This window comes from Pongo abelii, chromosome 2 (genome assembly GCF_028885655.2).
Source record: "Pongo abelii isolate AG06213 chromosome 2, NHGRI_mPonAbe1-v2.0_pri, whole genome shotgun sequence".
NCBI lineage: Eukaryota > Metazoa > Chordata > Mammalia > Primates > Hominidae > Pongo > Pongo abelii.
This window is the reverse complement of record NC_085928.1, coordinates 159039977-159328334: the sequence shown is the minus strand read 5'-3', so window position 1 is coordinate 159328334 and position 288358 is coordinate 159039977. Positions and strand designations below refer to the sequence as shown.

The 288358-nt window shown below is 41.2% G+C and overlaps 2 protein-coding genes, 2 long non-coding RNA genes and 2 pseudogenes across 5 annotated transcripts; 4 read left to right on the top strand and 2 right to left on the bottom strand.

The window, feature by feature from the left end:
* The first annotated feature begins 2630 nt into the window (after window positions 1-2630).
* LOC103890271 (uncharacterized) lies at window positions 2631-40908 on the top strand. Of its 2 annotated transcripts, XR_008523343.2 has the most exons (6): window positions 2631-3151; window positions 7917-7989; window positions 8672-8758; window positions 9256-9391; window positions 23056-23103; window positions 39699-40908. It is a non-coding gene; the product is annotated as an uncharacterized LOC103890271 (long non-coding RNA). The 2 variants fall into 2 exon arrangements; XR_010139357.1 differs by lacking the exons at window positions 23056-23103; window positions 39699-40908 and adding an exon at window positions 15926-16748.
* Window positions 40909-76746: 35838 nt separating this feature from the next.
* On the top strand, window positions 76747-218599 carry WWTR1 (WW domain containing transcription regulator 1). Its single transcript, XM_003776334.5, has 7 exons — window positions 76747-77087; window positions 77543-77976; window positions 162434-162570; window positions 193247-193449; window positions 207888-208021; window positions 209713-209825; window positions 214849-218599. The coding sequence occupies exons 2-7, from the start codon at window positions 77546-77548 to the stop codon at window positions 215031-215033; spliced, it is 1203 nt and encodes a 400-aa protein (XP_003776382.2). The 5' UTR covers window positions 76747-77087; window positions 77543-77545; the 3' UTR covers window positions 215034-218599.
* Window positions 218600-230063: 11464 nt separating this feature from the next.
* LOC134761114 (uncharacterized) lies at window positions 230064-242491 on the top strand. The gene is made up of 2 exons (XR_010139356.1): window positions 230064-230771; window positions 241267-242491. It is a non-coding gene; the product is annotated as an uncharacterized LOC134761114 (long non-coding RNA).
* TM4SF4 (transmembrane 4 L six family member 4) lies at window positions 232280-261225 on the bottom strand. Its single transcript, XM_024244353.3, has 5 exons — window positions 260671-261225; window positions 259812-259901; window positions 247987-248123; window positions 236836-237025; window positions 232280-233130 (listed from the first exon to the last, which is right to left on the bottom strand). Exons 1-5 carry the CDS (start codon window positions 260842-260844, stop codon window positions 233113-233115), a joined length of 609 nt encoding a protein of 202 aa, XP_024100121.1. The 5' UTR covers window positions 260845-261225; the 3' UTR covers window positions 232280-233112.
* On the bottom strand, window positions 239703-241076 carry LOC103890270 (elongation factor 1-alpha 1-like; annotated as a pseudogene).
* Window positions 261226-271457: 10232 nt separating the features above from the next.
* On the top strand, window positions 271458-271958 carry LOC112132603 (peptidyl-prolyl cis-trans isomerase FKBP1A-like; annotated as a pseudogene).
* Window positions 271959-288358: the final 16400 nt, after the last annotated feature.

The window sequence follows — 288358 nt, the reverse complement described above, 5'->3', positions numbered from 1 at the left end:
TTACATGTGTGGAATATGCTCTTCCTAACTGGCTATAGTTAGATGGGACTGTCAGACATGGGACCATGCTCTCTGCTATCCACACTGAGGCTGTAAATCTCTCCTGGAACTCTGAAACCCTCAGACTTAAAGAGAATGGTTGACACAAATTCATTTTAGTGGCCTGGCCAGATGTTTGATGGCCTGATACATAGCCTCATGAATCTGCTCCTGTTCCTGTCCTTTATGGACCAGGTCTTAGGTCTGTCCCTTGATTCTGCAGAGTACCTAACACATTTCCAAAAAAATCATTCTCTGCTTAGGTTACAGTCTTAGGGTCTAACCCTAAATGCTATAGAGTGTAACAATACAATTACATTAATTTTGCAAAATTGCATACTTTATTATACAAAATGGAATTTTTGTAAAACAGCTCCACAAATTGTCATGTATCTACAAGTTAGGCATTTTTTTTTAGGATAAACATGTACATTGGCTGCAACAAACTCATAGTTAAGATCTCACAGTGTGATTAGGGAGACAAGATTCAAAATATACAACTTTAAAGAGCATTTTTCTTTTAATGTCCTATTATTTGCTTTCTGTACTTTATCATACCTATAAATTCTTATCTCTGTAAAACTCAATAATCTGGTGGTTTCACTATAATTCTTTCAGTATTAATGTATTATGGTCTGCTTGTAGAAATACGATTTTTAAGAAAAGTTGGGCATGAGGGCTCATGCCCGTAATCCCAGGGCTTTGGGAGGCTGAGGCAGGAGCATCGTTTGAGGCCAGGAGTTGGAGACCAGCCTGGGCAACAGTGAGACCCCATCTCTACAAAAAATCAAAAATTAGCCAGGTGTGGTGGCATGTGCCTGTAGTACCAGCTACTTGGCAGGCTGAGGTGGAGGATCTCTTGAGCCCAGGAGGTTGAGACTGCAGTGAGCAGTGACTGTGCCACTGCATTCCAGCCTGGGTGACAGAGTGAGACCCTGTATCAAAGAAAAAGAAGATAAAATATTAATCATCAAATGAAACAGTGCCTAGAATAGTACCTGGCACAGAATAGTTAAATTAATGAACAAGTGAATGAGTAAATAAGAGTGATGAGTGGATAGTACATACAATATACTCTGTGCATGGGCTACTGAGCTCCACAGGAGAACATGAGCAAAACCACACAGATTATCAAGTTTATACATTCATTGTCATCAGTCTCAATTAAACCCTTAACACTGGCTGTCTTACTGTTTCCCTAGTCAGCTGTCTCCCGTTTTCAACAGCTATTCCAAAATTTCTCCACTCCCCTTAAACCTCCAATCCACCCGGCACCCCCTCTCATTCTTGGTAGATGACCCCTCCCTTCTTTACAGAACAAAGAGAGGTGACCAGACAGGAATTGTCTCCCTTCTTCTGACCACCAAATATACAATTCTCCCTGTTCCCTGCACTAATATAGTCCTCTTCCTCTTCCCATTCCAGTAGAAGAAGCATTCCTCACATTTCTGGATCCCATTCTTTTCTGACACTTTTGTGACTTTTACTTATTCATCTTCCTGATATCTTATGTTAAAAAGTAAGCATTTTCAAGTCTATTTCATCTCAATATCTCTTGACCCACATCCCTGTTCAGTTACCATACACCCTCTCTCGTCTCCATTTCAGTAACTCCTTGAAAAAATTTACCTGCCTTCCCAAACCCATCTTGATAACATTTCCAGGACCTTCCATGTTGCTAAATCTAATGCATATTTTTCAATCCTCATTTTAATATACCTATCTCCATCCTTTGTTTTCTTATTTTCTTTTTTGTCACTCTTCTGTTTTGCATCCTACGTCTCTAGCACTGCATTATTACTCTTTTTGCAGGACTCTTTTCTATGCTCCTCTTAGTTGTAAGTGTTCCCCAGAGTTTTATCCTAAGCCATTTTTCTCCACACATTTTACTAGGTAATTTGGTTTATTCCCTAGGCTTTAATTAACATCAGTTTGCTGATAACTATCAACTATAGGTGTTTAGCCCATATTGCTCTCCTGAGTTTGAGACACATGTACCTACCACATGTCTACACTTAATGCCTAACAGGTACTTCATACTCAAAATAAACAAAATTCATCCTCTCTTACAAACTTACTCTTCTTCCAGTGATTTTTATTCATGAAATGGCATCACCATCCAAACACTCGCTCAAACCAGAGACGTGTGTCACTCTTGGCTTCTCTCTGGCTTCTTAACCACAGCTGGTCAATTACCAAGTCCTATCAAATCTACCTTCCTAAATACGTCTTGAATTAGTTCACTTCTATCCATTGCCCCCATGCTCATTGGTCCACCATTATCTCTTGCCAGAGCTAGTGTATCTGCCTGCAGTTAACTGGTCTCCCTGATTTTCTCTTGTCAAACCCCCCATACCCCACAATGCATTCCCATTCCTTGCCCTGAGTCAGAATTGTCTTCCAAACATAGAAATTACATTCTTTGAATGCTGAAAACTCTTCAGTTGATTTACATTGCCTTTTTGATAAGATCCAAACTTCTAATATGACCTATAAAGTCTTTCATAATCTGGCTCCTGCCTTTATCTCCAGCCTCATTTCTTCTTCTTTTTTTTTTTTTTTTTTTTTTTTTTTTTGAGATGGAATCTTGCTTTGTCCCCCAGGCTGGAATGCAATGGCACGATCAAGATCTCGGCTCACTGCAACCTCTGCCTCTTGAGTTCAAGCAATTCTCCTGTCTCAGTCTCCTGAGTAGCTGGGATTACAGGCACCCACCACCACGCCCAGCTAATTTTTATATTTTTAGTAGAGATGGGGTTTTACCATGTTGGTGAGGTCCAGCCTCATTTCTCTAGTATTCTCCCCTCCCCTACTATGTTCTTTTAGTTCCCTCACTTCTGTGACATTGAACTCAAAGCTTCTGCCATCTGGACCTTCCTCCATCATCTACCAAGTTAACTCATGCATTCTTCTGGTTTCAGCTTAAACTTCCTTTGCTCCAGGAGGTTAGGAGTCCGTGCTCTGTGCACATAGTGTTCCACGTTGCCTTATCATAGGTGCATTAGATTTTGCTGTAATTACTAGGTTAATTTTCTATTTTTTGTGGACTATAACAACCGTGTTTTTCTTGTTTTCCTCTGTATTCCAGATCTGTCACTGTGTCTGGTACATGGTAAGTTTCTATTAAATGTTGAAGGGTGAAAGGGGGCGAGAGAGAAAGGATTATAATATGGAATAGAGTACAAAATTTGCACACATTTTGCTTTTCTGTCACATTAGTATGGTTTGCATTAACCTCACAAGTTACATGTCAGCTTTTTTTTTTCTTTAATGGAAAGACATATTTAGGACATGTCTGCAGATCCCACTGAATGGACAGAACAAGATACTTAGACCAGTGGTTCTCAGCCGAGGCTGCTCACTGGAATTATTTGAGAATTTTTTAAAATTCTGATTCCTGAGTCCCAACTTTATAGATTCTGGTTTAATTGGCCTGGCATCTGTTAAAGCTCTCCACGTGATTCTGATGTACAGCAAAAATTAAGAACATGACAGTTTTACTATAACCATTTCTCTGTGACTTGCTTCAGTGACTGATACTCAAGCTGGTCGAAGAACAAGAAAATCAAACAGGCCAGATTCAGCAGAACCCTGAGCCACCCACGTGCTTTCAATTACAACTAAAAATGGCTGGAACAGTTAAAAAAGAGTTTGTTGGTACAAATAACTATCAAGTCCAGAGGTAGTATTGGTTCAGGCAAACATGATCCAGTGGCCTAGAGATGGCCCCAATGCCCCAGTATCTCTCTGCTTCTCTTTCCTGTCTTCGTTTTCTTTCTTCTAATTTAGACTCTTCTTATGACCATAAATGGCTACTAAAGGCACCAGGAAAATGAGCCCATCTTTGTCATTAACATCATAAGAAAAGTCTTTCAGATTCACTTTGATTGGACTGGTTTAGGTTACCAACCAATTGCTGCATTTAAGGGGTTGGAATATAGTAGAATAGGAGTAGAGTCCTCTTCCCAGGAAACACAGCAATCCGCAAATGAAAATGGGATCTTTTAGAAAGGAAGAAGGGAGATAAATCAATGCTGAGACCATCAATGTCTGCTTTACCCATACAGTGGTTTTGGCTGGCTGCAGAATTTGGTTACAAAACTGTAGCACTACTTTATAGTACATAGTATAGTACTATAAAGTACATACTTTATAAGTAACCCAGATTTCTACATCAATTCCCACAGTTAATGACTACTAAAAAACTAAACGTGATTAGAGTAATCATAACACTGTTTAGTGAGAAGAACTTGAGAACGGAAAATTGATTTGGATCCTGCAAACTAAAGTTGCCCCATGTATGGCTTTTGTTTAGTGCCTCAGTAAACAATGTTTTCTTGCTTCATTTTGAAAAAGGAAAAATCTTAGATTCTCCAGAGAGAGTTTGATTTGTAGATTCCCACCCTGCCCCCTGCCCCCAGCTGAGTCACCAGCCAGGAATATTTTGTTGAGGTTTATTTTTTTACAATTTTTGTTATGAACGCAAGAGTTTTAAATTTACCCCCCAAATATTGTTGAATTATAACATTGGATATGCCTTTTCTAATTATATATGCTAAAAGAAAAATACCACACACACACACACTCCCCTAAAATCCCCTTCCAGGCTGGGCACGGTGGCTCACACCTGTAATTCCAGCATTTTGGGAGGCCGAGGTGGGCAGATCACGAGGTCACGGGTTCATCAGCCTGACCAACATGGTGAAACCCCATCTCTACTAAAAATACAAAAATTAGCCAGGCGTGCTGGTGTGGCATGTGCCTGTAGTCCCAGCTACTCAGGAGGCTGAGGCAGGAGAATCTCTTAAACCCGGAAGGCAGAGGTTGCAGTGAGCCGAGATCGCGCCACTGCACTCCAGCCTGGGCGATAGAGCAAGACTGTTTCAAAAAAAAAAAGGCCCCTTCCTTCTGCCTATCCCCCAGAGAATGGCAACCCTCCCTAGTTGAAAACTCACTGTTCTGGAACTGGCTGTCACCAACTACCCTTCTGGTTATAATTTGGCTTCTTAAGTTTCCCGTAGACAGAAAATGTGCTAACCAGCAAACTTGGATTTGAGGCTTGCTTACGTTATGTTTCCCATTGCAAGTTAATTAATTGGCATTCATCAGCCCTTAGAGTCCCGTTGTGTCTGTGTGTGCTAACATTTAGGTTTCTGAGTTAATAAAGCTGAGTACCACATTCCAGAACAAAGCCCGTTCCATAAATCTCACTAGAACCAGAGGTGCTATCCCGTCCTGGTGACCAGCCAGTTATTCTCCAAGCCACCCTCACCAGACTCCTTTTCCTCCAATTGTACTAGTAAAATCATTTTTAAAAAAGAAAAAGAGACATAAAATAGCATAGGCAGAATTTAATTTACCATCTAGAAACGCAAGATGGCACACTTCTGTAGAAACATTGAAAGGAGAACAAGACCTTTAGGTTGCCGTAATCCCAGGGCTGATTATGAGAAGTTCCCTTGAAGCGAGTGCTTGTGAGGAAGAACTCAGTAGCTAGAATGTGAACTTTGAGTAAATATTGGCCCTAAAAATCTCTGTTATCACATGTGGAGGAAGGAAAGAAGCTTGTTACAAGAGTAGAGACTAAATTCACCCACAGGGCTGCAAGTTCCTTTATTCCAGAAAACCACAAAGAGGAATCTTTTAGTGATGCAAACATCAAGGTTAAAGCCTTTTTATTTTTTTAGACAGGGTCATGCTGTGTTGCCCAGGCTAGAGTACAGTGGTGTGATCATGTCTCACTGTAGCCTCAAACTCATGGCTCAAGTGATCCTCCCACCATAGCCTCCCAAGAAGCTAGGACTACAGGCATGTGCCACCATGCCTGGCTAATTTTTTAACTTTTTGTAGAGATGAGGGCTTGCTATGCTGCCCAGGCTGGTCTCAAACTCCTGGTCTCAAGTGATCCCCCCGCCTGGGCCTTCCAAAGCACTGGGATTACAGGCATGAGCTACTGTGCCCGGCCAAAGAGTAAAGCCTTTGCAGAGATGTTGTTTTGTTTTTAACTATAGAATATCTCAACTTATACAAAAATACATAGAATAATATAATGAACTCTCAGGTACACGTCACTTAGTTTCAATGATAATCGACTAGTGTCAAATATTGTTGCCTCAAAATCCCCACCCACTTTGCTCTGCGCCCCACTTCTATGTAATTATGAGTCAAATCTCAGGCATAATTTCTGAGATGGAGCTGGTTTAGTTGAAGAGCAATCTTATTCTGACTGGTAATATGAAAATGGTCACTGTGGTAGAAGACTTGCATTTCTTCAGATTACAGTTCCCTTGTGGTTAGGCTGCACTATCCCCTTACAATTTCACTTGTTCTTAGGTGAACAAGTTAATTAGGTGCTGTTAATTAAGGGATTGTTCATAGGAGAATAAGAGCAAGTCTGAAGACCCCAGGAAAGGTGTGCAGGCCAGATTATCACCTTAAACTTTAGAGAGCTGGCCTGGATTTGGCTGGATATGACCCATACTGGGCCATGGAAGGCCCTTACTACCACAGAATAAGGAGATCCTTATTCTAAAACTGAAGAACCGAGAGGTGCATGCCATGGCATGCAAATACCGTTACATCAAAGTAATCCTTTTGCTGCTCAGGAGGCTGAAGCAGAAGCAATACTTGAACCCAAGAGTTCAAGATTGTTGTGATCTACGATCAGGCCTGAGAAAAGCCACTGCACTCTAGCCTGGGCAACATAGCGAGACCCCTGTCTCAAAAAAATTTATTTTAATACAAAAAACCTGAAGAACCCTGGCCGGGTGCAGTTGCTTATGCCTCTAATCCCAGCACTTTGGGAGGCTGAGGCAGGAGGATCACCTGAGGTCAGGAGTTCGAGACCAGCCTGACCAACATGGAAAAACCATCTCTACTAAAAATACAAAGTTAGCTGGGCATGGTGGTACATGCCTATAATTCCAGCTACTCAGGAGGCTGAGACAGCAGAATCACTTGAACCCGAGAGGCGGAGGTTGCAGTGAGCTGAGATCGCGCCATTGCACTCCAGCCTGGGCAACCAGAGCAAAACTCCATCTCAAAAAAAAAAGAAAAACAGGCTCAAGTGCCACCTGTAAGAGGAAAGAGAACTGGAGCCTGCCATGGGAGTTAGGCAGAGAGGGTTCAGGATCGGGCCTGAACCTTCTGATATGCGGAGAAGCCAGTCCTGAGGTTGCAGGAGGTTATTTGCTTGGAGGCTCGCCCCTGGGAGCTAACCATCATGATCCTGTGGGAAAGTTAAATGTTCCCAAGGAGTCCTAGAGTTATTTGTGAGGGAAACCTAGTAAAAATCTAGACTTCCTGTTTCACCATAGGTAGGATGAAAGTAAAAGAAATGTACTGTCATGATAATTTCCAAGCCCCTTTGAGCCCTGAGCTAATAAATAAATGTAATAAATAAATGTAATAAATAAATATTAACATTATATATATAATTTTGATGTGGGTAGCCAGTTTCTAGAAGGATACATAAGAAATTCTTAATAGGGTTTCCTCCGAGATGGGGCCAGGAAGGGTGGCCAAGATTTTTACTTTTTACTTTGTACTCTTCTATACATTAAAAAAGTTTATTTATTATTTATAGAATACAAATAAATAAAATACAAATGTGTTTACATATAACGTGTCAGCATATCCCAACTGAGCCGAAAAGTTTATGCCACATTAGGAATTAAATGGTAGAGAAAAATAGCATTTTAAAAATATTACCCCACAGTGGTTTACATGTAAAGTTCCTTCAGAATTTTCCTTCTGAAATTTTCCTGTTTTTTTTAAAGACTAAATATATCTTTCTTGCTGAGCTATAAGCTATAAAACAATTTTAGTATTCTCCCAGGCCTCCACCATTACTAACAATATTAATTCCTTGCATATAGCATTAGACCAGGGTTCTCATCCCTGGCTTGCACACCCAGAGCCTGGCCTGCACACCTAGAGCCTGGACCCAAAGTAAGTAAACATGAATTGGGCTCACCTGAGCCTGTCTCTTTTCTCAATTTTAAAAGCTTCACAGGTGATTGTGATGTACAGCCACAGCTGAGGTTCAGCATTAGAAGAACTGGGGAGAATGTTCCAGGGAACAATGCTAGAGTACTCAACCAACCTTCTATGCTAGTTGATGGGTCCATCCCAGAGATTTTCCATGAATGAGCAAGTAGCAGAGCAAAACCTAAATTGAACCCTGTCAAGGAATCATGAACACCTTTGTAGTTTAAAATATACTTGTTAAAGGGTGTTTTAAATTAATTGTCCACTTCATTCCAATTTGTCTTTTGATTCCCTTAGTACTTTTCCTCCTTGCATTTGATGTAAATCCAATGCTGTGTGAGTAAAGAGAAGAGAGGAGAAAGAAGAAAATGTGCTGAAGCAGTTATTTTTAGAGTGGGTTTTCAGAATATTTTGGAGTTAGCATTAATTCATTTCAAAGGAGCAGAAAAATATTCGAGGTAGCATGAGATTAGTATGAAAAATGTTGGCAGGACCTCTGATTCTGTTGCTGACTCTCCGGGATTTGGAACAGGCATGTTCCCTTCATGTGGAATTGGAATTAATTGGAAAATTAATTCAAAATGCCTTCATGAAACGAACAAAAACAAATAAAATTTCCCTTCATGTCTGGTTGCCTCAACAGAACAACAAAAAAGTGATGGAACTGGATGCTCTCCCAGTCTTACATTTCTATGTAAATGTGAAGGAGAAACATGGCTACAAGGACCAGGTATGGCCTAGGAAAAGGGAGAATCTACCTTTTAGAAGGGTTTCTTAACATAGGGTCTTTAGAAGGTTTCAAGGTGTCCATGAACCTCTTGAAATCACATATCAAATGGTGTGTGCACCTTTTTTTCTAGGGTTATGGTCCATGGCTTTCATCAGATTCTCAAACCATTGGAAAGGATTAAAAACTGCCTTTTTTTTTTTTTTTAAGGAGTCTGGGGGGTAGGGTGGAGGGTATAAAAATTATTCAAGTTAGGAATATTAAAAAGAGAGCCTGTTAATTTAGTCAAATATTAGGGGGGATCACATTGGTTCTTGGAGCTGGAGAGAAGGCAGAAAATCACATCATTTGAAGCCAGGCATTGGGAGGAAAGCCAGGAAAGAGATGGGCAAGAAATTACAGGCTGAAATTCAGATGAAGGAGCAGGTAGTTGGTAATTGTTGAAGCTGTGTGATGAGGGCATAGGGATTCATTATATCATTCTCTTTACTTTTGTTTAGGTTCGAAATTTTTCACATTAAAAAATTTTTGAAAATAAGGAGCCCCAGAGAGAATTCCTAGAAGATGGCAGAGGAGGAAAAAGAGGAACCTATCTTCCCACCTAGATAATAATTTTACCAGTAGAATCTGTCTAATGTAAGTATTTTGGAGCTGTGAAGTCTGTTGAAGGCTTATAACTTCCAGGGCTTGGGCAATAATTGTGGTTAATTTTCATCAATTTCAGCTGTAATCAGAGTAGCAGCTAATCACCCTTCAGCCACATGGCAGGCAGCTGTGCACATGCTCCTGGAGTAACCTGTACACAGCCTGTGGGAGCTAGGGTAGCTGAAAAGGACCCTGTCCTCCAAATATTTAGGATCTGTGCTCTCATTGCTGATTGCTGCTTCTCATCACAGAGGTGCAAAGAAGCAGCAGGTTTTGTTGTTGCACCTTACCCCATTGTTGCAAGTCCCTCCATCTCTGGATGAAATGATTCTCAGGGAATATAAAGGGCAAACACTTTTTTCCCTTCCTACATTTTTTTCCCCTTTTGGGAACTAGATATTGAAGACTAGAACATTAAAAATGAACCACATGTATGTGATTGGAGTTAGAAAATCATCATGTATACCCAGGGAAAGGCAAAGGCTCAAAAAATATATGAGAGGATCTTAACTTTATACTTCTGGCTGATCCACACAACAGAGACAGCCTACAACAACAACAACAACAAAAATAGAAAACCAGCAAACCGGCTGGGTGAGGTGGCTCACACCTGTAATCCCAGCACTTTGGGAGGCTGAGGCAGGCAGATCACCTGAGGTCGGGAGTTTAAGACCAGCCTGACCAACACGGAGAAACCCCATCTCTACTAAAAATACAAAATTAGTCAGGTGTGGTGGCACATGCCTGTAATCCCAGCTACTTGGGAGGCTGAGGCAGGAGAATCACTTGAACCTGGGAGGTGGAGGTTGTGGTGAGCCGAGATCGTGCCATTGAACTCCAGCCTGGGCAAGAAGAGCGAAACTCTGTCTCAAAAATAAAAAGAAAAGAAAAGAAAACCAGCAAACCAAAAGAAAGGACACTGATTTTCACAGTTACCACATTATTAGATTCAAATATCCGATTTCCAACAAAAAATTCACAAGGCATGCAAAGAAACAGAAATGTATGGCTTGGTTAAAGGGGGGGAAAAAAACTAACAAGAAATTGTCCCTGAAAGAGACCTAAAAATGGATGTAATAGACAAGGACTTTCAAACAACTGTCTTAAAGATGCTAAAAGAACTAAAGGAGGATGTGGTGAAAGTCAATAAAACAATATGTGAAGAAAATGGAAATATCAATAAAGAAATAGAAAACCTAAAAAGAAAGCAAAAATAAATTCTGGAGCTGAAGATTACAGTAGTCAAAGTGAAAATTTTAAGAAATTCAAAGGCAAATTTGAGCAAGCAGAAGAATCAGCAAACTTGATAGGACAATGAAAATTATCAAGTCTGAGGAACAGAAAAAAGATTGGAGGAAAGTGAACAGAGCCTAAGGGACCTGTAGGGTACCATCAAGCAGATCAACATATGCATTGTGGGAATTCCAGAAGGTGAACAGAGAGAGAAAGGGAAGAGAGAATATTTAAAGAAATGATGATCAAAAACTCCCTAAGTATTTGGAAAATTCACAAATTTCTGGAAATTAACCAACACACTCTTAAATAACCAATTAATAAAAGAAGAAATCATAATGGAAATTGCAATGTACCTAGAGACAAATGAAAATGAACACACATGATACCCAAACTTATGGAATACAGAGAAAGTAATGCTAAGGGGAATACTTATAATAAATTCAAAATTTACATTAAATAGCTTACATTAAAAAACAATAATGTATTAAATCAACAACCTAACCTTAAAACTTAAGAAACTAGAAAAGGAAAAAGAAACTAAACCCAAAGCTGGTAGGAGGAAGAAACTAATGAAGATTAGAGCAGAGATAAATGAAATAGAGAATAGAAGAATAATAGAGGAAAATAATAGAAGAATAATAGAGAAATCCAAAGATGGTTCTTCCAAAAGATCAACAAAATTGACAAGCCTTTAGCTAAATGGACTAAAGAAAAAGAAGACTCAAATTATTAAAATCAGAAATTAAAGTGGGGACATTATTACCAAATCTACAGAAATAAAAAGGATTTAAAGAGAGCAATTGTACTTCAACAAATTGGGTAACCAAGATGAAATGGACAAATTTCTAAAAACACACAACCTATCAAGACTAAGCCACAAAGAAATAGAAAATCTGAATAAACCTGTAGCTAACAAGAAAGTTGAATCTCTTATAAAACACAGTGATTTAAAATATCCCATGAAATAAAAGCCCTACACAGTGGCATGCAACTGTAGTCTCACCTACTCAGGAAGCTGCAATGACAGGATCATTTGAGCCCAGGAGTTCAAGACCAGCCTGGGCAACATAAGAAACCCCCCATCTCTTAAAATAAAATAAAAGCCCTGGATCTGATGGTTTTACCAGTGAATTATACCAAACATTTAAAGAACTAACACCAATCCTTCTCAAACTTTTCCAAAAAAATTGAAGAGAAGAGATTACACCCTAACCCAGTCTATTAGGCCAGCATTACCCTGATACCAAAGCCAGACAAAGACTCTACAAGAAAAGAAAACTAATAGACCAATATCCCTTATGAACATTGATGCAAAAATATTCTGAACAAAATATGAGTAAACTGAGTGCAACAGCATATTAAAAAGATTATATGCTATGGCTAAGTGAGGTTTATTTCTGGAATGCAAGGATGATTCAATCTATGAAAACTGATCAATGTAATACACCACATTAACAGAATGAAGGGAGAAAGCCACATGATCATCTCAAGTGGTGCAGAAAAAGCATTTGACAAAATTCAACATCCTTTCATGGTAAAAATGCTCAGTAAACTCTGAATAGAAGGAAACTAACTCAACAAAACAAGAGCTGTCTTTGAATAACCCACAGCAAACATCATACTTAATGGTGAAAAACTGAAAGCTTTTTCTCTAAGATCAGAAACAAGAAAAAAATTTCCACTTTCACCCTATAGCATTGGAAATGCTAGACACAGCAATGAGACAAGAAAAAGAAATGAAAGGCATCTAAAATGGAAAAAAAGAAGTAAAATATCCCTGTTTGCAGATGACATGATCTCATATGTAGAAAAACCTGAAGATTTCACACACAAAAAAGTTAGAATTAATAAATAAATTCAGCAGAATAGCAGGATACAAAGTCAACACACAAAAATCAGTTGCATTTATATACACAAACAATAAACAATCTGAAAAAAATTAAGAAAACAATTCCATTTATAATAGCATAAAAATAATAAAGTACCTAGGAATTAACTTTACCAAGGATGTAAAAAATCTGTGTACTCTAAAGTACAAAATATATCTGAGAGAAATTAAAGAAGACATAAATAAATGGAGAGCTATTTCATATTCATGGATTGGAAGACTTAATATTGTTAAGATTTCAACACTACCCGAAGTGATCTACAGATTTAGTGTAATTCTTATCAAACAAGGAGGTTTTTTTTGCAAAAATAGGAAAACAAATCTTAATATTCATATGAAATTTCAAGGAACTCTAAATAGTCAAAATAATCCTAAAAGAGAAGAACAAAGCTGAAGGACTCACACTTACTGATTTAAAAATTTATTATAGGTAATAGTAATTAAGACAGTGTGGTAGTGGCATAAAGACCACACATAAAGACCAATGAATACAATAGAGAATCCAGAAATAAATCTTCAAATATATGGTCAAATGATTTTTGGCAAGGGGATCATGATTATTCAATAAGAAAAGGACAGTCTTTTCAACAAATGGTGCTGAGAAAACTAGATATTTACATGCAAAATAATGAACTTGTACCCTTACCTAATACCATATGCACAATTTAGCTCAAAGTAGATCCATGGCCTAAATGTAAGCCCTAAAACTATAAAACTCTTAGAAGAAAACATAAGGCAAAAACTTCACGACATGGGATTAGGCAGTGATTTTGTGTAATGACACCAAAGGCACAGGCAACAAAAGAAAAAAATAGACAAATTGGACTTCATGAAAATTTAAAAATTTTATATCGAAAGACACTATCAACAGAATAGAAAGACAGCCTACAGAATTTGAGAATATATTTGAGAATATATTTACACATCATATATCTGATAAGGGATTAGTATCCAGAATATGGAGAACTCCTAACACTCAACAACAAAAATACAAACAGCTCAATTCAAAAATGGGTGAAGGACTTGAATAGATATTTGATACTTCTCCAAGAAGTATCAAATGGCCAATCAGCACATGCAAAGATGCACAACCTTACTAATCATTATGGAAATGCAAGTCAAAACTATAGTGAGAGCCACCTGGACACCCTTAGGATGGCTACTATCAAAGCAATAGAAAATAAAATGTGTTTGCAGGGGTGTGGAGAAAATAGAATCTTTGTGCCTGTTTGGGGGATATAGAATGGTGTAACCACTGTGGAAATCAGTATGGTGGTTTCTCAAAAAATTAAAAATAGATTTACCATATGATCCAGCAATGCCATACCCAGAAGAATTAAAAGCAAAGTATCAAAGATATTTGTATGCTCGTGTTCATACAGCACTATTTACAATAGCTAAAACATTGAAGCAACCCAAGAGGCCATTGACAGAAGAATGAAAAAGCAAAATGTGATATATACTTACAATAGAATATTATTCAGCCTTAAGGCTGGGCACAGTGGCCACGCCTGTAATCCCAGCACTTTGGGAAGCCGAGGCAGGTGGATCACCTGAGGTCAGGAGTTCAAGATCAGCCTGACCAACATGGTGAAACCCTGTCTCTAATAAAAATAAAAAAATTAGCTGGGCTTGGTGGCTGACGCCTGCAGTCTCAGCTACTCGGGAGGCTGAGACCCAAGAATCACTTGAACTCGGGAGGCAGAGGTTGCAGTGAGCCCTGAGATCATGCCACTGCACCCCAGCCTGGGCAACAGAGTGAGACTTGGTCTCAAAAAAGAAAAAAAAAGAAAAAGAATATTATTCAGCCTTAAAAAGGAAGAAAATTCAGGCCAGGCATGGTGCCTCACATCTGTAATCCCAGCCCTATGGGAGGCCAAGGCAGGCAGATCACTTGAGGTCAGGAGTTCAAGACCAGCCTGGCCAACATAGTGAAACCCCATCTCTACCAAAAATACAAAAATTAGCCAGGCGTGGTGACAAGCACCTGTAATCCCAGCTCCTCAGAAGGCTGAGGCAGGAGAACCGCTTGAACCCGGGAGGCAGATGTTGCACTGAATTGAGATCATACCACTGCACTCCAGCCTGGGCAACAGAATGAGACCCTGCCACAAGAAAAAAAAAAAAAAAAAAATGAAGAAGAAGAAGAAAGAAAATTCTGACGCATGCTACAACATGGATGAACCTTGAGACATTAGGCTAAGTGAAATAAGCCAGTCACAAAACAACAAATACTATATGATCCCACTTTTATGAAGTACTTAAAGTAGTCAAAATCATAGAGACAGAAAGTAGAATGACGGTTGCCAGGGGTAGCAGGAAGGGAGCAATGAGTAGTTGTTTAACGGGCATACAGTTTCAGTTTTGCAAGATGAAAAGAGATCTGGAGATGGATACTGGTGATGTTTGCACAACCATATGAATATACTGAATGCCACTCAGCTGTGCACTTAAAAATGATTAAGATAGTAAATTTTGTTACATATATTTTACCATAATAAACTTGGGGGAAAAAATTAAAATGAAAAGAACCAAAGTGAGATAGCAGAGGACCCTGTGAGCTGTTGAGCCTGTGTGAACAGAGACTAGTGGCCCTCATGGCATCATGTGGCTGAATGAGTGGTTGGTAACGATCTCCTGCTTTCTACTATCTGTTTCCTTTTCTTCCTCAGTTTTTTTTCTTAATCTGCTTCCTTGAGAGAACAATCTTGCTTCTTTGAGATACAAAATTCCAAGTTTGATATGGTGATTATGGGGAAAAAAAGAACGTGAGGTCACAATGAGAAGATGGGACACTATGGAAGGCCCTTTAATTTTCTAATAGTTACATAGACTTTAAAAAATAGTCTCTGGGGTCTGGTAACTTAGTAATGTCATTGAGTTATTATAAAAGAGTAAGCAATTTTATAATATATTTGTTTAGGCATATAATTTTGTATAATTTCCCTTGTTCACTTATTTTTCAGTATAAATCAGCCTTGATGATATGATCATTTCTATTTTTGTCTAAAATTAGGATAATAATAATACCTGTTTTATTAATGGTGATATAAAATCTAGGAGAAAAACATGAATGAATACTCACAAGTATTTACTGCTTGTGGGTAGTAGAAAACATGTGAATACTAACAAGCTACCATAGTCTTGTTCCTAAATTTCCACAAGAGAGACCTTCCAAATGTATGAATTTTTATGTCTATATCTTAAGCCAAGAATATCCTTCTTCACTATACCCACCCTACACCTAATCAGGAAATTTTCAAAGTCTTTCAACATATTTCATATTCACAAATTGCTTATGTTGGATCATCACCCTTGTCCTTCACTTCTTGGGCACCAGAGGGCATACATCTTAAATCTCACTTTCTCAGAGACACAAATCATTTTTCCCTCCACTGCAGGATTTTCTCCTCTGGATTTGCTCTGGCACCTTGAAGAAGCTTAGGGGAACAGTTCAGCTTTGCTCTTCCTGATAATTAGTGGCTTTCCTGATGGTGTGGTTCAACACACCCACCAGAGACAGAGGGTAATGATTACTCAGGAGGCCTGCTCCCTTTATCAATCTGCACAATCAAAAGAATTGTCCTTGAAAATAGTCTTTGTAAACCATTAGTTCATAATCTTTTTTTTTTTTTTTTTGGTTTTTGCTAACTTTTCATTGTTTTTAGGCTGAAGATAGCCTAAAATTGTATTCATTACTTTAGCCTTCAAAGCTTATAAAGTGAGATAATAGAAGTGAAACTGCTTTCGAAGGGGAAAGAAGCACCATATAATTGCAAAGTAGAATTACCTCTAGGAGAAATGTTAACCAGACAAGGCCAGTCTGTCACCCACTGGGGAGTCGCACAATCTCAGCTCGCTGCAGCCTCAACCTCCCCAGCTCAAGCAATCCTCCTACGTCAGCCCCCCAGGTAGCTGGGACTACAGGCGTGTGCCACCTAAGTTTTTTATTTTTTATAGAAACAGGGTTCACCCTATGTTGCCCAGTCTGGTCTCGAACTCTGGGCTCAAGTAACCCGCCCATCTCAGCCTCCCAAAGTGCAAGGATTAGAGGTATAAGCCTCTATGCTTGGCCTATAATTTTTGATTCTTGTGACTGTATGCCCACATTTTTTTCTTATGATTTCTCTGTTGATGTTTCTTTATAAAAATTTTTTATTTTCTAAACCTATTAATTCTTCTGGACATATCCTAAACCACACATTTAGAGCCACCCAAGTAGCCATCCGTCCACTTATGAAATAATATGACTATTAAGAAATCTAGAAATTAAATTTAAAAAATAAAATATGACTTTTTGTTTACTATTAAAAAACAGGTCTCAACAATCAATAAGTAAATGATTCTAAGAGAAAATGTCAAAATATAAGTATATAGTTTTTCTTTCCCTAGTACCAAATAAGAATATTTTTATTTTCCTTTGGGCCATCCCTTAATCACAGTATATACATAGTAGTTTTCAAATTTTTTAGGATTGTTTTTATCTTTCTGTGGCTTTGACAAGTATCAAGTATGAGTAGATTTAGTTGAAGAGGTAAGTATGCCACAGAGAATCAGAACAATTTATTTTATTTTATTTTATTTTTGGGGGATGGAGTCTCCCTTTGTCACCCAGGCTGGAGTGCAGTGGTGTGATCTCGGCTCACTGCAACCTCTGCCTCCCAGGTTCCAGCGATTCTCCTGCCTCAGCCTTCCGAGTAGCTGGGACTACAGCTGTGTGCCACCATGCCTGGCTAATTTTTATATTTTTAGTAGAGACAGGGTTTTACCATGTTGGCCAGGCTGGTCACAAACTCCTGCCCTCAAGTGATCCACCCGTCTCGGCCTCCCAAAGTGCTGGGATTACAGGCATGAGCCACCACGCCAGGTGCAGAACAATTTCTGAATTCAAAACAAATAGCCCTGAATAGTAAATTCTTTATTCACTGAATAGAGAATTCACGTTCAATGTTTTGTCAATGTTTTCATTGTAGGCAAACCTGAGACCAATTTTCTTAGGAAGACAATGCCATAAATGTTGATGAGGCTCCCTAGTTAACCCCCACCCCAAACCAAACCAAACAAGACTTTTTATCCAGTTAAATATGTTGTAGTCCCCTCTGAGATCCCCACCACTCTTTGCTATTCATATTTTTACTATTTTTGTGATTAGCATAAGTAATAGAAAGAGAAATTAATATCTGCAGAGCACTTTATCCACATGTACTAAGTTGTACTTGTCTCCCAACTCTATGTGAGGTATATGTATGAAGTACTGTTGTTCTGGGATCTTTGGGATTGGGATGTCGCTTTTCTGGCCGGAAATCTCTTTGGCTGGTGGTGCCTTTGCCCAAGTTTTCTCAGGCCCTCTGGGCTTGTTCCGCCCACTTGGCCTGGCAGACTGCTCAGCTCACGCTACTGGCCCTTGATCACACACCTCTAAGGGAGACTGAGTTAGGTGTGGAGCGGCAAGGGATGTGTAAGCGAGCGTGGGATCCGGCCACTGCACACAGTCAAACATGCCGGCTGCTGCCAGGGGGCAGGCAGTTCCGAGTGCTGGCACGGGTGCCAGCGCTCTGTGAGGCTATGCTGGACCAGGCACACTGCTAGCAACTTCCCCAGCTGGCACCGGAAAATGCAGTGATGCCCAGAAGCTTGACGCCCAGAAGCTTGGAGATGCCTGCAACTGCAGGCCCCCAAAGAGGGAGTCACAGCCCTCCTGGCTTGGGGAGCTCCAAGGTCTGGGCTCCCTGAAGGGCCGCAGGTGTTCTCTCCTCTTCACCCACAACATGGTGAGCAAGGGGCATGTTTCAGCCCTGTTTGTGTTACAGCTCTTTTAGCCTTGCTATTTGGTGGGTCCCGAGTTCTTGTTCTGCCTTCAAGAACAAGGGTACACAGACAAGTGGAGGGTGAGCAAGGCGAAGAGGAGTTGTATTGAGAAATAGAATAGCTCAGAAGAGACCTGCAGTGGGCAACTCCTTTCCATAGCCAGGGTGTCCCGACGAGTTCTCAGCTGTCAGCAGAGAGGGTAGCTCCTCTCTGCAGCTAGTCCTCCCATCATCTCTTCAGCTAGTCCTCCCATCATCTCTTCAGCTCCTCTCTGCATCTGGTCATCACCTTGTCTCCCTGTCCTCTCTCCATTCTCTCTTCCGAGTCTGACTGACTCTGGGGGTTTTGAATGGGCCTCAGAGGGTAGGAAGTGTGTGCTGATTGGTCCATGGGTGGCCGTGGATGGGCCCAGGGAAAAGCAGCACACGTTCCCACTCTGGTCCGTGGGACTGGCAGGCCGGCCCCCAGGCTTCAGGCCCCCCTTGGCTTGAAGGTAGGAGTTTCCTGGGGACCCACCCCATTCTGCCCAGGAGTCTATCTGCTTCCTGCTGCTGTTCATGGTGCCCAGGCTGTTCTTGCCAAGGGGCACCTGCAGGCCAGCGCCAGGCTGTCCTCAGCACCCCCTGGTCTCCCTCCCATGTTCATTAGTTCCCAAAGTCCAGAGAGGGCAGAGATGACAGGGGCCGGGTGTGTCAGCGCTGCCCTGAGCCTGCGCACACCCAGCCAAGGCTGCAACAGCGCCCGGGCTTGGCCGCATCCTTGCTCTGAGATCCGAGGGGGCGCTGGGAGCGGGGAGAGGCTAGACACTGGGAGCAGACACCTCTGAGCCTACCGGGGCAAGGGTGGCCTTCCTTGGCCCCTGAGAGTTCAGAGATGCCTGGTTCTGCAGTCGCCCCTCGGCGTCTGCAGCTGTGTCCAGGAGGGCGGAGCTCCTGCCTGCTCCCAGCCCCTAAGAGCACAGGGAGGCAGGGGTCCATATCCACAGCGGTGTCTTGGGTGGCTGCAGCCGCACCCGAAAGGTCCAGGCTGCTGCCTGCTCCCGGCTCCCGCTGGCTTCATGAAGGTGACACCGCCCCAGGCCCAGCTCCGCCTTGGGTCCCCTCTCTGCCCACCCCTTCATGTCCGACCGCACTGCTCTTCTGCCAGTAGGCAACTCGGCCTGGCCCCATCACGGCGGCCGCCAGAGCGGTGAGATCTAGGGGGCTCCCAGGGCAGGCTCCAGAGACTGTCACCTCCTCCCCGCAGCCTCCCCGCAGTAGTGGCCAGCAAAAGCAGCGACGTGGGGCCAAGGGCCAGAGCAGCAGAGGCTCTGGGCCTGGGATCAAGTCCCACCCAACTGCACGAGGGTTGGGCAACAAAGTCGAAGTCCGCTGCCTCAGGGATGCGGGCCACAGGGGTCACACCGCTGCCACTGTCACTCCCACAGCTGCTCCTTCCACTACTGCCCATGCCCCTCTGCTGCTGCTATCACTGTGATCCTTATAACTGCCTCAGAGAAGTTAAATAAACAGATTTAAAAATTCAAGACGTAGGACGGGCGCGGTGGCTCATGCCTGTAATTCCAGCACTTTGGGAGGTGGAGGCGGGTGGATCACCTGAGGTCAGGAGTTCGAGACCAGCCTGGCCAACATGGCGAAACTCCGTCTCTACTAAAAATACAAAAATTAGTCGGGTGTGGTGGCGGGTACCTGTAATCCCAGCTACTCGGAAGGCTGAGGCAGGAGAATCGCTTGAACCCAGGAGGCAGAGGTTGCAGTGAGCTGAGATTGTGCCACTGCACTCCAGCCGGGGCAACAGAGTGAGACTCCGTCTCAAAAAATAAAAAATAAAAATAATAAATTAATTAATAAAATAAAAAAATTCAAGATGTACGTTATTATGGAAAAGAATTCATGGTTTTATTTTTTTCAGAATTGGCATAGACAATCTGAATTTCTAATGGTTTATGTGTGAAAATGTTTTTTTTAAGTCAAATATTTTAACTTAAATATATTTTTAAATGAATACTGAGTGCATGGAAAAATATATTCTGGACTTCAGTTCCTCAAACCCCATCTTCACCTGCAAATCATATGTTTTAGACCCTTTTCTTTTCTGAGTATTACCTTTTCTCTCCACCTACATTTCCTGCTAACCAGAATAATCACTCTCATATGCAGCGGATGTGAAACCAAATGTTTGGGAGACTGTGGGTGGAGAGAAAAAGTGTAGCCTTGAGCATCAGACACATCCTACCTTACTTAATTTACAGCATGCCCTTGAGCAAATGTTGTAACTGACTGAGTCTCAGTTTCCACTTTTGCGAATGTCATAATATTAATATCTATATCTTGCAGTTATTTTGAGGATTAAATGAGATATCATTTATATTGTCCTGAAGTGTAATTGGTTCCAAAATACTTTCCACCCTTGTTAGTAGTAAAATGAGTAATATTTATCAATAAATTACTTTGCACTTTAGTTGTGGTTTACAGTAGTGTGAAAGCCTGGATTGTTACTATTCCATAGGAATTAGCTCCTGGTTTTGGCCTGAGACTAACTAATGTCTAATCCTCAAAATTCCTATTCATAAGGTTCAATAATAAGCAGATGGGTTACACAACCCTAATTTTGCAGGTCACACTTACTTTTCCTCTTGATATAAGTTTTTGTCAGCAACTAAAAACATCCAGGTTAGTCAAAAAGTGTGATCAATATATAACAACCCAGGAATTGTCTAAGAAGAATTCAGGAACAAGAGAATGTTGGGTAAATTGTAGGCTGATCATGAGAGAGCCACAGCTATAGAAAAAATCTGATTTAGAGAAACGATAATTTTTTGTGTTTTCTCTCACCCCTTCCCTCTCTTTAGTTCCCAATAATTTTATTTTATAGCAAAGATACTTAAAATAAAATTTTATTTTATAGCAATGATAGAGTCTTGCTTTGTTGCCCAGGCTGGAGTACAGTGGCTATTCACAGGTGTGATCATAGTGTACTACAGCCTCAAACTCCTGGCCTCAATCCTCCCACTTCAGCCTCAAAAGTAGGTTGGACTACAGATACACATTACCAATTTTAAATTTTAAAATGTAAAATTAAAATTTTGCCTTCCTTCACTTTTCTTTCTTTCCATTACTTAAACTTCATTTGACATTTGTACAATCAAGAAGTACAAACTGAGTCCTTACTACATGTCAGAAACTTGTAGAATACAATAATAAGTGAAACAGCCAGTCTTTGATTTCAAGAAGTTAACATTGGTTGGGAAGGCAGATAACTAGAGGTAAGTAACAATAAATAAATAAGATGATTTCAGAGAATGCTAAATATTAAGGAAAATAAAGTAAATATGACAGAGAGTAACCAGGGAGCATCTTTAGATTGGGTGGTCAGAGAAGGCTTTCTAAAGAGAGCTTGAGCTAAGACCTGGCTGATGAAGTCTGAGCCATTTGAAAATGTGGCAGGAAAATGTGATGCACAGAAGCCAAGAGAAGAAAATGTTTTAAGAAAGAGAGATTGGGCAATTGAGTCTGCTGATAAAATAGGTGAGATGAAAACCAGAAGAGATTATTAAAGTTGGCCTTTGGTGACCTGGGCAAAGGCAGGGACAGTGGTGTGATCTGGATGCAAGTTCAGCTGCTGAGGCTAAGGGAAGAAGTCTGCCAAAGGGAGAAACTAGTGATCAGGTTGTATATGCCCAGAAGCTGGCTAGATTGTTCTTTATAAAATAAAGTAAGCTCTAGTACCCCTAGTACCCCACAAAACAAATGCATCTGCTTGGTTTGTATCACTTCTGACAAGTTGTGTTAATAATAATAGTAGAATTATTTATTATTTTACTACTGATTTCATATACTTTTGACTATTATATCAAGATCCTGAATTTTCCTTTTTTAATTCAACTTAATAATTTTTAAAAATTTTACTTTTGTAGAGACAAGATCTCGCTGTGGTGAGCAGGCTGGTCCTGAACTTCTGGGCTCAAGCCACCTTGGCCTCCCAGCATGCTGGGATTACAGGCACAAGCAACCACATCCACCTCCTTTTTTTTTTTTTTTAACAAGTGTGTAAGACCCTACGCTTCTGTCTCCTCTTCACCCCTTCCCATCTTCTTTCCTAACTGTGCCCATAAATGAATATATAATCAATTTGGGTGGAGTTTATCACTGAAAGCTTCCTAAACTGGGGAGTAAATCAGTTTGGCACAGTGGTTATGAGAGCAGATTTTGGCTGTGACCTGGCTTTATATGCTGGCTCTACTCTTTACTACATATGTGAACTTGGACAAGTTACTTAACTTCCTTATGCTTCAATTTCTTCCTTTGTTAAAAGGGGATAACGTGCCAGGTGCAGTGGCTCATGCCTGTAATCCCAGAACTTTGGGAGGCTGAGGTGGGTGGATCACTTGAGGTCAGGAGTTCGAGACCAGCCTGACCAACAGGTGAAACCCCGTCTCTACTAAAATTTCAAAAATTAGCCAGGCCTGGTGGCATGCGACTCTAATCCCGGCTACTCAGGAGGCTGAGGCAGGAGAATCACTTGAACCTGGGAGGCAGAGGTTGCAGTGAGCCAAGATCATGCCACTACACTCTAGCCTGGGAGACAGAGTGAGACTCAATCTCAAAAAAAAAAAAAAAAGGGATGGGGGGATAATGATAATGTTTTATAAGTGTTTTGTAGGTATCAATTTATCTAATTTCACAATAATCCTATAAGTAGTATAATTAAACTTATTTTACAGATGAGAAAACCAAAGAACAGATGTTATCTGCCTTAGATCACAAAACTGGTAAGTAGCAAACCAGAATTTGACCCTAGGCAGCGTGGTTCACAACCTAGAGCCCTTAACTGCAATGATGTCTCCCTGCCTGTCCTAAAGGGTCTTACTCTGTACTGTGTAGGCCTGAAAACCCTTCTCCAAGTCTTGTTGGACCTGGCTGAACACCTGACCCAAAAGGATACAATGCTTTTATAGCCCAACTAGAAAGATGACTTGAACTGGTCAGATTCTTTCACTCTGAGGAATTTGTTCTGAAAACATGGGAATAAGCTGCCACATGATGGTGTGAACTACAACTGAGAGGTCCAGTACAGTTGGGGCCTTAATGGCCACTGGGAGTCTTACGTGAAGAGAATCAGCAGAGGGAAGAAGAGAAAAAAAATAGGACAGATGCACCATGACAAAACTAATTGGAAGGGCTTGTGACCTCTGAGGGAGCAGCCAGCCTCATTCTGTTCCTAAAGTTTCTCAGGTCTGGTCTCCCGAAGGCCCAACTGTCCTTAGTTATTTTCTTTTCTTTTCTTTTTTCTTTTCTTTTCTTTTCTTTTCTTTTCTTTTCTTTTCTTTTCTTTTTTGAGATAGAGTTTCGCTCTTGTTGCCCAGGCTGGAGTGCAATGGCGTGATCTCAGCTCACTGCAACCTCCGCCTGCCAGGTTCAAGCAGTTCTCCCACCTCAGCCTCTCTAGTAGCTGGGATTACAGGCATGTTCCACCACACCCAGCTAATTTTGTATTTTTAGTAGAGACAGGGTTTCACCAAGTTGATCAGGCTGGTCTCAAACTCCTAACCTTGGGTGATCCGCCCACCTCAGCCTCCCAAAGTGCTGGGATTAAGGGCGTGAGCCACCGCGCCTGGCCGAGTCCTTAGTTCTTTGAGTGAGTCCACTGTGTATCCTTCCAAAAACACAACAAACAAAAAATGCAGCTGTTATAATCATAGCAAAGAAAAATCCTTTACTTAACCTAGCATGAATGGTTCTCTGTTCCTTGTAAAATAATAACAGCAACCACAAAACAACCTTATTTAAAAATGGGCAAATAATTTGAACATACATTTCTCCAAAGAAGACATACAAATAGCCAACAAAGTATTTAAAAAGATTCAAAATTACTAATCAACAGGGAGATATTAATACAAATCAAAACCACAATGAGTTAACACGTCACACCAATTAGAATGGTTATTATTAAAAAAAAAAAAAAAAAAAAAAAGGCCGGACATGATGGCTCACACCTGTAATCCCAGCACTTTGCGAAGTTGAGGCAGGCAGACTGCTTGAGCCCAGGAATTTGAGGCCAGCCTGGGCAATATGGCAAAGCCCCCTCTCTACAAAAGATACAAAAATTATCCGGGCATGGTGGCACGTGCCTATAGTCCAATTACTCGGGAGGCTGGGGTGGGAGGATTGCTTGAGCCCGGGAGGCAGAGGTTGCAATGGACGGCAGAGCGAGACCCTGTCTCAAGAAAAATAAAATATAAATAGAAATATAAATAAAACCAAATAAAAAGATAAGTATTGGTGAGGTTGTGAAGAAACTGGAACACTAGTATGATGTTGGTGAGAATGTAAAATGGTACAACAGCTATGGAAAACAGTATGGAGATTCTTCAACAAATTAAAAATAGAACTACAGTATAATACAGAAATCCTTCTTCTGGGTACATTTCCAAAAGAATTGAAATCAGGATCTCATAAAGATATCTGCACCGTCATGTTCACTGAAGCACTATTCACAATAGTCAAGATATCAAATCAACCTAAGTGTCCATCAACAGACAAATGGATAAACAAAATATAGCATATGCTAGAATATTATTCTGCCTTAAAAAGGAAAAAAGTTCTGACACACTATAATATGGATGAAGCTTGAGGACGTATTAAGTGAAGTAAGTCAGTCACAAAAAGACAAATACTGTATGTTCCCACTTATATGAGATACCTAGAGTGGTCAAATTCATAGAAACAGAAAGTAGAATGGTGGTTGCCAGAAGGAGGGCAGCGGTAGGGGTTGAGGGGAGATGGGGAGTTGTTTAATGGGCATAGAGTTTCAGTTTTGCCAGATGAAAAGAGATCTGAAGGTTAGTTGTACAACAATGTGAATGTACTTAGTACTACTGAACTGTACACTTCAAAATGGTTAAGATAATAAATGTTATATTAGGTATATTTTACCACAATTAAAAAAACAACAAGCAAACAAAACCAACCAACCAACAAAACAAACAAAAACCAACAAGAAAAAAAAATGTTGTCAGTCATATTGAGACCATAGTGAGTCTGCGTTATTGAGAAAAATAGAGAGTTGGGGGGAAAATGCCTGTTGAGTGAGGAAGACATGAACTCAGTCACTTACATGTCCAGGTACGGTGTTCTGTAGTGCACCAAGCAGAAATGTCCAGTCATGAGCTGGGGTACAGGCCTGAGGCTAGGAAGACAAAGCAGTAGCCCTTTACTGTAGGATTGATTAGACGAGAGAGGGCACTGGTTAGGACAAAGGAATCAGGCAGAGGACCATTACCATAATTCTAGTTTAGGAGTATTGGTATGGCCATACCATACTGTTGGTCATACCAAATGGTATGACCATTTCCCCCAGAAAGGGGAAGCTGGAGCCTGAGCAGGCGGTAGAGACTATTGCAACTTCAGTAAGAGACACATATGTTTGGGGACATGCAAACATGTTCAATTGGCAGTCAGTTTGCCGCCTGAAAGGGTGATTGGAGCTAAGAACCTACATTGCCTCTAGTGCAGCATTTCCTTAGGTAGGCTCTGAGTCCTCTGAGAAATGATTCCCTCTGATATTCACAGTGCACATGAATATATCAGAGGCCCTCAGAGTGCTCTGGGAAAGGGAATTGCTTAATTTTGTTAAACCTAGGTTTTCCTAAACTCATCTGACTGCCCTGCCTTTTTTTTCATATAACATCTATTAATTTAATGAGGACTACACTTTGGGGAATTGTCCTCCAGTTTATGAAGATATTTCTTAGTTGACAAAGGGAAGCAAAGGAGAAACTGGTTAGATAGTTGATAAATCTGTGAATATTCAATGTGTCCCGATTAAGTCACCAAAACAGACTGAGGAAGCTTCCAAAAACCCAGGCCTGGCCTGGAAACTGAGGACACTAACCCCTCTGCATGGGGAGCGGTGGTGAAGGTTGCTGGGGGCTTTGATCAAAGACAACTTGCTGTCTTGGCTTTCTCCCTACACTGCATGTGCCAGTGAAGCCTGGCCAATCCCTCCCCTAGTTCTTTTTTATCCTCTACATTGGCTCCTTGTCCTTGCTTTTCCATTTGCATAACTAATGCACACAACAGAGAGTTCCCGCAATTTTAAAGACAGCTGGCCAGCACATCTTGGATGCTGATGTCAGGAAACATCTGGAAGAGGGCTAAAGTTACTGTAGGCCCATCTGAGAACAATGGAAACACATTAATATGGAAAATTCAGTATTGGGGTTGGGGGGTGGCTTGTGTAAATAAAAATGGCTGTCAGACCAACTTATAAAAGTCTTGCGCAAAACCTTATTGTAGTTTTGGCACTAATACCACCGAGCAATTGAGTGGTAGGCCAGCTAAAACTGAAATACTGCTGCTTTGTTTTGTATATGTATCATTGAGACCTTCCTTTTCTTAAAAGGTTTCCTAGAAGTCCTGCCAGCTCAGCAAGATATTCTATTCTAAAAAGTTCATAAAATAGTGTTTTACTTTATAATAATATTAAGATGATCTCCCTTCTTTCTCCTTGTTCCCTCTTGCTCAAAATATAAGGATATAAAATAGAGTTCTGATACACCTTTTTCTGCTATCTCTAAGAAGTCAGTGTTGGCAGGGCATGGTGGCCAACCTCCTGTAATCCCAGCACTTTGGGAGGCTGAGGCGGGTGGATCACCTGAGGTCAGGAGTTAGGGACCAGCCTGATCAACATGGAGAAACCCCATCTCTACTAAAAATACAAAATTAGCTGGGCGTGGTGGTGCATGCCTATAATCCCAGCTACTCGGGAGGCTGAGGCAGGAGAATCGCTTGAACCCAGGAGGCGGAGGTTATGGTGAGCCGAGATCACGCCATTGCACTCCAGCCTGGGCAACAAGAGTGAAATTCTGTCTCAAAAAATAAAAGTCAGTGTTAGTAGAAATATTAAGGTTTATAAATATTTAAATGTGAACATTATAGAATGTGCATGAAAAATTTAAATGTGAACATTCTTTTTCTTTTTTATTTTTTCTTTTGAGACAGTCTCTCTCTGTCACCCAGGCTTGACTGCAGTAGTATATGGTGTGATCTCAGCTCACTGCAGCCTCCACCTCCCAGGCACAAGCAATCCTCCTGCCTCAGCCCCCTATCCTGAGTAGCTGGGACTACAGGCACATGCCACCACATCTGGCTAATTTTTGTATTGTTTGTAGAGATGGAGTTTCAAATATTGCCCAGGTTGGTCTCAAACTCCTGGACTCAAGCAATCCACCCGCCTTGGCCTCCCACAGTGCTGGGATTACAGAAATGAGCCACCACACTGCAACATTATTTTTCAGGGCTGTGTGGCATAGTAGTTAAATAAACAGATTTTGGAATATGAATTCTAGCTCCTCCTCTTACCCAACTATATGAAACTTTGAGAAAATTACTTAATTAGCATAACTTCATTTTGAAAACTATGATAACTATTTTTGCCAGTTGGAATTGTCATGAGGAGTGCACAAGCTAATATATGTTTGCAGTGCTTAATGATTAGTTGTCCAGGTTAGCTACTCTTACTGTGGTTTTGTTGATATATAAGGATTAATAAGAAATCCCTGCTATAATCTATTTTGCAATCCAACTCCAAAAAGCTGAGCATTTGCTTTCAATTTCCTGTCCAACAGATATATGTTTTGGAATTAGGGTTTCTCCCCCTAAGTGTTATTTTAAAGTTCTACCTACTGTTTCACTTTATTTTGTAGAAACTGAAAATGGCATCTTGTCTCTTATACAACTACAAGTTCATGATTACTATCTCATATTGTCTTCTGACATTCGAATTCTTGGTCTTGATACCTGCTTTTTCCCTCTGAAAGCTTGTTGGATCTTCTCCTATTTATAAGGGTCTGACATTTCACAATGGTCTATTTTCATCCATTGTCTAGGTATTTTGGGGGCGCTATCAATCTGGCAGCTCACATCCTTTGGTTTTTGAAATCTTGAATTATTGATTTATTATGAGCTCCTCCCCATCAATTTTTCTGTTCTCTTTCTCTCTTTCTGGAACTCTTGTTTATTTAAATATTGTACCTTGTAGACTGATCCTCTGATTGTTTTTTCTTTCCTATTTTCCTTTTCTTTGTCTTTTAGCTTTATTTTCCTAGTTTCTCAACTTTATCATATAAACTGTCTAAGTTTTAAAATTCCATTATTATATTTCAAATTTCTAAGTTATTTTTTGTTCTTTTTATTTCATCCTATTCTTATAACATCTTTTTACTTCTCTGAAGATATTATTAGCTTTTTTAAAAGCTTTTATTTCCCTGCATATTCTCAAGACTTTGTTTCCTCTCTAGTTTTTGTTTTGTTTTGTTTTTCGTTTGTTGTTTTTTTCTTTTCTTTTTTTTTTTTTTAACTTTTGTGTGTTCTGTCTCTGTCTTCTCTGGTGGAGGCTTTTTTCAGATGTCTGACAATTCTGGCCCTTCACCTATATTTTAGAGCTAATGGGCACCTCTGTGCCATGGATGAAGCTTGTTACCTTTGCCTTTAGAATGATCAGTCTGGGCCATTTCTATGGGAGGGGGATGTGCTTGTCTTTAGGTCTTTTTTCTTGGTCTGAGCAAGTTTTCTAGAAGGTAAATGTCTCCTCTCCTTCCTAGAATGGTTCCTTATGCTGGCTGCCTCTGTTCTGGAGGTTGAATTTGGACTTAGAATAGTGCTTCATTATATAAGCCTTTTTTCAAATCTGTCTGCTTTCAGCAAAATATTCCCACTGTATATCATGCCTAGTGTCCTAGCTCTGGCTTAGAGACCCTCTATTATATCTTCTGCAGCAGTCACTAAACTGCATTTGGGAGGGAGGCTTTTGGGGTAGCCTACCCTGGGAAATGGCTTGCTTCTTGGTTTCCCTTGTGCTGATTTAGAATTTAGCCTTCTCAGTTTGTTACATAATGTACAAAGTATCCTATTTTTTAGCTCTTAAAATTTTGTTGCTGTCATTATTTTCTCCCCCTTTTAATTTGTTAAAATCCTTTTATTTTTAATTTCATAGAGGTTTGGGGGTAAACACATTTGTTCAATCAGCCATCTTTAATCGGCATTTTTAAAAAGATATTCTTGGCCAGGCACAGTGGCTCGTGCCTGTGATCGCAGCACTTTGGGAGGCTGAGGTGGGAGGATTGCTTGAGCTCAGAAGTTCAAGGCTGCAATGAGCCATGATCATGCCACTGCACTCCAGCCTTGGTGACAGAGGGAAAGCCCATCTCAGAGGTGTATCAGTCCATTCTTGTATTGCTATAAAGGAATACTCAAGCTTGGTGATTTATAAGGTAAAGAGGTTTATTTTGGCTCATGGTTCCACAGGCTGGATGAGAAGCATGCGCCAGCATCTGCTTCTGATGGGGCCTCAGGAAGCTTCCAATCATGGCAGAAGGTGAAGGGGAGCTGATGTGTTACATGGCAAGAGAGGGAGCAAAAGAGACAGTGAGGAATTGCTAGGCTTGTTTTAAACAACCAGATCTCTTGTAAACTCATAGAGTGAGAACTCACTCATTATGTCGAGGACAGCACCAACCCTCTTATGAAGGATCCACCCCCATGACCCAAACACCTCCCAAGAGGCCCACCTCCAACACTGGAGGTCACATTTCAGCGTGAGATTTGGAGGGTATAAACATCCAAACCAAAATGAGGGTGGGGAGGAGATATTCTTGATGTAATACTTTTTTTCTGAAAAATTAGATTTTCTGTGCCAGAATCCCAAATCTAAGAACTCTAAGATAAAGTAATGTGCCTGAGAATAGCTTTGTAAATGTGTTCATTTAATTTCTAACTGGGTTTTAATATTTTGGCCATCATAACTGTTGTGTGGTAAATATTTCTGTTTGTTGGCAAAACCCTTTTGGGTTGTTCATCACCTTTTATGTCGTTATAGATGTAAACAACATGTGTGCTCCAGATGGACTCTGAAATCCAGGCTCCCACTTTATGACACACTCATTTACAACACCAGAGACTCCCAAACACAAGTCCTTATATTGACTCATTTCAGCTCACATCCTGGCGACTCTCAAGAGAGAAACCTCAGAGTGACTAAAATCTCCATAATGAGAAGACATGTACATTCAGTGTCTATTTTGGTAGGAGACTTTATATTCAGCCTTCTTTCTGTAGAGTGAGATGTGGAGATTTGGACTTAGAGTGGGCTGTATGTGGGGTGGAGAGTAACAAGATAAGCAAGGAATTAACTCCATAGTAAATGTTAACACTTTCTACATCTTTAACCCCAATTTTATGTGCCAAAGCAAGAATCCCCACAACTGATACCTTCGTGGCAGATCTGACTTCAGGAAAGGCAACTCAGGCAGATATTTGGTAGGCCTAGACTGTGTGGGCCTGTGGCCAGTCTCACAACAAAGCAGAATCAACAGCCTTGCAGTCTCAGAAATGCAGTAGTCATTCTGGTAAGCAACAGTCAAAACCAAAATTTCTTAAACTGATTTTTTGCCTCTATGGTCAAAGGAGAACTGATCCTACTTGTTATTTCATAGATGGAAAAAATCCATTTGCCAATCAGGATGTGTCTGATACTCCTTTTTTTTTTTTTGGTTTCAAGAGTAAAGTCAAGAAAAGCTGCTTTTTGAAAGTCAAAGAATCACAGTAGTTGTTATTTCTTAGTGTTTACTATTTGCTACATGCTTCACATACATGGTCATTTAATCTTCCCAAACAATTTTGCCATAATATTATTACAACCATGTTGAATCTGAAAAAAAAAATAATAATATTAAGGCTTAGAGAGGTTGAGTAACTTACCTAAGGTTACCAAATTAGTAAAGACTGAACTGGGATTTAAAAGCAAGGTTTGTAGAATTTTCCTCCAAAACCCAGAATCTCTGCATTGAGCCAGCCTGCCATTCTGAGACAGACAACGTTCATAACACTTGCATATTGTTTGTACAGTGTTCATTTTTTAATGTAGGGCACATTTCATACATGCCAAGAGGAATCATATGCTTATTCTTGCTAGTATATGGCAAACTTGTCCATTCTATAATACAAATATGACTGATGTCTGCTGTCATCAGTCCAGCAAATCACCTTTCATCACAGGTACACAGATGACAAATACAGAGTGCAGAAGGGGTCAGCTGAAGGTGCTGCTTGCCTGGGCTGTCTTTTTTTTTTTTTTTTTTACATCTGCCTCTTCATTTATTTTATTTGCAGGAGGAGTTGAAACAAATTTTAAGGGAGATTTTCATTTTCCCCCTAAACATGAATCATTCAAGTAAAACCAACTTAACTATAGAAATGTAGCAAAGTAAGGGGAAAGCAGCACAACAACACAAGAGGCAAAGGCTGGGGGGAAGGGGTGGGTGCAGTCTGCATGTAACATATGCATAAATGACTTATGATTCACCTGCTCAGGACCGCCTCCCCAGAAGGCAAGCACAAGGGCCCATTTTAAGAGGATGTTTCCCCCCAAACATCTGAGAATGCTTCAACTTAAACAGCTTATGGTTAAAAAGACAAAAAAGAAAACAAAACTAACCAAAGAAACTCCAAAAAACCCCATGAACCACCCAGCCATAACCACCTTCCTTAATCGATCATAGGAGTTTCATTTTATAAAAAGATAAATAAAAAATATTGAAAAAAATATTGAAAAAATATTTTATCATCTTATATTTGTAAAGATAATAGAATTCATAAGTTTTTTAGAAAACAGACCAGACACTGCCCTACAGTTTCCACCCCATTGCTGGGAGGATCAGCAGGACTAGAAAGTTCGGGATACTGGAGCTGCTGGTGGAGAATGGGAAGTCCAGCCCAGAAGAAATTAGGAAATAGGGCTCAGGGGCACATGAGGTGTGGTTAGGAGCAACTCCACATGATACATGGCTGCGCAGAAAAGGGGAACACAAGGTGATCGGAAAGGCCTTAAACTCCTCCTTGACATACAAAACCGATTTTTACAAAGATCCGGGCAGTTTGGTCCCAAACTAAGGTGAGCACTTCAAAGTTTATTCACATGCTTTACTTTCTCTTTTAAGAATCATAGTTTCCCAAATTAAATTAGAATTAAATTCTAATATTACTACATATGCCTAAAAAAAGAAAAGAAAAAAAAAGAAAGGCTTTTAAAATCAGGACGGGGGAGAAGAGATTGAAAATCATCAAATTAGTCCTCTTAGCTCCAAATGAAATGAAATTAAGAACAAAAACTCTGGGCCTACCGCACCAATTGCAGCTGCAGCTTGCAACGGCACCTTGAGCTGTCATTTTATCTAAAACAATCACTGCTCCGTAGAAAGACTGCAAAGACTTGGAGTCCTGTGTTTCAGTCCTGGTGTTGGTGCTAACCAGTTGTATTGGGCTTGTTACCTATGAAGAAAACTCACCTTTGTTAAATGCCCAGTGTGTATTGGGCACAGCTTTCTTTTTTAATTTATGTGGTTTTCTTTAGAAGCCCATACGTGTCCAAGGGTTATGAAGGATGCTAAAGTTAGACTCTTCCACCCATGGCCTCCAGCCTGTGATCCCCTTCCCAGTGTTATCTATTGTTACCAATTTTGCATAATACTTCTAGAGTACCAGGAACTTTAAATATATTATGTCAGTTAAGTTTCCTGGTTATTGCTCCAATTTAATTCAATTTAATTTAATTTAAATTAATTTTTTTGTCTTTTTCAGGATTTAGGGCAGGAAAGGGAGGCTAGTGTATGTACTCAGGCTGCATATTTGCTCCAATTTTTAACCCTATTTTACAGTTTCTGAAATTGAGCTTAGTAGCTACTTGCAAATAACTAATCAGTAGTGGAGCTAAGATTAATTCACCCTTTCTGTACTCAGTGAATAACTATAATGGTACCATGCTAGGCTTTGAGGATGGGATCGTGAGGCACATAGATCCTTCCTGTCAGTCTAGTGGAGGGGTTTTCTTTTTTTTATTAATTTTTTTTCTTTAGTTAGGGATAGGATCTCACTGTGTTGCCCAGGGCTGGTCTTGAACTCCTGGGCTCAAGCAGTCTTCCCACCTCAGCCTCCCAAAGTGCTGGGATTACTGGCCTAAGCCACCTTGTTCAGCCAAGTGAAGAAGTTTTAAAAAGTAAACAGATAAGCTACTGCTTCCACTGTCACCATCTGATGTGCCTGCTCCCACTTTGCCTTCTGCCATAACCAAAAGTTCCTGAAGCCCTCACCAGAAGCTGAGTAGATGTTGGTGCTATGCTTGTATAGTCAGCAGAACCATGAGCCAGTTAAACCTCTGTTCTTTATAAATTGCCCAGTCTCTGGTATACCTTTATAGTAATGCAAAAGTGGACTGATACAGAAAATTGGTACTGATGAGTGGGGTGTAGCTATAAAGATATTTGAAGATGTAGAAGTGGCTTTGGAACTGGGTCACAGGCAGAGGTTGGAAGAGTTTGGAGGGCTCAGAAGAAGACAGGAAGATGAGAAAAGGTTTGGAACTGCTTCAAGGCTAGTTAAATGGTTATGACCAAAATGCTGATAGACATATTGACAGTAAAGTCCGGGCTGATAAGGTCTCAAATGGAAATGAGGAAACTATTGGGAACTGCAGTACAGGTTACCCATGTTATGCCCTAACAAAGAGCTTGGCTTTATTGTGTTCATGCCCTACGGGTCTGTGGGAGTTTGAACTTAAGAGTGATGACTGGCTGAGCATGGTGGCTCATGCCTGTAATCCCAGCACTTTGGGAGGTCAAGGCAGGCAGATCACCTGAGGCTGGGAGTTCAAGACCAGCCTGACCAACATGGAGAAACCCCGTCTCTACTAAAAATACAAAATTAGCCGGGCATGGTGGCACATGCCTATAATCCCAGCTACTCGGGAAGCTGAGGCAGGAGAATCGCTTGAACCGGGGAGGCAGAGGTTGCAGTGAGCCAAGATCACACCATTGCACTCCAGCCTGGGCAACAAGAGTGAAACTCCATCTCAAAAAAAAAAAAAAAAAAAGAATGATGACCTAGAATATCTGGCAGAAGAAATTTCTAAGCAACAAAGCATTCAAGATGTGCCCTGGCTGCTTCTAATCACCCACATCAGATACAGGAGCAAAGAAATGACTTAAAGTTGGAACTTACATTTAAAAGGGAAGCAGACTGTAAAAGTTTGGAAAATTTGTAGCCTTGCCATGTGGCAGAGAAAGAAAAACACTTTCAGGAGAGAAACACAAGCAGGCTGCAGAATAACCACTTGCTAGAGAGATTAGCATGACTAAATGGGAGCCAAGTGCTAATAGCCAAGACAATGGGAAAAAGGCCTAAAAGTCATTTCAGGGATCTTCTAGGAAGCCCCTCCCATCACAGGCTCAGAGGCTTAGGAGGAAATAATAGTTTCAGGGGCCAGATCTAGGACATCACTGCTCTGTGGAACCTCAGGACACTGCTCCCCACATCCTGGCTGTTCTGGCTCCAGCCTTGGCTCAAAGGGGCCCAGGTACAGCTTGTGCTGCAGTTCTAGAGGGTATAATCTGTAAGTCTTGGCAGTTTCCATGTGGTGTTAATTCTGCAGGTGCTCAGAATGCAAGTGTGAAGAAGGCTTGATGGTTTCCTCCTAGATTCAGGATGTATGGAAAAGCCTGGGTGTCCAGGCAGAAGCCTACCACAGGGGAGGAGCCCCTAGAGAGAAACTCTACTAAGGCAATGCCTAGGGGAGATGTGGATTCCAGTCCCCACCACAGTGTCCCCACCAGGGCACTGCCTCATGGAACTGTGGGGAGGGGCCCACTGTATTAGTCTGTTCTCATGCTGCTAATAAAGACATACCTGAAAATGGGTAATTTATAAAGGAAAGAGGTTTAATTGACTCACAGTTCAACATGGCTGGGGAGTCCTCAGGAAACTTACAATCATGGCAGAAGTGAAACAGGCACTTCTTACATGGTGGCAGGTGAGAGAAGTGAGAACCAAGTGAAGGGGGAAGCCCCTTAGAAAACTATCAGATCTCGTGAGAACTCACTCACTATCACGAGAACAGTATGGAGGGAACTGCCCTCATGATTCAATTATCTTCACCTGGGCCTGCCCTTGACACATGGGGATTATTACAATTCAAGATGAGATTTGGGTGGGGACACAGAGCCAAACCACATCACCCACCATCCTCCATATTCCAGAATGATAGATTCACTGGGAGCTTGCACCTTCTGCCTGGAAAACATGCAATCACTCAACTCCAACCTGTGAGAGCAAGCACATGGGCTGCATCCTGCAAAGCCATGTGGGCAAGGCTGCTTAAGGCCTTGGAAGCCTATCCCTTACATCAGGATGCAGGACATGGAATCAAGGATTATGTTGGAAATTTAAGATTTAATGCCAGCCCTCCTGGGTTCCAGACCTGAATGGGCCTATTACCCCTTTCTTTTGGCCAACTCCTCCCTTTTGGAATGGGAATGTTTACCCAATGCCTGTACTACCATTGTACCTTTGAATTCAATAATTTGTTTTTTATTTTACAGGTTTATAGATAGAAGGAACTTGGCCTTGAGTTTCAGATGAGACTTTGGACTTTTGGACTTTTGAGCTAAGGCTGGAACAAGTTAAGACTTTAGGGGACTATTACAAAGACATGATTGTATTTTGAAATGTGAGAAGGACATGAGATTTGGGGTGCAGTGGCAAAATAATATAGTTTGGATGTTTGTCCCTTCCAAATCTTATGTTGAAATGTAATCCCCAGTGTTGGAGGTGGGACCTAGTGGGAGGAGGTTGGATCATGGGGCTTTGGGTAGTGTGGACATATTAACAATATTGATTCTTCCAGTCCATGAACATGGAATATATTTCCATTTATTTGTGTCCTTTTCAATTTTTTTCATCAATGTTTTATAGTTGTCATGATCCCTCATGAATGGCTTAGCATCATCCCCTGGGTGATGAGTGAGTTCTCACTCTGGTATTTTACATGAGATCTGTTTGTTTAAAAGAGTGTGGCACCTTTCCCCTCTCTCTTGCTCCCGCTCTTGCCACATGACATGCCTGCTCCCACTTACCTTCTGCTATGATTATAAGCTTCCTGAGGTCCTCACCAGAAGCTGAGCAGACGTTGGTGCCATGCTTGTACAGCCTGTAGAATTGTGAGCCAATTAAACCTCTTTTATTTATAAATTCCCCAGCCTCAGGTATTCCTTTATAGCAACATAGAAATGAACTAAAACATCTATCATGTGCTGTGGTTCTTACTGGAGTACCATCAACTCAACTTATAGCACTGAGGAAAGCTGTTAGAAAAAGTGACCTCCATGCTAAGACGTCAAGAATGAGCTAGGAGTTAGCCAGGTGAAGGGGAAAATTTGAGAGGATGGACAGAAGAGTAATCTTAAGCCTGATGTTTTGGGAGGCTTTCAGGGTGACTGGAACAGTTGTGGGAGTGTGCCCAAGGGGACTGGGGAGGGGTAAACTGAAGACTGAGTAGTTCAGATATTGTAAAGCCTGTGAAGATTTAGTAGGGGAATGATGTGATCACATTCTAACTATGGGATGGAGAATGGATTCAAAAACGCCATGCTCATTGAGAGGCTGCCACAGGGGAGTCTGAGTCAAGGTCAATGCTGAGGTATTTGGGAAGCAGAAGCAAAAGACTTTCAGGGACTGGTATGCAGTAATGATCATGAGAATAGATTCTGTAACCACCAGGAATCTTTGCCCTGTTGTTTCCTGATAGCAGAACCATTGGACATTGAATTGCTTGTGACATTGTAAAGGGCATTATTATAACCTTTTTAAATATCACTTTTCTCATTTGCAAGATGGAAATAAAAATGGGGTCAAAATGGGGATACTATTAGTACTTACCTTGTAAGGTCATCATAAGAACTAAAAGAGAATTCCTGTTAAGGTTGGTTTTAGTGTAGTTCCCACATATATTAAGCATTTAGGAAATCTCAAGGCAAAGGGAGGAGCCAAGCATGTCTTTCCAGGTACAAGCTTGGGCATCTAAGTGTTTGGTGGTGCCAGTCTCTGTGTTGAGGAACACAGAAAAGGGGACAGATTTGGAGGAAGGTGATAAACTCGGCCTGCATTTGTTTGAGTCCAAAGCCCACATCTCTCCACTACACCAGTTTCCTTAAAGACACTGCCACTTCCTATCTGTGTGATTTTTTTTTTTTTTTTTTTTTTTGAGACGGAGTCTTGCTCTGTCACCCAGGCTGGAGTGCGGTGGCGCGATCTCGGCTCACTGCAAGCTCCGCCTCCCGGGTTCACGCCATTCTCCTGCCTCAGCCTCCTAAGTAGCTGGGACTACAGGCGCCTGCCACCACACCCGGCTCATTTTTTGTATTTTTTGTAGAGACGAGATTTCTCCATGTTGGCCAGGCTGGTCTCGAACTCCTGACCTCAGGTGATCCACCCGCCTCGGCCTCCCAAAGTGCTGGGATTACAGGCGTGAGCCACCGCGCCTGGCCTCCTGTGTGATCTTTTTTTTAAAAATATATATATTTTTTTTTCTTTTCTTTTTTTTTTTTTTTTGAGATGGAGCCTTGTTCTGTCGCCCAGACTGGAGTGCAGTGGTATGATCTCGGCTCACCGCAGCCTCTGCCTCCTGAGTTCAAGCAATTCTCCTGCCCCAGCCTCCCAGGTACCTGAGATTACAGGCGCCTGCCATCATGCCCAGCGAATTTTTGTATTTTTAGTAGAGATAGGGTTTCACCATGTTGGCCAGGCTGATCTCAAACTCCTGACCTCAAGTGATTCACCTGCCTCGGCCTCCCAAAGTGCTATGATTACAGGTGTAAGCCACTGCGCCCATCCCTTTAATACTTTTTTTATTTTCAATTTTTATGGGTACATAGTAGGTACATATATTTATGAAGTGGGTGAAATATTTTCATACAGGCATACAATGAGCAATAATGATAATGGGGCATCATCACCTCAAGCTTTTATCATTTCTCTGTGATATAAACATTCAGATTATACTCTTAATTATTTTAAAATGTACAATAAATTATTTTTGGCTGTAGTCCCCCTGTTGTGCGCTCAAATACTAGATCTTAGTCATTCTATCTACCTGTATTTTTGTATGTATTGACCATCCCCACTTGCACCCACCTTCACTATCTTTCCCAGCCTCTGGTAATCATCATTCTACACCCTATCTTCATGCATTCAATTGTTTTGATTTTTACCTTTCACAAATGATTGAGAACATGCAAAGTTTGTCCTTCTGTGCCTGGCTTATTTCACTTAACATAATGTGTTCCAATTCCATCTGTGTTGCAAATGACAGGATCTTATTCTTTTTATGGCTGAATAGTACTCTATTGTGTATGTGTACCATATTTTCTCTATCCGTTCATCTACTGATGAACACTTAGGTTGATTCAAAATCTTGGCTATTATGAATAGTGCTGCAGTGAACATGGAGTGCAGACATCTCTTCAATATACTGATTTTCTTTATTTTACAAGTATACCTAGCAGTGGGATTGCTGGATCATATGGTAGTTTTTTAGTTTTTTGAGACACCACCATACTGTTCTGCATAATTACTGTATTAATTTACATTCTCACCAACAGTGTATGAGGGTTCTCGTTTCTCTGCATCCTTGCATTATTGCCTGTCTTTTGGATACAAGCCACTTTAACTGGGGTCAGATGATGTGCCATTTTGTTTTGGTTTGCATTTTTCTGATGATCAATAATGTTGAACACCTTTTCAGGCACCTGCTTGCCATTTGTATGTCTACTTTTGAGAAATGTCTGTTTAGATCTTTTGCCCATTTCAATTGGATTATTATTTTTCCCCATTGAGTTATGTATCTTCCATTTATTCATCCCTTGTTTTTTTTTTTTTTTTTTTTAGACAGAATCTTGCTCTGTTGCCCAGGCTGGAGTGCAGTGGTGTGATCTTGGCTCACTGCAACCTCTGCCTCCTGGGTTCAACCAATTCTCCTGCCTCAGCCCCCTGAGTAGCTGAGATTACAGGTGCCCGCCACCACGCCCAGCTAATTTTTTTGTATTTTTAGTAGAGACAGGGTTTCACCATGTTGGTCAGGCTGGTCTCGGACCCCCGACCTTGTGATCCACCCACCTCGGCCTCCCAAAGTGCTGGGATTATAGGCGTGAGCCACCGCGCCTGGCCTATTAATCCCTTGTTAGATGGATAGTGTGCAAATATTTTCTCCCACTTCGTCTTTTCACTTCGTTGATAATATCCTTTGCCGTCCAAAAGCTTTTTAACTTGATTTGATTCAACTTGTCCATTTTTGCTTTGGTTGCTTGGCCCAGACCAATGTTCTGGAGAGTTTCTCCTATGTTTTCTTTTAGTTGTTTTATAGTTTCAGGTCTTATATTTAAGTCTTTAATCCATTTATATTTGATTTTTGTATATCAAGATATACAAAATACAAGATATTTTGTATATCAAGAGATAGTAATCTAGTTTTATTATTCCACAGATGGATATCCAGTTTTCCCATCATCATTTATTGAAGAGACTGTCCTTTCCCCAGTGTATGTTCCTGGCACCTGTGTTGAAAATGAATTCACAGGGCTGGATGCGGTGGCTCACGCCTGTAATCCCAGAACTTTGGGAGGCCGAGGCAGGCGGATCACGAGGTCAGGAGATCGAGACCATCCTGGCTAAAACGGTGAAACCCCGTCTCTACTAAAAATACAAAAAATTAGCCAGGCATGGTGGCGGGCGCCTGTAGTCCCAGCTACTTGGGAGGCTGCGGCAGGAGAATGGCGTGAACCCAGGAGGCAGAGCTTGCAGTGAGCCAAGATTGCGCCACTGCACTCCAGCCTGGGCGACAGAGCAAGACTCCGTCTCAAAAAAAAAAGAAAATGAATTCACTGTAGATGTATAGATTGATTTCTGGGTTCTCTATTCTGGGTTCTCTATTCTGTCCCATTGGTCTATGTTTCTGTTTTATGCCAGTACCTTGCTGTTTCAGTTACTATAGCTCTGTGATATAATTTGAAGTCAAGTAATGTGATTCCTCCAGTTTTGTTATTTTTGCTCAAAATGGCTATGACTATTCTAGGTCTTTGGTGGTTCCATATACATTTTAGGATTTTTTTTTCTGTTTATGTGAAGAATGTCATTGGTATTTTGATAAAGATTGCATTAAATCTGTAGATTGCTTTGGGTAATATAGGCATATTAACAATACTGATTCTTCCAATCCATGAACATGGAATATATTTCCATTTATTTGTGTCCTTTTCAACTTTTTTCATCAATGTTTTATAGTTGTCATGGTGGAGATCACCACTTCCTTCGTTAAGCTTATTTCTAGGTATCTAATTTTATTTGTAGTTATTGTACATGGGATACTATCTTGATTTCTTTTTCAGATTGTTTGCTGTTCGCATATAGAAATGCCACTGATTTTTGTATGTTGGCTTTGTATCCTGCAACTTTATGAAATTTGTTTATTAGTTCTAATTGTTTTTTGGGGGAGTCTTTAGGTTTTTCCGAATATAAGATCATATCATCTGCAAACAAGGATAATTTGACTTCTTCTTTTCCAATTTGTGTGCCCTTTATTTTTTTCTCTTTTATGATTGCTCTAGCTAGAAATTCCAGTAGTATGTTGAATAACAGTGGTGAAAGTGGGGCCATGCACAGTGGCTCACACCTGTAATCCCAGCACTTTGGGAGGACTAGGTGGGTGGATCACCTGAGGTCAGGAGTTCACGACCAGCCTGGCCAACATGGCAAAAACCCATCTCTACTAAAAAATACAAAAATTAGCTGTGTGCAGTGGCAGGCACCTGTAATCCCAGCTACTTGGGAGGCTGAGGCAGCAAAATCGCTTGAACCCAAGAGGCAGGGGTTGCAGTGAGCTGAGATCACACCATTGCACTCCAGCCTGGGCGACAAGAATGAAACTCCATCTCAAACAAACAAACAAACAAACAAACAAACAGTGGTGAAAGTGGGCATCCTTGTTGTATTCCCAATCTTAGAGGAAAGGCTTTCAGTTTTTTCCCATTAAGTGTGACACTAACTGTGGGTCTGTCATATATGGCTTTTATTGTGTTGAGGTATATTCCTCAACACATTACCCAGTTTGTTGAGGGTTTTCATCATGAAGGGATATTGAATTTTATCAAATAGTATTTTAAGATTAATTGAAATGATCAGATGGTTTTTATCTTTCATTCTGTTGATATGATGTATCACATTCTTTGATTTGCATGTGTTGAATCATTCTTGCATCCTTGAGATAAATTCCACCTGGTCATGGTGAATTATTTTTTAATGTGTTGTTGAATTCACTTTGCTAGTATTTTGTTAAGGATTTTTACATGAATGTTCATCAGAGATAGTGGCCTATAGTTTTCTTTTTTCTTTTTGTTCCTTTTTCCTTTTCTTTCTTTCTTTTTTTTTTTTTTAATGTGTCTTTGTCTGGTGTTGGTATCAGGGTAATACTGACCTCATAGAATGAGTTTGGAAGAATTCACTCCTCCTCTGTTTTTTGGAATAGTGTGAGTAGGATTAGTATTAGCTTTTCTTTTTAAATGTCTTTTTTTTTTTTTGAGACGGAGTCTCGCTCTGCCACCCAGCCTGGAGTGTAATGGCACGATCTCGGCTCACTGCAAGCTCTGCCTCCCAGGCTCACGCCATTCCCCTGCCTCAGCCTCCCGAGGAGCTGGGACTACAGGCGTCTGCCACCACGTCTGGCTAATTTTTTGTATTTTTAGTAGAGATGGGGTTTCACCGTGTTGGCCAGGATGGTCTTGATCTCCTGACCTTATGATCCACCCGCCTCAGCCTCCCAAAGTGCTGGGATTACAGGTGTGAGCCACCGCGCCCAACCTTCTTTTTAAACGTTTTGTAAAAATTAGCAGTGAAGCCATAGAGTCCCAGGTGTTTTTTTGCTGGCATACTTTTTATTATAGCTTTGATCTCGTTGTTTTGGTCTCTTCAGGTTTTGAATCTCTTCATGGTTCCATCTTGGTAGGTTGTGTGTGTCTAGGAATTTATTCATTTCTTCTAGGTTTTCCAATGTATTGGCATATAGTTGCTCATAGTAGTCTCTAATGATCTTTTGAACTTCTGGGGTATCAGTTATAATGTCTCCTTTTTCATCTCTGATTTTATTTATCTGAGTCTTCTCTCTTTTTTTCCTAGTCTGGCTAAAGGTTTGTTGATTTTGTTTATCTTTTCAAAAAAAAGAAATTTTCATTTTATTGCTCTTTTGTATTGTTTTTTAAATTTCATTTTTGTTTATTTCTGCTCTGATCTTTATTATTTCTTCTACTAATTTTGGGTTTGGTTTGCTCTTGCCTTTCTGGTTCTTTAAGATGCATCATTAAGTTGTTTATTTGAAGTTTTTCCTCTCTTTTGATGTAGGCATTTATTGCTGTAAACTTTCCTCTTACTACTGCTTTTGCTGTATCCCATAGGTTTTGGTATGTTGTGTTTTTATTTTTATTTGTTTCAAGAAATTTTTTCTTTTTAAAAAAAAATTTTAAATTTTAAATTTTTTCTCAATCAATGCCATGCCAGAATTTCAAGAACTCTTTAAAGTTCTTTCTTAATTTCTTCTTTGATTCACTGGTCATTCAGGAGCATTGTTTAATTTCCATGTGTTTATATAGTTTTCAAAGTTCCTTATGTTGTTGATTTCTCGTTTTATTCCATTGTGGACAGAGAAAATACTTAAAATGATTGCAGTGTTTTTGTAGCCTAATAAATAGTCTGTTCTTGAGAATGCTCCATGTGTTGAGGAGAATAATGTTTATTCTGTAGCCATTGGATGAAATGTTCTGTAAACAACTACTAGGTCCATTTGGTGTACAGTGCAGATTAAGTCTGATGTTTCTTTGTTGATTTGCTGTCTGGATGATCTGTGCAATGCTAAAAGTGGGGTGCTAAAGTCTCTAGCTATTATTATATTAGGATCTCTCTCTCTCTTTAGCTCTAATAATATTTGCTTTATATATCTGGATGCTCCATTGTTGTGTGCATATATACATTTATAATTGTTGTATTATCTTGCTGAATTGATGCCTTTATCATTATATAATGACCTTCTTTGCCTATTTTTATAGTTTTTGACTTGAAATCTATTTTGTCTAAGTATAGCTACTCCTGCTTTTTTTCATTTCCATTTTCATGGAATGTCTTTTTCCATCCCTTTATTTTTAGTCTATGTGTGTCTTTACAGGTAAAGTGTGTTTTGTGTAGGTAACAGATAATTGGGTCTTGTTTTTGTATCCATTCAGCCACTCTATGTCTTTTGATTGGAGAGCTAGTTCATTTACAGTCAATGTTATTGTTGGTAAGTGGGGACTTACTCCTGCCAGTTTGTTGTTTTCTGGTTTTATCTCCCTTCCTTCCTTCTTTTCTGTCTTCCTTTTTGTGAAAATGATTTTCTCTGGTAGTATGTTTTAATTTCTTGCTTTTTATTTTTTGTGTATCTGTTGTGGGTTTTTTAATTCAAGGTTACCATGAGGCTTGCAAATAACATCTTATAACCCATTATTTAAAACTGGTAACTTAACTCTGATTCCAAAAACAAACAAACTAACAAGCCAAGGGAAAACTAATAAAAACTGTACTTTTACTTCATCCCTGCCTCTTAGTTTTAACTCCTTGTTGTTTCTATTTCTATCTTATTATACTATCTGTATCTTAAAAGTTATTGTAGTTATTATTTTTGATAGGTTCATCTTTTAGTATTGCTACTCAAGATATGAGTGAGTAGTTTATACGCCACAATTGTGGTGTTATAGTATTCTGTATTTGTCTGTGTACTCACTATTACCAGTGAGTTTTGTATGTTCAGATGATTTCTTATTGCTCATTAATTCCCTTTAGCATTTCTTATAGGACAGGTCTGGTATTGACAAAATCCCTCAGCTTTCATTTATCTGGGAAAGTCTCTATTTCTCCTTCACGTTTGAAGGATATTTCCACAGGATATAGTTTTCTAAGATAAACATTTTTTCTTTCAGTACTTTAAATATGTCATGCCACTGTTTCCTGGCCTGCTGGTTTCCACTGGAACTCCTTTATGTGTTACTTATGTCTTTTCTTTTGCTGCTTTTAGGATCCTTTCTTTATCCTTGACCTCTGGGAGTTTGATTATTAAATGTCTTGATATGGTCTTATTTGGGTTATTCTTTTTTTTTTTTTCTGTCTTCTCTGCTTTTTTTTTTTTTTTTTTTTGAGATAGGGTCTCACTCTGTCACACAGGTTGGAGTGCAGTGGCATGATCTCAGCTCACTGCAACCTCCACTTCCTGGGCTCAAGCAATCTTCCTGCCTCAGCCTCCCAAGTAGCTGGGACTACAGGTGCAAACCACCATGCCCCGCTAATTTTTGTATTTTTGGAGAGATGGGGTTTCACCATGTTGCCGAGGCAAGTCTTGAACTCCTGAGCTCAAGTGATCCACCCACCTCAGCCTCTCAAAGAGCTAGGATTATAGGCGTGAGCCACCACTCCCAGCATGCCCTTGTATTTTCAAATAGCCTGTCTTGAAGCTCACTAATACCTTCTTCTGTTTAAGCCATTCTGCTATAGAGAGACTCTGATGCACTCTTCAGTTTCTCAATTGAATTTTTCAGCTCCAGAATTTCTCCTTGATTTTTAAAATTTATTTCAATTTCTGTTAAACTTATCTAATGGGATTTTGAATTCCTTTTCTGTGTTACCTTGAAGTTCATTGAGCTTCCTCAAAACAGCTATTTTGAATTCTCTCTCTAAAAGGTCACATGTCTCTGTCACTCTGGGATTGGTTACTGGTTCCTTATTTAGTTCATTTGGTGAGGTCCTGTTTTTCTGGATGGTCTTGATGCTTGTGAATGTTCATCAATGTCTGGGTACTGAGGAGTTAGGTATTTATTCTAATCTTCACAATGTGGGCTTGTTTGCACTCACACTTCTTGAGAATGTTTTCCAAGTACTCAAAGGCAATTGAGTGTTGTGATCTAAGTCTTTGGTCACTGAAGCCATATATGCATTAGGAGGCACCCCAATCCCAGTTGCCATGACTCTTGCAGACTTGTAGAAGTACTGCCTTGGTAGTCTTAGATAAGAACTGGGAGGATTCCCTGGATTACCAGGCAGTCTTCTATTCTCTTCCCTACTTTCCCTCAAATAGAATCTGTCTCTCCATTTTGAGCTGCCTGGAGTTGGGGGAGGGGTGACACAAGCACTCTTGTGGCCACCATTGCTGGGACTGTGCTGGATCACATCTAAAGCCAGTAAAGTACTGGGTCTGGCCCAAGGCCTGTGTCAATTATTGCCTGGCTATTGCTTATGTTTACTCAAGGCCTAAGGGCTCATTAGTCAAGAGGTGATGAATCCTCCCAGGCTTGTGTCTTTCCCTTCAGGGCAGTGGGTTCCCTTCTGGCCCAGGGTGGGTCTAGATATGCTGTCTGGAAGCTAGGACCTGGAATTGGGAACTTTAGGAATCTATTTAGTACTTTATTTTACTGTGGCTAAGCTGGTACCCACATTGCAAGAAAATGACCTTTTTATTCTTCCCTCTCCTTTCCTCAAGCAGAAGTCTCTCTTTCCCTCAAGCAGAAGTCTGTCCCCATGTCCACCACCACTACCATGAGCCCCAGGTCCATGGCAACAACTGCCTGGCTACTGCTGATGTTTATTCAAGGCACAAGGACCCTTTAGTAAGAAGGTGAATCCTGTCAGGTATCTCCCTTCAGGACAGTGGGTTTCCTTCAGACCTAGGGCAGATCTACAAATGCCATCCAGGAGCTAAGGCTTGGAATTGGGAACCTTAGGGGTCTGTGTGGTACTTTATTTTACCATGGCTGAGCTGGTACCCAAGTTGCAAGACAAAGTCCTTTTTACTTTTCCCTCTCCTTTCCTCTAGCAGAAGATGTTTCTCCCATGGCCACCATAGGTGAGAATGTACTGGGTCACACCTAAAGGCAGCACTGCCTAGCTGTGTGATCTTGAGCGAATTACTCAATATCATCATCTGCAAAATGGAAATGATAGTAAATAGTACCTTTCTCATATGATTGTTATAAGGATCAAATGAGTTAACATGTGAACCTGGTATATTATTAGCTACTGTAATTGGTTGTAAAAGTGTGGATATACCTAATGGTACACTTTTTTTTAAATCTTTTTGCCTCTAACATCACAGGTTGAATGTCAGGCATGCCATCTCTTTTCAAATAGATTTAAACTAAAAACATTATTAGAGAAGAAATGAGAGATTGCTCTGGCTACAGGGTGAAGAAATGATCAGAGTCAGGGCAGGATTCACCAGGAGGGCTACTCAGTAGTGAGTCTCCAGTTAGTTCTAGAGGTTATGATGCAGCTATCTCATAGATAAGCACACGGGGCAAGTTGCTAGGGGAACCCAGGCTCTAAAATTGCAGTTGAGTCTTAGTAGGTAAAAGGTAATATGGGTAAGATAATTGCTGCTGGTAGAACTCAATGAGAGGGAAGGCCTAGGGGAGACTGTCAGTAGTAGTGAACCTGGGGCCTAGAGGCAACAATAAAAGTAATGCTTATTTTCAGTTCCTGCAGTCTGTGGCTCCTTCAAACATATTCCTCAGGGCAGAAGGTAGCTGACCTTAGGGTGAGGTAGTTGGATGACAGAGTATATAGGTAAAGCAAAGAAAGGCATTGTAGAGCTACACACAGCATTTGCAAAGCCATAAAATGTGCAACAGATGTACTCAGAACTCCCATAGTTCAGAAGTGGGGTGGATAGCAATGAGAGAAGAGACCCCAGGAGAATGGAGAAGGGGCTAGATTATGCTGTCTTGTATGCTATGCATGGCAGCCTCTTTTTAGTGCCTGCTTAGTATTTATCTATCCCTCAGGGAATGTGACCCTATTCCCAGCTCAGGGGAAATCCTGATAGTCTACACCAATCATAATAATCTATTTCATTTCCTAGCATTGGTTTAGGTGTGTGTGTGTGTAATCCACTGTAGCCAATGAGACATAGAGAAAAGTTGCCTAGGAGGTCTTTGGGAAAGGTTTCTTCACTCTATATAAATAATAATTTATTTATATATATATATAGAGAGAGATGGTGTCTTGCTGTATATATTGCCCAGTCTGGAGTGCAGTGGCTATTCATAGGTATTCATAGGTATGACCATAGCCTTGAACTCCTGGCCTCAAAGGATCCTCCAGCCTCAGCCTCCTTATAGCCTTGGACTTCAGCTACTGGCCACCATCCCTAGCTCGTTTCTTCACTCTTAAAGGATACCTAAGGAATAGACAGTCTCTTTTCTTCCATTGATGTTGATGTCTGAGATGTGGTGCTTGGAAGTAGGGCTACTATGTTGTGACCATGAATGGATCTAGCCTGAAAACCGAGTTCTAATACTCCAAGAATGGTAGAGCAGAGATAGTACAAACTGGAGTCATTTATGTCATTGTGGGGCACTGCATCAGCCAAACATAAAGGTGCTCTACTTGGTAACCTCTTGCTATTTGAGATAATAAATGTTTCCTATTGTTCAAGCCAATCTGAGACAGGCCTTTCTGTTACTTGTGGCTGAAGGCATGGGAATTGAAACAACATGCAAAGAAACTTAGCCTTATCATGTAGGGAACATGAGATCAAAAAAAGATCTTTAAGCAAGAAGTGACATCAGCATTTTTTTTGCATTATGGACTAAGCAGTCTGTCAAATAAATTCACTATAATTTTAACATTTAAAGGTACCCCAAGTTGATTTTGTCCCATGATATAACAAATACCATATGTTGTATTACATATGCCATTTAGTTTGAAATAAATTTACACCTACAAAATAGGAGAAAATTTGCACAACCCACTCATCTGACAAAGGGCTAATATCCAGAATCTACAATGAACTCAAACAAATTTGCAAGAAACAAACAAACAACCCCATCAAAAAGTGGGCGAAGGACATGAACAGACACTTCTCAAAAGAAGACATTTATGCAGCCAAAAAACACATGAAAAAATGCTCACCATCACTGGCCATCAGAGAAATGCAAATCAAAACCACAATGAGATACCATCTCACAGCAGTTAGAATGGCAATCGTTAAAAAGTCAGGAAACAACAGGTGCTGGGGAAGATGTGGAGAAACAGGAACACTTTTACACTGTTGGTGGGACTGTAAACTAGTTCAACCCTTGTGGAAGTCAGTGTGGCGATTCCTCAGAGATCTAGAACTAGAAATACCATTTGACCCAGCCATCCCATTACTGGGTATATGCCCAAAGGACTATAAATCATGCTGCTATAAAGACACATGCACACATATGTTTATTGCGGCACTATTCACAATAGCAAAGACTTGGAACCAACCCAAATGTCCAACAATGATAGACTGGATTAAGAAAATGTGTCACATATACACCATGGAATACTATGCAGCCATAAAAAATGATGAGTTCATGTCCTTTGTAGGGACATGGATGAAATTGGAAATCATCATTCTCAGTAAACTATCGCAAGAACAAAAAACCAAACACCGCATATTCTCACTCATAGGTGGGAATTGAACAATGAGAACACATGGACACAGGAAGGGGAACATCATACTCTGGGGACTGTTGTGGGGTGGGGGGAGCGGGGAGGGATAGCATTAAGAGATATACCTAATGCTAAATGACGAGTTAATGGGTGCAGCACACCAGCATGGCACATGTATACATATGTAACTAACCTGTACATTGTGCACATGTACCCTAAAACTTAAAGTATAATAATAATAAAATAAAAATTAAAAAAAAAGAAAAAAATTTACAAACTTGGATTTAAAATGATAACATCTACTCTGCTAATGATGTTGAGTGTGTACTAGAGGAAGTGAGAGTGAAGAAAAAATAATCAGTTAAGTCCATGAGAAGTAATGAGAAGTTTAATGAGGAGGAATTGATGAATCAAGAAGCAATATCATCTGGACTTAATGATGACTGGTGGTAAAAGGGGAGGGTTACAGAATGATTCCAAAATGCTGGGCTTGGATTTCCAGGGCTCTATTTACCAGGAGAAGAGCCTGAAGAAGGTTTTGGTTGCAGTGACCAGAAACCTAATCAAGCTAGCTAAGGAAGGATACAGAAGTATCTCTCAGAGCCCAGAGCAAGAAGTTTCACTGGGCCTCAGCCAGAGCAGACTGAACCCTAGGGAACTGGACTCTTCCTGCTCTGGGTGGTGGCATATGGTCTCTCATTTCTGCTTCTCTCAGCACATCAGCCTCATTTTCTCCAGACTGGTTTTCTCTGTTGGGTGTGGTGATCTTATAGTTAACCCAGCCCCAGCTTTCTTGGACCCAGCAGAGACTAACTCAGGTCTTCTATGTTTCAGTTCCAAACTCTCGGGAGAGAGACTCTAATTAGTCCATCTTCGATCAGGTGCCCATTCTTTGTCCTGAGAGTTCTGGTTGAACAGCTACATTAGTGGTATGTATGGCAATTCCTCCCAGGATTATAAGAGAGCATGTCCTCTAAAAGGGGATATGGGAATAGCGAAACAGTAAATTGATGGAGGAAATGATTACATTTCAAGTATATTAGTGGCTACAAATGGTGAAACAGATAGGGATGGGAGCAATGATAAATTAAAATTTGAATATATTAATTTTGTGGAGCTCAAGGGACCATCAATGGAACATGTCTTTTAAGCAGAGATTTGAACTGAAGTTGGAAAGGTGACACCATCAGAATGTAGGTGGGAATAAAAAAAGAAAGAAGCCTAGGTACAGTGGAGCACACCTGTAATCCCAACAATTTGAAAGGCAGAGGTGGGAGGATTGCTTGAGCCCAGGAGTTCAAAAGCAGCCTGAGCAACATGGTGAAACCCCGTCTCTACAAAAAATACAAAAATTAGCTGGGTGTGGTAGCACACAACAATAGTCCTGGCTACTCGAGTGGCTGAGGTGGGAGGATTGCCTGAGCCCAGGACATTGGGCCTGCAGTGAGCCAGGATCGCCCCATGGCACTCCAGCCTGGGTGACACAGTGAGACACTGTCTCAAAAAGGAAAAAAAAAAAGGAATAATGAGATATGAGACAGACCTGTCAGAAGGATCACATAGACTGAGAAGAGGAGAGTCAAGGTTTGCGCTACCAGACACACTGATTTGTTTTTATTTTATCTACTTTTAAAGTAATGAATAGTTCAATGTTTAGAATCTTGAAATGGTATTTATAAAGAGTTTCCTTCCCACCCGTGTCCCAGCCATATATTTCCCTTCCCTGTAGGCAATATAATCATTTATATCTTTTCAAAGATCAGCTGGGCGTGGTGGCTGACACCTGTAATCCTAACACTTTGGGAGGCTGAGGCGGAAGGGCATTTGAACCCAGGAGCTCAAGACCACCCTGGGCAACATAGCAAGACCCTGTCTCTACTTATGTGATTATATATATATTTTCTAAATAAAAAATGTTAAATGATAATCTATGCATGTACCAGTAAATACCTTTATTATTTCTACACCCCCTCATATTTTTCAAACACAAATAGTAATATACCATTTACTTAACTTATTTAAACAATTCCTTAGTGATGGATGTTTAAAGTGTTTTCAGCTTTTGCTATTATGAACAAAACAACCATGAGTAACTGGAATGCAATTTTTTTTTAAGAAATGGGTGAAGAAGGTAAACTAATGAAGAGCCTTGAGGAGGTCATCAATGGCTCTTGCTCCCACAGTGCCACTCAAACTACATTAACAGGAGCCATCAATAATCTCCACCCCAGCTCATTTCTCTTGGACATTGCATGCTGTCATGTTTCTCCCTTGGCTGTCACACCCCCTTCCCATTGGTTTTCCACTCACTTATCTACTCCTTGCCGGACCTCTGGCTCTTGTCTAAATCTATCCTGTTCTTTTCTTTTTCTTTTTCTTTTTTTTAAAGGCAGAATCTTGTTCTGTTGCCCAGGCTGAAGTGCAGTGGTGCAATCTCAGCTCACTGCAACCTCCACCTCCCAGGTTCCAGAGATTCTCCTGCCTCAGCCTCCTGAGTAGCTGGGATTACAGGCGCATGCCACCATGCCCAGCTAATTTTTGTATTTTTAGTAGAGACGGGGTTTCACCATGTTGGCGACGCTGGTCTAGAATTCCTAACCTCAAGTGATCCGTCCACTTTGGCCTCCCAAAGTGCTGGGATTACAGGCATGAGCCCCTGTACCCAGCCTAAATATCCTAAGTGAGGCAGGGCAACTGCAAGAAGTTATTCTGTGGTTACACCTCTGGAATCTAGAAAGGACTTTAAGTGTAAACTCATTATGAAAACTAACAATCTCACTAATAGGGATACATTAATATCATTCCTCAATATTTACTAGCCATGTGACCTTGGACAAACTCATTGACCTTTCTGAGCCTTACTTTCCTCACTTGTAAAATCAAAAGAATAATAGTATCCCTTTCACAGGGTGGTTGTGAGGATGAAATGAAAAGATGTATGTAAGCACTCAGAAATAATATTCGGCGGTCACACTCTTTGCAGAAGATAATGAAAAGCATTTCATAGTAACATCTCATTGCATTTCAGCTAATATAGAGCTATCCCCAGATGGGCACCTGGGAATTCCTTTCCCCATCTTTGTCTTTTTGTCTTTTCTATTTTACCCTATTGCACATCCCCCAGGGTCCATGCTTCATCCTGCCAGAGCCACAAGAGGTTCAAGGCCAAAGTCAAGTTGGGAAGACTGAAGGTGGCTTCTTACAGCTTTCCCTGGTGGTTTCCGCAGACAAATAAATCTACTTCAATCCACTTTTATACTAAATTATCCTCTTTCTACCTAGGGTAGGGAGATCTCTGTCTCCCTGTAGTTTAATACATACAATAGGTTGAATGATAAGGACTAAGTAAGGAGGCAGATAAAGTAAAAGTAGACTATACTTTTTGAAACCTTGGTAGTGAAGGGAAGAGAGACAGAAACACTAATAACAGGGTTAAGGTTGCAATCATTTGAAATTTAGGCTTATTTACAGTCTATTAGATATTGTATGTTGAATGATGCAGTCCAAGGAGGAAAATATTTTGTAGAGGAGTATGCTTCTCTTCTAGACCAGAGAGACTGGCTCATTTTGGAGCACTCAAAGCAACCAACTCCAACTTCACCAAAGTAGAAAAACCAGCTTCTTAACAAAGAAATTCTTTGCAGTCCTTGGTTCCCATGGCCAATTTTTAAAGTCAAAAGACCTCAATACATTTTTGTTGTTTTTATCAATTTAATACATTCACTTACTATTATTATCTGCCTTCAAAAACATCTGACTTTAGGGATGACAGTTTTCACTATCCTGGGGAGTTAACCTTGAAACTAATAAGTGTCTCTGTGGTGCAGCCAGATACAAAGGCAGATTGAAGTCTGCAGATACCAATGATGGTTGGTCTTTGTTTAACCACTAATCACTAAGAGACCTGACTCCCAGGGGTCTTAAATGTTAGGGTGGAAGACGGTGGATCAGTCTACAGTAGTTACTTCCTGACAGCAAGTCAGAAAGTTGATCTTTTTTTACATTCAAATTTAATTTTTATTGTACTGTAGTGAGAATATTTAACATGAGAGCTACCCTCTTAACAGATTTTTAAGTATGCAATACCGTATTGTCAACTATAGGCACAATGTTGTACAGCAGATTTCTAGAACTTATTCATCTCACATAACTGAAACTTTAGCAACTCCCTGTTTTCTCTTCTCCTCCTTCTGCTTCTATAAATTTGACTATTTTAGGTTTTTCCTATAAGTGGAATCACGCAATATTTGTCCTTCTGTGGCTGGCTTATTTTACTTAGCATAATGTCCTTAAGTTTCATCTATGTTGTCACATATTCAGGATTTCCTTCTGTTTTAAAGCTGAATAATATTCTATTGTGTATATACACCACATTTTCTTATTCATTCATCTGTTGATGAACATTTAGATTGTTTCCACATCTTGGCTATTATGAATAGTGCTGCAATGAACATAGGAGTGCAAATATGTCTTTGAGATCCTGATGTCAATTCTATTGGATAAAATTTCTGAAATAAAGAACTCCCACAACTCAACAGCAAAAAAACTAACACCTGATTTTAAAATGGACTAATGACTTGAATATACATTTCTCCAAATAAAGACATACAGATGGCCAATAGGTATATTTAAAAATGTTCAATTCCACTAATCATCAGGAAAATATAAATCAAAACCACAATGAGGTATCACCTCACTCCTGTTGAAATGACTGTTACCAAAAAGACAAAAGATAAGAGGTGTTGGTAAGGATGTGGTAAAATTGGAACACTTGTTCACTGTTGGTGGAAATGTAAAATGGTACAGCCACTGTGGAAAACAGCATAGAGGTTCTTCAAAAAGTGAAAAATATAACATACAATCAGCCATCTACTTCTGAGTATTTATTTAAAAAGTTGATCTTGATTGACAACCCGAAGTTAGAGAAAATGTAGGAAAACTCTTACACCACACATTCAGTCTCTTTGGATGGCAGTTTATTTAGATGTATCAAATTGTTTTGACCCAGCAATTCTACTTCTTGTATTGAAAGCTATAAGTACAAGATGTATGTACAAGGTACTACAGATGTATGTTCTTTGCAGCATTGTTTGATAAATGTATCCATCTTTCACTAAAAATAAAACTGAAAGCAACCAAAATGTTTATAAGTATGGAACTGATTTTATATAATACAGCCACCAATATTACATAATACATATGTTAAAAAGAAAAATAAGAGTCAATTTTTATTTCAGAGACAGGGCCTTGCTCTGTCATTCAGGCTGGAGTGAAGTGGCATGGTCATAGCTCACTGCAGCCCCAAACTCCTGGGCTCAAGCAATCCTCCTACCCCAGCCTCCTGAGTAGCTGGGACTACAAGTGCATGGCATTAAGCCTGGTTAATTCTTTTTTCAAGAAATGGTGTCTCTCTATGTTGCCTAGGCTGGTCTCAAACTCCTGGCCTCAAGTGATCCTCCCATCTCAGCCTCCCAAATAAGTTTTGGTTTTTTTTGTTTGTTTTTTTGTTTTTGAGACAGGGTCTCACTTTGTCACCCAGGCTGGAGTGCAGTGGTGCAACATTGGCTCACTGCAACCTCCACCTCCTGGGTTCAAGCAATTCTTCTGCCTCAGCCTCCCAAGTAGCTGAGATTACAGGTGCCCGCCACCACACTGGGCCAATTTTTGTATTTTGAGTAGAGACAGGGTTTTGCCATGTTGGCCAGGCTGGCCTTGAACTCCTGACCTCAGGTGATCTGCCCGCCTCGGCCTCCTAAAGTGCTGGGATTACAGGCATGAGCCACCGTGCCTGGCCCCAAATAAGTATTTTACATATATACCCTCATTTGATATTCACAACAGCTCTACATGTAAGGTAACCATACATCTTGATTTGCCAGAACAGTCTCCATTTATACCTGTCACAATATAATGATTAGTAGTGCCCCCTTCATTCTCAAAATTACCTCTCTTGGACAGTAAATTGTGTGGTCACCTTATTTATGAGGAGGTTATTGTCATCACCTTATTGAATAGCTGAGGAAAGGGAAGTGTTAAGTAGCTTTGCCACATTCACACAAGTAGAAGGAGAGACCAGAAGAGATTTACCATGATGTCAGAATACAGTTCTGAATTTCTTGGGGCAAAGAAATGTTGCCTGTCTCTCTAGGACACCGTCGGCTTCCAATCAAAGCTTGAGAAATCAGCCCTGGAAAATTGGGAAATGATAGTGGCAGGCTTGCAGATGGAAGGGAGGATAGGACAGTTAAGTCTGTCCATTTCCTCATAAAAGTATATCATTATTCCACCTGAGAGGTTTTTATCATCATCCCTAGGAGCTCGTCACTTTTCTTTGCCAAACTTTGGCTCCCTCTCAGGAATTAAGGCCTGGTTTTACCTTTCTGTGTTGGCATTTCACTTTTTTTTTTTTTTTCCACCATTCCATCTGTTCTCTTTCCCTGAACTCCCAACAGAGGTGATGCTTTGAGGGCAGGGGTAATCATGGGCATAATGATATTTATCTAACTTATCTATACGGTGCTAGGATCAGTCCAGCTAAACTAGGTAAATTCCTCTTGTGTTTACTATTTTACTGGGAGCCAACTTATCTGGAAAGGCTGAACAGTACAGAGAAAAGAGGCTAGAATTTCAGGAGGTTAGGACATATTCATTGGTGAATATGCTGGCTGCCATATTGTTATCTCATATCATGCTCAAAATAACCCTAAAAGGTAGGCAGTATTGTCCTGATTTTCTGATATGGAAATTATAAAGCACATAAATATATCTCACTAAATTCAAACATATGTATCCATTCTTAACTCTTCCTTAACTTGGTATCCCAAAATGCTCATCGCCAACCCAATAGAAGTCAGAGAGGAAAACAACAACCTTTACTGATTGCAGTTGAAATATTCTACTTTTATAAATTTTACAAAAACATATGGCCTTGGGCCAGGCACGGTGGCTGATGCCTGTAATCCCAGCACTTTGGGAGGCCAAGGCGGGCAGATCACCAGAGGTCAGGAGTTCAAGACCAGCCTGGCTAACATGGTGAAAACCCGTTTCTACTAAAAATTCAAAAAATTAGCCGGGCATGGTGATGCATGCCTGTAATCCCAGCTACTAGGGAGGCAGAGGCAGGAAAATCATTTGAACTGGGAGGAGGAGGTTGCAGTGAGCCGAAATCACGCCATTGCACCATTGCACTCCAGCTTGGGCAACAAGAGTGAAACTACATCAAAAAAAAAAAAAAAAAAAAAAAAAAGGCTTGTGAACACGTTAATATAGTTCCTCTAGGACCTTGGAAAGTTCCCATGAAATTGAGGGTCCTTATGTTTAAGATTTATTAGTTTCATGAAAAATCTATAAATCCATTTCTGATAACGGAGATAGAATTTGGTAGATGAGGGAGAAATTCCTAACTTGTGTGTCACTGGCAGCTGGTACATAAAGAAATTGATACTGTAAGCCTTCACAGTGGCAGGGTAGGGCTTGGCGACTTACCTCAAGCTGTGGATCAAAGGGCTCCAGAGTGTGGGATCTAATGGCATAGACTGTGGTCCCTGCAGAGTAGGTAGTGAGCATGGTGAGTAATGTCTGCCACTCACTGCTTCCTGTGATTAACAGAACATGACAACTAAGCAGAATGTACTACTGGCCATTATGGAAAAAGGGCCTGCAGAACTGCCAGGGAAGTTTGTGTTCCAGATGAAGGGAGGCTGACTTGGGGCTCCACAGTTCTAAGTGATGGCCTCAAACCTGTCGTTACATAAGTTGGCCACTTCTGCCTATTTGTTGCTTAGGTACCCTCCTATTGGCATCCACTCTAGCTGCACAGTAATTATAATCACTGTGTATAAGTGTTCTGTGAATTAGAGCTTCAACATAATTTTGAAATAGTTGAGATGAAAAGTTAGACTAGATTAGAAATCCATCTCATTATCTCAAGAAATGCACCATTACATTTGCCAATGATGTTAGGTTGAATATAACATCAACTGTGAATATAACATCAACTGGCTGGTTGTGGTGGCCCCCGCCTGTAATCCCCACACTTTGAGAGGCCAAAACGGGTGGATCAGCTGAGATCAGGAGTTCGAGATCAGCCTGGCCAACATGGTAAAACCCCGTCTCCACTAAAAAAAAAAATACAAAAATTAGCTGGGTGTGGTGGCAGGCACCTGTAGTACCAGCTACTTAGGAGGCTGAGGCAGGAGAATTGCTTCAACTTGGGAGGCAGAGGTAGCAGTGAGCTGAGATCGCTCTGTCGCCCAGGCTGGAGAGCAGTGGTGCGATCTTGTCTCACTGCAACCTCCACTTCCCAGATTCAAGTGATTCTCCTGCCTCAGCCTCCCAAGTAACTGGGATTACGGGCACGCATCACGACACCGGGTTGATTTTGTATTTTTAGTAGAGATGGGGTTTCACCATGTTGGCCTGGCTGGTCTCAAACTGCTGACCTCAGTTGATCCACCCGTCTCGGCCTCCCAAAGTGCTGGGATTACAGGCATGATACATGAGATATATTGAGTTTTAGGTTCCTGTGGGAACACCATAGGAGACATTAAGTGGTGTCTAAGATTGGAAAGTGCTCTGTAGATATACATTTGGAGCTTGTCAGTGTATGAAAAGTAGTCAAAGTCATGGGAATGGATGAGTTTGACCAAGACACTGGATAATGGGAAGACAATAGAGCCAACAACAGAATTTTGGGATCGCTACTTTAATATTACGTGCCAGAGCTGTTTGTATATACAGTGGTTTCTTTCATAAACGTATTTAGGAGGAAAGCATTTTTAGCAAATATGAAATTGCTCCTGTAGGGGAGTATCAAGTTACCTAGGGACTGTATCCTCTCCTTTTAAGAGTCTCAGCCGGGTGCGGTGGCTCACCCCTGTAATCCCAGCACTTTGGGAGGCTGAGGTGGGCGGATGACCTGGGGTAAGGAGTTCAAGATCAGCCTGACCAACGTGGTGACACCCCGTCTCTCCTAAAAATACAAAATTAGCTGGGCGTGGTGGTGCATGCCTGTAATCCCAGCTACTCCAGAGGTTGAGGCAGGAGAATTGCTTGAACCCAGGAGGCAGAGGTTGCAGTGAGCCAAGATCGCCCCATTCCTCCAGCCTGGGCAACAAGGGTGAAACTCCGTCTAAAAAAAAAAAAAAAAAAGAGTCTCAAGGTTATCTAGTTGACTGAGGAGGGTGGATGGTGGTGACAGACTTCAGGATTTAACACGATCTTTCTGGTTGCTCCTTCTTTGACTCTTTTGCTGACTTTCACTATTGAAAAGGATGCACACTGCCAATCCCATTGCTTTCCCTGCTCTCCCTTTATTGTCTCCCTTAAAAAGTCAGTGGTGTGTGGCAAGCAGGGCATGTACCTTGAAAATAGGCAGACCCGGTTTAGAATCCCAGCTAATTGTGGCCGTGGGCAAATTACTTAGTCTCTCTAATCCTCTGTTTTCCTCATCATAAATCTGAACTAACAATATCTGCCAGCCAGGGTTGCTGTGAGGACTGGAAACAGTATGTAAAAGCACCCTGCAAAAAACCTGATGTACTGAAGCTGTGCTTGCCATCATCAGACAGGTCATCTACCCTAAAGGATGTTTTTTCTTGTTCCTTCTTTCCGCAAAAAAACACAAAGAATCTAGTCTGATAAGGATTTTGCCCTGATTCAATAAAAATGAGACTGGATTTTCATATTGTTGAAGAGATGATTAGGACTCCCCTTTAAAACCAGAGATGCTAAAATCCTTAAATTATCTGGAAACATTCTTACTAAATGTTACTGATAAAGAATCAATGCTGAAGATTGTTTTTTGTCTTTTCCCTTCTCTTTTTGGGGAAATCAGAATTCCTGTTCTGAAATGTAAGTAGATCTTTATCTTAAAAATAGGTTGACAAGGACATCTCTCTCCTTTTTCTTTAAGCAGATGGTAATTTGTGATTTTTTCCCCCTGGTGTTGGATTCCGCCTGGAGGCGTTAGGTGTGGACATTAGGACATGGTCAATGTTCCACCATAATTCCTTACCAGCAGATACCAGTTTCTGCAAATAACTTCTGCATTGAAATTTTGAGTTCTAGGCTGGGCGCGGTGGCTCACGCCTGTAATCCCAGCACTTTGGGAGGCTGAGGCGGGCGGATCATGAGGTCAGGAGATTGAGACCATGGTGAAACCCCATCTCTACTAAAAATACAAAAAATTAGCTGGGCATGGTGGCAAGCGCCTGTGGTCCCAGCTACTCGGGAGGCTGAGGCAGGAGAATGGTGTGAACCCGGGGAGGCAGAGCTTGCAGTGAGCCGAGATCGTGCCACTGCACTCCAGCCTGGGCAACAGAGCAAGACTCCATCTCAAAAAAAAAGAAAGAAATTTTGAGTTCTAATATTACTCCTTCACTCCACTTCCATGTTTTTAATTAGGTTCTTGCCATTTTACCTAGAAACACCACTGCTCCTCACACTAGACACTTTTAACACTGGTAGTTTCATTGTCTTCCTCTAAGCTCTTTCTTCTGGCTGTCCAAATTTCTTCAGTGCCATTATTCTCCTGGTGATACAAGTTCAAAAATCAGGAGGCTGGTTGGCTGAAAAACATGATCAAAGACCCTGATCATTCCTGTCTCTCTGTTCACCCATCTTCATCTTCAGGCCAGCTGCCCTCTTTGTTACAAAATGGCTGCCCGAGATATAGGCATCACCCTAGATACTCCAATGTTCAGATGAAGCAGACAGTATGTGTAATATGAATTACACATTCTGTAATTCATATTATACTCTCTTGTATGTGTAATATGAATAAAGAAATGTTTCCCTAAAGTCCTTCAGCAGACGTCTCACATCTCATTGGCCAAAACATGCTCATTTTAAAAACAATCAGTCACTGGTAAGGAGTATAGGGTTGTCATGATTGGCTTAGATTAATCAAGATATGGCCCTGAGCCAGGGATAGTGTCATCTTCCCTGATGTGTAGATACCCAGATAAAATTGGAGTTCTTCTAACAAGAAAAAAGGGAAAATCAAAAGAAGTAAGATATATGATTCTGGTTTCCTTCTACCATCTTAGTCCAAGCCCTGGACTAGCATCTCAAGGACAGCTGTGATAGTTTCCCAACTGGTCTCCCCACATTTTTTCCCTCACAATTTTGTTGGATTTATCTTCCAGAAACACTGCTTTTCCACTTAGCCCTTTTGTTTAAAAATGCCATTGGTTCTCTCTAACTTTCAGAAAAACATTCAAACGTACCATAGAATGTTTAAACCATAGAAAATAAGAGTTAGAAGGCCCAGCGAGCTTTGAATGTCAAAAGCAAGCACCAAGAATATTAGCTGTGAGCTAGACTAGAAAACATGGACGTGTGGTCTTAGCTAAATACCTCTTTTGCTTAACCAAAGGAACAGTATACAGAAATCTCCCTAAAAGAACAATCTTCAAGCTAAGTTAAGTAACTTTCTAAGGAGGTGTATCAGCACAGATTTTTCTTTTAAGAGAATCAATTTTGGCTTGTTCTCTCTGAAGGCTAGCCTTAAGTTTCATACAAATTCTTTTTTTTTTTTTAGATGGAATCTCTCTCTGTCACCCAAGATGGAGTGCAGTGGTGTGATCATGGCTCACTGCAACCTCCGCCTCCCAGGTTCAAGTGATTCTTCTGCCCCAGCTTCCTGAGTAGCTGGGACTACAGGCACGCACCACCACACCTGGCTAATTTTTGTATGTTTAGTAGAGATGGGGTTTCACCATACTGGCCAGGCTAATCTCGAACTCCTGACCTCGTGATCTGCCTGCTCCAGCCTCCCAAAGTTCTGAGATTATAGGCATGAGCCACCATGCCCGGGCCTACAATTTTTTTTCTTTTTTTTTTTTTGTGAGAGAGAAAGAGATAGAGAAAGACAGAGAGAGAGAGAGAGAGAGAGAGACAGAGACAGAGAGAGAGACAGTGTCTTGCTCTGTCACCCAGGCTCAAGTGCAGTGGCATGGTCATGGCTCACTGCCGCCTTGGCTTCCTCAGCTCAAGCGATCCTCCCACCTCAGCCTCCCTAGTAGCTGGGACTACAGGCCGGCACCTACCATGCCCAGCTAATTTTTTTTTTTTTGTAGAGACGAGGTCTCACGATGTTGCCTAGGCCGGTCTTCTACTACGTTGCCTAGGCTTAAGCAGTCTTCTCACCTCGGCCTCCCAAAGTGCACTGGGATTATAGACATGAGCCATCATATCCAGCCAAATTCTTTATTTTCCCCTTCCATTTCAAAATAGCCTATCTTCTCCTTACCTATCTTGAATCTTACCTTGGTACCTCCAAAGTCTTGAGACCTCTGGGGAATAGGGGAGGGGGAAACAAAGGGACCATTTGAAGTATTGGCTCCTCCCATCCCTGGCCTCTCTGGTTATTGTCAAAGAATGCATAACTCTGGAGAGAGAGACCCATGACAGCAAAGTAAAGAACACTTCAAATGCTAAAAATGGAGTCTGCTTTTTGTTTTCACTTATATTCAAAACAAAATTCTCAAAACCTAGGAGGGGCCATTAGCTAGAAAAAATGTCTCTGAGCAGCAGATGCAGTGCCAGATACTGATACTGATTCAGGGCTGAGTGATGCATCCATACCAAGCACATACCAAATTTTCACATGCCTTTCTGAGTGTCATTCACCTTTTGTAGAATGCAGTGTGAATGATCCCTCTAAAATTGGGGGTAACATAAAAATAGTTTTAAATTTAAATGGAATGTTTTCTGAGGTTACTACATTCTCTACTACACAAGATAGAATTCATGGATTAAAAATTCACCTGATTTTTTTACATAATATACACATCATTGAATAATGTAATTAAAACCTACTTCTATGAAATTACATCATTGAATATTTTTCCAGTGGTAGTCAATTCTCAACTTATTTCTTCTTTTAACTGATTTTTAATTTTTTTTTTTTTTTAAAAACAGAGACAGGGTCTCACTATATTGCCCAGACTGACCTCAAACTCCTGAGCTCAAGCAATCATCCTACCTCAGCCTCCCAAAGTGCTGGGATTACAGGTGTGAGCCACTGTACCTGGCCTATTTCTTCTTTTAAAACATTTATTTTTACTCCTATTAACACAAAGTAACATTATATGCTAGCTGCCAGACTTCATTTTTAGCAATTCATACTTCTTCTTTTTCATTAAGTAGATAGGAAAAGTTAACAATAAAGGTTCCAAAAACAACTGGATGTGGTAGCATGTGCCTGTAGTCCCAGCTCCTCAGAGGCTGAGGCGGGAGGATCGCTTGAGCCCAGGAGTCCAAGGCTGCAATGAGCTGTGATGGTACCACTGTACTCCAGCTTGGGTGACCAAGTGAGACCCTATTTCTTAAAAACAAAAACAAAAACAAAAAAAAAAGGAAAAAACTTCTTCCATTACCGTCCATCCTCTTATATATCTTTTTATATAAAGATTTTTTATATAAACATTTATAAAAATAAAAAGTAGGAATAAAATTAGTACTCTAAGTTGAGATACATGAACTAATTGAAAATAGTCCCATTCATCTTATTAAGAACTATATCTCTAATAAAATGTTTCTTTTTAAGTTATTTATATTAATTTAACATGTATGTGGGTTACTTTGATATTTTTACACCAATAATAATTGTAATAATAATAAGTTTTTGACTCTTTAGAGGCTTGGCCATGGTAGAAACTATGACCTGGCTCCCAAAATTTGTTCCACCCTCCTTCATGTGCTTAGGTAGCCTACTTTTCCCCATCACCCTTGCTGTAACGTGTAGTCACGTAATTGTTCTGGCAACAACATGTGAGTGGAAATGACGTATGTCACTTCCAGGCCTGGTCCCATGAAATATCTTCTGTGCTTTTCTTTGCTTTTTATCCTTCTACCAGCTACATGAATTGAGAATGAGGCTCTAGGAAAGCGGTTGGCAAACTTTGGTAAAAAGCCAGACAGTAACTATTTTGGGCTTTGTGGCCACATAAAGCCTCTGATGCACATTCTACTGTTTGTTTGTTTGTTTGTTGTTTTTTGTTTTTTTGTAGCCTTTTAAAGATGTAAATCTATTCTTAGCTCCCAGAGCACATAAAAATAGGCCCACAAGCTAAACCCTTTTTCTAGGAGACAGTGAAGCCGTAAGATGAAAGGAATTAAGTTCCCCTCATCACTGTGTGGTGGGGAACACTTTGCTTACCTGGGGACCTCACCCAGGACTATTCTGTGAGAAAGAAATAGGCTTTGATTGTGTTGAGCAGTTACATGCTGGACCTATTTGTTATTACAAATCAGCTTCATAATAACACAGGAAATAAAAAAAAAATTACAAACATTTTTAATGCAGAGAAGTATAATATAAAAAAAGAATAATAAAACCTTTAAGCATAATAATATAGTACATTAAGATAAAATATGTAGGAGTAGAATAAAAATAGGAGCTTAGGGAGAAAACATCTGACTGTTAAAAAAGAGCTCATTTGTAAACTTTTAAAATGGATGTGGTGGGCATCAAATCGCTTGGATTTAGACTCAGTTGGATATTTCAAAGCAAATTGCAATAGTTTATTTTAAAATATCTATATTAATAACATCCTGAAAATTACAACCTTTGCAATTAATTAAACATACGATGTAATATTTTAGATGTCAACTAAAAATTTTGTGAAGGAGTACATGGTTTTAAAACATTCTGTTAGGGGATATGCCAGCAGAAACTTTTGAAGAGGCTTCAAAGAACGCTTATAGACTCAGAACCAAACCTCTTTTGAAAGCTTCATAGATTCCCTGGGCTGAATGTACAAGCAGGGGTTTTTCTGGTTTACTTCTGGTCTTTTCGAAATCCTGTGTCTAGGTCACCTTAGACAGTGTTCATACACAGGAATGTCCTTGTGTGTCAGGAGTCCTGCCGGTGGTGTTGAGAGGCCAGGTGTAGACCCGTTTCTTCTGACCTTGGATTCCCCAGTGGATCATGAGGATGAAGCTGTTTTCTTTCTTCCTTTCAAAAGTGTTCCCTTCTTGGTGGTTCTGAGGATTCATGAGTTAAATATTTGTTAAGTTTTTGCAATATTTGGCTGAAAGTACAAAGTCTTATTTATTATTGCTGGATGGATGAAAGGTATTATATAAGTGCAAAGTATCATTTCTTCCCAGGACAGACAGCGTTGTCATGCTTAATCCCCAGGAAGCTCATGACCCCATTCTCTTGCACGGCCTCCTCATTTACATAACCAGCCACAAACTGAGTTGAAAGGACTCCTGTAAGAGGATTTGCACTTTCTCCTTTTCTTCAGAGTGTGTATCTGCCTAAGCAGTATGATAACTTTTTTCCCAGACTGGATCGATATTCCTTAGCTGGTCCTGCTGCATCAGGAGTCCCGTGACTGGAGAGAGGAAGCTCTTGGGCAGTGAGTAAAAAAAGAGAATTGATTTCCTTTTTTTTATCTGTTTCTGTCTACTCATCAGGCCCTGGACAAGTCACTTCACCTCTTGCCTCATTTTCTTTTCTTTTTCTTTTTTTTTTTTTTTGAGACGGAGTCTCGCTCTGTCGCCAGGCTGGAGTGCAGTGGCATGATCTCGGCTCACTGCAAGCTCCGCCTCCCGGGTTCACGCCATTCTCCTGCCTCAGCCTCCCGAGTAGCTGGGACTACAGGGGCCCACCACCAGGTTGGACATCAGCACCTGTAGAGAGGATATCACTGGATATGGAAAACTTAGAGTAGATAGTGAAGGAGGAAGAGGATAAATACCAGTTATGGCCTCAAGACCAACTACAGCGGTAGGGGCTGTGGTTTGTCTCATTAATCTCCCTCTTCTAAGTTTCCCCTGAGGAGGAGAGGCCCACAGCAACCTTGGATGAACTGCGCCCTGAAAAATGGAGAAGTCAGCCTGTGTGATGCAGTCTGTACGGACTGTGATAAAAACCATGTGGGTAAATGCTTAGGATTTTCTTCAATAGAGTCACTGTGAGGACAGCAGTGAGCTGACATCTTCACCAGCCACACCTGTAAAATTGCCTGCACTGTTCACACTGAAGGCCGTGGTTTCTTGTCTACCAAGGGTTGAGCCCAGCTGGGTGCTAGAGCTGAGCCATTGCTGCCCATCGTGGGACGCCCCTAAGGGTCAGCTGTTGCCTTGGAAGCACTGGCCTGGTCGGGGCTGAGACTTTTCCTGGCCAGCCCTCCTTCCCACCCTCCTCCTTCACTACTGACAGATGTGCATTACAATCTGAATACTCTCCTAGCTTACTCACCTTCTTTCTCCTCTTTAACTTTTATAGGCATTTTCCCCAATACATCTCTGCTCATCTAACTCTATCTTGGCATCTGCTTCCTGGTGGATCTGAACTGACCCATAAGCCATGCTTACTAGTTATTTTCCAGGTAATCATCTATTTTTATTCATTTTTTTCTTGATTGGTAGTTTGAACATGATATTAAACAAATTTACTGTATAAATATAGATATAATTGTTGGCCAATTTACTGTAATTGAACTCTCCAGAGGGGGTTTCAGGATGGTTTTGCTTCTTCTAGAAATTGTAGCAGGGAAGCAGAGGTCTACCTTTGTCCGTTTTCAGAAGGGCAAGTTTACCTTCAGAGTTTCCCTGGATTACTTTTAATGTTTCCTTTCCTTTTCCCTCCCACTGGACTCTAGTACTGGGGACCTTGTTTGTCTTCTTTAAACCATAGAAGTGGAAGTTCAAATGAAATGGCATTTCTAGAAGAATGGAAATTCCTTATTTAAGTGAAGCCCTTTTGAGTTCAGATGGGTATGTGATAACAGAAAGAAAAAAGCACTCTTGTTCCCAGACTAGCTACCCACTGCTGCCCAGGTTGCAGAGTAATGGGACTGGTGCAGGAACTCATTTGGGATTTTCCTTGGTAAGATTATGTGGTCACAAAGGAGGTTCCCTTGTAAGAAAAACACCTATATGTGGGATTCTTATTACTTGTTCCACAAAAACAAAACCCCTGGCAGTGGTGAAATAAAAAAGACTGACTAAAGGTAAAAACTTGGACTCTGTACAAAGGCCTTTGGTGATTTTGGGTAAAAAAGGCCAAGTCTCTCCCACGCCAATGGCTTGCTTTGGAGACTGTAAAGTTACTCATTTAGCAAAGCTGACCAGAAAGTCAAAGGGAGGATTCATTAGCAAGGTTGAAATTTACCACTAGATTATGCTTGTCTTTCCAGCCAAACAGAATGAGACTTCGTGGCAGTCTTTTTGTGGGGTGTTCAAACACTAATGAAAAAAGTTTTGAAACCAAGGTGACTTTTTTTGGTGAGTGGAGTGTCTGAGGGAGCTTATGTGGAGAAATCAATGTAACTATTGCCTCAGCGTTGTCAGAGAATTTATTAAAAGGGATCTCCCGTTCCCCATTGGTAACTACTTATTTTTTTCTAAGAATGGGATCCAACACTTCAAATTTTAGACCTTGAGTTGTGATGTGAAGCAATGAAGAGTCAGTTTTTTTTGTTTTTTGTTTTTTGGGGTTTTTTTGAGACAAAATCTTGCTCTATTGCCCTGCCTGGAGTGCAGTGGCGCCATCTCGGCTTACTGCAACCTCTGCCTCCCAGGCTCAAGCGATTCTCCTGCCTCAACCTCCTAAGCAGCTGGGATTACAGGCACCCGCCACCATGCTCAGCTAATTTTTTGTATTTTTAGTAGAGACGGGGTTTCACCATGTTGGCCAGGCTGGTCTCAAACTCCTGACCTCAGGTGATCTGCCCGCCTCAGCCTCCCAAAGTGCTGAGATTACACGCCTGGCCAAGAGTCAGCTCTTGACAGCCCCAAAATACCTATCCTTAGGGCATATAGAAGAGAGAAAATTTTCACATTATAATGTATTTAAATCAGGATTATACAAAGAACTTCATCCTTCCTTGCTGAAAGATACAAGTTGTCATATTTAATTGGAAAAAGGCAGTCTTTTACACTTATGAGAGAAGTGGATAACTAAAAATCTAGAGGCTTCTTTCCCTAAAAGCCGTTAACCAGTATTATTTTTATAGATTTAATGCCAACTAACCAGACTCTGAATTATTGTCATCTCTAGTGTTGAACTCCAGGCTGTACAATCTATACGAGGGATAAGCCTTGATTGACACTTTCACAGACAGCAGTTACAGAATTTTTTAGGAAGGTGACAGGTAGATCTCAGGGGTCTTCTCGTTCACTTTTTCTTTAGTATCTTATCAAGATGTTTTAATTCTCTTTTCAAATATCTTCAGATTCTTTTCCCTCTGGTGAAACAAATGGCAGGTAGGAGGAAATATACAGAATGAACTGTGAAATTTCTCTTGTCTAAAATCATTCACAAAAAATGGGAGATGATGATTCAGTAGAACTACAACGTGCAGCCACTAGGTTAGTGCCCATGTAGTCCTAACATTGTTTGGCTGTTAAGAGCTTCATGTGATACCTCCAAGTCTAGAAGGACTCAACCAGAGTATCAGGACAGACTGAGACTTGGGGCTTCCAAGAATTTGGAGCATAGTGGGATGCTGGGTTGCCTAGACATCATTAGTAAGATTTTTTTCATAAATTTTTTTTTTTTTTTTTTTTGAGATGGAGTCTTGCTCTGTCGCCCAGGCTGGAGTGCAGTGGCGCGATCTCGGCTCACTGCAACTCCACCTCCTGGATTCACGCCATTCTCCTGCCTCAGCCTCCCAAGTAGCTGGGACTACAGGCGCCCACCACCACGCCCTGCTAGTTTTTTGTATTTTTTAGTAGAGACGGGATTTCACCAAGTTAGCCAGGATGGTCTTGATCTCCTGACCTCATGATCCACCCGCCTCAGCCTCCCAATGTGCTGGGATTACAGGCGTGAGCCACTGCGCCCGGCCCCATTGGTAAGATTTTTTTTTTTTCCTGTAACAAAATGCATCGAGTTCCAAATGAACAATTTACAAAATAATTTTAGGAATACAGCTCTTAAAAAGTAGAGACCCATTGTTTCATATTAATTAGAAATGATGATTCACATCACAGAAGGATTCTTTAATACACACAAGCGCTCCAATAATCAGGGTTTGATTGAATTTTCAGTACTTCCAACACATTTAAGTTTTTATTTATTTAATGAGAGGGAGGAGACAACTAAGCTTCGATATACATTTTAGGAGGCTCTGTACATCGTGTAGCCATTAGATGACAAAACATTTGTGATATGATACTGTAAGTCAGTGGAGGAAAAATGCCTTTAAAAACAGCCTCTCTTTCCCTCTCTTTAAAGGAAAAGACAAAATTGTGTATGCTCACAGAGGAGGAAGTAATTAAGAGTCTGATTCTGTTAGGAAACTATAGAAGAAATATAATTTGAAAGCCGGGGAGATACTGGAGGGGTTGAGTCCTGGTGCTCTTGTTATAAGTCAATGGCCTTTGGCAAGACATAAACTTTTCTAAATCTTGGTTTTCTTATCTGTAAAATAGTTCTAGTAAGGCATATCTGCCCATTCCCACAGGGTTACTATGAGATTCGTGTGTGACTGTACATGTGAAGTTGTTTTGTAGTCTGTAAAATATTATATAAATATGATTTATTATTATTGGATAGTTGAAATAGTAACAGCTTTTAATGATCATAACTAGATTGAGATGTCTTCAGTCATATGGTCAAATTAGGATGTATTGTGTGGCAGATGCTGTATGAGAATTAATCTACTCTCTTATCTAAGATTATCTAGAAATATATATTTTTAAAGAAAATTTAGCCATTTTTAAGCGTGTGTGAATTGAACTGGTGCCCACAGGCACTGGCTTTCTTATACTCAGGTCCTCTCTCCACCTTGTTTTGGTTTGGAGGGCTCTCTTCTCCTTGGCTCCAAACCACAAATTAACTTTTATGACCAGGCATGAAAAGTGTCCTAACTTGTGTCTGGACAATGCTGAGACAGAGAGATAATAGTAGAGCACATATATACTTGACTCTTGTCACCAAGAAAAATAAGACAAGGAAGAGCAGTGGCTTGAACAGCTGGTGTAACCAGATCTGTGACTTATTTGGGTAAAGGGAGGAGTTGAGTGAAATTGTCAACCAATAAATGTTCTAATCAGGTGGCAAACTCTTCCAAGCTCAGCTTGAAAGATCACTTCTGGCCTTGAACACAATGGGTATTAAAAAAATATGTACTGTATTTGTTGAATGGATGGATAATATTGAGCACCTTGAAATTCCCCCCACCCCAAACACTGCTAATTAGTTCTCTCATCACACCCAAAATAATACTAATAATATGGTTTGTACTTCTGAGAGTGATGATTCAGTGTTATCATGTTACACATATATACAGATCTAAGCACACAAACAGAAATATTTATCTTTTTATTTCTACATAGTTTTTAATATAATTTTAGCATCTTTTCATTCATTTTTCCATGTTTTTGAACAAAGTTATAATGATAGTATTCACAGATCTTTGTTTCTTAATTTTTCTCATTAAAATTATAAAAATTTTTTAAAACATTTTTCAGGTTTTCACATTGTCTTCATAAACACTTTCAAATAACTATCAGAAACTTCATTGCATATGTTAAGCTGTTAGATATACTCAACCATTCTCTTCTTAAATATTTGGGAAATTTCTGAGCCAGGCGCAGTAGCTCACGCCTGTAATCTCAGCACTTTGGGAGGCTGAGGTGGGCAGATCATGAGGTCAGGAGATCGAGAACATCCTGGCCAACATGGTGAAACCCCCATCTCTACCAAAAATACAAAAATTAGCTGGGCGTGGTGGTGGGCTCTTGTAATCCCAGCTACTTGGGAGGCTGAGGCAGGAGAATAGCTTGAACCTGGGAGGCCGAGGTTGCAGTGAGCCAAGATCATGCCACTGCACTCCAGCCTGGTGACAGAGCAAGACTCTGTCTCAAAAAAAAAAAAAAAAAAAAGAAAGGAAATTTCTAATTTCCCATTATTATAGATCATGGTGCAATGAGCAACTCTGCAATATGGCTTGATCATTAACTTCTAAACCATACTGTATATTGTTGAGCCTTTTCAAAAGTGTATTTTTATTTTCTAGGAAAATATCTATTACTTAATATTTCCCATTTAAAAATATTTCCTCCAGCCCCTTGCCCCAAAATGATAGCAAAAATACTAAAGGATAAATAACTTACATAAGGTACTGAAGTTAAGTAAAGATTAAATATCAAAAATTCCTTTTTTTCTCTAGCCCAAGTGCATTACTAAAGCAACAGATAACATCAGACAAAAGATAGTGCCTTCTGGCTGGGCGCGGTGGTTCACACGCCTGTAATCCCAGCACTTTGGGAAGCCAAGGTGGGTGGATCACACCTGAGGTTGGGAGTTCGAGACCAGCCTGACCAACATGGAGAAACCCCATCTCTACTAAAATACAAAATCAGCCAGGCATGATGGTGCATGCCTGTAATCCTGGCTACTCGGGAGGCTGAGGCAGGAGAATCATTTGATCCCGGGAGGTGGAGGTTGCGGTGAGCTGAGATGGCGCCATTGCACTCCAGCCTGGGCAACAGGAGCAAAACTCCGTCTCAAAAAAAAAAAGATAGTGCCTTCCATTATCATCATCATCAAAATTATCTTCCTTATCATCATGCCAGTGATGCATTTATTAAGAACACCAAAGTGAAACATGGCAACAAAAGAGTAAATGCAAAAATGAGTGGCAGCACCAATTATTTTTTATTTAGGTATTTGCATATTTGCTACATGCTGGACACTGTGCTAAACACTTGGGATATGGTCAATTATGAAAACACAAGTATCACGTTTGATTTGTCAAGGAACTGGTCAACTCTTATCCTCATGTTGAACCTTATTCAATAGTTTTCTGAACTCTTCATTATTCAAACCTTTATCTATTCAAGGTCCTTGTCTGTTTTGCTCCTCTTCAGTTGCTAATGGTGACCCAACCCTGGCTCTGGGAATTTTCTCCATACTGGTTCAGCAAGTCAGGGCAGGTTCTGCCCCAAGGGCTTCTGGGACCACAGTCCTGTAACTTAGCCACCCCACCAAGTTTCTAACCATATACCTTTGCTGGAATCAGTCATTCAGACTAAGTCAGCAACCCGGAGGCAGGGCTGAGAAAAGCAGCTGAAGCTTTCCTGAGGCAAAAATGGCAGATGAATAGCAGGGGCAAAATCCACGGGTTAGGCATGTACAGAACACTCCTGCATGGAGAACACTTTGTTAGGCATGGGAGAAACAAAAAGAAAGTGAAGTTCTCTTAGACTTGTTCTCAGAGAGCTTGCAATCTTGTTAAAGAGTTGAGTTCAGAAGTAGCTGAAATTGTAGTGAATGGTGGGAAATTATCTAACAAACTTCACAGTACACTAATGGGTGCTGAAAGAGGGATGGGCAAAATCATCTAAAGATCACTATGCTCTCAACAAGGAATTGTGGCCTTCTTAGGAGCAGTTTCATAAGGAAATTTTTTTTTAAGATGGAGTCTCGCTCTATTGCCCAGGCTGGAGTGCAGTGGCATGATCTCGGCTCACTGCAGCCTCCGCCTCCTGGGTTCAAGCAATTCTCCCGCCTCAGCCTCCTGAGTAGCTGGGATTACAGGCACGCGCCACCACGCATGGCTAATTTTTGTATTTTTAGTAGAAACGGGGTTTCACCATGTTGGCCAGGCTTGTCTCAAACTCCTGACCTCAGGTGATCTGCCTGCCTTGGCCTCCCAAAGTGCTGGGATTACAGGAGTGAGCCACTGCGCCTGACTTCATAAAGAAATTTAAGCTGCTTCTAGCCCTGCAGCTATTTACAATCCAGTTGGGGAGGCAAGAGATTCTGAGGTGAATTTTACAATACAATATAGGCCGGGCCTGGTGGCTCACGTCTGTAATCCCAGCACTTTGGGAGGCTGAGGTGGGTGGATCACCTGAGTTCAGGAGTTCGAGATCAGCCTGGCCAACATGGTGAAACCCCATCTCTACTAAAAATACAAAAATTAGCTGGCGTGATGGCGGGCACTTGTAATCCCAGCTACTTGAGAGGCTAAGACAGGAGAATCGCTTGAACCCGAGAGGCGGAGGCTGCAGTGAGCTGAGATTGCGCCATTGCACTCCAGCCTGGGCGACAGAGTGAGACTCTGTCTCAAAAAACAAGACAAAACAATATAAGGCAGTGTTATGTTTGATTACATGTGGAAAGAGTGAAAAAGACAAGAACAAGGAGAATTTAGGAAGAAGGGAGAGATTACTGAATGCCTGGCAACGGAGTTTGGAGGACAATTTTGAGCAGAATTCAAACAGCAGAGTTCAGGTAGGTGTATTAAAGAATTAGGCCAAATATGCTTGGGTCAGAGCCTGGCTGAAGTGGGAGAAAGATACTTTATTACTGGGTCATGTAAGAACCAGGGTCAGAAAGCTATGAAGATGGCAGTGTGTTGGGAAACCTTTAGTGCTAGATTGACAGCTTTGACTTATATACTTGCGAACAGTTGTTAAAAAAACTTCTGAGCTAGGCAATGTCATCATAAAAGAAGGAGACCAGAAAACAGAGACTGGAGGCAGAGAAACCAGTTAGGAGACCACTTCAAGCATTTTGAGATAAGGTCCTGTTGTGAGAGTGGGAAGGGAAGTATGGATTTTGGGGGACACTAGAAGAAATAATCAATAGCACTTGCCACTGATTGGATGTGAGCAGAGGGAAGAGAAAGGGATGACTCAAGAGAAGCTTCAGTAGGAAGTGTGTTGTGGGGAGGATTTAGAAGCAGGCGATGGACTTTGTTGGAAAGTGTTTGCAAATGGAAAGATTTACATATCTATCAGCAGGAGTGCGCTCTCAGCTGATTATCTTATAAAAGCTGTGGAGTTTCTCTATGAGATAGTCAGACAAAAGGTATCACACGATTTAAAATGGCAATACCAGGGAGCAACTCCTGGCTCACACAGGATGCAGTCTGGAGAATGCACTCTGCTCTAGAGTTACAACCCTGGGCTGAATCTCAGGGTTTTTTTGTTTGTTTGTTTGTTTGTTTGTTTTAACATGGTTTCATTGTATATATTTGGACAAAATACTTTCTAACTCATCAATCCAGTTTTCTTATCTTTAGGTCTCCATGAAACAAAACAGCCATATTTGTTGAGTGCTTTATTATGTTAAGCAGGCTTTGTATTAAGAACTTTATTTGGCCGGGCGCGGTGGCTCACGCCTGTAATCCCAGCACTTTGGGAGGCTGAGGCAGGTGGATCACAAGGTCAGGAGTTCAAGACCAGCCTGGCCCAAATGGTGAAACCCCATCTCTACTAAATATACAAAAATTAGCCGGGTGTGGTGGCGGGTGCCTGTAATCCCAGCTACTCAGGAGGCTGAGGCAGGAGAATCGCTTGAACCCGGGAGGTGGAGGTTGTGGTGAGCTGATATTGTGCCACTGCACTCCAGCCTGGGTGACAGAGTAAGACTCCGTCTCAAAAAAAAAAAAAAAAAAAAAAAAAAAAAAGAACTTTATTTGTGGCCGGGCGTGGTGGCTCAAGCCTATAATCCTAGCACTTCGGGAGGCCAAGGTGGGTGGATCACTTGAGGCCAGGAGTTCAAGATCAGCCTGGCCAACATGATGAAATCCTGTCTGTACTAAAAAAATACAAAAATTAGCCAGGCATGGTGGTGCACATCTGTAGTCCCAACTACTCGGGAGGCTGAGGCACAAGAATCACTTGAACCTGGGAGGTGAAGGGTGCAGTGAGCCGAGATCAAGCCATTGCACTCTAGCCTGGGCAACAAAGTGCAACCCTGTCTGAAAAAAAAAAAAAAAAAGACTTTATTTGCAATTTTTTATTCTTAGAATGCACATTCTACATAAAAAAACATTTCAATATTTTGTGGCTTAAAGCAATATCCATTTTATTTGCTCACAATTCTGCAGCTGGGCTTGGCTCTGCAGCTCTGCTGGTCTTACTGGTGGTCACTGATGTGTTTGCAGTCAGCCGGTGGGGTTGGCTGAGGCTGGGCTCAGCTCAGGTGCTGGGCAGCTGGACTTTTCCCTCTCTCCAAGTATCTCAGGGCCTTTCCTTCTCCATGTGGTTTATCCAGCAGGGTAACTGGACTTCTTACTTAGTGGCTCAGGTCTCCTAAAAGTACAAAGTGGAAGCTTCTATACCTTCCTAGGGGATGGGATGGGAAAGGCAGGGAAGTGGCACAACTTCACTGCTGCATTTTCCTGGTTAAGGCAAATCACTGGCCCAGTCCAGATTAAGTGGAAGGGGCTACATAAAGGTATAAATAACATGAGGCTGGGCCATTGAAAGGCAGCAACGTAGCAGAGAGAATACCACAATATTATTTCCAATTTGTAAATGAGTAAACTGTGACTTAGGAATGCTAAGCTACTTGCATAATGTAGCAGGTAGAGCCAGCTTCAAATATTGTGTTCTAAATCAAATATCAACAAATAAAACGTGTCTGTGTTTTCACCTAGAATCCTGTGGGGTGGGTACTGTTATTGTCCCTAATTTACAAAGGAGGAAACCCAAGAATAGAGAGCTTAAATGTCTTGTCCGAGGTGACTCAGCTGTTTTGCTCCAGAAATTATACACTTATCCACTGTGCTGCCTCTTACGGACAGTACCTGATACATATGAGACACCTGTAAATGTTATTTAATCTGAAGCTATTGTTGGAATGGCTGGGACAACAGCAAATCTTTTGAATTATTCACTATTATATCTTATATGCTATTTGGGAACTGGGAGTTTTTCAGTTATCCTGTGTTAAGGGCAATTTCCATTTCAGACATCTACTTTATCTGTTGCACTATTTCTTGAAGCTTGGAAAGAAATGAAGACTGCATCCTTGCCCATCCAGTTCCAATCCTGATTCTCACTGCCCATCTAATTCCAACCCTGATTCTCACCTTTCTTTGGGGATGAGGACTTTCCTAGAGTAGGGCTGGCCTCAAGTTTTCATCTTTTAATCATCAAGTCAGCCTTGTGACTTCTGAATTAGTATCATTAGGTTCCAGTCACTTCCTCTTGTTCGATAGCTTATTTCCCCCGTTGTTGCAATGGTGATGGCTTCTGAGAGTAGCTTGCAAAGATTCTACTTTCCAAGGAGTGACCTGTGCTAGTTTCCCCTTTCCTTTTGCCAGTCCTATGGGCAGAGGACTTGCTGCACAGAATCCCAGCTACTTGGGAGGCTGAGGCAGGAGAATTGCTTGAACCGGGGAGGCAGAGGTTGCAGTGAGCCAATCATGCCACTGCACTCCAACCTGGGCAATAGAGTGAGACTCCATCTCAAAAAAAAAAAAAAAAAGATGCTACATGTATGCCTGCCTTAGTGTAAGGCGGCCCTAATTTCTTCCAGTCTGTGAGGAGTCTGGAATTGGAGCCACCTCCAAGTACAGATAACAGGGGAAGTGGCTCACTTTGGTGGGTGCTGTTCTGTTTTGGATATGGATGCAGCCATTCAGCCAGTGGCCCCAAAATTCTACCTTTGCCGAGGCAAAACTATGAGTGGCCTTGTCTTTTCCTTAAACTTTTCTCCTTCAAGGCAGCTCCAGATTTTAACTTTGACTTTATTTTGCCCTGTAAAAATATTAAGGCAGGCTGGGCGAGGTGGCTCATGCCTGTAATCCCAGCACTTTGGGAGGCTGAGGCGGGCGGATCACCTGAGGTCAGGATTTGAGACCAGCCTGGCCAACATGGTGAAACCCCATCTTTACTTTTAAAAAATACAAAAATTAGCTGGGCGTGGTGGCAGGCGCCTTAATCCTAGCTACTTGGGAGGCAGAGGCAGGAGAATCGTTTGAACCCGGGAGGCGGAGGTTGCAGTGAGCCGAGATGGAGCTATTGCACTCAAGCCTGGGGGACAAGAGGGAGACTCCACTCAAAAAAAAAAAAAAAAAAAAAAAAAAAAAAAAAAAAATTAAGGCACAATACGTGAACTTGAAGAACATACAGTTCTGTTTTATTTAACAAACACTTACGTAACCAGCCCGGTGCTGTGCGAAGTGCTTTACATTGTCTCGTTTGATTTACTTAATAAACTCCTATTTGAATCAAATAGGGTGGAGTAGGGGCTTCCTGGAATTTGGCTTACCTCGCCATCTCCCCCCACCCTTTCCCCTCAGTGGAGAGGCAACCAGAGAGAAAAGAAATTGAGCTGCTCTGAAGGGCAAGGCCTCCTCCTACTTCCCGCAGCTGTTTCGCCAGACTTGACCTTCTTCCCTTAGCTAGAGGCAGGGGGTCTCCATCCCTCGCTCAGATCTAGTTGGTGGGAAGGTGGGTGGCTTTTTTCGGGTCACTGGCGCACCCTCTCTACTCCCAGCCACCTGCTCGGGTTCCATCCCGGCTCCAGGCTCCCTGGAGGGCGGCAGGGACATTCCAATCCTCCCACAACCCTCACGGATGTTGCGGGGGAGGGGGGCGCAATTGCTCTTCTCTTCCAGCACCCAGCTTTGACCCGGTTTCTTCTCAATCCCTAGTGGCCTGAGTCACCCCCGTAGAGGAAATTAAGGATTGATGAATGGTTTGAAAGTTGTTTGTTTACAACCCACCCGTTGGCGAAGCCGCATCTCCAGTGACAGAGGCACTTTCTGGGCACCGTCTGTGCTCTAGCAGACAATTGAGAGCCAGGCAGCCAAGATGCCTCCTCGCCAGACCAAATATGGTCACAAGAGCTAAGCAGCCTCTCGTGGAAAAGCTGGCCTTGTTGGTGTCTCCCCGCGCCGGGGCGCACCCGGGCCGGCCTTCGGGCAGAATCGCGGGTCAGTGCGGCGCTCCGGGTGCTGCCGGCCTCGGCGCCTGGCTGCAGGGGAGGGCGCGGTGTCCAGGACCGGCCCTTCCTAGGCCTGAGCCCCTCATCCGCGTGCCCTCCGCCACCCCCGGCCTTGGTTTCGGTCCACAACCCCTTGATGAAACAGGCTCAGGCCACTTTCCCTTTGATCCCGCCCCAAGTCCGTGGTAAACTCAAAGGAATGCAGATGCAGGTCTCCGCGGGAGAGGTCCGCGCGGCCGGGAGGAGTGGGTGGGGGGCACCCGTCTCCTCTTACCCAGTAAAGTACCCATCACGCCCAGGGTTTTCTGGAGCGGGGGTGGGAGGAGGAGGAGGAGGAGGAGGAGGAGGAGGGGCGAGCGGGGGCCGGCCGGCTAGGGACTAAGAGGTCATACATAATTCAACAGCTCAACTTTCGGGCCCGCCTCTTTCCTGGGGGTGGGAGTTTGCTGCAAACTTTGTTTATGGGACACTCCGGGAGCTGCTGCGGCCGCGCTGTCTGCTTCTCCTGCGCCTCCTTTCCGCCCAGCACGAGCGCCTTAGGCCAGCTCGGGGGATGTGAGAGCCGAAGCCCTTAGACTGCCAGGCACCGAGTCGGGTCGGGATTTGTCAGCCAAGCCTCGGCTCCAGCTCCGCAATCTCGGGACTCACCCGAGCGACCCAGGCCCGACGGCAAGTTCGGGCGGGACGGCGGCCGCCGCGCGCTCAGGCTCAGCTTCGCTGCCCGCCCAGGTAGTGCCCGCTGGAGCTCGCGCGCTCACCCCGCACCACCCCAGGGCTCCAGGCTCCTTGGGCTTCCGGAGTCGAGACGTGGTGGAGTTGGCTCGGGCTGAACTTCTTTGGAGGGGCTGCCTGTCCTGGAAACCTGCGACCTTTCCTTTGCCATCCTGCGGTTCAGCAAGCCCCGAATGCAGTTACTCCCTCCACCCCTCGCCCTTCCTTCTCCTCCTCCAGGCAACTTCTTTGCTTCAAGAAAGTTGCATAATTCTCGAGGCCAGGCGGGACCCCTCCCCCATCCTGCTGGTCTTACCGCTGAGTGTCTGGGATCTCCAGGCGGGCAATTATCTGTCTCCTCGTTTCCTTTTCCCTCTATTCTTCCTCCCACCATCTCGCCCTCTCACCCTGTAACCCTCTTACCCACTTCCTCTGACTTTAAATAAAAGGCAGATCTGACCTTCTTTTTGCAGAAGATGAATCCGGCCTCGGCGCCCCCTCCGCTCCCGCCGCCTGGGCAGCAAGTGATCCACGTCACGCAGGACCTAGACACAGACCTCGAAGCCCTCTTCAACTCTGTCATGAATCCGAAGCCTAGCTCGTGGCGGAAGAAGATCCTGCCGGAGTCTTTCTTCAAGGAGCCTGATTCGGGCTCGCACTCGCGCCAGTCCAGCACCGACTCGTCGGGCGGCCACCCGGGGCCTCGGCTGGCTGGGGGTGCTCAGCATGTCCGCTCGCACTCGTCGCCCGCGTCCCTGCAGCTGGGCACCGGCGCGGGTGCTGCGGGTAGCCCCGCGCAGCAGCACGCGCACCTCCGCCAGCAGTCCTACGACGTGACCGACGAGCTGCCACTGCCCCCGGGCTGGGAGATGACCTTCACGGCCACTGGCCAGAGGTACTTCCTCAAGTAAGTCAGCCTGGAGCCGAAGAAGGCACCAAGTCACAGTGCCCAACGCGCGCGTGTGTTCGTGTGTGTGTGTGTGTGTGAGAGAGAGAGAGATGGTGCGTGTCCTTCCACGGTTATTTCATAGATATGGAGAACTGGAAGCAGGCAGTGAGTCTCTGAGTGTTGGAATTGTAAGGGTCAGAAGCAGGGATCAGAAGCAGTGGTGAAGTTCATCCACCATAAAACACACAGGTGACTTTGCCTTGAATCTGCAGGATTGAAGCCAACTTCTGGGCACAGACCCTTAGTACCTTCCTTGGCCACTCTAAGTCAGATAGTCCAGAGCCAGGCCCTTTGGGGTGTGATACCAAGATAAATCAGAGAAAAGCTGTGAAGCTTGGGGAACAGAGGGACTTTTGGTGAAGTAGGTGGTCTGCAGTTTCTATCTTCTTGGGAAAAGCAAGCTGGAAAAGCGAACAGTGGCTGGTAGGCCATAGTGCTCTCAGCTGGGTGACATAATGGCCACACAGTACAGTGATGTTATTAGCAACTGTGTGGTGAAGTAGTTGTGGGCTGGACAAATCAATCGTGTGAAAATTGTGTTAGGAGTTTTATTACATTAAACTTGTTAACCTAAAATACCATCAAATCACAAGCCTGCTTTGTCACTCTTCTTCCTTTCACATTATTCCAGCTTTTTGATGTCATGAATTTTACATTAGTTGAAATTTTCAAATTACACCCCACAGGAAAATATATTCTCAAACACTAGAGGAGGTTGTTTCAATTGTGGTACCCTAAGATAACTACATTCCTCAGGAGAAACCAAGCTGGAACTTGAAATGTTCCATTGAGGTCATAGGGTCAGGCTATCAAAGATGGAGGTTGTGCCAGCCTGACCACTTGGTTCAGGATTGCCTGCACTGCCAGTGAGGGAAACTCCTCTCCTAAGAACTTGACTTAGACTTCATTTTAAAGCTCATATTTCTTTAGTAGAGTAGCCTTAGTTCAAAAGTGGAGACACTACGTACAATTTTAAAAGTTTAAGCAAGCCTTTCTTTGGCACTAGTATTTGATGCTCTGATTGCTATGAGAGAGCCCTAAGAATGAATACACAGTGATGGATGAAGTTTACTATAGTGAGCCCGTTAACTCATACCAGTGACCAATTCTTATTGCTTCCCCATCTCAAGGCTGTTGGTATCTTGTTCAAGGAGTTCTTTTTTTGTTTCTGAGGTTGGTGTAATGCTGAGATTCTGAAACAGACTTGATGGTCGTTTTTGCCACAGCTGGTCTTCTCTGGGTTATTGAGTGATAGTTTGGACATGTGCTCAGTCCTTTGACTTCTAAGTAGCTGGTGGAGTCAAGTAGATGATGTAATAACATGACTTTTGTTGTTGTTGTTGTTGTTGTTTGTTTTTTGTTTTTGTTTTTGAGACAAAGTCACTCTGTCGCCCATGCTGGAGTGCAGTGGCACAATCTTGGCTCACTGCAACCTCCGCCTCCCGGGTTCAAGCAATTCTCCTGCCTCAGTCTCCTGAGTAGCTGGGATTACAGGCACCGGCCACCACGCCTGGCTAATTTTTGTATTTTTAGTAGAGACGAGGTTTCACCATGTTGGCCAGGCTGGTCTTGAACTCCTGACCTCAAGTGATCCGCCTGCCTCGGCCTCCTAAAGTGCTGGGATTACAGGCTTGAGCCACCATGCCCAGCCCTACATGATTTTTCTTTCTTTCTTTCTTTCTTTTTTTTCTTTTTCTTTTTCTTTTTTTTTTTTTTTTTTGAGACAGAGTCTTGCTCTGTCACCCAGGCTGGAGTGCAGTGGCGCGATCTCGGCTCACTGCAAGCTGCGTCTCCCGGGTTCACGTCATTCTCCTGCCTTAGCCTCCCGAGTAGCTGGAACTACAGGTGCCCGCCGCCATGCCAGGCTACTTTTTTTGTATTTTTTTTTAGTAGAGACGGGGTTTCAACATGTTAGCCAGGATGGTCTTGATCTCCTGACCTCGTGATCCGCCCGCCTCAGCCTCCCACAGTGCTGGGATTACAGGTGTGAGCCACCATGCCTGGCCCCAGTCCTACGTGATTTCTAAACTGTATTTATGAATATATACACACATACGTATGGTATATGATCAGTATAACTGTGATTATTAAAAATATGAAATAGGAGCTAGGCTTGCCTAATACCTGAGGAAAACTAGATGAAAAAGACCCTGAAACAAAAGCAAAACAAAAAAATTCCTTTATACGTTGTGTTTTGAATGATTGGAGTAGCTCAGAACTGCCTGTGAACAAGGGCAAAAGTGGAAGTTAGCCTTGGATTTAGAGAAAGTTGCTGTGTGCTCTCTGCCCATCCCCCCACTCACAACCACTCTCCAATCCAAAGCAGAGTGCATCTTCACTTCACTTTGGGTAGTCAATGAAAATGACAGCTGAAAAAAATGTGTAAGTAGTAGGCTGGCCTGCTCTGATGCTATCCCTGGAAGTATTTTGGCCAAGTGACTGAGAGAGCTTAAGCATTTGTCAGTGACTATTGTCTTTAAGGATAAGCAATCTGCCAAGAGTTCTCCGAATTTCTTGTAGAGTTTTGTTTAAAGTTGGAATTAGGTAAATGTCATACACTTTGTTACACAGCCTCAAAAGGCAGTATATTTCAGTGGATTAAGTAGAAGCTTGAAAAATGATGGTGACTCACTCGGAGTTACTTTTCATTATGTCTGTTTATTACTTTATTTGCCATCTATGAAATAGGGTTGAGGCTAGCAGATAAATCTTTTTTATTTTTTTATTTTTTTATTTTTGGCTGGGGTAGTGATGGGGTTTCACTATGTTGCCTAGGCTAGTCTCAAACTCCTGTACTCAAGTGATTCTCCTGCCTTGGCCTCCCAAAGTGCTTGGATTACAGGAATGAGCTACCATGCCCAGCCAGAAGAAGAATCTTTTTCTTGACTCTGTTGGGAGTTGAGAGCTTTATAAGTTGGCAATCAAAGGATTTTAGAATGACAAGGGTCAATTTTGTTTAGTTTAGTTTTTGACTAGAAAACTGAGGCCAGGAAAGGGTGATGATAGGAATTTGGGAAAGTCATGTGGTTATTTAATGGTGACCCTGGACTGGACCTCTAATCTGTTGCTGTCTACTTAGGGAACAGTTTTCCTTTTTCCCCACCCCCACCTTTCCCCCATGTCACTTCCTTAGCTAAACAATGAACTTAATGGGAAACACAGCCTGGACATCTAAGAAGCTTTAAAAAAGCCTTTTGTCATTTTCTCAGGTAAGATTGTTCCTAGGTATATGATGTAATCACTTTCTGGAACCTCCTGAAGGCACCTTTCCTGAGCATTCACACGTTTCCTGTGTTCAGGTGACCTGTGGTATTCAGATATTCCTTTAGAGTAACAATGACCAGGGCATGGTGGTACCCACCTGCAGCCACTACCACCCCCACCCCATTTCTAAATAAAAAGCTTTTAAAAATTAGAGTAACAGTGAAGCAGATTGAATGTTAACACACCTAGCCTCTAAAAACCACTGTGTTCATTCATTATTCCTGCTGTCCTCTAAATCTCATGAATCAGGCTGGGGTGTTGGGCAACCTGGCACACTGACTGAATACTGATCACATTAAATTTTTAAAAGGTCTCTGATTATAAATAGAATACATGCTTTCTGTACATAAACCAGAAAATGGGGAATTATAAAGAAGAAAGTTATCTAGCTTCAGTAGAATTCCCATCTTTACTCTTTTGCAAACATTCTTGTAAAAATCTTTCATTTGAATAACGTGATTTTATAAGAAAAAAGATTTTATCCTCCTCTTAAGTACAATTCCGACTATAACATTTGGCTGTCATGTCTAATTTTTAGTGACAATTTTAGTGTTTTGCCTTTTCTCAAATGTGTGACAGAAAATTATTTTTGTCCAAATGATCCATGCACTTGGTAACAAATCCAATATACAGGAGGACATTTGTTGAAAAACAATGGTTTCCTTCACCTCCTCAAGGCTCACAGAGGGAACCTTTTAATTTTTTTCAACTGTTCCCATATTTAATTCTTAGATTGTTACCTTCTTAAGCCTAAGTAATGTGCTTTTACCACCATGTTTTGATTTATCAACTTTTAGCACCTGATATGAAAGTGAGAATGTAGCTCTTTAAGCTAGTTTTCTTTTTTCTCTCCCAGGTTTGATGTTTATAATATTTTAAATTTGTCTGTTAGATCACCTTTTTTTTAAAATCAACTTTTTTTTTTTTTTTTTTTTTTTGAGACGGGGTCTCTCTCTGTCACCCAGGCTAGAGTGCAGCAGTGGGAATCATAGCTCACTGCAGCCTCAAATTCCTGGGCTCAAGTGATCCTCCCACCTCAGCTTCCCGAGTAACTAGGACTATAGGTTTGCACCACCATATTTGGCTAATTTATTTAACTTTTTTGTAGAGACAGGGTTTCCTATGCTGCCTAGGCTGGTCTCAAACTCCTGGCCTCAAGCAATCCTCCCACCGGCTTCCTAAAGCACTAGGATTACAGGTGTGAGCCACCACACCTGGCTTTTTCAACTTTGGATAGTGTTTCTTGGTTCCTTATGCTGTATGTCAGTAATGTTTGGATTGCTACCAGTTCTACTGTTCACGTTTTAACAATGTTGCTTTCACATTGCCAAAGCCCTGAACCCATAACCTGTATTTGTGCTTTGCCCCAAAGTTGACCATCTTATTCATATATGATTCTTAAAGTTGAAAATCCATAAGGCGGGGTGCGGTGGCTCATGCCTGTAATCCCAGCACTTTGGGAGGCCGAGGCGGGCGGATCACGAGGTCAGGAGATGGAGACCATCCTGGCCAACACGGTGAAACCCCGTTTCTACTAAAAAATACAAAAAAAAAAAAAAAAAAAAAAATTAGCCGGGCGTGGCAGCGGGCGCCTGTAGCCCCAGCTACTCAGGAGGCTGAGGCAGGAGAATGGCCTGAACCCGGGAGGCGGAGCTTGCAGTGAGCCGAGATCGCGCCACTGCCCTCCAACCTGGGCAACAGAGCGAGACTCCGTCTCAAAAAACAAAAAAAAAGAAAATCCATAGGCAACATTTACATGACTACAATTCTGTGAAATGATTTATTGCCTTGTATGTCAGGATTGGATTTTAGACTTGCACTGTGGGTCTGGTGTTAGGATTCCTGGGCCAATCAAAGGAAGAGATATTTAGCCCCAAAGTCAAATGGGATTTTCTGTTTTCTCACTCTTTATCAGTTGTTTAAATTTGTGTTATCTTTTAGTTTTTTCATATTTGGACCATGACTTTCTTAAATTTTTTCCTAGTATTTCTGATTGCCTTTTAATGTGTTCATGCATTACTTGCCATTATTATGATCTCAAAAGTTTTCTAGGCTCTTTTTTTTTTTTTTTTTTTTTTTTTTGAGAGGGAGTCTTGTTCTGTCACCCAGGCTGGAGTGCAATGGCGTGATCTCGGCTCACTGCAACCTCTGCCCCCCAGGTTCAAGCGATTCTCCCACCTCAGCCTCCCGAGTAGCTGGGATTACAGGCATGCTGTAATTTTTTTTTTTTGTATTTTTAGTAGAGACGGGATTTCACCATCTTGGCCAGGCTGGTCTTGAACTCCTGACCTAATGATCCACCCGCCTCAGCCTCCCAAAGTGCTGGGATTACAGGCGTGAGCCACCGTATCCGGCCTAGGCTCTCAATCTTGTCTAACCTATCGAGTCTTCTCTGCCTAAGCTGTATGCCGAGATTCCTTTCTCGTTCTGTGCCGTTCTGAACTGATTATTCACTAGGCCCACTACAGAGCTGTCATCCTGGGACTTCTTTCCATGGCTGGAAGTGCTGTTTCCTTTTCCTGTGTCTTCCTATTTTTTTGGTTTATCCCTCATTTTGCTGCAGTACATGCTTGAGTAACTTCTTAAGAAGTGGTTTGTAGGAGGTAAGTTTTTCAAGTCCTTTTCTATCTGAACGTATTTACTTAAAAATTGTTCTGACTCTGGCTTGTTTTTTCTGTTTATCTTTGAATGACAGTATTATGTAGCTGTTTTCATAAGGGCCTTTTGTCGTTCAAAAAATACTGTCTGCTAACTCTGTTGTCTGTAATGTGAAGAGAGTGATACCTGTTGCATTGTGGTTTGAAAGATGAGCGTATTTAAAGCATCTGGTGCACAGGAGATGTTCAGTACAAGTTAGTTCTTGCTTTCTCTTCTCTCTCTCCCAACACATATAGCCTATTTACCCAGCCAAAATCAGAAGCAGAAACCTTGGCAATAGGGGTCAGGTGATTTTTGACTCTGGATTACAGCTGTAGCTTTGAGGGACAACCTGGATCTGGAGTTGAAAGTCAGTTTTAAGTTTAAAATAAGGAGTTAGAGTCAACTTTCCTGGTTAAGAGAAACCTAAATAGGAATGCTCACTGTAAGTGCCCTTTTGCTTCAGCATCTTGGGCAGAGGATACCCAACTCCATCTGAGAAGTGTCTAGTTTTTTTTGTTTGGAATCTAGATTGTCACTACAAATTGAGCTGTTTTTGTGTGTGGGATAGGGGAGGAAGAGGAAATGGAGAAGGGGGAGAGATGAGCAGGAAAGGTAATTGACATTTGTTGATTACCTGCTGTATGCCAGACAAGGCAGAGAGTGGGAGTCAGTGCATCCCAGAGAGATAGCAACAGAAATATATGCATATGGAACTTTTTCATAACCCTAGATGCTTTTACATATATTATTTCTTTTAACCCTCATGGTGATCCCATGAACAGGTATATATTATTACCTCATTTTACTGTTGAGTAAACTGAGGCTCAGTGAGGTTAAATAAATGTCCTGGGGTCACATAACAGGTGAGTGGCAGAGATGGGATTAGAACTCTGTGATTCCAAAACCTGTGTTCCTGTCCTTATGCCATGCTGTCTCATGCCAATTGTGTGGCCCATAATTAGGCCTTGTAATTATGTATCCTTGATGATCACATAACTGTGGTGGTGGAGTGGTGGATGGATTTTTAGAGTTTGCTTCTGAACTGAGTCTGGGTTTTGCTATTTGGAACTGTCATTGATGGTGAGATAGAGATGATGGAAGAAAACCCAAATATACCAGAAATGGGTAGTACACCTCCAGTGCCTATTTATATTTTATTCTCATCAAGATTTCCACCAGGTGACTCACACCAGTAATCTTATCACTTTGGGGGGCCGAGGTGGGAGGATTGCTTGAGGCCAAGAGTTTGAGACAAGCCTGGGCAACATAGCGAGATTCTGTCTCTACAGAATTTTTTTGTTTGTTTGTTTTTTGAGACAGCGGTTCACTCTTGTCGCCTAGTCTGGAGTGCAATGGTGCGATCTCAGCTCACTGCAGCCTCCTGCTCCTGGGTTCAGCTGATTCTCCTGCCTCAGCCTCCCGACTAGCTGGGATTATAGGCATCTGCCACCTCGCCAGGCTAAGTTTTGTATTTTTAGTAGAGACGGGGTTTCACTATGTTGGCTAGGCTGGTCTCAAACTCCTGACCTCAGGTGATCTGCCCGCCTTGGCATCCCAAAGTGCTGGGATTACAGGCATGAGCCACTGCACCCGGCGGTCATATAGATTTCTTTCAGCTTATTCTTTACTTGCACACTCTCTTTCCTGGACTTCTAGCTTTTATTTAATGTTCCATCTAGGCATAGCAGAAAATAAATAAGAAAGGAAAAGATGATGTTCACTTGCTCAGTGCTATTAGGAGAAGAAGTGAAATGAAGAAACATTTATAAAGTGCTGAGCGCAGTGCCTGGCACAAACACCACGCTTGCAAGTTCATTCCTGTTATTATTCGGGATTTAGATGGTGAAGGGGGAGATGATCTTCCAGGGCCTTGCCTTTGTGCCATCTAAAAGATCTTTAGCCAGTTCAGCTAATTTACAACTAGAAATCATTTGAACTTGGCTGGGTGCGGTGGCTCACGCCTGTAATCCCAGCACTTTGGGAGGCTGAGGCAGGCAGATCACCTGAGGTCGGGAGTTCGAAACCAGCCTGACCAACATGGAGAAACCCTGTCTGTATTAAAAATACAAAATTAGCCGGGCATGGTGGCGCTTGCCTGTAATTCCAGCTACTCAGGAGGCTGAGGCAGGAGAATCGCTTGAACCCAGGAGGCAGAGGTTGCAGTGAGCCGAGATCATGCCATTGCACTCCAGACTGGGCAACAAGAGCAAAACTCTGTCTCAAAAAAAATAAAAAATTAAAAAAAAAATCATTGAACTCCTGTGTGTGTTAGCATCGTGAGTATGTCCTAAAAGAAGAAATGTGTGTCTGGCTTTATCACCGCAGGCAGCTGACAGAATCTGGAGAGAGAAGGGGAACACAGACAAACCAGGCCAAAGAGCTGGTTTCGACCTGTGGTCCTAGAGCCTCGATCAGCTGCCTTCTACCTTGGTTTGCCGGAAGCCTTTGTAAGGTGTGTCCTAAGTCAGTCGTTTATAATACGACTACAGGTGTGAAATTTGCAGCTGTACGAAATGTCTGTGAGTTTCTCCCATTGGCTATACTCCTTCTGGCCTCAGGAACTTGGCACAAGTGTTTCCTTTGCCTGGAACATTATTTCCCTGCTTTTTGCCTGCTTAACTCCTCCATTACCTTCAGATATCAGCTTAGATGCCACATCCTGCAGGAAATTTCCCCCGACTTGCAGCTCCCACTCTGGTTTAGATGCTGCTGCTCCTCCTCCCACAGGCCCTTGTTTCTCCAGGCATTGCTCCACTCTCATATTACTGTTTTTTTTTGTTGTTTTGTTTTGTTTTGTTTTTCCTTTTTTTACTACACTGTAACCTCCATCAGGGCAAGAACGATGTTTGTCTTGCTTGGCATTGCTTAACTTGAGCACAGTGCCTGGCAAATAGTGGGTGTTCGAAAGGAATCCTGTATTATTTATTTTTAGCCATTTTCATTGTAAACTTGCACCCTGGAATTGGTAGGAGTCTTCCATGCTTGGAAATGGCATTCCATTGTATCTGTGCCCTTTTGACTGCAAGATTAATGTCAGAGCTCCAGATACTAAATGCAGTGGAGAGGGAGATGAATGAAGGCTGGGTGTTCAGAGAAGTCTCATAAAGGTGCTTAGACATAAATGGAACCTTCAAAAAATGGCAAAGATATAGGTAGGTGTGCAGACAAGCCTTCCAGGAAAAACGGGATGGGAAGAGAGGTATAGAGGCAGAATGCTAAGGGTATGTTTTTGAGACTAAGAGGAGCTTGTACTGACTTGTATTAAAAGATAGGTGTTGGTTGGTAGATGATTATGCATCCCATTGAGGTTCTGGAGCCTCAGCTAGGGTGGGCTCATTGACCTTTTGCTAGTAAATGTCAACTTTCTCACTCCTTAGTTTTGAGATACATGAGTCCTAGCTTTTTGTGACTGTAGCATAAGACCCCACCATTGTCACCTATGTTGAGATCTTCCTGGTTGTTTAGAGAACTAAGCATTTTATGCTGACTTGAAAGAGTCTGGAAATGATAGTCTTTTTATCTTTCCATTCATAGCTCCATCCTATATTCAATTTAGCAAGTACAGTTCCAAAATTGTGGGTGGTCTTTACTTCCCAAGTAAGTGGGATACCAGGCTACCCTTGACTTGGGACCGCCCCTGCTGGATCTATCATTTCTGCTTGTAAATGAATAGCTTTTGAGGCTGCTTGTTCCCAGAATACTCTTGTGGTTTTCAGTACTTTCTCAGTTCCTCTGAGGCTGATCAACTAGACACAGACAAAACTGAGATTCTGGAACCATAGTCATCCCACCAGGGCCCACCTAGGCCCAGTTCCCTGAGGATGCCCTGCCTGAGCAGCCAGTGGCCTCCCTCTTAGGAACACATTTTCTAAACTCGAAAGTTCATATTTTCAGGTGACTTCTTTAAATTAAAAAAAAAAAGTTTTTAAAGAGGTAATAAATACATTTAAATACCAAGAACCTAAAATAAGTACAAAGGCATTTACTGGGAAGAGTCTTTCTTTCACTCTCCCCCGGTCCTCTTGTTCCCCCTCCTCAGAGCACTAGTTTTTTTGTTTTTCCAGAGAAACTCTTTGTGAGTACAAGCATGCATGTATCAATGTAGATATCCACCTAGACCATGTCAACACAACACAATGGTAGTGTACTGTACACACTCTTCTGCACCTTCTTTTTTTTTCACTTAGTATGATATATCTTGGAGTTCATTTCTCTTCTGTACATAAACATCTGTTTTCTTTAAGGACCACATAGTATTCCATTGCTTACGAATTTAAATGTACATCATGCCCCCTATTGATGGACATTTAAATTGTTTCTTTCTCTTTTTAATTAAAATTTTACATGCTCAAACACTGTTGGAGGGAGGAAAGTGGAAAAGAAATTCTTCTGATCTTCTCTGAATTCCCCATTTAGAAAGTACCATTGTTGACACTTTATTCAGAAATATTCTTTGCACAAAGAACAGCTCTCCGGTTCCCATCTAATTTGTTAGCTAGCTAGTCTGTTATCTAATTTATCTGTCATCCACTGTTCTATCTGTCAATCAGTCTGCTTATCCTTCTTATACAAGGCTGATACATGGTCTACCAAATTCAATAACCAGTTACAGTGGATGCCCAACCAATAAGAATTGATGGCATACTGCTGGGAAGTAATTGATTATATAGCTTAGTGCTACTCGAAGTATGGTCCATGGACTGATGCCAGTGTACAATTGTAACTGGCCTATGAAGAGCTAGATAGAGAAGTTGAGAGTATTTAGAAACTTTATGGCAAAATGGCATTGCTATGACATCCAAGTAGGTGACCAATGGAATTATCTTGTGGAACAGGGTAGTTTGGGTGTGTCAGTCTTGTGTGGTGAGTCACATGTGGTGTGAGCTATGTATAAGCCATCCACCGTAGGACTACATGCTGGTCTTGACAGATTGGAAATAAAACCCCGGTCCTTCACCACAGATAGTTTGAGAAGCAGTAATCTGTTTATCTCTCTTAAGACCTATGTAATATGTCTGTCATCCATCTCTTTATCCATTCATCTATCTACTTACCTATCATTTTATTTTTCCATCCGTCCTTCTAGCTATAATTTATGCATCAACCAATTAATCATACCTTTCATTAACTTAATAATCATTCTAAGAGGTTGAGTGTCAAAATGGAAATCTATGGCACAAACTTGTATATAATCTGTTTTCTAGTACATAATATATTTTATGTCTTTGTGGCTTCTACAGTAACTCATTGTTTTAAAATTTTTCTGTGGCACATCTCAATTCTGAATACTGTACAAAAATCCAATTTCTGCTCTTTTTTATGACTAGTCTGCTGGTAAGCATTGCCAGTGACAGACTCAGGAGTCAAAACATGGTGATTGGAGAAAAATACACATGCTAGGTTTTTTATTTAAAAAAAAAATTCATTTTTGATGGCTTTTCTGCAGATATTAAAATACTGAATATCTTTCTCCTAGTTTGCACTTGCAAAGCATTTCTTAGCCTAGGTGTTCAAAGGGGCACCTAGGCACCTATCACAGTTGAGGCTGCAACTGTGTGTGACAACCCATCAGAAAGGAGAAAACCCAAGCAAATGGTAAATGTGACTATAATGAACAAACGTAACTTTTACTGACTTCATTTATTTTGCGGTTTGTTTATAAAAAGCTGGCTTTTTTTAAAAATAATATATACTCTTACCAAAAAGTCCAAACAGAGCTGAAGGATATAAAGTGAAAATTAGGGGCCGGGTGGTGGCTCATACCCGTAATCCCAGCATTTTAGGAGGCCAAGGTGGGTGGATCACTTGAGGTCAGGAGTTTAAGAGCAGCGTGGGGCCAGGCATGGTGGCTCACACCTGTAATCCCAGCACTTTGGGAGGCCAAGGCCGGCAGATCACGAGGTCAGGAGATCGAGACCATCCTGGCTAACATGGTGAAACCCCATCTCTACTAAAAATACAAAAAATTAGCCGGGCACCTGTAGTCCCAGCGACTTGGGAGGCTGAGGCAGGAGAATGGCGTGAACCTGGGAGGCAGAGCTTGCAGTGAGCCAAGATTGCGCCACTGCACTCCAACCTGGGCGACAGAGCAAGGCTCTGTCTCAAAAAAAAAAAAAAAAGAGCAGCCTGGCCAACATGGTGAAACCCCGTATCTACTAAAAATACAAAAATTAGTTGGGCATGGTGGCGTGTGCCTGTAATCCCAGCTACCTGGGAGGCTGAGGCACGATAATTGCTTGAACCTGGGAGGTGGAAGTTGGAGTGAGCTGAGATCAGGCCACTGCATTCCAGCCTGGGCCACAGAACAAGACTCTGTCTCAAAAAAAAAAATAAAAAAAGAAGTGAACAGTAGAAGTACTGCCCACCTCCCTGCCACCACCACCCCACGACCCCAACACACACACTAGGTTTACTCCTCAGAAGTAACTACTGTTCACAATTACTTGTGTTATCTTCCAAGGATTTATTATGCATATATGTATATATGACTTGACTGATAAAAAGCATTAGTTTGTTTTTGCATTGTGGGAAGTCTCTGTTACTGGTTGAGCCTCACATAACCTCAGGACCGGGTAGAGTATAGACATGGATTAAATTCTGGAGAACTGGATGCAATGCCTGATGGGATGTCTCAGGGTGAAAAGCCTTATCGGGGTAACCATGATCTAGAGACTGAGATTTGGCTTTGTGGTTCAAGAAAGTGACGTCTCTGCTGGCCCAAAACTGGTCAGGTTTTCGAGGACTGTCTGATGTGAGCCGTACTGGGGAGAAACAGGGATAGAAATTTTCATTACAGTTCCAGAAGCACAGGTAGCGACTGGAATATTCTGCCAGTCTGGAATGAAGGAATTCATAAGAGTGATTTAATTGCTGAAAAGTTGCTTCAGTGGTGCTGGAAAAGAGAAGAAGTGAGATCATTTTAATCATTGAAGGGATATTAGGCGGTAAATTCGACAGGATTTGGTGATGGATTGGATAAAGGCAGCAAGTAAAGCAGGAGGAAAGGAAGATTTGCAGATTGCTGGCTGTATAATGTCAGGGCTGGTGGTGCCTCTAATTGTAGCAAGCAGTACTGGGAGGCTTGGAAGAGGTGGAGAAATTATTTAACATATTGAGTTTGAAGTGACTTTAAGATGCCCAAGGGAGGTAAATGGGGTGTAGGGGAATGTGTATAATTATTCAAATCCTGGTGTGGTTGAGATTTCTTAGAGAGGTTACAGATAGAATGAGAAGAAACAAGAAGTACCGATGTACCCTGTAAAGAGATGGAGAGAGAAGAGAAAGAGAGGTAGGAGGAAATCCAGAGAGTGGTGCGTGGAAGCCAGGGAAGAAAGTCTTTCTTTTTTTTTTTTTTGAGACGGAGTCTCACTCTGTCGCCCAGGCTGGAGTGCAGTGGCGCGATCTCGGCTCACTGCAAGCTCCACCTCCCGGGTTCACGCCATTCTCCTGCCTCAGCCTCCTGAGTAGCTGGGATTACAGGCATGCGCCACCACACCCGGCTAATTTTGTATTTTTAGTAGAGACGGGGTTTCTCCATGTTGGCCAGGCTGGTCTCGAACTCCTGACCTCAGGTGATCCACCCGCCTTGGCCTCCCAAAGTGGTGGAATTACAGGCATGAGCCACCGCGCCCGGCCAGAAAGTCTTTCAAGAAGAAAGAATGGTTAGCTCTGTGGCGTGTTTCTCAGAGGTCAAGGAAGATAAGGACTGAAAAATGTCCAGTGAATGACTTTTCCACGAGGACACTTTCTTTCCCAGGGTAGGTCAGAACAGGGCCTGAGGTACTAATTCTTATGATAATTCAGATAATTTAGTTTTCAGAGAGAGAAAAATGAGGAAAATAAAGATCTCAATTAGATAAGGTGTGAATACACTCCCACATAGTCCCAGAAGTTCCCATATAACCTATAGTGTCTCTCACTTTATTGCCATATACCACACGTTTGCTTATTTGAGCATCCTATTAAAATGGGGTCTGAAATCAGTGTTTTATAACTAACTGAGATAAGTTATAAGACTCGGGTAAAAACATGACTCTAATTGATATGATCATTACTTGCTGTGAGGAAAATTACAGTCTCCAATCCTAGCTTGGTAAAATCTTTGTCACAATTTGTAGTGCACAGGACCGTTATTGCTGGCACACGTCATAACTAAATTACAGCCATAAAAATAGCAGATTATGTTTGGAGAGCATCAGTAAAAAATTTATGGTTCCAAATATTATGTAACTGTAGTTTCAGATAAATGTTTATCTTTCCTATCTTTGTTTCTCCATTCACCAGAACTGATTTTGATACCTGGCAAAGGGGACTCAGATTAATGCAAGTAAGTTCACCAGGCCAGTTTGCCCTTTCACAATATAAGGTAAATAAAACATGTTTAATTATATCAAACTGGCTTGAGTTTGGCTGCATTTTGTAGTTAAAGCTTGTATTGTAGTTAAAAGGCTATTCTGTATTTTGCTAATTTGGGAGCACTTGGTGGCCTTGTTACAGATTTGAGATGTGTAAAGACATGTGAATTTAGTAGGCAGGATTAAGAATCATAAAAGAAGCAGTAAACTTGAGTGCTGCTCATAAAATTATTTAGGTTTTCTGCAGATGCATTCTCTAGTGCAACCGTCCCCACTTTTTGGGTACTATGTGAAATATAACCCTATGCATATGGAACTTTTGGCAAATAAGGATTTCTTTTACAAAATTATATCATCCAACTTATATTTGGGTATTTGTACTTTGTGTGTTTGTGTGTGTGTGTGTGTGTGTGTGACAGAGTTTTGCTTGTCGCCTAGGCTGGAGTGCATTGATGCGATCTCGGTTCACTGCAACCTCTGCCTTCTGGGTTCAAGCGATTCTCCTGCCTCAGCCTCCCAATTAGCTGGGATTACAGGCATGGGCCACCACGCCCGGCTAATTTTGTATTTTTAGTAGAGACGGGGTTTCTCCCTGTTGATCAGGCTGGTCTTGAACTCCCAACCTCAGGTGATCTGCCTGCCTCGGCCTCCCAAAGTGCTGGGATTACAGGCGTGAGCCACCACGCCCGGCCATATTCTTACATTTTAACTTAAAATCCAACCATAAAGCTATATTGTAGAAAAACTTGAAGGAAGGAAGGCAGGAATGAAGAAAGGATCAGCTACCTAAAAGTTGAGCTGTAACCAAGGGTATGTTTAAAACATCTCTTTTTTACCTAGGCCTTTAAAAAAGTTTAGCTATCTTATCTATCATCTAAGAAAAGTTAACCTTGAGTTATTGATCTTGCATGTCTGCATTCGAAGTATGAAGATGACAGGGGCTGTGCTTTGGGCCTTGGAAAGCTGTGTTCTCAAGCAAAGGTCCAAGAGCTGTAATCCGTATGGTACACAGTGGAACCATTGTTCTTTGTATTTGTCTGTTGCTAACTTTTTAATAACTATTAAGTAGTTGGTGATTATTAACAGTAGGAGCAGAGTGTAGGGTCATTATGGACAATTTGGAGTGTCAACATTAAAGAAATGATTTTAAAGGTTAGATCCCAATTGTTGAGGCTTTGCCTGAAACTTTGGCAGGTAAGTAGAGTGAGGGATGGACCAGCGCAGCCTTTTTTAATTATTAGCCGTAGTGAAGTGAGTCAAGTTTTGCCACAGTGCTTTTTGTTTAACCTAATAATTGGCCAGCCCTAGTTAATTGTTGAAAACCATTAAAGGACTCAAATTTCCCAGTTGCACATGCATTGGAATGTCCAGCTTACCTCATGTGTGTGAATAAAGGGCCAGTGGTGTGGCTAATTAAAGTGCATTGTCCTTTAAGCAAAGCGTCAGTAACAAATTAAGTTTTAAGAGTTCTCGAAAGGCGCTTCTGAGGACTGGTAAACGTCTTGGTGGCTGGTACATATCGTATGGAGTCTAGGTTTGAGAGCTGCTGAAAACAAGCATTATAAACTTCCAAGTGAGTGTGGAGGTGGAAACTGATGCCATAGAGTTGCTTCAGCTGAAGTGAAAGATCATATTTACTGACACTTATTACAAATGGGTTTTTAAAACAATGTCTGTTTTGTACAGTGACAGTAAAGTCTGCCAAGAGTAAGACAAAAAGTTATATTGTGGAACAAGATAAAAGGACCCTGCATAATAAATAATATCGAATGCCTTAAAATATGAGGTTTCATTTCCAAAATATAAATATGAGCTCCTAAATGAATGTTTAAATAATTTGATTTTTCTTTGATTTGCCAGTGACTTGATACATAAAATAATTTTGGCTCTGAATATGTCCAGATCTAGGCCATCACAATAAAGAATACATCTGTATAGTAAATACAAAATAAAGCAACCACAAATGACATCATATTTTAGTGATAGCTTAGGAATTTTTTTTTTTTATTATGATAGACCAAAAGTAGTTTATTGGCTATAAATAATATATTTATTATCTGCCAGTGTCTAAGAGTAGCATGCTATCTCTGATCCAAACTGTATTGATTCTGGTCGGGCTCGGTGGCTCATGCCTGTAATACCAGCACTTTGGGAGGCCGAGGTGGGTGGATTACTTGAAGCCAGGAGTTTGAGACCAGCCTGGCCAACATGGTGAAACCCTGTCTCTACTAAAAATACAAAAATTAGCTGGGTGTGGTGGCACATGCTTGTTATCCCAGCTACTCAGGAGGCTGAGGCAGGAGAATCACTTGAACCAGGGAGGCAGAGGTTGCAGTGAGCCAAGATCACGGCACTGCACTTCAGCTTGGGGGACAGAGCGAAACTCTGTTTCAAAAAAACAAAACCAATCTATATTGGTTCTAACCTTTATCTGTAGACAAAAGCATTGGTTTATGAAAACCATCAGAGATGTAAGCCATAGAAACTTTCAATAAGTTCTTTAAGATGCAACTGTCTGGATCTGATAAATAGTTTAAATTGTTTTGCTCTTGATCTGGATGGGTTTTGAACAGAGGAGATTGCGTGAAATTAAAGGTTTCTTAAAATTGTTGACACTGGTAGAGAGGCATTTATCTGAATACAGTGGGGAAGACCAGAAATGTTGCTTAAAGAGATTTTGTAAGAAAAGTAGGCACAATTCTTGTGAAAAGTGGGCTACGTGAATAAGGGCAATCCAAGAAGTCATGTTAGTGCCCCTGTGTAGTTGTATGACTTCTGTACTTTTTCTTTCTTTCTTTCTTTTTTTGAGACAGAATCTCACTCTGTCGCCCAGGCTGGAGTGCAGTGGCGCGATCTCGGCTCACTGCAAGCTCCACCTCTCAAGTTCACGCCATTCTCCTGCCTCAGCCTCCTGAGTAGCTGGGACTACAGTTGCCCACCATCACACCTGGGTATTTTTTTGTATTTTTTAGTAGAGACGGGATTTCACCGTGTTAGCCAGGATGGTCTCGATCTCCTGACCTCGTGATCCGCCCACCTCGGCCTCCCAAAGTGTTGGAATTACAGGCGTGAGCCACTGCGCCCAGCCAACTTCTGTACTTTTTCAAAGGTGAACTTTTGGGGAGGTGATTTCTTGAGAAATGGGGAAGATAATGGGATAAGTTGTAAAAGTGCCCAGAAACATGAGTTTATAAGAGACCTTGAGATGTGTGTAGCTGTCCATTAGTATGAAAGAAGACCAGACATGTTGTCCAAGCTGTCTATAGGAAGACAGAAGAGGTAACTTTAGGTTGTCGTGGCTCACACTTATAATCTCAGAATTTTGGGAGGCTGAGGCAGGAGAATGGCTTGAGGCCAGGAGTTTGAGACCGGCCTGAGCAACAGAGCAAGACCCCATCTCTATAGAAAAGTTTTAAAAATTAACAGAATGTGGTGATGCACACTACTATAGTCCCAGTACTTGGGAGGCTGAGGCAAGGGGGATCACTTCAGCCTAGGAGTTCAGGGCTGCAGTGAACTCTGATTGTACCACTGTACTCTGGCCTGGGCAACAGAAAGAGACCCTGTATCTTTTTTTTTTTTTTTTTTTCCAAGATAACTTTAGTCTTAGTCTACTCTGAATAACAAAGTAGAATGATTTATTCATTTAAAGGCATTTTAAGAGCAGTCTTTGTAAACCATTGCTAGATCTTTTTGGAATGGGCTGACTTGAAAGCAGAGAGAATGTAACCATGTGTCTTTAAGTGGCATTGTTTAGTGGTTCTTCACGGCAGCCCAAAGAGAAAGTATCTGGCATCAGATTTGCTGGATGTGCAGAGATGCCAATATCTCTCGTTTGAGCTAGCCTCTGCAGTGTTTTTGCTCTCAAACCTGGTGGTAGAGTGACGGCTTTGATTTGCTTCCTGCCTGAAGCCTGCTTTGGATGAATTTAAAACCTGTTTGTTTCCCCATCAGCCGGCTGAGCCTTACCCATAATTCCTGAACTTTGATTATGGGGGTTATTACAGGACAAGAGCTTCTTTGTAAAAGAGCATGTTTAATACTCTGGGGTCTAGCGTGACTAGCGGATATAAATTGTATGGAAGCAATTAAATGCGGAGGAAATGTCATGTGGGCTGAATTTAAACATAACTTGTGGCATTGATTTTTTTTTTTAACTTACACTAAGAAGGATGGAGAGAGAAAAAAGACAGAGAGAATGGAAACAGGCCAAGAGAGTCAGAGAAGTACACTCAGAGACAAGAGAAAAGGGGTCATTTTTAACATTTGGTTAAAAGTCCAAAGCCCAGAGCTAGCATTATGTGAATTATACTAGTATTATGCCATTGCCCTTTAAATGAACTCTTTAAAAACACAAATGTCAGGGAAGTATACTGTACTTGGGGCTTGTATGTCTTTCCAGTTGTTCCTCTTTATCTTAAGGCATATGTGTACATACAGCAGTGATTTTTTTTGGAATATGTTAATAAACAGGCCTGAAGGAAGCTCCATAAGTGATTAAAATGCTTCTTTCCCTAGTTTTTTCTCCTTTTATGCTCATGGCCACTGCATCCCTCTTTTCTTTTCTTTTTTCTTTTCTTTCTTTTTTTGACAAAGTTTCGCTCTTGTTGCCCAGGCTGGAGTGCAATGGTGTAATCTTGGCTTCCTGCAATCTCTGCCTCCTGGGTTCAAGTCATTCTCCTGCCTCAGCCTCCCAAGTAGCTGTGATTACAGGCATACAGCACCACGCCTGGCTAATTTTTTTGTATTTAGTAGAGACAGGATTTCACCATATTGGTCAGGCTGGTCTCGAACTCCTGACCTCAGGTGATCTACTGCTTCAGCCTCCCAAAGTGCTGGGATTACAGGCGTGAGCCACCGTGCCTGGTTGCCACTGCATATGTCATACAGAGTGGCTCATCTTTGGACTTTTGATTAGGAGTAGTGTGTCATTTCTCACTTGCCTAGAATGTCCTACATCCCTATGCTTGGTCTGTTAAGACTTAGCCAACCCCATCTCCTATCTAATGCCTTATTACACCAACCAGCTGGAAGGGATCTCCTCCTACTCCAGATCCCCGTAGTAATTTGATCTGTTGGGGTGATTTGCCACTTAATCTTTTCTACTGTCCATCAGAGTGTCATGTAAGATTTGTTTGTAAATGAATGGGTTTATTTCATTTCTCCAACTTGCCAATTCTTAGAATATGGAACTGGTGTTGTATTGTCCTTCATGCCTAGCACATATTGGTACTAGGGAATATTTATTGAGATTAATGTTAATACTGAATATGGGCCGGGCACGGTGGCTCACGCCTATAATCCCAGCACTTTGGGAGGCCGAAGCAGGTGGATTACCTGAGGTCAGGAGTTCAAGACCAGCCTGGCCAACATGGTGAAACCCCGTCTCTACTAAAAATACAAAAAAAAATTAGCCGGGCATGGTGGCACACCCCTGTAATCCCAGCTACTGGGGAGGCTGAGGCAGGAGAATTGCTTGAGCCTGGGAGGCAGAGGTTGCAGTGAGTTGAGATCGTGCCACTGCACTCCAGCCTGGCCAACAGAGCGAGACTCTGTCTCAAAAAAAAAAAAAAAAATACTCAATATGCTGTTAAAATAATCAAAATGTGACTGGGTGGTCACAGGCAGAAATTGATGCTTTTAGATTAGATGTAATAATATAGCAAGTTTGATGTGAAATTAAGTTTAGAAATAATAGACAACCTTTGATTATTTGCTGTGATAAAGAGTACTTGTCCTTTATTTTTATTCTATATGCTATGAACTCATAGTGACAAGAACCAAATCTTACCTGCCTTGCATAATACTTCTCTTTTCTTTTTGAGACAGTCTTGCTCTGTCGCCCAGGCTGGAGTGCAGTGGCATGATCCCAGCTCACCGCAACCTCTGCCCCCCGGGTTCAAGTGATTCTGCCTCAGCCTCCCAAGTAGCTGGGGTTACAGGTGTGTGCCACCACACCCAGCTAATTTTTTGTGCATAATACTTCTCTAATGCCTGGCCTAAAGCATGGCATGCATACTAGGGATTCATTTAACTTTTGCTGAAAGAAATAGAAATGATTTTTTTCTTTTACATTTCTACATTATTTAGATTTTCTGGTGACCCTTTCCTATGCAATAAGCCAATACATATTTATGGAGCACATACTGTGTGCCACATACTGGTACTGTGCTTAGCATAAAGGATACATATAATGTATATTTTACTTTAGAATATATTCTATTCTTTGTATTTAATTCTTAGCCTGACTATAAATTCTAAAAAATCAGTTTTTCAAGCAAAAACAATGAAGATCCAAAAAAGGAAAATTTCCTGGTATTAATTCAATATATTCATCTATTCCCAGATTATTTCCACATTCCACTTGATGGTGGAAATTTACTACCCCTTCCTTGCCTTTCAAATGATCCTAAGATTGTAACCTTTCCCAGTGGAGCTGAAGAGGTAGAGTAGGCTGTTTGGGTTTCAAAGGACTTTTCAGGATACAAAGTAAATAGGGGAATTGGAGATATCAACAAAACTAATTAAGTGGATGGACTGTGTCAGTAGTAAGTACAGAGATGTCAGAAAAGCTAGTTAGTAGCAAGTATTTAAACATAGCCTCAAGCTCATTTTTAATGGTGTTGCCATCATCCACAAACTTCAAAGGAAGTTTAGCCAGATTAATCCAGGAAAATTCATTCTCCTGGGAACATCACATTCTAAATTACATATTCATTGTTAATATCTTCATTTAAAATTTTGACTTGAACTTTTTTATTCTTTGCTTTTCCTTTAAGGTCACACAGACCCAAGATTTAACATTATCATCTTTTCAAATCTCAGAAAAGTGGGAAAATGAATCCCCTTTTGACCAGAATAAAGGGAAGAAGAATTTAAAATTATAAACCAGGTTTACTTTACTCATAGATGGTCATATATTCAACATTGCCTATTTTTTTATTTTAAAAAACTGCCCAAGTTATAAACAAATGCATTCTTGCTTTAAGAAATTCAGCTAAAGCAATAGACTTTCTTGACCCTCTATCCCCAATCCTGCTCATCTCCCCAGAAGGAGAGCCCCTTTCTCAGTTCAGGGACTGTCGTTCAGACATATGCATGTGGAAACCAATGATTCAAGTTTTTCTTCTTCTCCTTCTTCCTTCTTCCTCCTTCCTCCTTCCTCCCTCCTCCTCCTCCTCCCTCTTCCGCTTCCTCTTCCCCTCCTCCTCCTCCTCTTCCTCTTCCTCCTCCTCCTTCCTCTTCTCCTTCTCCTTCTTCTTCTTCTATGTATTGTACCTTAACTTCGTTTTTCCCCGCCACTTTAAAGTATTTTGTTCTATGACAGCAGCTAGAGATCTTAATACGTTATTCCGTTTCATGGCTATACACAGTTTATTTACCCATTTTCCTAGTAATGGGACTGTAATGTTACTTAAACCTCATCTCAAAGACCTAGTATAAATTAAATTCTAGCTTCATTTGAATCTTTCATCACTTTGAAGGGAGATTTTTAGTAATTATCAAAAGATACGAGATCAAACAAGTCCAATTACTAAAAATACAATGCATTTGTATGATAATTTAAACTTCTTTTAAATATGGAGACCCAGAGCACTGTATCCCCAGCACTCCTGTGAGCTAGCCAGGAGAAGGGGAACATTGTCACAACCACATGAAGAGGGTAGAGCAGGGCCCCCTTCTGCTGATTTGTGATTATACAGGGCTCTTTGGTCAAGATCACAGAATGTGTTTCTCCCTCTCATGCAAGAAAGGCAGGGATTCCTCCTCTCCTCTTTAGTCTTCCATACCTGCTCAGAGCTTTTTGGCTAGCATTGTCAGTTCAAGGTTTGGCCTCAGAGTCTTTGATTTAAGTTGTGAGGGGACAGAAATGGTGAGGATATACTGTGTCCAGGTCTGGAGGGTGCGCTACTGAGAATCAGGGCAGGGAAGAGGCTCAGTGGTTGCTGGTGCGAAGGTAGTGTCTGGAAAGCACAGCCATGTGAAAGGGCGAACGCCAGCTGAGCTTGGCCTTGGGTCACTGGCTGCCTTGCAAACAGGAGCTCCACAGGAGAGGTGGACTTGCACAACAGCAGCCTGTCAGATCCAGGGTCTTTCACTTGCTTCTTTGGGATCCTCACCAAGCATGTCATTCAACCATTTATTGTGCATGGACCTTGGTAGGGAATAGGCATTGTTCTGTTTTCTGATTTATTTCTCCTTGAAAGCCCATTCTCAAGGGCAGGGAACATGTTTTATTCTTCCCAGAACCTTAGGATAAATAAATGGGAAAAAATGAGTGAAAAAGGAAACTTTGGTAGCAGATAATGAGGCTTTTCCTTACTGCTCTTATCTTTAGAAGCTGGGTCACAGACATCTTAATATGCATTCACATGTATTTATTTAACAAACATGTACCTAGCACTTACTTTGTGCCAGGCATTGTTCTCACACTGTTCACATTTAATTATGCCAACAACTCTGACAGAAACACTGTTTTTATCCCCACTTTGCTCAGAAAACTGATGTACAGGGCATTTAAGTAACTTGACCAAAGCCACACACTAGTAAGTACTTAAACGCGGGCAGTTTGGGCCCAGAGCCACCCTGGCTCTCCTTTTCCCTCTCACCGGTCTTGACATGGTTGAGTCTTCATTATTTTTCCCTTTCTGGACCTCTCGTCTTTCCTTCCCTCTTTCTCCATTCCTGCTGCCTCCACCCTACTGTGTGATGTGATCATGTATTTGTAGACTGCAGCACACTAGCCTCTGACTTCAGTCCCCTGCACACCACAGCCAGGCTAATCTTCCTTCATGATGGCGCTCATCACCCTTTTCCTGCTACAGAACTCTCCTTGGTGTCCTGTCCTGTCAGGGCTGATCTCCTGCCTGGTTCCTAAACCTCTCGAATCTGACAGTGCTGCCCTGCTCATCTAGCCTCACTTCCCTTGGCAACCCATTTGCTGCCCCAGCTCCTGGCAGTGCTTGTACCCCTTCCCTGGAGCACCCTCACCTCTTCCCTGACCCTCCATCAGTTCATTCTGCCGTGGATGTCCTTCTAGGTCTCACCTCCTGCCTGACTACACAGCTCTTAGTGTCTGCTCCACCCCTGAACCCAGTCTACAGGCTGTTGGATTTCATTGTTCCTGGCTTGAAAAAGCCTGATTAGGTTTAAACTCTTTGGGGGTCTACCATTATACCTAGCACTGAGCTGGGTCCCAAAGGACATTGTTGAGTACTGGCATTAGTAGATAGGACACTTGCCTAATATTAGACCTGTTACTTGGTTTCTTCACCCTTAAATGAAGAACTTAAAGGAGATAATGGCCAAGTTTCTTTTTAATTTGCTTAACCAATTACACTTGCATATATATTTTATTTTTTAGAGACAAGTTCTCACTTGTCACCCAGAGTGGAATGCATTGGCACAATCATAGCTCACTGTAACCTCAAACTCGTGGGCTCAAGAGATCCTCCCACCTCAGCCTCCCAAGTAGCTAGGACTACAGGTGTGCGTCACCATGCCTGGTTGGCTTATTTTGTTTTTGTAGAGATGGGGTCTTCCTATGTTGCCCAGGCTGTTCTTGAACTCTTGGCCTCAAGCCATCGTCCCACCTCAGCCTCCCAAAGTGCTAGGATTACAGACGTGAGCCACTGTGCCTGGCCATACTTAATTTTTAACAGCTTCATTGATATATAATTTACACAGCACATAATTCACTCATTTTACGTGTATAATTCAATAGTTTTTAATAGATTCAGGCATGTACAACCATCATCACAGTCAGGTTTAGAACATTTTCATCACCAAAAAGAGAAGCCCCAACTAACTAGATAGCTATTAGCCATCCCCCTCTCCTCCACATTCTCATCTTCACCAGTCTTAAGAAATTACTTATCCACTTTATGTCTCTGTAGCTTTGTTTATTCTGGAAATTTTATGTAAATTGAATCATATAATATGTAGTCTTTTATGAGTGGCTTATTGCACTTGGCTTAATGTTTTCAAGGCTCCTCTATGTTGTAGCATACATCAGAACTTCATCCTTTTTATGGCTTAATAATATTGCATTGTATGGATATACCACATTTTGTTTATCCATTCATTTGTTGGTGGACTTTTGGGTTGTCTCCACCTTTTCGAAAATTACATACATTTTTGAGGGGAAAATGATCTTCCTTTAGTGGCTTCTACAGTTGCCAACAGCAGTTTCCCTCTACTGCTTTAAAGGTAGGGATCTGGGCTTAATGGCTTTGTTTGCGTTGTGTGGATGGACAGGTTGGATGCTTGGTCATCAATGTCAGAGAGCAGTCATAGAGAGTACTCATGAGCTTTGTAATCAGATATACTGGTTTGAATCATGGATCTGCCACTTAATGAGCTTACATAACTTCAGGAAGCACGTTTCCTCGTTGGTAAAGTGGGAACTACCTTGCCTGTTTCCTTAGAGTCAGAGCTATGCTAGAAACTACGTGGCCTTGGGGCAACTCAATCAATGCAGAGGGACCTCAAGGCTATAAAAATAAATAAGTAAATAAATTTTAAAAAGTAAAAATTATTTTTTAAAAAGTGCTCTCACGCCCGTAATCCCAGTACTTTGCGAGGCTGAATCCAGGCAGATCACCTGAACCCAGGAGTTTGAGACCAACCTGGGCAACATAGTGAGACTCTGTCTCTACAAAACATATAAAAAATTAGCTCTGGATAGTGGTGGGCGCTAAGGTGGGAGGATCACTTGAGCCTGGGAAGTTGAGGCTGCAGTGAGCCGCTGTACTGCAGCTCAGGTGACAGAGTGAGATCCTGTCTCTAAATGAATCAATAAATAAAGTGCTTAAAGTTCTCAATTTTATTAAGGTGTCATGCCTCACAGCTCTTCGCTACCAAGCATGGAGCCCAGGATCACCACCCTAGTTGCAGTACCCAGAGTGGACCTACTTAGTCTTGTTGGGACAATTCATGTCTCCCTTCGTGTGTGTTAATGGCCTCTCTTGATCTTGGATCTGGATTTGTGCTCCAGTCACTACCCCATCAGGTCATTTGAGAAGAATGGCTATAGGGAGTGAGACGTTTTTCCCTCTCTGAGAAGATATAGCGGGAGTGTATTTCATTCTTTGTGGGATAGGCAAGGAGGATGGATTGCTGTTTTTTGGTAAGCTTTATCTGAAAGTAGTTATGCCAGAGGGTAGGTGGTGATTCTGAGCTTGCTTATGGTTATTGAACATCCACTGGCACTTATATTTGGGGTTTGTACGTGAAGACTGAAAATGCCTTTTTTAGTAACTGGCTGAATGAGAGATGAAATGTTAATTTGATCCAAACTTTGCTTGGAGAGTGGTGTTTCACAACTGACTTTGCTAATATCATTAAGAATCAGGGAACCCGACAATTTTGGATTTTAGGCAAGGCCTCTCTCTACACCCAGAGTAACAATTTAAAAAAATTATTTTAAAGTAAGGAGGTTTTAGAAACATAAACTCTTATAATAGTGGATCTTTAGAGAGAATGGAAAGTAAGTCATTTTCCTCATCTAAACTTAGCTTCTGCCCCCATGATATTGGTAGGAGGTCGAGAAATTTGATTGTGAGAATTACGTGAATCTTTATTCCCCTGCCTCTATTCTGACCCCAGGTGAGTGGGGACAGCTCTTGCCTGGCATTCTTCCCACTGGCTTGACCCATTAATGGCAACTGTGAAAAGGTCAACATTTCCAGGCTGACATACTGACCACATTTTGTGTGGGAGATCTCAACAAAAGAATATTTGTTTCTGGGAGACTGACATCCGCTTTTGTCCATTAAGTCTGTCCTTTCCATCATTAGATTGTGAACCTTGTCAGAATTAAGTAGAGCTTAAAAACAAGGAAGGAATGAGTAAAGGAAATTTAGTTTGCTACATCTAAATGCAGATTGTGCAAAAACAGATGGGTGAGGTAAGAATGGACGTCATTCCTCACGTGACTGCAGGTACTCTTGGTCTACACCGTGATCCTGGAAAAGGAGGATTTAATCATCTGAGTTATTAACCGTTCTCATTACCTTAGGCATTGTGACTCTGCTTCCTATTGATCCTAGAGCTAAGGTGCCCCGATTTATATGCAAACTCTTGTTTACCTGCCCAATAAGTGCAAAAGGGCTTAAGCAGGTGACTGGGGCCTCACATGAAGTGACAAGACTATTTCTGCCTGGAAGGTACAGGAGCTGAGCAGGACTGAGCTGGTCTGCAGGAAAGGCAAGAAGAAATTCTGATTATCCGTCCCCAAATAGAGCCATATCCTGTCTATGAGGTGGCCAGCTAGGAGAGTGGAAACAGTTTAGATCTTTGTCTTTGGCTACTGGTCCAAGAGAAGTTGCTGTTTTTCTTTTATCCTTGGTAGAAAACCTTTTCTTCATCCCTACCTATTCATTGCTAGAGCTGGAGGCCAAAGCAGAATGACAGACTGTAATTTTATATGAGTTATTTTGGGACTAACACTCTTATAATTATGGTTCACTTAAATATTATAATATTACTTATTGCAAAAGTAATTTATAGGGAATTGGAATTTTTTTACAGAAGAAAAAACGCACCGAAGATTTTATTATTCTAATATCCTTCAAGTTAGCCCGGTGTGGTGGCTCACACCTGTAATCCCAGCACTTTGGGAAGCTGGGGCAGGAGGATTGCTTGAGCCCAGGAGTTTGAGACCACTCTGGGCAACATAGTGAGAATCCGTCTGTACAAAAAATGAAAAAGTAAGCTAGGCACAGGGTGTGTGTCTGTAGTCCCAGCTACCAGGGAGGCTAAGGTGGGAGGATCAATTGAGTCATGGAAGTCGAGGTTGCAGTGAGCCATGATTGCTCCACTGCACTCCAGCCTGGGTGACAGAGCATGACCCTGTCTCAGTAATAATACCCTTCAAGTTTTTCCCTATATGTTTGCATATATGGTTTTCATATTGTTATACACTTTCATGATCAGATACTCCATAGTAGATGGGTTGGCTGATATGAAAGGATTTTTTGTTTTGTTTTATTCCTTTAATATGTGTCATCAACAGTTTAAAACTTACAGGGATTTTTAATACTCATTTAGTGCCAGTTGTCTTTGAAACAATATTTTTATCAAAGATTGTTGTGACAGAGAAGAATATCTTCATGGTTTTGTTTTGGTCTTCACTTGGATGACAAGTTACTGGTATTTGGAGAACATGAGAGACTATTTTCCTCAGATTTCGAAATGGCAAAGCATAGAAGTGAGGTTGGATAAACCACAGGGTCTAGCGGGAAAGTCTTTTACAGGCTACACTCAAGTCCTGGTTGGGGTTAGCTTGGCTTAGCAGGTTCCCCAGCCTAGGAAATACTGACCTAGTTCTTAGATAATCTCTGAGGCATTTCTCTGTAAGGGTATATAAGTATCCTAAATGAATAGGTGGAAAATACAAATATAAGTACTTTTGTGAGCCTGAGGGACTCTTCTGTAAGATCAAAGACAAATATTTTAGTTTGATTGAAAAAGGAGTGAAACTTTTTAAATAAACAACAGTATTTATTTTAATAGGGAGTCTGAGGTCTTTCCAGTAGGAGTTGGGAAATAACTTTTTTTTCCTCTTAAACTCATGCTGCACAATTAAAGAAAAATGTTTTTTCTCTTAACCTTTCCTTCAAATACTTGGCAGAGATTACCGCCAGAAGAATGAGCTGAGCGCAGTGGCTCACGCCTGGTAATCCCATCCCTTTGGGAGGACACGGTGGTAAGATTGCTTGAGCCCAGGAGTTCGAGACTAGCCTGGGCAGCATAGGGAGACCCATCTCTACAATTTTTTTTTTTTTAAAAGCCAGGCGGGGTGGTATGTGCCTGTGGTCCCAGCTACTCAGGAGGCTGAGGTGGGAAGATCACATGAGCCTGGGAGGTCGAGGCTGTAGTGAGCTGTTACCATGCCACTGCACTCTAGCCTGGGCAACAGAGGCTAGAGCAACTCTGTCTCAAATAAAATAAAATAAAATAAAATAAAATAATAAAATAAAAATAAAAAGAATCATTTGTGAGACTTGAGAGACTTGTACCATTGGATTAGAATCTTTCTTGGTACTAAAGTCTGAAATAGCTGGACTTGAGCTAGGTTAACCATCCATTTTCCCTAACCTCCAAAAGCTCACCTAATCTATCCTGTGGACAAGGATATATGTGCTCCACGATACCGAAAAAGATACTGCTGGGGCAAGAATTAGCCTATCATACAAAGCAATAAACAATACCAAGAGCCAAAATTTGACTTCAGTGGCAGCTGTTTCCTAGAGCAGTATTTGTTTGTTTGAGTTTCCTTGTTGCAAAGCATGCAGCTCACAAAGTGCCCCAAACTGGCTTAATAAGTTTTGTTTGTTTGTTTATTTGTTTTGAGACGGAGTCTCGCTCTGTTGCCCAGGCTGGAGTGCAGTGGCGCGATCTCGGCCACTGCAAGCTCTGCTTCCCGGGTCCACGCCATTCTCCTGCCTCAGCCTCCCGAGAAGCTGGGACTACAGGCGCATGCCACCACGCCCAGCTAATTTTTTGTATTTTTAATAGGGACGGGGTTTCACCGTGTTAGCCAAGATGGTCTCGATTGCCTGACCTAGTGATCTGCCTGCCTCGACCTCCCAAAGTGTTGGGATTACAGGCGTGAGCCACCGCGCCCGGCTTTTTTTTTTTTTTTTTTTTTTTTTGAGATGGAGTTTCTCTCTTGTTGCCCAGGCTACAGTGAGTGCAATGGCGCCATCTTGGCTCACCGCAACCCCTACCTCCCAGGTTCAAGTGATTCTTCTGCCTCAGCCTCCCGAGTAGCTGGGATTACACACATGTGCCACCATGGCTGGCTAATTTTGCATTTTTAGTAGAGACGAGGTTTCTCCATGTTGATCAGGCTAGTCGCGAACTCCCGACCTCTGGTGATCTGCCCCTTCTCGGCCTCCCAAAGTGTTGGGATTACAGGCGTGAGCCACCGCGCCCGGCCAATAAGTTTTTAATGTCTTCAGAATTTTTTAGAAAACGTCAACTTTCTTTAAAAATGATAGGACCCTCTCAGGCTACAACTATAAGGAGAAGGGAAGGAGACCCACCCTGGAGAGTTTTGGAGGTGAACCCCGCTGTGATTTCATGGACAACATGGATATCTCCGTTTGGTTTAATACAAACTTTGACCAGCTTGATTTGGAGGCCTCCTGTAGCCACAGCACACACTCTTCAGCTATCACCACCTATTCCTTTCTTGCTGGCTTCTCTGGCCTTTCCAGGGGGTGCAGGAAAGGGCTGGTTTAAGGCACCTGGCATACCTTCCTCTCAGGCTTCCTCACTCCTAGGAGTATATACCATAGTTTCTTCCCATCAAAATTTCGTGTTCCTCCGCTCATTGCATTTCATTGTTCAGCATAAATTCAGGGTTGATTACCCCACATGACACCCTACATGGCTGAAAATGGGGTGGATGTTTCCCAAAGGAAATTAGGATTGTGGTCAAGAGAGAAGGGGAATAGATCATTGGTTTACCTTAAGAATATGTTTACCCTAAGAAGGGTTGTTGGATAAAATACAGATATTCAGTTAAATTTGAATTTCAAATAAACAATAGGTAAATTTTTAGTTTTAAGTATATCCCAGATATTGCATGGGACGTATTTGTACTAAACTGTCTATTATTTATCTGGAATTCATATTCAGCTGGGCATCTTGCATTTTTATTTGCTAAATCTGATGACCCTAGGTCCCTAAGAAACTTCTCATGTCTCATTTTATGTTTTTTGTTAGCTTACCTGGCCTAAGATTTCTTTGCTTTGGAGAGGTGCTGGGGAGTGGCACGGTGGGCAGGATATTACACTTGTGTGAATTAAGAGAGGGCAGGGCATAAATAAAGTATTGGCCAAGCACCTGCTTGGTGGCCTCAGGACAGAGTAGGTGTTCAACTACCTGTTCGCTGTGTGCCAAGGTTGGGCAACACCTTGTTTTTGAAACTATTCTTAGATGCACCTTTATGCTGTGTGTATTTCATCACTCCATGTGCCTACACATTCAATATGGGTGGTTTTCCAATTGATGCTGTTTTGTAGTCCTCGTGGGAAGATATCTCTGGTATCTTCCCTTGGAGTATGGAAAAAGAGGAGTAGAATTTTACCTCTAACCAAAAACGCTCAGCCTGCTCTGGGGTTTTCAATGCTAATTACTTAAATAAAGTAAAAATTATTTTTCTATACTGAACATCACGTCAGTTCTGGCCAATTTTTTTTTTAACATACTATAGAATATCTATATGCTTGAATACAAACATTCTTTTTAAATTCTAGCTCAAACAAGATATTTTTAGCTTGGTTTTATATATTGACTGATTTCAACTGGATGGATTTTAAGGGAGGAAAAACCCATACGAAATATGATCCTGAGGCACCGAGGATGGTTATAGGACGTGGTCTGCTGCTGCATGTTGCATAACTGTATGCTGGGTTTTTGGTACTCTTTCTCAAGGCTCTGTTATTAGTTGGTAGGATCCAGTAATGAATATAGAGGACTGACAGAGTGGGATTAACTTATTTGCAATTGTTTCCTACTGAAATCAAATGCATGGTTTTCCCAATTTAAGACTTGGTCCCTTGTACCTTGATTTGATCCAGAAAGCCATCTGTGATGTTTTTGTTTCCTGGCCCCTGCAGGAAAACTCATTTGTCATGAGTTTCAATTACCTTGCAGTCATTGCTATGTGGTTGTAGCACACTCATTGCTAAGAATGGTTTATGAGTGTCACCTTAATCCATGAGCTCAACTGGGTGTCAGACGTCTGGGAAGGGAGTGACTTCATAGGTACTTAAATGGTAAACTCAGGGTGCTGCATGGAGGTGATTAAGGAGGTGGCATTTGGTTTGAGTCAGGGCTTTTAGTGCTATGCATAGAACAACTTGTTTCCTTTTGAGAATATAATTGTTTGCATATGATCCTAATTTCCGCTTTTTTTTTTTTTTTTTGATTTGGAGTCTTGCTCTGTCGCCCAGGCTGGAGTACAGTGGTGCAGTCTCAGTTTACTGCAACCTCTGCCTCCTGGGTTCAAGTGATTCTCCTGCCTCAGCCTTCCAAGTAGCTGGGATTACAGGCATGTGCCACCATGCCCAGCTAATTTTTGTATTTTTAGTAGAGATGGGGTTTCACCATGTTGGCCAGGCTGGTCTCGAACTCCTGACCTCGGATTATCCACCCACCTCGGCCTTCCAAAGTGCTGGGATTACAGGTGTGAGCCACCATGCTCAGCCCCTAATTTTTGCTTTATTAAAACAAAAACAAAAATTGAGTCACTGTAATTCTGTCACAGAAGGCAGGGATGAAAAAGGGTAGAGTTGGCTGGGTGTGGTGGCTCACGCCTGTAATCTCAGCACGTTGGGAGGCCAAGGCAGGTGGATCACGAGGTCAGGAGATCGAGACCATCCTGGCTAACAGGATGAAACACAAGCTCTACTAAAAATACAAAAAATTTAGCCAGGCATGGTGGGCGCCTGTAGTCCCAGCTACTTGGGAGGCTGAGGCAGGAGAATGGCATGAACCCGGGAGGCAGAGCTTGCAGTGAGTGAGCTGAGATCGCACCACTGCACTCCATCCAGCCTGGGCAACAGAGCAAGACTCCATCTCAAAAAAAACAAAAAATCCAAAAAAAAAAAAAAAAAAAAAAGAGTAGAGTTGTTTATTTCACTAACAACCAACTTTTCATGAAAAAGGACTTTCTGTAAAGATTAAGAATGGTATGGGCATGGTGGCTCACATGTATAATCCCAGCGCTTTGGGAGGCCGAGGCGTGTGGATCACTTGAGGTCAGGAGTTCGAGACCAGCCTGGCCAACATGGTGAAACCCCACCTCTACTAAAAATACAAAAAAAAATTAATAATAATAAATAAAATGAATTAGCTGGGCATGGTGGCACATACCTGTAATGCCAGCTACTTGGGAGGCTGAGGCAGGAGAATTGCTTGAACCTGGGAGGTGGAGATTGTGGTGAGCTGAGGTCACACCACTGCACTCCATCCTGGGTGACAGAGTCAAACTCCATCTAAAAAAAGGGGTTAAAAATGATTATGATTTCTTTTTCTAAGTTTAGTAAGAAACAGTACATATCAGTTCATTCCCCTTAGCAGAAGCACTGTTATTTTAGAAGGATGCAGCAAACTTGATCTTATATAATCCGAAGTGTGGCTCCCATCTCCAAGGTGGTACCCAGCCTGGAGAGCTTGAAGAACAGAGACTGGGCCGTTTGGCCATGAATGCAGCACAGAATATAGATTCCTGTCTCTCTGGCTTGTGTGATGGAGGGTGGACTAGTCAGGACTGTTCCAGCTGAAGGTGACAGAGGTCTAGCTCACACTAGCTGGTGCATGAACCAGGTGAGGCCAAGGTTGGCTCCAGATCCAGGGACTTCATTAATATCATTTAGACTCCTCATCTCTCTGCCTCTTGGCCATATTGCCTTCTCCATTGGCAGGAATATGGCTTCAGGAAGGTTGGGCATCCACATCCCAAACGAGCAGCCTCTAAAGGAACAAGAGGGCTTCCCTCTACCCGCCCTCACCCGCCCACTTCAGTGTATGCCAGTATCTGTTCATTTGCCCTCCTGTGAGCTCAGCAGAGAAGGGTACTGGATTGTTCATCATTCAGGAATCACAGTTAGAATGGAGAAAGATTTAGTTCCTCAATGGAAGCGGTCATGGTAGTGGTGGGGAGGGATGTGGCCGGAAGAAGGGAAGTGATTCTGGGCAGACGATAACCACATACTTTCTCCACAGAGAGTGATGCAAGCCACATGGGAGATAGGGACCCTAGCCTTAACCCTGTAGCCTGGCTAGAGAGCTAAGCATATATGCAAGAGAGCACGACATTGCCAAAACTACATGAAGGTAACGAGGAGATGCAGAATTAAGTGCAGCCATGAAGCATGGCCATTCAGAAAGGACTGTGAGGTTCTGGCATTGTATATAAGTTCCCATTTGCCATAAATAGTAGCCCTCTAGTTTGCTCATTAGGATTGTATCTTCTCTCCACGGTCACATAGTAGATGATTAGCCCTGAAAGCAATTACATAATTTCCACTTATACAGATTTACATTTACCCATAGAAAGTATTTCTCTCCTATTCACATAAGGATGTCAGAATGCAAGTTCATAGAAGCGATGTCATTCAATGGACAAAAAATAGATTAATTCGTCAGAAAGAAAGACAACATACGTTGCAAACTTAAATGATGTGGGATGCCTTTCATAACTAATGGCATCATAACATGGCCTTTGGGACTGCCCAGAATTCCATTTTATAGCTGTACCCTACTTTGTTCATCTAGCCCCTCTTACTGAGCATTTAGGTTGTTTCCCATTTTCACACTTTAAATGGCCATATGGTAAACATTCTTTTTTTTGAGATGGAGTTTTGCTCTTGTTGCCCAGGCTGGAGTGTAGTGGCACAATCTCGGCTCACTGCAATCTCCACTTCCCAGGTTCAAGTGATTCTCCTGCCTCAGCCTCCCGAGTAGCTGGGATTACAGGTGTGCACCACCACACTCAGCTAATTTTGTATTTTTTTGGTAGAGACAGGGTTTCACCATGTTGGTCAGGCTGGTCTCAAACTCTTGACCTCAAGTGATCCACCCACCTCGGCCTCCCAAAGTGCTGGGATTACAGGCGTGAGCCACCGTGCCCAGCCGATAAACATTCTCAAAGATTTTTAAGATGCATCCTGAGTGCTTCATTAGAATTCATTCTTAGCAATGGAATTACTGAATCCAAGGCTATTATTGCTATAAATTTCGATGGAGATAGTAAGGAAAGAATGATAAACTCAGACCCACTTTAGTGGGTTACTGAATCGAGCACATTATTATTATTATTATTTTGAGACAAGGTCTCACTCTGTCACCCAGACTGGAGCGCAATGGTGTGATGTGAGCTTACTGCAGCCTCTGCCTCTCGGGCTCAAGTGATCCTTCTCCCTCAGCCTCCCGAGTAGCTGGGACTACAGGCACGCACCACCATGCCTGGCTGATTTTCTATATTTTTGGTGGAGATAGTTTTGGTTTTGGTTTGGTTTTGGTTTTGGTTTGGTTTGGTTTTGGTTTTTGCCATGTTGTCCGGGCTGGTCTTGAACTCCTGAGCTCAAGCAATCTGCCCAGCTCAGCCTCTCAAAATGTTGGGATTACAGGCGTGAGCCACTGCGCCCGGACGCACGTTCGCTCTTTCTTTTCTTTTCTTTCTTTCTTTCTTTCTTTCTTTCTTTCTTTTTTTCTTTCTTTGTGGGAAAATATGGTTTGGTTGTAAGTACAAAAAGATTTGTATTATATTATTGGTATAAATTTAATGTCTCTAATAAATTACTTTGACAATTGGTCATTCACATTTTCATGGTTTTTGAAAACGAAGTGTATCTTTCAAATAACAACAACGTGATAGAAAAGATAATTGCACCTGGGAGAATAATAACAACATCCCAAATTTGCTTTAAGGTTATACCTGAAATGTCATTGTCAGAGAAACAACTCATAAGTCTAGGTTAAAACAAGCCTCTTGCTGATTTTGAGGTGATCAAATTTATAGTAATGAAAAAAATAGTTATTACCAATCATGTCGTAAGATTGGGGGGCATGCAGTGAGCAGAAGCAGATAGGTTGTGCAGGAGGAGGGTGTGGGATATGGATTCATAATCTCTACCAAAATATTTTTTAGATAAAGGTGAGTGAGTGAGAGTTGAAATAAAGATAAGGAAAGTTCAATGATTGATTAAGGCATTTTGACTCTTTGGGTCCTAGAGCAGACATCCTTATGGTGGCAAAGAAAAACCACGTAACTAATTTGGAAATTGTGCCAACGACATGTTGAAACAGTAGTAGAGAAATTCAAAGTTTAATGTTAGGTCACTGGTCCATCGTCCATGTAAAACTTTGAGAACACCTGTAATGCATTACATCAGACATTAAAACATATGTAGTTATTTAAAAACTGATCTGTAATATAACTGGGCACAGACCATATTAGTATGATTTCTGTCTTCTAAGTGAATGTTTTATTTGGACTTCTTCCTCTCTTTAGATTTTGCTCTCCTTGTATTTTTTCTTTCTATCATCTTTAGCAAAAGATTGCTAGTGAAAGGAGTTGCACCTGGTTACCTTGATTAACACATCAAGAGCTCTGGAAAATCTGGTTGCTGGTCTCCAGGTAGTCCTGACCATGGGAATATACAACAAGCTACTGTGGTGCAGCGGTCTGTTGCTCTCGGGGCCTTATTTATTACAGCACTTGCTGCTAGCATTAGTCACTTCTGTTTGGGCACTGTGGTTTTCTGCTTCCTTCCAATAACATTACTTGAGTTGAAAAAAAATTACAGAAATATAGTTTCACAAAGACTTCTGTGATTAGAATTACTGTCTGGAATTTTTAAAAGCAGACAGCAAAGAAGCAAATTTAAGAAACTTGAAAAGTTTAAAAACAAGGTCTGTTTCTTTATAAGGGAGGCCTAAAAACTGTTGGGTTCATATTTTTTGCCCTTTTAAATGCCATATTTAGTATACTTCAAAACAGTTTAAGCAAAGCAAAAGCTAAGGTAGAAAAAGCATGTTATTCTGTGACATTTTCAGGACCATAAAGTAAGAATGGCAGCACATTTGTTTTCAGGAATCTGTGGTTCATTCAGCAAAATTAATTCCAATACAGAATTGTTCCTATCAAGGGTGACATGGATGCTTTTATGATGCTCCAGATTTCTGGTAGTTTGTTTGCATTCTCTCCACTTGTGTCATTCTGAGAAAAGAGAATGGTCATAGGACACTACAGTTGAAAAGCTTGAGATTCTTGTGTAAAGGCTGATGTGTGTGGTCTCCTAGCTCTGCATCCTAGAGGTGTGGTTTATTCCCCAATGTGGGGCAGATGCAATTGTAACTTTTTGCAATGGAAATGCTGTTAGTTTCCAGACAGATGGGATTTGAGCTGGAACTTGAGGACCTAGATAGATAAATAGGACCTAGCTAAAAATGATCTAGGCATTTGTGTTGGCTCCTATAAAAACATCCTCTGTCATGTGGAGTAGATAAGATACTCTATGTTGTTTTAAAGAAGTCTTTTACAAAGAAGATGAGAGTGTGTGTGTGTGTGTGTGTGTGTGTGTGTGTGTGTGGTGGAGGAAGGGTACAGAAGAACATATGAGATCCAGCTCCCCAGAGGATCTTCCTTAAGGCACTTGGAACTAAGTTTGAAGGCACTGACCACAAATTCTCTCCTTCATCAAGACTTGTCAATCCAGCTGAGCTCTGCGGTCACACCTACTGTCATCTTAGAAGGTGAAGTCTGTGGTTGCCTCAATTTAATGGCTAACCAAAGAGGTTCCAAAAAGATCCAGTTAGATCCTCAGGTCTCATATCACAGAGGCTGGGGTGTCCATGACCTCTGTTTATGCTCTATATGCCACGCTTCCCTTTACGGGTTCTTTATCTAAAAAATAAAGAAACTGAGTTGTCTGAAACCCTCTTTGGAGGAGGCAATCTGGTGTAGTGGTTAAGAATATGGATTCTGGAGTCAGAATGTTTGGGTTTTGCAACATCTCTAAACTGAGATGATACGAAAACACCTACCCAACAAAGCTGTTTCTAGGATTTAAGAAAGCGTCTTTCTAAAAGAGTGCTATGTGATGGAGCCCAGGACCAAAATACATCAAAGCGTGTAGATGTTAAATGAAGCTAAGTCCCAATTTGGGTGACTAAAGGAAGGTGTAATGATGGAATCCTGGGTGCTTCTAATGGACCACCAATTTGGAAAACAAAATTTAGAAATTGATCTGTGAGATCCTGAGAGAACGAGACCATTGATATAATATGATCTCCAGGTTCAGCCTGTGCGAGGATTAACCAGCAACCCAAGAAGGTAATATTACTGGGGCCACCACATTTTTGGGCAAGAAAGGTAAACGGTGTCCCTTGGCAGTCAGTTCAAGCCTAAACCTAAAGTAGTAGGCTTGAACAAAATTACCTTTGTTGTACTCTAATAAAAATAAACAGTGTGGAGATTGAAGAAATCATCAACCAGTGCTATATACCTGTTTGTTTGTTTGTTTGTTTTTGACAGGATCTTACTCTGTCACCCAGGCTGGAATACAGTGGTGTGATCATAGCTCACTGTAACCTGGAACTCCTAGGCTCAAGTGATACTCCCGCCTCAGCCTCCTGAGTAGCTGGGACTGCAGAAGCATGCCACTATGCCTGGCTAATTTTTAAATTCTTTTGGTAGAGATAGGATTTCACTATGTTGCCCAGGCTGGTCTTGAACTCCTAGCCTCAAGCAATCCTCTCACCTTGGCGTCCCAAAGTGTTGGGATTACAGGTGCGAGTGACTAATCTGGCCTGGTTCCTTTTTTAATAATACTACTGACAAACACTGCCTTGTAGAAACTCTTGTCAGTGTGAAGAGTTGGAAGGGGAGGGGAGCTGTGCTATTTTTCTTCTTCAAGAAGTTTCAGGGGGCTCCTCATAGGATTGCCTTCAGGAGCGTCCCTACTCCCTGCCTCTCTGCCTGTTTCTTATCAGTTAAATGGTACAACCTCCAAGAGGTGTGACTGATGGTGAATTTCATCTCTTTCTGAAAGGTGCCATGAAAACATGCAAGGCTATTCCTCTCTGCCATTGTTTCTGTCTGTCTCTCAGCAGGATGACGTCATGACAGAATGGCACATTTATCTTGGATTTCCTTGTTTGGCAAGCAGCCTGGATATCTCTGGGTTGAACGTCTCTGGGTATCTCACAGACGTCAATGGGTTGAAGGAGATGTTGGCTCCTGCATTGATTCTTTCAGAAGCCCAGGAGGTAGTGGGGAGGGGGAAGGAGAAGAGGGGACAGGTTTGTACTTGTCGTGTCACTGCCCTCTCATTTGGAGCTTCCTTTACCTTTCCAGGCTTCTACAGTGTGGAGAGGCAGCCTAGTATAATGCAAGGCACAGAGACTTTATGTCTAAATAGAGCTGAGTTCAAGTCTCGACTCTGCCTATTTTAAGGTTTTTCTCCTATATACTCCTCAAAACCCCTGTACTTATTCTTCAATCATATTTTTTCACATCTGACATTACATCTCTCTCTCTCTTTTTCTGCATTTGTCTGTAAGCTTCAGATATGTGGGGACCACATCTTTTTCATAGCTATTAGATTGTTAAACAGTTTCTGGAGCTTGGCTTACTGAGCTTCAAACGCTGGCTATGTGACATTGGGTAAACTATCTAGCCTCTTGCCTGCCTTGGGTGGTGTTGTCAGGATTAGAGATAAATACATGTTGGATCACTGGCACCAAGACCAGCACAGATGGATGCTCGGGAGATGTCGTTCTCCTTACCTCAAGCTTGGTACCAGCGCCTCAGTGTCTGCTGACCCCACCAACATGCCCGGATGTATCTGTTGGCTGCAAGACATTGTAGCCCCAGGCTTGTAGCCAGCGTGGGCAGGCAGCTTGTTGGCTCAAGGAGTCTTTCGTACTGTTCTTCAGTCCTTCGAACGTCTTATTCTCAGGTGCTCTTCTGAGAGGACATGCCTGCAAAGAGCACAGGCTTTATCTTTGGAATCTCTTGTTTCAGTCCATCCCTAAGAAATTGACAGTAGCCTTTAAAAAGTAACCATTAAAAGTTATTTCAAAAGTAATTATAGTTCTTTGTTAATTAAGGGGGAAAAATCTCCCATAGTCTATCATTTGCATATCTACTGTTTGCTTTGGTATACATCCTTCCAGATTTTTCTGTGTGCATGTACTATAATAACGTTGTTTTCTTTTAGCCAATGGTGGAATATTCTGCATTTTATTTTTGTATCCATAGGAGGGATTTTTTCAGGGTCCATGAATAATATTGGTATGATTTACGGAACTTTATTTTATTTTACTTTATTTTGAGACAGAGTTTTGCTCTGTTGCCCAGGCTGGGGTGCAGTGACGCGATCTCTGCTCACTGTTAACCTCCACCTCCCAGGTTCAAGTGATTCGCCTGCCTCAGCCTCCCAAGTAGCTGGGACTACAGGCATGCACCACCATGCCTAGCTAATTTTTGTATTTTTAGTGAAGACGGGATTTCACCATGTTGGCCAGGCTGGTCTTGAACTCGTGACCTCAGGTAATCCCCCTGCCTTGGCATCCCAAAGTGCTGGGATTACAGGCATGAGCCACCGCGCCTGGCCTGATTTATGGAATTTTAAAAGGTTCCAAATCCTTTGTTAGAATGAGGCCAGTTAGAAATAATGAAAAGTGGCTAATCCGTGGAAAGCCATAAGCCTCTAGTGGTTTTGAACTTGAAGAAGCTCAGTAAAGTTACATTGTGTGTGCATTGGCTCACCCACATGCTACCACATAAGCCTGGAGAGAGATGGGGACAGAAGGAAAGAGAAGACGGATTGCACACTGCTCCAATCCAATTGCCCTGGAGTGAGAGTGAGATGAGATGAAAGTTCGTTTTTCCTTCTGCTCATCATGGTCCCCAGGAGACCCTCAAATTGTGACCACCTTGTCATGGCACAATGTGGCTCCTAAATGGAAACCAGCTATCTTCTCAGCTATCTGTTCCAAAGTAGGAGGTAAAACTGGGTGTGCTGGTTTTAATTAAGAGATAGCATGTCTAAAAATGGCACATAAACTTAATATGCAGTTAGGAGATTTTCAGGGACTTTTTTTCTACCTTAGTTTTGCTTTTTCTTGGTGACTTTAGAACCTAACCCCCTTATTAGACTCTCTGGCCTATGCACATAAAGAACATTTACTCCCTCCCTCCCTCCTTCTTACTTTTTCTTCCACTTTAAACTTCTAGTTTGTGCTGGGACTGCGGGATGTAGCAATGAATAAGTACGTGACCTTTGTCCTAAATAACTTAGGTTCAGTTTTAGAAAGAAATCTGAAAATGACTTCTCATAATACCTGGCAGAATGAAAGAAATTTATTAAAAAGAGAGGACAGCAGGCCAGGTGCAATGGCTCATGCCTGTAATCCCAGCACTTTGGGAGGCCGAGGCGGGCAGATCACCTGAGGTCGGGAGTTCGAGACCAGCCTGACCAACATAGAGAAACCTCGTCTCTACTAAAAATACAAAATTAGCCAGGTGTGGTGGCGCATGCCTGTAATCCCAGCTACTCAGGAGGCTGAGGCAGGAGAATTGCTTGAACCAGGGAGGCAGAGGTTGCAGTGAGCCGAGATCATGCCATTGCACTCCAGCCTGGGCAACAAGAGTGAAACTCCATCTCGGAAAAAAAAAAAAAGAGAGAGAGAGAGAGAGGACAGCCATTTTATTAGGAAAGTACAGAGGAAGAAGTACGTAGTTCTAGCCAGGGGATTTCATTACATGGGATTACAGAGAAGGGTGTTCCCTGAACTGAATTTTTAAAGATAGGGTCAAATTTTGATAGGCAGAAAGAAAGGGTGGGAAGCGGACATTCTCAATTAAGGGGAAAAATGAGATCTTACGGAAGCTTTAAAGCCTGAGACATTTGAGGGAACAGAGTTTGAGAATTGAGTCTGCGATGAGACAGGAAAAGCCCACAGGCAGTAAAAAATGCCGGTGGCTGAGTGCAGTGTAGCTTCCACTGAACTCTGTGGATGTTTATGCTTATTTGAACCTTGCTGGAATATTCCTGGTTTGTTTTATGAAGGGATGTCTCTCACTGAGGATATTGACTCAGGGACGTTTCCTCTTTCAGTCAGGATGGCCTCCATCAGACCAATATTGTTCTCAGGCCTTTTTTTTTGTTTTGTTATCTTGGATAAACAGAGAGAGGCTGATTCATTTTTCTAGAAAAACAGGATGCACTAAAATACTGCAAGTGACAATGAAACAGACATGCTCACGTACAATAATATTTATAAAGGGACCAAACAATATATGTAGCAGACACCTCTGTGGTGTGGCTGCTACCCCTCCTCCATCTCACTTGCCTTGAGTCCTTGGCCAAGTAGGTTGTTTCTTTCGATCTGTTTCCTCAGATATCAAATGAGACCAATAATACCAACTGAACAGGCATGTCTCAAGGAATTGATGAGTATCAAGTGCTAGAAATAGTGCCGGGCACGTAGTAAGTAGCCATTCCAATAGAGCTTAATTATTTGTGCACTGGGTACGAAATACTGATTCATAATTGGAGCAATATATATTCACAATGATTTTTTTAAAACTTTGTATTATGGAAATATTCAAATATCCATAAGAGAACAGTATGATAATTTCCCGTGTACCTACCATCCCTCCACTTCAGCAATCGTCCACATTCTGCCATTCTTATTCATTGATCCCTTCCCTCTTTTAGAAATGTTTTAAATTTGTAATGGTTAACTGCTACCTAAATTATTTTAAAGCAAATTCTAGAGAGCATATAATTTTGTGTATAGAGAGTTTTTAGGAGTCTGATAAATCAGTGACCAAAGAAGAAATCCTTATAAAAAAATGGTAGAAACCAGTGTTTTGAATGCAATTTTCAGAGCTGAATTATAGGTATTTCTGCAACCAAATTAGGACATGTCTGCAAATCTTTAAGAGTGGCATTTTGAAAATTCATAGTATTGTTTATTTCATTTAGGGAGCATGCCACATGCTGGTCTGCACATAGATTAGCACTTAGGTGCGTATGCAAAACACTTTTTTCTAATGGAAGATTTAAAACATACCTCAATACTAGTAGAGTAGTATAATGTACCCCCCTGTAACCATCACCTAAGCTATCTTTTTTTTCTTTTGAGACAGAGTTTTGCTGTTGTCTCCCAGGCTGGAGTACAATGGCGCCATCTCAGCTCACTGCAAACTCCACCTCCCTGGTTCAAGCGATTCTCCTGCCTCAGCCTCCCGAGTAGCTGGGACTACAGGTGCATGCCACCACGCCCAGCTAATTTTTGTATTATTAGTAGAGACAGGGTTTCACCATGTTGGCCAGGCTGGTCTTGAACTCCTGACCTCAAGTGATCCACCCACCTCGTCTTCCCAAAGTACTGGGATTACAGGCGTGAGCCACCATGCCCACCCTAAGCTATCATTCTGATGTCTCCTTTTGAAAGATGTTCATATTGTTTGTAAAAGACTTCTTAGGTCAAAAGAGCCTTATTGATTTTGGAGGAAGATATAGAATCAAACATTTATATTACAGTACATGAAAAGAAATTCTTATTCATCAGTGCTATTGCCTTTGAAAAGTACAGTCATATATTGCTTGACATGGATATGTTCTGAGAAGCGCATCATTAGATTTTTCATCATTGTGTGAACATCATAGAATGTATAGTCTACTACACATCCAGCCTATAAGCATAGCCTATTGCTCCTAAGCTACAAAAACTGTACAGTATGTTACTGTACTGAATACTGTAGGTATTCAATGGTACAATGGTACAAATACAATGGTAAGTATTTGTGTATCTAAACATAGAGAAAGGTAATGTGTTGTGCCACGACATTTCTACAGCTACAATGTCGCCAGGCAGTAGGAGTTATTTAGCTCCATCATGATCTTATGGGCCCACTGTTGAATGTACGGTCTGTTGTTGACCCAAAAGTCATGCTGCACATGACTGCGTGTCAGTAATAGCTCTCAGAGGAACTGATTTCCCCAGATGAAATATAAGTAAAATCTGATGTTTGAAAGCAGTTCAAGCAAGACCCCTCAAAAGACATTAAGCAAGAACACATTTGGAAGCCAGTACTGAAGTGTTAGTAATGGATAGAGAAGTTATGTACTTTCTCTTCTTTCTTTTTTCCATTCATCTTTCTCTCTCTCTCATTTTTGTTTATCTGCATTTTACAATGTTTTTTTCACATGAGTGTGGATTTTCTTTCACCATGAACATGGATTATTTGATTGTTAAAAAATAACAAAAGCCCAGCTGGGCGCAGTGGCTCACACCAGTAATACCAGCACTTTGAAAGGTGGAGGCAGGCAGGTCTCTTGAGTCCAAGATTTCGAGACCAGCCTGGGCAACAGAGTGAGACCTCATTTCTACAAAAAATTAAAAAATTAGCTGGGTATGGTGGTATGCGCCTGTAGTTTCAACTACTTGGGAGGCTGAGGTGGGAAGATCACTTGAACTCAGGGAGGGTCGAGGCTGCAGTGAGCCAAGATTGTGCCAGTGCACTCCACCCTGGGCAACAGAGTGAGACCCTGACAAAAATAAAAAAATAAAAAAGTAACAAAAGAATATAGGTTAGTAAATCAAAGAAGACATGCCGGGAGTGGAGATTGGCTGTATTGAGATGAGTATGTCAGGGGGAGATAGATAATGTTTTTGAACCACCAAGCTTTTACCCTTCATCTTGCTGCTTGTCTTTAACCCTCTCCTTGGTCCCTGGGTCTTGCCTCTGCATTCTCATTACTGATGGTAGGGAGTGGTACTCATTTCATGACATAATCTCATTAGGCCAAGAGAGAGGATAATTGGCCATAGTTCCTAGGCCAGTCCCCTAAGCTGTGTTAGGCTTTCATATATGATTCTGTCTGGTCCTGTGCCTTTACATTTCCTGATCTTGCCTTCTGAGACTGCCCAGGTTTTAAGAGGTGGGTGTTGGGAAAGGCTAGGAGATGGTGGATGCTGGAAGACAATACACTAGCAGAGTGTAGTCCCTCCCCTTATGATCCTGAAAGTATAAAAATGCATCTCTGCTCTGCTGCCAGCCTACCCACCTGCACTTTGGAAGAAGAGCTATTGGATATTTCAGAATAGTTTTCAGACTGGCATTGGAACCATGTTCTAAAGTTAACGATGACGGAAATAATTTAGTTGTAGAGGACTCTAGACAGGCTTGTGTAAAGCAAGCAGGTAAAGGAATAAAACATTAAAGATTGTGTAGGAAGAGATGTTTTGAGGTATCAGTGTAGGTGGATTGTAAGTGGAGTGACATGGGGAAGGAGTTAAGAGGAGACGATGTTCATGGTTAAAGAAACCATTTATACAGACTTGATGAGTGCGGGAATTCTGATCTCTCGTATGACAAATGCTGAGAATAACTCCTATTTCCATGCTAATTGCTAATTTACTCATCACACTGAATATCCTGCTGGTGGAAAAATTCAGTGTTGCAGCCTCATATCCTCCTGCATAGGAAATACTCAGTGACCCAAGATGTTAGAATCTCTTTTATGGCACTTCCCTGAAAAGAAAATATTATTACTTAATTGGCAGGCAACAGGGGCTTTTAAGGGACTCATCCGAACACCACCTGTTTACTCACAAGTACAAAGGACAGGAAAATTAATTACAAATGATACCTTTCTCTTAAGGGTTCTAGGTTTCCAGTGCAAAATAATGATGATCCAACTGCCAAGGTATATACTGGTAGGTGGAGTTTTTTTTTTTCTTTTCCCCTTCTATAATGGATTAAGTTAATCCGTGAGAACATTTACCCAATGCCCATTGTAACAAAATTATGTGAATTGACCAGATTTCATTAAGTATAAAATGAATGTACCTCAAACTCGGTCTTTGATGTAGATTTTGAGCTACTATCAGGCCACAGTTCAGGTATAGCAAGGATATGCCCCAAAAAAGCATTCCTGTTTGATTATTTGGTGTTTGATTATCAGAATTTCTGGTCTAGAATACAGTCCAGGTGGTAACCTTTCCAATGTGAGTGTCTTCCTAAGGTGGGTCATGAGATGGGTTGGAGAATCCAGGGTTCTAAGCCAGCCTCTTGCCCCTGACGCCATATGGGACATGAGGTGAGTTGCCCAGTTTTTATCATTTGTCAAGTAGGAATAGTAATGTCTGATGTGATTGAGGATTAAATGTAAGTCTGGGCAATGATGTAAATAGAAGTGTTTTTGAAATTAAACTGACATGCAAACTTTTGATTGATCACAGTAATAAATCAGTGAACAAACATATTTGGGAGCTATGGAATTAGCCATAAATGTGAAGGAAGCTAGAGAAAAGGGGAATGACATTTCCAGTAAGCTAGCGAACACTCTGGAGCTATGTTATTAACTGTTAAACCATGTAGTCTGGGTAAGTATCATTAGCCACTTTGCCACAACTCCCCACCTCATATCCTGTACCCTATTCAAATTCAGTCGTTTCATTGCTCAGACTCATCTTGCCTTGGCCATTTTGCCCCTCACAATATGATTTTCCCATTTCTGCCTTTTGAAACGTTGAGTAATCAAAACTTAGACCAAATGTCAGTTCTTTCGTTTAGTCTTCTCTGATTACTCCAGTTGGATTGATCCCTCTCTGGCATATGTCAGGCATAGGCAAACTTTCTGAAAGAGTCCAGATTGTTTTTTGGCTTTGCCAGACACATGGTCTCTGTTGCTTCCACTCAACTGTGCCATTGTAATGTGAAAGCATCTGTAGACAATACATAGATAAGTGGGTGTGGCCATATTCCAATAAAACTTTATTCACAGAAACAAGCTGCCAGCTAGACTTGGCCTGCAGGCTGTAGTTAGTTGACCCCTGGCATGGGTCATTGTCTTGCTATGCAGCTTTTTTGGTTCTGTGTACATTTTGCCTTAACCTGCATGTTAGTGGCCTTCTTTTTAAAAAAACGTTTTTAAAAACTTTTACTATTATGCTTATTTTTAAAGATGAGGTCTTGCTGTCACCCAGGCTGGAGCAGTGGTGCAATCATAGCTTACTGCAGCCTTGAATTCCTGGGGTCAAGCTATCTTCCCACCTCAGCCTCCCGAGTAGCTGGGATCACAGGCATATGAACCACCATGCCCAGCTAATTAAAAAAAAAATTTTTTTTTTTGTACAGATGGGGTCTTGGTTCACTGCTCAAGCTAGTCTCAAACTCCTGACTTCAAGCAATCCTCCTGCCTTGGCCTCCCAAAGTGTTGGGATTACAGGTGTGAGCCACTGTGCCTGGACAGTAAGGCTTCTTATGAACAGCAGTGTCCAGGCTGTTTTCTTCTTTTGAGTCCCCCGGATGTTGTATAAATAGGAGAGTGTTCAGTTGATGTTTGACAAATGAGTGAACAGTGAATGAATGGTGGCTGCTTTCAGAAGTTGGCAACCCTGCTGTCCTTCTGGATGGCTGAGCTCTTCCAACCTTCTGGCGTCCTGCCTCCTTTCCCTGCCCTGCCCTGCTAGAAAGAGGAGAGAAGGCGTCTTTTCTCTGTCTTCCTCAGCCACCCTTCCACTTCTTTGAGCAACTACTATTTACAACTCAAAGAATTCTTTATTTATACTGTGTGAGAGTCTGTTTACCCGTGTTGAACTAACATTAGGTTTCTTTAAATCTGCTATTAAAATGAAGAGTGGCCATTTGTAACTTTAGGAGCATAACAGCTGGGTTCATGATGTAAGTGAACATAGACACCCCTAAAGTTATTTCCCAAGGCCCTGGGAATGGGATTTTCTTAGTCTGTTTGTTACAAGGGAGTGTTTTGTACATTGGTAGAGGAAAATACTATGAAACAAAATCAAACAAAAACATCATTACATTTTAAAATCATTTTGCAACACTGAGCAGGTATGAATTTGGTACTTTGCTTGCAATTGGAAAACTGGAAAGTTGAAAATTTAAGTATGGATATTATGATTTTCAATTTTTAGAAGATGTATAGTATATAATGGCAGTTTGCATTTGATGTTAGAAAGAATAGCACCTCAAGGGAAAACAAAAATGCTTTCCGTTCCAGATAATGTTAAACATTCCTTTTTTACTTAGGATAAACTCACTACTAGCTACTTTTCTTCTGCCTGAGCCCTTCATTGTAAAAGTGAACTAATGTTGTCCTCTGAATTCTGTTGGGGAAAGTGACACAGACCCCCTGCGAATGAAGAATTGCTTTTAATTTCACTGGAAGTGAGGCAGAGGAGGACCTTGGAAAAGGAAGGTTATTATTTCCTCTGTGGAAACGTTTATCTTCGTTTTCTGGGTGACTGGTAAAAACAATGGTTTGCTGTGGAGTTTTAGTAATCAAAGAAGAGGAAATAGCATGTGAGTGACTGCAAGTTGGTGGGGACAACCCTGGCTCTTTTGAAGGTGAAACTTACTAAAGCCACATTAGCTATCTCCTAGTGCAAAGGTCGAGAAACATTTTCTGTAAAGGGCTGAGGTAAATAGTTTAGACTTTGTGGGCCATAAAGTCCCTGTTGCAAATATTCAGCTCTGCTATTGTGGTATGAAAGCAGCCATAGACAGTTTTAGAAACAAATGAGAGTAGCTGTGTTCCAATACAACTGTATTTATGGACACAAAAATTTGGATTTTCATATGTCACAAAATAGTATTATTTTAATTCGTTACAATTATTTAAAAATGTAAAAACCATTCTTAGATTCCCTGTTGTACAAAAACAGGTAGTGAGTAGGATTTGGGTGCAGAGCATGGTTTGCTGACCCTATCCTGGTGAATTAGCGCAATAATTTCTTAGGTGGGGAGGTGTAGTGGATAACACATTACACATTCTGTACCTTTTAGTAGGTAATCTGATTATGATTAGCCAACCCAAACTTGTGAAGAAAATCTCCTGGTGGAGTTTGTATGGCTTTTGAGGAGTCCAGTGTTCTTGTCCTTGCCCTGTTAGTGTAAAGCTGAATGGCACTTTGGACCTTGGTTGCCCATCTGGTACATGATGAAGTTGGACTAGATGACTTCTAGGGCTTCATGTAGAGCTTAACATTTTATTTTAATTAATTAATGAATTAGTTTTTTTTGAGACAAGGTCTCACTTTGTTACCCAGGCAGGAGGGCAATGGTGTGATCAGGGCTCACTGCAACCTCTACCTCCAAGGCTCCAGCAATCTTCCCACCTCAGCCTCCTGAGTGGCTGGGACTATAGGCACATGCCACCACAGCTCACTAATTTTTGTATTATTTCTATTTTTTTTCTTTTGTAGAGACAGGGTTTCGCCATGTTGCCCAGGCTGGTCTCAAACTCCTGGGCTCAAGCAGTCCTCCTGCCTTGGCCTCCCAAAGTGCTGAGATTATAGCGCAGGAGCCACTTGACGGATCTTAACATTTTAGACCCTTTATCACTTGTGTTTCGGTTCTTCTTCTGATAATTATTGCAATTTACCTTTTAAAAAATTATTTAGGCCTGGCGTGGTGGCTCACACCTGTAATCCTAGCACTTTGGGAGGCCAAGGCAGGCGGATCACTTGAGGTCAGGAGTTCGAAACCAGCCTGGCCAATCTCTACTAAAAATACAAAAAAATTAGCCAGTTGTGGTGGCGCATGCCTGTAGTCCCAGCTACTTGGGAGGCTGAGGCAGGAAAATGGCTTGAACCCAGGAAATGGAGGTTGCAGTGAGCTGAGATCGTGCCACTGCACTCCATCCTGGGTGACAGAGTGAGACTCCATCTCAAAAAAAAAAAAAAAAAATTTAGATATTTGTTGAGAAATTAATATGTGCTAACTGTGCAGGCTCTGATGATGGTGGTTGTGTGTGTGTACAACATTTGTGTGTGTGCACGTGTGTGAAACAGATGGTAGGGTAGTTACAATACAAAAATGTGCATATTAGTATTCTAAATAAAATTTTTTTCTATTTTGTGCAGTCTTTCTTGAAGTTATAAAAACAATATAATAGGCAATTAGGCATTTACACTGTTTTTATTAAAAATAATAAATTTGTATGAATAATTATACTCAGAATTCAACAATATCAGATATTGATTTTTGTAGTTACTTTAGTTATTCATTTATTTATTCATTCATGTAACAAATAGTTCTTGAGTATCTACCATGTACTTCAAGGCACTGGCTTAGGCCTTGAAGACTAAACTATTCGCCCTCACGAAACTTGCATTCTAATGGAATCTCCTGTTGAAGATGCTAGGTAGGTGGTTTTATTTGTACTTTTCAGAGGAGGTGTACTTATTCATTACTTATTTTTCTTTTTTTGTTTCAGTTATCTCTTGGGAAATCTCTGAGTAATGTTTTTGAATTACCAGAGGAAATCTTACAGTCACACAGGTCTTTGTTGACTTTTGCAGTCTCCTAAAGTTGTTAATCATTGAAGAGAACTCTGATTCCTCACTGACAAAGAATGAATTCAATCATTTTAGTTATATTAGTTAATTTGGAAAGTACTTCAATCAATTTAAAACTTTAGGGAAGATCAATTCAGTAAGTTCTTTAGAAAATCACTATGTCAAGGCTGGGTGCAGTGGCTCACACCTGTAATCCCAGCATTTTGGGAGGCCGAGGCGGGTGGATCACGAGGTCAGGAGATCGAGACCATCCTGGCTAACACGGTGAAACCCTGTCTCTACTAAAAATACAAAAAATTACCCGGGCGTTGCGGCATGTGCCTGTAGTCCCAGCTACTCAGGAGGCTGTGGCAGGAGAATGGCGTGAATCTGGGAGGTGGAGGTTGCAGTGAGCCGAGATCACGCTACTGCACTCTAACCTGGGCAACAGAGTGAAACTCTGTCTCAAAAAAAAAAAAAGAAAATAACTATGTCAAATTCTCGAAGGTCACTGAGGTTAACCCGTGCTATCAGTCTTCTAAGCAACATTAGTGGATTTATATTTATGTTACACATTTCTCCTCATAAAAAAAGATTTCACAGCATTTATTCAATGAATATTTAAAGAAGAATATTTCAAAGAGTAAAAGCAACTGAAAATAGTAATATCTGTTAAAACTGCGTCATGGCTTTGCCTTGATATCATGAATTTTGTCTGCTTTTATGAGGGTGGCATTGTTGGGCTTTACAAATAAAAAAATACCATTGTAATAGTAGTAGTATAACCGTAACCAATAGTCCAACAATAGCGAAAGCATTCACTCTGTATCACTCCCCTCCAGGCCACCCCTGGCTTTGCTCTACTTCTAGTCAGAGTGGATGCCTCGCAGTTCTTTTTGAATAAAGTTAAATCTGACTTCAGGTCTTTCACACACGCATTTGCCGCCCTTTGGAATCTCTTCCTTCTCTGACTTTATCATCTAGTTAATTCCTGGTAAGTCTCAACTTAAAAGGTCTTCTCTTTATGGAAGCTTTCCCTGAGTTTTCTGTGGACTGAAGTTTCCCCTGTTAGCATCCTTACTTCTTCTGAGCAACTGTAATTGTTTATGTCATTATCTGACAAGAAGCTGGATGAAGGCAGAGTGTGTATTGCCCATCACTCAATTCTCAGCACTTGGTTTGAATGAGCCTATAAGTGGTATTTTACCCTCCCCTCACAAAAGAAGCTTTATCAATATAAGCTATTATTCGCTTAATTTAGTGAGAAATACTGATGTTTCCTCACCCCATAGTTCTGTGTATCTTTTGTAGACCTCAGTGTTTCATGACCTATATATTATAATGTTTACTGACTAGATTTGGTCAGTTACTATTTGAGGAAATGTTGGGATTTCTTAGAAATTTTAATGAGAAAACAATGCATAGGGCCAGAATGTTTGAAGCCAAGACTGCCTTAGAGAAACCCAGGGCATATAGCAGACACATTTTTGACCTGAAACACTTAAAGCGGAGTGGGACAGGAAATACATATGCATGAAATAATTAGTATGTTTCTCAGTCTGTCCAGGCTACTCTAACAAAAATACCATAAACTAGGTGGCTCAGGCAACAACAAACATTTATTTCCCACAGTTCTGGTAGCTAGGAAGTACAAGATCAAGACACCAGCAGATGTGGTGTCTTATGAGGGCCTGTTCTTCATAGATCATGCCTTCTACCCGAGTCGTCCTATGGTAGAAGGGATAAACAAGCTCTCTCTGGCCTCTTTCATGAGGGCCTTAATCCTATTCCATGAGGGCTCTGCCCTCATGATCTAATTACTTCCCAAAGGCCCCATGTTGGGAGTTTATATTTCAACATATGAATTTGGTGGGGACACAGACATTCACACCATAGCAGTATGCCACCTGTGACAGTACCTGTTTGTCTTTATAGCTGTGTTCTCTTGTTTCTCCAGTATCTCAGTGGTATTGGACAGGATATTAGATTCAGGAGAGGACTTCAGAATGTTAACTAGTGGTAACAAAGCAGCTTCATGGAGTGGCTGGGGCTTGACGGAGTCTGTAACTCGGGACCACATTTTAGTAACTAGAGAAAATGTTTCAGCAACTGTATGGTGATAAGTCCCTAGTCTAAATCTCTAGCACAAATCTTTCTTTTGAGTGCTGGATACCCTATTCTTGTGCCCATTAAACACATCTACTTGCATGCGCCACAGTCACCTCAAAGGCAACATGTCCAAAGCAAATTCATTATCTCACTCCCAAGCTTGCTCCTTCTCCGTTGTTATGGAACTCAGCAACCACGTTGCTCAAATTACTGCCTCACCCATTATTTCTTCCTTACCTATCACACCCAGTCCTCCAAGTTCTCTCAGTCCCACCTCATACATTTCCTCCATAACCTGCTCCCTTGTCTATGTTTTCTAGTGCAGGTCACCATCATCCTTTGCTTGTGCTCCTGCAATAGTCTTCTAACTGGTGTCCTACCTGGTAGCTGGTCTTACTCTCCTCTGATCCACTCCCATGCTGTGGCCAAAGTGATTTTTTAAAAAGACAGATGTCTTAATTATGCATGTGCTTTGAAGCTCCTCGTTTGGCATTTAGGATAAAGTTCAAATGCCTTAGCTTATGAGAGGCCCTGCGACCAGGTCTCCACTCTCCAACCATATTGAGGATCTTACAGTTTCTCCTATGTATTGTGCTGTCTCCAGCCTCTGGACCTTTAGTGCTGCTCCTTCTGTCTAAATTACGCGTTTTCTCAATTAGTGATCCTTCCCTCCTTCAGTGCACAGGCTTGGAAGCCTATCCATGAATCTCACTATCCTGAAATCCAAGGGATGAGGTGACCATGAACCTCAGCACCTCAAGCCTTCCATTGACATTTCCCTCCTTTGCTCCATGGGTGAGAATGCAGAACGTATGGCTTCAGCTTCTGTGTGGGCCTTTCTCTATGCCTGGTTTTTCCTGGCACCTGTCCTCCCACCTGCCTTCTGGCCTGCCAGTGTGTCTGATCTGAGCAGACCGGGAGGGTGTGAAGAAGGGCCAGTACCGCTTCGGCAGGAAGGGCAGCACGCGGAAGGCCAGCAGCCTTGGGCTGGCCTGCATCTGCCCGTCACATACCCTACAGAGAAACCCTGAGCAGCTGGCCAGCATGTGGGCTGGGAGGAATGGGGCTGGGCTAGGGGACTAGGGATTAAGGCAGCCCTTGTAGCGGCAACTGTGACACAAGGGGCACCTGGCCCTCCTGGAAGTCCCAGGGCTCTTTCTTTGACCTCCTTCCTTCACTTCCTGCATTTTCTAAATTGTAGCTGAAAGTTGAGATAGAACCGTAAGAGTAAAACCTGGCCCTGCTAGCATTGATTTCCTGAGATTAGCTTCTCTTTTAGCTAAGGAGCATCTCTGGATGATGAGTAGAGATGGAAGCCAAGTCACGTGCCCTTAAAGTCCTGTGCAAGCCCCTTCCCGGGATGTGGTGGGGTGTGCATGCAGTGAGCTGTGAAGGGGTGGCCCTATCACAGGGAACGAGGCCTCAGCCATTGTCTGCAGTGTTGGCAGTGTGATTTTTAAGCCAGTTATTTAACTTCTAGTTCTCAGTTCCTTAGCCTATAAAGTTGGGATAATACTTATCTTACAGGGTTGGAGCATGAAATAAATATTAAGAGAATCAAAAGCAAAAATGCTTTGCATATTATGTAATATAGAAATATTTTTCTACTTATAGTGTTACTACTATTTATGGAGTTTAAAAAGTTTCTGTGTTTTGAATACATTTCATGAACTCAGTCTTTCTAATTATCTGTATGTATCATGAATACAACATAAAATCTATGACCGTGGCAAAATACTATCACTGACCTTAGATGTGGCAAATGTGTTCTTGACTGAGATCTGTACAGCTTCACATGCTTTTTTTTTTTTTTTTTGGTATGCCACTTATGTAGCACCAGTAGAGGATTTTTTTTTTCATTGACATTATCTTATATTCCCATCATTATTAGGAGAAAATGTCAGTTGATTTTCTGCATTACTAAGGACATGAACAAAGAAAACTGTGTAACACAAAACTTTCTGTGTGGAATAGAGAAATTTAATCACTCTCATGATTTCATCAGTGGGGCAGTTCACAGCTTTAGGGCATGCCAATGAGCTGTATCACTTCAGAGTTAACCAAAGAAAGAAATGTAACGGGGGATGGAGAATGTAATTAGAGTGGAGTACAGGGGGAAAAAAAAACCTTTGTAACTAAATTATTAGCATTATCATGAAGAAACTGTCTTTTGAATTGTTTTTAACCTAAAGAAATCATAAAGCAGTGTTTTTATGTGACTATGTAATTCCCCTTGTATTTGAGGTTAATATGCTGCAAATTCTTCATAAATCTTCATTAAGATGTCAAAATTCCTTGTGAAGCCTGTCTTCATTTGCATTCCCTTGTACAGTTATTAACAAAGACCCTTTATGTCTCTGCCCAGCTTGATTTCAGTCATGAACTCCATTTTCCTTTTATTATTTCATAGAATCTGGTTCCTTGATTGAACTTAGTAAATCATTTCTTGAGGACTTGGTGGGAAGCCAGAGAGCGGTAGTGAGGGGAGCAGTTTATGAGCCCAGGGTGGGTGGAGACCCTTGTTCCTCAAAGCAAGACATTATTAACTTTAGAGTCTCCTCTTATCAGATCTTAAAAATTCTTGCCCAAAGTTAATAGTTTTTGAAGTTTGCAAATAGATTTCTACAGTTGAAACCTAGAGTAGAAAGAAGCCTGGTTATTTATTTATTTATCTTTGGCTTTAAAATTAGGCTTTTCTGGCCAGGCACAGTGGCTCACGCCTATCATCTCAGCACTTTGGGAGGCCCAGGCAGGCAGATCACTTGAGGTCAAGAGTTCGAGACCAGCCTGGCCAACATGGTGAAACCCCGTCTCTACTATAAATACAAAAATTAGCTGGGTGTGGTGATGCTGTAATCCTGCTACTCGGGAGGCTGAGGCAGGAGAATCTCTTGAAACTGGATGGCAGAGGTTGCAGTGAGCCGAGATCGCGCCACTGCACTCCAGTCTGGGCGACAGAGCGAGACTCCATCTCAAAAAAAAGGGGGCGGAAAAAAGGCTTTTCTCACCAATGGAGTGTCAGTGTGGTCAGTGTAAACAAGGATGAAAATAGCTATTTGAGGGATTTGGTGGCCACTTTAAAGTTGTGTCAGGGCAATGATCAACGCTAGAGTTTCAGTTCCTGTTGAGATCTGTGCTCTCTACCTCTCAGTCTGTGAGACTGAGTCGGAATGTCCCCAAGTATTTAGGACCCTGTGACTGCTGGAATTTCAGGGTTGCTCAGGGTCTAGAGTGAAAAGAAGGCTGCTGCCGATAACGCCTTCCCATCTTGGGTTGCCTTTGTTCACATAGCTTTGCTTATTCTTTAATCCAAATCATCAGCTCATTCCAAAATAGTTGCTAGCAAAAATACATGTGAAAGCTCATTCAAGAATATAAAGGATATTAAAATATCCTCTTATATCCTGACTCTGCAGACGGAAAATTCTACCTGAACTTTGCCTTTGGTTTTCTTAACGTTTCCTCTTAGCCCTACATAGATACATTTTTCTCCTGTGGGGGAAAATTTATTGTTTCCTCATTTTCCCCCAGCATTATTTGAGTGTCTGCAAATGCATATTGGTAGTTTTTCTAGTAGGACCTGGTTTGTGGCTGTTAATGGTAAATGCGAAAATTAGATGTAGTCCAGGCTCAAAAGGAGTTTAAAATCTGATAGAAATAAGACTTTCCACAACCACTAGTGTGGTAACATCTCTGTGGGTAAATGTAACTTCAAGCATAATGTACCCATCTCTCACATCTTGCTCAAGTTGAATTCCTTCTGTTCTGAGGCAGCCACTCCCTCTGTACCATATGATTACATGGCTTGCTTACTTGCTGTACTGCCTTTAGCATTGTTGGTTGGGTGTTTTAAACCTGCACGTTTTATTTCTCAAGTAGATCGGAGGATCCTTAAAAGGTAGCCAAAGAATAGAATTGTATAATATTTTAAAAAGTAAAAAAAAATAATTTTTTTTTCATATTCTGGGTCATTGTAGCTTTGTTTACAAGGACTTTATATGTTGAAGAATTGGAGGATGTGTTAGTTTTGGGTTTTTAGGTTGGTTTTTAGAGAAGTATTAGGAAGTTCCCCTAGGAAGTTCTCAAGGGGATTGACCTTGTAGTTTCAAGAAAAGGAGAAATGGTCATGCCTGGTCATTTTGGGGTGCTTTTTTTGAAATATGCATCCACTTGGCTGGGTGTGGTGCCTCATGCCTATAATCCCAGCATTTTGGGAGGCCAAGGCAGGTGGATCACTTGAGGTTAGGAGTTCCAGACCAGCCTGGCCAACACAGTGAAGCCCCCTCTTTACTAAAAATATAAAAATTAGCCAGGTATGGGGGCTCACCTGTGTCACCTGTGGTCCCAGATACTCAGGAGGCTGAAGCACTAGTATTGCTTGAACCTGGGAGGCAGAGGTTGCAGTGAGCTGAGATGGCTCCATTGCACTCCAGCCTGGGCAACAGAGTGAGACTCTGTCTCAAAAAAAAAAACAAAACTATAAAAATTATAAAATATGCATCTACCTCTTAAAATTGATACATTTTTGAATTTGGAAATGTTGAATAATTAGAACCTGAGCATAGGTCTATGTTTTGCTAAGATAATGTGCTTGGAAGGGTGGTTAAAATAGTCATTAATTTTGGTCACAAATTTAAACAGAGCTTGCTTGACAGGGACAGCTTCTCTGTTTCATGCAGTGTCATTTGGAGTGGCTTGACTGGGGGACAAGGGATTAATTTTCAAGGGGGCTCACCCACATGACTAGCAAGTTGGTGTTGACTGTCAGCCAGGCAACAGTTTCTTTCCAAGTGGGTCTCTCTACAAAATGCATGAGCTTCCTTATGGCTTGGTGGCTGGGTTCCAAGAGTGAGCATTCCATGAAACAGAAAGTAGGAGCCATGAGTTGGTACCGGAAAGTAGGAGCCGGAAACTGGTACAACATCATATTTACCATATTCTATTGGTCAAGCAGTTGATAATGTGAATTTTAAATAGGAAATTTTATGACTCATGGACTTTATTTGGATTTCATTTAATGTATCAAATGGGTACCCCAGGGTGGCTATTGCCTTGAGGAAGGTGCTTTATTTCCACTAATGTATAAAGGAAGGTGCCAGGCCCATGAGGTACAACTAATGCTTATTATCAAGTTTATTTTATTCTTCCCCTTCAGGTGAGTGAAGTGAGTGTCAAGGACAGAGGACTGAGGTCCCAGCTTGAGGTGCTTGGAGGGACAGAGAAGAATCAGGGTGAGGAAGTCGTCAGGCTCCTCTTTTCCCTTTTGGCCCTGTGACTTTATTAGCTTAACTAATACTTCATAGTGTTTATTATGTACCAGGCACTTTACATATATTAACTCAATTATATTCCCATCGAGGACTGTGTTACAGGTAGAATCTTAATTAAAGCTACTGTTACTGATTCTTAATAATGGCATTACTTGAAGAGATTATTATTAATAGGCCCTTGCCCCATTTGATTACACTGTGTGTTATAAAGTTGTCCCTTGGTGTCCGGAAAGGATTGGTTCCAGGACCCTGGAAGATACAAAAATTTGACGACGCTCAAGTCCTTTATAGACAATGTCATCATATTTGCATAAAGCCTATACACATCCTCTCTTATACTTTAAATCATTCCTAGATTTACTTATAATACCTGGTAAAATGTAAATAGTTGTTATACTGTATTATTGTATTGTTTTTTATTTGTATTCATTTTTACAAATTGTTGTACTATCATTATTTATTTTGAATATTTTCAGGCCAATGTTGGTTGAATCCCAGGATGTGAAACAGGTGAAGGTGAAGGGCCCATTATATACCTTGTTGCTATTTAAAGATGTCTCAAACTCTTGGAATTTTGATGTTTTTGAACACATAACTTAATGGATCCTCCTTCATATTATTGTAGTTTCTCTTAATACTAAAGTAGATATTATTGCCTTGGTGTATTTTACTTTTAAGTTTAAAAAATTTTTTGATTTAATGATACTCTTGAGGATTTTAGTTTGGGATATTACCACTGTCAAAGCTGGCAGGTTCTTCACTTGATTAAGTCTTATTTCCACTCAACACCATTTAAGTAGTTTGAGACTGGTTATAATGAGCATTGGTACAGGACTGGCCCCTCTTTTCAGCCGAGGTCAGTTGGCAACAGCTATACACTGTTTCTTTACTTTGGAAAGGTTTTGCTTGGGCAAAGACTTACTCTTTTAACCAAATCCTGCTTTTCATCTGTTTTTGATGGCAACAGACCATATTTCCCAGCCATTTGCAAACAGTGCCTGTCTGGCGGGATTTCCTGGACACAGAACCCTTGACAACCATTACTGGCCAACTTTTGAACTTCAGTGTTTAACCTGGTTATTTGTTCTGTGTTTTCTGCCATGGGCCATGGGAACCATAAGCTTATCCTTTTGAGACTAGCAGAAGGTCCAAGAACAATCCATTTGCTAATTGAACCCATTGTTTTCCCCAGCCCATTAACCTTGATGTATCAAATCTTCCTTCCAATATCCAGCTATTAATCTACAAGTCAGTACTATGCAGAGAGATACTTTCTAACCAAGGTCCCTATGGTAGACCTTGGTCATTGCCATTTTGGAATCTTTGCCTTATGGACTGATATAATCCAAACATGTCAGTGTGTCATTAAAAATTGGTTGGCCAATTAAACATAATTTGATAGTGCAAATATCATTAAAATTGTTCTTATGTACAAATAATAATTTAAAAATCCATATATAATGACTTGTAAGTAATAAGGCTGTACTTTTTTCACTCTAAAAAAATAAGCAAATGATAAAACATTCATGCTCTTTGACCCTGTAGTACTGATTCTGGGGCTTTAGCCTAAGGAAATAACTCAAAACATTGAGAAAAGCTTATGCTTACAGATGTTTATTGAAGCATTATTTGTAATGAAAAAAGAAAAATATAAATATCTAACAGTAAGGAATTGTTCATTAAACTATGATGTTGATGAAAGTTTTTAACAGCATTTGAATATTGTTGTGATGTTAAATGAAAAAAAAAATGGAATACAACATTTTCCACAATATGGTCACAGCCATGAAAAAAACATGCATTAGAAAAAAGACACAAACCAGCCAGGCACAGTGGCTCATGCCTGTAATCCAAGCAATTTGGGAGACACTAGGAGACACTAGAAAGAAGATTAAAGAAAATTTCAAGAGTGCTTGGCTTGAGTGCCAGTCAGACTTGGGTCCAAATTCTTACTCTTTTACTTATGAGCTATGTAGCTTCAGGCAAGTCTTTTAAACTTTTGAGCCTCAGTTTCCTCATTTATAAGATGGGGATAATAATTTTTCCAGGATTATTGTGAGTATTAAATGAGATAATGATACAAGTAAAATTCTTGATATTCTATAGGCAACCAACAGCTGGATGGTGGCAAGTACTAATTTGTAGCTTCAAGAAGATGTTCTCAGTTGTATTCTTGACTTTGGCATTCTTCTGTTACTTTTGCACTGATTTTTGACATGCTGCTAGGAAACAGGCAATGTGAAGGATCTATTGGGGCGTTTGCCTTTACGGCTTTTCTGGTGCATTGTAGGTCAAACACCAACACCTGTGTTAGGCCCTGTCACATATTCAGGGACCTTCACTGTTCACCTGAGCTTCACCAACAACACTCACCTGCAGGCATGCACTTGAGTACAGATGCTGCTTGTTTTGGGTGAAACAGATACAGAAAATCTTTACCTACAATCCCATTTATAAAAGGGCAGAGCTTATTTCTTTTAAAAAATAATCATTCCAAAAAGATTTGCACAGGATTAATTTTCAAAGGGTGACCTCTCTTGTGCATTTAAAATGTGATTCAAGCAAACCAAACAAAAAAAGGATTCGGCCTACACTTTCAGTGGCACAAAGTAAAGTGCACTTGTGTCCAAGGTTGGACTCCCTGCTTTTCTTCCAAGCATCTTTCCCAGTCTCATCATTTACTAGTTTATATTTTAAACTTAGCTTCAGAATGCTTATGCTGATGTTAATGAGTCTATCTTCAAATGCTATTTTAGTTTTTCTTTTTTACTTTATTTTTTTTGAGACAGGATCTCAATCACACAGCTCACAGCAGCCTCACTCTCCCTTGAGCTCAGGTGATCCTTCCACCCCAGCCTCTCGAGGTGCTGGGACTTCAGGTGTGCACTGCCATGCCCAGATAATTTTTCTTTTCTTTTCTTTTATTTTTTTTTGTAGAGATGGGGTTTCACCGTGTTGCCCAGGCTGGTCTCGAACCTCTAGGCTCAAGCTATCACCCATCTTGGCATTCCAAAGTGCTGGGATTACAGGCTCCTGGCCTATTTTACTTTCTCTCTCTTCTTTATAGTGGATCCTTAAGACATAGAGAATTTTAGGAAGAGCATGAGCATGGAATAGTAAAGTCATTGTTGTCAGTATACGACAGAGGCAAAGTCACCGAGTCTTTTTGATCCTTGGCTTCCTTATCAATAAAATACTAATAGTGGCACTGTTTACCTAACAGTTATTGTGAAGCCAAATCACAATAGCTAACATTTATTAAACAATTATGTGTTCTAGGCACCATGTTAAGAGCTTTGCATGCTTTAGTAACTTTAATTTCAGGGTAACTTTATGGAGTAGATCATTGTGTCCTAATCATAATGGTAGCTAATATTTATTGATGGTTTTCTATCTGCCAGGTTTTGTTCCAAGGTCTTTGTATGTCATAGATACTGGTAGAAAATGAGGCACCAAGAGATTAAGTAATTTGCCCAAGTTTATATAAGTAGAAAGTGTAGGAGCTCCTATTGGAACACAATCTGATTCCAGACGTCTTAACCACTGTGCAATATCTCCACTGTACAGATGTAGAAACTGAGAAATAGAAGCACAGTAGCTTATCCAAAGTCACACAGCTGGTAAGTGGCAGATCTTACCTTCAAACAAGATTCGCCATTGCCCACATCATTGTCTGTTATGCAACATGGCTTCAAAGTCTGAGTGATGGCATCAGGTACTGCTCTGAGTGGTCTTCAGCCTCTGTCTTCAGAGTCAAGAAAATGTGTACCAGTGGCAGGTCCACTAGAAGATCCACGGCACTACAGCTGTTGCCTTGTGTATTCAGATCCACAGTTCCTCATGTCCTGAGGTCAGCGAGCCACAAAGAAGTGGGCTCACCTTTTCTAACTTAATCAGTGCGCTGACAGAGGAACAGGTTACAGAGGGATTTCTCTGGGAAAGCTGTGGTGCCAGGACTTGCTTGTGCCCAGCAAGGGAATTAGAAATGCCAGGGCTAATTCCCTAGTGGAGAATGATTCAGAAGAAAAATGAATTCCTGAAGGCTGTTGTGTTATCAGTGCCAGGTCTGAGAGAGCAGGGCAGGAATATGATGGCTTGTCTTTGGAAAACATCCAAACAACTTTCAGTTTCAGAAAAGACTTCACTACTTCTCTTAGAACACTTACTGTCCTTTACTGTAATTTTTGTTATAACTGGAGGATAAAAGGAAATATGCTATTTGATTTTATGTACAAAGAATTTTGAGTCCATTGAGCTAATAATGTCTCCCAAGACAATACCAGTTTATGGAGAACTTGGTTTTTTGTTTTTGTTTTTGTTTTTTTGGAGAGATAGAATCTCGCTGTGTTGCCCAGGCTGGAGTGCAGTGGTGTGATCTCTGCTCACTGCAACCTCCACCTCCTGGGTTCAAGCGATTCTCCTGCCTCAGCCTCCCGAGTAGCTGGGATTACAGGTGCGTGCCACCATGCCTGGGGTAATTTTTGTATTTTTAGTAGAGACGGGGTTTCACCATGTTAGACAGGCTGGTCTCAAACTCCTGACTTCAGGTGTTTCGCCTGCCTCGGCCTCCCAAAGTGCAGGGATTACAGGCATGGGCCACCGTGCTTCGCCCAATTATGGAGAAATTTGAACCATAATATGAATGTTAATTCGGGAGGAATTCTACTGCAGTTCATTTTGGAAACTTGAACCAAGTAGGAAGGATTTTATTGTTAAAAAAATCTGATCACATTTTATGTAATAAAATGTCAAACATGCAAGGAGAGAGTAATAGGGTAATGGCCCACCATATACCCCTTACCTAGATTTAAGAATTGTTAACATTTGATATATTTGTTTAATATGTTATTTAATAGTAGTATTTTCAAGCGAATAAAATATATGATATTTTACTCCTAAATACTTAAATAGTTGCCTCTAAAAAAAGAAGAACATTTTCCTACATAACAAAATTACTATTTTCATGTGTGACAAAATCAACAATAACCTATTTTTTTCTTTTGTTTTTGAACATTTTCAAACCTGAAAAAATGTTGAAAGAGAGTTTGCTCTTTATCTAGGTTCAGCAATTGTTAACCTTTTTCCAAAAGAAGTTATAGGCAAGGCTGCACGCGGTGGCTCATGCCTGTAATCCCAGCACTTTGGGAGGCCGAGGTGAGCGGATCACAAGGTCAAGAGATTGAGACCGTCTCGTGCAGCATGGTGAAACCCTGTCTCTACTGAAAATACTAAAATTAGCTGGGTGTGGTGGCGGATGCCTGTAGTCCCAGCTACTATGGAGGCCGAGGCAGGAGAATCACTTGAACCTGGGAGGCAGAGGTTGCAGTGAGCCAAGATCCCGCCACTGCACTCCAGCCTGGCGACAGAGCAACACTCCGTCTCAAAAAAAAAAAAAAAAAAGTAAAAAAGAACTTATAGGCAATATGAGATTTTCGCTACGTACTTTAGAATGCATTTCCTAAGAATAAGACATTCTTTTATACCATAACAAATTCTATTATTACACCCAAGAAAATTAACCTTAGTACAATAATATGACCTAATATTTAGCCCTTATTCAAATTCCCCCAATTGTTCCAAAAATGTCTTTTGTAGCTCTGTGTCTGTGTGTGTGTGTTTGTGTGTGTGTCTGTTTTCCCCAGTGCAGGATCCAATCAGATTCACATACTGCCTTTAGTAATAATTATGTTTCTCCTGATTCAAAAAGTGTCTCTCCCCCAACCATTTTGTTTGTTTTTTGTCTTAACCTGTTTTGAAAAAAAACTTTAGACCACTATCACACATAATGGGTTCTTTATGATTAAATTAGGTTAAATTTTTCACAAAAATACAGCATAAATGATTTTGTGAATTTCTTATTGTACCTTATCAGGATAGAAGCAATAATTTCTTAAAATATTATTTAATATCCAGTACATATTCAAATATTCCTAATGGTCTCAGATGTGTTTTTTTACATCGGCTTGCTCAAACCAAATATTGTACACCATTTAAAAAAATCAAAATAGAAAAATCAATTACAGTCTTTTTGAGGGGGAGGGGGAACTCCTAAACCAGAATAAGTTCAGAGAGGCCCCCTGACCACAGTCTTAATTTCTATTCCCTGTAAATGCCTCAGAGTAATTCTTAGGCTTCTGCTATATGGAAACTACATCCCTTTGTCTTTTATACAAATTACTTGAAAAAAATTGAGGTAATTTCTCTTGATTACTTTAAGAAATGAAGTAGAATTTTTGTAGAACAGTATACAAACCATAAATAAACGGCTTGATGAATTTTCACAAATTGAACACACCCACGTAAGCAGGTCTCTGACCCAAGAAACAGGATTTTTCCCAGCTCCAAAAAGCACCCCTTCCAGATTCCCCAAGGGTACCCATTCTCCTAACATCCAGCGTCATGGGTTCATTTGCCTTGTGAAAATTTCTTCTCTTTCCCAGAAAAAGGAAGCACGAAGTAGAGAAGCCATACAAAATATGTGTATTTTAATTACGTATTTTGAAAGCCCACCTTCAAAGACATTTTAAATGATATACTGTATATATTTTCACACAAAATAATTCCCACAACAATGTTTTACATAATGGTTTCATTCAATGGCTCCCCCTTCTTCCCTAGAATTGGGATTTCATCCAAAACACTAAAGGTTAAGTTATCAATAGAACTCAAAGAGCATTTTGTTTCCATTTGTATAAGTCGTTTAATGTTTTTTAAGTCCACGCATATGTTAACAAAGGAGGCAGTCAATTACAGGGGAGCTTAGCAAGGCATTCTTAGAGTTCTCTTCAGTGGTGAGCAGTGTCCAAGTGGAATCAGGAAAAGAGCAACCCTTTTCACTGAAGGAAATTATTTTAATTAGTAATTCTCAAAGGGTAATAAACAGCCAAATATTTCTGAAATCTCCTGGCTTTGGGGCAAGTAATTACAATGAGCATGCAATTAAAAAAAAAAAAAAAACTGAGATGAGGGCATGTACAATCAATTAAATACAAGTAATTACATTATGAGGGCTTCATGAGTAGTGTACGGTGCGTTAACATTGTGGAGACGAAAGCCACCAGACAGCCCATTGTATGTGCAAGTCTTTTGAATCTGAGGTTGGTTTTCATGGTCTTCTAGATTCTAGGTTGTGGGGCTCTGCCACTGGTAGTAGGTAACTTTCTAATGCACTGAACTGGCAGGAGTGATGGCAGCATGCCTATTTGTGGTGTCTAGGGAAGCCTTCTTAAATCATTGGTATGCCCAGCCTAAATCAGATCACGTGGATCCTGCAGTCGGTATCTGGGTGATACTGTGATTGGTACATGAGTGTAACTTGGCTCGGTGTGCCTGGAGTTTTTTTTAGCAGGGATAGGAATCTACCATCTCTGGTGTGTTTTTCAATGTGGCATGCCCCAGTGACATTAGTGGAGAAGTGACTTGCTAAAGTTAGAAAGTAAGATTGAACAGCTGGGTTCAAGGCCTTATACTAGGTTCCCACCAGCTGTTTCAAAGGGATGGAGAGGAGCCACCCAGAGTGCTTTGCAGCAGCTGTGACCCCGAACCAAGGGAAGCTTTATTTCGAAAGCACACTAAGAATAGATACAGGCTCCTGATTTTAAATACGGCGGACGATTAAAAGCTTTCTGGGTATAAACAGTTCAGGTCACTTTTTAAAAACACAAGTTAATTTCAAGCTATATGGAAATTTACATGTGTGTTTTACATATGTATATATATTTATACACATACATATATGCCTGTATATATATATTCTGATATATGCCGATTGATCTCTCTAATCCATATTAGCTCTGCTTTGAATGAACTTTGTCGTTGGGATGCTTTGGCATCAGGGCTTCATAGCATTGTACTTATATTTGTTCAGTGACTTTGGATAGGAACTGCCTGTAGTTTTTTTAGTTCTGGTCAGTTGAGTATAAAATATTGCTATAGTGTCAGAAGCACAGTGTGTGTTCAGACAATGCTGTTGAATCTGAAGTCATGCTTGTAATAAATACCATAGATAGTATATTTTGCAACTTCTTGAAATGTATTCTATAGGATATTAATAATTAAGTGAAAAAAGTTACACATAAAATGAATTACAGAAATGTGGGATTAAGCTAATTTAAACCTAGAATCTTTTATATGCTATGTATTGTATAAATTTTAGGAGAGGAATATAACATTCAGTGTTTTCCATATTTATTTGATAACAGAACCCTTTTGGGTGCAGGGGTGAGGGGGATTATCTTCTAGGACGAATGTCTTATAGAACATAATTGAGGTTACCATGCCCCATAGCTGTGTCTCCTCACAGTCTGGTTGAACCTGAAAGCGTTTGTTACCCGAGAAGTAGATTTTAGGTTGAAATACCAGATGCAATTGGCAGAATCAGAAGTGTCTTTCCCTTTGGTGAATTCACAATGACTTTGTATTCACTCATTCTTTCTCCCACCCTTCCCACCCCCCACCCTGCAATGTTTTTCACATTCGATAACTTATGATAATATTTGTACATTTTCCTGCACTTTTGTATTAATATATTTATTATGTGTCTGAGTATGCAAACATGAACATTTTTCTCAAGTCATTTAAAATGACTACAATTCCTAACCCAAAATGAAATATTTCTTCTAATATAACTTTAATTTCAGGATACATTGCAAAAATATTTTTTGTATAAATGTTAAAAACATAAGATATTATCATGAAAAGGTAATTTCTTAGAAAAATTGGAATTTATCTCTACTACTTTTTTTTTCTTTGGAAAAAATTTAGGAAAAGTTAATGTACATCTTGAATTTTAGTTAAGTAATTATAATTATATAGTCAATTATAAAGGCTGGTTACATAGCTTATTATAGACTGAACACATTTTATAAAACAGCCCTATTTGAATATTTTCCCTAGTTATTAAAATAATAAAAACATTAATAAAAACTAAAGGCAATATAATATTAAAAGCATTAATAAAAATGGAAGGCAAGTTAGGCTAAAGTTACTATCAGAGACTGGCTTCTGAAGGAACAGGTTTTGGCTTTCCAAGTGGCAGGGCCTTTAGAATCACATCCCCAGCTCTGGCTTAGGGTTCCAGCATTGCTCATGGCATATTCAGCTGTTGCCTTGCATCTCCAAATCTATCTTCAGTCCTTTTACCTCTTCCTTTTAGGTCATAGTGGAGAGTTGGGGTTCCGCTTTGTATTTATGTTTTTTTAAGCAGTATTTGTATTTCTTTCTTTCCTTTCTCCCTAACAACTACAGGATCACATGGACCTAATTTGTTTTATTGTCATGAGAGTCCCTTTTCTTGACAGGATATGCCTAATTAAAACCAGGCTGTTAAAAAAAAAAAAAAAAAAATTAAGTTTTGCAGGCAAGTTGACATACTGTGTGACTCAAGGGTTTCAGGAGGGACAAGGAGGGATGGTGGTGTGTTACTGAAGCAAAAGGAGGACCAAGCCTGCAGGAGATATTGTTCCAGGACAAAGTCAGGCTATCAGCAGTGCTGACGGTCCACCTCCCCTTTTCCTTCTTTTCTAATGGCCCAAGTTATATACATCAGCCTCTTTGGGTTCACAAGGCAGTATTGTATCATGGAAAAAGCCCTAGACCTTAATTTGAGAACAAGATTTGACTCTGCTCTGCCACATGGAAACTAAGAACTTATTAAGTAGGTTTACTTAATTAAGTAGGTTTACTTCACCCAACTCTGTTGCTGTATCTTTTTTTTGAGATGGAGTCTCACTCTTGTCACCCAGGCTGGAGTGCAATGGCGTGATCTTGGCTCGCTGCAACCTCCACCTCCCGGGTTCAAGCGATTCTCCTACCTCAGCCTCTCGAGTAGCTGGGATTACACCCGCCACCATGCCTGGTGAATTTTTGTATTTTTAGTAGAGATGGGGTTTCACCACGTTGGCCAGGCTTGTCTCAAACTCCTGACCTCAGGTGACCCGCCTGCCTCCCGAAGTGCTGGGATTACAGGCATGAGCCACTGCACCCGGCCCATTTTTATTTCTTAAAAACAGAAATTAGTAGCCTGTTATGTAATGATCAAGTTAAGATCATTTTTGAAGTCATAAAATGATATATAAATGTCAACTATTATTATCAGACATTAACGGCATGGTTATTGTGAATATTATGACTAACAGTTAATATGAATAATTATTATCGTAACTATCATTATTACCATGATTGTCATTATTAGGAATATAAGTAGCAATTCATTCAACATACATTTATTATTTAGTGTCTATTATATGCTAGATGTGGTGCACTTTCAGGACCCATGGTGTATAGTACCTGGTAGAGGCTCAGCCGAGCAGTTTGCAGAATCAACAGGAATGAATTGATAATGATTTAATTTGTTTAATAGAGTGTGACAGCATTCTCTAGAATTTGTTCCTTCCTGGGGCAAGTAAGGAACAAATCTTCCTAGATTAGTTTTATGCGTACTTACAGATAAAAACATATATGATGTGAATAAGATTCAATTGTTACATTTGATACCTAGAAGCAAAATGATTTGTCGAAGTAAACCCATTAAATATGTTCATTCATTCATTCCTTTAATTCAGTCACTTATTCTATGAGTAGTTTTTTAGTGTCTGCTGTGTGTCAGGCCTTCTGCATTTAGTCCATAGTTGGGGCTACTGAGAAGTTGAAAGCTGCTTTAAAGTCTCCTTTCATTTTAACACCATTAAAAAAAAAAAAAATCTCATGGAAAGGAAAAATCTAAATGTATCCTGTAAAGAAAATACCATTTCCTCTGGTAATTATGATGGTCTATATCCTGTTTAACTCATTGCACGGGGTTCCTCTCCAAGTCAATGAGAATTGCGTAAAGAGTCTGAAGGCAGGATGTGCCTCATAGTGGGATGAGAAGGAGCCTTGTGGCTGATTGTCAGACTAAATTTAAACCATTATTTGTTGTGAATATATGATTAACGTGGGGGTTAAAAATGAAAAATACAGCTGCAAGAGTAGGTTTCTTCCTTTGATAAAAACAGAAAAAGTCAGGAGGGACAAGAAGAAAACAAACACAGTTACATGAGGCATGCATTCTCTTTCATAAGAACAGTCAAAGATATTTTAGCCTAATCTTTCTTTCTAGATACAATAAATGCCGCTCCCTTCTGGATTAGGCAGATGACAGCAATAACAGTATTGCAGCTGGGAGTCTCCCAGGCTGACAGGTGCTGGATATAAGATGCTCCAGATTGTCCTGTGAAGTACAGGACATGCTAGGCCCTGCTGGATCTGCCCAAGGAGAGGGCAGCTCCTGTGTCTGTTGACACCTCGTTTAGATTCTCCCGCTCACTCAGACAGCTGCCAGAGGCAGCCATAAAATATTGCTTAATTATAGAATTTCCCTTGATCCTCTTTATCCTTTCCTTCTATTGCATTTTTCCCCTTTTGTGCCTCTCTCTAGTTCAGAGCACCTTTAGGCTAAGCGCTCATGGGAGTATTATGGTGGCGCCTTTTCCAACTCACAGTTAAGGCAGAGACAAGATTTCCAGTCCTGCACTATAGCTGTGGAATTATTTTCAGAGGCTGTAATGAGCAGGTATAGGTTCAAATGTGGAATGCAGCATCATTTTTTAAGCAGGAAATGGGTTCATTTTGGGGGGAGGATAGCTTTCTCATTTTTTTTCTGATTAGAAAAATAATGCCTATTGTACAGAAAGAACAAAGAAATGTAAAGATATGAATAAAGCCTACTTGCCCCTCGTTCATATGTGTTCTATTTACCAAAACGGGATTATGTTCACTCCCACAATATATTTTAGCAAATACAGATCTACGTAATTGATCATGTCTGCTCAGTCTTCCACTGTCTGACTGTACCATAATTTGTTTAACCATTCTATCATCATACACTAAAGATAGAAACAAAACCGCAGTGGACATCCTTGAGCATACATTCTGCATACTTGTATTGGTTTGGAGTCATGTTTGTGATTTACAGGGATGCGAAATGAGCTCATTTATTTCTCTAACATTAAGGAAATCTGAATTAAGGAACTCAAGAGCTGGTTTGATGGCTCCGCTGCACCTGTCTTTCTGCTTAGTTGTTCTTACTGAGTGGCTTCCATTCCTCTTAATTCCAGCTGTCTGCTGCAGCTCCAGCCATCATGTTCATATGCCGGGCTGGAGAAAAGATGGAAGGGTGGGAAGCAGAAACATATGTCTATTGCTTCCGTTTAAAAACCTTTCCCAGAAGCCCACACAGCACTTCTGTTCATTGTCTAGAACTTAGTCTCTTGGCCATACTTAGCACCTAAAAAGGGAGAGCAGATATTCCAAAGCAACAACCATCTCTGTCATTCCCATCTAATTGTTTTCTGGGAATAAAAGCTTTGTGCAAATGGATTTACTGGATCAAAGCTTTTCCCAGGTTTTTGTTACATATTGATATACTGCTCTCCAGAAAGATGGTACCAAGTTAAGTCTAGTAATATGCGAGAATAACCCGCAGTAAGTTTTCAGGTTCTTTTGTCTGCATTTTATGGGCATTTTTAAAGCTATTTTTCTGAAGCTGCATTTTTTTCTTTTGTTTATTAAATCATACATTCTATAAAGAGTGAGGTGGAGATTTTATTATTACAATTTTTTCTTCAAAATCTATGTCTGTACAAGTAGAACATTCATTCCAAGCACTGGAAGGACATTTTAATGTTATTCGCACATATTTCCTCTACTCCTAAGAAAACTTATTTGGAGGCTGCCAGTTGAATTAATACATTAATCAAAGTAAGGCAGCTCTCTCCTGTTTTGAAAAACTTCCTGTCAATTAAATAAAAGGCACAGTGTAAAAGTGGCTCTGCCCAAGTTAGTGTTTAGACAGAAATGTTTGTATTACACCATGGTGTGACCATCAGCAGCTCCATAAATAAAGGAATCATCTGCCGGCGCTTCCCACCTTTTGGGTGGGGTCTGTTTTCTCCTTCAGTGGAAGGACATTGGGGTCGTCATCACTACTGCTGAAATTTTATTACTTTAGATTTTATCAAAAAACTTGGTGTCACCAGGTCTGAAGGGAAAAAAAAATCAAACTTTTTTCTTTTTACCCTCACACACCACCCAACACAGCACTTCTGATTCCCTAGCAGACACCAACTGGGTGTCCTGTAATTTCATTCAATTCTGACACTATCTACCCAGAGATAGTATCAGATCTCACAGGCTAAGGGCTCAGTCCCACAAGACTGCCCCCCCACCCCAGCCCACCTTTTTAGATGCCAGTTGCAAGCTACAGGTGGTGACCTGTGCTTCTGACTAACTCCCTCCTTGGATTTGATTCATTCGCTAGAATGACTCACATAACTCAGGGAGACACTTCACTTACCTTTACCCATTTATTAGAAAGAATATTACAAGGGATTCAAATGAACAGCCAGGTGGAAGAGATACATAGGACAAGGTACTTGGAGCTTCCACACCCTCTCTGGATGTGCCACCCTCCAGGAGCCTCCACATGTTCAGCTATCCAGAAGCTCTCTGAACCCTATCTTATGGATTTTTATGGAGGCTTTATTACATAGGCATAATTGATTACGTCACTGGTGATCAACTCATCCTTCAGCCCCTCTTCCCTTCCCTGAAGGTTGGGATGTGGGGTGGGACTGAAAGTTCGAATCCTCCAGCCATGTGGTTGGTTCCTCCTGGCAACCAGCCCCTTCCTAAGGCTATCTAGGAGCCCACCAACAGTTGCCTCATTAAAACAAAAGAAGTTCCTATCACCCAGAAAATTCCAAGGGATTAGAAGCTCTGTGTCAGGAGCCGAAGTCAAAGACCAAATATTAAAACCAAAGATTCTCCTAGCACCTCTGTCTACAAGGGTTATAGGAACTCTAGTTCGGCAATGGTGACAAAGATTTATTTCTTGATATATCACAATATCACACATGATTTCCTGATTTGGTTATTCAAATTGGTTTATCTTAGCTTTTTTTTCATCTTTCTTTATCTTGCGAGTGTTACAGAATAAAACTCACTTCTCTTCAAAGTTAGAAAAGTCACCAGCCAAAGGATTACTATCACCGAGGGATCATTTAGAAACAAGTGATTATTCTAATGCTACTAACTTAAAAAAAAAAAAAAAACTTGGTGAATCAGTAGATGGCTGTGCTGTATATATTCTTGCAACTTTTCTATAAGTTTAAAGGTATATCAAAACAAAAAGTTATATACGCACAAATAGATGTTGATTTTACATGATTTTTATCTGCTACTTTCTTGAAGAAGGATGGGGTTTGAAGTCATAATTGAAACAGGTACATATTTCTGTACTTTGTTAAGTAAAAAATTAAATCAATCATGTATTTTTTATTAACATCCACTTGGGGGTAAAAAGATACTTACTGTTTGGAGTTTGCATAAACATACTTGTTTAAAAACAACAGCATTTTTTAGGCTAAATCTGTTTTTCCATTAGTTGAAGTCATAGAACCTTCAAAGCTTCCTGCATTTCTGTACCTGGTATGTCCCCTCACATTTTGGAACTATTATCTCCTTGTAAATTATTAGAAAAATTAAATTAGATTAAAACTTCTTGAGCATTTCTTTATTAGGAAAAATGGAAATCCATTAGATATTCTTTTGCTAGCATTCAATCTTACTGTGCTTTTTACTGCAAGCTGAAGTCCTCTTTCTACTTTAAATGGGAGAGAAAATCTTGTGCTGACATGAGATGCTCATTACCACCAAGGCACTCATTACCAACAAGGGCACTAAAGGAATCGCAGCTTTGGCTGCCTCTCACACTGAATCTGAGAGTTGCTATTAGAATGCAAAAAAAAAAAAAAAAAAAAAAAAAATTGTGGGGTGCTGGTGGGGGAACTATGTGAGACTTGTGGTTAGCTAGACCTTCTGTGTTTTAAGAATATTTTTGTCTCTGGGTCAATTGTTACCTAACTACTCGACTATATGAAACCAAGAATATCAGCCAGGTGCAGTGGCTCATGCCTGTAATCCCAGCACTTTGGGAGGCCGAGGCAGGCAGATCACCTGAGGTCAGGAGTTCAAGACCAGCCTGGCCAACATGGTGAAACCCTGTCTCTACTAAAAATACAAAAAAATTAGCCCGGCGTAGTGGCACATACCTGTATCCCAGCTACTCAGGAGACTGAGGCAAAAGAATCACTTGAACCTGGGAAGTGAAGGTTGCAGTGAGCAGAGATCATTCTCCAGTCTGGGTGACAAGAGTGAAACTCCATCTTAAACACACACACACACACACACACACGAAAGAAATCAAGTATATCTGTAGTTTTTGCAGTAAATTGATGTCTACCATTATTTCTCTCCATTTTCTTGTGTTCATTGTACTATAAAGTGTTTATTGATTTTTTTTCTTTTTTTGCATTTGAATTACTCAGATCCCTTTAAACAGTTTGGATAGATTTTCACAAGGGAAAGGAAGGGAACTAATATTTATAGTGTGTCATGTATATCCGGCACTGTGCTAGGTGCTTTACTTTTGTTATTTGATGAAATTCTCAAAACAGCTCCATGTAATGGATGTTCTTATGCCCATTTTACACTGGAGGAGACCAAGGCTTGGAGATGTTACTTACAGTAGTCTCTTAATCAGTTAATGGAAGAAACAGATCTCAAATCCACTATACCACTCTGCCTCATTTGGGTGATATTTTCGACTGAAGATGCCAAGAAATACAAGTAAAGAAACATTGTAGGCTGGGTTTGAAATGTGAACCATAAGCTGTGTTTCCTGATAATTATTTTCAAGGTCCCCAGTAGCACTCTCCCATTCCTCTGAAGCCTAACTTGGTCCCTTTCGATGCCTCAGTTTTTGTCTTTGATCCTCCAAATAATTTCTTGCAAAATGGGAACCTCACTCTGAAAAGCACCTCTAGTCTCTCTTGAGGTGCTGGGGTTCATGCCAGCCCTTTTTCCAGTTCAAGCTGTGTCATGCCTTTCAAACATGTGCAAAAAGAAAGTGGCTCTGATGGCCAGAGCCAGGGTGGCTCATCCTCTTCCCAGAATTGAAAAAAGCAAAACCAACAAAAAGGAATTAAATCTCTTCACATGAATAGAGGAGAAGCTAGCCTAACCCAAAAGAATTTTTGTTTTAAAGAGGATTTGCCTTCTTTTTTGGGATGAGTGACATTTAATTCACCTGGCCCCATTAGAAAGAAGAGAAAGGAGGGCAGCGCAGTTTTAGCTTCGACATGTTTCACATTTGGAGTGACTTCGGAGCAGCCAAGCATTGGGTCAGTGTCCCATTTAAGAACAACTGGAAAAAACAACATGTTTAAAACATGTGTTAGGCACAGAGAGCGTGGAAAAACAATTTTCAAAATATTTTAGCATTTAGAGTAGCTTAGTGGCTACTCTAAAATACTAACTTCTTTTTAAGACTTATTGTGAGATTGAAGCTGATTCCTAGATGTTAGATGCAGTTGATACGGGAAACATTTCTAACATACAGCTATTAAGACAGAGTGTCAGGCTCTGGACCATTTATAATAACAAAAACAATAGAGTCTGTGCAGTTTACCACCATACCGCTCGTTGTTTCACTGCCACCTTCTCCCCGCTCATTTGACTGCCAGCTCCTTGAGGGCCTAGATATTACAGGCACTCATCACCGTATGCATGTTTAAGTGTTGTGAATTCATCACTGAGTGCCTAGCAAATCCCAACATACATATTTGGGTACAGCATCACTTCATTTGGATCTTGGGTGTAGAAATAGCACCATATTCTAACCCTGGAAGGAACTGGCCGCATTGGACTTACTGAAAGATAATATAACATACACAAAGCCTAGTGGACTGTATATTCAAAAGTTTTTCAGTGGTAATTTTCACCACACTCCACATTTGCCAAAACTGATTTTGGGCAGCAGAGCAAAGTGGCATGCATGTGTAGACCCAGCCTCGGGAGGCTGAGGCAGGAGGATCACTTAAACCCAACTGTTGGAGTCCAGCCTGGGCAGCATCTCTTTCAAACAAAAGAAAACTGAGTTTGGAACTGAATCCCTATGGAAGATGCACTCCGCTGTAAATACTTGTCTAATGAAAAAATAGATGAATACATTCCACTTCCTATTAATTATTCTAGAATTCACTATTCATGTGGCCGGGCGTGGTGGCTCACGCCTGTCATCCTAACACTTTGGGAGGCCGAAGCGGGTGGATCACCTGAGGTCAAGAGTTCAGGACCAGCCTGGCCAACATGGTGAAACCCCGCCTCTACTAAAAATACAGAAATTAGTCAGGTGTGGTGGCACACGCCTATAATCCTAGCTACTCAGGAGGCTGAGGCAGGAGAATCGCTTGAACCTGAGGGGCGGAGGTTGCAGTGAACCAAGATTGTGCCACTTCACTCCAGCCTGGGGGAAAGAGTGAAACTCCATCTCGGAAAAAAAATAATAATAATAATAATTCACCATTCATAAAGCGTCTCATCTTTTCTCTACTTCTGATTCTCATCCCATGTTTTTGTTTGTGAGAAAGGAGAAAAGTGAAATAAAGACTCTACCAAGTACATATTTTATACTTGACATCTGGAAATAATATCGTGAAATAGCCTCTCACATTGTTGTGGAGTTCCAACACAATAAACTTAAGGTGATTTATACATCTTTTATTTATTTTATTTTATTATTATTTTTGAGACAGAGTTTTGCTCTGTCGCCCACGCTGGGGTGCAGTGGTATGATCACAGCGCACTGCAGCCTCGACCTCCCAGGCTGAAGTAATCTTCCGCTTCAGCCTCCCAAGAAGCTGGGACCACAGGCATATACCACCACACCCGACTAATATTTTGATTTTTTTTTTTTAGAGATAAGATCTCCCTATGTTGCCCAGGCTGGCCTTGAACTCCTGAGCTCAAGCAATCCTCCTGCCTCAGCCTCCCAAAGTGCTAGGATTACAGGCGTGAGCCACTGTGTCTGGACTATACATTTTTTAATAGCATTATTGATCCTGGCATGAGAAGAGAAAAAAAAAATGCTGGTACTAATAATAAAATTGTTTGCAATGCAGCCAAAGTTCTTTAATATGGCTCTTGGCCCAAGTCAAACAAGCAATAAAAACTCCCAGTCCTTTTTTTTTCCCATCTTGTGTTTTCAGAAAATAGGAAAAATAAGGTTAAGCAAGAATTTTGCTCAGTTTGCAGAGGCAAAGTGAGGCTTGCCAGGGCCGGGTGCTGTTGGGGTGCGTGGAGCAGATGACAGGGTGTCTCTAACACAGTGGCTGGACTGTTCACCTTCTGAAGTGAGGTTCATGAGTCACACCTGGGGCTGTCTTGATGAGTCACCAGTCTTCCAAAGTGGTTTTCTCTGGGAAGTGGCACTTCACAGTGCCACTTTTTTTTTTTTTCCCCACCCCAGGGACAAAACTCTGGTAAATTAATCCCTGCAGGAACTGCTGGTATTACAGTCCTGATTTGGCTCATCTCCTCTTTGGGTCTGACAGCAGCTTTGCTTGACTCAGCTTCTGCCTGACTGAGTAGGTTCAGATAGAATGAGTCTGCAGAAAAGTCGGTGGTGTTCAGTGGGAAGGACGTGAGGGAGATGGATCACCACAGCTGGCCAGGGCAGAGGCACTAGGAGACCTTTCACATGGCTGCTGTGCCTACTGCTGCTAACTTAAACAAGTGGAGGCTTCTTGGCAAGTCTCTGAGGGAAGTCGAGGATTAGAGCCTGGTAGTTAAAAATACAATCCCTGCCATTCATTCGGAATTCCAGAGAATGCTGAAATTTTTTGAATTGGCAAGTGAATGGTAGAGACCGGAACCATACACTGAAATAACTTCTCTGGTCTTGTATCATCTTTTATTAGAGGATCATAAAAAAATCCCCTATTTATATATCAGTTATTATTTCTGTGTCATAGACTGCAGATATGTTTGATGAGCTGCTTAAGTGAAAATCTGACGGGAAACTGTTAACTATAAATTCTTTGTGGTTTCAAAGAAGGATGAACTTTCTCATCTAACACATTTCTGTTGTGTGAACAGTCACCTTTATTATATGGCATGAGTCTTTTTTTTTTTTAATAGCTTTGGGGTTTAAACTCTGAATGCTTTGCTAATAGATGTGTTAGCTGTGCACATTGGCAGCTTGACTTTTACCTCTTTATATCTTCTATTCTAATGCATTAAAAATAGCAGGAGATGGTGCCCTTTAGGATTTGGGCAGAATGGAAGAATAATTATAACCAATAATAGTGTTTTAAAAGCTGCTTTGGGACAAAGAATTATTAATTAGGGTGGTAGAAAGAATGACAACATGGGAGGAAGATTGATTAATTTAGGGTATCTAGAAATAAAATAAAACCGAAGCTATGTATCTCTTCAACCATGTGAAGAGCCATTACTTTATTTCTGATTGTCAACATATCGAAGTTCAAAAGCCGACTCCACATTATGCAAATAGACGGATAAAGTTAAGCATAGGCGATCAATGTACTGGATGACTACTAATCTTAATATTATCACCAGGCACGGTGGCTCACGCCTATAATCCCAGCATTTTGGGAGCCTGAGTCGGGTGGATGGCCTGAGGTCAAGAGTTTAGACCAGCCTGGCCAACATGGTGAAACCCCATCTCTACTAAAAATACAAAAATTAGCCAGGTGTGGTGGCACACACCTATAATCCCAGCTACTTGGGAGGCTGAAGGAGGAGAATTGCCTGAACCGGGAGGCAGAGGCTGCAGGGAGCTGAGATCGCACCATTGCACTCCAGCCTGGGTGACAAGAGCGAAACTCCGTCTCAAAAACAAACAAACAAACAAAAAACCTAATCTTAATATTACAAACATGATCAAGTCGGGTTGCTAGTTTAGATGTGGGTGGTGAGCTGAGCATCCACTGCGATGGGGCTTCTACCGTCATGGGCTCCCTCTGTGATGTGGCCTCCCTTCTGTGATGAGCTCCCTGGGGTTTCTCCTGCAATGGGCTCCCACTGCAATGGGCTTCCGCTGTGCTCAGCTCCCATTGCATTCTGGTTTTAGGTGACAGCACAGGGACTACCTGGAGAAAGTGTGCATCTGGGCCTGGGAGAATTAGTAAGTGTGCATACCACCCCTGTCTTTGTTCTTGTGGTTAAGACTCATCTCTGGTGTTGGTTAGCAGAGCTAAGTACCGTTGGCAAAACAAAAGGTACTACTAAAAGAAATGTAAGATATGAGTAAGATATATGTCATTTCCTAGGTCTTGAAATCTAAATAAGAACACACTGATAGAATGTTTAATTTGATTTAAGTGCAAACAGTATTTATCCCCAACATACAACGAGAAAGTAAACCACCTTTTGCATACTTGTATTCTAATTTCAATTGAGGAAAATTTTAAAAGTTTAATATAAGTCTTGGGCAAGACTTCTTGCCATCTGGTACAGGATTAAAAATTGGCATAGCGTTTGTTGTCTGCTGACAGTGGGTCAGATTTACTTGGCAGGCCCTATATGGGAATTTATCAACCTCATCCAAATCTGTTTCAGTTTCCATTTGTAACACTAGTGGGTCTAATTGGACTGAGTCACAAGAAGCAAGTTGCAAAGCTGTTTCATTTAGCAAATTTTAAGCTAATTGTCTTCAGTATGTACATTTGTTTTAACACTAAGAAGATGGTGAATTGGCCTAGTAAATCAAAAAAGTTTTAAAAATCTGATTTTCTGAAATAAGACAGTTTGCTTATACTTAAATGGGGCTTGTAAATATCATAGGCTTGGCAGCTTTTTTTCTTTTTTCTTTTTTAAGAGCTAGGGTCTTTTTATGTTGCCCAAGCCGGTCTCCAACTCTGGGGCTCAAGCAATCCTCCCGCCTCAGCCTCCCAAAGTGCTAAGATTACAGGTGTGAGCCACCACACCTGGCTAGCATTATCTGTGGAACATTTCTTCTGGAAGAGCTTGTATTCTACTGGAAGAGAAAAAAAGAGGCAGTAAGGACAGAGGCTACAGAGGAATTTCACTGAGAGGATGAAAACAGGGAGCAGTGAGTATGATTGAGTTTTAAACCAGTCTGCCTTGGTTTTATGACCCCAGGCTGCCTTTAAATTCTCATCTCACTGGTGTGGTTCTCTTTAACTGCTCAGCTAGGTTGTGGCAAAAGAAGAGGCAGTTTGGAGGCTGCTTCCAGGTCCCGTCCTGATGTCTGAAACTGTGTGAAACTCTCATTTATTAAATCAATGGTAGACAGAAAAAAGACAAAACACTTATGTTTGAAGACAAAATCTTTGCCCATAGAAATAAGCAACATGCTGCTAATAGTTTTAAATTCTTTCAAAATGAAACACTTGTAATCATTCCTATTTTTATATCTTTGTATGTTTCCAGCAATACAAAATATATTACATGGGATTCTCTATTTCAGAAAGTCCTTGTTGTATGGCTTCCTTCATCATAAAGTTAGTGTAGGTAAATTCATCCAAAAACACCAGGCCTTTTCCCGGGTGTTAAGAAGCTGGAGGATTCTATTTATTTATTTATTTATTTATTTATTTATTTATTTATTTATTTTTTGAGACGGAGTTTCACTCTTGTTGCCCAGGCTGGAGTGCAATAATGGCACTCTCTCAGCTCACTGCAACCTCCGCCTCCCCGATTCAAGTGTTTCTCCTGCCTCAGCCTCCCGAGTAGCTGGGATTACAGGCATGCACCACCACGCCCATCTAATTTTGTATTTTTAGTAGAGACAGGGTTTCTCCATGTTGGCCAGGCTGGTCTCTAACTCCCGACCTCAGGTGATCCACCCACCTCGGCCTCCCAAAGTGCTGGGATTACAGGCCACTGCACCCGGCCTGATTATTCTACTTTTACAGATAAGATTTTTATCTTTGCCTTTACTATGTTTGCACAATGTTTTTGATTTTTACACCTAGCCAGTACATCACCCATCATGCATAATAGGTATACGATCCATGGTTGTTGAAAAAACTTGAACCAAGTGTTGCCAACCTTGGACTCGAGGCCAGAGCTGCCTTCTCTGCACTCACTGCTGAGTGAGTTTGGGAAGCCGGGAGAACTGGCCATGAAATCTGTAAGTTACTTTAGTGGTCATAATATTCCCAGAACAGACCTGCTTTATTCTCACAGTGAGGAACCAGTATACTGTTAGCTTTTTTACCCCTGTCTCATGCATATGGGTAGTGTGACTAGGATATCCAATTAGATCACACGGGGTCAGAGCTAATATTAGACCCAGGTACCAAGGTACCCAGGTATATGTGACTCCACAACTGTGTGTGGTCTTTGCAGAGCCCACAGAGTCTGGCAGTAGGCTGCTGTGTCTGGGAGATGCTTACGTGAGTTGTGCTGTTATTTCATGGGCCATGGTGACCCAGGGGGACTTGGATACCAGGTATCCTTGGGATATGTGCCTAGAGGTGAGATAGTGGATGGATTGTCAGGCAGAGAGGGTGGGGGGAGGGAAGGAGGGAGGGAGGAAAACCAGAAAGATTGGCAGAAGGGAAGCCCAGAGGCCATTGCCCTCATCAAGGTGAAAGTTCATGAAGGAGGTAGAAGGAGGTAGCAGTGGCTTGAGAGGAGGAAACTGGAGCAAAGTTAACACCCCCTCCGCAGGCTGATGGGGAGGCCAGTCTGAGGGGAGGGTGACTTGGAGGGTGGGCATGCCGCCACACCAATTTCAAAACATTTTAACCCCAAACACACAATTTACCTGATAAATAAAATGGCTTTCTACATTTGTGTCTTTCTTGAGGAAAATATTAATCCATGAGGGAAAACTGATTTCACACGACGTGGTTTTTCATAACCTACCATTTCCAGCCAAATATCTTCTCAGAGACGTGGTGACCTTTCTTGCCCCTTAGCAAACTCCATGCTTTTGTCCAAACTGGGTAGTTCTCTAAGCAGAGACTCATAATGTAATTGGAGGCCAGGAATTGGTTGGTCTTTCTGGGACTGAGAGAAGGAGGCTGTCTGGGAAGTAGTGGTCCAAGGGGCTCTTGAAGGAAGGGGAAAAAGCCCACTCCCGCTTATATTTGTTACAGGTACCGTTAACCCCACATACCACCAGGGCTCTCCATGGGAAGCACTTGTAGAGGATTTTTCTTGTTTTTAAGTCGAGGAAAAAAATTTTTACTGTCAAGAAAAGCTTTTCTTCCCCGTAGGAACTGCTATTCTTTTTCTTTATAAACAGCATGGGATCATGTGATTGATTCCATTTGTCCCCTGATTTGAGCCACACAAAGATAGGAGCCAAATCTGTAGTTTATCTTCAGGAACTCTTTTTTGTTTGTTTGTTTGTTTGTTTGTTTTTGAGACTGAGTTTCCCTCTTGTTGCCCAGGCTAGAGTGCAATGGTGCGATCTCGGCTCACCACAATCTCCGCCTCCTGGGTTCAAGCAATTCTCCTGCCTCAGCCTCCTGAGTAGCTGGGATTACAGGCATGTGCCACCACGCCCGGCTAATTTTGTATTTTTAATAGAGACAGGGCTTCTCCGTGTTGGTCAGGCTGGTCTCAAACTCCCCACCTCAGGTGATCTGCCCACCTCGGCCTCCCAAAGTGCTGCTTATACCTTATGACCTGTGTATTCATGCATCAATTTTCTTTTTTGTCTTTTTGTACCTTCATTAGTATTTTTGTTTTTACTGGTTGTGACAACAATACATAATCACTGCTAAAAACCTGGAAAGTACAAAGCAGTTTAGATGAGAAAAAAAAATTACCAGTGAGCTTGTTATTTGCATATATCACCATAAATAGTTTGGTATGTTTCTTTTTCCTTTTTTGTTCCATTTTCAAATATGAAACCTGTACAGTGTATGTATTTATACAATACACATATGTAGGCAGGTTAAATATATTTGTGTATGTGCGTGTATTTCCAAGGGAAGTTATACTTTTAAAACAGCAGAGAGACTTTTTCTTGCAGTAGACTAAGCAAGGGAGTGAAGCCAGGAAGCAGGTGGGCGTAGCGGGGAAGTGGGGATTCATCAGCTAAATTGTGGGTCCTGGCAAACACTGAGATTACACTGAGAAATACGAGAAAGGAAATGACTCAGTAACATTGAGAGAGGGAGCAGAGATGAGACAGCAGAGTGAAAGAGGGAATGGCGTATCCTGGCTTTGGGAAGTGGTGGGAAGTAGGGGGAGCTGGAGCCTGAGGCACTAAGTGATTAGAACAATAGGAGAATTTAGTTTTCAGATGAAATCATCAAGGCTGTATTAAGTGCCTCTTGTGAGCAATAGCTCACTCTTACTTGTTGCATTCAGCCTGGGAGCCACTCTTGACACCACGTTAGCGCAGCCTTACAGCTGATGTCAGGTCGACTGGTCTGCAGAGCCAGGAATTTGAGTGGCTTTCTTCTCAGAGTTGTTTTGGAGCAATGAGAACTGCTCACTTAAGAAAGACTCCCTCTTGTACTCCAGCCTTTGGGGAATACTGTGAGTGACACTTTTAATTAACAAATCCACTGGGAACAAAACTCCTTTAAATGTGTTGGCTGGGTGTGGAGTTTGACGGGTGGGCCGTGGAGGCTCCCACTGCACTGCAGGAGTGCTGGGACTTCAAGCCACGGGTAAGCTGTACATCTTTGGGGTCAGAACTGTCAGGATGAGGTCCACCCAGAAGGCCCCACACTCTGTCCCAGGGGATTTAGGCTGGCAAGCTGTGCTGGCACTCCTTAGGCAAGATGAGCTCATCTGCCACTTCAGATCCTGGGCTTCCTATGCTAGATGTTCCTGCTCTTGCCGCATTCAGGAGCCACAGCCCACTTGTTCAGAACGGGAGGGGAGAGTGGGGGACCAGCATTTGGGAATGCATCATTCCAGCTCCTGTATTATTCCTACAGCTGGTAGCTGAAATTCTGACCACAGAAGTGTCCTTGAACATCTTCCAGCAAATGATGTATATTTCCACATCTCACCGGCGCCTGTGCTGATGTTGGTTTTAGCACAGCATCAATATCCATGATGTCAGAGAGTCTGAGAAAGGTTTATGAAAGAGAGAAGGGTTCTTTTCCTTCTGGTACGAGAGTGGAAACTATTTATGTAGCACATGTCTGCCTTGGAAAACATGCTGCTTTAATAGAATGAGTTCTGAAGGAATAATCAAAGCATTTCTTAGGTCTAATTATTTTGCTAAAGAGAGTTACGTAATTTTGACATCCTCATCAATTAGTTCCTCACTTGGAAGGCCTGTGACAAGCCTGAGGCTGCTATGAGTTTCCACCTGCCCAGAAGTTGACAGATTTTATGAAAGCTTTAAACAGAACTACAGTTGTTAAACTGAAGGTGTAAACTAAAACTATTGTTTTTTTATTATTTATTTTATACTTACAGAAATGATTTTCATCCTTTACTTCAGTATTTCCCCATCTTTTTTTTCTTTCTTTCTTTCTTTTTTTTTTTTTTTTTTGAGATGGAGTCTCACTCTGCTGCCTAGGCTGGAGTGCAGTGGCATGATCCCAACTCACTGCAACCTCCGCCTCCCGGATTCAAGCGATTCTCCTGTCTCAGCCTCCCGAGTAGCTGGGGTTACAGGCATGCATCACCATGCCGGCTACTTTTTATATTTTTAGTAGAGCTGGGGTTTCACCATGTTGGCCAGGCTGGTCTCGAACTCTTGACCTGTGGTGATCCACCCTCCTCGGCCTCCCAAAGTGCTGGGATTATAGGCATGAGCCACCGCCCTGGCCTTTTTTTTCTTTTTTTTTAATTATTATTTTTTAAATCACATTTATTCTAAAACCTTAGACCTTTAGACCCAAGTTTTCACTCAAGGCAATGGATGAGTTCCCCTTGGCAATACCTTCAAGTCTTGCATTAAGAAATCTGAATAACAATTTTAGCAGAGGAAGCATTTAAAAGTGAGGAAACAGACTGAAAAGAAAACAAGACAAATACAACTTCAATGCAAGGAAGTTTCTAGACTGATTAAACATAATGAAAGTAAAAGTGGTTTCCTACCTTAAAGATTCAAAGGACGCCATTGTTATTCAAAATTGAGGTGTGTTTAGCAGAAACAGCAATCATGCTCCTTTTGTTGTATGTCTAAGGAAGGTCAATGGTGGGGGCCTGACTGGAAGAGACCAGCCTGGTTGTGAGGCCCTAAACAAAGGGCTAACATTCGGTTTCTTCTATCAATGTTTGTTGTCTTTGATGGATATGGAAAGATCTCTGATACTGGGTTGGGCGTGGTGGCTTGTGCCTGTAATCCCAGCACTTTGGGAGACTGAGGTGGGAGGATCACTTGAGCTCAGGAGTTCCAGACCAGCCTGGGCAACATAAGGAGATACCCACCTCTACAAAATTTTTTTTTTTTTTTAAATGAGCCAGGTGTGGTTGCAGGTGCCTGTGGTCCCAGGTACTCAGTAGGCCGAGGTGGGAAGATGGCTTCAGCCCAGGATGTCGGGGCTGCAATGGGCCATGATTATGCCACTGTACTCCAGCCTGGGCGACAGAGCAAGATCATGTCTCAAAAAAACAAAAAAGAAGAAGGAGAAGGAGGAGAAGGAAGATTTCTGATACTGTTTATAAAACAAAGTAGAGGAACGGGATGGATCCACTCATATATATATATCATGATATATATATGATATATATATCATATATATGACATATATATGATATATATGATATATATATCATATATATGAGATATATATGATATATATGATATATATCATATATATGAGATATATATGATATATATGATATATCTCATATATATGAGATATATATGATATATCTCATATATATGAGATATATATGATATATCTCATATATATGAGATATATATGATATATCTCATATATATGAGATATATATGAGATACATATGAGATATATATCTATATATGATATATCTATCTCATGAGATATATGAGATATCTATCTCATGAGATATATGAGATATATATCTCATGAGATATATGAGATATATATCTCATGATATATATGAGATATATATCTCATATATATCTCATATATATGATATATATCTCATATATATCTCATATATATGAGAGAGATATATATTATATATATATTATTATATATTATATATATATCTATATATCTCATAAACTCTCACTAAAGGAAGAGCTTGATGGAGTGGGACGGGGTCTGTAAAGTGACCTGTGATGTGATTTGGAAGGTGGTAGGCAAAGCTGGAGGCCACATCCACCTTTCTTAGAATGTACTCGAAACTCTGAGCAGAAGCTCATGTTTCATGTTGGGCTAGTTTCTCTGTGATTAAGTCACAGTAACAAACTGGAAGTTGTATGTGATCAAAGATGTAATCACGTCTTCTCCCTTGTAAACCTTCATGCCTCAATATCTAAGTTTCTTCATAAGCTGGCACTAGTTGACTTTCCTACTATTATTTTCTAATACTCTGCCTTCCAGCTACCCTATTGTCACCTTGCTTGGTGACAGTGAGCTTCTTGAGGGCTTTATGTGTCACCTTTGGGGACCTCGAAATACCTTACACTCCTACTGTGAGAGCTCACTAATGTGGTGTTCAGAAGCTGGTTTCATGGGCCCATCTTTTGCTTGATGACAGCCAAAAGGATTCTCATTATGTCAATTCTATGAGTCAGGAGAGTATGGGGGACTGGCTGGGAAGGTGAGCATGGCTCCCCTTCCAGGAAGGAGCTCACACTATGGCACTCCAGTGATTGGATGGCCGAGAAGCATTGAGGTGGTGGGGAATACAAGCTCCACGGGCCGAGGGGAAGTTCACTGGGGCTAACTGCATGCAAGGGCTGTCTGGACAGCGATGTCTTGGGCTTGTGTTTAGAGAGCTGCTTGCAGAATCCCCAGTGTGGCCTAACCAGGATGCAAGGAAAAATAGGCAAGTATGTCCTTGGATGAAACCAAGCACAATCTATCAACCACTCAAGCAGATCCTAAGGGAAGAATCAGTGTCGTTAACTATTATGCTGTTGTTGGTGATGATGATAATGATGCTGACAATTAAAAAGATAATTAATTGTTTTCCTTCTTTTAGTCACATAGAAAAAATCACCACATGGCAAGACCCTAGGAAGGCGATGAATCAGCCACTGAATCATATGAACCTCCACCCTGCCGTCAGTTCCACACCAGTGCCTCAGAGGTCTATGGCAGTATCCCAGCCAAATCTCGGTAAGCCCCAAGCTTTTTTAAAATTAAAAAAGTTTTTTATTTTTGGTAGAGTTGGGGTCTCCCTTTGTTGCCCAGGCTGGTGTTGTTGAACTCGTGGGCTCAAACAATCCTAACACCTCAGTCTCCCAAAGCGCTGCGATTACAGGCATGAACCACCGCGCCTGGTGGAGCCCCAAGCTTTGACTCTGAGCTGAAGAAACGAGTGTTCAATCAAGGGGTGGCGGGGCTCATAAGTGGTTCTGGCTGTTCCCATGTTTCTTCATGCACCCAGATGGTGTTTGCTCCTTCTTCTTGGTTGCAATACCATGTTACCCTTCTGCTGCCTTTCCCTTCTTTACTTGGTCTGTTTACCACCAACTCATGATACTGCTGCCTCAGTTTTAAACTATAGTTCTGACCTTCCCTCCAATGGCCTTAATTGGGGTAGAAAAATCAGTTAGGCCTCCTATCTTCATCTAGACTGAGGCAAGTAGGACACATACACGCTTTGGGTGACTTTGGCTCCTGGCGACTGCCTACAGGTACAATTCTAGTCTCAAATCCCTAAGGCAAGTAGGACACATACACGCTTTGGATGACTTTGGCTCCTGGCGACTGCCTACAGGTACAATTCTAGTCTCAAATCCCTATCCTTATTTCCCTTTTTTCCTTTTTTTTCATAATTGCTGCATAACATGTGTCAGATAGCATGCCAAGTGCTTCCATGCCTTACCTTATGAAAGCCTTCCAAAACCCCTACAAAAAGTAACAGGCTCTCCAGTTTATAGATGAAGAAACTTTCCGAAAGTCTTGCCGCTTGTGGAGAGCAAAGCTGGAAAGCAGGCTGGTCTGATTTTAGAAGGGAGTGTTAACCATTACATAACCTGCAGGTGGCTTCTCCCCATACCTGCCGTGGGATAATATGGCTCACTTTTTACTTCATTTACAATATTTAATAAGTGTGATTTTAGACTTGAGAAGAGAATATTTTCTGCTAAAATTATCCCCACTAGAGATAATCACCAGTGAATTAATACACTGCAGCAACGGAACCAGCCAGCTTTTTTGGTAATCATTCCTTTCCTTCTCCCCCAGGGCTAAAAATAAAAAAAGGCCAATTTTAAAGTTTTAGAAAAGTTGGTGCCATTTTCAGATAACATTTCCATTTAAGATCAGATATCCAGATATGCTTTATACACAGAACAGTTAATTTTAGGGAGTGAAAAGAATCTCCTGTTGGATTTTCAGGAATGAACAAGATAAAAATGGAAGCGTTATTCCTGGACACCCTTCCCTCATACTGTGGCTTAGCCAAAGTGAGTATGAACTCAAGTAGACCCTAGTCAGCTTCAAGTGTCAGTTCTTCCAGGAAGTCTGAACCTACTGCTTTAAAGCTTGCAGATGTACAGTTTCCAAAAAGCAAGTGACATGGAATAACCTCTGTTGAGTTCCTTATCTAAAGGGCAGATCAAAGAAAATGCAACCAGTTCTGGTACCAGCAGTGGTAAACCAAAGCCTCCCGTGAGTCATTTTGTCCCAAATATACAGGAGCTCATGTAGAAATCAGATGCCACTGTAGTAAAGAGACCCCAAATTAGGTGGCATTAGACTGGTTTTTACAGTTTCTTTAACCATTTAATTTTCATCGAAAATTCTAAAAACTGATTATTAAAGTTTTAACTTTAACTTTGTAATCAATTATAATCGGAAAAAAATCTTTCATGAACCCAGTTTACAAAAAAAAAAAAAGAAAAGAAAAAAAAATTCAAACACTTCCTCCAATCTCCCTTTCCTCAGTCCCCAAGTTTGTTTCCTGGAGCCAACCAGTGTTTCTAGTTGTGTGTGTGTGTGTGTGTGTGTGTGTGTTTCATCATACTAAGGTTAGCATATCATAGCCACTGTTCTGTATCTTGCTTTCTTCACCTGCCTGTCCATACATATAGAGCTGCTTCATTCTTTTAAAAATTTGCCTATTAGTCTACTATATTAATATGCTATAATTAGTTTATTTAACTAACTCCCATCTGGTAGATATTTAGGTTGTTACTAGTGTGTTGCTAGCATACAAATACTGGAGTGGATATCCTTTGTCATGTTCTTTTATGCATTCTCCTTAATTTTTAAAAATTGTGCAACATGTAGGAAGCGGACTAATTAAAAGAAGCTTGAATGCTTGGAACTAGATATTGAAGGCACCTGTGAGTCTGCCTGTACGTGCATACATGCACGCACATGCGCACACACACACACACACAAAGTCCAATTGCACTAGTCAAATATATCTAAAGAAGTTGTAATCTGAACATTCTGAAACAAATTTACCTGTAGCCCAGTAAAATACCTTAGTTTCCAGATTTCTATTTTTATTTAATTTTTGTTATTATTATTATTATTTTGAGAAAGAGGCTCACCCTGTCATCCAGGCTGGAGTGCAGTGGCATGATCTCAGCTCACTGCAACCTCTGCCCCCTGGTTCAAGCAATTCTCATACCTCAGCTTCCCCAGTAGCTGGGACTATGGGCATGCACCACCACGCCCAGCTAATTTTTGTGTTTTTAGTAGAGACGGGATTTTACCATGTTGGCCAAGTTGGTCCCGAACTCCTGACCCCTGGCGATCCGCTTGCCTCAGCCTCCCAAAGTGCTGGGATTACAGGCGTGAGACCCGGCACCCAGCAGTTTCCAGATTTCTAATAAGGCAGTGAATTTCTCAAGATGCACATTCTGGGGTTTTTCCAACAGTATTTGTGTATTTGCCCATTGCAAAGTGTGTTTCTAGCTTATGGAGAATCACAGATGTGTCTGAAGGATGGAAATACAACTGTGAATGCCAAGTAAGTTCCAAAGACCAGGACTTAATTTAGAGAGTCTCAATACAGTCGGAATAATAAATGATTTACTCAGACTATTTCATTTCAAGCCATAACTCTGCCTGTGGTTCATAGTCTTTATTATATATCTTTAAACATATAAAAATAAAAAGAGCAGAGCTGGGTGTAGAGGTGCATCCCTGTAGTCCCAGCTACTTGGGAGGCTCTGAGGTGGGAGGATCTCTTGGGCATAGGAGTTTGAGACCAGCCTGGGCAACATAATGAGATCCCCATCTCTTAAAAACTAGAAAAAGAAAAGAGCAGATTCTTTTCCTCCCACTCTTCCTTCTTCTTAAATCTAGAACTTTGGTACTTTTCAATGGAATGTAGCTGTCAAATAAGTGAACTAAAGTGATAGGTCTTCTTTAATGCAAGGCGTTTATATACATGTGAAAAGGATGTCAAAATATAGTTAATAACATTACTATCAGATGATAGAATAGTACCTTTTATAACTAATTTTATTTATTTCTAGAGCTGTGAGATAATCAGTGGCATAGTTAAATACATTCAGAAACAAATCTCCTTGTATTGGGTCCCTGTATGTTTCTGTAGGTTAGGTACATGGACTTGGGTGTCTGACTGCCAGAATTTGAATCCTGGCTCTGTAGTTACTAGTTTGGTGACCCTTAAGTTATTTGTCTGTGCTTTGATTTCATCATATGTACAATGGAGATTATTAATATATGAGGAACTTACGAGTTTATATATGCGAAGTGCTTAGAACTATGATTGCCACATAGTAAGCTAAAATATATGTTTTTTATTATTATCATTATTTTTATGGCAAAAAATTATTTTATATTTTATTTAACTATAGCATGTTATATTTTAAGACAATTTAACTGTTCTTTGTAAGTGCTTTCTGGAATAAAAATGATTTATTTTGGGCTGGTTAGATTGCAAAGTGTTTTAAATTAGGAACAATGTATTCATTACCTTCAGTGAGGATAGTGCCCTCTGGTGGAAATGTTTAAGTTACCTCTCCCAGGAGAAACTTCTTATCACTAGACACCTTATTTTTTATAAGAGCTTTAGATGCCGGGCGCGGTGGCTCACACCTGTAATCCCAGCACTTTGGGAGGCCGAGGTGGGAGGATCACGAGGTCAGGAGATCGAGACCATGCTGGCTAACACGGTGAAACCCCCGTCTCTACTAAAAATGCAAAAAATTAGCCTGGTGTGGTGGCGGACGCCTGTAGTCCCAGCTACTCGGGAGGCTGAGGCAGGAGAATGTCGTGAACCCGGGAGGCGGAGCTTGCAGTGAGCCGAGATTGCGCCACTGCACTCCAGCCTGGGCGACAGAGCGCAACTCCGTCTCAACAACAACAACAACAACAAAAAGAGCTTTAGATGTATTCCTGTAATGCGACTTGTAAATCGAACTATATTTTTATTGTGAGAGGAAAGACCCATTACTTAGTCATCCTGGAGTGAGTGACTTTGTAAAAACAGAGGATTCTTTCTGCAGGTTGGCAGATTTGTTGAACAGTGAGTCTAAGTAAAATGAAATAAGCTCTGAAGGGGAAAATTGCAAAAATATGGGGTTGTTTTTTTTTTTGCACTTTAATTCAAATAGCCATCTCCAGTTTGGTCTAGCTTAAAACTAAAATTTTAGTTTTCGTATTTGCCAAATCAGGCTTTACCAATTTGGATTCTGTCTGAGCAGAGTAATGGCCTTTAAGCCTGAATTCCCAGACATATGCAATAAATGGAAGAAGAAAAGACGACCTTGGGGGACTTTAGATAATACAGAGGAAAGGTTACCATTTGGTGGAAGCCGTATCAGTATTGTCACTTGGGAGTTAACAACTTGTTCAGATCCTCACTTTTAAGTAACACAGGGGAAATTTTACTATACATATGAAAGTAGATTTTTTTTTCTTTACACAAGCCAGACAGAATTGTTTGCTTGTTTGTGATGGAGACTTGGCTACCCAGGCTGGAGTGCAATGGTGCGATCTTGGCTCACTGCAACCTCCGTCTCCCAGGTTCAAGCAATTATCCTGCCTCAGCCTCTGGAGTAGCTGGGATTACAGGCGCCCGCCACCACACCCAGCTAATTTTTGTATTTTTAGTAGAGATGGGGTTTCACCATGTTGGCCAGGGTGGTCTCGAACTCCTGACCTCAGGCAATCCGCCCATCTCAGTCTCCCAAAGTGCTGAGATTACAGGCGTGAGCCACCGCACCCAGCCAGAAGTTTGTGTGTTTTAAGTAGGTTGTGGGCCTTCCTTACTATTAATACTTACTAAAATTTTAAAAAAGAGAATAAGAGGGAAACAAACAGGGAAAAAAATAGACTGCCTACACAGGCTCTGTTATAATATATAAAACAATGGGCTTGAGAAAATGAAGCCTGCTGCAGATCTCAGTCCTTGGTTAGAGTGGTGGCGAAGCGGGCGTGGAAGTGGGATGGAAGGTGGGGACTGTTTTGGAAGAACTTGAAGTCAGAACTGAGTTTCTCTTAATTTAGATGTTTATGTATTGGGTTATTTAACCTCTGAGTCTCATTTTCTTTATCTGTAAAATGGTGATAATGATAGTACCTATCTGATAACATTGTTTTGAGTATTTAGGTAGTCCATGTCTTGGTACCTGATGTATAGTAAGCTGCCAGCAGTTGTATTGTTACAGCTATTATTGTTAGCCAGTTGCCTCATTTTTCCTCCCCTTTCTGGCTCCTGTGTAATCGAAGGAAGAGCCTTTGATATGCTCTGTTAGAAAGCCATTCCATTCCTCCTTCAGGAAAACCCAGCCATAGTTACGGCAACTTATATTTGTTTGGGCACTTTTGCTTACAAATTGTGAAACTAGCTGGTGTGGTACCAAAAAACAATATTTAACCTTGGACAGCAATTGTGAGAAGATGAAGAGGAGCAAGCTTGTGACTGTCAGGTCATTCACAGAGGGAGTTTGTGAAGAGCAGTCACACTTGAGTTCTAAGTGAAGAACATTTTCCCCTCTGCAAGTAGTGAAGTGGTAGATTTTCCCATTTCTCAGCAGACAAATACTGAAATCATGCAACAACTTAAAGTAGCTCCATATTTTAAAATGTTTTTACCAAGAGAAAGTGACATGCTTTTTTCCTTTCTTTCTTTTTTTTTTTTTTTTTTTTTTTGCCTTTTTGGTGATAATCCTAGTGATCATAAACCATGGTGGTGCTGAGCTGCTGTCACACACTAATGGGGCTCTTTGTTGGAATGAGACCCTGACCTGAGATGCCAATATCCTTCCAGACAGTACAGGAAAAATAAAGACTATAACAACTTCACCAGCCTGCGAACCCTAGCCAATTCAGAAACTTTTGGTAAAGTGCAACTAGAGTGTATTTTCAATACTATAGGAAATTTTTAAAGTTACATATACACACACATGCACACACACACATTTACTTACCCGTTTGAAGATGTGCCATCCACCAGCCCAGAGTCTAAGTCCTCCAGGTCTGTGTCTTGAGCTGTACTTCAAATTATAGACACATGTGTGGTTTTTTTTTTTTTTTTCTTTTCAGGGCATACTTTTCAAGACAAGATGGAAAATCTTGTCTGTGCTCAGTTTGCTAAGTTGGCTTGCTGTTCTCTCTAGGAAGTATACAAAGAAGCTTAACATTGTATCAAGAGCAAATAAAATAGCTAAGGGATATCGAAGCCCTGCGTTTCTTAAAGCACTTAGAAAGGAATCCTGAAAGTTCACTAGAAGTCAGATTTCTACTTAGGCATCTTATGTTTTCCTTTTTTCCATTAGTCTTTTTCTTAATCAAATTTACATGGTGAGTTCACGGCAGACACATCTGGCTACTGTGATTTTTCCAGCTCTGATGTTCTCACTGCTTTTGGAACTTTGTGGTTTATGCAGCATAAATTAGCCAAAAGTGCACCGGCACATACACGCACAAACCCAGACACAAACAAACAAAAAAATACCCATACACTTTTTGGGGGATGGTGGAAGTGTTGGGTGTTGTAGGATTGTTGTGGTGGAAAGTTTGTGTTTATGGAAGAAAAGGAATACTGGTGGGCACAGGACAGGGGGAAAGGTTTCTGTTTAAAAAGGATTTTCTTGATTAAAAAAAGGATGGAAAAGTTTTCTAAACACTGTAGAAAATCAGTTTTGTTTTTATTTTGTATAGAGATTGGGGCGTCTCACCATGTTGCTTAGGCTGGTCTCGAACTCTTAGTCTCAAGTGATCCTCCCACCTTGGCCTCCCAAAATGCTGGAATTACAGGTGTGAGCCACTGTGCCCTCAATCTTCTTAGATTTTGAGGAAGCTATCTATTGTCGGATACACTCTGGTTAATCAGCATTATTGAAGTCTACCTTCTTTGGGGTTTCGAAGAGGAGATTCTTTTTCTTTTTCTTTTTTTTTTTTTTGAGACAGAGTTTCGCTCTTGTTGCTCAGGCTGGAGTGCAATGGCACAATCTCGGCTCACCACAACCTCCACCTCCCCACAACCTCCACCTCCCGGGTTCAAGCGATTCTCCTGCCTCAGCCTCCCAAGTAGCTGGGATTACAGGCATGTGCCACCATGCCCGGCTAATTTTGTATTTTTAGTAGAGACGGGGTTTCTCTGTGTTGGTCAGGCTGGTCTCGAACTCCTGACCTCAGGTGATCCACCCACCTCAGCCTCCCAAAGTGCTGGGATTACAGGCATGAGTCACCGTACCTGGCCTGAAAAGGACATTCTTTATAGTTCCTTTCTTTTACGGTTTTTAAGGAATATGTGAAATGAGACTGAAATAAATTACCAAATCAACGGATTGAGTTCTTTTTATGTAATAAAGCAGGACATAATAGCATATAAAAAAATAAATCTTATGTTTTCATGGCTATGTTCCACTTATCTTAATATGGATGAGTCTTTATTAAGATTAGGTGATGGAGACTTACAGGTTTTATTATATGAAATTTCGAAATTTAGGTAGAAAATTTCTTCTTTGATAAGAAATAATAAAAGCCATGAAAAATGTCTGATGACACAATTTTCCTAAAAAAAAAAAAAAGTAGTATGCTAGGTGAATATTTTGGGAACCATACACAAAGATGTGTTAGTTATAATAGCCAGTAAATAAACAAATGCCTGAAATATGAAAATAAATAAATTTATTTATTTATTTATTTTCTGAGATGCAATCTTGGTCCGTCGCCCTGGCTGGAGTGCAGTGGTGTGATCTCAGCTCACTGCAACCTCCGCCTCCCAGGTTCAAGCCATCCTCCCAGCTCAGCCCCTGAGTATCTGGGATTACAGGTGCCCACCACCACACCCAGCTAATTTTTGTACTTTTTAGTAGAGACAGGTTTTCACCACGTTGGCCAGGCGAGTCTCAAACACCTAACCTCAAGTGACCCACCTGCCTCAGCTTCCCAAAGTAAGTGCTGGGATTAGAGGCTTGAGCCACTGTGCCTAGCCACAAATATATTTATAAGCAGTGAAATAATGGATATAGACCATGTAGACACATGGAAAACTTTGTTATAACATTCTAATTTTATACAGCATGACAAATTGTTTATGCTATAATTATACTTCTATTTTTTTGAAAAACACATTGCTTAGATTCTTTCCATTTTTTCACAAGACTAAGCTTCTTGAGGACAGGGACTTGATCTCCATTTGTGTATTTCTATCCCCAAGCAAAGCTCATTAGGCATCATAGGTGTACTCTTCTGTAGAATAAATGTGTTGAGTAAGTCAGTTATGTATTTTTAAATGTTAATAGTGATTACAGTTAGGCCTTTGAGTTAAGGGTGATTCCTTCTATTTTCTCTGTAATGTGGTTATATTACTTTTGTAATAGCCAAAAGGAGAAAAAAAAAAAAAAAAAAAGAGTGAGCACAACAGGGGAGAACCTTGAGCTTTTTATGGTGGAAGAGGAGAATGGTGTGTTGGAAAAAAGCCTCCAGGCCGCATGTGTATTAAAGACAAAACCAAGAATGCTCAGGCCTCTGCAGTTGAGCAAGTCTGCCTGTGGCAAATAGATTATTCACTAGTCTCTAAGATCAGTGTTTATCCAAGTGTGGTCCAGATCTACCACTAGCTGGATCACTTGGGGGCATTTGTTAAACACACATTTTTAGAATACAGTGGTTTGTTTGCTCCCAAAAGAACTATCCTGGGCTGCTGCTAGGAGGAATGTGCCCTGGAAATTTCTGTGTCAGTAAATGTAGGGTGGCATCTGGAAAAGTATGCTGTTTTCAAGTGCTCAGATGACTCTGATCATCAGCCAGGTATGGGAGCCACAACAGAATTGTGTATGTTAAGGCCAAGTGCAGTGTCTCACACCTGTAATCCCAGCACGTTGGGAGGCCAAGGCGGGCGGATCACCTGAGGTCAGGAGTTTGAGACCAGTCTGGCCAACATGGCGAAACCCCATCTCCACCAAAAACACAAAAAAAATTAGCCAGGTGTGGTGGCACACACCTGTAGTCCCAGCTACTTGGGAGGCTCAGGAAGGAGAATCGCTTGAACCCGGGAGGTGGAGATTGCAGTGAGCCAAGATGGACCTGCTGCACTTCAGCCTGGGCGACAGAGCCAGACTCCGCCTCAAAGCAAAGCAAAACAAAACAAAACAAAAAAAGAAGTGTGTATGTTATCACAGTGATGGGAAAATGCCAGTATAATAAAAATACAAGAACCTACTCAAACGTTCAGTCTTTAATTTATCTGAAAAGGACTTGGAGTATGCCCACCAACTTTTTAACTGATTCTTTGTCTGAAATAGACATTTACTAGGGCATTGACTTTTGTCATTTTGGTGCTTAGTGTTAGTGCACACATGAGCTTTGGGTAAGTGAATGCTGAAGCGGCTTCCCAGAGCATCTTGACCCCAAATATTCCAAGTAAACTTCAAAAATGAGGAGGAAAGTTATAGCTTGGGATCCAGATTCTTGAAATGTATTGTTTAATTCACTGGGTAAATGTATAAGCCTGCTTCAGTTTTGCTTGCAGAGAGCGGGCCTGAGAATCAATGAGGCCTTCGTAGGCCTAAACCATGACGAATTGCAGAGAAGCACCCCACTCCTGGGGAAGAGGGAGGCCTTTTAGGAAGGTGAAGGCTAGGTCAAACTTGTTTTCTTTTTTAGTCCTTTCTTTGTTTGCACCACATTAATTAGTTAATTAATTAATTAATTTTTAATGGAGTCTAATCTCTTCACCAAGCTGTAGACCTCTGTTGAGAGTTTTAAAAATAATTTTGACAATTTTCATTCTGTTTGCTGGCTGACTTCCAAAAGTTTGCCCTCAGGAGCTTCCTTGCTGTGGAGAATTTCACCCAGTTAAGGGTGAAAGGCAGGCAGTGGGATTCGAGGTGGTTTGTCATTCAGCCACTTGTTCCAAATTGATAAGTGCTGAGTGATATTTTGACACTTCTCTTTGATCTCCTCTTTGGCGTCCCTGGTAATATTGCTCCCGCCTGTGTGTGATCATCACCTCTCCCACCCAGGTACCAACTGATTGATTTCTTCTTCCTTTCTGGAAGTCTAAATTTATTCCCTGGGTGTTTTGCAGTTGCTGGTGGTCAAGAACAGCTGTTCTTCCATGCTTTACTCTGAATAGTTCTCCAGGATGAAGTCAGCAAAATAATATCATCTAAGTGAAGCCTCAGGAAAACAAAAGCCTTGATTGTCTTTCTCCTTAAGTGCTAAAAAGAAGATGACCCCTCCCCCTCTCTGTGTGTGTGTGTGTGTGTCTGTATTTTAAGGCAGGAAAAAAAAAAAGTCCTAAACATTTTTGAAGCAGCAAGATTCAAGAATGTTATTTTTTTTCATATTATATAATTGCTATTTGGTCACTGTAGAAAATGCTGATTGGCAAAAAATGAGAAAATAAAAAGCCACCGTACCACTCAAAATGACACTAGTGTGTTTTCATATATTTTCTTGACTTTCTTCAATGCAAACATAAAAATAGTTGGAAACTCCTCTATATTCTTTTTTGTAGCTTGTTTTTAATATACCGTGAGCATCTTCCCATTTCAGTAATTTTTTTTTTGAGACAGAATCTTGCTCTTTTTGAGACAGAATCTTGCTCTCTTGCCCAGGCTGGAGTGCAGTGGCAAGACCTCGGCTCACTGCAACCTCTGCCTCCCAGGTTCAAGCCATTCTCCTGCCTCAGCCTCCCAAGTAGCTGGGACTACAGGCACACGCCACCATGCCTGGCTAATTTTTCGTATTTTTAGTAGAGACAGGGTTTCACCATGCTGGCGAGGCTGGTCTTGAACTCCTGACCTCAGGTGATCCGCCCGCCTCGGCCCCCAAAGTGCTGGGATTACAGGTGTGAGCAACTGCGCCTGGCCAGTAAATATTTTTGTATAATATTTTTTGATGAGTTGTTTTAATTAGAAAAGTAACACACGCATATGGCAAAAAATCCAAATAGTTCCAAAGGGTATTTATGAAAAATTAGGTCTCCTTCCCACCATGACCCCTAGCCCTTTTCTCCTCTCCAGAGAAACACTACTACCAGCTTTCTGAGCATTCTTCTAGACATGCTCTACATACACATGCATGCTTGGGCATATACAGTATGTCTTTTTAAAACTTCACATATCTTAGAGAGCCTTCCAAATTAGTACTTACAGATTTGTTCATTGTTTGTCAGCAATATGTAATGTTCCACTCCACTGAGGTACCATACTTTGTTTAACCAGTCCTGTGTGCTGGATATTTAGTTTATTTTCTGGTTGGTCACTATTACTAAACAATGCCACAGTGTGCATCCTTGGACATAAATCCTTGTGCCATATGCTGTTTATGTATAGGATAATTTTGCAGAAGTGGAATTCCTGGATCAAAGAGTATGTACATTTAAAGTTTTTAAAACTGTTGTTCCATTTCTTTCCAAAAAGGTATACCAATTGACACCCCTACCAATAAAGTGTGTTTTCTTCCCTGTACCCTGGCCAATAGTATCTATGATTAAACTTATAGCCTTTACTATTCTGATAGCTACAAACTAGATTCTCAGTATCTTCCTTTCTTTTTAACTTATGAATAGACTTGGACATATTTCTTTTGTTCATAAACCATCACATCATGTTAATGGCTGCACAGTAGTCCTTTTGTGAATTTATTTAACCAATAATGCCATAATTTATTTAACCAGTTCTTCTGTTGAGAGACATATAGGTTGATTCTATTTTTTATCATTATAAATGATGTTTCAATACATTTTCTTGCACATACATTTTTGTGTCCACCTTTAATTTCCTCACTTTTCCAGTTTCTTTGGAATGTTTCTGAATAAAGTAGAAACATTTCTTTAAAAATACAGTTTTGACATGGTTTGCTTTTATCAAACTAAGGAATTGTCTAAAGATCCTGGAGCAGGGGATTTTTGGGGGGTGTTACTTTCTTTTACAAAATAATGTAACATTACCACAAAAAGTGTATTTTTAACCAGCCACCTAGCTTTCCCGCTAACTCTGTTTGTCAGCTTGTATATCCATATGTTTTTGACTAAGCCATAAATGGAAGTTTCGTTGGAAGTTATTTTGCTTCCCAGTACATGTCATGCATTTCATTCCATATTATTTTCATCCTTTTCCTTTTCAGTATTATATTTCTCAGACACCAGCGAAGAGTGAGTTGTGAGTTTTGAATTTTGCCAAGACTTAAATATTTGCAGAGCTGGAAAGAAAGAAAGTTAAAAAAAAATTAATGTGGCTGATTTAGTCTTGGTTCACAAGGCCTTCATTTAGCTGCTTCAAAGCTCACACTTCAAATGTCAAGAAAAATATTCTCTTAATTTCTCCCGTATCAACTGCTGTAATGCCTGAATTAATTAGAATGGAACTATAATTTCTCTCCAGATGGAACTGGATCATGCCATCCTAACAAAACAAATGCTCAGGGCGGCTCCAAGCTGGAGGTTTCTGGACACCTTCCCTATATCATTTCTGCCTGGGTCACTGCAGCCTAGGGCTGCCCCTTGGGAGACTTCTCTTCTGGGATCCTCAGCATGTCTTCTTTGCTTGTGCTTTCTCCTCTCCTCTGTGTCTCCTCTAGTTTTAAGTACACATTATATTTTTCCTGCAATTTGAGGGAATCTCAGGGTCGAAACTATGATATATTAAAATCAGATGGCTTTGGCCTGAGGCATTCCTTATTTCATATGTTTGCATTCACTGGTGCCTTCTCCGCCCTCCACCCTTAGCTTGCTCATTTTTCCTCCTATCAAGAAGACCTAAATGGAGCAATGTCTCAGCTCTGACCCTGGGATGTAAGGACTTTTCACAACAGATCTCAAGCTTGACAGTCAACTCTCTTGGTGTCCCAGGTCCTTCCCAAGAAAACCTGCAATTTCCTATTCTGGGTGTCTGGTCCTCAGGGGCAGCTATCCAGTGGTGTTTCTTCTGAAAGACCTCCCCAGCCGGTCTGTTGGGGTAGCTCTTTGTCCTGTCTTCCTAGGCTATGTTTTAAAATTAGAATTATTTAAATAACAGCTGGGGTTGGGGATAGAGGTGGGAGGCTGGAAGGAACTGAGTATGAGGTATCAGAATTATGTAGCACAGATTGCAGCTGGGATTCTGTTCCATCCAAATTCCAATCAGTTTTCAAAAGCATGGTTTAATAGGAGTTTCCTCAAAGATCAACAGTGCCACAGAACAATGGCCCATACATAACGCAGTTTCTCTGGTCCCTGCCGGACTGAGAATTCTGTCTCCAGGAGGTTTGAGGTATGTGTAGAGATATTTTATTTTTTTAAATGTCACTATTTATTTTGAAAGAATTGTAAACTTAAAGAAGAGTTTCAAGTTTAGTCTAAGGAATTCCCATATACCTTTCCCCCAGATCTGCCTTTGTTAATTGTTTGCTTATAAACATAGCCACAGTTGCATCTATCTATCTATATATCTGTCTGTCTGTCTGTCTGTCTATCTATATCTACATATTTTTTTTCGGAACCATTTGAGACAAAGTTGGAGACATCATTCTCCTTTACCCAGAAATACTTATATTTTCTCAAAAGACATTTTCTTTTTTCTTTTTTTTTTTGAGATGGAGTCTTGCTCTGTTGCCCAGGCTGGAGTGCAGTGGCATGATCTCGTCTCATTGCAACCTACGTCTCCTGGGTTCAAGCAATTCCCCTGCCTCAGCCTCCCAAGTAGTAATGGGACTACAGATGTGTGCCACTACGCCTGGCTAATTTTTGTATTTTTAGTAGAGATGGGGTTTCCCCATGTTGGCCAGGCTGGTCTGGAACTCCTAACCTCAGGTGATCTGCCTGCCTTGGCCTCTCAAAGTGCTTGGATTACAGGCGTGAGCCACCGTGCCCAGCTGGACATTTTCCTGTATAAACACAGTATAGGTATCAAAATCAGGAAATTTAACATTGATACAATACTATTATCTAATAGCCCAGATTCGAAATGTCTTCAGTTGTCCCGGTGATGTCCTTTGTGACTATTTTTGTTTCTGGCCCAGGATATGATTGAGGATCTCACATTGCATTTAGTTGTCCTGTCTCCATAATCTCTTTTAATTTGGAACAAGTCTTCGGTCCTTGTGTTCTGGACCTTGACATTTTTGAGGAATATATAGGCCAGTTATTTTGTGAATCATTTTTAAATTTGGATTTGTCCGGCATTTCTTCGTGATTTTGGTTTAGGTTTTACATTTTTGGCAGGAATACCATGGAAGTGATGTTGTGTTCTTCTCATTGAATCATATCAGGAGGCACATGATTTGTCCCACTATAGGTGACATTAGCTTTGATCACTTGGTGAAGGTAGTGTCTATGGAAGGTGGGGTGGGGGCAGCACAGCGTGCTTGTGCCAAATGGCTCCTCTAATGAATATGTTCTGTAAAGCTAATGAAATATGTGGAAAGGCTTTTTGGTCTACCAGGTCTCTATAAGGTATGGCCTAAAATCATGTAAACTCTTCCCCTTGGGATGACTAACAAGTAAAATTTCCAACCCGCTCAGTTAAGCTTCACAGAACATCATTTATTTGACACATAATATATCTGTGCAGCTATATACACACAGGTAGGTTTTTTAAAAATTTATTTACAGAAGGTAGGCTATGTTTGTTAGAGTCACAAGCAGTTGACTGTCTCAGTGTGACTCAAGACCACAAAAAACCCATTTCTCCTTCACTTCATTCTGAGTCCTGGAGTAGAGACCTAGACTGGCAGGTGTACTGCTTGGGGCCCATTCACAGGTTTACAAGTTTCTCATTGAGGGCAATCTGTGACTGACACACAGGTAGTTTAAAAATGAAATTATGATGCTTCCATTCATTTGTTCCCTACTCTTGCATCTTATAAAACATATAATTCTTTTTTTTTTTTTTTTTTTTTTTGAGATGGAGCCTTGCTCTGTCACCCAGGTTGGAGTGCAATGGCGTGATCTCGGCTCACTGCAACATCCACCTCCCTGATTCAAGTGATTCTCGTGCCTCAGCCTCCCACCACGCTTGGCTAATTTTTGCATTTTTAGTAAAGACGGGGTTTCACCATGTTGGCCAGGCTGGTCTTGAACTCCTGACCTCAGGTGATCCTCCCGCCTCAGCCTCCCAAAGTGTTGGGATTACCGGGGTGAGCCACTGTGCCTGGCCAAAACATGTAATTCGAAAGGATAAAAATAAATAATTGAATTAAGTTGGGGTAAAGAAGGACTGTGGCTGAGAAAAAAAGCCAGGGAAAAAATGCATACCATGGGGCCTTGTGTGGTTGCTAGAGGTACCTACAGATTTGGCTGTGATATTCCTGGGGGATCTTGTAAAGAAGATAATATGCTCTGGTATAGGAGTCAGATCACTCAAGAGATAAAGGCTTTCATGGTGTCGAAGAGAAATGTAGTTTTTCTAGACATAGAGATGTAAGAGGGAGTTCTGTACTTCCCCGTAAGTCATCCAGACTCTGTGATCTAGGGCACAATGTCCTTAAAAAAGAAATTCCAATAGTGGCCTGGTGCGGTGGCGCACGCCTGTAATCCCAGCACTTTGGGAGGCCCAGGCGGGCGGATCAGCTGAGGTCAGGCGTTCGAGATCAGCCTGGCCAACATGGTGAAATCCCGTCTCTATTAAAAAATACAAAAATTAGCTGGGCATGGTGGTGGGCGCCTGTAATCTCAACTACTTGGGAGGCTGAGGCAAGAGAATCGCTTGAATCAGGGAGGCGGAGGTTGCAGTGAGCTGAGACCGTGCCATTGCACTCCAGCCTGGGTGACAGAGTGAAACTCTGTCTCAAAAAAAAAAAAAAAAAGATTCCAGTAGTGAACACTAAGAGTTTTATGGGGAGGTTTTCTATAGTCTTTTTAAATACTGGGTAGTGGCATGATCTCAGAGCACCAGCCAGTGTTCACAGAAGACCAAAATGAGTGTATACTACATATGCATTTTGATTCAAGGATAACATTTAGAAAATCCAGAGCTGTAATTTTTTTGTTGTGTGTTTTGTTTTCATTTTTAAGAAGGAAGCTCGGAAGCTCCTTTTGACACACCTTCTCAGATAAAATTTAGAGCAACGGGCTTTTATTTTGTTTTGCTTGGGATCAGAATCTCTTCTTTGTAAGTGTTTAAAAGCAGAGCTGCTTTCGTTTCTGTCTATTCCCTCATCCCTGCCCCAAACCTTATTCCTTTCCTTCCCAAAGATCCTGAACCACTTTTACAGGGCTGAGAGACAACAAACCGAGAGGCATTGATCCCAAGGAGTGGCCTCTTTCCTTCATGGTTTGTTTGTTGGTTTGTTTGTTTGTTTGTTTTTGAGATGGAGTCTCACTCTGTCTCCCAGGCTGGAGTGCGGTGGCACGATCTCGGCTCACTGCAACCTCTACCTCCTGGGTTCAAGCAATTCTCCCGCCTCAGCCTCCCAAGTAGCTGGGACTACAGGCGCGTGCCACCACACCCGGCTAATTTTTGTAATTTTAGTAGAGACGGGGTTTCACTATGTTGGCAAGGCTGGTCTGGGACTCCTGACCTTGTGATCTGCCCACCTCGGCCTCCCAAAGTGCTGGGATTACAGGCATGAGCCCCCGCACCCGGCCTCTTTCACGCTTTTTGACTCACTTCACTGTGTACCCCCAGAGCTTCTTCGTCTCTGGATTTCTTCAGAATTTTAAATTTTACCATAGAGTGTGAAATAATCTGGCAGTTTCCCATGCAGTCCAAGCAGTCAGCTGGAAGGAGATTTCTATCAGTCTGGAATAGAGGCCAACCACAGTGCTCACCACAGGCAAGAGGCCTCAAGGGACCTGGTCCCGGCCCCTCACCCTCTGCTCCTCAGCCACATGGGCTGCTGTGATTTTGTACAAGTACTTCAAGCTCACAGTTTCCACCTTAGGATCTTTGTACTTGTTGTCCCCCGCCGTGATTTCCATACTTCATTCAGATTTAGAGCACACATCACTGCTTCACAGAGGCCTTTCTTAACTTCCCTGCCTAAAATAGCTCCATATTTGTTTGTTCAAATCCCTTATCACTAAAATTATTCTATACATTTGTTATAGCCTGTCTTTTCATTGGATGATAATCTCCTATAGGGCAGGGACCTTGCTATCTTATTCATCATTGTATCTCTACTTCCTAGAAACAGAGGAAATGAATAGCTAGGTGAACCATAGATCATTGGAAAGAAAAAAATCATCTATAGTTCTATAAGCAAACCACCACCACTATTAATATTCTAATACTTTTTCATTTCAAAGGTAATTAACTTTTTTGGGGTCACTAGAAATCCTATAAGATATATGGGTACAGTCCTCAATGAAATGCATATATATACAAGTTTCCAAAATTTGGCATATACTTCTACCAGATTTCCTAATCCTGTTACCCCTGGTTAAATTCTTCTTTCTTTATTTTTTCCTGAGTGGTCCTGGCCCAGTGCAAAGCACCTAAACCACACTATTGTTTTTGCTTATTTGATTGCCGAAAAAGGCTGTTTCTTTAATTTGCATTAGTGTGATTCCTTATGAAGCTGATAATTTGCCATATTTTATTACTAATTGCATGTTCTCTTTTATGAATTGTTCAAGTCTTTTGACTACCTCTTGGAATCTTAGTATCTGTTACATGATCTCCATAATAAAGATGTTTACTAAAAGGGCATGCTATTAAAAAACACATGCACACATTAAAAACTAGCAACTCACACTGGCAACTTTTCCTCTATTCCTTGTGGAACACAGCTGTAGATTCGTTTTTCTCTTAGCTTGGGCTGCCATACTTTGCACCTGGAGTAGTTTTAAAATGATTCAGGAAAGCTAACCAATAAAAAGCTACAATAAACTCTCTACTGACTAAAGAAAAATAAATGCGTGAATCAGAGTTTCCATTTCCTGCTGGATAAAAGTATACCTATTGTCTGAAGATAACAAAACAGTTTTAGTTGTACTGCTATTGCCCAACCATGGAATTATATTCAAAATCACAAGGACAACTTTGTGAAGCAGCAAAGTGAATAACTAAATTTCCTCTTTTTCACAGGCTAGATAATTGTTTTTCTAAACTCACTAACTCCATAGAGGTGCTTCCTGCCACAGGCCACTTGTGATAAATCTTGAGATATCCCTGCAATCAAATGGAGTCAGAGTAGCACATTCTGATGCTGCTTTAGGTGGAAGAAAGATGTTCTTTCTTTACGGCAAAAAGGATCCAGAAGAAATCAGCCTGCCAGAAAGATGTGATTTTTTTTTCCCTAGACTTCCCTGGATATATTATAATGATGAGAACTAATGTTTGAATCCTTTAAATGCCAATAAAGTATACATTTGGGGTAATGCAGTTATTATGAAAATATAAAAGCCAGTGTTACAGGCATTTTGGTTTTACACCTGAAAAAGGAGAGTTGCCTAGATACTTGCACACTGGTGTGTGGACTACATTACTGTTTGGATGGGCAGGCAGGATAGCAAGTAGGAAAATCATTTACTGGTGCTAAAAATTCAGGTTTTCCTGTGAAGTAAACGAAGCTTGGGTTACAAATCTAAAACTAGACAGGCTTGGGGCATCTGGAGGACCGGAGGCCCATCTGGCAAGCTTTGGGGCACCTGGAAGTGGTTTTAAGGCTTGAAACAGTGAAGCTGGGAAAGTGTGGCTGAATCAACATATATTCCAGAGCTCTGTGCCTTATCAACTGAGACGGCTGAGAAATTTCCTTGCAGTTATTCTCACCCAGAATTGGAATAAAGGGCTCAGTGTGAAGTTGGGATAGTACAACTTCTCGGTTTAATACTTTACAGATTTTTGGAACCAAATGCACCCTGAAGTGAAAAGCTGCTTTTTTTTTGCTGACCTTGTTGGATGGCTAATACTGTTTCTGGGAAATAAGAGAAACAAGCGGCTCATTGTTGGCAGGAGCTGAGAGAGACACAAGGAGGGCGAGAGACGCGTCTGCAGCCCTTTTTTTCCCTTCATTGTATCGTGACTGAGTCAAGGCTGGACTGTGGCTGGGTTTTTCTTCCTACCTCTGTAGACATATGTTTTCCATCAGACAGGGCTGCGTGACACCTGACGTTGGCCAGTTCACATGAGTTAAGCCATGGACGGCCCATAAACAGAGGAAAAGACCCGCAGCTGCACCCAGACACTCTTGATGCTGAAATATTTTTTAAAGCTTGATGTGGCTGGGTCTGCACATAAGTCAAAAACGATTTACACCTGTATGTTTTGGCGTGCTTCTTTCAGTTGCATATCATTATTCCCCCAAAGCCTCTATGGCCAGAAGGTCTAGCATTGGCTGATGGCAGCACCTCTCCTTCCCATATATAAGCCTTTCTAAATTATGAAATGTGAGTTTTCAAAGTTTATTTGATTTTTGTCTCTCTTTTTTTTTTTGGAGGATTGAAGAACAAAGTGCTCTACCATTTCTATAAAGTGAGCTCACACAAATGGTGTCATCAAAACATGCAATTCACGTTGATCCCATCATTTTAAAGTAAATAAGTTAATTAAAATAGTCTGCATTAGACTTTTTCATGAAATAGGGAAAAGGAAACACTACTTGGCCTTGTCACCAAATTTAACTTATCACGTATATTTTGATGACTACAAAAAAGGATTGGGCAGTGATTGGTGATCCGTTGGTGATCATTGAGCAGTAATTGGTGATCCATGCAGCTAATGCCAGCTGTAGTATTCTAGCAGGCGTTCCGGGTTTCCTAGGTTTGTCGCAGCCTGTTCCTGAGATCTGGGCTGAGGCATTTAATCTTCCAATATTCTTCATCTCTAAAATAAGTGAATTAGTCTAAATCATTGGTTTTAAAGTCTGTCCCAAAGTCCCATGCTAGAATCTCAGGGGGATGTGAGCAGAAGCTAACCTTAGTGTTCAGTTTCCAAAAGCTGGGCCCTGTTCAATGTGTTTTAAACATTTGTTTAAAGTTTCAGCATGACACTTGAAAAATGCCTGAAGGGAAAGCAGAGTGAAAGCAAGACCAAGAGAATTTAGAGAAGACAGTCAAAGGTGCTGACTTTAAGTGCTCATTTCCTCAGCTGATGAAAGAACCCTGGGACATAAGGATAGCCTCTGCTTCAAGCCGTACACTTGGCTCTAGAGAAGGATTCTACTACTAAAGAAAAGTTTGAGAACCATTGCTCTAAATGGACTAAGACCTTTCTATCCTGAATTTCTATGGTGATAGCACAAAGTCGGGTAAATACATGGCCCTCACCTGTAATGAGTGCTGTGGAGAAAGTGATGAGTTTGTAAATCATGAGTGAAACTCAAAATGAAATGGGGCTAAGCAGGCAACTATGCTCTGGAAGTAAGAGGAAGCAGCAACTAGAATGTGATACCCTTTGGATATTCTCTTGTGAAACTAGAGGTAAGGGTTAAAATGTATCCTCTAGAGAAGATGAGTTATGGGTGAGGTGTTTCCAGTTTTTTTTTGAGTTGTCGTCTTGATTATGTTTCTATTTGAAATTTAAAAAGCCTATGATGATCATCTTGCTATAAATGGAACTGATATTTTGTTACCAATTTCTAACCTCCCTTAACCTTACTTTAGGGAGAATGTATTTAGTGCCTACTCTGTGCCTTAATCAGATTTGAAATGCACTAAAATTATTTTTGTTCCATTTTTGTAAGAAAGGAAGATCCACATCATTGTGATTGGTCTCAAGGTTCCATTTTTGTAAGAAAGGAAGATCCACATCATTGTGATTGGTCTCAAGGGGTAGGGGGAGACTTTGCTCTTTCCCAGGTCTTGTTTATAAAGAGCACAAGTCCAGGAACATGAGAGTTAGTTCAAATCACAGGAAGAGAATAGTTCAATGTTTCTTAAAAGAGCTTCACTTCAGGTGTATGGCTTAACCAGGAGTACAACAGGAAAGATTTTCCTGACTTTCACACTTAACCAAGTGCATGTTTATGGGTGATATAATGCAGTCATATATCATATATATGACACAAATGTCATAAATAGTGCTTGATTTCCTTCAAAAATTACAGAGAAAGTGAGTATGTAATATTCCCATTCCAATTATCACATAATATGGATACAAAAGGACAACCACCTAGTTTTAATCCAGGGAGGACACACTGACAGCTAATCTGGATAGCCTGACAGTTCTGAATAATGAATGGTCATTTTGTACTGGCTCCTGGTTCTCTTTTTAAGGGAAGGCATTAGGGTGGAAATAGGAAATTTGAGTTCTGCTGCCCTGAGTTAGCCCTAGGTCTATGGACGGCCATAGGCCTAGAGTGAAAAACCATCCTGTTTGCCTGGGACTTTCCCAGATTTAGCACTGTGACCTGTGTCCTGGGAAACCCCTCAGTCCCAGGCAAAGCAGGATAATTGGTCACCCTCTGTGACAGAGAAGAAGAGAATGAGGTGATTGTAAAGCTTTGCATCTAACTTTTGGAAGCTCTTATGCTCCCCTCTCATGTTGGGTTTAGGTTCCTGGAAATTGTTTCTGATGAAGTTTATATGAACTTACTGGCCCAAACATCAAACTGAATTAAACACTTGTTCCAAGGAGGAAGTTTCCCAGATGCCATATCAAGTGTATTACCCAGTGTATGCCTTTGAATGTTGCATATTTACCTATTTTGAAGAGACTGCGTTCAAGTTTTAAAAACGTCAGCCTCTACCTGTTCTACTCTTTTTTTTTTGGAGACGGAGTTTCACTCTTGTTGCCCAGCCTGGAGAGCAATGGCGTGGTCTTGGCTCACTGCAACCTCCTGCCTTCCTGGTTCAAACAATTCTCCTGCCGCAGACTCCCGAGTAGCTGGGATTAAAGGCATGTGCCACTATGCCCAGCTAATTTTGTGTTTTTAATAGAGATGGGGTTTCTCCATGTTGGTCAGGCTGGTCTCAAACTCCTGACCTCAGGTGATCTGCCCCCCTCAGCCTCCCAAAGTGCTGGGATTACTGTGTGAGCCACCGTGCTGGCTTTACCTGTTCTACTCTTAAAGGATGATGTTAGAAGTGTTATTTGGAATAGTTGATGTGGTTTTATTATAGAAGCAAGTTTTTAAAAAAAAAAACTGAAAGATAGATAATTTTGAATATATGTAACTGAAGTTAATTTAGCAAGGCTTTGCTAACTACCTGTGAAAACTGATAAGGAAGTTAAGCCATCTTTGAAATTTTCTTTTTAAATCAACATGTGCGTATGGAAAATGTCAGCAGATATTCAAGCAGTCTTTTATAACCCTTACTTTTCCTGTATTTTGTTTTGCTTTGTTTTTCTATTACTGTGTATCTTGAACAGCAGTCCCTCATTCTAGGCACATGAAACTGCTTTGTTCAACATTCCCTGTTTGCTTTTTTCCCTTTTCTGGCTCCGTGTCCTAAACAGCTTCTTTAATTTTAAAGAGCTAAGCACACAGTAGGGACTTAATATAATATTCATTCATATTTAATTTATAATTCAGTACTCTGCCAAGACATCCACTAAGTTACAGTGGACCAGCATTTCCTAGTATTCCTATCCAGGAGAACATCAGCCTTGCAAATTTGAGAAACGAATTGCTGAATTCATATATCTCTTTCAGAAAGTCTTGGTACCCCCTATTACACTAAAGACTGAAAAATCTTCCAATAAAATGAATTATTTTAACTTTCTTTAGCCCAACATTTGCCAGTCTTATTAGACCAGGGAACACTTCTAGAAGCAATTTAAAAAATTTTAGCTTAATATCTATTTATTCCCCTGGGACACATAATAGACCAGATTTTCTCTTAAAGATTGTGTCCATTTTTACATACCCCAACCATTGACTATTAAATTAATATTGACTATTAAAGAGAGAGTACCCGGCACAGTTCCTGGTATTCACTGGGCACATTAAAATGTGCTGTTTTTCAAACCAATTTTAGTTTTATATTAAAATTGAGAAGAGAGTTCCTATACACTCACTCACCCAGTTTCCCCTGTTGTTAGTGTATTACGTTAATATGCTACATTTGTTATAATTAGTGAGCCAGTTATTATTAAAATCCATACTTTATTCAGATTTCTTTAGTTTTTATCTAATATCTTTTTCTGTTCCAGAGTCCCATACAGAATACCAAATTACCTTTGTTTTTTTGTTTTGTTTTGTTTTGTTTTTGAGACAAGGTTTCACTCTGTTGCCCAGGCTGGAAGGCAGTAGTACGATTATGGCTCACTGTAGTCTCTTCCTCCTGGGCTCAAGTGATCCTCCTGCCCCAGCCTCCCAAGTAGCTGGGACCACAAATGCATGCCACCATGCCCAGCTAATTTTTAAAATTTTTTGTAGAGACAGGGCCTCACTATGTTGCCCAGGTTGGTCTTGAACTCCTGGCTTCCAGTGATTCTCCTGCCTCAGCCTCCCAAAGTGCTGGCATTACAGGTGTGAGCCATGGCGCTCAGCCCCCATTGCCTTTATTCATCATGTCTCCTTAGGCTCCTTTTGGCTGTGACAGTTTCTTAAACTTTCCTTGTTTTTGATGACCTTAATAGTTTTAAGGAGCGTTGCTTTGGTATTTTGTAAGATGCCTTTCTATTGAAATTTGTCTGATATTTTTCTCATAGGTAGACTGGAGTTATAGGTTGTTGGAGGAAGACTACAGATATAAAGTGTTATTCTAATTATATCACATCAAGGGTGCACACTATTATCATGACTTGTCACTGTTAATGTTGATCTTGATCACCTGGCCAAGGTAGTATTTTCCAAGTTTTTGTACAGTAATGTTGCCCCCCAACTCCCATCGACCACCACTCATTCAATCCTGTGTTCTTTGGAATGAACTCACTATTTGCAGTTATGTTACCTCCCATCCCCCCCACCTTTGAGCATGGTGTGTCTACATAAATGATTTTGAATTCCTCTGTAAGGGAGATTTGTCTCTTCTTCCTCCATTTATTTGTTTAATTATCTGTTCATATGAATATGGATTTGTGGAAATTATGTTTTTATTAAACTAATGAACCATAGTCTACAGCCTGTGAAAACTCCCCATTATTGTTGGAACCGAAGTACAGTTAGGAAATAGGTGCTGGGGTTGGAAAAAGTCATGGAGGGCTTGGGGAGGCCTTACCCATTCACTTAAATGGAATTGTGCCTCTGACACATTAACAAAACCACATATTGTAAAAAATTCACCTCAAAGTGCCAAGAGTAGAGATACCTCCACTGAGAAGTTTGTTGTCAAAAGGAGAGAGGAGGGAGATGCAACAAGAAACGCATACTAGCCTAAAATATTCTTCTTCACCTTCCAAGACTCACATGTGAACTGGGGAGAAGAATTTGAAGGGAGTCAAGTAATTTCTGTGTCTTCCTAGCACTTAGGTGTGACTTCTAGCCACTGGGTGCCAGCTGTTCTTTCCATGATCTACTCAGAGCCAGCCCCTTGCAGGCCTGTCCGCTATGGTTTTCGTAGTTGAGCTTACCCTTATGGTTTTGTTTTCTTCACTTGGCATTGTATATGTGTGTGTGTGTAACTAAAACCTATTTTAAAAATGAGGGAAGCAAGCCCAGGACATAGAAGAGCAAGCCACTGAAACCCGCCGAGGCCAAAAAGACGTTTGTGAAACATTCCAGGAGGTGCTCTGGGCAGCCTCTGATTCACTGGCCTCCCTCATCGTCTGCAGCTCCTGGCTTAGGGAAGCTGCCAGAAGCACTTTCTCTATGAGCTGTGGATCTCTGTTTCCTGGTGTTGCAAAAGGCAAAAGTTCAGGATTGAATCCTTTACCTTTTCCATGTTTGCTTCTTATATAGCAAATCTTGTGCTGGCTTAGAATTGAGTCCAGGGAACTTCCTCGCCTTGAGCATACACTTAGAGCTTTGTAGAAATGACCAAGTGTGTATTGTCCCAGGCAGCACTAACCAGAGGGTCATGTCCTACGTGAATAACCCCCACCCCCGCCCCATTCCCGTGTTGACTGTTTGCTTCACCAAGGACACAGTCATTGAATCAAAAGTGTGTTTGTATCTCAGATGCCTTGGCACTGGCGGTTTTTTGTGTGTGTGATTTTTTCCTTTATATTGAATAATGCCAATTAAATGTTTCTGGTCACACATCTGCAGAGCATGGTTTTATCAATGTCCAAACACAGAAGAGAAAGCCAATTATTAAAAAAAAAAGGGGGGGGGGAAAGGAGATGAAAACAATGAAAAAGAAAAAGATAAATGGGAATCTAAATTTAAATTCTGACTCTCTTGGAAGGAAAAACAAAAAAGATGTCCCTGCTTTAGCTTTGATGCATTCCTGCTTCGATGGAGAAATCTTCTGTTTGGGTTATTCCTTTCTGTGGGGACTGGCAATGGTCTAGAGCTGATGAGGTCTTTAGCCTTTTTGAGGCAGTTTGTGGCAGTCTGCCCTTAATCCGGCTTGGCCTCAGGTACTGCATTTGGAATACTCTGCCTTTTCTTTTCTTTTCTTTTTTTTAAGCTGGAGTTTTACTCTTGTTGCCTAGGCTGGAGTGCAATGGCATGATCTCGGGTGACTGCAACCTCCACCTCCCGGGTTCAAGCCATTCTCCCGCCTCAGCCTCCCGAGTAGCTGGGATTATAGGCACCTGCCAACACGCCCAGATAATTTTTTGTATTTTTAGTAGATTTTACTAAAATCTACTAAATAGGTTTTACTACTAGATAGGTTTTACTATGTTGGCCAGGCTGGTCTCGAACTCCTGACCTCAGGCGATCCATCTGCCTTGGCCTCCCAAAGTGCTGGAATTACAGGCGTAAGCCACCTCGCCTAGCTCTTTTTTTTTTTTTTTTTTTTTTTTTAATGGAACTATTGTTCTCTCCCTAAAATGTTCTGGAATATTATCCCAAGGAGTATTTTGTTCATCACAAATTTAGATGTTTTGCCTTCCCATCCTCTGCTGAGGACTTTGTTTCTCTTTTTCTCTGCCTTAGGCCTCCTCTGCCCTCAATGTCAAAGCAGTGGTTTTAAGGAACCTCAACCACAAGTGAAGCTCATGAGCTCCAATGCCAGTGATGGTTCAGTATGGTTTGAAATTAAACAACTAGAGGGAGCAGAGTGGCAAGGTGAATTGTGGATTCCTGGGTTGAGACAAGTCACCTGGCTTCCGGGGTACCGACCGGTTTTATGACCTTGATAAAATTCACTTTCTCTGAGTTTTGGTTTCCTCATCTCCATAAGGAGAGGTTGCACCAAGCAGACTCTCAGCTTTGACAGTCTTGATTATATCCTAAGCTGTATTTGTTATTTTTCAGATAATTTGGGGCTTCTTTTTTTCACTCTACCAACAAAATATTGAGTTTGATGCTTACATGGCCATGTTTTTGTTTTATGCTTTAAAATTTTTATTTTCACTTATGTTTTACATTAAATGATAAAATCATGTAGGAAAACTTAAAATAGTACAGAAAAGGAAAAGGAAGATCTCCCATCCCTGATACCCAGTTTCTTCTGCAGAGGTGCTCACTGTTGCCAGTCTCAGGTGTACCCTTCTGTGGAGATTTGCTGCACATGCATAACATGCCCCACCTTTTCTAACCACAAATAGTAACATGCTCATAATACAGTTCTGTCCTTTGGGTTTTTCCCCTTCTGGATGATCTCTAAGAAGCATTGGAATCATCATACAGAATTTCTCTAAATGGGTGGACCCTATCTCCCACTGATGGACATTAAGATCATTTTTAATCTTTTGCAATTATAAACAATACTGTTTTGAATATCCTTGTACAAACTGCTCTGTTGATATGTGCTTTACTTTGAAAACAAAGCTATCATCTAAGTTCCACTCTTTTCCAGACTCTACAGCTAATAATGAGAGATGTTTAGTCTGAATGATCAAATCTAAATTAAATGGAAGAAACCAATGTCTCCACCATTACCTCCTGTGAATGTCTCAAGTAGGGGCAAGTGTTTTAAAGACTCACATAGGTGTGGCTTGGGAAGAGCTCTTCTCCAAGTCTGAAACTCCCCCAGATTAGGATTCAGTTATTAATAAAATCTACTGAGCAATATCTGGTTGCTATGTGGCTTTGAGTAACACAGTATACTGCTTGTGAGTACGCCTAATGCAGCATTTTGTACACTGACAAGGGCAGTCTTCCTAAGTGACTGATGATAGTCCTACTAGAATTTGTTATGTCAGTAAGTCATCAGGCCTGAGTCAGTTTTAAAATTTTTCAAAGTATCTAAGTTATAAAAATTAACATAGGGCTGGGCGCGGTGACTCATGCCTGTAATCCCAGCACTTTGGGAGGCTGAGGCAGGTGGATCACTTGAGGCCAGGAGTTGGAGACCAGCCTGCCAACATGGCAAAATCCTGTCTCTACTAAAAATACAAAAATTAGCGGGGCAGGGTGGCACACGACTGTAATCCTAGCTACTCGGGAGGCTAAGACAGGAGAATCTCTTGAAACCGGGAGGCAGAGGTTGCGGTGAGCCAAGATGGCACCACTGCACTCCAGCCTGGGCGATAGAGTGACACTCTGTCTCAAAACAACAATAACAACAACAACATAGGGTTAACAACCTGTGCCTTTGAAGCCTTGTTTTCCTAACCTGGGTATTTCTGATATCAGAACTATTGGGCATCTTTTTTGTCTCTAGTAGTTGTATCAGATACTACCATATTAAATATAACTACTAGTAAGAACATACTTTTATAGAAGGTTCAGAAATGCCTGTTCCTTGAAATAATTATCATTCTTCCATCTGCGCCTCTCTTCCCTGGCTTGAAATAGTTTTCATGAATTAAACCCTTCTGGATGTCTGGATTTTGTCTTACTTGAATCTGTACTTAAGAGAACTTTTCCCCTGTGACACCATCTGTGCAAAATCCTTTACCTCCCACCCCAGGCTTTCAAGTAGAAGTTGTAATTATACTATAACAAGCTCTAGAAGTGAAATACTCATTTCAGGTTTTTTGGCATCGATCATGACTGTGCTTTTTCTCTCGTTCTTAATCTAAGAGTGTAAGAAATGCCCAACTGGTTTTATTCATTCATCAGATCGTTTCCTGAGCTTTCCCTGTGTACCTGGGATTGGGCCAGGAGGTGAGAGTCCTTGGTGGCGGGCTTAATTCTAAGGGGGAAACCTAAACTGTCTAGGCAATATACGCTGATATCTTCCCTTTTACTAGCATGTTATTGGGCCCAGAGTTGTAAATCTATCCAGGCTCTCTTCAAGCCCTTCTTCTTAGTAATGCAAGCAACATTTGGGTCCCTATTTTGATGACCTGCTATGTGTGTGGTACTTTCTTGCAAACAATTGAAGGCAGATTGTCTTTACAGGGTTGCTCTGAGGCTTCAGCAATTGTTCCTTTTCTTCAGTCTAAGATGTGACAGAAGGTGGCTAGGGACAGTTGGACGGGGTACAAGAGGATCTCGATTTTGGTCTTGGCTCTACTTGCCACTAACCAGGGCACATCCTTTAACCTTTCTGGGTTACAGTCCCTATTCCATAAAATAAGGGGATGGACTAGATTATCTCCCGGGTTCCTTATGTAGCCTAACAGTTTCACGTTCCATAAGCCACACATAAAAACCCATCTCATTTCTTCACACCTCTCTTCCACCACCAGTCCGTTAGTTCTCATGAAGGCAGGAGCTGTTTTTCCAAGTTTAAGCCCTGTGCATGACACACAGCAGGAATTGCAATAACAATTTCAGTGAGCGTATGAATAAAAAAAGAACATTTTTATCCCACTCTCACCTCCATCCTGGAGAAATCTCTCCCATTGAATTCTTCCTCAAAGAAATCTATTCTTCTCTAGAAAAGCTTCAGTGTTGGTATTGTCTTTCAAATCTATATATATGTCGTTCAAATATACACATATATTATACATTTAATACATATATTTAATATATTGAGATTGGGCTACTTAAATTCATTTAAGGAAATTTACTTGTAAATCATATTTCTACATAATATCCATAGCAAACTGAAGATGAAAAGTATTTAACTTAAGCCACCAGGCGTGGTGGCTTCCACCTGCAATCCCAGCACTTTGGGAGGCCAAGGTGAGAGGATTGCTTGAGCCCAAGAGTTCAAGACCAGCCTAGGCAACATAGTGAAACCTCGTCTCTGTGTTTAAAATATATACATATATATGAAATATTATAAAAAATATACATATATTATAAAATGTTTTAAAGTTAATGATACCAAATATAGCAAAAATTGATCATTTTTTTCTCAGAAATGAAGTGAGTATAAAAAATTATACCTGGTTGTCTTTGACCCTGACCTAGGAGGAAATAGACTGAAAAGCATGGTTTTCTTTATTACATGACATTGCCCAGCAGAAGTTAAGCAAATTTGACTGGTAAACAATTTTGAGAAAAACTAGCACTTTTAAAAATGCATTTGTGTAGAAATACCAATTATAAAATTTATTTAAGGATTTTAAAATTATTTTTGTAAAGTGAAGCTCTTTTTTTTGAGACAGAGTCTCTCTTTGTCACCAGGCTGGAGTGCAGTGGCGCGATCTTGGCTCACTGCAACCTCCGCCTCCCGGGTTCAAGCAATTCCCTGACCTTTGCCTCCTGAGTAGCTGGGACTACAGGCATGCACCATCATGCCCGGCTAATTATTTTGTATTTTAGTAGAGATGGGGTTTCACCATGTTGGCCAGGATGGTCTCGATCTCCTGAGCTCATGATCCGCTCGCCTTGGCCTTCCAAAGTGCTGGGATTACAGGCGTGAGCCACTGCTCCTGGCCGTAAAGTGAAGTTCTATATGCTGAAATTTCATTGGTTGTTAAATGCAGATAAATAGAGAATTTTAAAAAAATTTAAAATACTTCTCATGCCTTTATCCAGGCACAACATGTTTAGCATTTCTGCGTAATTTCTTTCTCGCTAATTTCTCCCTTTGAAGAAACAAACATTTTTTTCTCAATCAGATATTTGTTCCTGAGTTTAGCTCATAGCTCAGGCTTCCTTGTGGCATGCTTTTCAAACAAAGGATTAATGGAGTCCTCCTTATATGTCGGCTCCTGATCTAGGTGCTTTGTGTTACATGTTGCTTGTCAATTCACTGGTTTGTGTACCAAAGATCACATGCCCTCCTTACCTCTGCCATAAACACACAAATTAACTGAGAAAGTATACACGTGCGCACACACACACACACACACACAAATGATCTGGTGAAATTTTCTCATAACTTGTGATAACCTTTGTGGAATTTGCTTTAGACCACTATGTTCCATGTAAGACTTAAAATGTACTCTAGACAGGGAGGTGTGAAATGAGATTTTAACAGAAACAAAAGCCGAGGCTAGATGAGTCAGGATTGGGGCCAGTATTCGAGCCTCCGTGAATTGAATTAAGGTAATAATTACTTAAACAGTAATGGTTAACAGGAAAGTACTTTGGAAGGAATCTCAGGAATCTATACTCCAAAGCACAAAACATTCTGATGGTCTATTTTTGATAAGGTATTGTGGGCCCTGGTCATTAATCTGTATGTTCTTCCCTCTTGCAGTGATGAATCACCAACACCAGCAGCAGATGGCCTCCAGTACCCTGAGCCAGCAGAACCACCCCACTCAGAACCCACCCGCAGGGCTCATGAGTATGCCCAATGCGCTGACCACTCAGCAGCAGCAGCAGCAGAAACTGCGGCTTCAGAGAATCCAGATGGAGAGAGAAAGGATTCGAATGCGCCAAGAGGAGCTCATGAGGCAGGTATGGCTTTCCATGGTGTCTGGTGGAGGCTCCCTGGCCTTGGTGCCAAAGCTGATGGGTAGGTAGCTGCTTACCTTCAGGGTAATGCTTCTAGAGAAGAGACAATAGGGCTCAAAGCCCTACTCCAAGCCTCTTGATTAAAATCCAGTTTCTTCTCTCAGTGTTCTGCCTGCATTTTCAGAACCAAGCTTAAGGGTACAAGGATGAGCTGTATTAGCATGGCTGCCTTTGGCTTCCACTGCTAGTCTTTAGAAGGAGAGAAAGGAGAAAGTAGAGAGACAAGAGTCTGTTGTTGTGTAACAAATTATCCCAAAATGTAGTTGCTTAAATAGCCATTTCATTGTATCACACAATTTTGTGGGTCAGAATTTAGAAGGGGCTCACCTGGGCTATTCTTCTGCTCTACATGGCATTGACTGAGGTCATTTAGTGGTATTCAACTGGTAGGTGGGTTGGTCTGGATAGTTCACAATGGCTTTACCTAAGTGGGTGGCACGATGGTGAGGATTGCTGGAAGACTGGGCTTAGCTGGAACAAAAGCCTGGGGTCTATGGTGTGGCGATCTCAGAGTAGTGGTACTTATTACATAGCAGCTTGGGTTTTCAGGAAAAAGCATTCTAAGAGACAGGAAGTAGAAGTTGCCAATTTCTTGGGGCCTAGCCCTGGAAACCGTCATGGAGTCGCTTTTGCCATACTCTCTTGGTCAAAGTAGTCACAGAGAACACCCCCCTGCCCCCCCCAGATTCAAGCAGATAGTGGAGTGGATGTTCCTCAGAAGAAATGACAAAGAATCTTGGTCCACCACAGAGCATGAAAAAGAGGGAAGCTGAAGGGAGAATGAGAAGGGAAAGTGGTTTGTATACGGACTCTAACAGAGTGCTCTGCAAAACTGCCTGGGCATCAATCAGGCACTTTTGTACCATACTCCATTCATTCAGTTTTCATTCCGTCAGTCAGGAGTATGTTGCCGTGTGCCCTCTGTGGGTCAGGCTCAGTGCTGTACTTCAAAAACGAGTACAAGAGAATCCCTAAAAGAACCCACAGTGGTCTCCCTGTTTCAGTGGCTTGGTCTATGGAAGAGCAGAATTCTTTATTCTGTGTTGCTAAGCTAATATAACCCATGTTTGCAGGTCTCATACTTTTTTTCTGGCTACATTTTGGGGAGAAAATCTTCAGTTTATTGTTTTAACTTTTCAGACTTTGTTTTGTGACTCACATGAAGCAAGATACGTGAATAACTTCCTTTCGCTACTTTAGAGAAATTAGAGAAATAAGTAGTTTTAACATTCCAGAGAACTTTCTTGGAGGAAAGGACTGAGCATGTTAGGGTAAACGCTATTTTTTTAAAGCTACATTTGATACTTTCAAAAATACACGTTGACTTCCATAAATGAATAATGTATTTCTCATCAAATACATTCCAGGATATAAGAAATCTATATTGTGTGAGGTTTAAAATGCATGGTAAATTAAAATCATTTCTCAGATATAGTCTTTGAAAATAAGGAAAATGAATATAAATTGTGCTTTGTTGCTCAGCTGAACTTTCCTCCAAATTTGAGGAATACAGCTTAATAATTAGGTAACTACAGTTGTGTCTTTTACCCTGAGGATTTATGTTTGAACTTTCACGGTTATTTCAGGCTAACGGTTGTTTATACTGATTTTAGATATATAGTGTCATGTTTCTTGATGGGAAGTAATTGTATTATTAATGGTTTTCTGTCTTTGAATAATAATTTTATTTGGAATAATTTTTCTATTTTATAATGTAGGGTAAATTAAACAGTATCCCAACAGCATTTTATACATTCTCAGTTTTATACTTAAATGAGCTTTAGTGAGTTTTTTCTTTTCTACACAAAGATGTGACCATTCTGAAAGAATGACTTGCTTCTCTGTTTTTGCGGGTGTGTTTCTCTTTCTCTTGCTTCCCCTCCTTCTTTCCCACAGAAAGTATTTCTGAAAAGGGGTGGGAAAAGTGCCCCAAATTGTTTCCTTTATTCCAGCTATAGGTGCCTTTGAACCAGGATGTAGTACTGATGGTTCATATTACAGAAATGCCAACCAAGTTCCTTAAATGCTGATCCTTGGAGGCTGTGGAACGCGGGGCATTGTGCTGCATCATAGTGAGCAATTGCATTGTTGCATTGTATATGAAGCAGGAGAAAAGATTGTCCAGATTTGCTCACGGAGGCTCACGTAGTTCAGCCTTGACTCTGTGTGTGTGTGTGTGTGTGTGTGTGTGTGTGTGTGTGTGTGTGTGGAGTTAGGAGGAGATGGAGTGGTGGAGTGGATGGTTCTGGTGTTCTGATGCCTTTTTATTTTTGTTAGGGAGTACAGGAAAAGGTCTAAATAGACTTTTTAATCATGGCAGATTTTTTCCCCATGCAGAAGCAGCATGCTCCTGATTGTCAAAGATATGATTTAAGACCATGTAATAAATGGCATTGGAGTGTTCTATAATAGTTTTCTGGGGCATTTGCCAGGACACCTGATTATTCAGTATTCAGGTGTGGGCTCTGTGTTTCATCTTGGTGGATTTTTTGAACTCTTTTGGTGATTCTCTGCTTCATTTTTTGAACCTAAGCCATGGCAGCAGCAGGGAAATGGACTGGAATTAAAAGTGATCTTTGGCTCACTTGTTTAGTTGCCTTCCAGCATCTGGTAGGAATTTGGAGAGATGGGGGAAATGGTGGTCCTGGTGAAATTTAAAGATTATCTGTAGACTTCTGTTTGTTCCCTCTGTCCTACCCCTATGTCCTGGGTAGTCAACAACTGCCTGAATATCCCTTGCTCAGTGGACAGTTAGTAATTACATTGGCTCTCCTCTTGCTTGTAGGCGGCCTTAATTGTACGGCCTGTCTTCTTGGGGCCCAGGCCCTGCAGGCAGGCCTAGACCTACCTGCCCTTCTACCAACTGAGCCTGTCTGGGAGCAAGGCCCCAGGCTATGCTCTCTTTCTATAGTAGAAAGGGAGGTTGGCAAAATTTAATAAGTAGATGAATTTATCCCCTAATTATTAATAAATTATCACTGCTGTCTATAGTTTTATCATTCTTGAATGATATGACGAATCTGAAAGGTCCCTATGGAGAATATGCTATATAAATATTGTTTCATTTTTCTTCCTGTTCCTTCTGCTGTGCCGTTGTTCCACTAGGCATATAGTTTGATGATGTTGTGCCATGAAAAAAACAACTCCTTGGTCCTTGTTGCATGATTTGATGTATACCACAATGCCAAAGGGTCACCTATTAACTCATTGGCATTGAAATCATGCGAGAACATTAACAAAATGGATCTGGGGAAACTTTGACTACAAATCTAAAGTGAGCCTTCAGTATTTCAGTATGGAAGCTCATATTTTTTTTCCTTCATTCCTTTATCTCTTCATTCATTCAATCAATATTTATTTAGTAGAAAATAACAGACAGGTAAATGGGACGTGACTGCCTTCTGATAACTTGTATTTTTGCAGAAAAGGAAAAATAATTAACTTTAATCCAAATTAAAGACCAGAAGAGTAAATTAAAACCATTTCCTGCTTCATAGGGGCCCAGTGGCTACCATCTTTGACTTTCATTACTGGAACTGAGACCAGCTGCACCTGAGCAGAGTTCTGTGAAAGTGAGCATCAGATACTCCTTTTTCTTTCCAGTGACCCCTCAGGTTACCGGCTACAGAATTAGGATCAAAAGAGCCAGTAAGCTTTGGTATTTCTGCTGATAAGGAATCTTCTGAAGTAGGAGAATTTCCTTAAATGCAGTCCCTCCAATTTAGCATTGGCTGGTGTAGCAACAGAGCTGAGCTACTTGTATCTGATAATTGATGAATTATCTTGGAATGCGGCAGACACTCCAAGTGGAGGGGTACCAGGAAGCATGAGGGGATGCCACCAGGCCTGCAGTACACAGCCATATCAGGAAAGTAGACCTCTTCCCACTGTCAACAGGCATCTAACATGGAAGACATAAAGAGTGCATTTCTGTGAAAGGAAGTCTTTTGTCCGTGATAGAGTTTTCTTTTATTTTTACTGAATTTCCCAAAGGCTGTGAGGCTACTTCAGGTTCACCAAAGAAATAGCAACTCTAGAAAAAGAGAGCAATTCTTATTGAAGGTTTGCTTTCTCTTCATTTTTTTAAGGAAATTAAAATTTGGTTTGTTGAGTTTTTTTTAAGTAGAAAAAAATTTTAATTTTTGACTAAGCGTGGTGGCTGACGCATGTAATCCTAGCACTTTGGGAAGCCAAGGCAGGCAGATCACTTGAGGTCAGGAGTTTGAGACCAGCCTGGCCAACATGGTGAAACCCCGTCTCTACTAAAAATACAAAAATTAGCCAGACATAATGGCGGGTGCCAGTAGTCTCAGCTACTCAGGAGGCTGAGTCAGGAGAGTCTCCTGGACCTGGGAGGTGGAGGTTGCAGTGGGCTGAGATCGAGCCACTGCACTCCAGCCTGGGCAACAGAGTGAGACTCTGTCTCAAAAAAAAAAAAAAAAATTAAAAATGTAATTTACTGAGTTACTTTTGTGATTAACATTTAAAAAAGTGTTTTTGCTAAGCGCAAGAAGCCAGACATCCCCCCAAAACTACATCCTGTATGATTCCATTTATGTGACATTCTGGAAAAGCAAAACTATGGAGACAGAGAAGAGATGAGCACTTGCCAGGGTTGGCAGTACAGAAAGAGTAGACTCCAAAGGGGCAGCACTGAGGAATTGTGGGGCAGATGGCACAGTTCCGTGTCTTGGTTGTGGTGGCTATTTCACGGCTCTATGCATTTGTCAAAACTCAGACATGTATACCACAAAGAGTGAATTTTACTGTATGTAAACAAAAAGAATAATAAAAGAAAATTAATTGCTACACACAAAAAGACAAAACATATGTTTATGGTACGGAATGTATAAAATACTAAACAACGAAAAAGGAAATTATAATCACCTATACTCTTACCTAGAAAGAGTGGCTGTAAATATGCTGATGATTTCTTTCTAGTCTTTTTGTATGTATCATGTGTATCAGTGTGTCTACTTTGTTTTTTAAAAAACAAAAGTGGTAGCATACTTTAATACTGTTTTGTTGCCTCTTCTTAATATATTGGGAAGTCATTTGTTTATTCTGTGTCAGCCGTGAAGTTGTGCTGTGACTTTGTATGTACTCATTCCAAAGCGCCTAGAATCCTTTCTACAACAGGCTGTACATAAATTTTTAAATGTCATGAGCCACACACACCCACAATGACTACAGAATATTCTGTTGTTACAACTGAAAAATTCAATGCAATATTTGCTCAGTATCCTAAAAGGCATAATTGCAACTTTACCAAATGAAGTGGGAAATCGTAGTCACGGGTAAGACATTGAGAAACAGGCTTCTCAATGCCTGTTTATCTAAAAGAACAATTCCTTGACATGAAAACAGGCATATGGCTTTACCTGAAGCGAGTATTTCTTTTCATGTGTATTATTCATTTAAATATAATGGTTTGGGGCCATCTGTCTGGAAGATTTTAAACTCGAGGACCAGGACCTGGAAGATGAGTAAGTGGCAAAGCCTTGGCTCCCCCTTGTCCCTTCACAGGGGCTGCCTTGTAGAGAAATCATTACTCCCAAGCAAATTCAGCCCTGCTTTTACCCTCAACCTTTTCTTTCGTTTTTTTTTTTTTTTTAATTTGGGGGTTGGGGGACAGGAGAATGCAGTTTGTCAAACAAAAATGCTGACTAAGCCTGGCCTCCGGTCGCTGGGGCAACAGGGACGAGAAAAGAGGGAGGCCTTGGAATTCTTTTGGCAGGTCTGTGGGATTTCTGCCGGGCTTGACAGCCACCAGGCCAGGCGGGCCAGCTGGCAGACCTCGCACAGCCATCCTGACAGAGGGCTCCTGGAGGGGGACACACCTGGCTGTGAGCAGCACTGGCCTGGGGAAGGTTCTGAGGCCTGTTTTTTTTTTTGGTCATGCAAAGAATAGCTATTTAGCGAGCTAGGAAAGTGTCATATTGGAGCAGATCATGAAGCATAAATGTAGGCTATTTCATAGTCTTTGCTTCAGAACAGGGGACTATTTAAATTTTAGAAAAACATTTCATAGCATTAGGTTTCAGAGTTGACTGGGTTAGCAGAAGTCACGTAGTCTAACATTTTGTGAATCTATAAATCCCTCCATATAAGCTTGGCTATTTAAGTTCATTCATTCATATATTTGTTTTACAAATGCTCTAGGCATTAAAAGTACAGCTGTGAACAACAGACCCAGCCCCTTCCCTCACAGAGCTTCCATTCTAGCTTGTGTCAAGTGTTTTATTTGCCTACATGTCCCAGAAATAATCCATTTTCCAAAATGTCCGAGTGTGCCCTTGTTGTTGAATAATAGTATCAATTCAAGTCTTTTTTTTTTTTCTTTTTCTTCTGTTTTTGAGACAGTCTCACTTCATCACCCAGGCTGGAGTGCAGTGGCACAGTCTTGGCTCACTGCAACCTTCACCTCCCAGGTTCAAGTGATTCTCATGCCTCAGCCTCCTGAGTAGCTGGGATTACAGGTGCTCATCACCACGCCTGGCTAATTTTTTGTATTTTAGTAGAGACAGGGTTTTGCCATGTTGGCCAGGCTGGTCTCGAACTCCTGGCCTCAAGTGATCTGCCCACCTTGGCCTCCCAAAGTGCTGGGATTACAGGTGTGAGCCACTGCACCAGGCCTCAGCCTTTTTTTTTTTTTTTTTTAAGTGAAGACAGATGAGTATCTAAATTATAATGTTTTCTTTAATGTGATTTGAAAGGACAACAGAAACCAATTGTGGAATAATGCAAATTTGCTTTATGCAGTCTGAGTAAAAAGAGCAACAAATAGACCATAGATGATAATGACAAACTTAATAAATGGCTTCCTAAAAGTATCGCAGTTTCGATTGTTCTTTTATAGGGGCAGTCTGGCAGCTAAGCATTAGTGGTGAGTTGTTTCAAAAAGGGAGTCTCCGGGAAGTGTAACAGTGCATTTTAGAATCCCTTGGCACCGAATTAAAAAGACATATACATCCGTAATTTTTTTTGTTCCCCCGCCATCCCCCGTAAAGAAGGTAAATAATTCAGCATTCTCTCTCTGAAGTCCCTCAGGGTTTTGGCAGAGAAAGCAATTTCTCTGCATCCAGAATAACTATTTTCATGTTAGGATTTCAAAATACTGTCTTTTTTTTTTTCATTTTTTTTCTACTCACCCCACCCTTTATAATTAAAACAATCCAGTCTTCCATTTTTGCAGAGTCCCTAGCCACACACACTTAAATCAAGCAGAGCAGCCTCTGAAGAGCTGATTGTCATTTGTTTCCCTTTTGAAGTGCATTCTGGTGAGGGCAGGAGCTGGCTGGCAGAGTGTTCCCTCAGCCAAGGCGGGACAGAGCTGCAGATGCTTTCAGCTGCTGTTTACTTTCTCACCTCCTCTGTTGGTTTATTCCACAGGCAAGCTGCAGGCCAAGGACCTGGAAGGAGAGGAGGTTTGAGGTTTGCTTCCTGGAACACCTTCAGCTCACAAATAATCATTTGTCTTTCACATGCTTTCTTCTCCAGCTATTTTACACATCACCCGTCCTCCAGCTGCTAGGAAAGGTTATTTTTAACCCATAAATAATTACTCACTTCAGAGAGCTAGATAGATGACCACAAACTCACCAAGAGATTCTTGAGCCCTTATTTTGCAAGTCTTTCCACCCCAAGCTTGGACATAGACAAAAATAAATTTGTTGGAGGAGGGTTGGGTCAGGGTTAACAGGGAGAGCTTTCCTTCTGAAAAGTGCCCTTAAAATTGGAACCTGTAACTTTGCTTGATGGGTTTTGAATTCCTAGGACATGAGCTCCACTCATATACATTGAAAACTGTCATTGAATACATCCAGTTCATTCTGTTGCCCTGTTCAGGGAGGAAAACTATGTTCAGGAAAGTTAAATCGGCTGTGTCATTAAATTTCCTCTGAACTGTCTGAGGTAGAGGGGTTGGTCTTTCTATTTTATAGCTGGGAAAACAGGCTCGGAAAAATGAAGTAACTTGCCCAATTCTCACAGCCAGTAGGTGAAAGGGTTGACAATTTGAGGTCTGCCAACCTCAACCCTCAACTTTTCTTTCTCTGGCACACTGAGACTTTGCCACACTCTTAACTCTGAGCCTCAGTTTCCTCATTTGTAAAATGGAGACAATTGGGTTGTCATGAGGATGAGATGAAATAGCATGTTTTCTTTTCTTTTCTTTCTTTTTTTTTTTAGACGGAGTCTCATTCTGTTGCCCATGCTGGAGTGCAGTGGCATGATCTTGGCTCACTGCAACCTCCGCCTCCTGGGTTCAAGCAATTCTCCTGCCTCAGCCTCCCAAGTAGCTGGGACTACAGAAACATGCCACCATGCCCAGCTAATTTTTTGTATCTTTAGTAGAAACAAGGTTTCACCATGTTAGCCAGGATGGGAAATAACATGTTAAAGGGCTTAAAACAGTGTTTCACACACAGTAAGCAATATGCAATTTTTAGCTAATATCTCTGCCTCCCACACCATTTAACACTATCAGCAGCTTGTTCTGTTAACTGCCTTACTGTGCCAGGTCCATTATAATCTTTCTACTTTCTAATCTTTATAGCATCCCAGCAAGATCAGTCTTATAGACCACCTTTTTTTTTTTTTTTTTTCAGATGAACAAACTGTTAAGAAAGGTTAAGAATTTAGTTCAAGATGCCACAACATGTAGTAGCTGAACTGGGATTTGAACTCCAATCTTCCTGGTTCCAAAGACAGTTTTTCTCTTGTGCCATGCTGCCTTTTTGGTGCCAAGCTCTGGACCCCAACTTAAACCCCAACTACTGTTTGAGAAATCCAGTGGCTAATAGCCTGGAGAATTGAGAAGAAGGCAGTTCCTGCACTGAACTGATAAGTAACTAGAAAGCCCTTCATCATATCTGCCTCAAATCTAGGCTAGAAGAGATCTTCCTTCTTTCCTGTGACAGTTCATTAATAATTTGAGAGCCACTGTGTGCCCTTCTAGTCTTCCCCTGTGGTTAAATAGCCCCACGCTTCTTCGTAGGATGTGATGCCCTGACCCCTCTCCATCCTGGTTGTTCTCTGCTCACTCTTTGAAAAGATTTCAGTAAGGTAAAGTGTTGGGTAGGGACCTGGATTCAGCCTTGCACTTGAAGGTTGATTGGAGGAAGAGGTCAGTTGGAATAGCTAGAGAAGCAATGATGACCTGCTTCTTGAGACGGAAAGCAGGTCTTGAGCTTGGTCTAGGAAACTGAAGGTTTGTTTGGAGGGTAGGGTGGACCCAGAGGGGACCCTGGAAGGGATCTGTGAATATACCTGTTTAACTGGAGCACAGTGGGAAATGAGTGACAAGCCAGCTTAGGGTTTGTTTTCCTGCCTCGACCAGAGGGAGCAGAGGAAGGACGGGGCGATGAGTGAAGGCAGCTGCACCACCGATGCTCAGCGGCAGAGGCCTTGAGTTATGCCCTCAGCCAGCCTTGGCCAACTGTCACCCCTCTGTTTCCATGGAAGCTTGCTTCATCCAGTGTCTGTCTTTGTCTTTGCTTCAGCTGCTTTAGTTTCATCCATTTTGACTGCTGCTGTTTGGTCTAAGTCAGATGTTTGCCTTTCATTTTCACCCATACAAGGGTAGTGGATGTCATGTGGCAGTCCAAATTCTACTGGGTCTGAGCTTTAATTTTATACCTAAATTTAGTTTAAAACAAACCCCTCCCCTGTTTGGATGGCAACATGTTGGTGAGGTTAGCCCTTTTATTTTCAGACCTCGAGTTTTGTACAATTTCTTTTTCTCTTTCAGTTCATGAGTTGGAATAGGGAAGTATTTTCATTCAAAAAAAGGCTAGAATTTTTAAAGCTCTAAATATAGAACTTGTCTTATAAAATTTAAGTGAAATAAAACACTACTTTCCATTTATATTCAGAACAAATTTTATGTTATATAAAAATGGTTTATAAACCTCTCCTTGTTTAAAAAAATTGTTTTCTTAGCCTTGGTGACCATTATGATGAATTTCACACTTTGGTTTAATCCCTCCAAGGTGAAAGTTGACCAGGAAGAAACCTCTCACCACTTAAAGTGGATCAGTTCCACATGACAGTGTGACTTTTAAAATTGTTTATTTTGTTTTTTTTGAGATCGGAATTCAGAAAATGAAATAATAATAATTCCTTCAGCATTTATTATGTGATCTTGAGTGCTCAGCATTGTTCTAAGCACCTTGTAGTGTTATCCCGTTTTATCATCACAGCAGCCTTCTTGGATGGGTGCTCTTATTATCCCCACTTTACAAATGAAGAACAGAGGGTTAAATACCTTTCTGTTAGATAGCAGGACCAGGGTTCCAATTCAAGCATCTAGCTCCTGGCCACTCGGCCCTCCTGTTCATCCTATGTTAGGGGCAGGAAAGAGTGCAGCAGGACCATTTCTTGAGGATGGAGTCTGCACCTGGCTAGTTGGGTTGTACACAATAGGCTATTATTTCACTCATATTTGTGGTTGAGGTGAGATTGCATGTTCTTAGTTTATATTTGCAAGTACCCACTGTATGCCTAGCACTGTTAAGGTAGTTGGAATACAGGAGTGAACATGATAAACAAGGCCCCTTCCCTTGTGGAGCTTACATTCTGGTAGGAAAGACAGAGAATGAAAACCTAAGTTGCACTGAAGAAAATTAATGCAGATTAAGAGACAGAAAATGACCGGGGTGAGGCCATTTTAGACAGGGGTGAGGTAGGAGCATCTCTGAAGAGATGGCGTCTGTAGGAAGCAGGCATTAAGTGAGGGAATAAGCTTTAGGAAGATTCGAGGAACACCTTGCAAGCAGATGGAACAGTTGGTGCAGGTGCAGGAGGTGGGAGGAGCAGCAGAGAAACCAGGAGACTGGAAGGGGATGAAGGAGGGGAGCACATCAGAGATGTGGGAGGAAAGGGTGGCCAGGGCTGTTATGCAGGGTGTGGTGGTCTGCAGTGAGGACCTGGCTCTATTTACCATCCAGGTGGAGCAAGAAGCAGGTCGCTTTAGAGCAGGGGGTCACGTGAGCTTCACTTTGGCTGTTATATGGAATAACTTGTGACACAAGAATGATTTTGGAATAATCTTAGACAAAGTGTCCTATTATAAATAATAACTTTCTAACTCAGACTGGCCTAATTTATATTTCAAAGCTATTATTTAGGCCGGGTGCAGTGGCTCACGCCTGTAATCCCAGCACTTTGGGAGGCCAAGGTGGGCAGATCATTTGAGGCCAGGAGTTCGAGACCAGCATGGGCAACATGGTGCAACCATATCTCCACTAAAAATACAAAAATTAGCTGGGCGTGGTGGCACATGCCTGTAGTCCCAGCTACTCGGGAGGCTGAGGCACGAGACTTGCTTGAACCCGGTAGGCGAAGGTTGCAGTGAGCTGAGATCACACCACTGCACTCCAGCCTGGGTGAGAGAGTGAGACTCCATCTCAAAAAAAAAGCAGCAATCATTCCGGGTAGATTCAACACCCTTTCTGATTTTTCTCTTATTTGTTCGTCAGTTGAAGGTAGAAAATGATACTGTGAGCCCCCTACAGACAGAAGGCAGCATTTGCCCTTAGGATGACTTGGTGGTTAAGTCTTCAGGGTAGTTAGGGAAACATCAGTGCTGGAGAAGAGCTTCTGTTCTCTGTGATTTAAAATAGATGGAAAAATGTGAAATGGCACAGTGAAACATTTCCTCCAATATAGTATAGGTTTTTCAGCTTTGGTTATCATAAATAATCCTTTAAATTTTATTTATATATTTTATTTATATATTTAGACACACACAAGCATTATTTTATGTTTTATTTACTAGAAATAGCTAGGAGTAATTTAAATTAATGGGAAAGTTTAGAACTATTTATTTTCTATCTAATTTTTGATATTTGTTCTTACAATTTTATATATTATTACAGATAACAATTCATATGTGTTATATATAGTGTATTTTTTTATCCCATGAAGTTCCAGAAATGATTCTTACTATATCTAAATTTAGAACTCCTGGAAATTGCAGATTCAACTTGTATTTTTTTTTTTTTTCTTTTTTTGAGACAGAGTCTCGCTTTGTCGCCCAGGCTGGAATACGGTGGTGCAATCTCGGCTCAGTGCAACCTCCGCCTCCCAGGTTCAAGCGATTTTCCTGCCTCAGCCTCCCAAGTAGCTGAGACCACAGGTGCATGCTACCACGCCTGACTAATTTTTTGTATTTTTAGTAGAGACAGGGTTTCACCTTGTTAGCCAGGATGGTCTCGATCTCCTGACGTGATCCACCCGCCTCGGCCTCCCAAAGTGCTGGGATTACAGGCGTGAGCCACCGCCCGGCCTCAACTTGTATTCTTAAGACATATGTTGATAAAGTTTTGTCAAATAGAAAGGAATGCAGACATCTCATCAACTTTTAAATTAAAAGTGTATTTGTTTAGAGGTAAACTCCCATATTTATTCAGAATGGTTGAAAAATGGAATATTCTAGTAAAGTTCACGTTTTTGGATAATGAGGGTTATGAGTCAAAAGATTCTTGAATTTATGGTTAATAAAGTATTAGAAATTTACCATTGATGAGACACATTTTTTCAAACTGTGGCTCAGGGTGTATGAGTGTGCTTGAGGGATGGGGACTGGTGGGGTCCAGGCTTTTTATGCCAGATTCAATCCCTGTTGTTCCTTCTGAGGCTTTCAGGAAAACTTTGGTTGGATAATAAGGTTTCTAATGCACCCTGCCTGCCATGTTAAAAACAACTATCAGGAAATAATTTGATTTTTCTAGGTTTATTCAGAAGGCACTTCCAAGATTTAGATGATGAAAATCACTTTTTACCAAAAAAACTAGTTTTTGGTTTGCTTGTTGTATATTCCTGAATAAAATTTGTTAGTTAAGTATTTGATTATTTGCAATCTAGATGAATAGAAGTGAGCCAGAGACCCTTTCCAGCTAGATTTATTTCAGTATAAGTTAACAATACAGTTTTTTTTAATCAATCAGGTCTCTCATGGTTTGTAACAGCACAACGAACTCTAGTAACTGAAAATTTTTATAGCCGATGACTTCACTAGGACTTGTCTAGACAGCAGTTACCCTCTAAAGTCACAACATGTTAGGGCTGGAAGAGATCTAACGAAGATACTGTAATTTAGAAGTCCTAAATGTTCTGTTTGCCATTGTAGCCATGGTTTTAGGGTTTGAGGGACAGTGAGACCAATGACTTCAGCACGGAAAGTGGGAAGCTGATAGGTGTAAATATGGGGAAAGGCCTAACTTTGGTTTGGGATGCAAATGTAAACATACAAAAGTATTCTCTGGAAACATCAGCAAATTTGAAAGGAATTTGATGTCTGGTTATGTTTGTCAAAATGGAGAGACTCCTGGAGATTATACCTAGAGAAAGTAATTGCAGTCAGTAAATTTGTAGCCTTTTGGATTGACTCTTCTTGGCAACGTAATGCTAGCTTTTATAAAATAATGCTTGTATTATTTGTTTCTGCTAATGAAATCCATATGCTGTGAAACAGTTACTTGTCTGTGGGATTTGGATTGGATCTACATGGTTCCTCAACCTTCAGCATTTTAGTCAACAAAGTGGTCAAATAGATTGACTTTTTTTTTTTTTTTTTGAGACAGCGTCTCACTCTGTCACCCAGGCTGGAGTACAGTGGCATGATCTCTGCTCACTTTAGTCTCAACCTCTCAGGCACGGAACTCCTCCTACCTCAGCCTCCCAAGTAGCACCACACCCAGCTAATTTTTGTATTTTTTGTAGAGACAGGGTTTCACCATGTTGCCCAGGCTGGTCTTGAACTTGTGGGCTCCAGTGATCCGCCCACCTCGACCTCCCAAAGTGCTGGGATTATGGACGTGAGCCACCACCCCTGGCCACTGATTGACTTTTTAAAGTAAACTTTCAACTCATTGTTTTGCTTTCCTGTCTGTAAACATAAAACTGCCAGATGCAATTTAATGTAGAGCCTGGACTCTGTAATTCCACAGTTTTACTGGCCTGTAAGTGGCAAAGACCAGAATGTACTTTATAGTCCAGAGGAGTCTGATTGCTTTGATTGATGTAGATTTGGTTTGAGAACCTGAGATAGAAATAGCCTTGTCTCTGACAAAGTGTTTTGAGAGGACTTTCTATGATTTGGGTGTTTAAATAATTGCATGGGTGGGATGATTGCAACATTAAGAGCCCTTAGGTCAAATAATAGCTGAGCTTCCCATTAACTTTGTGAATGTGAAGTGACTTATGTCTGTAAGACTTTTCTTCAGAGAAAGAATACTAGTGGTTGCCTGGTGATTTTGACTTGCTGGGAATAAATACACAGTGCTTTGTATTTGGTGAAAAGTTTTGATGTGAAGTACACTTTGCTCCATGCCTTCTGACAATGAGTGCATGACTCTTGCTTCCCACTCTGACTGTAGGAAGCTGCCCTCTGTCGACAGCTCCCCATGGAAGCTGAGACTCTTGCCCCAGTTCAGGCTGCTGTCAACCCACCCACGATGACCCCAGACATGAGATCCATCACTAATAATAGCTCAGATCCTTTCCTCAATGGGTAAGTTAATATTTGGGGGCCACTTATTTTTATTCTCTTTATTATGTGATCTAGACTATAATAGGATCTTTGTTTACGTTGGGAAGAGGTGGGGAGCTTGAGGGTTGAGGGTGAGAATAAAGGGAGGAAGTGGGAGGAGCTGGCAGAAAAAAGAAAAGCAGGGGAAATAATTTGCCTGTTAAAAAATTTCCAAATTAAAAAATTGGTGATAGGACGTAGAGTAAACCCCTAGTCAAGAATTTGAAAATGGGCATGAACTTATATTTTTCATCATGGTGGTGGTGTCTAGTACTTATACTTGGAAGAATCTTCTGGTTTTATGTAGCCAACGGGATAAAAGCATGCCATATGGCAAATTGAGAACAGAACAATTAAGAGATTATGTTCGGCCAGGCGCGGTGGCTCATGCCTGTAATCCCAGCACTTTGGGAGGCCGAGGAGGGCAAATCACCTGAGGTCAGGAGTTCAAGACCAGCCTGGCCAACATGGAGAAACCCTGTCTCTACTAAAAATACAAAATTAGCAGGGCATGGTGGTGCATGCCTGTAATTCCAGCTACTCAGAAGGCTGAGAATTGCTTGAACCCAGGAGGTGGAGGTTGCGGTGAGCCGAGATTGCACCATTGCCCTCCAGCCCCGGCAACAAGAGTGAAACTCCATCTCAAAAAAAAAAAAAAGAAATGATGTTCAGGGTGAAATGTGAATAAGATCTATAGTTTAGTAAATAATATTCTACAGTGTGAGATTTCTGGTTTTGGTAATTGCACTATGGTTATGTAAGATGTTATCACTGGGGAAGCTGGTGAAGGGTACATGGGAGCTCTCTGTACTCTTGTTGCGTCTTCTATGTGAGTTTAAAATAATTTCACAATTTAAAAAGTAATTAAAACAAAGGAGGAAAAGGTAAAGAGAATTTAGCCAGAAATATCTTCATGAGCAGAAGTAGTTTTTAAATCAAATAAAAAGGGCAATTCTGTATTTCCTCTGCCTTTTATTCTGCCCTTGCAAAGACGTCTGGCAAACAAACAATACAATTATGAACATTATTAAAGATAGAGATGAAAACAAATAGTAGCTGAAATAATAAGTAATGGAGGTTTTAAACTGTTGATTTTAAAGTATTTGAAACACAGAGAAGTACAAAGAATAACATGAATTACCCATGTACCCACTACCCAGATTTGCCATATTTTCATTTAATCTTACTTTTTAACAAATAAAATATTACAATTAATATTTGAATCCATCCCCCCCACACTGAAATCTCGTTTCTTTTCCCTTCTGTCCCCAGTGGTAGCCACTATTCAGAAACTGGCGTGTGTCCATCACACAGATTTTTATACCTCTTACTGCCTGTTAGTGTATGTATCCATAAGCAATATTCAACATTGTTTTTGTTTTTTTTAAAAGTTTTACATAAATGGTGTCATACTCTGTATGTTGAAGAGTGTTCAAATGGTTATTTTGAGGTGAAAAGGAAATCAATGTCAATTTGCTGTGAATGGCCACACATGATTATTTTCATTTTCATGAAGGTATGTATTTCAAAATTAAAGCTTTCCTTCCTTCCTAACCTGGAAAGTTGGGCAGAATGGCACAACTACACTAGTTTAGAGCTTTTGTGACTGTGTTTTAATTTTGGGATTTATTTAGTGGGCTCATATTGGAGTTTCTTCATCTTTTGCTTTGCAGAGGGCCATATCATTCGAGGGAGCAGAGCACTGACAGTGGCCTGGGGTTAGGGTGCTACAGTGTCCCCACAACTCCGGAGGACTTCCTCAGCAATGTGGATGAGATGGATACAGGTAGGAGCAAAGCCTGCAAGCACTTACAGTGGGTTTGTGTTTTTTAAATGATCTCTTCGGTCATCTCAATTTTATTTTTCTTTTATTTTTATAATTTCAACTTTTATTTTATATTTGGGGGTACATGTGCAGGTTTACTACATGGTTATATGATGCTGAGGTTTGGGATACAATTGCTCTCGTCACCCAGGTAGTGAGCATAGTACCCAATAGTTTGTTTTTCACCCCTTGTTCCTCCCCACTCCCAGTAGTCCCCAGTGTCTGTAAAAATGTTGAAAAAAAAAATGGAATGCTTCATGAATTTACATGTCATTTGCATGCAGGGGCCGTGCTTATCATTCCAGTTTTAGTATAGGTGCTGCCAGAGTGAGTATGGTCATCCCAATTTTAAAATCCAACCAGAAACACTCAATCTCAACAACAACATAAAATAACAACTGAAAAGCCACTAAACCCCTAGGCACTATTAATAAACTGTGGCCCCTTCCTCATAGATTATACAAGTATAGTTTTACATCTGGGCACAGGATTTTAAATTCTGTGTTTTTGTTTTTGTTTTTAATTCATCTTTGCTCCATATAGTCCCTTCCTCACAATTGTGTCAAGGCACCACTGTTTGCTTTGCCGTGCTTCCACAGTGGGGTATTTATGCTGTTCTAGTTTTTAGTTGTAATATATGGGCCACCCTTTCTCCTGGAAAGTGACACTGGTTTATAGTTCCAGTATCCAATTTTTTTCATGTCATTCACTGCATTTGAAAAGCAATTGGCAGTGGGTATTTGGAATGTTGAGCAACTCAGAGGATTCAAAATTGTCACTTCCAAGTTCCAACATGGTAACGACATCCTCCCTCAGGAATTAAAGAGAAGAGAGTCAGGGTTACTTTTACCTTGTCCCCAGCCTGTGCATCCTTCAGGTCCAGCCTCACCAGGCTCCCTGATTACCTTTCTTTTTCTCCTTTTCTCAAGGAGTGAGACTTCCAATTGCAGAAACTGAAGTTAGTCTTATTAGCCTTACCTAGATTTAATTATGAAAGTCATAAACTCTAAGAAGATATTCTAGAACCAAAAATAAATGACAGCCAGGGTGTTCAGTATTTGGAGTTATTCATGAAAGTTCCTTCTCCATTATCATTGATGAAAGTAATTGTTTTGTGTTGAAAATAAAAAATTGCTTCCCCCAAGGTGTTTGCCATAGTGTCTGTAGTTTTTTACACTCTACTCTTAGATGGCTCCTCTTTGTGTTGTGAATCTAAATTGTTGGAAAGATCAAGAGTCAAACTCATAGCCAGGTGTCTTACAAATGCAGTACATTAAAGCTGCTCCCCCGGCGTCTTTCGTGTAGGTTGTCATCTTTGCATTGAGAAGATTGCAAAGACTGTCTTGTGAGGGTCACACAGGAATAGTTTGCACTGATTGTTTTACTGTTCTTCAGTTTATTACTTCAGTTCTTCCCCCACCACCACCCCCTGCCACCTTTATCTCTCTGTCTGCTTTTTGAGTGTGAGATTTATTTTGCTATCTTTGGAATAGCCTTAGGAGGTGGCTCCTTCCTATGTTTAATAATTCTTTACTTTCATCTTCTAAACACTGGGAAGCCAGTAAGGATAAAAAGCAAAGTTAAGGAAAAAAGCTCAGGAGATCTAAATCTAAGTTTGACATTCAAAAAAAACCAAAACCATAAGAGGATGGATTTTACTCTGTCTTTAAAATAACCTCAAATGGGTAAGTAGGGAGTGTTTTATTTTGAAGCCGTAATGTGGAATTAAATGATGTCCTGAAAAGAACATAGTTTTAGCCAACAGGCAGCCTGATTTGAAACTTTGCTTCTCCATTCCTAGTAGCGCCTTTGGGTAAGTTGCATAACCTCCGTGAGCCTCAGATTTCTCACCCGTAAAGTGGGAGTGATATGCTCACGGCAGAGTTGTGAGGAGTCATGAGATCACAGAGACCAGCTCAAAGTGCTCTTCTCCAGTAAGAAGGCTGATGTCATGCACACAATGGACTTGATAATGTCAGAGTGCCAAGTTAACCTGGTTAAGTGAGAGTCAGCTCATTGAGTGTGGGAATGTGAGTGCCAAGTTAACCTGGTTAAGTGAGAGTCAGCTCATTGAGTGTGGGGCCACCTCTGTGAAGTCTTTGTAGGAACTGGACATAAATCTTTTCAAGGGGAGAAATGTAATTATACAGTAGCAAGATGAGGAAAGCTGTGGGAGCAGGCAGAGCTCAAGTGTGGCTAGAAAAGATCTGTCAGGCCTGTGGACCATGCGCTGGCCACATGCTGAAGGGAAACGAGCCAGCTGAGCACTCCATTTGCAAAACATACATGGAAACAACAGCTGGGCTTGGTGTGAAGATCCAGTAAAGGGAATAACATGAGCAAAGGCTGGGAAATCATCCATCCTTCCAGAATATTCTGCAGTAATCACACCCTTTTAAGAATTGCCTTGTGGCTGGGCACGGGGGTTCACGCCTGTAATCCCAGCACTTTGGTAGGCCGAGGTGGGTGGATCACCTGAGGTTGGGAGTTCAAGACCAGCCTGACCAACATGGAGAACTCTTGTGTCTACTAAGAATACAAAATTAGCTGGGTGTGGTGGCACATGCCTGTGATCCCAGCCACTCGGGAGGCTGAGGCAGGCAAATCACTTGAACCCAGGAGGCGGAGGTTGCGGTGAGCTGAGATTGTGCCGTTGCACCCTAGCCTGGGCAGCAAGAGCGAAACTCCATCTCAAAAAAAAAATAAAAATAAAATAAAAATAAAAAGAATTGCCTTGTGTTTGTCTCTTCCACTTTTTAAGTGGATAAACTGCAAAGACCAAAAAGATTACTATGAGATTGCAGAGCTGCTTCTATTTTAAGATTGTTAACGTTAATGAAGAACCTTAGCCAGTATCCTCATACTTTCCATCCTGAGAAGAAAGGATAAGAGGAATTTTTTTTTTTCTTTTTTTGAGACAGGGTCTCATTCTGTCACCCAGGCTGGAGTGCAGTGGTGTGATCTCAGCTCATTGCCACCTCTACCTCCTGGATTCAAACGAGTCTCAGGCCTCAGCCTCCTGAGTAGCTGGGATTACAGGGGTGCGCCACCATGCCTGGCACTGTTTGTTTTTTTGTTTGTTTGTTTTTTGTATTTTTAGTAGAGACAGGGTTTCACCATGTTGGCAAGGCTGTTCTTGAACTCCTGACCTCAGGTGATCCACCCACCTCGGCCTCCCAAAGTGCTGGGATTACAGGCATGAGCCACCCTACCTGGCCTAGGAATTCTTTAAAACAGAGATTTTGCTTGGCTAAAAATTATATTCTTGAGTATTTGAAAGTTAAAATGGGAAATTAGTAAAAATGAATGATTCTAACTGGAGATGAAGAGAAAAAAAGACATCCAGCACATTAGATCAGATAGTTTTTTTAGATACTTTTTAAAGCCTCATTTTTATCTGTTACACTCTAGTAAGTAGAAGAAAGTTATTTTGGATTTTGTTTTTTATTTTATGTTATTTTTCAATATCAGTAACACTACATTGAGGTCATATTGTTGAATTTGATTTAATTTTTCAGATTACTACCCTTTGCGATGAAAATACTGTAAAATATTGCCCAGGAGTCATTGATATTTTGTGACTTCTAGAAAAGCCATTGTGTTTTGCTATCACCAAAATCCAGATTGGATGATGGTTCCTTCATCATTTGGAAGGATATAATTTTTCTCCTTGGAAAACACAGATTGCTAAAGTGAACTTTCTGCAATTTTGCTTAAAACAGTGAAACTTCCCTACACACTTTTCAGGAAGGCTACTGCACTTGTAACACACAGAAGATAATTTAACAAGTTTTTAAAAAATGACATTATGGTGGAAGCTGGCCTTAGTTATCAATGATTCTCAATTTTTGAAGTAGATATTATCTCTTCAGAAAATTGTTTGGGACTGTTTGAATTAACCTGTTGTTTTGATATTGTGTAATTAATAGTGGCTGAAGACCTAGGTTTTTCTTTCTCTCAGGACAATCAACATTTATTATATTTTTGTATGTATATAACTTTGTATATATCAATGACACCCAAAGCCATGGATATGTGGCAGACACTATATGGCACTTTACTCCAACTTTTGTAGAAGGAGCTTATAATCCCAGTTTCTAGATGGGTAAACTGAGAATCAGGCAAGTTAAGTGTGTCTAAGCTTACACAGCCACAAAGCTCGATCTAATGACACAAAAGTCAGTAGTGAATTCTGTCCCATACTATTACACATAAAGAACCTATATTCTTCATGTCATATCCCAGACACCTACTTTTCCTCTAGTACAGCATTTTCTCACCTGTGTTCTGTAGAACTTCAGTTTTATTAGAATACACATACTGCCAAAATAGATTTAGGTGATTAAATGGGTTTAGGAAATAGTGGCTTAAAGAAAACAAAAGATTTCTTTACTCTAAGACTCAAAGCCTTAACATGCTCATATGCATTGTGGCTCATATGCTTGTGAGAAAGGTAGATAGTTGTAGGGTGTAGGTATTACAGAAAGAGGGAGAACGTCTGCAGAACTGCCTGTATAAATGATGCCTAAAGCCATCAATGAAGACAACTTTTTAATAACCTGGTTAAAAGAAGCTTCACACCATTCTCTTTGAACATAAAGAAGGATGGTATGGGTAAACATAAGCTTACAATGAAACCTGTAGATTATAGTTCTGTAATAAGGTGTTTATTACAGAGAGGGCCTCTCTACTCTTTTGTAAAACAGTTCTTCACACCTTTGTCATGGGAAGGCACAGATCACAGATCAGATCCATAGTGCCTTTCACATGCTCCTTTCTTATCTCCTTGGCCTTTTCCATTCTGGACCACACCTATCCAGAAATAATTTTTGATTTCTTCCACATCTCTGTACCTCTTATGAGTAAGGGTCAATAATGTGGTAGGTGAAGACATGAAGGTGAGGGTTGTGTAAATACTTGAACTGTTCCTCCTTCAAGAGCCTAAAAGAAGGAATTAAAATGGTTTCTTTTCATTTTGTTATAGGAGAAAACGCAGGACAAACACCTATGAACATCAACCCCCAACAGACCCGTTTCCCTGATTTCCTTGACTGTCTTCCAGGCACAAACGTTGACTTAGGAACTTTGGAATCTGAAGACCTGATCCCCCTCTTCAATGATGTAGAGTCTGCTCTGAACAAAAGTGAGCCCTTTCTAACCTGGCTGTAATCACTACCATTGTAACTTGGATGTAGCCATGACCTTACATTTCCTGGGCCTCTTGGAAAAAGTGATGGAGCAGAGCAAGTCTGCAGGTGCACCACTTCCCGCCTCCATGACTCGTGCTCCCTCCTTTTTATGTTGCCAGTTTAATCATTGCCTGGTTTCGATTGAGAGTAACTTAAGTTAAACATAAATAAATATTCTATTTTCATTTTCTGCAAGCCTGCATTCTTGTGACAGATTATACAGAATTGTGTCTGCAGGACTGATTATGCAGAATACTTTTCTCTTTCTTCTCTGCTGCCCCATGGCTAAGCTTTATGGGTGTTAATTGAAATTTATACATCAATTGATTTTAAACCATAAAAAGCTGACCACAGGCAATTAATTCTGAGGGCATCTTGGTCCAGGAAATGTGCACAAAATTCGACCTGATTTACAGTTTCAAAAACTGTATTGATGACAGTAGTACCAAATGCTTTAAAAACTATTTAACTTGAGCTTTAAAAATCATTGTATGGATAGTAAAATTCTACTGTATGGAATACAATGTAATTTTGAATCCATGCTGGCTCTGATGGCTCTTATTAGTCTGTATTTACAAAGGCACACAGTCCTATTGTAGCTTATCTTTCGTTATTTTACTGCAGAGCATCTAGACAACTTAGTCCCTCCAGTGGGAAAGTAGCAGCAGCAGCATTAGTCACAGTTCTTACACTACAGATCTTGTGAAAGAGACCAGTTTGGTACTAATTATGAGCATTTTATTCAAACAAAAGTTTTTGAAATATTACAACTTGGGATTTAAAAAATTGCAGCTTAGAATTTGATGGGGTTTTTTTTCTTGTTGTTGTTTGTTTGTTTTTGAGATGGAGTTTTGCTTTTGTTGCCCAGGCTGGAATGCAACGGCACAATCTCGGCTCACTGCAACCTCCGCCTTCCGGGTTCAAGCGATTCTCCTGCCTTAGCCTCCCGAGTAGCTGGGATTACAGGCGCCTGCCACCACATCCGGCTAATTTTTTGTGTTTTTAGTAGAGACGGGGTTTCACCATAATGGTCAGGCTGGTCTCAAACTCCTGATCTCAGGTGATCCACCCATCTCGGCCTCCCAAAGTGCTGGGATTACTGGCGTGAGCCACTGCACCCGGCCTTGATGTTTATTTTATAAAGCACTGTAATTTTGTAGCTGATGACAAAAGGCAGCCAAATGTTTTTGATAAATCAGTGGCAACTGTATTTTTGTCTTTTGAAATAACTCTGAAAACATCAGGACAACATAGATTTCAACCTGATAGCACAACACACACAGTGAGCTGTTGCTTTTTAAATTCTGAAGCCTTGTCAGTTTTGCTTTCTAGATCTCAAGTGTTTAAAATAATTCTATCTATGAAACTGAAGGATGAAGCAGATCTCTGACGTGTAAAAAAAAAAAGCCCTTTGAGGGTGTATGGTGGAGATAAATGTTTCTGAATTCAGTAAAATTGATTCCTAAGTATATTATCCTAACCCTGTTTGCTACAGTTGGTATAAAAAGGCATGAAATATGTATTCAATACCTCTTATGTAACCAAAACCATTTTTAATTAGCTTTTAAGGACTGAGAGAGCATCATGTTCAACTGGCATGCAGTCTGCCTGCATTGCCAATGAAGTCCTCAACTGTTTAATATTTTGAACTAATATTATTTATAATCTATGAATTTAATCTTTTTTGAAAGACTTGAATAATTTGAGTCTCTGAGAGGACACTTTCAATTTCCATGGGGGACTTATTTTTTGGGGATCTTAAATAAGATTCCTTTTGATCTCCCGGAACATACACGTACAGAGTGCATTGGATCATGTTGGAAAGAAGGCACGTGGAAAGGTCAGAGATGAAGTAGCAAAGTTATGGAATAGCGTGGAAAGGATACTAGTTGTGAAATGGAAAGAGACAAGTTATAGTACCCCAAAAGCAAAACAAGCAGGAGATGCAAGAGATGACCCAAAAGGACAAAGCAACAATTTTCTGTTGCCACCTTTATACCGGAAGACTCTGTTGTAGAAGAAAAGAGGGCTTTGGTGCACCTTATGTGGGAGGAGGAGGAGCAAGGCATGCTGATGCTGAGCGTGCAGGCAGACAAGAGCGTATCCTGCTGTTGCCTCCATCACTATGAAGTGACTTCTTTTTCCTGAAGGACCCATGGTTTATGTTCCTCTAATTCCTTTCACTCTCCCTAAGCCCTCTGAGAGAGATGAAGCTAGATGATTTTATTGCTACTAAATTGAAGGGAGCACTATTTCTTTTTGTCTTTTGTTAGCAAAAAATTGCAAAAAGAATTGTACATTCTTGCTAAAAAAAAATACATAAATAAATAAAAAATTAAAAAACAAGGGACCTAACAAAACTCAGCAGTGTTACTGTATTTTTAAAAAATATTTTTATAGACTCATTTTCAGGTTATTAAATGTAAGAGAAACAGATACCCCTCTTTTTTAAAGTAGGTAAATCATTGATGATTTATATTACCAATTTTTAAAGTAATTTTCTAGTAAGCTTGTGGCATTAGAAAATACTAGAAGTTTTTTTAGTTAATTAGTTAGAACATTTATGAATGAATATAATAAACATTTTTTCAGAATAAAATATGGACCCTTTGTGTTTACTAATAGATAAAGCCAGATATAATTTTTTGTTTTTAAGGCCACAAAATATGGCCTTTGTTAAAGAACACTAAAGTTAGAAATCTAAAGTTAGAGCAACTTTTTAATGGCTATTTCCTATTATTGTAAGTGTTAAAACCCCTGCAGAATTCTTGATAAGGTGCTATTTATACTATATTTCTTATTATAAGACAACTGTCTTTAGTCTTCTTAGTACTAGTCTTTTTAGTACTAAATCAATCAATAAACATCATCATTTCACCCCAAAATTTTGTCACAGAAAAAGCATATCAAATGAAAAATAATTTCAGAGATCTTTCTTTCAAGATATTTTTTCCTGATGAAATACATTGTCTTGCAGAAAATACATTGTCAAAACCTAATTGCAATTCTGTTAAATCCAAGTAATTTTTAGACAATGTTTCACCGTATTATTTAGGATGTGAAATGTCATTTCTTTCACTGATTACACCCTATACAGGAAACAGGTAAAACAGTGAAAACTTTATTGTGCTGGTTGATGCCAACTTGGTTGAACAGCTCTCTGCAGAAGAAGTGATCTAGAGTGACAGAAGTGTGGCTAATTACAAGTTGTGTTCTCATGACGTGATTAGAAAGTAACTTCTCGAAGTACAACTTTTATGAAAAAAATAAGCTGTTAAAAAAAGGAAATCCTAGGTTAATTTAATTGGGAAAATGGGCAATTGACAGAGACCATTTCCCTAACACATATATGTGCTAGTACTTTAACTTTTTAAAACTTTACTTCTACGTTTTGTAATATAAAAATTTCTATTTTAAGTTTAGAATGTTATGCGTACCGAAAGTATGCAGCCAAATCGATCAGATCAAACCATTTTACCTGGAGTTTGGTACTGGTTTTTACTTCTCTGAATCTGTATAAGAAAAATAAAGACAATTGAACTTCCACTTGGAGTTTTTGACTTTTCATTATTTGTCTATGTTCCTTTTACTAGGGGATTTGGGTGGTACTGAAGACAGGCTTATGTAACCCTCCTGGCAGACAATGAAAGAAAGAAAAATCTGCAGGCAAACAATTTCTTGGCTCACGTGCCTGGCCTTCAACATTCTAAATGTTCACAGAATTCTAGTTTCCACTTTATTTACAAAGCCCACTGAGGTTTTTAAAGGTGTATATATACACCTTTAAAAATAAAAAAATATAACTTTAAATATATATATATATATCACATTGTCCTCCCAACACCCTCACAGATTTGACAAGACCATCAAAAATACAGGATTCTCGCTGGGCATAATGGCTCATGCCTGTAATCCCGGCACTTTGGGAGGCTGAGGCGGGAGCATTGCTTGAGCCCAGCAGTTTGAGACCAGCCTGGGTAACATTGTGAGACCTTGTCTCTACAAAAATATATAAACATTAGCCAGGTATGGCGGTGTAGAATATACAACAAACTCTTATAAACCGATAGAAAAAACAAACAGCCCAATAGAAATATGGATCAATAATGTGAATCGAAAGTTTATAGAAGATGAAACTGGCTGGTGACTAATTTACCAACCTCATTCCAAATCAGAAATTTAGATAAATAATGACTGAATTCCCAATGGCTCATAGGCTTGCTGGAACTCTTTCATTGACCTAGACTCTGCAACCTTTTCCTACTGACTGTTTTTTGAAATCGGTTTCTTGTAACTTAAAAGTTTGAGTTGATAAAACCTTGAACTGTAATTAGCAAATAGTTGTGTTTAGAAATATTTATTTGTAGAGGTCACAGATAGAGTATGCTGGGGAAGCTTATGTGTCCTAAATAAGCTTTTCTGCTTGTAAGTCATTAGGTCAAAGTAATGCATGGCACATTGGTTTGCAGTTTGAGGACCAGAAGTAGGGTGACAACTCTCCTGGTTTGCCCAGAACTAAGGGCTTTGCCAGATTCAGGAATTTCAGTGTTAAAACTGTCCAATCAGCCAGGCGCACGGTGCCTCACGCCTGTAGTCCCAGCACTTTGGGAGGCAGAGGTGGGCGAATCATGAGGTCAGGAGATCAAGACCAACCTGGCCAACATGGTGAAACCCCGTCTCTACTAAAATACAAAAAATTAGCTGGGTGTAGTGGCGGGCGCCTGTAGTCCCAGCTACTCTGGAGGCTGAGGCAGGGGAATCCCTTGAACCCGGGAGGCAGACCTTGCAGTGAGCCGAGATCACGCCACTGCACTCCAGCTTGGTGACAGAGCGAGACTGTCAAAAAAAAAAAAAAAAAAAAAAAAAAAAACACCCAAAACAACAACAACAACAAAAAAAACTGTCAAATCAGGAAACGTTGGGAAGTATGTATCATGTACTCATTGGCAGGATGGGCTACATAATTTGCGGGACCCAGTGAAAAATAAAAATACGGGGCCCCCTGCTCAAATTTAAAAGAATTTCAAGATAGTGGCAGCAGAGCATTACACCAAGCGTGAGGCTCTTCTGAGTGTGGGGCCCTGGGTGGGGGCAAGGGATTTATAAAAAAGAAATAGTTGTAAGCATTATTCTGGGAAATTATCAGGATTTTCTCCTAAAATAGCCTCTCACCAAAATTTCCAGGCAGCTAGTGGTGTTTCTCATAGTTGGAGAGAGTCACATGGGTCTGGGGGCCCTGACCCTAAGTCAGATTTGGTTTCTCCTGAGGGAACTAAAGAATATAGAATTCTTAAGACCTTCTTTCTTTGACATCCCCCAATATTCTGAGTCACCAATACCAACCAACCAGGAGGGAGAGAGAGAGAGAGAGTCCATTAATTCAATCGTCAGTAAGTACTTGCTGAGCTTCTGGCATGCTGAAGGCACTAAATAGGCATAGGAAAAACAAGGATGAAGAAAACTCAACTCCATGGTTTAATTGGGGCCATACATTATGGGACAAAGAGTTATAGGAGCTCAAGGTAGAGAAGGAAAAGAGTTGTGAACAGTCACAAATAGGTCCCGATGTCTGAGCCTTATTCACCGAGGAGTTTCCCAGGCATTTCAGGTAAAGGAGACAGCCTACCTGAAAGCATAGAATTTTAAAAGAGGAGTGACAAGAAGGTCCACGGCCCTGGAGAGCGAGAGTGTGAGGGCAATAAGGTGGGAGTTGAGACCAAACAAGGTTGATGGAGAGTAATCCTTGAAAAAGTTTGTGTGCTTTGAGTCAGAGTTGGAGTTTATCCTATACAATAGAAGCCACAGGAAGATTTTTAATAGTAGAGTGACTTAAAGAAAACAAGTGAAAAAGTGAAGATGAACCAAAATGGAGAGGAGTTGGCGGTCCTCTCCTTGTACAAGGATCTGTTTGGTACTATGAGCATAGGAAGGAATTGAAATCATGGCCTCTGCCTCCACAAAGCTTATATACTACTATGTATTTAGCACAAAGTTAATGCTAATAAAGATCAGGAGAGAAAGATCATTCGGGGCTTGGTGGTGAGATAACATCAGGGAAGCCAAGGCAGAGAATTCTGGGAATGGAAAACTGGTAAACAAAGGCACAGGAGGAGAAATGGAAGGGAAACAATATATGCTGACAACGTACTGTGTTCTGGAGCTAGGCATTATTGCTTCCTATATGTGTGTGTATTTTTATTGGAATAAGATTACTCTTTAAGAGTCAGGTAGGCAGAATTGACATCTTTATAATTCTAAGTCTTTCAATTCCATCTGTTTTCTCAGCTTTCTCAGAAATGAGATCTGAAGATGAGTAGACAAACAAATGAAACCCTCAGTAACCTCAGTCTTGGAAGTCAGGCACTAGTGCCAGCACTATCAGAAATAACAGATACAATTGTAATCTCCTGAGATCTGCTTAACCTTTTTAGGTCTCATTCTTTATTCTCTTTACCTATAAAAGGCTCCCTTTGCTATGGTCTAAAACTCTCCCATTCTATCTTCTTCCTTAGTGTTTGAACAAATGTTCTACATTTGTTCATGTACACAAACACACACTCTTTTTTTTTCTTTTTTTTTTTTTTTTGAGACGGAGTCTAGCTCTATGGCCCAGGCTGGAGTGCAGTGGCATTAGCTCAGCTCACTGCAACCTCTGCCTCCTGGGTTCAAGTGATTCTCCTGCCTCAGCCTCCCGAGTAGCTGGGATTACAGGCATCTGCCACCACATCCAGCTAATTCTTGTATTTTTAGTAGAGACGGGGTTTCACTGTGTTGGCCAGGCTGGCTCAAACTCCTGACCTCGTGATCCGCCCGCCTTGGCCTCCCAAAGTGCTGGGATTATAAGCGTGAGCCACCGCGCCCGGCCCACACTCCTTTTCTTAAAGCACTTCTGAGTCTGATAGCTATAACAGACAGGAGGTTGAGAAACTGATATTTTAACTCTGACTCTAATCTTTATAAATGGCATAACTTCAGCAAGCCAAATTACAAAGCATATTTCTCACTACCCAAACAGAAAAGCTGACACTTCTACCGTTAGGATTAGAGTACTCTTTCCAGAAAAAGCCCCCCACCTCCACCAAATATCTTCCCTGGGGAATGATAATGTGATCAATTGGGCTATAAATGGAGAAAACGAATTTGTGGGCTTAGCAGAAATTAACAGTCATTACTGTCTGCACTCTAGAATGAGAACCAATTTATGGGATTAGCATAGAGCAAAATAAGAGTTTCAGAGAACCAAAATAAGGGTGAAATATTAATTGGGGAAGAGGAGGTCCGGCACATTCCACGTAGCATATTGAGTCCTGGAGAAGGTGGGGTGTGTGAGCGCTAATAAAAGGCATGTGTGGGCAGTCTCCTTTACAATTCGCCCTGGGCTTCATGCCGACAACAAGTTAAGAAGTTCAGTACTTGTGTAGGTATTCATTAATGCCGTGGCCTTAGCCAAGTTTCTTAAAGTCTCAGAACTTAAGTTTCTTTCTTTCTTTCTTTTTTTTTTTTTTTTTTGAGACAGAGTTTTGTTCTTGTTGCCCAGGCTGGAGTGCAATAGCGTGATCTCCTCTCACCGCAACCTCCGCCTCCCGAGTTCAAGTGATTCTCCTGCCTCAGCCTCTGGAGTAGCTGGGATTACAGGCATGTACCACCACGCCCAGCTAATTTTGTATTTTTAGTAGAGACAGGGTTTCACCATGTTGGTCAGGCTGGTCTCAAACTCCCGACCTCAGGTGATCCGCCCGCCTCGGTCTCCCAAAGTGTTGGGATTACAGGTGTGAGCCACCGTGCCCGGCGGGAACTTCAGTTTCTTTACATGTAAAATTGGCATAATAAAAAAGGAGGGGTACAATGAGAGAGTGGTGAAGATGAAGAGAAGTGACTTATGTGAAAACCAGTCGTTCATAGATGGTCAATAAATATTCATTCCCTTCTTTGAGCTTTTCCCTCTCTTGGCCCAGGCCACATCTTTCTCCGCAGCGTTTGTGTTTACCACCATCTAACAGTGAGAGATAACTTACTTTTCGATTGTCCCCATTAACTTGTCAGCTGCATGAGAGCAGGGATTTTGTTTGCTTTGTACCTAGCACCTTGAGTCATGCCTAACACGGAAACCTTTCCTTTGGACAGTGCCATCTTGGACTTGTTTGCTGTCACTTCCATGACTTGCATTTATGAGGTTTTTAGGAAATGTTCCTTGATGAGAAAATATTCGAGAAAAATTGGATTATTTAGAAAGATGGGCAAACCTGCTCGCGGAGAAATTATCTGCTTAGTGACCTGTTATCTGCTGCCCTCTAATGGCTGAGCCGAGTCGCCATTAGCAGGCAGCAGGTGGCTTTGTCATGGTGTAGTGAGTGACCAGAGCCTGGCTCAGGGGGTGCAGCTGACCAGGGCTGGGAATAGGATGGGACATTGCTGAAGGGGGAAAGAGAAAGACATGCCGAATACAGACGTGTTTGTTTCCTTCTTTGCACTGACCTGTGTGTCCTTTGGTGAGGAGTTCTATGGCTTTTGAGTCAGAATAAAGTTATTAAGTACAAAGAGGAAAAAAAAAAACAAAAAAAAACTAAAGTCATTTTCAGGGCAGGGTTCACAGTAGAGTCAATGACTCACCAGCCTTAGAATTTCCCAAGTTGTTGGTGTAACCGTGAATTTCTCTGACCTCCTGCACCTGAAAGAGACTGAGGTCTGAGACTCTGCATTTGTTCGGTGAGCTTCCATGTGATTCTGGTGCAGTCAAGTTTGACACCTGAGGAGTAATCTCCAAATTTTTTTTTCATCATGGAGCCCCGATGTATGTATGTTTGCTTGTTTATTTTTTAATGTTATAAATTAAATACAAAACTACTGTTCTAGTGTATTGTGTACATTATAAAACATTCACAAAAATGGAAATTTTTAAAGAATAAAAAATATGTTAAAGTTTACATATGAACTTCCCATGCCACATTTTGGATAATTTATGATTAAATGTTATGTAACTGATCCTTAGGGTGATTGTGATGGCACAACATTCATTTTCCCAAGTTTGTGGCCCCAACATCAATAGGCAGCAGGATTATCTGCAAAGGTTTTATTTCTGCTTCAATAGCATCACGGGAATTCTCTTTCTTCCCCTCTCCCTGTTTTTCTACCTCTCCACAATATTCACATTTGATGCTGGGAAAAATTGTCATGTTTACTCTCTTTACCAAGCTGATGCTCCTAGCATTGCAACTTCTGGGTAGGAAACTGAGTGTGGACTGGTAAGGGTGTTGGCATCATATAGCCTGCAATGCCCAGGTGCTTAAGCAAACACAAATATACACCCTTGGGACTACTCCAAGACTGAACCAGTTGCAAAATCATCTGCTGTGAAACCCTGCCTAGAAAAAGCTTTCAATGCATGATTAGACTCTAATCTGGCTCTTAATTTTTCTGGGGTCCTGGATCTTTAAGAATGCGATGAACTCTTCAGGCTCTCCGAGGCTGGGAAAAAATAATTCATGTGACCATAGGTACCATTTAAGAGAGTGTAAACACTTCTGTAGTTCTCAAAGTGTGGAATCTGGGCTGGCAGCATTAGCATCATTAAGGAACTTAATAGAAACGTCCAGCAGGGCATGGTGGCATAGGTCTGTAATCCAAGCATTTAGGAGGCCAACGCAGGAGGATAGCTGGAGGCCAAGATAGGAGACCAGCCTGGGCAACACAGCAAGGCCCCATCTCTACAAAAAGAAAGAGGCTGGGTGCAGTGGCTCACACCTGTAATCCCAACATTTTGGGAGGCTGAGGCAAGTGGATCACCTGAGGTCAGGAGTTCAAGACCAGCTGGCTAACACGGTGAAACCCTGTTTCTACTAAAAATACAAAAAATTAGCCGGGCGTGGTGGTGTGCACCTGTAATCCCAGCTACTCGGGAGGCTGAGGCAGGAGAATCACTTGAACTCGGGAGGCGGAGGTTGCAGTGAACGGAGATAGCACCATTGCATTCCAGCTTGGGCAACAAAAGAGAAACTCTGTCAGAAAAGAAAGTGAGAGAGAGAGAGAGAAGGAAAGAAAGAAGGAAAGAAAGAGAAAGAAAGAAAAAGAAAGAGAAAGAAAGAAAAAGAAAGAGAAAGAAAGAAAAAGAAAGAGGGAGGGAAAAGAAGGAAGGAAGGAAGGGGAGGGAGGGAAAGAGAGAGAGAGAAAGAAAGCTAAAGAAAAGAAAAAGAAAGGAAAAGAAAGAAAAGAATAGAAAAAAAAGAAAAGAAAAGAAGCAATACTCGACCCCCAAGCCTACTGAATCAGCAACTTTGGGGTGGGAGCTAGCACTCTGTGTTTAGCAAGCCCTCCAGGACTCGAGTTTGAGAACACTCCAGAACAGTTCTCCAACCTGCTTCCTTATTAGAATCACCTGGTGAGTTAAAAATAAAAAGGACTGATGTCTGATGCCTGGCCTCCAAACTCACTTAATTAAATTAATATACCTGGAAGTGGGGTGGGAATGGACACTGGGATTTTTTAAAGCTCTGCAAAGGAGCTAAGCTCTGTAGACCCAGGCTACTTCTTTTCTCCTCCTCCTCCTCCTCCTCCTCCTCCTCCTCCTTCTTCTTCTTCTTTTTAGAGACAGGATCTTGTTCTGTTGCTCAGGCTGTAGTACACTGACACAGTCATAGCTCACTGCAGCCTCGAACTCCTGGGCTCAAGTGATCCTCCTGCCTCAGCCTCCCAAAGTGCTAGGATTACAGGTATGAGCCACTGCGCCTGGCCCCAGGCTACTTATGACAACTCCAAAACCAGAGCATGATAGCACTAAAGAGGAACTTAGCAACAGCCTGACTCAATTGCTCTCATTTACTGAGAAGGAAACTGAGGCCCAAAGAAATGGGGAGGCTTTCCAAGGCTACACCATTGCTGAATATCACAGTTAGAACCCAGTTCTCCTTCTCTCCCTGGTCCAGGAAAGGCCACACAGGGAAATACTGAAATCAAAGCGCTGTGGAAGAAGCCTGGAAAGTTAAGATATGCAAGTTTAAAAGTAGCCTGGGAGGTTTCGCGGCTGATCATTGACATCAGCCTCCAGGGGATTTTCCCCTTTGGCCCCACCTCATCAGTACTTGCTGCTCCTTTTCCTACAGCTCGGTTCCTTGAGCTTCTCCTTGCCTGACCAGTGGAGTGCAGGAGAGCTGTAGTTCCGCCATTGGACGTCTTTGTGTTGACACTTAGGGGGACAGGCAGGACAGCCAGGTGGTGGGGAGTTTGGACTTGAGGTACAGGTGTCCTGGGTTTAATGCCTGCTCTGCCATGACTAGCTCAGTGTCCTTGGCTTGTTGTGCAACGTCTTCAAGCCTCAGTTTCCTCAGCTTTCAAATAGGGTGATAATAGCACAGCTGTCCCCGAAGGACATGTTTGTACCAGAGTGAGAGCTCTCGGTGGGCAGGTGGGCAGGGCAGAAGGGACAGCATCAGCCCATCACAGAAGGCAGAGATCATAGGGAGTTGCCTTCTCTTTTCTTTTAACTCTGAGGATTATAGAAGCCTGTCTCTGCATTCTGGCCTCTTCCACACAGACAAAGTAAAACCACTAAATAGAATGACGTGGGAAATAAAAAGCGTAGGAGTAAGTGCAGGCTGCTATGTGCAGTTCTCTTCATGAGAGGTGCTTTGAGTAATCATATGAAAACACTGATATTGATTATATTTTAGTTGATAGTTTTCCCTAATTCAGGTGAAATGAACAGTAAAAATTATGCCACTAAAATAGTAACACTTTGGCCAGGTGCGGTGGCTCACTTCTGCAATCCCAACATTTTGGGAGGCTGAAGCGAGTGGATCACTTGAGGCCAGGAGTTAGAGACCAGCCTGGCCAACATGGTGAAAACTTCATCTCTACTGAAAATACAAAAATTAGCCGGGTGTGGTGGCGGCACCTGTAATCCCAGCCACTCGAGAGGCTGAGGCAGGATAATCGCTTGAACCCGGGAGGTGGAGGTTGCAGTGAGCCGAGATCGCGCCACTGCACTCCAACCTGGGCTACAGAACGAGACTCTGTCTCAAAAACAAAACAAAACAAAACAAAAAACCCCAACAAACAAAAACAAAAAACACTTTTTATTATTTTCAGTTCTATGTAGGAATCCAAGCATTCCTTCCTAGATGATTTTAGAATTGGTGAGAAATCTGGCTTAGTGGCGGAGGGAGTGGACTCACCCTCAGACAGTCGGACCATTTATTTGGCTTTGGATCCTGAATTTCCTATTTGCTGTTTATGGGACCCTGGGAAAGTTATTTATTTTTTCTAAGCCTCACTTTACTTTTATGCAAAATGGGGCTTATCATTGTTTCTATATCATAGGCTTGTGTCAAATAAAAACAAACATGCACTTAGATAAGGAGAAACACTACTCAAAAGGACTATTGCAATAGGGAAAACACTCCAATCTCAGGAATTTGCAAATGTCTCAGAGACAAACAGAAAAAGCTTTTCTTTTATCTGGAGAGGTAGGCAGAGCTTAGCAGAAACGGGAAGTTGGGCAAGCAAGGGGGCAGAGATTGACAGGAACAGTTCTCTGGCTAACCTGATAACGGGGATTTTCGTGCCAGCTCAGGCTTTGGGGCAAGCAGAGCTGGGGCCTGACTAAAGTGTGGTCATGACAAAGCAGAGGTTAAGAAATGGGCAACTGTGAACACGTGGCCATCACTTGGTCAATCACATCACTTACCAAGGTCTGGGGTTATTTTTATTATGAATGGCCTGATTCCAAAATGCTTGAGCAGCACTTTCATTTTCCCTTGAGCAGAATAACTTTGTCACACCAACATAACAATGACAACGTCCCACTGAGTGAGCACCTACCATGTGCCAGGCCCAGCGCTTGAAAGAGATGCAAACGTTGATGAGATAGTCTCTGAGTTCTCAGTCCAGGGGGAAGAACGAGTTAGGTGACCTAACATGACACAGGCACTCAGACATGTATAGCGTGTCATGGGAGAATGTGGCAAGTTTTCCTTAGTGTAGAGATTGAGAAACTCTGACCTAGACTAAGAAACCACACACACACACAGACAAGAAAACTAAAAAGCCACTCTCTTCTCTACATCGGGTACAGCAGTTTGGTAATGTGCCAGGTTAAACAGAACTACATTTCCCCAAATTCCCTTTCCTGTGTTTCCTGTTAGGGCACGCTGCAGGAGGGATTCTTGAGAGCTTTGGAGGCAGAAGAGAAGGAGTATCTTCTTTTTAGCTCACATGCACGGTTGTTATCCACTGCCTCCCCTCACTGACACAGGACCGCTGGGCCTGCAACTGTTCATCTTCCCCAGGATTCTCCTTCAGTGCCTGGGTCACCTGGGCCAGCTAGTGTGTCTTTAGCTCCGTGACAAAGGGCTTCAGCTTCTGCAGGCACCCATACCGTCAGAGGCAACAAGAATGAACAGGGTTCCAGTCCACCCTCATGGCTCCAGTTCGTGCTTATGGGTTGCAGCTTGTTCTTCTCTCTCAGGCTTTACATCCAAGTCTGACTGCCTTGTTGATTGCCTGCTCTGTGGACTTCCAGATCCAGCATCAGACACAAAGACGACTCTCTGACAGAGACTGTTTAACTAGTTCCAACAATTACGTAAGGTCAAATCCCTGTAGCAAATTTGTGAGTGTGTGTGTGTGTGTGTGTGTGTGTGTGTGTGGAGACATAGGTATTTCATCTCTAATTGAACCCTGACTGATACATTGGGTTAAAGTCAAGGTCACACTATTAATGTGTCTAACACAGGAAAAAGTAATTTTGTAGAAAGATGGATATTTCCCTCCCTGGGGCCAATGTCAGTGGCCCTCCCCCATTAACTGTTCTAAACCCTGGATGTATTCTTTTCTTCTTTTCTTTTCTTTCTTTTTTTCCCTAAATCATCTTTGGATGCTTAGACTGGGAATAAATTATGGTATGTCCTAGAATTCTCTTTCCTGCATTTTAAGAGTTGAGTGCCAAGACATTTATTCCATGTCATGGTGACTAAATTGGAATGTACTGCATGTGTTTTGATTTCTTTTCTATGAGATCAAACCAGAATCTTCAGCTATATCCTGTTGCCTCCTGGTTCTCTGTAGATTGAAGAATCATGTTTGTTTTGGAACACTCTATTTAACTCTTTGTTTTTTACCCCATCTGGAGATCCTCTAGAGCCTTGGTGTCTTCCTTAACCTGCTCAGAGCAGAGCTGTCCTCAGACACTACTGGGTTTGAACAGTGAGAAGAGAAGTTGGATGTCACTCACACTAACTTTGTTCAGCACCTTGTTACAATGGCTTTTTGCCGACAACTGTACATGTGGCTGATGTGTTTGAGTATGATCCACAAATTCGTTTCATCCCTTTTTTCTCATCATCACTAATAGCTCAGGTCCATCAGCATATTATGTATATGTAGCTGGGTGATATTTTGAGATAATAGTTTAGGTTTTGTCTTGCTAGTATTTCTCTTTTTCCTTTCCTCTATTCAAGTGGATTGTTGGCCCTGTGCTCATCAGCCCAGTAGAATGCTAAGGCAGGGTGGAAAATCCCAAGAATGACCCAAGGTAAAGCCTGGTACAATGGCATTCAGAGCTAGAAAGCAAATGTGGTTATAGAAAATATAAATTTAGTTTTTATATTCATGGATCTGTGTACTGAGACCACTCCAGCCTCATGTTTAATTTTCACATAGACATCCACTTTCCTACTTGTTTTGTCGACTCTTTTTAAAAATTATTGTTATTATTATTTTTTTTTAGATGGAGTCTCGTTCTGTCACCCAGGCTGGAATGCAGTGGCATGATCTTAGCTCACTGCAACCTCTGCCTTCCAGGTTCAAGCAATTTTCCTGCCTCAGCATCCCGAGTAGCTGGGATTACAGGCACCTACCACCACACCTGGCTAATTTTTGTACTTTTAGTAGAGAAGGGATTTCACCATGTTGGCCAGGCTGTTCTCGAACCCCTGACCTCGAGTGATCTGCCCACCTCAGCCTCCCAAAGCGTTGGGATTACAGGCATGAGCCACTGTGCCCATCCTTAAATTATTTTTTTATGTTTATTTTTTTAGCCTGTCACTCAGGCTGGAGTGCAGTGGCATGATCATGGCACCTGCCAGGCTCAATGAATCCTCCTGCCTCAGCCTCCAAGTAGTTAGGACCAGAGTCATGTGTCACCATGCTTGGCTAATTTTTCTATTTTTTGTAGAGACAAGGTCTTACTATGTTGCCTAGGCTGGTCTTGAACTCTGGGCTCAAGTGATCCTCCTGCTTTGACCTCCCAAAGTGGTGGGATTACAGGTGTGAGCCACTGCACCTGGCCTTGTCTATTCATTTTTGAAATCTTCTTCGGTTTATTTCAGGGCAAAGGACACTTCACTTAGAGAGTGTGGGAGAAAGAAAATTAAGAGCTCTGGGCACCTCCGTTCATACAACAAATTTATGAATTGCCGAACATGTGCCAGGTTAGGTACTCCTAGTACCTAGAATTGAATCAGAATATGTGCTAGGTTAGGTACTCCTAGTACCTAGACTTGAATCAGATTCTTTTCTTGCTTCAAGTAGCTTGTAGTCCAAAGCATAGAAAAATAAAGAAATGTACTCCATTAAGCAAAATGAAGTTGACAACTCCCATAACAGAAGTCTCTGGACAGTCTGAAGACCATCCTTGAGGTGTGTGTGTGCATCTGGAGGTCTCTAAGGGAGAGGCGCATTCATCTTTACTCTTTGTTTCCTGTCTCTTCAAGTCCTCTTATCCATGGTAAGCAATTTCCTGTAATTTTATGGTAACTGGTTTTGAAAAATGGCCTTTTGTGAAAACTCGTCAAAGGTTATTTCAGTTCTTCATCTATAAAATAATGAGAGCAGATTTCGTGATGACTACAATTTCTTTTTATCTAAAATAATGAATCCCTGCAAACCCCTGGATAAAGAATTGATGCCTCTTAGCCACATTCAAATACCCTCATCAAAGAACTCAGGCAAGTGAATCAGTCCTAATAGCCCGACATCTCTGAACTTCCGGAACACCATTATCCCGGAACATCATTACCTGGGTCACCGTTTAGTATTTAGCATGTACTACCTTGTATTTGTCTGTGATATGTGAGTTCCTGGTGGGCAGTAATGGGGTCTGACTCGGTCTTCATCCTTGTGCCTGCAGGTGATGTTCTAAGGCAATGGTTACTCAGAGTGGCTGGTTTTCGACATCACCTGGTGTGCTTTAAAAAAATGAAATGACTGGCAGGGTGCGGTGGCACATGCCTGTAATCCCAGCACTTTGGGAGGCCGAGGCGGGCAGACCACCTGAGGTCCAGAGTTTGAGACCAACCTGACCAATGTGATGAAACCCTGTCTCTACTAAAAATACAAAAATTAGCCAGGTGTGGTGGTGGGTGCCTGTAATCCCAGCTACTCAGGAGGCTGAGGCAGGAGAATCGCTTGAACCCAGGAGGCGGAGGTCACAGTGAGCCAAGATGGCTGCGCCACTGCATGCCAGCCTGGGTGACAGACAGCGAGACTCCGTCTCAAAACAAACAAACAACAAAAAAAAAAAAAAAAAAAGAAAAGACTGACAAAAAAACAGACTTTCACACCTCATGCCCAGATTTGCAAATGCAGTAAGTCTAGGCTGTAGCTCAGAAATCTGTAATTTCAGAACATTTCCTAGGTAATTTTGATGATCAGCCATGTTTGAAAACAAATGGTCCAAACTGAATCGAAACACTGTGTGTGAGTGTGTGTGTGTGTGTGTGTAGTTCCCACAACGAGATCTTCAGTGTATCTGCCTTTCTTGCCTCTGCCTATTAAGTTTCAGATGCCAGACACAATCCCTGATCTCATAGAGTTCACATTGTAGTGAGAGCAAAACTACAGCGTGTAACTCTTTGTATTTTCAGTGCCTAGCCCCGTGGGGGCCAGCACACAGTAGGTGATCATTAATTACCTTATTGATGGCTTTGACAAACCCAGTTTTCAGTGTGCCTGACCTACATGGTGCAGCCTATTAGCTTGGCAAGGGCAGAAGGGAGACTTTCTGGCTTGGACTTCCCTGAGACCCTTCTTATTGCACACAGTCATGTTGGCAGCCCCACAGGCCTTTGCTTCACGCTTGGTAACTTCAAAATTTCCAGTATGACTGATTGTCTCTCAAGTGTCCTTTTACAGATGGGGAAACTGAGACTTTGAAAATAATTGTCCCGGGACCCCTAAGCTGGTTTGTGGTGGAGCTGGGGTTTGAACACAAATGAACAGAATGGATCTGATGCCCTGTTAGTGCCTGACTCATAAAGCCAGTTAGTTTTAATATGACACATAGAATAATAATACTTATTACCTTAACCCTGGGCAATAGGCTGACACAATTATTACTCAAATCAATTTTTTAAAAACTTTTTTTTGTTTGATCAAAGGAAGCATTTGTAGAAAAGATGAGTTGTTACTCATTCAACCTTTTGTCCCCCCTCCTAAAACACACACAATCTTTGTTACATTACCTCTGAATTCAGGTTTTAATTTAACATACGTAAGAGAACCCTAGCAATGATGACAGCCTCAAAAGATCAGTCACAAGCAACTCAAGCAAGACAGCAAAAAAAGACAACAAATAACAATACTTAGGATACATCAATCATTCTTTTTCCTTATACATCTTAAAAACAAAAATTGGTCTTAGTTTCTCATTTTAAATGTGCTTTCCTCCTTTGATTTATGTAAAACTTCCAAAGATATAAACATCTTTATATACAAAGAAGTAGTATGGCAGTACATTGACTTTATACATTTTACATTTGTAATAAAAAAAATTATGAAAAGTATACTTTGAACCTGCTGGTAAATTCTAAAAAGAAACTAATTTGAAAGATTTATAAATCAAATTTGTTAAAAAAATCAAATTTGTTAAGTGGCCAAACTATTTTTGATTTGAAAATAACAAAATTCTAACTCGAGCAAAGCTGGTTGGAAAGAAGGAATAACTGCCTTTTCTAAGCTTTGTCATCTAGGAAGCAGATAGGAATTAACAATCCCAAGAAGAGAAGAAGTTTTATGAAAAGAAATTGTAGTCATCACGCTGTAGAGTTTGAGCAGCTCATTTCGGAGGTTTAAACGGGTCCATCTCCCTAGAAGGTAGAAAAGGTGAATTAACTATGATGTCATGATTTACGTAAATTTTTGCTTTTCCCCTCCTTCTTCCCATCCCCATCACCTGCCCTCCTCCTGGCTCTTTATGGTTGCCTAATGAATGTTTCCTATACTTTTCTGGCTTTGTTTCAGGGCTTTACTCTGTCACCCGTATGTGTTGAGGTTATAGGAATGGAAGCTTCATTTTGTTTTGCATCATGTATTTATTTATTTAGTCCTCAAGGAAATTACATTTTATTTATTTATTTTTGTTTTATTTTGTTTTTAATTTTTTAAAATTTCAATAGCTTTTGGGGTACAAGTGGTTGTTGGTTCTGTGGGTGATGAATTAGGTACTGATGAATTCTGAAATTGCAGTGCACCCATCACCTGAGGAGAATACATTGTATACAATATGCATCATTTATTTTAAAAAATAATTTGGTAAGAGGTGCTGAGAGACCAAGTGCTATGTGGAAAGCCACTACTAACAAGTAGGAGAGCTGGGATTTGAACCAGGGAGGCAGAACCCAGAGATTGTGTTAAAGGAAACCTGAAGCTATGCTACCTCACTGACTTTCATAAGGTTAGTAAATAACATTCAATGCTACTTGCTGAGCCTTCTAAAGATTCAAATGAATTCATGCTTGTCACCATGTACTAGGCACTCCATTGACAACCGTAGGAGTAGGTATTAATAGCCACGTTTTACAGACAAGGAGCAGTTGAGGGCTACTGACTGGGCCAAGACCACACAGCTGACATTCAAACCAGGCCTCATAGCATGTATTTTAAGGCACATTCCCAACTATCACTTCATTTAAGGACTGTGCCAGGCTCAGGAAGCTCTCAGTAAATATTTTCTGCCTGAATGGATAGATGTTGATCTCACACTCTCTCCATAAATTAGGCAAGAGGCAGTTGGAATAACTGAGACTATGAGAAGTTAGTCAGCTTGCTGGAGTCACTCAGCTAGTAAGCTGTGGAACTAGGCTGAGAGCCCAAGTCTTTCCGCAGTGTCCTACTGGGACAGGAATGCTGACCAGCCCCATGAGAGGCCAGCTGCCCAAAAGGAATCTTCAGCAGACTGACTTTAAAACTGGAGCTCTTGTGCACTGAAATATTTAGTAGTGAAACTTTGTGATGTCCAAAAATTACTTTCCAAGAGTCCAAAAAGGGAGAGGGTGAGCAAATATTAACAATTTTGTGAACATGGGTGAAAGTATACAGGTGCTCATTGCACCATTCCTTCAACTTTATGTAGATTTGAAGTTTTCAAAATAAAAAGTTGGAGGAGGAAGGGGGAGAGAGACAGAGAGGAGAGATGAAGGGAGGGAGGAAGAAAGGTAGGGAAAAAAATGGACAATTCTGGTGTGTACATTTGCCCTCTGTGAGTCTCTGGTGCCCATGCACTGACAACCATGGAGTCCATCTACTGTCTTTCAACTATCGAGTGACTCAGCCATTAAGATCTCCAAAATATGGTGTCCAAATAAATGAAACTCACTAAAAGGAACCAAAGTGCTGACACCTATGAGTGTGTTTTTAAATTGAGAGATAATTCTCAGGTTTAGCAAAGTATTATCAACAATTCAAAGAGTAATCAGATTTTCTTTCCCTCTTTTTTTTTTTTTTTTTTTTTTTGGAAAGGTCTTGTTCTGTTATCTAAGGTGCAGTGCAGGGGCAAGATCTCAGCTCATGCAGCCTCAGCATCGTGGGCTCAGCTGATGCTCCCAGCTCAGCCTCTTGAGTAGCTGAGGCTACAGGTACACGCCACCACATCTGGTTAATTTTTTGTATTTTTAGTAGAGATGGGGTTTCACCATGTTGCCATGGTCAAGACCAGTTCAAGGCTAGTCTTGAACTCTTGGGTTCAAGTGATTCTCTTGCCTTGGCCTCCCAAAGTGCTGGCATTACAGGCATGAGCCACCGTGTCCAGCCAACATAATCATATTTTCAATAAATCTTGCAAAGAAAATTTACCACCCAGCTAAAATATGTAGAAACTGAAACTTCAATATATAATTTAGCAAACATTCATTCACTTTGGATGAATTACAAGATTTAAATGCTCAATATTTTCAATCACTATCATAAAAATAATTTTGGTGGATTACTAGTTGGTAGTTTCCTTTCCTCTCTAGTATGTTTAAAGACCAAAACATTTAAACACAATATAGTAGAACTGAAAATTTGTAAAATAAAAATGCAATACACAGTGAAATTTATTTGTAATACACGCATTTTACTGCTGATTTGGGGGACTTATTTATATTTTTCATTTTAAAAAGTAATATATAATTATTAAAAAATTTTTAATACTATAGGCTAGATTAAAGGAAAAAAGTCAGTCTTCTTACCTAGAAATAACGATTATTTAGCTTTTGGTTGGATTTCCTTTAGTTTTTTGTTTTATTTTTCTATTCACAGAATTTTGTTTTTTCCTACTTATATAATTGTATATTATGTACAATTTTTGTATCCTGCTAATAACAGTATCTCATAAGGATTTTCAATATTACTGCAATTTTGGGGGAAACATTATTTTAAGATAGGGAGAATAAAATAATAAAAAGAGATACAGTGACGGGATATATAAGAAATTAGGTAACCTTACCTAGGTGAGGAGATTGGAGGGAACTGGCTGGATAGAATACAAAGGCCAGAGGGAGACTTTCCAACTGAATACCTGTACATGTTTAGTTTTTGAGTTATATACATGTAATGCTTATTTAAAATAAATGTATTTATTTATTTATTTATTGAGACAGGGTCTCACTCTGTCACACAGACTGGAGTGCGGTGGTGAGATCTCGGCTCACTGCAACCTCTGCCTCCCAGGTTCAAGTGATTCTCGTGCCTCAGCTTCCTGAGTAGCTGGAGCTACAGGCATATGCCACTATGCCTGGCTTTCCTATTTAAAATTTAAATAAAATAATTTGAGTCATTTAAAGTTTTACCATAATATTATGTTAAGTGAATAGACCTTTATTTACATATATTTACAGAATCCCCCAGTTAGGGAACTCTCAAGTTTTATTTTTTTCTTCATACATCAATCTGTGCTTGTAATAACTTTGTGTATGTGTGTGAATAATTGCCTAATTTGATTTGGGTATTAGTTGAAATAATCAGACTGTCTTACTGTCTGCAGGTCTGTTTTTATTTTTAGTATTTTGTTGTTGGTATTTTACAATATTATTTAGAGAGTAAAGCCTGAGTGATTTCCCTTTTTTCTTCCCATATAAGAACTACCTCTTTTTTTGTATCAGAAATCATATCAAACATAGGTTTTGCATTGGTATGTTCTGTTCATCTGAGGAAGTGAGAACATGCCAGCCCAGACCGTGATGTACTATTGCTGACACTGTACCCATATGACAAATGCTCACTTCAGGTGGATCTTCATGTAAACATCATTGTAAATGTTTGTATATAGACAGAGTCCTTTGTCTCCAGAACTATGGTCAGCTGGATGTGAGGCTGAAAATTATGGCCAACTTTAGCCTGGGTGTTTTAACGTGCTCTGGGTTCTAGTAATACAATGTGTCTGTTTCCATGAGCTGACAGACTGGGCTGACTGGGCTTTCCAACCTGGGCTGGTTTTCTGCAGGTGGCCACACTTACCCCCTCATTCCCTCAGTGCTGGTGGCCTGACCTGGCCTCCCTCATGCTGAGAAGAAACAGCAAAAGCCTTAACTTACCCCACAGCAGCCACAACACTGGCAGTCTCCACAGAGGGTCCCCAGGAGGCCATTGACCACCTGGATGGCACAGAGAACCATCTGGATTCCTCCTACGACCAGCAGGATGGAGAAGAGGGTCAGATTCCAGGGAACCACATTGAGAGGCTCTTGGCACTTGTCCCATGAGGCCTCATCGTTGAGATAATCCCTGTTGGTGATATAGGGGACAAAGGAAACATTTGTAAAAAGTGTGCAATTCCCTCCACTATAAAGTTACCATAACAATGTTTCTTATGCACTACTTTCCATCCAAAACTAGCTTCATGAGAAAATACTCTGTACTAACAATTTAAATACCACAAAATTTACAATTTTTATTGAGTACACCGTGTGTGCCAGATCCTGTTCTGATCACTTCACACATATTCACTCATTTATTCCCCACAGAAACCTCTGGGTTCTCTTCTTCGGTTTCAGAAATAAGGAAGCAGAGACACAGAGAGGCTAAGTTACTTTCTCCCAGGTCACACAACTGGCAGAACAATTTTCATTAGCTGTCCAAAAAGACGGGCAAATTCACCATCTATGATGGGGACAGGAAAATAAAGACACTCCAGGAGTAGAATTTCACAAATGTTCACAGCTTTATCCTAGTTATCATTGTTAGAGAGACCGTTTTGACTTTTGACAGATGACTTGTCAAGTGTAGTGGCCATCTGAAGCCATGTAAAGTACAAATGTGTCATATAGCTAAAGGGAAGAGCCTGATTTCAAGACCTAATTTTAACCAAATTGTGAATTTGACTCACTATATTTTTGTTAACATGTAGGAATCTCTCACACTCAAAGATGTAATTAATTTTCTTCAAAAGGAACAAATAGTCTGTTGCCTTAATACATGTTTTACATAATCTGTGAATTAGGAGAAACTGCAATATACTTATATTTTATTATATAAAGAGTTTATTGCAATATAAAGGGCATTGTGGCAGGGCGCGGTGACTCACACCTGTAATCCCAGCACTCTGGGAGGCCAAAGTGGGCAGATCACCTGAAGTCAGGAGTTCGAGACCAGCCTGGCCAACATGGCAAAACCCTGTCTCTACTAAAAATACAAAAATTAGCTGGGTGTGGTGGTGGGCACCTGTAATCCCAGCTACTCAGGAGACTGAGGCTGGAGAATTGCTTGAACCTGGGAGGTGGAGGTTGCAGTGAGCCAAGATCGTGCTATTGCACTCCAGCCTGGGCAACAAGAGCGAAACTCCATCTCAAAAAATAAAAATAAAGGGCATTGTGCCTCAAAGGATAAATGTGAAGTATACTATTTTGAGACAAAAATGAGTAAAGTGGTAAAATCTTGTGGATTATTATGACTCCTTACATTCTTAGAACCCCAAATTGGTCTCTTTGTTTCCTCCATCCTTTCAGAGCCTTAATGAAAAACTCTTTATCTATCTACTGAATTAATGTTGATGTTATTGTTTTTAGATCTTTATGATAACCTTCACGGAAAAGGAAGGAATGAACATTTTGCTTTTGATTTCAAAATAAAACATTGTTTATAGCATTGATTCATCTTTCCATAAGAGTACAGGTACTAGCAGCTTGCTAGCTGTGTGCCTTGTGTACTTACCTATAAAATGGGACTTACATTACCATATCATAGGGTTATTGTTAGGACTACGTGAGTTAGTATGAGTAAAGCGCTTAGATCAGTGCTTAGCATATAGTAAGTCCTCAATAAATGCTAGTATTGTCATTATTTTATTTAATCTAAGCAGTCTAGTCCAATGGAAAGAGCTGATATTTTGGATTCAGATGAACCTGGGTTTGAACCCAAGCATTCCCCTTACTAGCTATGTATTCCTCATGCGAGTTACTCACCTCCTTTAACATCAGTTTCTTTTTCTCTTTTTTTAAAAAATAGACATGGAGGTCTCACTATACTGCCCAGGCTGGTCTCAGACTCCTGAGGTCAGTCCTCCCACTTTGGCCTCCCAAAGTGCGGTGATTACAGGTGAGTCACCACACCCAGCCAGCGTCAGGTTTTTTTTTAATCCATATAACAGACTAAGAACCACATTACAATTGTGAGAATTCACTGAGATGACATACCTTCTGTATAGTTGTGTGAGATTGTCCTTTTTTATTTTTTTGAGATGGAGTTTCGCTCTTGTTGCCCAGGCTGGAGTGCAATGGCACAATCTTGGCTCACTGCAACCTCTGCCTCCCGGGTTCAAGCGGTTCTCCTGCTTCAGTTTCCCGAGTAGCTGGGATTACAGACACATGCCGCCACATCCGGCTAATTTTGTATTTTTGGTAGAGGCGGGGTTTCTCCATGTTGGTCAGGCTGGTCTCGAACTCCAGACCTCGGGTGATCCGCCCAAAGTGTTGGGATTACAGTCGTGAGCCATGGCATCTGGCCGACTGTTCTTTTCAGTACTTTTTTTTTCTTATTAAACTTTGCTTTAGGGGGTCTCAAAATTCTGTGGCAGATTTTTGGTCAAGTTGTTTCCATTAAAAAGTACTGATTTTAGAAACTAATAACTTAGCCAGATGTGGGGACACACACCTGTAATCCTACCTACTTGGGAGGCTGAGGTGGGAGAATCACTTGAGCCCATGAGGCAAAGTGTGCAGTAAGCTGAGATTGTGCCACTGCACTCCAGCGTGGGTGACTGAGTGAGACCCCATCTCAAAAAACAAACAAACAAACAAACAACCCAGTAACTTAAAACTGCTGCATGAAAAAAAAATCCCAAATGGTCAACAAAACATTTTCCTTTCCTTCTGAAGGTTTTAATTGTTAACATTAACCAGCCTTTTGCTATTAAACTTCAATGGCCAAATGAGACAAACAGTTCTGAGGTCATCCTTCTACCACTGATTAAGACTGTAGTGGCAGGTATTAGGGATAATATTCACTTAGCCTTCTGAGCTTTCTGGGCAGACTTGGTGACCTTGCCAAGCCTTCTGGTCAGCAACCTTCTTGTTCCTGGCTTTGATGACACCCAGAGTGACTGTCTCATATCACAAACAGCAACATGACCCAGAGGAGGACAGTCAGAGGAGCTCTCAACACACATGGGCTTCCCAGGAACCACATTGATGATGGCAGCATCACCAGATTTCGAGAATTTAAGGCCCACTTCTTACCAGAATGATGATCAATCTTTTCCTTCAGCTCAGCAAACTTGGAAGCAATGTGACCTGTGTGACTAGCAGCAGAGGGGCGTAGCTAGCACTGATTTGGCCTGGGTGGTGCAAGATAAACACTTCAGCAGTGAAGCCAGCTGCTCCCATTGGTGGGTCATTTTTGCTGTTACCAGCAATGTTGCCATTACAAAAATCTTTGACAGATGCGTTCTTAACACTGAAGCCCACATTTTCCCCAGGAAGAGCTTGAAACATGGTGCATTTCAACAGACTTTAGTTGTAACGTTGACTGGAGCAAAGGTGACCACCATGCTGGGTTTGAGAACACCAGTTTCCACTTAGCACATAGGGACCAACACCACCAACTTTGTAGACATCTGGAGGGGCAGATGCAAGGGCTTGTCAGTTGGATGAGTTGGTGGTAGGACACAGTCCAGACCTTCAAGCAGCATGGTTCCATTGGCATTGCCATCTTCATGGGTGACTTTACATCCCTTGAACCAAGGCCTGTTACCACTTGGCTCTAGCATACTGTCACCATTCCAACCAGAAATTGGTACAGATGTTGCTGTGCTGGGGTTGTCGTCAATTTTCTTAATGTAAGAGCTGACTTTCTTAACGATTCTCTCATGTCTCTTCTGGCTGTAGAGTGGCTCGGTGGAATCCATTTTGTTAACACCAACAATTGGTTGTTTCATCCCCAGTGTGTAAGCAAGAAGGGCATGTCCGCCCATGGAGATATCAGCTTCAGATTCACCAACACCAGCAGCAACAATCAGGATAGCACAGTCAGCCTGAGATGTGCCTGTAATCATGTTTCTGATAAAGTCTCTGTCCTGAGCATCAATGACTCATGAAGTACTTGATGGTCTCAGACTTCCACAGGGTGATGTGTCACACTCACACTCATCTTACCATTTATTCAAGACCCAAGCATACCTGAAGGAGCTCTTTCCCTTCTTAGCAGCCTCCTTCTCGAATTCATCGATGGTTCTTTGGTGATTTATATCACGTTTGTCGATCAGTTGGCAAGTAGCAGTGGACTTACCTGAATCTACGTGTCCAATAACGACGATATTGATATGAGTCTTTTTCTTTCCCATTTTGGTTTTGATTTAGGGGTGGTTTTCATGACACCTGTGTTTTGGTGGCAAACCCATTGTGAAAATGCCTTTTTTTTCCAACATGAAACACCCATCTTTCTGTTCTGCATTTTTCCATTCAGTCCTTTCTATCTTTACAATTTTAAAACTTGGTAATTATAAAAGGTTATAAAGATGCAATATTTTCCAGGCACACTTTATGAAGAAAAGATCCTGAGGTGAAAGAATTGGCAATCCTGAGTTCCGGGCCTCTTTGGAGAGCCAGCACAGCAGTGCGATGACAGCACCTCCTGGTGGTAGGATTTGTGAAACGTTTACGGGGGAACGTAGAAGCAAGGATTGAATTTGGGTGCTTGGAGAAATCATGAGTCCCACTCCTGCTGCAGCCTCACCCCTCACAAACCACCACATAGCCACACTCAGGCCCTTCTTCTCTCCCTTCAAACTCTCCGGTTCTGGAGGTCTTTGAGAGTCTGGCAAAAAAGCCTGTGTTCACGTTCAGTTTCATCACTGTGTCCAGCTCCCCAAACCCAGGGAGAGACGGGTCCTGAGTTTTTCATGGACCTAGCAGTGAAGCAAGGACAGCGGAAGCAGTTTAGATGCATTTAACTGACATTTTAAAGCATCCAATTATTATGCAGGTGTTTCCACCTGAGCTGTAGTAATTCCATCAATGTGGGAGCAGAAAGCCACGAATTTCACAGAACTCTCTTCTCAGCTGAAGACAGAAACCAGGGGGCCCGAATACGAATGCTTTGTTGGCCGGCTCTGTCTGGTGAATTCTGATGCCACCTCCTCTGGGAGAAGCTCCACAATGCTTCTGCCCTCAGCCTGGGTTTGGTTTCCTTCTGTGCTCCCCAGTGCTCTGTGTTTCCGCCCCTGTTGTACAGAGCCCCTGGACCTTGCGCTACCATCACCTGTCCATTTGTTTGTCTTCTCTTCAGGACTATAAACTTCCAAGGGCAAAGACCATGTGCCACTGTCTCTGTCCCCAGTTCCAGCACAGGCAGTGCTTCATAAATAGCAGCAGCTCTCATTTCCTGGGTCCTCTGTGCCAGGCTCTGGGCTAGCTGCTTTCCGTCATCTTTCCTAATGCTCCAAGGAGATGCTACTTTATTTGAACAGTGCTTGGCATAGAGTAAACTTCAGTAAACACTCACTGAATGAATGAACATATACCCATTTCACAGATTAAGAAGGTGAGGCTAGTAAATTTGGAAGTGCCTGGGTTTGATCTTAGGTCTGTCTGACTCCAAAGCCAGTGCTTTGACCCATTACACAAATGCCCTTTGTTGGAGTAGTTATTTCCTTAGCATATTTGAAAAGATTTATTTATGACATTTGATTTATACATCTATAATAGTACGTGAATCAAGGGTTACTTATATCACAATAAAGAGTTTTTTTTTTTTTTTTGAGCCTTATTTATGCCCGGTTGAAAGGGTTGAAATTGTCACAGAATCATTATAAAAGCATAACATTTTTAAAGTTTTAATGCATAAAAATAAATTCCATTTACAATAATACTTTATATTCATAAAAAGGAATAATAAGGCTGAATCAAGCAAGTATGTGGTAGGAACTGTGCTGAGTGCTTTATGTACCTTGTGTTATTTACTCTTACCTGAACCTGTGAGGTGGATGTTGCTGTTACTCCCATTCATTTCACAGATGAAGCCTGAGAGATAAATGGTATATGGCAAAGGTGTGGCTAGACCCTAAGTCAGCCAAGGGCAAAACTGGCTCGTAACATTTGTGAACTGTTTCTGGTTCATAAAAGCTAAGATTATATGGTGCAAATCCAATCTCATCCTATTAAGGTGGCTTTCAGCTCTTGGGAATATGTTCACAAGCAGCTTATGATGTTCTTTGCTAATAAGTAATTTCTGAAGTGCAAATCCAGATGGTCTTAGCTGAATGTCAAGGCAGAACGTTTAACTGTGTTCAGTTCAGTGTCTCGGTGTCTGAACCACAGATACAAGGGTGCTCTCCTTGCCCTTGACTCTTTCTAAGGAGGTGAAGAGTTGCAGCCTGGCCCAGGAGTGCCATGCATAGCCCCGTCCCTCCCTGACTACTGACCACTCCTGGCTCGTCCTCTGCTTCCCCTCCTATGGCTGTCCCCACACCCTGTGCAGGCTGCTTTCCTTTCAGCAGCTCAGGGTCAAGGGAGGGATGGCCAATTGTCTCAGGGAGGAAGACCTTGGATGGGAGGAGGTTCTACTTCAAAGGAAGCCAAGAGGGTATATTTCAAAATGCCCAGGTTTCTTTTTCCTTCTATGGTGTTTCTTTAATATGGTTCTCAGGACAGAATGAGTTAACTACTTTTGCTTCCTCCCTTAATATTATCACCAAAAAACATTTCTGAGGAAAACAGTGCTAAATGCTATGGTATTGCAGAGCCCTGGATTTTGTGCACTAAGTTCGAAATCTCAGAGTCCACCTTGATTACCTTCCCCTTTTCTCCTCACACCTAAACCTGGTGACTCCATCTCAAACACTCTCTGAAATTTGTCTTTTTTGAGCCCCAATTCTGCTGCCTGGGTAATGTTCACCATCTTATCTGGATTATGATGCCAGCTTTTGTCTCTCTTTAGTTCCTGAATCCTCCTATTCACTTTCCACATCACTAGCACCATCATGCCTCTAAAAGTCCAAAGTAGCCATGCCATGTCTTGCTTGAAGTCCCCTGCTGTGCCCTGATGTCCTGAAGGTCTGGCTGCCTCTCAGTCTCACCACATCGCGTGGCGGCCCCTTCTGCAAATCTCTCCTCATTCACACTGAGCTTCTGCCACACAGTGCTCTGATGTTCCCTGAGCATGTCAGCCTTTTCATGCCTGAAATGTGCTTCTCCTCCCTCACTGGAAGGTAACCTTCTGCTCATCCTCCAAAATCAGCCCATGTCACCTTCTCGAAGAAGTTTCCCCCGCACTCCTTCTCCATCTCACACTTTCTGCGTTATGAGGATCTGTTCCATGTGTTCACCCTCACCCACATGCTGATGGGCAGGAACCATGTCTATTTGTTTTTTGTTCCATGTTTGAGATAGGCTTCAGCATAAAATAAGATACTGACTACATATATATACACACACACACATATATATGCATATATATATACATATATATAAAAGTAGATATGTGCATATGTAGATATATAAATGTGTGTGTGTATATATATATATTTTTGTTTGTTTTGTTTTTTGTTTCAGACAGGGTCTGGCTCTGTTGCCCAGGCTAGAATGCAGTGGCATGATTATGGCTCACTGCAGCCTTGAACTCCTGGGCTCAAATGATCCTCCCACATCAGGCACCTGGAGGAGCTGGGACTACAGGCATGCACAACCATGCCCAGCTAATTTTTTAATTTTTTTTTTTTTTTTTTTGAGAGAGAGGCGCTGGAGCGGGGAGTTCTCCCTATGTTGCCCAAGCTGGTCTTGAACTCCTGGGCTCAAGCAATCCTTCCACCTCAGCATCCCAAAGTGCTGAGATTAACAGGCATGAGCCAACACTCCCAGCCAATTAAAAAAAAATCCTTCTACTAATTACTAGCCATGGAGCCCTGGGAAAATTAACCTTTTTGAGCTTCATTTTTCTTCTTCAGGGATAAAAATTCTTCTCAGATTTATGAGGAAGATTAGGTGAGATAATGCACATAAAAACACTTAGCACTTAATCATTGGGAAGAAAAAGAAGGAAAAGGAGGAAGAGGAGAGAAAGAAAAAAGAGAAGGAAAAGAAGAAAAAGAGGAGACGGAAGAGGAAGAAGAACAAGAACAAGAAGAAGAAGTTGCCACCATGGCTGCCCTTTGGTAATAAGGGACAAATGACAACTGTCTTGAGTTTTCTTGTTTTGGCTCATACAAGTGACTGATCCTTTCTACTCTCTGAGCAGCTGTGTATGAGTGTTAGGTTTCCAGCTATAACAACAGTTGCTATATGCTTATGTGGATAAGAAGAGTCCATACACCCTTTTTAACTATCAGATACAAGTATAGTACTGTGTAGTAAAAGGAGTAGGAGGTAGAATCCCATGAGTTTTGCCAACAGGGAATCTAGGCAAAAAGCGGACAGTATGAGTCAATATAAATTGTGTTCTAGAAAAGGCACTGTGACTTGGAGTGAGAAAACTTGGATTTGAGCTCCTGCCACTAAGAAACTGTATTCCTCTTGGCAAGTCACTTGTCCTCTCTGGGCCTCGGCTGTCCTGCCTCTGAAGGAGAGTTAAATAATCTCATAAACTTTTTGTGAGGATCAAATGAAACAATGTAGGTGACAGCAGTTTGTTAACTGAAAACACCAAGCAATAGAAGTTTCAATTATCGCCATAAGAAATTCAAGGTGAACTTCTGCAGTCAGAGGGAAGATTTGCAGCTGGCAGTGGTAGATAACATCAAAGAGGAATGTGAGCTCTTGTCTCAGAAGGGAGGAAACAGGATTTGAGGAGACAACAGAATGCCGCTGAAGGTTTGCCAGATGGCAAAGAGAGTGCAGTGAGACCTGGGCCCATCCCCTGAATGCCCTTCGTGTAGCCATCATGGCATATTTTATACCTTGCACAAAGAGCAGTCTTACATCTTACGTGGGATTAAATTAAAACATAAGGAGTCAAAATCATTCTTAAACAGCCTATAAATCATCTGGAAACTGTGATATATATGGTTTTGTAATACATCCCTGTACAGTAATTTTTGATCACATTATAGTTTGAAGCAGCTCTACAGATGTCTCGGTGTTCAAATCATTCTCCCTTCAGGTAATCAACAAAGCTGTACAGTGAACAGAACATAAATAGAGAATTCTGAAATGTTCCCACTTGCCTGCAAGGTTTACCCTATTCCATTTTTATTATTAAATCTTTATAATCTAGTACCTGTTCTTGATACTGGTTAGTTGCTGTTGTAAGGGGTAGATAAAATAACTTATTTGAAAGCATCTATTACAGAGCAATGCACAATAAATGGCTGCAATGAGAATGAAAACTTGCTTCTCCAGAAGTACTAATATGGGAAACTTCAAAAAGTCGTTTCCTGTCCTTCCCTCGTTTGGCATTTCGTGTGGTGGCCCACAGGCCAGCTGTCACTCCTGACCTTGGGCATTGATCACATCCCATCTCAAGTAGGGCGTGCGTGTGTGAGCGGAGGGTGTTAGTTCCTGCAGTCAGGACATATGAGGCCTGGCTTTGGAGTGTTTTTTGGCATCTGTCGTGTTCTCTTTCTCCCTCCTTTGTTTTGGACATATATTTATTTCAATTGACTTTAATTTTCTGGGGTAGTATTATTCACATAACAGAAAAAATAGAAAAATATGTTTACTGTGGCACTGATGTTGCTGGAATTAATAGAGGGCTCCTTGAAGAAAGGCATAATCTGTAGCTTCACACACACACCCCTAGGTGGAGAAAGTGAGCTGTCAGGGGAAGAGCCTCAATGGGGGCGGGTTGGGGGGCTCAGCCTACTGGGATCTGAGTTCGATGCTCAAGCAAGCCAACCCCCTGATAGCACAGCCCCAACAGTCCTCTCTGCATGATAAGAGGGCTTTTCACACAGTAAACTAAATGTATTTGGAAACCGCTGCACAAGGTATGAGGATGTTAGAGACCTTGTATTGCTTAACTATGAGAAAGGTGGGGATATTTCACGTAGGACGTCTGTGAACAAACTGAGACCATGTATCACAGAGAACTAGGCCCCTTCACTTCCCCAGCCTGAAGCCTATTCTTAAGATTCTTTAGAATCTCACAGTAAATGAATATGTAGAGGTTTGAGTTAATATATTGGTGTTCTACAGATTTTTTTAAAGCACGAATCCATTCTTCATGTGCAGGAAGACCCTATAATTATATTTCCTGACTCTGTGGGATGAGCCAGTCACTGTCAGGCAGAGGGGCTGAGACAGTGAACAAAACAAAAATGCTCCAAGCCCCCTTGGAGGTTAAAGTCTAGTGCAGCTTCGCCTAACAGATCCATTTATCATGACGGAAATGTTCTAGATCTGCGCTATTCAATGCAGTAGCTACAAGCCCTATATGGCTACTGGGTACTTGAAGTATGGCTAGTGTGATTAAGGAGCTGAATTTTTAACTTTATTTCTATAAATGAATTTGAGTTTAAGTAGCTCCATATGGCTGCTGGCTACTGGACTGAACAGCGCCGTCCTGGTCAGTGCAGGACAGAAGAATGTGTACTGTGAAAGGCTAAGACTTGAAGTCAGAAGTCCTGAGTTTGAGCCCTGGCACTGTCCTCAACTAACAATGCGATTTTGAAGCTGGTTAAACTTATTAAGCCTGCCTTGGCACAGAGTAATTACCTCTTGAGGTTACTATGAAGATTAAATTATAAATTTGTGGGATAAAGATCTTCACAATCTACAAAGTACCATAAAAACATGAAATGTTATTTTAGTGAGTCTGTTAACATTAACATGAGAAACCTACAATGATTTCAATGTCGTTTTCTGTACATTTGCACTTAAATGATTGTTTAATTATAGGCAATTTGGGGTATTAGTGAAAGCTCTTGGGCCCAGTTAGTGGGTAATTATTCTTGTTTTCTATTATAAGATTTGTAATGAAAACTATTACGCTGTTTATTAATATTATTAGTTGCCTTGTGTTGCTGCTAATAAATATTTGGGTGCAAGTGATGACACAACAAATCTCTTCCTTCCTTCAGGCCAAACGAGGCATCCATCCTCCTTTAGTTATTTCTCCTGGGGTCTGTCAAAGGAGCAATTAGAGGTGAGGTCCTATGCAACTTTGCTGTATTCCACAACTCCAGCTCTGCCTCAAAGGAGCACCAAGCCTGAGGCTTGCATAAGGATGAAGACATGGCATTGTGTGCACTCTCCTCTTGGGCCATTTATCTGCCCACGCCCCTTGTGGTGACAGGTGGGCATTGCAGGGTGTGGTCTTACCCGTCGTGGAAGGGGTAGCCCCATGTACTATTGGCCATGAGGCATTTAGGACCCTTGTTGATTGAAATGGCTGAGATGATAAATGAGTATCCAGCTCCCAAGAATCCAACCACAGCAAATATCGTGGAGGTGAACATCTGAAAGAGAGGAAGAGAGACAGTCACATTCTCTAGGTAGTGCAGAGGATACACTCAGCAAACCTAATCCACCTGCTGTTGAACATGGTGACTACAAGAAGTTATGGGGTAGGAGCTAGTCTTTATAGTAGATGGGGCCTGTGGGGTCTTTTAGAATGAATTTTGGTGTCTTCTTTTCCCTTCTTCACCCCCATTTCCATTTCTTTTTCACTGATGACGGAGGTGTTGGTTCTGTTACATTTGAGCCATGGCCTTTTAATCTTGTTAAAGATAAACTCTCCTCCCCGGGGCTGATGTATAAAGCCAATCTATTATAGAATCAAAGAACCTTAGGATTGGCAGTAATGTTTTTTTTTTTTTGAGAAGGAGTTTCACCGTTGTCGCTCAGTCTGGAGTGCAATGGCGTGATCTCAGCTCACTGCAACCTCCGCCTTCCAGGTTCAGGGGATTCTCCTGCCTCAGCCTCCTGAGTAGCTGGGATTACAGGTGTGTGCCACCACGCCCGGCTACTTTCTTGTATTTTTAGTAGAGACAGGGTTTCACCAAGTTGGCTAGGCTGGTCTTGAACTATTGACCTCAATTGATTCGCCTGCCTCGGCCTCCCAAAGTGCTGGGATTACAGACATGAGCCACCGTGCCTGGCCCGGCAGTAATCTTAAGTTTTCTGGTCAAATTATCCTGCTAAGGCCAGTCACTGTGATGTCTCATGTGACAGGCAGGTTCTACTTATGAGAAACAGTAAAAGTTTAGAACTCCTCCTCATTGGCCCTCATTACGTTCTTTGAGGCCAAAAAGATCAAGTCTAACCTGTCTTCCATTTGGCATCAGTCTTTAAAATATCTGAAGATTGCCTTGATATCTCTCACCCCTTCCACCCTTGGAGCATTTTCTCTTCTTCAGGTTAAACAATCCAAAAAATTCCATTCTTTTAAATATTTTTCTATGATGGAGATTAATGAAAAACAGATTAGACTACCATATTGTTTATTCAATTATAAAATCAAAATAGAATTATTGACTGCGAAAGGCAGAAGCAATCCTGGAGTCCAACTAGGTTAACTCCCTCTTATGGATGAAAAAACGTAGCCCAGGGATGTTAAGAACTTATGCAATATCCATTCTAGACAGTAGCTAGAAAGTAGCATGAAAACATTTAAAATTTTGGAAGAAGAGGCAGAAAACGATCACCTCTATTGCTTTGACAGGATTTAAAGTCAGCAGACCCAGACCCAGGCTCATATCTCAGCTTTGCTAGTCTTCTCTGTGTAATGACTTTGCATAATGAATGTGTCATCAGAGCCTCAGTTTTATCATCTTAAAATGGGCATGATAGAGCCCACCTTAAATGTCTGTTGTGAACATTAGACATGGCAACCTAAGCTAACCGTCAGCTATTTTCCCTTTCCCCTTTCATGTTATTAACAATATTATCATAGTACATAGCTGGGATGAGGTGAGGTTTGAAGGTGAAGAGGACCTGATCGTGCCTGGGTGATTGGAATCTATGTAATAATGGAGTTCTACTTTAGCTGGGATTCATTTTCATATCATATATCAAGGTATTTTGGATGCAACTTTTTAAAAAATTCTTTTTAATAGAAAATTTAACTCTTTTGCCAACTCATCTGATTGATGCAACGTTTTAATACCGAGCTCTAACTTCATGTGCTTTGTCTGACTCTCCTTGTAGAACTGACCCTTCATTCTTCATCTCTTCCAACCCCTGTACTCTAGATTGCACAAACTTCTATCACAGCACAATGCCTCTAATACAATAATGCATAGGTTTTTTTGTTTTTGTTTTTGTTTTTAGACAGGGTCTTGCCCTGTCACCCAGGCTGAGTGCAGTGGTGCAATCACAGTTCACTGCAGCCTCAACTTCCTGGTGTCAAGTGATCCTCCCACCTCAGTCTCCTAAGGAGCTAGGACTACAGGCATGCACCACCGTGCCCAACTAATGCATAGCTTTTTATGGCTGTTTTCTCCAAATAGAGCACAAGTTCCTTGAAGTCACAGACAATAAGTTATTTGAAGATAGGGCATTGTTTCACACTTAGCATAGTCTTAAAATTTTCCTTCTTCCTAGCTTATCAAAGGCACTGGATAATGACTTGTTGCATGTTTTCAATGACTAAGGTTTCATATTACTAATTGTTTAGATTTTTCCCCTTGCTGTTTATGTTTAGGGTATCTAAATCCACTCTCGGCATACAGAACATTCATGGCTTTAACCTAGGTCAGAAGTAAGTGAAGATTTTGGTAAATTTCTCATGTTAGAACAGGCAATCTCTTTTCCTAAGGATGTAAGGTTGAATAAGTTTGAGAATTGCTGGATTACATAACTAAGTTTCATTCCTGCTGCACTTCTAAAAATATAGTACTTATGAAACATGAATTTGTGTAAACTTCTGAGAAGGAAATCTACTACATATGCTGGAATATAAGGAAAATCATTCACTCTCACATTATTCCTCAGAAATGGAGGAATTACCTTAGAGTTGAGTCCTTATTTCATCTATCAGACAATAATGTATTTCCTCAAACACTTTATTTTGAACAACCAAGTACTGCATAGAGAAGACATCAGTCAGAAACAACTCAATCATTGTTAGATGACAGAATTGTGTTAAAATTTTTTTCTTAACACATATTTATTAATTATTATAAAAAGGTTGAACCCATAGTTCCTAGTTCCGGATATTATAGTTAACAAGGTATTCTAGGCCTTGTTATAGTTTAACGGGTATTCTAGGCCTGGCGTGGTGGCTCACGACTGTAATCCCAGTACTTTGCGGGGCCGAGGCTGGTGGATCACGAGGTCAGGAGTTCAAGACCAGCCTGGCCAATATGGTGAAACCCCATCTCTACTAAAAATATAAAAAAATTAGCCGGGCACAGTGGTGCATGCCTATTTTCCCAGTTACTCGGGAGGCCAAGGAAGAAGAATTGCTTGAACCCGGGAGGCGGAGGTGGCAGTGAGCCGAGATCACGCTACTGCACTCCAGCCTGGGCAATAGAACGAGACTCCGTCTCCAAAAAAAAAAAAAAAAAAATTAGTGGGGTGTGGTGGCCCATGTCTGTAATCCCAGTTACTCAAGACGCTGAGACAGGAGAATCACTTGAGCCCGAGAGGCAGAGGTTGCAGTGAGCCAAGATCGCACCACTGCACTCCAGCCTGGGTGAGAGAGCGAGAGTCCATCTCAAAAAAATAAATTAAATAAATAAATAAATAAATTGCATTCTAAACTAAGCACACTTCGTGTTTATAATTGTGGAGATCATTAATATGCACCTGTAGGAGGAATGTTTGAACATTGTCTTTGTCTTTTGAGAATTGATATTTGTGACTAAAGGTGAAATTTCCCCTGACAACATCATGCATAGACACATAAATGTTGTATTCAGACTTAAATGGAAAAGAAGATGTGCTGTGGGAGTCTTTTGATGGCTCAAAGTGTGTCTTTAGTAGTAACAAAGACATTGATTAAAAGAAACATGAATATTTATTTATTTTAAAATAAACGGGCCGGGCGCAGTGGCTCAAGCCTGTAATCCCAGCACTGTGGGAGCCTGAGGTGGGCATATCACTTGCGCCCAGGAGTTCAAGCCCAGCCTGGGCAACATGGCAAAACCTCATCTCTACAAAAGCTACAAAAATTAGCCAGGCATGATAGTGTGTGCCTGTAGTCCCAGCAACTCGGGAGGCTGAGGTGGGAGAATTGCTTCAGCACGGGACGTGGAGGTTGCAGTGAGCCGAGATCACACCACTGCACTCCAGTTTGGGTGACAGAGTGAGAGTCTGTCTCAAAAGAATAATAAATAAATAAATGGGAGAAATGTCAGTTCACAATCAATATATTAAAATTATTTCATATTTTATGTAACATGATTTAAAATATGTTTATGTCACTGAAAGTTTATATATTATTGTTGGTTAAAGAGCTTTTTTGAAGTTTCTTCATGGGAAAATAAGACATGGTTTTATGTTCAGATTTGCTTTATACCTGCAGTTGGGTATACATTGTACTTGCAGTTTTCCATTCTTAATGGATCCTGTAAGGTTTTTTTTTTGTTGTTGTTGTTGTTGTTTTCTCCTGTGAGTCCTTGTAAGAAAACACTTTGGAAAATGTTGCTACATTTTTTTTTTTTTTTAGTTTATTTTAAATAGAGATAGGGTCTCACTGTGTTGCCCAGGCTGGTCTCGAACTCCTGGTCTCAAGCCATCCTCCTTCCTTGGCGTCCCAAAGTACTGGGATTACTGAGCCCTCATACCTGGCCTACAATTCTTACTGAGAGTTTATATGGCTGGTTTTCTGTTTCTTAGCCGCCTCCAAGCTCCAACCAAATTTCTGTTCAGTTAGATACAGCTAGTATAACTGTAGGACTAGAGCAAGAGAAATCTTACACTTAGGGCAGTTTCTTCTAATGTTGCCTACCGCCCTTTCAGAGAGAGGTTCTGAGTGGTCTGGAAACATTTGTTGACATATGGCAGATTGAGTCGTCTTCATGAAAGACTAGGTTGTCACAGAGAAAAACAGATTCTATGAAGGAGGGGCGTCTTGGCACATTTTATGGATAAATCACAGGAAGCAAGATGCATGCTGTGCCATGTTGCTTTAAGTTATTTCACAATGGGAAGTCTTAAAAATGACAAATTCTCTAGAATCAATTCTTAGAGATATGAGCGGTCAAAAAGCCAGCATAGAATAACTTCAATTTGTCATGAGTTTCATGACACAAAATGTTAAAATAAAGAAAGGCTGGGCTTGGTGGCTCATGCCTGTAATCCCAGCACTGTGGGAGGCCAAAGCTGGCAGATCTCTTGAGCCCAGGAGTTTGAGACCAGCCTGGCCAAAATGGTGAAATTCCATCTCTACAAGAAATACGAAAATTTGTGAGGGGTGGTGGTGTGTGCTTGTAGTCCTAGCTACTCGGGAGGCTGAGGTGGGAGGATTGCTTGAGCCCAGGAGGCAGAGGTTGCAGTGAGCTGAGATTGCACCACTGCACTTCAGCCTGGGCAACAGAGCCAGACCCTGTCTAGAAAAAAAGGAAAGAAAGATTCTTGAGACCAAGTATAGTACATTAGAGGGTAGACACTTCAAAATTGGTATTATTTACAGTAAATAGGCAAAAGTCCTGGGATATCTCTGGAAGGAGACAGTAATTGAGAACAGTGGGGACCTCTGAGGAGGGCAGTTGGCAGACTTTGGAATCAGATAAGGGAGTCTTCCTTTGCGGTTTTTGTGCTATGGGCATGCTCTACCTGGTCTAAGTGAATAAATGGTGAAGAAGGACACTACTGTGTTGTGGTCAAAGGTATGGATTACAGGCAGATGGATCTGGATCTGAGTTCTGGTTCCTCCCTCATGATCTTGGGAAGTTAATCTTTTTTATTCCAGTTCTTCTTCTGTAAAATAAGGCTCATTAGTAAGTACCTGCCTTACAGATAATACGTAAGATAGCCTAATTAGTAAAGGAACACACCTCTCGAAAATCAGATCATCTCCAGGCGGAATAGGCTACTAGTAATCCCCAGTGCCTCACTGATAGGACACCTAGAATTATTTTTCCTGTTCCCAAGGTTTGGATAATTTCCCATGACATTAACAAGCACTTGATCAATGTCATTATTATATTATAGTATTTTTGTTATCATATCCTCACACACACTTACTTTCCACAAATACAGAGAGCATAACTCTGGAGAGAAAAAATTCAACGGGCTAATTCCCTCACAGCTGCTCAGTGCACATATTCTGCTCACATTGTTAAAGAAATGTATATAGCATACGCTGCAAATGTTTCCCTTGAAAGAGTAGATAAGAAGGCCTGCAATCATGTCCTCTAACTCACCAATTGCCAGCTTGAAGATTTCCCTTTCTGTTGGGCTCTGGAGACAGGTACCATCAGATCCCAGCTGTCTCCATACATGGTGTGTCCTGGGGTCATGTAGGTGCTTATGTTGGCCAAAGCATGTCCTTAGGGCATGGACATTCCTCCTTGGTAAGGAGGAATAGAGATTACCTGAAGTGTTTTTTCTTCTTAAAAATTAATATCCTCTATTTTTTGCCTGGGCTAGGCTTGGGAAAGGAGTAGGGGAAGTGGCAGTCAGAAACTTAACTTGCAGGAGCCCCAGTTTCCTCATTTATAGAATGAGGAGTTTAATGCTGAAATCAGAGGGTTATTGTGAGGATTGAGTGTGATAAATATGGAAGCCCATTTTCTCTCCTAGGTGTTCACTTATTTCATCCATCCAGCAAGTACTTATTGAGGTTCTATGTGTCCTCCATACCCTAGGCAGTTGGTTGGTACTTCCCTCCTCTTCCCTTACACCAAATGCTTGCAAAATCTTCCCCTAGAACTTACAACATCCTTATGAGAGACAGTAACTGCCACGATCCATTTTGTAGCAGAGGATTTTGAAGCATAGAAAATATTTACTGAAGACGCCGGCATGGTGGCTCACGACTGTAATCCCAGCACTTTGGGAGGCCAAGGCAGGCAGATTAAGAGGTCAGAAGTTTGACACCAGCCTGGCCAACATAGTGAAACCCCGTCTCTCCTAAAAATACAAAAAATTAGCTGGGCGTGGTGGCCGGCGGCTGTAATCCCAGGGAGGCTGAGACAGGAGAATCATGTGAATCCAGGAGGCGGAGGTTGCAGCGAGCCGAGATCGCGCCAACCTCTTGCACACCAGCTGGGGCGACAGTGCGAGACTCTGTCTCAAAATATAAATAAATAAAAATAAAATAAAATATGTAGAAGTAGAATAAAAATAGGTGCTTAGGGAGAAAACATCTGGAAAAAAGAAGAAATAAAATTCTTTATTTTTTTTCTTTCAATATATTCCATTTCTCTAAAGGAAATGTCTTTCTTAAATATTCCTCAAGTTGGCCTGTCATTCCAAGGAATGAGGAGGTAGATTAGGGATGCTTTTGGCCTGCAGGACCTCTGCAAGAGGGAGTCCCCAGAAACGCTCACTCAGGAGGCGTCTCTAGGGGGCACTGATGAGCCAGGCACAGGAAGAAGTGCTGACCACAGCACACAGACTGCATTAGGACATGACCAAGACCTTTCTTCAAAACAGGGAGGTTGATCATCTGGCCCTGCCTATGGGTGGGGCGGGCCTTGATCTATCTAATATGCTTTAAGGATGGTGAAATGCCTGCCTACCCAACACATATCCTCATCAATCTACCTTTGGTCTCATTATTAAAGACACTCCTTTGAGTCAAATCCAAGATTTACAAAAGGCTCTTAATAAAACACGTACTTAACATAAACAAGTTGACAAAATTAATTTGCTGCCCCACTGGGCCCTGAGAGATCCATTTTTTAGAAGGATTAGAGGGCAGGAGATGCTGACCAGTCACCAACATGCTGCCAAGAAGCCACCGGGAATCTCGGGTTTGGGAGGAAGAAGCTGTGACCTGAAAACAAACCCAGGCCGGGGTTCTCACTATTTTTGCTCCAGGGCTCACTTTTCCCGGCTCTCCTTTAGCCTAATTTATTTGAAAGAGCGCAGGCCTTTGGAGCTGAGCTTCAGTCTTGCTCTGCCTCAGAGGCGAGCCATTTTCTCGGCTTTACCAGGAAACTATGAATCAGGTGATCCAAGATTCTTTCCAGCTTATTGTCTTGCTTTATCTCTGCAGCTACCACATCCTGCTTCTCCTATCTCCTACTTGATTTTGCTACCCGAGGAAAGGGAAGAGAATGGTGCAGTTGGCCTCTGGGGAATGTTCCAGAAAGATATAATGCAGATGAGAGGAGCCAGGAAAATAAACGACAGAGAGCAAACTGTAGAGAGGACAGAGGATTCAGCCCAGCAGCTGGTGGCCCAGTCTGTGTCTGCCTCACAGGCCTTTCCACCTGCAGGGCTTCCTATGCAGTGCTCCCTATGCAATGCTCCCTATTGCAGTGCTCCACAGAAGCCCCGTGTCCCTGAAGGAGCTGGAGTCTGGAGGGGAATGCGTGAGCCTTTGGAAAATAATTCAGAACTTCAGCAGTTCTTTCCAAATTAGTCTGTAGTTTTTGCTTCTTGTCTGACAAAATGCAAATACCTCATTTCGGAAAAATGATTAGCCAGGTGAGGTGGTGAGCACCTGTAGCACCAGCTACTCAGGAGGCTGAGTGGGGAGGATTGCTTGAGTTCAGGAGTTCCAGAAGTTTGGGACCAACCTGGGCAACATAGTGAGACCCCCCCCAACCATCTCAAAAGAAAAAAAAAAAAAAAAGAAATGATTATTGTTTGATGCTCCAAAGCCTTAGAACATAACATTAAGCAAACAAGAGTCTGAAGCAGGCGGCATGAGCTCAATGGTCTTAGGGGCAGGGAAGGGACCCTAACTGAGTAGAGCAGCCAAGGTGGGCCCTGTGGAGCTCAGCCAGGCCCAGTGAAGGCTGCTGTTGTGCCAAAATGCAGGCTAGGGGTGCCAGATTAATTTTTTATTTCTTGGGGAAAAAAAGTCAGATATCTAGATACCTTATGTTCTCTCTCTGAATTTTTAAAAATTGGCAGTTGATTAAAAAACAAAACAATCAGCCAGGCACAGTGGCTCACGCCTGTAATCTCAACACTTTGGGAAGTTGAGGCAGGCAGATCACCTGAGGTCAGGAGTTCGAGACCAGCCTGGCCAACATGGTGAAACTCCGTCTCTACCAAAAATACAAAAAAAATTAGCCAAGCATGGGGGTAAGCGCCTGTAATCCCAGCTACTCGGGAGGCTAAGGCAGGAGAATCACTTGTACCCAAGAGGTGGAGGTTGCAGTGAGCTGAGATTGCATCATCTCACTCCAGCCTGGGGGACAAGAACGAGACTTCGTCTCAACAAAACAAAACAAAACAAAACAAAACGTAACAAAAAAATCAAAGACAAGAAATCCTTCTGCTGGCTACCCAGCATGTGGTAGACCCTGGCCCAGGGCAGCTGTGCTAGGTGCCTTGGTTTACAACCTGGCACAGCTGGTCCTTTGATGGACACTGCCTCATCATTTGGATGGTCAGTTGGTCATTTGGAGGAGTTATCCTCAATTCATGCCAAGGGCAGTTTCCACATGGAGGCTTAGACAGCCCCCACAGACAATCTGTATTGGGAAGACCAAATATTTCAGATCCTATTGACTCAAAACTTTTTTTTAATGAAATGTGCTTATAAAAACATTTTTTTTCAGCCATTTGTAGTGGCTCATGCCTGTAATCTCAGCACTTTGGGAGGACGAGGCGGGCGGATCACCTGAGGTTGGGAGTTCGAGACCAGCCTGGCTAACATGGTGAAACAGCATCTCTACTAAAAATACAAAATTAGCCGGGCATGGTGGCATATGGCTGTAATCCCAGCTACTTGGGAGGCTGAGGCAGGAGAATCGCTTGAACCCGGGAGGCAGAGGTTGCAGTGAGCCGAGATCGCGCCATTGCGCTCCAGCCTGGGCAACAAGAGCTAAACTCCATCTCAAACAAACAACAACAAAAAGACAAACTTTTTTTTGCCTTCATCTTGGACTTCATTTACATCTAATTTTAAAAACCAAGTTTTGTGTAATACTTAGAATGCTATCTCACTTCTCACTGTGGTTATATGTAAACCTAAAAACAAAAATCAAGCAAACAAAAGATCCCTTATTTTATATTAGCCAGTCTTTAGCCTTTTACTCAGCACCAGGTGAAATTTTAGATTTATAAAATAAATGACTCTTCTTTCTTTTCATCCTATTTTCTTAATTGCTAATTAAAAAAAAAAATCCTCGTCTCCAACTTCTATCCCCCAAAAGTTCACAACATATAATGGGATTATAATTCAAGGGGAAAATAAGTTATAAATATCTTCTTTTCCTTTATAATTACATAAAATATCCTTTGTTATATAAAACATATATTACATGATTATATTAAATTGTGGGTTTTTTTTTAAAAACTCTTTGTAAATGATGATTTTAAATGTTAACATAACAATTATCAATACTTATTTGGGACTCATGATGTTATATTTTCTTTGACCTTTGAACTCACATGGAAACTGTAATGTATGCACATCGGACCAGCCTCAGCCTTTCACATATGCTCAATATTTTTTGATTGAATAAATGAACAAATAATGCTAAGAAAGAAATGTTAAAAGGATCCTGTTTCAGAATGGATAGATGCAGCTTTCCCTTTAGGAAGTTAAAGTAAATGTGGTTAATTCATTATTGTGGTTCATGAATCTTTTAGGTGGACATGTGAACCATGGGAGATTACAGGAGAAACTGACCTTCCTCATTTTTCAGACCAGTAATTCCAGTTCTACTATGCTTCATTTCTGCCTCATCAATATATCTAACTCTTAATATTTTTTGTCAACTCTCATTTTATTCATTTACATCACTATATGAATGAAAAATTAGAATCATTGGCAGATAGAAACACAATATAGTTGCATTTTAGTTAAATAATGTTGCATTCATTCCTGGAGCCTAAGACTTGTCCTCTCTTTGTTAGAAAGGGAGATTATAAAGGGTAAAAAATAGTAAAGACGACTGGGCACAGTGCCTCACACCTGTAATCCCAGCACTTTGGGAGGCTCAGGTGGGCGGATTGCTTGAGTCTGGGAGTTTGAGACCAGCCTAGGAAACATGCCAAAACTCTGTCTCTACTAAAAATACAAAAAATCAGCTGCGTGGGGTGGCACACTTGTACTCCCAGCTACTTGGAAGGCTGAGGTGGGAGAATCACTTGAGCCCAGATGTTCAAGCCTGCTGTGAGCCAAGATCTAGCCTGGCCAAACAGAGTGAGACCCTGTCTCAAAAAAATAAATAAATAAATAAATAAAAGAAAAAAGAAAGACTTATGTCTACCAAAATAAGATCTTTTTCTTGATAGATTGATAGATTCAAAAGGATTGAAGGAGAATTGAATGGGAATGACGTTCTGTGTTGTTGAAAGATATAGCACATCTGTGTAGCACCAGAGCTTGTCCCATACTTGAGAAATTCTGGTCTAGTCCAGCTTCCTGCTTTATACATGAGCAAAGGGAGGCAGAGCAGTACAATGACTTGCTTAATTGCAGAATGGGTCCTGTCCCCATGTCCCAGCATTCTTTCCACTGCACTCTGGAACTTTGATGCCTAACGTCTCTAGTTCACCTACTAAAAGATCGATGGCCGCATGAAACAAGAGAGGAAACAGAAGTCCTGAGGCAGAGCCTGGTGGAAGCCAGAGGCGCTGGGCCTCAGAAATAGAGAACACGGAAGTGGTGTGGGTGAGGAACCTAGAAGCCTACTGGGGAGGGGAGGATACCATCTTTTGTCCTGTCCCAAGTCCCCTTTGCAGATGAGGCAATTCAGGGCCAGAAAAGGGAAATGACTTGTCCAAGTTCTTATGGCCTCTCAGTGGCAGAGGAATGCTGCAGCTTCATCTCTGCCTTCCAGGCTCGCATTCTGTATATGGGACCCCTCTGAATCTCCAATTCTGACATCCCTGTTGGTTTGTAAAATCTAATACAGTATTCATACCCTATAAGTATGAGGGCTATGGTATTTTGGAAAATTATTATTATTTCACACTGGCAGGAAAAATCACAGTTTTATCCCCTCACCAGCTGCTCCCAGAGTCCTGGCTGGAGCTGATAACTTGTCTCCATCTCCATGCTGCCCAGCACAAAAACACAGAGCACCCTGGAGTAATTCTAGTAGCTGCCCCCCATGGTAACTCACCGCAAATCTCTTTCCGCAGCCCTGGTTGCCGCAGCACCCACAGCAGTCATTGTTCTTCAGGCCCAAGAACACCAGTGCAGGGAAGATCATCTACCAGGAAGAGAGGCACCTCAGAGACAGTCCAGGAGTTGAAGGGAGGGCCCGAGCCTGCCTGACTGTATAAGGAGCCCCATCCACAGTGAGGGACTTGGAGGCCCAAAGGGAATGGCAAAGTAACAGAGCATGGCTGGAGGGGTAATGGAGTGCTATGGAGTTAGATTCCATCTGGGCTGACTAACCAGCTTCAATGAGGCAAGATTTCAAAATCTGAGTTTCCATTTAGATGGTGTGTTAGAAAAAAGAATAAGAAACTTTTCCTCAATTGTCATGAAAAGTGAGTCTCTCTCCCTTTCACTCTCTCAAACGGAGGTTCCCAATTCTATTGGAAACCAGAGGTAAAGAAATCATTAGGTCCTAAGTGGAAGACGACCACACTGACAACAGCTTCTCTTGGTGGTTTTAAGTCAATTTGCTTTTCTAGCGGGTTTGCATCGTGGGTTTGTTGTTGTTATTGTTTTGGGCACTATCTTGTTGGAATCAAGAAATTACGTGACCTTCACTTCGGTTCATGGGACTCAAATGACCCGTGAGAACTGTCAGCCCAAGCTTACAGATTAATTACTTAGTAAATTTAGCTGATGCGTCCTTGTCAGATCCTAACAGAAACGAGAAAAAATTTAAGGCATTGACCTCTCATCATGCAATGCTTGAGCTTCTATTACCAACTAAATATCTCCCTGTTCAATAAGTACCTGATTTAAAAAGGATTGTGGGGAAGGGAAAATCTCCCTTAGGGGGATTTTAAGGCTTCCCTACTCACCAAGACACCGCTTCCTAATATTCCTCCGAAAAACCAGATCTCTTGGGAAAGGTGGTCGTTGTCATCTATCACTTTTCCTCCAGGAAAAAATAACAGGATGTTAGCCAGGAAGCCAAAAAAAGCAAGGGGAATGAGGGTCCCCCCCAGGCATCTGGCACAGCCCCCAGTGCACATTCTGGGGTGGTACGACACAGGTCAGCAATCAAAAGCTCCTCACTGCCTCCTTCACGGGGCCTCTTCAAGGGTTTTTGGCCGGAGAGTCCTTGTAATTGTCCCCAATTCAATCAGTATTTTGGGGCTGAGAACCAAATTTCTGTGAACTGTGTCCTTGGAGTTGCTTCAGCTTCTCAAAAATAGCAGAACCTCGATGGCAATGGACATTTATAGATTCTCCCTGACCTGAAGTGCTTTGTTTTTTGCACCCCCATAAATGAGATTACGTTCAGAGCAATCATTCAATCGTTTTGCCATGGAGACCAATAACCTCTGTTAATAATCCACCAGCACAGACAAGACACTCACATTGTTGCAATCGAAGACAGGGCTGGAACAAACAGCATTTAGAACCACTGCACCTTTAATCTGACAGTGCCCATGCCCAAATAAAGAAATATTTTCTCCGGACTCTTTATGAATCACTAATATAATTGAGTTACATCCTGGTTAAAATCATGTCTCCCAAGTACTTAATGGTGTACAGTGCGTGTCTTTGTCTTTTCCACTGAAAGCCTGGAATGCAGGGTTAACCAAAAGAGCTTCTGTTTTCCTCAATATCAAAATAATTTGATGGTCTAGTTGTGTATCATTGAGCTCAGACTTAAAATAATTTTTTAAGGCAAAAAGCAACTATTCATTTTATTGTCTGATTGCTGTATTTCTCTACTTGTTACTCAAGTAACTAAGTTCTATCTTTTCCCTACAAGATGTGATGGAATTAGCAAAAACAATTTTCCTAATCAACTTTTTCAGCTATGTCTTCCATATAGGAATAAAGAAACCATCATTCACTAAGGCTAAGGGGAAAGGAAGGTCGGCATTGGTAGAGAGGGAGAGAAAAGGTCCCGATGAGTTGACTGGGGAGAAGACACTGTTGGAAGAGCAGTTAGAGAGTGTGGGAGGCGGTAAAACACACCACTATTAGAAAGTTTGCCAACTGCCAGGGGCATGATTCATTCATTTGCTTTGTGTCACTTAAGAAGTTCTCTGCCACGCCTGGACCAAGCTCTACATTATGCGATGGCCCTGCCTGGTACTGGTATTACGTAACAGCTGAAGGATTAAGAGGTGGAACCGGAAGTCTTACTAGTTCTTCATTGAGAATCTAGAGGTTGAAATAGGTTGAATATTTTAGGGAGTCAAATTTTAGCTAAATAAAAAGCAAGTGACATTATTACCATGGTGAGACATGTCCTACCGTGGAATAGGCCACCTGCTCACAAGGAAGCCATGGACTGGGCTCTGCCAAGGCTCAGAGGCCCTTGGAAAGGGAAGCTGTGGGAAGGTTTCCAGAAAAGTCAGACTGGAAAAATGTTGAGGCTCCTTCTAAAATTTCTACGAAATGAATACCGGTTGCTTTATAAAGATACTTTGAAATTTCAGGGTCAGGATGAGAAAGAAAGCAGAAAAACAGCAAATGTTTATTGAGCCATGCATAATATTCCAAGCACAAATGAGCACCTTAAATATTCTTCACCTTTTTGTGAAGAAGGTATCATGCTCCTTCACAAGTGGAGATGCTTCTGCTCAAAGTGATTTTTGCAAGGTCATCTCAGCATAAGAAGAAGAGCTAAGACTTTACTTTTTATTTATACATACTATTTTACACATTTATGGGGTACGTGTGATATTTTGTTACATGTGTAGAATATGTAGTGATTAAGCCAGGGTATTTGGGGGTATCCATCACTGACTATTTATCATTTCTATGTGCTGGGAACAATTTAAGTCCTCTCTTCTAGCTACTTTGAAATCTATAATACATTATCACTAACCGTGGTCACTTTACTCTGATGTCAAACAACAGAGGTTATCCCTTTGGCTGACTGTATGTTCATACTCATTAGCCTACCTCCCCTCCGACTCTGTGTTGCCAAAACCCAGGCTATGTTCTCTCTCATAGATTTTCCTTTTTGAAAACAAACAAACAACAAAACATCATCTTTTAAATATAAACAATAGAATGGCACTGTGTGCGAGGTATATGCACACAGTGGGAGACACTTCCTTCTGAACACAACAACAAACTGTGATTTTACTCCTTATTACAAAGTAATGTGACTTTTTTTTGGTAGAAAAATTAGATATACAGACAAGCAAAAGGAAGAAAAAGAAAACAAGCTGTGTTTCCACCAGAAGCAAACAAAGGCTGTCATCACTGTGCTGACAGCTGTTTTCCAACACTCCAGGCAGGTGCAAATGAACTTTATTTATAACCCGCTGGCTTCTGACAGGGAGTCTCGAGCATATGAACTCTGAAGAAGGCAACAGTCCTGGGGGTGAGTGGATTGGGTTAATCAAATGCATATGCCACTTAGAGCTAGGCAGCTTCTTTCTGGGGACTGGGCAGCTTTCTCCTTTCTCCCTGGACTACACCATTTGCTTCCAGAAGTTACCATCATGGCATTTGACAAACACTGGCCCTGATGTCCTAGATTTTTCAGACGCGCAACTGGAATTACCCATGTATACTGTCTGAGAGAATAGGTAAAAGTAAGAAATATTGTGGACCACACTTCAGTTTTCTTTCAGGCCTGAGGTAACTTATTTCCTGGGTAGAGGAAGAGAAACACTGAAAAACAGTCACTTTCCTGGAATGCCCTGACCACTTCAGACTTCAAACACTTGGATAGTGACTAACTCATTAATTGTTCAATTATTAATTGTGCCTTCAGACCTCCAGGCAAGAAGTAGAATATCTAATCTGGAGAGAGGGAATCGTGAGGGGACGGGAACCTTGGTGAAATTCACCCTCCGGAAGTGTAGCGGGGAGGTCACCAACAGACTGCTATAGGTACAAGGGAAAATTGTGTGAGATTCTGAGAATCATTTTTGTGATACTCCTACTTGATAGTTTATTGCTTATTCTGTTCCTCTCAGTGTTTAGCAGTGAAGCCTTTAAACAAAAATGGCTAACTCCCTTGTTTTCAGAAACAGCAAGAAGGAAGTGGCTGAGGACACTAAGCCCCATTCTGTCACTAGCCTTCTATGGAGACTTCAGAAGTGAGAGCAAACGGTAGCCCTGGAAGGGATAGAAAGACAGGAGGGATCCTTGGGGTAAGAAAAGGAGAAGAATGTGAATATGGGCACTATCTCCATGGACCTCACTGGATGGGAGGTTTGACCTTACGGGACTAAGCAGCAGGAAGTCTAGGGGTTCCTTCCAGTGATGCAGGAAGTCAATTCCTCAGCTAACAAGCACAGGAGCAGAAGACATTCACCCTGAAATGGGTGAAGAGCTGTCAATTCAGTGCAATCAATAAGCGTATTGTTACACGCATGGTATGTCCACCAATGTGCCAAATACTGTCCTTGTGAATAAAATAAATCTAAGACTTGCTTTCTTCCCTCAATGATATTACAACCTTCCACTTGTGACAAGAGACAAGAGAACCCATACACAGAGGTTAAATGAGTAACTGCCCCTTAGCAGAAGAACAAGACATGGCTTGTCTTAAAGCAGAGCATTCTCATCTATTCATACAGAATATCAGGAAGAAGAGAGGGGTCTCCACACATTTGCATTCAAATAAAATTCAGGTCCTCATCTTTGCTTACCTGGATGATGAAAATAGATTGTTAAAAGTGATTTCCCAAAGGAGGAAAAAATAACAGAAAATATTAGTGGGCATTGCATGTAATAAGAGCTATTTTATGAAATTTTTGTTATGTGTGCATAGATGTTAGGTAATAATGCAACATGTTTTGCTTACTATAGGTCTTCAATCAAAAAATAAAGATCAAACCAGGTAGTGAGAGTTAGTGATCTTTATAAAGTGAGAACTAGTGATCTCTATAAATGCTAAACTGATATTACATTTTTGCCAAAAGCACTCAGAAGGCTTCCATGGCCCTCAGATCTTAAACTTAGTCCTCCCTGATTTGTCTTCCAGCCAGATCAGTCCTCCTGTCTTCCTGCTTCCTGCTCTGCCCCCTTCTCCTGCTTTCCTGCTACACCCCTCTAGGACTCAGCTCAGTGGTCACTTTTTCTGAGAAGTCTTGTTTTATAAGAAAACTGTTTTACCATCAAGATATGTTTGGGAAATCTGAATCACATAGAGCAAAATAGGACTCTGAATGGCAGAACTTTTTAGGGCCTTTAATTTGCAAGTGCATGTGTAATTATTGGAGAGCTGAGAAATACAGTACCCAGCGTTTTCCAAGCTTCAATGCCTGCAGAACCCATCTTTTGTATCCTGTAGCTGGCAGGACCAGGATTTTCCAGAACATCCTTTGCAAAACTTGGAACTTACTCATTTCCCAAGTGCTTGTGATGGAATCTGTGTTGGCAGAGAGAAAGTGAGTGGTGATTTGAGGCAAGGAAGTATAACAAGAGCAAAGATGGAAGACAGGATGAAGCACGATTTGGGGAGATTGTGAGGTGCCAAGGTGGTGAGCTGGGTACAGGGTTGAGAGCCAACTTGGCCTCCACGAACAAAGAAATGGGAAATATCTTGCCTAAGGGAAGACAGTCACTATTCTCTAAGAGCTCTGACGCTTCATGACCGACTCCTCCTTGCCTGGGCCACTTCAACATGAGTGTTCCCTAAAGCGCCAGGGTCCTGGGAGAGGCTGAACTGCTAAAGGGCCACATGGTCTGGAGAACTAGAAGAAACAGACCTCCCTCTCAGATGTCTCTATCTCACTATCTAGAGTTGTCATCGAGCTCCATAGAAGCAAGCAATTACATGACATTATTGTCCCTATTTTAGAGATGAGGAAACAAAAACAAGTGGTAAACACTGTTCTGGTTATCTTTTTTTTTGGAACTGGGTATCAGTCTGTCACCCAGACTGGAGTGCAGTGGCACAATTGCAACTCACCAAAGCCTTGACTTCCTGAGCTCAAGCGATCCTCCTGCCTTATTCTCCTGAGGGACCACAGGCACACGCCACCATGCCAGGCTAATTTTTTTTTTTTTGAGACAGAGTCTCACTCTGTTGCCCAGGCTGGAGTGCAGTGGCATGATCTCAGCTCACTGCAGCCTATGCTTCCCAGGTTCAAGCAATTCTCCTGCCTCAGCCTCCCAAGTAGCTGAGAACACAGGCACACGCCACCACGCCCGGCTAATTTTTGTATTTCTAGTAGAGACGGGGTTTCACCATTTTGGCCAGGCTGGTCTCAAACTCCTGGGCTCAAGCAATCCTCCTGCCTCTGCCTCTCAAATTGTTGGGATACAGGTGTGAGCCACCGCATCAGGCCACTGGTTATCTTTTGATGTATAATAAACCAACTCAAAACTGTGTATTTACAACAATAATCATTTCACTTTATCTCAGGATTTTGTGGGTCAGGAAGATGGGTAGAGACAAACCGGGTGATTCTTCTGCTCCAAGTAGTATTGATTGAGGTTATTTGCTGTTGTTCAGTTGTGGCCACATTGGTGTGCAGAATCCAAGGTGGTTTCACTTATATGTCAAGGTGCCTTGATGGGAACAGCTATAACTCTGGGCTCATATAAAGCTGGGCCCCTCTTTTTCTTCCTTTAGTCTCAGGGCTCTCCACGTGGTTTCTGCAACACTGTAGTTAGACTTTTACATGGTAACATAAGGCTCTGAGATATAAGTAGAGGCTGCCATTGTCTTAAGGCCTGGGCCAGAAAATGGGACAGGGTCACTTTGGCCATATTTTATTGGTCAGTGTAATCAGAATGATCTCAAATTCAAGGGGAGGGAACATAGACCTCACCTCTTTGTGAAAGAAATGTCAGAGAATTTCTGGCCAGCTTTAATTCGCCACAGAGATAAAGGCAGATTTAAACCAAAGGAGTCTGATTATAGAGACCATCCTCTTAATCACCACAACATCCTGCTTCAGAAACCAAAGACTGGTACCTATTGTTTGCTCAACACAGAGAGGACAGCCTGCATGCATTTAGGTTTAAATCAAGGGCCTTTCTCAGCTACAGGGTAAATTATCTGGATAATTCCCACAATTGTGTATGGGTAGACACAGCCTAAGTTAGGATTTGCACTTGAGGAGCTAGTAGGCACCATCTACACCTTAAAAGTATCTCCAGTTGTTTTCAAAATTAGAATGAGCAAATGCAAATCTGTTCCTGTGTCATGACTCAAAGGGGTGCTATGTAGTCCCCTCTAACGCAGGTCTCAGTACAAAAGGGCACAGCTGTGATCTCTCAGAGAGGCGTGAGCTCTGGCTGGTAAATCTGTCCCAGATGACCTGCCCAAATATTGATTTGTTTTAGGATTCTTTGATATCGTCATGGTTATAGGTGAAAAGTTAACTTTCAACGGGAACTCACCCCTCACCCACTCTCCGTAAGGTAAAACATCACTAACTGTGGTTCCTCATCTTCTTTTTAAAATTAAACATGGGTTCAAAAATAAACCAAGTTTAAAAATTCATGTTATGGCTTTAAAATGCAGAGAAATTTTAACACTGCATTTGTTTTTAATTTCTATAAATCTGACTATATAATTATGTATTATTCTTTTCATCTGTGCCTTTGCACAAGTATTTCTCCATTTGTTTTTAAAAATTATTTTTCCAAATAATTTTTGCTTATAAAAATTTACAAACATATTGGGAAATGATAACAACACCAAGAAAGCAAGCACAATTTGGAAAGAAAATAACATCAAAAGCAACTGCCTTAAAATTTCATGTCAGTGAACTTTTGTGGGGGTCAATTTTAGCTTTTGTATATTTATTCTTTTAGCATATTTTTTGAGCACTGACGTGTCAGGTACTGGAGACATGTTAAATGGACACAGCTTATAAGAAAAGGAAGATAGATATTAATAATGCTAATAACAGAAAACAGAGCAATTGCATGAAGTTGGTTCTATTTTAATCTGAATTTTACTCATAAGGAAACTGCATCCCGGAGAGGTTAAGTAACTTTCCCAAGATCTCATCACTATTAGCAGGAGATAGGATTTGATCTCAAGCAATCTAGTTAAAAAAAAAAAGTCTGTGCTCTTAACCTCTATGCATGTTGCCTTTCATTAATCAAACTGTCTCAAAAACATATAATAACAAACTATGATTTGTTCCATGGACTGGAGAAAGCTATGAAAGTATATAGGGTAGCAGGGGGATTCCAGTGAGGATAGGGAATGCTTCCCTGAATAGGCTCCTTTGAAACTATTCATTGCCAAGAATAGAATTTTGATAAAATTATATTATGTAGTAATATTTATTGTAAGCTTGTTACATGCTAGGTATAACTTTAATGCTTTTCAGTATTAACTCACAATGTCCCTCTGAGGTGGGTAATAGTAACCCAGTAACCTCCCTCTTTGCTATATGCAAGGAAGTTGAGGCTCAGGGGATAAGGAGTTTGCTCAAAACCACACAGCTAGAAAGCAAGTCAGCACTTGAACCCAAGCCCACACTCTTTAGACTGAGTGCGTGTCTTATGAAAGAAAAGAGCAATGCCAACGAGTTGGAAGGGTCATGTGGTCCTACTGCTCAAAGATGCTCTCACTGACTCTAACTATGGATTTCTAGTTGACAAAGGACTGAGAAAAGAGAGCAAATATTATGGATAAGACCAAATTCTAAGGCGGTAAAAATATTAAAACTAAGTTTTAAAAGGAAGTAACTCAGTGTAGTAATTGGTATGATGTGTGCCTGCTCTAAGTGCACCTGAGCTACCCCTGCCACTGACAGTGGTGGAGAGTCCAGAAGCAAGGTTGAATGATAAACTCCCTTCCTTAAAATTGAATAATCATCTCCAATTCACAGAATGTCGAAGTTAGATAAACCTTTTCCCTTTTACAGGTTTTCAAGATTGAACTGCAATTGCAAAAATAATTCTTCCTTGCAATAACTACTGTGATTAAACCTAAAGGGTAGAGAAATGAATCCAGGTCTTTGGTGGTCTTCACAGTGTGAGGCACAATGTAGAGGCCCAATTTATTTTTAAATTGACATTAGCTTTTCTGTGATTACCCATATGTACATCAAAGCTTCTAGCAAAGTTACAGACCAAGGCTTCTCAAATTTTAATGTGCATGTAAATCATCTGCAATCTTGTTAAAATACAGATTCTGATTTAGAAAGTCTGGGACAGGGCCTTAGATTTTGAATTTCTAACAAGCTTCAGGTGATTCCGGCAGTCAGAGGGCCATACATTGAGGCTGGACACATTTATTACTCTGCTTACTTTGGGGCAAATGGATGCCCTTCCTTAGACTTCCCACTGGAGCAGCTCATTGTAGGGTGTTTCAAGCAGTTGCTACTTGCTCTAACAAACTTTTGTTCTTGGGACAAGTCACTTGCCAGCTTAGGGATTTCAGAAGACTCTAGGGTTGGAAGAGACCCCACGTCACTCTAGCTTGCTGTTTTCTGCATGCTTTATGGTGGTGATTCACTTTTAACCGGTGGTGAACCGGTTAAAAGTTTGGGCTGCCTTTCTTTAGATGGGCCTGCTTCTCAACGGTCATCTTCCCCTCTTACTCATTCCCTACTGCATTCCACAACTGTTATTTTCCAACCCTTTTCCACATTCCTCAAACCCTCCCTCCTCCCTCGCCCCAACTCCTTTGAGAGTTATAACCTCTCCTCCCACTTGCAGAAATGAAGGCCCAAGTTCCTTCATCCATCTTTCTTTCAGCCTTATAATATTTTTATATGAACACTTTCCTCTTTCATCCACATTTTATTCTTATCTTTATCCATTTTTATTATCTTTCCCCTGTCAGCAGATTAATTCCCTCACTGGTGCTTTTGTTTCCATCTCTAAACCTTCCCTGAGACTGTACCACCAATTATCATTATTCTGCCTTAAAGATTTAGTATCCTCTCTTACCTATGTCTTCATTCTCTTCACACATTCTCAGTTCTCACTTTGCCTTTCCTAAATGTTTATTAAAGAAGTTAAAAAATACCCACTAGGTATAGAGAATTGTATAATGAACTCGCATTTACCCATCAAACAACCAGAAATAATCAAATTTTTCCATTTTTGAATTCTGTCTTGGAAACATCTTCCCTTGACCCTGCTTCTTTCTCCTCATGACCAAGCCTCTCTCTCCAGTTCCCAGCCCCCTCTGATTTGTTAACCTCTTGCCATCTGGTTCCTGTCCCGGTCTCGCTATGGCAAGTTCATCAGTGCCATTACCCGTTACCGAACCCCGTGGCCATGTCTCAGGCTTCATTCTCCTTTGACCTCCTTGCAGCGTTCCACTATTTCTGAGGCTCTTCCCACTGAGCAGCTGGAAGCACACTGGCTATCTGAGGAAGGACTTTGGAAGCCAGCACTCTGAAGCTTGTTCCCTCTCCTCCTCCCTTCTTCCCGGGACTTTCAGGGCTGTATCTGTTTTTCAAACTTATCACCACGCCAGAACCTCTAATCTTACCTCTGGGCCAGAAATGGAGATGGGACACTCCTTAACAACAGTGACAGTATCTTCTAGAAAGGTAAAGTCCTTAACTGTACCTAGCACGGTGCCTCCACTTAATCAAGGCACCATAAAATATGTGCTGATAATAGTGATGATGACGATGATGACGATAATGACAGCCACCCACATACAACTGTTAAACCAGACTATGGAATATACAAGACAGGGGAGCGAGCTGAAAGTCGCCCTGCCTGCCCACTTCCACACTGCACGGGCGGACCCTCAAGCACTGGAAGAGAAGTTCCGGGGCTGGGCTGGCCTGGCTGTAGGCGGTGGAATGGAGACGCGGACCCAGGACGGGGCCTCACTCCGGCCCCAAGCTGTCCTCTTCCTGGGATGCCGCAGGGCGGGGCCCTGACCCACAGCCTCCTTCTCACTCGGGCAGTCTCAGAGCCCGCGACTTCGAAAGTGAGGAGCTGCTGGCGCCGCCTGCTCCAGGCCAGGATCTGGTGATTTTGAAGAGAGGCCCGAACAACCAACATGAAAACCCCTGCTTCCTTTTCCTGAAGTGTAACCCTGATGGAGGTGAAGAAATCGCTTCTATTGGCATTTTAAATTCAGCAAGAAATACGGAAGTGTACCCAGGAGAGGAGTACTGTGGAACCAGCAGGGGCAAGAATGTTTATACTGTCCTGGATTACAGTACTGTGAGGACGTGGGAAATTGAAAATCCAAAGAAACAAAAAAGTGTGTTTAAACCACGGACGATGCAGGGCAAAAAAAAGTCATTCCCACCACGTGCACATATAGTAGAGATGGAAATCTCATAGCAGCTGCCAGCCAGAATGGAGGCATGCAGATCTGGGACCGATATCTGACGGTTCATCCTAAGTTCAACTATAAACAGCCTGATTACTTGGGCACAGACACTTATTGGCGTGACTTTTTCCTATGATGGTAATGTCCTTGCCTCTCGTGGAGGTGATGATTCGTTAAAATTATGGGACATCCGACAATTTAATAAGCCACTTTTTTCAGCCTCGGGTCTTCCCACCATGTTCCCAACGACTGACTGCTGTTTCAGTCCAGATGATAAGCTCATAGTCATTGTTCAAAGAGGTACATCTGTTCAAAGAGGATGTGGCAGCGGCAAACTTGTTTGCCTTGAGCGTAGAACTTTCCAAAGGGTGTATGAAACAGACATCACAGACGCTGCCTGCGGCATCCAAGGCTGAACCAGATCATGGTTGGAACTGGAAATGATTGCCTAAAGTCTATTACAACCCCAACAAGAGTCAGAGGAGAGCAAAATTATATGTGGTTAAAACCCGGCGAAAGGGGATTAGGCAGAGCCATGGAACCGCCGCCAGGTGGCTGTGAGTCCACGCCGCCCGTCGCGCTGCCTGCCCGCCCAGCGTCCGCAGCCGCCATGGGAGTGCAGGTGGAAACCATCTCCCCAGGAGACGCGCACACCCTCCTGAAGCGCGGCCAGACCTGCGTGATGCACTACACTGGGATGCTTGAAGATGGAAAGAAATTTGATTCGTTCCGGGACAGAAAAAGCCCTTTAAGCTTATGTTAGGCAAGCAGGAGGTGATCCCAGGCTGGGAAGAAGGGGTTGTCCAGATGAGTGCGGGTCAGACAGCCAAACTGACTATATCTCCAGATTATGCCTACGGTGCCACTGGGCACCCGGGCATCATCCCACCACACACCACTCTCGTCTTCGATGTGGAGCTTCTAAAACTGGAATGACAGGAATGGCCTCCTCCTGTCATTCCAGTTTTAGAATGATCCAAGATCCAGATCCCTGTTCTTGGATCTGCCAAGGAGGGATCTGGTGCCTCCAGACGCTTGCACATGAATCCAAATGGAGCTTTTCCTGATGTTCCACTCCACTCTGTATAGACATCTGCCCTGACTGAATGTGTTCTGTCACTCAGCTTTGCTTCCAACACCTCCATCTCCTCTTCCTCTTTCTCCTCGTATGTGTGTTTACCTAGACTGTATGCCATAAACCTCAAGTTATTCCTTTTGTTTTCATTTTGGGGTGAAGATTCAGTTTCAGTCTTTTGGATCTAGGTTTCCAATAAGTATATGGTCAAGTATTAACAGCATAAGTGATAGGTTAACTTTAGAATAGGAATTGGTGTGGGGTGGGGGTGGGGGTTGCAAGAATATTTTATTTTAATTTTTTTGGATGAAATTTTAATCTATTATACATTAAACATTCTTGCTGCTGCGCTGCAAAGCCATAGCAGATTTGAGGCGCTGTTGAGGGCTCAATTATTCTCCAAGTTGAGAGATGTCCTTAGGTTAAATTAAAAGCCCTACCTCAAAATGAGGTGGGGATGGGGAGAGCCTTTGCTTCCACTAGTGTCACCCCACCGTTCCCTTAAACCCTCTGCCTTTGAAAGCAGATCATGTTCACTGCCATGCTGGACACTACAGGTATCTGTCCCTAGGCCAGCGGGGACCTCTGAAGTCTTCTTTGTGGCCTGGCTTATTTATTTATTTATTTATTTTTCCATCCTGTGGTTTTTCTAGTGGACTTTCAGGAATTTTGTAATCTCATAACTTTCCAAGCTCCACCACTTCCTAAATTTTAAAAACTTTAATTGACAGTTTAAATTGTAGGTGCTGTTTGTGACTTAACACCCAATGAAAGCCCAGGCATCATGACAAATCCCTGAATGTTCTCTTAAGAAAATAATGCTGGTCATCGCAGCTTCAGCATCTCCTGTTTTTTGATGCTTGGCTCCCACTGCTGATCTCAGTTTCCTAGCTTTTCCTCCCTCAGGCCCTTCTCACCCCCTTTGCTGTCCTGTGTAGTGATTTGGTGAGAGAAATCATTGCTGCCTCGCTCCCCCCACCGCCAGCGCCATATATGAGTTTCAAGTTTTGTTATTGCAATAAAAGTGCTTTATGCTGGCTTTTCTAACAAACAAACAAAGAACCAGTGGAAGGCAAAACAAGCTGAGACACTAACCCAGGACTACGTCATCGCCCCTCATGTCTTGCCTATGTTCTGTGAGCCCCGCCAACGGAGTACAAGGAAACAGCTGGAGAAGGACAGACTGGATCCCCTGAAGTCGCATAAGCCTGAACCTCCTGTAGCAGACTCAGGTTGTGGTGGGACCCACAAGGGCACTCTTTCTTCCTATATTGTGAAGAACATTGCTTTGGACAAGACTGATGACAGTAATCCTTGGGAAGCCATTTTGCATCATGCCAAAGCAGCAAAAGAAAACCCATATTGGGTTTCTCCAACATGTTCCAAGACTCAGCCCAGAATCATGTTTGGCCAAGTTGAATCTGATGATGAGGAAGCAAAGAATGAGCCAGAATGGAAAAAATGTAAAATTTGAAGAATCTCTTTTGAGAGCTGTTTGTATGAGTGGGAGGGAAATGTGACAGGTTTTGGGTTTTCTTTTTAATACTCGTGAAATTAAAAATTCATTTTTATAAAAAAAGAAAAAATACAAGACAGGATCATTTATCTACTTCTTGAACCTTTAGTTTTGGTTCCTTTTGGATTAACCATCTATCTAATTACCTAAGCTGCTGAGGCTAAATTGTACATGCTGTTGTGATTCTTATGTATTAATAATTTTGAATGCATTTTAAAATTCAATTTAACACTTAAAATATCATCACTTGTTGACAGTTGAATTGAGAGCTACTCAAGTTCACAAATGCAGCTGGCAAGGTGGGGTGAGTTGGGGGAGGAAGGGCTTGAAGAGAGGACTAAGAAGGAGAGAAGTGATTCTATTTGGTTCAAGCATAATATTTCTCTCCACTACCATCACAAAAATATAAACACCTGAAAAATACCATCATACAGAACGCTTTCTGACAGTCTGGACAATTATGTTTCAGACAGGGATGTGATGCACAAGAAGCTTCGGCCATCTTCCTCTGCTATGTGCATGTGCTGGCTGGGAGGCCCCAAATTAGCACAATCTCATCCACCACCATCCGTGGGGTCTTCCTCTGCCAGACCCAAGACTCCTCTAGTATTCATTCACTGTGAAGTCAATGGTGCCTTCAAGTGCTGCCTGCCAGCCCCATGGTTTATTCACCAGCTTTGGTGCAGGCAAAGAAGAGAAACAAAAAGATCTCCAAAGCTCCCTGGCTGAAGGGATTTGTTTTCTGCTTTGTTCTTGTGAAGATGCCTGGGCATCATCCCACATAAAGCTGCCTTCTCAGAGTCAGTGATGTACATGTGCCTTTGAGGCCAATTTGCCTTCAATCTTTTTGAGAAATCTTGCTGGGATATAATGGAAAGGGTCCCTGGGTATAAGTTACGGTTCTACTGCTTAGTAACTGTGTCCCTTGAGAAGTTACTTAATCTCTCAGAGTCTCAGTCCCTTCACCGATGAAGCAGAGTAATTGGTTATCCAGGGTTAGCCAATTATTAATCAGTTTATAGCATTGATTACATACACTATCATACACAAAACTTTATTTATTTTGTAAAATGAAGTCCAGGTATTTGGCATCATATACTAAACACTGACTTTTTTTTAACAGAAAATTTTATCAAATATTTTGAATAGTCCAGGCAAAACTATAGTGTATTCAGTTGAGATCCTACATCACATCCTCACGTCATCTCATGAATGTGTATGCATATGACTACCTTTCAGTATTCACTGTGTGTTCATACCATCATCTTACTCTGTCCTGCCAGTGAAGTGGGCAGGCCAGCCAGGTAGGGATTATTATAGCCAGTATTTTTTATGAATGAGGAAACTGAGGCCAGAGAGGTCTAGAGAGTAGCCAAAGTTCACACAACCAGCAAGTGGCAGAGAGAGAATTAGAGTAAACATCCTCTGACTTCTGGGCTAGGACTCTAGCCCTTGCCATGCAGGGAAAAACAAAATGTCCATACCAGAAAGCTTGGCAGCCACGTAACCCCAACTACCAGCTCTAACCATATATGGCCAAGTCTCCTGCTCACTCAGCCTCCTTCTTCACCACCCACTCAGGTAAAATTGACCTGAAGAAATACATATAAGGGATTTAATTATTACATTATTACTAATAATAAGTGGTCATTTTGTTGACAGAATATTGTCTAATATCAGGATTGGAGATTTTGCACCTTCTCCCGTGTTGGTTAGTGATTGTTGTGTAACAAACCAGCCCAAAGCTCAAGAGCTGAAAGCAACATTGGCAAGGCCAGAAATGACCTTGCAGTCTCAGGCACACAGCTGTCCAAAAGCTGAGGCCCAAGCAGAAAAGCAGATTGTGGCCAACTGCTGCTAGAATGGAACTTCCTTTCTGCCTGTAGCTCACACACTCTCTCTTTGATTCCCCAGCTCATTCGTAAGAATTTCTTCACTTTGAGCTGCCAAATGGCCACAGAGAACTATTTTTAGATGTGAAGACCACTCTGAGAAAAATCATGTTTTTACTTTTTACTGTTTCTTTACTATGAAGGTGGTTATCATGCCTCTTAAAATTACTCCTGTTTTCTAAAACTGTTGTCCATTTGCAATTACACCATTAAATGAAAACTCTTTCTCCTTACATTTCTATATAGGAGCAAATGTGACATTGTGGTGCACCAAGTTAAAACACTTTTTCTTTCTTCATTTCTTCCAGTAAGGAAAAGCAGATGAAATGATATGTCTGGGGATTTGCGACACTAGTGTGGGAGGGTGCGGAGACACAGCAACAATTGGCCAAGGAAGCTGGTGATGGCTACGGTGAAGGAGACAGATGGATTCATAACACAGCTAAGACTATTTTACTCCCTAGAATCAGAGACTGACAGAGCTAGAAAGTTATCTAGCCCAAACTAGTTATATTGTAGATAAGATAATGGGGGCCTGGTGAGATAGTGCCCAAGGCTACGCAAATGTGGGTCTTGAACTCCAGCCCTTCCCACATCCACGCCAGTGTTGCACAGGGTCACTTTATACTGTATTCCTTAATCTTTCCTGACTCATATGTCATAATTTTACTGTCATCAAAAGTTTGAAAACTGTTTTTAAGCAACTATGTTGACTTGGATCTCAACAAGAATGCAGACTAAGAGAAGAATATTTCATTTATTTAGGTCATGATATAATTTTGTAAGCAAAAAGTACAAAATGCACAACAGATATATGCTTTATATATAATGTAAACATTCAGTATATATATTTAAAATGTAATTACTTGGAACTTTCTCAGATTAATTCTCCATTTGTACACACACACACACACACACACACACACACACACACAGTTCAGGTTCTTGATTCTAAACTCGAACAGCATATATTTTTCTTTTTTCTGGCACTTATTACTTCCTACTTTGTATTTAATTTACTCGTATGTCTGATATTGTATCAACATCAGACATATTGATATTATATGTCAATTTTTGTACTTTTAGTAGAAATGGGGTTTCCCCATGTTGGCCAGGCTGGTCTCAAACTCCTGACCTCAGGTAATCCACCTGCCTCGGCCTTCCAAATTGCTGGGATTACAGGCATGAGCCACCGCACCCAGCCTGGACCCATACTCTTTTAAAAAATAGTAGCAAAATATCTATTACATAAAATTTACCATTATAATCATTTTAAAGTATACAATTCAGTGGCATTAAGTGGCACCCTTGTGCAACTATCATCAGTACTCATATCTAAAACTTTTTCATCTTTCCAAGCTGAAATTCTATATACATTAAACACCAGCTCCCCATTCTAGCCTCCTCCCAGTCCCTAGTAACCACTATTTTACTTTCTCTGTCTGTGAATTTGACTATTCTAGGTACCTCATTAAATAGAAGCATACAATATTTGTCCTTTTGCAGCGGATTTATTTCACTTATCATAACGTTTCAAGGTTTATCCATGTTATAGCATGTGTCAGAATTTTATTCCTTTTAAAAAGACTCGTGCTATTTTTTCAGCAGCTAAAACAAATAAGCTTGCAAAAATGATTAGTTAAAATTGAATTGCTCTCCTCAGGTGATCTGGCAATGGGCAGTCCAGGGTATTGGGTCCACAGTCTGTCACTGTGCTCACCCTGGCAGGGATGGGCAGTACCCTGATGCTACTCCACTCTCACCGAGTTGTCCTGTCTAGTCAGGTTTCCGCAGTGATATGGTTTGGCTTTGTGTCTCCATCCAAATCTCATCTCGAATTGTAATCCCCACGTGTCGAGGAAAGGAAGTGATTGGATCATGGGGGTAGTTTCCCCCGTGTTATTCTCATGACAGTGATTAAGTTCTCACGAGATCTGACAGTTTTATAAGGGGATCTTCCCCCTTCATTTTCTCTTCTCTCTTTCCTGCTGCCTTGTGAAGAAGGTACTTGCTTCTCCTTTGCCTTCCGCCATCATTGTAAGTTTTCTGAGGCTTCCCCAGTCATGTGGACCTGTGAGTCAATTAAACTTCTTTCCTTTATAAGTTACCCAGCCTCGGGAATGTCTTTATAGCAGTGTGAAAATGGACTAATACACCTGGCATGGCTCCCCTAGCCTCCAGAGTAGTAATGCCCCTTCCTTTGTTAATCTCAATTACCAACACCCCCCTTCCTTTGTTAATTTACATTACCAACCTACCACAATCCCACCTGCCCACACACCGGGCTGTCCATCCTGAAGTATCCAACTTGGTCCTGCTACTGCGTTCTTGTTTGATCTCTAACCTGTTATTGATAAATAAACTTCTTGGTCTCTTCTGCTCTTGATATTCAATGCCAAGTTTAAGTCTACTTTTGATGGTGAGTTTAAAAACTTGATTCAGAATATCATTTACTCTGTCAGGGTAAATTTGTATCCTTTCTTCTTTCCGACAAATGAAAGAATTAGAAAGTAATAAAGAATAATGTTGACAGTAATAAGGGTAGAAATGGGGAGTCAGCAAAGAAAGACTTAGGTTTAATATATATTCCAAATATCATCCTTTCACGGTCATGTCTTTTTTCTTTTCTTTCTTTCTTTTTTTTTTTTTTTTTTTGAGGCAAAGTCTCCCTCTGTCACCCAGGCTGGAGTGCAGTGGCATGATCTTGGCTCAGTGCAACCTCTATCTCCCAGGTTCAAGCGATTCTCCTGTCTCAGCCTCCTGAGTACCTGGAATTACAGGTGCACACCACCACGCCCGGCTAACTTTTGTATTTTTGGTAGAGATCAGGTTTCTCCATGTTGGCCAGGCTGCTCTTGAACTCCTGGGCTCAAGCCATCCACCCACCTCTGCCTCCCAATGTGCTAGGATTACAAGAGTGAGCCACTGTCCCTGTCCCTTTCACAGTCATTTCTGACAGCTAAGCTTTTGAGAAAGGAGAAGAGAGGTCATTCTTCTTGACAAGTATCGGAATTCAGTTATTCTGTGCTAATAATTAAAGTCTGAATCTGGTTTAAAATCCAGTTATGAGAATCTTGGTGCATAATGAAGACACATGCCCAACATAGGTCATCTCTGCTTGGTGATGGCCAAGCCAGTAATAAGAGGCAAGGCTAAGATTTCTCTCTCCAAATAATTTGTTGCATTTTATATCATTCAACAGAATTTGCCATCATTTAGCCAAGAAAGCTTTTTAAGTGATTATTACAAAACACCCACCATGGTTTTAAAAAACAGCAGCAGCATCAAAATTAATTCAATGAAGTATCCACAAATATTTTGTTTTGTGAAAAGTAATGTCCTAGTGCCCAGTAAGTTTTTTCAAATGCAGATTGAGATCCAGTAGGGAGTCATGAGCTCAACTTAGAAGGTCAGTATTTAATTTTAAAAATGAAATAAAAATAGAATGAAATAGAAAATACCGGAGTACATCACAATTAGTAAGAATAAATATTGTTTTGTTAAATTTTTAATCTGGTAAGGCATGTGTGTGTGTGTGTGTGTGTGTGTGTGTGTGTGTGTTATATTTTGTGGTATAGTTTATACTGAGTATAATGTGCTTCTTACTGAGGGTTCCAGCAGAGGAGAGTAGTTTGAGAAATTTTCCTTGTTAACTGAATGAATAGATTGCAAAGCAGGCCAGCTTACTGCCCCCTACAAGTAAAATGTTGCTGGATATCTACTCAAAATGCATTTGATTATAGAGTGGGCAATAATAAATACGTAGCAAGAACATCTTACGTTTTCAGATACTCATTGTTTTTCTTCATTCAAACATGAATTTTTTTTCTTCTCTAGAAAAGGATTTTAAAAAGCTTATAAACACTTGAATATAATATAATAGAACATACACACTGTAAATAATGAGTAGTAAAAATAATCCAAAAGGAAAAATAGGTTGAGAAGGTGGTATGGAACCAGGACTGAAGGTAGCAGTATTCAGTAAACTCACACACCCTGGAAAATGGTAAAACAATGAAAAAGGATAAGAGTACCCCCTGACATTTAGGACTGATTTAACATTCACACCTAGACCTCAATGCTATTACAAGTTGGTCTGACACATACAGCCAGGCCATGTTATTTTCCTCTTGAACATAAACAATCTCACAAAATATCTATATCTAAAAAGGTCACTCTTAGGCCATGATAAAGTGAGACAAAAATAAGGTCACTGTGCAACACAAAATAGCAGACATTTTCTTCTCTTGCTGAATGAGTGACAGTGACTTCTTTACCAATGACAGCTTTAATGACTCCCTAGTCTGTGTATTCCCCACAGATAAGACCTATTGAGATTCCCAAAAGTAGGATTGCCTCCACTTACTGATAATACCCAATCTGGAGAGAACTCTGTTTTCTTAGACTCTTCCTAAAATTACTCACCAAACCCCAAATTCTATACCGGGTTCTTTTTGACAACCTTTTTCTGAGATACTCCATGACACTTTCATGGAGTTTTCAAGGTGTTTTCCCTTACTGCCGTTGGTGAAAAACCCAACTTGTTCAACTATAGGTGTCTCTGGCAGTCTTTGTCTGAGAGTATAGATAACAGCAAAGCTGATTGTCGGCACCATGTCTTGCATGGGACAACAAAATATCTCATTAGAAGCGCCTTTCCATCCTTTAGAGAGCTGGTAGGCGTGTTCATGTGTGGGGTATGTGTAGGAGGACAGCAGTCGTAAAGAGCTAGCTTCATGGAGCTTTATCACCTCAATATCTTTTGGACTGAAAATTATCAGTTGCTGAAACTTAAAGAGTACCCAGAGTATTTTTAGGTGTCGTAATGTTTTTAGTTGTGTTTTTAAAAAGTATTTATCTTTTAAAGGTAGATACCAGAATAGTTACGGATAAAACACTGTGATATCTAGCTAAGACTTGCTTCAAAATCATTTAGGGCAGTAGGGAAGTGGATTAGGGTGTGGAAGAAATAAGACAGGTCATGAGCTAATAATAATTGAAACTGGGTGATGGTCCTATTAAAGTTTATCACTATATTTTCTTTAACTTAAAAAATTTCCATAGTAAAAAGTAGCAATAAAAAGATTTCTGGAGTCCAATTGCTCATTTGTGTTTCCAGTTTGGGGAACACCAAAGCTAAATGAGGCTATGTCTGAATATGTTGGGAATCAGGGTGTTGGAATTTAGTAGCAGATTCCAGAGTTATGTGTGGGTGTGGAGGTGAGGCAGGACAGGCTTTGGAAAGATGTTATTCAAGGGGAGCAGAGAGTTCAGGCAGATTTCAAGCCAAATGTACACTCCAACTGCAACATACATCTGAAGGGTTTGGGCAATCAGGTATGAGGCAACAAGGATGGAATTTGAGATGCAGGAACAGAGCAAGGAGGTCTAAAATGGTGAGTGGAGATTGAAACCTAGATATACTCCTTCAGTAGAGCCTGATATGCCTGAGATCATGTCTGCTGCTATGGAGGGAATTCTTTTTTTTTTTTTTTTTTTCAAATTTAAATATGAACTTTATTTAAATATGAACTTTCTTTTTTTCTTTTTTTTTTTTTTTTTGCATGGAATTTTTTTTTTTTTTTTTTTTTTTATTTCTGAAGTATTTATTGATCATTCTTGGGTGTTTCTCGGAGAGGGGGATATGGCAGGGTCATAGGATAATAGTGGAGAGAAGGTCAGGAGATAAACACATGAACAAAGGTCTCTGGTTTTCCTAGGCAGAGGACCCTGCGGCCTTCTGCAGTGTTTGTGCCCCTGAGTACTTGAGATTAGGGAGTGGTGATGACTCTTAAAGAGCATGCTGCCTTCAAGCATCTGTTTAACAAAGCACATCTTGCACCACCCTTAATCCATTTAACCCTGAGTTGACACAGCACATGTTTCAGAGAGCAGGGGGCTGGGGGAAAGGCCATAGTATGGAGGGAATTCTTAAAGAGAACTACTTAGTTGGTGTTGCTTGAGTCGCAGAATCAAATAATTTTGCTTTTTAAAAATCGGATATCATGATTTTTCTTTTTTTTTATTATTATTATACTTTAGGTTTTATGGTACATGTGCTCAATGTGCAGGTTAGTTACATATGTATACATGTGCCATGCTGGTGCGCTGCACCCACTAACTCGTCATCTAGCATTAGATATATCTCCCAGTGCTATCCCTCCCCGCTCCCCCCACCCCACAACAGTCCCCGAAGTGTGATGTTCCCCTTCCTGTGTCCATGTGTTCTCATTGTTCAATTCCCATCTATGAGTGAGAATATGTGGTGTTTGGTTTTTTGTTCTTGCGATAGTTTACTGAGAATGATGATTTCCAATTTCATCCATGTCCCTACAAAGGACATGAAATCATCATTTTTTATGGCTGCATAGTATTCCATGGTGTATATGTGCCACATTTTCTTAATCCAGTCTGTCATTGTTGGACATTTGGGTTGGTTCCAAGTCTTTGCTATTGTGAATAATGCCGCAATAAACATACGTGTGCGTGTGTCTTTATAACAGCATGATTTGTAGTCCTTTGGGTATATACCCAGTAATGGGATGGCTGGGTCAAGTGGAATTTCTAGTTCTAGATCCCTGAGGAATCGCCACACTGACTTCCACAAGGGTTGAACTAGTTTACAGTCCCACCAACAGTGTAAAAGTGTTCCTATTTCTCCACATCCTCTCCAGCACCTGTCATTTCCTGACTTTTTAATGATTGCCATTCTAACTGGTGTGAGATGGTATCTCATTGTGGTTTTGATTTGCATTTCTCTGATGGCCAGTGATGGTGAGCATTTTTTCATGTGTTTTTTGGCTGCATAAATGTCTTCTTTTGAGAAGTGTCTGTTCATGTCCTTCACCCACTTTTTGATGGGGTTGTTTGTTTTTTTCTTGTAAATTTGTTGGAGTTCATTGTAGATTCTGGATATTAGCCCTTTGTCAGATGAGTAGGTTGCGAAAATTTTCTCCCATTTTGTAGGTTGCCTGTTCACTCTGATGGTAGTTTCTTTTGCTGTGCAGAAGCTCTTGAGTTTAATTAGATCCCATTTGTCAATTCTGGCTTTTGTTGCCATTGCTTTTGGTGTTTTAGACATGAAGTCCTTGCCCATGCCTGTGTCCTGAATGGTAATGCCTAGGTTTTCTTCTAGGGTTTTTATGGTTTTAGGTCTAACGTTTAAGTCTTTAATCCATCTTGAATTAATTTTTGTATAAGGTGTAAGGAAGGGATCCAGTTTCAGCTTTCTCCATATGGCTAGCCAGTTTTCCCAGCACCATTTATTAAATAGGGAATCGTTTCCCCATTTCTTGTTTTTCTCAGGTTCATCAAAGATCAGACAGTTGTAGATATGTGGCATTATTTCTGATGGCTCTGTTCTGTTCCATTGATCTATATCTCTGTTTTGGTACCAGTACCATGCTGTTTTGGTTACTGTAGCCTTGTAGTATAGTTTGAAGTCAGGTAGCGTGATGCCTCCAGCTTTGTTCTTTTGGCTTAGGATTGACTTGGCAATGTGGGCTCTTTTTTGGTTCCATATGAACTTTAAAGTAGTTTTTTCCAATTCTGTGAAGAAAGTCATTGGTAGCTTGATGGGGGTGGCATTGAATCTGTAAATTACCTTGGGCAGTATGGCCATTTTCATGATATTGATTCTTCCTACCCATGAGCATGGAATGTTCTTCCATTTGTTTGTATCCTCTTTTATTTCATTGAGCAGTGGTTTGTAGTTCTCCTTGAAGAGGTCCTTCACATCCCTTGTAAGTTGGATTCCTAGGTATTTTATTCTCTTTGGAGCAATTGTGAATGGGAGTTCACTCATGATTTGGCTCTCTGTTTGTCTGTTATTTGTGTATAAGAATGCTTGTGATTTTTGTCCATTGATTTTGTATCCTGAAACTTTGCTGAAGTTGCTTATCAGCTTAAGGAGATTTTGGGCTGAGACGATGGGGTTTTCTAGATATACAAGTATGTCGTCTGCAAACAGGGACAATTTGACTTCCTCTTTTCCTAATTGAATACCCTTTATTTCCTTCTCCTGCCTAATTGCCCTGGCTAGAACTTCCAACACTATGTTGAATAGAAGTGGTGAGAGAGGGCATCCCTGTCTCGTGCCAGTTTTCAAAGGGAATGCTTCCAGTTTTTGCCCATTCAGTATGATATTGGCTGTGGGTTTGTCATAGACAGCTCTTATTATTTTGAGATACGTCCCATCAATACCTAATTTATTGAGAGTTTTTAGCATGAAGGGTTGTTGAATTTTGCCAAAGGCCTTTTCTGCATCTATTGAGATAATCATGTGGTTTTTGTCTTTGGTTCTGTTTATATGCTGGATTACATTTATTGATTTGCGTATATTGAACCAGCCTTGCATCCCAGGGATGAAGCCCACTTGATCGTGGTGGATAAGCTTTTTGATGTGCTGCTGGATTCTGTTTGCCAGTATTTTATTGAGGATTTTTGCATCAATGTTCATCAAGGATGTTGGTCTAAAATTCTCTTTTTTGGTTGTGTCTCTGCCTGGCTTTGGTATCAGGATGATGCTGGCCTCATAAAATGAGTTAGGGAGGATTCCCTCTTTTTCTGTTGATTGGAATAGTTTCAGAAGGAATGGTACCAGTTCCTCCTTGTACCTGTGGTAGAATTCGGCTGTGAATCCATCTGGTCCTGGACTTTTTTTGGTTGGTAAGCTATTGATTATTGCCACAATTTCAGCTCCTATTATTGGTCTATTCAGAGATTCACCTTCTTCCTGGTTTAGTCTTGGGAGGGTGTATGTGTTGAGGAATTTATCCATTTCTTCTAGATTTTCCAGTTTATTTGCGTAGAGGTGTTTGTAGTATTCTCTGATGGTAGTTTGTATTTCTGTGGGATCGGTGGTGATATCCCCTTTATCATTTTTTTATTGCATCTATTTGATTCTTCTCTCTTTTTTTCTTTGTTAATCTTGCTAGCAGTCTATCAATTTTGTTGATCCTTTCAAAAAACCAGCTCCTGGATTCATTAATTTTTTGAAGGGTTTTTTGTGTCTCTATTTCCTTCAGTTCTGCTCTGATTTTAGTTATTTCTTGCCTTCTGCTAGCTTTTGAATGTGTTTGCTCTTGCTTTTCTAGTTCTTTTAATTGTGATGTTAGGGTGTCAATTTTGGATCTTTCCTGCTTTCTCTTATGGGCATTTAGTGCTAGAAATTTCCCTCCACACACTGCTTTGAATGCATCCCAGAGATTCTGGTATGTTGTGTCTTGGTTCTCGTTGGTTTCAAAGAACATCTTTATTTCTGCCTTCATTTCATTATGTACCCAGTAGTCATTCAGGAGCAGGTTGTTCAGTTTCCATGTAGTTGAGCGGTTTTGAGTGAGATTCTTAATCCTGAGTTCTAGCTTGATTGCACTGTGATCTGAGAGATAGTTTGTTATAATTTCTGTTCTTTTACATTTACTGAGGAGAGCTTTACTTCCAAGTATGTGGTCAATTTTGGAATAGGTGTGGTGTGGTGCTGAAAAAAATGTATATTCTGTTGATTTGGGGTGGAGAGTTCTGTAGATGTCTATTAGGTCCACTTGGTGCAGAGCTGAGTTCAATTCCTGGGTATCCTTGTTGACTTTCTGTCTCGTTGATCTGTCTAATGTTGACAGTGGGGTGTTAAAGTCCCCCATTATTAATGCGTGGGAGTCTAAGTCTCTTTGTAGGTCACTCAGGACTTGCTTTATGAAGCTGGGTGCTCCTGTATTGGGTGCATATATATTTAGGATAGTTAGCTCTTCTTGTTGAATTGATCCCTTTACCATTATGTAATGGCCTTCTTTGTCTCTTTCGATCTTTGTTGGTTTAAAGTCTGTTTTATCAGAGACTAGGATTGCAACCCCTGCCTTTTTTTGTTTTCCATTTGCTTGGTAGATCTTCCTCCAGCCTTTTATTTTGAGCCTATGTGTGTCTCTGCAAGTGAGATGGGTTTCCTGAATACAGCACACTGATGGGTCTGGACTGTTTATCCAATTTGCCAGTCTGTGTCTTTTAATTGGATCATTTAGTCCATTTACATTTAAAGTTAATATTGTTATGTGTGAATTTGATCCTGTCATTATGATGTTAGCTGGTTATTTTGCTCATTAGTTGATGCAGTCTCTTCCTAGTCTTGATGGTCTTTACATTTTGGCATGATTTTGCAGTGGCTGGTACTGGTTGTGCCTTTCCATGATTAGCGCTTCCTTCAGGAGCTCTTTTAGGGCAGGCCTGGTGGTGACAAAATCTCTCAGCATTTGCTTGTCTGTAAAGTATTTTATTTCTCCTTCACTTATGAAGCTTAGTTTGGCTGGATATGAAATTCTGGGTTGAAAATTATTTTCTTTAAGAATGTTGAATATTGGCCCCCACTCTCTTCCAGCTTGTAGGGTTTCTGCCGAGAGATCCACTGTTAGTCTGATGGGCTTCCCTTCGAGGGTAACCCAGCCTTTCTCTCTGGCTGCCCTTAACATTTTTTCCTTCATTTCAAATTTGGTGAATCTGACAATTGTGTATCTTGGAGTTGCTCTTCTCGAGGAGTATCTTTGTGGCATTCTCTGTATTTCCTGAATCTGAATGTTGGCCTGCCTTGCTAGATTGGGGAAGTTCTCCTGGATAATATCCTGCAGAGTGTTTTCCAACTTGGTTCCATTCTCCCTGTCACTTTCAGGTACACCAATCAGACGTAGACTTGGTCTTTTCACATAGTCCCACATTTCTTGGAGGCTTTGCTCATTTCTTTTTATTCTTTTTTCTCTAAACTTCCCTTCTCGCTTCATTTCATTCATTTCATCTTCCATCGCTGATACTCTTTCTTCCACTTGATCGCATCAGCTCCTGAGGCTTCTGCATTCTTCACGTAGTTCTCGAGCCTTGGTTTTCAGCTCCATCAGCTCCTTTAAGCACTTCTCTGTATTGGTTATTCTAGTTATACATTCTTCTAAATTTTTTTCAAAGTTTTCAACTTCTTTGCCTTTGGTTTGAATATCCTCCCATAGCTCAGAGTAATTTGATCGTCTGAAGCCTTCTTCTCTCAGCTCGTCAAAGTCATTCTCCGTCCAGCTTTGTTCTGTTGCTGGTGAGGAACTGCATTTCTTTGGAGGAGGAGAGGCACTCTGCTTTTTAGAATTTCCAGTTTTTCTGCTCTGTTTTTTTCCCATCTTTGTGGTTTTATCTACTTTTGGTCTTTGATGATGGTGATGTACAGATGGGTTTTTGGTGTGGATGTCCTTTCTGTTAGTTTTCCTTCTGTTGGAGTCTGTTGGAGTACCCGGCCGGCCGTGTGAGGTGTCAGTCTGCCCCTGCTGGGGGTGCCTCCCAGTTAGGCTGCTCGGGGGTCAGGGGTCAGGGACCCACTTGGGGAGGCAGTCTGCCCGTTCTCAGATCTCCAGCTGCTTGCTGGGAGAATCACTGCTCTCCTCAAAGCTGTCAGACAGGGACATTTAAGTCTGCAGAGGTTACTGCTGTCTTTTTGTTTGTCTGTGCCTTGCCCCCAGAGATGGAGCCTACAGAGGCAGGCAGGCCTCCTTGAGCTGTGGTGGGCTCCACCCATTTCAAGCTTCCCGGCCGTTTTGTTTACCTAAGTGAGCCTGGGCAATGGCGGGCGCCCCTCCCCCAGCCTCGCTGCCACCTTGCTGTTTGATCTCAGACTGCTGTGCTAGCAATCAGCGAGACTCCGTGGGCCTAGGACCCTCTGAGCCAGGTGCGGGCTATAATCTCCTGGTGCACCATTTCCTAAGCCCGTCGGAAAAGCACAGTATTTGCGTGGGAGTGGCCCGATTTTCCAGGTGAACTCCCTGACCCCTTGTGCTTCCCGAGTGAGGCAATGCCTTGCCCCTGCTTCGGCTGGCGCACGGTGCGCTCACCCACTGACCTGTGCCCACTGTCTGGCACTCCCTAGTGAGATGAACACGGTACCTCAGATGGAAATGCAGAAATCACCCGTTTTCTGCGTCGCTCACGCTGGGAGCTGTAGACCAGAGCTGTTCCTATTTGGCCATCTTGGCTCCTCCCCGGATATCATGATTTTTCTAAGGTTTGACACTTCAAAATCAAACACCATGCTTATGAAAATAAATTCCTAAAATTCGTTTCCATTTTAATGGGGCTGACTTTTTTATTTCAGCATTAAATATTTCTGGAGAGAAGGAACAATTCATTCATTCAAAGAATATTATTGAGCATCTAGTATATGCAAGCCTGAGACCTATGTGCTGGAGATAAATAATATCTGACTATATAGAGCTTAGGCTCTGGTGAGGAAGATAGAAAGTAATCCAACAATCGTACAAATATTAAATTACAAACTAAGGTAAGTGCACTGAAGAAGTACAAGGAGCTATTAAAGCATGTACCTTATTCTATTTAGAAGAATTACCTGAATAACTCATTGGAATCTATAGTTACTGGAAACATAGAAGGAAATAGGGCAGTATCAGGAGATGGGAGCAAGAGCAGGCGTTTGGTTTGAATGATCAGAATTCTTGGCTTTTACTCTAGAGACAGAGCAATAAGTTACACAGTGACATGCTCACATGGAGGATAAAATTTGTTGGTTAAAAAAAAAAGCCCAAGGTGACAAAATCATCTTAGCCATGAGGAAAACATGATCTGATACAGAAATTTGCCCTTTTTTTGGGAATAATTTTAACTGGTAGGAACTCAGAAGCCTGAGGCATGTGGTAGATGGTGTCTATCTTGCACTTGGTTGAAGAACTACCAACTAAAAAATAACACAAGTAAACATCTTGTGTTTCTATGCACATGAAACTCATATATCTTATCCATCAGTGGTAGCTTGTCTCCAAAGACATTCACCATTAATCCCTTCCCTTTGTGCATATGCATGCCATTCCCCTATGGAGAGGTGGAAACT

Coding starts and splice junctions, on each gene's coding strand:
- WWTR1 (XM_003776334.5), top strand. CDS start 77,546: ATGAATCCGGCCTCGGCGCCCCCTCCGCTCCCGCCGCCTGGGCAGCAA. Junction 208,022..209,712: donor TCAGATCCTTTCCTCAATGG/GTAAGTTAATAT, acceptor TTTGCTTTGCAG/AGGGCCATATCATTCGAGGG. Junction 209,826..214,848: donor TGTGGATGAGATGGATACAG/GTAGGAGCAAAG, acceptor ATTTTGTTATAG/GAGAAAACGCAGGACAAACA.
- TM4SF4 (XM_024244353.3), bottom strand. CDS start 260,844: ATGTGCACTGGGGGCTGTGCCAGATGCCTGGGGGGGACCCTCATTCCC. Junction 248,124..259,811: donor GCTGCGGAAAGAGATTTGCG/GTGAGTTACCAT, acceptor CCTCTCTTTCAG/ATGTTCACCTCCACGATATT. Junction 237,026..247,986: donor GGCTACCCCTTCCACGACGG/GTAAGACCACAC, acceptor TATCACCAACAG/GGATTATCTCAACGATGAGG.